Here is a 288,358-nt window from a genome sequence, read left to right as displayed (position 1 = left end):
TAATAATATAAATTAAGAAAATAATTTTATACTAATAATATATATTAATAATAAAATAAATATTTATGTGATTAATTTTCGCAATACATGTAATTCAATTAGTTAATAACTTGGCTTTACATCAATTAAAGGTTCTCTAATAAGATTTTCTGATTCTATAATGTAACCGATTAATTATAAAAAATTAAGACAGAATCAACGCGCGTTATACGAATAAGTTATTAAGAACAATCAATAAATTTATTATCATGTTTTTTTATTAAATAAATTAGATAAAATTTCTTAATTAAAAAAATGCTTTCTACCTTTTTAAAATGCTCTAATAAACTCTTACAATAGTATATGTATATTGAAAAAATCTGTTAAAAGTTATATTCAATTTAATCTGTTAAATCGATCTAATCTATTAAAAGTAATTCCATCTATTAATTTATTCGTAGCTCATTCATTTAAGGCAACGAATCTATCTATAATATATAATCTACAATCTCTATTTACAATTTCTACAAATCCATTACCTCAAAATAAAATTAATGTTTATCATTCATTGACCAATGCGCAGCAACCAAGTTGAAACTATGTCGATCTGTGACATAAATATAGAGTCCAAATTGTAGCAGCGTCCAAAATAATTAATATTTTAAAAAATTATTATTGTATTATTATTATTATTGTATTATTATTGTACACTCTATATTTTCTATTTAATATACCTATACAACATAATAAGTAAATATAATATATAATAATAATATAATTTTATAATAATAAATAAATGTTATATATAATAAAATAATTTTATAAATTCTGAAAAGCCCAATTTTTTAAGTATAAAATTTTTTTTAGTATAAACAGAATTAATATGAAAGTATTTCTTCCTCTTGCTTCAATCATTCAAATAAACAGTTAAATTAATTGCCATAGTGTCGACATTTAATATTTTAAGGCAAGCTAAAAATTAATCTCTTGTATATTTCGATAGTACATTGTTTGCAAAATATTTTGGTACCAAGCAGATACCAGCGTACAAATTTTTTTATTTAATATACATAATATAAGAATGCGCCGCATTGTGTCTGCGGCGACTCAGTGTCGATATTTAATATTTAAAGGCTAGCCAAAAATTCATCGCTCGTATATTTCGATGGATTTTTGGCTGGTCTTAAAATATTAGAAATCTATACTTTTTTGACACGGATCCTATGCGACGCATCCTTATTTTATGTATATCAAATGAAAATGTTTGTACGCTGGTGTCTGCTTGGTACCAAATAATTCTGCAAACAATGTACTATCGAAATATATAAGCGATGAATTTTTGGCTCGCCTTAAAATATTAAAAATCGATACTTTATTGCCGCGGACCCTATACTGCGCATACATAAATTATGTATATTAAATAAAAGAATTTGTAGGCTTGTATCTGTATGGCATAAAAATAATCTTTATACAATATACTATCGAAATATACAAACAATGAATTTTTGGCTTCCCTAAATATAGTAATATACGTAATATAAAAATGCGCCTTATAAGGTCCGCGGGGACATAGCTTCGATTTTTAATATTTTAAGACGAGCCAAAAATTCATCTCTTGTATATTTCGGTAGTACATTGTTTGCAGAATATTTTGGTATTAAGCAGACACCAGCGTACAAATTCTTTTATTTAATATACATAATAAAAGAATGCGCCGCATAGGGTTCGCGGCGACATAGTGTCGATTTTTAATATTTTAAGACGAGCCAAAAATTCATTGTTTATATATTTCGATAGTACATTTTTTGCAGAATATTTTGGTACCAAACCGACACCAGCGTACAAATTCTTTTATTTAATACACATAATTTATGTATGCGCAGTATATAGGGTCCGCGGTAACAAAGTATCGATTTTTAATATTTTAATCCTAAGCCTCTTTGTCCTCTCAGGTTTGTCAGGGTTGATTCACACGTTGTACTCGTGAAAAGTTTTTACAGTTTGTACAATTTACTCGCAAAAAAGTTCATACAATTTATTACGTGCGACACTTTATACCACTCTCCCGCGTTTAAGCGCGACATTTTAAACGGCACTCCCGAATTTACACGACATTCTTTTATGAATTTGAGGTTTTTTAATCGTAGTCTATTAAGTAATATATAGTGTAAAAAAAAATTAATGACGCGCGTGTAACGTACGCTTTGTAATAATCTAGTAATTATAAAACTAGCATACATATTATACACTCACTACGCGAGCGTTATTTATAATATTTATATTTTAGTTATTATTTTAGTTATTATTTAAAAATTTATTATTTATATATGTATATAAAGAACTTATTATAATAAGTTTTATAAGTAATATTTCTTAATCTTTATTTAATTGAATATACCAAATTAAATATACAAAAAGCTTCTATAAGATTATTTTTCAGATTTTTAATATTTCTTATATTTCTTCAATCTTTACTCAATTTTTTGTCTACAATGTCTCTAAAAAATTTTATTTTTGAACGTTTATTGTCACTCATTTAATATATCCAAATAGCATTTTAATTATTTAAAAATGCTATTTCTAATACTTTTACTTAAGTAATCTTTATATTTAATATTTTGTCAATAGCAAAAATAATAAACCGCGAATCAATTTTGGTTGCTGCACACTCGCTGTAAGAATTATAAGAATTATACTGTAAGCGGATTTACTTGACTGTCGCTACTTTAAAAATATCAATGCTGTCAAAATATGCAATTTCTGCGATCTTAACAATTTAATAAATAATTATTGCAAACTCGAAATACATAGTACGTATTGAGATAATCAATCATTACGGAAGAAAGATACATAAATTTTGATATTTTTCCCGTAATCGACTTTACATGTCTTTTTTAAAAGAATAAATTTGAAGAAATTTACAGAGATGATTATTATCGTACATTTAATTAATAAAGTTGACAGTAATACAAAAAAAATTGTTTTTTTAATTATTTTAACTTTTCAAATTTGAACTATTGTTGAATCGATTTTTGTTGTTTGTGAATTTTGTAAGATTTGACACGACTTCAATTTGAAAACGAAAATGATAACCATCTCCAATTGTTGGCAACGCAACTCGATCTGATACCAGATGTAGAGATTGTTTTGACCGATTGGCTGTTAGATAGATATAGAAGACAAATATATCTACACACAGATATATCTACACACATATATGCTTTTGCATTTTTGCACAAAAATATTAGAAGTATAAAAACTGCTTTTGCATTTTTGCACAAAAATATTAGAAGTATAAAAACTGCTTTTGCATTTTTGCACAAAAATATTAGAAGTATAAAAACAATTTTTAAATATATATTTTTATATGGAATAGTTTTGTTGGAGATGTTTTACTCTTATATCTAATTATTCCTGTCTTTTATGTCTAAGTATTGATAAATATTTTAATTTTTAATTACTATTTCTATATTATTTATCATTAATAATAAATTAAAAAACACATAACAATACTTTTTGAAATAATGCCTTTATTGCAATACGCGTATGAAAATATTATGCAGAATAAAGAGATAGCGCTTTTATTGCGCATCGTATTCGAAAGAAGATTTCATAAAAGTAATAATGTTTTCAAGCACAATACGTACAGATTCGCGCGCATTTATCGTCGTGGTACGTATAATAGGAAGGTATAGCCGTGAAAGCGGAACGAGTTATTACGGCAGGGCACGTTTCAGCAACAGCCTCAGGCGATTTGCGGTGGGGCTTCCTTGCCCGAGGCTGGTCAGCGCGTCCGATTCTCGGCGGAACTTTTAGAAACATTTCTGAATGACTCGGCGTAATCGCCTAGAGAGAAGTAATACGACACAAGGCGTGGCGCAGTTGTAGAAAGTTTTAACGCGCCTGGCGTGATCTTGCAAATAGCCGTCGTAAATCAATAGCAAAGGACGTCTGGCTTCGGTGGAGGGGGGTGCAAACTCCCGAAGAAGGGAGCACGATGCTGGCACGACGGGGGTGTTGGGTGCCGGTGGGCCCGCGCAGGTTGGGGTAACGAGAAATTGAAGGAGCCCGTCGTAAATGGATGTTCGCGATTACGAGAAAAATCGTATATAAATGGCATGGTATGGGTGACGGTGTGAGAAACGTAGTGGAGGATGAAGTTTTATCTGTCGGATGGTTGGGACGCTGGGAAGGAAGGAAAGGGATGGAGAAAAAGAGAAAGAGAGAAAGAATAAGCGCGAGAAAGAAAGAGAGAAGAGAGAGAGATGAATGGAGAGGAAACGGGTGCGGAAGGAATCGAACGGAGGATGGAGAACGGAAGAATTTGTCCGTATGACGGTGCACGTTTCGCAGCGAGGAAAGATTTTGAATCAAAGATCGATTACCAACGAAGTTATGTGATTGAGGGAGCACTGACGTCGTGCATTTTTAACTCAGCTCGGGATATATGGTACGTTTTCCTTCCTACGTTTGTTATAAAAATCTAATGCCCTCCCCAGTTCCATTTATCATATGACTTTATTACGCGGCATGTGTGTGTGTTCACCATCTACCGAACAGTAACTGCGGCGTTTAAATATATGCAAGGCTTATATTTTACACTACAATATGTAGTAGTGAATAAAGGACATCGATAAAAATTACTTAAACCGTGTAAATTTGCAGGAAATAAATTATGTTGTTTGCTGGTGTAGTGTGTTACTAAATAACCGCATTACATACGAAACACTTCCTGCAACATCTGCAACTATGGCTTACCAGATTTCGTTGAATGACGCTATTGAAGCGGGATACGCGCCAGTAATCGCTGCGTACGAAGCAACACGGCGTACGCTTGTTTGGCAGGATCAGGGTCAATTAGGTTTCGATGTACGTAACGATTCATTGAATTGAACTGATTAGTCTACTCTAGCGCGCAAATGTCACAGAAATGTGACCTTGATAAATCAAATGTATGACTTTGTAACATGTACAAAAATGCTGTAATAGTGTGTTCTTATTTTATATTGATTATATTTTCTCTTTTTATCTTGTGTACTTATATATATAATATAAGATTACTTATAATATTGGAAATATTATTTTAATTTTCTGATATAGCTCAATAAAGTATTTGTTAATAATTAGCATTTCTTATAATTATAAGTATTTCTTATAATATTATCATGATATCAAAATTATGCGATAGAAAAGTTTTGTTAACAAAAATGATATGCGCAAAGAATTAGAAAAATAGTGAGAAAGAAAAAATTATATTGTTTCTTAGTTTTGCACAAGATCCAAAGTATATGTATTAAAAAGTTAATTGGCATCTCATTTTTTATCAAGAAATCACATTAAGCGCGAGATCAAAATCATAAATAATCCGAGAATTCCCGGAGAGAGATGTTTCACTCGTCTTCTTACTTTTCTTTAGCGTTTCTAGAGAATATTATAAAAAGAAGTTAAAGTATATCTCACGGCTTTGGTGTTTATCACCAAAGAGATGGACCGATTGGCTACTTTAACTGTACATATCTACAACGCGCGTACCTTTACCAGTACGACGGCAATTCGATCACGATAATCAGGGATTACCTCGCAAGCGGCAGAAAGGTCGAGCATATCCTCGTCCCATAGACACGGAAAACGTAAAAACCCCCGTCACCCATCCAACCTTATGACGGATCAGGCCAGCAAATAATCTTTTTGCGATCCCCTTTGGTGGCCAAGCTTGCCTGTCTCAGTCGCCGATCGTGGCGAGAGGAAAAAGAGAGTACTGCGACCGTTATGGCGTTGGTGATAAAAACCGATATACCGCCGACGCCATCCGCGAGTAAGGATTCCGCAGTAAGCCGAGCAAAGAGTGGAAAAAGCGATTTCGAGAACGGTCGAGAAAAAGCGTCTTCCGTAGCGAAATTAGCAGCGTCGCCGATTAAATCAATTCTATAGAAAAGAACCATGTAATCCAAATCGCTCTTTCGCTTGATGATGAAATTCAATTTCGTTAAAAAATTCGATTTTTGCCATCATTTTTGTTATAAAAACAATTAATTAAGTCGATTTTATGCTTATAAAATAATAAATTATGACGACATCACTTTGCAATGTTAGGAAACTGAGAAGTCTTGATATTAAAGAACAAAGAAATATTTCAAAACATTTTTGATATAATTTTTTAAATATTATCCATTAATTATTTATATCAATAAATTGTATTTTCTCTCTCTCTCTTTATATATAATAAAAATTACATTTTTCTAATTACCTACATTTCCTTTATTTTTCTATATTTATTTAAATTATCATATTTATCGTATTCCTCTGATAAGCAGATAGAGACATCGGTATGAAATAGTATCGAATAATAAATAATTTTCCAAATCCGACACGAGACAACGCAAATAATCTTCTCTAAATGGCGCGTGCGCCTGTGGCGCACTAAGCCTGGTTGGGACGGTAGACGGAAAAGGCTGCTTCGCTTAATAGAAATTTAATTGATCCTTCGGCTATGCGCGGTCGAGCGTAATGCAAATTGAAGTGCTCTAGTGAACGACCCCGTATCAGAGCAAGAGAACCAAGAGCGGAGGCTAGGGTAACGGGGAAGAAAGAGACGGAAACAGAGTATGGACCAGTGTCAGAGGAAAGTGGAATCGGAATGAACGAAGGAGAGAGAGAGAGAGAGAGAGAAAGAGAGACAGAGGGTGAGAATGAGAGAGAGGAAGGAAAGTGCGGCAAAGAGAAATTGTTTGAGCGAGAAAGGGAGAGAACACAGAGGATCTAACGCGGAGTCTATAATGGCTGGAGTTTTGGTGCGCGAGTATGGACAGGAGAGAACAACAGCATTCTTGTCCCACGTAGCTCAATTCTTCGCTACAATTGCATTTTCCCTGTATATACGCCTACTTTTGCTGATTTATTTCGTTTTGTCTTACTCTCTGCACCCTTCTCTGTCTAGTTTATCACCCTAAATAGGGGATGGAATATCTTTCATTTTCCACGCGGCCGTAGCGATAGCAATTTCATCAAACCGGTTGTGTCCCCATCGCTCTATCGTGCGATCGCTGCCCGCTCATGCAACCCTTCCTAACTCCTTTCCGCCTGTACCACCTCGTACCACACAATTAATCCTCTCCGCGCTTACGGAGGTCTCACGATACAACGCATGCTAATGATACATCGCCCCCACCGTGATCGTCACCCTTCACCGCAGTCCGCACCGCGTCAACGACGCGGACGTGGCAATGAGGGCGAGCGAGGCTTTATAGGTGCATAAACCGGGAACACGTCCACGTTGATCTGCCAACGCAAAAGTGGATACTTTACGCTTATTTGCCAAGCTTCAGGTTGACGTTTATCAGCTAAGTACGGATAGCGCAATGTTTTACGACCACTCTTCGCTCTCCTCTAATAAAGAATTTTTTTCGGAATTGTCAGGGAATTACGAAGCAAATTTCTAATATATCAAATGACAATTGTTTCACGATCAATATTGAGCGATTAAAAAATTGCAAGAATCGCAAGAACTTGTCATCCTGCTATCTGTTTCGGTCGATGATGCGAGAGAAATAATTTTTCGAATTTTATAGCAATTTTATGAGGCACTGTGATACGATGAGTGTGAGAATTATACAATGTTTCTCGACATATTATATAAGCATGTCCTATAAATGCTAAAGATGTTCTTTCATCTCAATTTCATATGCATGAGAACATTAGATACGTTTATTTTCGTTTAATAAATTGCAATGACTTTTATATTTTTTTTCATAAGTGACATTAGAGTTTACAGACTGTAATTTTAAATATTTAATATTTTGTTGTATTTCGTCTGTATGTATGTATAAAATGCAAACGATTGAATAGCACGCATATCTGTAATATGGAAAGAAATTTAGCGATTTAATTGTACCATAAAATTGCTATTAAGTTAAAAGTTTGTATATCATAAATTATAAAGTGTATTTCTATAGTTTTGAACTAATTAAAACGTACATATATCTAAAGAAATTTAAAACATACAAGTTATAAATCACTAATAAAAGTTAAATGATAAATTTTACGTGCTGCTTACATACTACCGGCATGGAGTTTGCAAAACTTTATTTTCTATTCATGAGTGTGAAAAATGCTTGCTAATTTACACCCGTTCATTTACACTGAGCTTTAATCCTGTGACTAGCCAACCTTCTTTTTATCGTGTCATACCCATGTACGACGAAAAACATATTTCATTCGTGAGCATAAATTATGCGATAAAATTATGCGCCAAAAGTTTGTAACAAAAAACACAAAAACAGAATACACAACGTATTCCTTTCTAAAAAAAGTATATTAAGTCAATTCTCACAAGTATTGTTGCCTCTTCTCCGCGATGCTGATTGGCTGCTTTGATTCGCGTTTTGCGTTATATTCGTAGCATCGAGAGGCTGTCATCGCGAGGGTTAGCAGTTTGAGTTTGTTCAAAATAAAATTAAATAAAATAATAATATTTCAAATTTTAAATAATATGTTATAATACTTTAAACTCGATTAATATTTTTGACAGTTATCAGCTGATTTCTGTCAAAAAATATTAATCGCGGAAAGTATATTATAACATATTATTTAAAACATATTATTTTATTTTATTTTATTTTGAACAAACTGTTAAACTACTAACCCTCGCGATGACAGCCACTCGATGCTACAAATATAACGCACAATGCGAATCGAAACAGTTAATCAGCATCGGGAAAGATGCAACAATACTTGCAAGAATCGACTTAACGTACCTTTTCTAGAAAAGGATGTTATAATATTTTAAATTCGATTAATATTTTTGACAATTATCAGAGCTGATTTTTATCAAAAAATATTAATCGCAGATAAGATATTATAACATATTATTTAAAACTTATGTTACTATTTTAATATTTTCAACATATTATATATATACCCCCATTACTGCTATAGAAATATTATAAAATTAACAATTTCTCACTCACCGATACGTGCAATAGTGGAGTTGTAGTACACAGCACATTGATCTGAAAACAAAATATTAAAATTATATATATATACATTTATGTGTGTTGAATATCTCATAAACAATGCAGTTTAGAAAAAATGGTTTGTTTTGCATACCTCACAGTTGTCCCGATGTCGCCCGATGCCTCCCTGGGCCTCCTCCTCCTCTCTTGGTCCATGGTAGCACTCACGACATTCGCGAAAACACGAATAATTACGATCGCCCGACACTTTACACGACACTCCCGACGCGCGAAACTTTACACGGCACTCCCGACACAACGCGTGAACCGCACTGTGTATCGCAATGCTACCTGTAACAAAGAAAATACATACATATTAGAATAATCTTATTATTTCGCATTATAACATACACAATATAAATATGTAAACCAGAATTAACGATAAATATATCCACGGATCGCAACACAACATTAAGTTGGGTTATGTTGCCAAAAGAGATTTTGCATCGAATTTTTCGCGAAATATGCGTTTCGAACAATTACGCCTACATGTTAACATTGAAATTATGATATGCGATAGATAAATATTACAATACAAAGGTTAGAAATCGTTTCTAACGATTATGCTTACTAATTAATCACAGCGGGACGCAGCTCGAACCGCCTGATACTCGCGGCGTTTCGGTAATGGCCGAAGCTACAAACATCGGCAACTTCATGCTATTAGCGCGCGCGCGATACTATATACATGATTTAATATTAATAATTAATTAAAATTCGAAGGAGATTCGTTCGAAAAGATATAGCTTTAGAAAGAAAAAATATTAATCGAGAATAAGGTATTATAACATATTATTTACAACATATTACTATTTTATAACTTTTACCATATTATTATTTTAAAATTTAATTAGCAAATTATAAACATACACAATATAAATATAAATATGTAAGCTAAAATATTTAATTGGCAAATTTTCTCTTTATTAATATGTTTCGATAGAAATCAGCTGATTAAAGCATTAATTTGTTAATTAATTTTTAAAATAATAATATGTTATAAAAATTAAAATAATGTTTTAAATAATATGTTATAATACTTTTTAAACACTATTAATATTTTTATTAGCTGATTTCTGTAAAAAAATATTAATTGAGAATATTATAACATATTTATACAACATATAACCATTTTAATTTTTTACCATATTATTATTTAAGTATTATAACATATTATTATTTAAGTATTATAACATATTATTTACAACATATTATTATTTTAAAATTTAATTAGCAAATTAACGCTCTAATCAGCTAATTTCTGTGAAATAAATTAATCGAGTTTAAACAATTTATATTATTTTTTTAAAAATATCATTTTTTTAATATAAAACCGAAGAATGGTGCGCGCGTAGCGCGCGTTTGTGTTGTTCTAGTTATTTGAAAAAGGTGCAATTTTAAAAACAGAAGCTCGAATAAAAATCTAAAATATCTTCCTCTATCCTTTTAAAATTTCGAGTAATTGTTTCGCTACTAAATCGTTTTAATGAAATATTTGTACAGATATTCATTTTGCGCCAAGAGAAATCTGAATGAATAAAGTTCTATTGCGCAAATCTAATCATGCAGTAAATCGCACACAGTACTCTCTCACCGAAATGTATATCTCTCCAACTCTATTGCTTTGACGCAAGAGAACACCTTGAGAAACGGTGAACCAATCTAATAACGAAACTAATTTTCATATTTCATACTCCATTTTCACGTATCTTGTCAAAGACATACGCACAACTTATGCGTTTGAATTCGAAATGGAGCATGCTTTGCGAATACTTGTTATAAAACAAGTAAATCGCTAAAATATTTTAATAGCATAAATTGAACAAAATCTTTTGTTAATGAATTAAATTACTCTATCAGTAATGCATTAGAAGTGGTTTATTGTATATGTGCAATATATAAATTTTTTTTAATTTGTCGAGAAGTTACTCTTGCAATACAAACAAGAGAAATAATATGTAATATAATTTTCTATGCCATCAAAAATGTGTTGATGTAATCATTCATATTTTATGAGATTCTTTTCTATTCGAACAACGTAACTTCTTTAACAAATATTGAAAGTTGTGATGTGAACGAATTTTCTAGATAATATAAATAATGTTTCTTTTTCTTATTTTTATCTTAGATGATTCTAGGCTTAGATAATTCTATTGCCAAATAATTTGAGTATTTGAGAAAATATGAAGAATAAAATAACATTATGTAAATATATGTGGACACGCGAATTTCAATCGTTACGATATAATGAAGTAAACGAGTTCCCCTAAATTCATCACGCCTTTGCGTAATATATTTTATTTTTGTTTTGTCGGCCAATAGAACAGGTATGCATTCGTAGATAAACGATGCTTCTCCACGCTACTTCGCGTGAAGGATTAGCGAGAAGTACGTCATATATTTCATCCTGGACCCGCCCTCCAGAGGTAATGAAAATCCAGATACCAGCTGGAAACGTGGGAAGGATAAAACGAAACGGAGAACATGAATAAGAGTACAACAAAGGAAACTGGAAGCTATCTGTAGAAAAAATGCACATGATATGCACACGCTTGTATATGTTTTTTTCATACATTCTTATATATATTATTTTTCATATAAATCTTGCTCTGGTAGTAATGTAGAAACAATATAATATACATGACAACTAATGTTTAAAAAATAAGTTAACATTTTTCATTTTCATGAAGAATTTTTATAAATCTGGAATCTATAGAAATCTGGATCAAAGAGATAAAATTCTGTGTGTAATACAAAATACTATATTACATGTTTATAGTAAAAGCTCTTTCCTTTCTTATTAGACTTTTCAGTTCTTACTTAATGAAAATGAATGATGTAAATATAAATATAATAATTATCACTATTTAAATGTGTCCTTTTTGACATTTAACGATGATAGTTGCTTATATATTGCGCAATAAAATTATCGAAATATATAGTTTAACTTATAATAGTGGTTGTAAATTTATCTCGATTAATATAATTTGTAAACCATTTGTTTCGCGATGCGAAATCGCAACGTGCAGTCCCATAATTCGTCAAAATCATTGGTTATCTTGATCCAAATGCACGTGCGGTCGTTTTGGCCTTCGTACAGCCACGTATGAAGCGTATCGTGCCACCTAACTCGTAAAATAACTCTGAACAAGTTTTGATAAATTGTAGACGTCACAGCACGTGCGAAGCGTTCCCCATTAGTTACGGCGTTTCTCACCAGAATGTACTCCTGTCTTTTCTTGAAACACGTGCTGGCGTTACTATCAGCTGTCAAAATTTCTAACACACGTGTTAACTTATTACCCAGAAAATATATTTGATCCTAATATATATATATATATATATATATATATATATATATATAACACTTTGCAGCAGCAGTTATAACTTATTATGCATTAATTAAAATATTTAATAATTACTTGCAAATAATCTTTGCTTCCAAATTCGTACCGAGTAAAATTTGGAATATCTCCTACATTATTTATACTCTTAACACATTTAATATTGACAGTTAGCTTCAAAATGATCTCATTAAAGATTGGACATTTAATATTATGGTAGAAATAAATGTATGAAAATATATAATTGTTATTTTATCTAACAATTTTTATTCTGACAGTATAATTTGTCAATATAGTTAGTTATATTTAGCACATACATATATTAATGGACATGTTAAATATATAGCATCGGTCATTTAAGTAATCGATAAATATAGCATTGGACATATTCATAAATAACTTTCAATATTGAAATAATGTGCACGTATTATGTCAAAGAATAATAAATTATAATATTTTTATCGTATATTATCGATAGTATCTTTCTCTCTCTCATGTGTGGCGAGTTTGTGCTCTGATACCATTTATTGTGATTTCCGCTGCTTTTGCAATATATTGTAATTTCAGTCACTTTGCTTGAAAAGTTGGATGCATCATATTTTCATCAACGTAATCTGCTTAAAAATGATTACCATCTTTGTACAGATTATACATATCCATTTCAATACCGGATTGGATCGTAAATTTTGTTGGTTTCTGCTTAAAAGCCGAAAACTGAATTACATTTTCGCTACACACAATCGCAGAAGTTTAATCTATGTTTCGATATTTCAACAAATATTTTATTTAACGCCCCGTATAGTTTTTATAAGTTAATATCTCTCGTATGTGCAAAAAATAGTTCATTCCGATTAACAAAACAATCATCGACTAGAAAAAGAATACCATTGTGGTTATCTTCGCAAAAGTGTTTTTTTTTTAAATATTTTTCAAATATTTATTTCAGCTGTACAGGATGTGCATCTTTCATTACACCAGCTACAATGTGGAAAAATCAATTTTTTCGCGATTTCAGACGCGAAGGAAAAAAAAGAGAGTTACATGTAGAATCGCATGCTCGAGTTGAGTCGTTCAACTCTGAACCACGAATCCGAACTGGGGAAAAGTCTGACGGATGGCACCAGATAGAGCGCGCGTGAGGATAAAGAGAAGAGAGAAAGGACACCCGCCGATTCGAGACACGCAGACTGTTTAACCTGCCGGCGAACGTGCGCCGTCTGCGAGACTTTCCACGACGCTGGCTGGCTGGCGACTTGTTGGTATCACCTGGCTCGTGCGTTCTTGAGGCACAATGTAGCGGCAATTTAACTTTGTACCTGACTTACGTGCGCGATGCATACAAATGGGGTCGCGGGCGAAATGCATCAGTCAAAGGAGTCCTGGAGCTGGTATAAGCGACGCGATGCGACAGCACGAGGGAAGACTTGGCGGCAGCCTTAAAATCGCTCGCGAAACAATGGTGCACGTCAAGTCGCGGAAACGCACGGAAACGGCCTGGGTGTTTTCCCCGCGTATAGCCGCACGTTACTATCTCTTCCGTATATATACATATATACTATATCTACGTGTATGCGGTACACACCAGTTTTCCTCGTGGCCTCTCCGAGGCTGCACACGAGTTCTCTCACTCCCTCACGTAATGCAATTTCAAATTAATTATGCATCGGCCTGGCCTAGGCGCGTAGGCAGACGTCGAATAATACCCCGGTAGTTCACGCCTCCGCGAGGTCGAAAGAGGCAGCTAATAAACCGGCATCAATTAGTTGGCACGCAACGTCCCGGCAGGCACACACGGTACCTGCGGTGTCCGAAAATTAGATGTATTCCGCACACATAGAATCGCTATATGTACGAAATCGCGTATTGATATACCAACATGTTCCTGAGAATTGATCGCAATTAAATGATGAGCCTTCGCGTCAATAATGATTGCTCTCCGAAGGGGGTGAATATCGCATGATATTTCAAATTAGAGTTTATATCGCGAAATGTCGGATTAAATTAAAAGCTATACTACTTAAAATCTCAAGTAGGTCAAATTGTTTTCTTTTTTCCTTTTTTAAAAAAATATCATTTTTAGAGATTTATTTTTCAATTTTAATATACATTCGCACATAAAGCTCTCTATTTATTTATATAAAAATCTATTGAAATGCATCTGTACGCAAAACAAACAAACAAACAATAATACGACTTTAAAAAAAAATGCAAGACACGCAGACAGAAATCTGCGTAACTTGTCGGATCCAAATTTAAGAAAACAAACGGTCAGCAGGATCGGATTGAATCGATCTCGCGCTTCTCTCGCTTGCGGAATACAAGCGAGCAAAATCAGTCCCTTGCGCCTCTCTCTCCCTCTCCTCCGCGTACATACGTACATACAATGCACGCCAGGTCACGGTAACTGCATTTCGTAGATCGATTTCGTCGCTCGCGCGATCGGTGTCGATCGCGCCGAACCGAATCGAGGTCGCCCGGTATACCACGGTCTGCGGACTGGTACAAATGGAAACGACAGCATCGAAAAAGGGTAGTGCCACGCGAAGAGCGTCCCGTCGCAGCGAGGGGTCGCTCGACGGGACAGCGCGAAGGAGGGTGAAAGAGAGCCGAGAGATAGAATTAGATATAGGACACAGGGAACACGCGTGAAAGAGAAAGAGGGGAAGGAAGGGGAGGAGGGAAAACGGACGCAGGGCGCGCGAAAGTGGGAACACGGTCAAGCGGATTCACCCTACCCCATCCCCCTTCAACCTCCCATTCGACTGGTCGGGGAAAGCTTAAATCAACTTGATTTAAATCGCTGAATCCGAATCGAACGAGCGCGTTTCCGCGTGCCACCTCTCTCTTTTACCCTCTCTCTCTCTCTCTTTTTCATGTGTGTACAAGTCTGATGGAATAGTGGTGATGGTGGTGGTGATGTGTGGTGGTCCCGCACCACGGTATAGCCGGCAGCTATTTAAACTGCAGGGAATTTCCTCCGCGCGCGCGGCTTTTTAAAAAGTCAACCTCTCCTGGCTGTACACGCCATCGGGACAAGGACGGGCTCGTACCTGTCGCGACGGGGGCAGTTTTGTCGAGCACCGACGCCAAAAGCGCCAACCGAGTTTACCACAACAAAACCGAGAGCGTCGCTCCCCCTTCCGCCCCCCCGGATGCGCCGTGTTTTTAAAACGGCGACACGATAGAAGCGATTATTCGTCGTATTGTGGGATAAACCGTGCGATAAAAACGTTTTCGCGTCTCGTCGATTATACACGACGACACGCTAAAACCGATTATTCGTGCCGTGCGCCGGAAATATCGTACGGATAAAAACCCCTGCTCGCGGCAAGCACGATTCTGAGAGCCTTTAATCCGCAAAAAAAGAATAATATTATATCTGCGAATTTTAAATAATAGCGCACTTCGATCCGCGATTTGCTCCTTCGCAGAGATTTTTTGTAAGATGAACTTTATTTTTATATATAGTATTGGCTCATTAACTATTACAATTCTTACAATTCTTAGGTAAAGAAACTAGAAGACAACAATATATACATAATTGTTGCTGGGAAAAACTAAATTATTAAAAAAACTGAAAAAATTATAAATTCTATATGCTATATTTTACCCTAAATCTTAGGCTAAATCTATTAATCTATTAATTATTAATCGCAAACAATTAATCGTTAACAATGTTGATATCTACCGGAAAATATTTGCAAAGAAATTTGTACCTGGAATAAATCTACGATGTTGATTTCGCACAAGAATAGAAATCCGTGTATATATATCACTGTTGAAACGGCGATGAACTTTGCAAAGCACTTTACTAAGACTTCACTAGGTACACAGATTCTGACAGATCGACAATTGTCCCAGTTCTATAACGAGCTTTTCTAGTCGCGATAATTTCGGTGCTATACTACTGAGGATTAAGATTCTTTGTTGTGATATCGCAATTATCTTTCTACAAAATAGTATACTGCATATTACATCAAATTGTACTTTGAAAATAAAATATAATAAATAAGACAAAAAGAAAACACATTTATCAGAATGCAAATTTAATTTAGGAAACGTATAAAACTAGTAGTAAAGTTTTAATTTGTAGATACATTTCAGGATCTAAAATGACGTTTTAAAATGCGCGTAAAAATTTGTTATATTATAAATTCAAAATTTCAAAGATATTAAAAGAAAAGATTATATATAACTTATATATAAAACTAGTATATTTAAAAAAAAAACCAATAATGCTGCAATAGCGTAACATATTTGCTCGAGAATCAATATCTTCGTTGTTTTTTGCCATCCAAGATATTTGCCAATACTTTCTCATTAATGATGCGACTAATTATGAAACGTTAGTTCTTGCCGTTGTGTTTTACTAGGTGCAGAACGCTAGTCAGTACGTAGAAGCAGTTTCAACTGCTGAGAAAAAACTTGAGTGAGAAACTTGGTCGCCGCGGCCGGAACTTTCCTGTTTTTCCACTCGTTGCTATTCATGACCGGACGGAAAAATTGTAGAGCCAGGGTCGTCGAGAGAGAGAATGCGCCGGGAAGGGGAGGAGGAAGAGAAGTCGAGAGGAGGGGTGGAGGGTGGGGGGAGGGAAGCAGGAACTTCTAAGAAAGTATTATCCCGAGGGTTTTTCCGTTCGATGCCCGGTCGCACTTTTAAGTCAAAGCGAGCTGTTTCCACGATGGCTATCGTCGTCGCCGCCGATATCGTCGAAATCGTCGGGGTCGACTTGTCTTCGCGTCATCGAGGATCTCATTAAAAGCATAGCGAACCATTCGATTACTTACTCTTCTCCCCCTACCCCCTTATTCCCATTCGTTTTCAACGTTTCCACTCTTTCTCGAGTGTAAGTACGTGTTGAATTAATGAGATGATTCTTTCTCGAGGAATTTCTCATCAATGAAGTATCGTTAAAAAATAATATCCGAACGCGTGAAAATAAAGAAGTGAAACAAACAAATCACAGAGCAAACAGACTGAACGCTCTGCACGCAAAACATACATAGAATAATTAGAATGTATTACCTCACAATGTTGCGTGCATAATTTGATTATGCATAATTTATTACGGAATAAAATGTAGTAAATATTGAATATGTGCGGTAAGCGGTAAATATAGATAAAATCTAACCAATATAAGTTTACATATGTAGTGACCTTATTGTGTATCATGTTTTTGCAGATACCGTCAACATTAGCCGGCATTAAATGTAATTGCAAAAAAGATTTTGCACGACATCATTGGATAAGTATTTTCTCGAGCAAATAGACCCTCTCTCTCTTTCTCTCTCTCTGGTATATTATTTCCTTCATTTTCTCCCGGTGTTTATGCCCGATACCCTCTCAGAAAACCTTCGCACCACGCTTATCCGATAGAGCATTGAAAATAAATTTAGCGGGAAATCGGCGTGTCATGGCGTGACTCGTCGGAGGTGGGACGCGCTTCGAACAGTTTCCTGCGGAGCTAAGTTTGACGTTGAATTGATTGGGCCGCGCTCGTCGGTCTCTATGAGATGGCCGAAGGTTGTGATGGTTTGCCAGCATCGGTGATAGTGGTAGTAGTAGTAGAAGCAGTGGTTACGACGACCGTGACGGTGGTATACCTAGGTCACGCAATAGACTTCCATGTTGCTCTCGCCATCCACTCGTCGTTGCTCTCGGCGAAAAGTGAAACGAAATGCCGTCGAAATTGCATCGAAAACTTTTTCCGAAATCCAGCGTATATACGCCAGAGAATACGCCGATGTACGAAGAACGACGCTTACGTGTTCGATACCTGGAAGTTCTCGACGCAAGTTCCTCTCGAAAGAAGGACGAGAAGGAACAAGACCTAACCCTTCGCGCCCATCCCTCCGCTTCCCATCTCTTTCTTCCCATCTCAGATAAGAAACAAACTTTTACGCGGTGTCGTTGGTTCGCGCCGATTCTTTCTCTCTTCCCGACGCGAGGGAGCTTTTACCGTCGTCGAAGGGTGACCGTCTTCGACTAACCCCCTACCCGCCCAAAAACTGACTAAGGCGGGAGACAGTCGCGTATTCCACGAAGGGTGCCGCTCGCTTTTTTCGTTGGAAGATTATCGCTGACAATAAAAGTCAGACCACCGTGATTCCACGTCGATCGTGGGCAGGACGAGGAGAGTCGGAAAATATACAGAAGAGAAAGAAGAGAAACAATGGGAGTGACTAAAAACGTAACGGAATAGGGACCGAGGGAGGTGGGACGGGGTAGATAGGGAGAAGAGAGAGAGAGAGAGAGAGAGAGAGAGGAATCGCCTGCCTGCCAGGGTTGTTCGGTGACGACTTTACTCCTTCCATTAATCAACCCTCCCCGCTTTTGTCGCTTCTACCGTTGCCAGCGTCGTGGCAGAGGGTGGTATGGGGTGACTCGCCTTAAGCCACGCTCTGTAGCCACGTTGTTCTATTGCTCTTAACGCTAATGCTACCCACCGCCCGTCTAGAAGAAAAAGGAGGAAAGACCCCCCTCTGTCCCCGTCCCCCTTTACACCGAGAAAGCATCTATACCTACAGGACCTCACCGGCGTAGATCGATTGGTAATCCGCATTGAACTACCCCTGCCACCGGATATTGCTACTCTGTCGCTTTATTTTGATAGTTTCCATTCGATTGGTACCAAGTAATGTAAAAAATTGTACCTATCAAAATGTATTCTTTATTTCTAATTGCTTATTATTTGTATAAATGCTTAGAAATTTATACAAAGTGTAACTAAACAAACATATATGGAGCACACCATCAAATTTTCTGGCCAATTTGGAGATAATTTTTCCTCAGTGAAAATGTCGAGGCCATTAATTTTCGAGTTATAAGCGATTAAAAATAAAAGATTTTTCGCAAACTAAGCCTTGTGGAAATAAAATATTAACAAAACCACATTCTTCAGTTAATTTCAGGTGAAATTTACTTTAATAAAATTTTAATTTAAGGCTTATTTACAAAGATACAATATTATAAAAAGTGGGAACATGCAAAAACCTCCTTCATTTTCGCTGAGAAAAAAATCTTCTTCAAATTGGCCAGAGAATTTGATGGTGTGCTCTGTATATGTTTGCTTAATTACACCCAGTATATAAAGAATAATAATATCGTGTGTATGAGATATTATATTACAATAAATATGAAAACATATATAACATTATATATTAAAATATAATGAATTGGGATGGATAAGAAATAGATTATACTTTTATGACAATTAGATATTTTTCTATTAAAATACAATTTAATAAATAGTAAACATATTATGAATAATCGATAATAAATTATAGAAATAAATAAAATAAATGCAAATTCTCAATTCTCAATAAATGAAATAGATGCAATTCTCTTCTCGTTAGTTATATAATCAGATTTATTTATTATTCAATAAATATAAACAAACTTTGTAAGTTCGAAAATACTTATCATATATAAAGAATAAAATAATGTATAATTAAATGTATAATTAAATGTATAATTAAATTAATTTTTTATGTTTAAAGAATTTAATAAAATAAATTTAATCATATTAGGAATATATATAATACAAAAGATGGCAACAATTATTGAAACGTAAAGCATGATTAAACCTGTGCAATGTTTTAAATAAATTGTACGAAAACGTCATGTTAATTAGAATCTGACCGAGTTGTTTCTATGATGAAATGCAAGCAGTTTAATTTCCAAGGGGAGGAATATTTTTTGTGAAAGAAACCTATTTGTAACAGCGTGGCTTGCGCCGTAATTTACCGACCTAGCGTGGCAGAGAAAGAAAATCAATCATTCCAGACCGCCTTCTTTTAATGTTAAATCTTTAATTATCTGAAATCTTTTGGAAGTGAAAATTAGCCGAGGATTAAATGGACGGTATACAATCGATATACTTATATTCGAAGCTGAATTATTACTAGGCAGAGAATTAAAGGTGGAATAAATGAAAGTTTGAATCGTGCGACAGCGAAGTCAGGCGGAAAGTTGCTAATAGCATAGTTCAAGAAAAAGAAATAATTAAGGAACATAATGAGATTGGGAAGAAGGTAAAGTGAGTGAGGAACGTTGAGGTTGGAGTAGCAAAGCGCGGGGAGTTAAAAGATGATAAAGAAAGAAAAAAAGAGAGAGGTGGAGAGAGAGAGAGAGAGAAATAAAAACGAGTGAAATTAAAAAAAAAATAAAAGAATTGAAAGTGTAGAGATAAATTTTCTCTGTATTTATCATTACTGAGGTGAGAGAATGATATTAAGCGAGAAATATGTGTGAATATCAGCTTACCATTAAAAGTTGGACTAATACTGGCACTTAAATATTTTCACACTTAGACATTTTTGCTTTACTGCGATCTGATCTTTCGAATATAAATTTAAAATTAAATTTCTTAAAATGTACATATATGAGAGAGAGAGAGAGAGAAAGACATATCGTAATATCTACAAAATCACGTTAAGATGCAAGTTATCGAGAAAGAACATTAATGTCTTGTATCGTGCACAACATATTAATTCTCAAATAGATTAATATTGTATTTAGTTTTCTCGTTAATTTTGGAGAGATATATATCTGCTCAAACGAATTATCTTTTTCTTATTTATGTACCTCAATCCTCAACATCTGATTTATTCGCATTACCGAACTTTCGTGAATAATATTTCTTCGTGAATAATATTTCTAGTGGTATTCTCTGTTTCTGCATCTAACATAAGTTGTATTTCTCATCTCGGATCTCCCAACTCATCTCTCCGGGCCTTTGCCCATCCCCTTCCCATTACCACTCAAGCTTCTTAGCGCTTTAGAAAATTTTCTTGTGCTTCTTAAACTTTCTACCTGAGCCAATTTGGTGCACGTCTTCCTTGTCTTTTGTGCATCTCCGCAACTTGTACCGTCTCGCTAGTTAGACATTGCCTGTACTGTCATAATCTCATTTTCAGATATACCATATTTTTGGTTTGATGTGTATAGGCAATAATTTTAGTTTTATTTATAAATTTAACAGGTCGTTATAGTATGTATTTTTATTTAAAAAGTAATATGTTTAAAAGCAACATGCATTTCCATTTTCTTAAAAGACATATTTTAAATTTTAATTTGGCAATTATTATATTATATTTTTTACATTCATTTTCTCCGTTTCTCACACAAAAGCAATAGTATTAAATTAGTATCAAACGAGTAAAATTACTCATATATTATTAATTCCTTCAATCTCTGAGATGTCAAATTACATAAACTTTGCTCAATGACAGATCCTTTTTGATATATGAAATAGCGCATATCGAGATAACTAATCACGAAAAAGAGACGACAATAAACTTCAGTACTTCCAAGTGTACATAACTTTTTAAGAGTAAATGCAATGCAAAATAAATTTCTGTTAAATTTTCTTATTTGGACGAATACCACTAAGATAAATAACTACGTAAACCTAAATGACATTTTCACTAAAAATAATGAAAATGCGAACTATATTCCTAAGAATCTTAACATCATTTCTGAAGAGACTAGCGTAAATATTTCTAATGGTACTCTCGGATCTTAAAAGCGTCTCTTTTCATCATACAATGAATCGCAGTAAAATAATAACGCTGCGAATTTCATAATTTATATACTCGCTCATTTTAACTTGCTTAAAAGCAATTCAAAGAAGAATACAGTATCACTAGAAAGCGCAGAAGCTTGAGAGAGAGAAGAGCTCCTAATTATCTTTTAAACAATTACGCAATTTATATACATATGTATATTTTTTCATTGATTAAAAAAATATAGGTTATTTTATAAGATCTATGATTAACAATTAATTAAAAATTGATTTTTACTGTATAAATATTCGATATATAAAAAGTAAGAAATTCTGTAAATATATATATCAGATTGTTGTACAGATTATTTTAGTTGATGTCAGATTACGTGTATTTAATAAAAACTTTAAATTAGAAAAATCCATTGGAAATGATCGACAATATTTTTATGTGAACACACACTGAAGTCTAGATATATCGGCAGTACCATCATAAAAGCTAATGTTTTGATCCTTTGATCGGCCGAATTTGTGGTCTTACTACCGATATGGCATCTTCAGAGCTTAGCGACGCGAACGTAACCCGCTGGAAGAAGAGAATGCCGGAACGTTCTGCAATTCAGGCAAAAATAACGCTGATATCCGATCACAATAGGAGCACAATGGACATCGGGGACGATGACTACCCGGCTCCGGGCACTCAAAGAAATTGGCTAGTGGTTTCCTGACCCCGGACGCCCGGACCTTAACGTATAGTTGGAAACTCCGGGAGCAGGTGGCTTTGGTGTCCCGAACCAAACCGAACCGCTTCGGAACCCCCTACCCCGTTTTCGTTCACCTCTGCCCTTCCATCTTCACGTGGGGAGAAGAGGGGTCGACTCGGTCCGGTCATTCTTTTCGCATCGCATCTGACAAAGGAGTTACTGAGTGCTGAGAGATCTTTTAAATCCCGAATGCTTTTCCCATCCTTCTCGTCTTACCAGCGCGCGCCGCCCCCTCTCTGTCTCTTTCTCCATTTCGCGTCCACCGCCTTGATCGTTCGTCGCAGATCGTTCTCTCTTGTAACTGATCTCCCACACGATCGCTAAGTTTTCTCCTGGTATACGTGATCTCCTGTGGAGTCACATTTCGCTATCGGGAAACGATCGTCCGGCTTTCCTAGATGGCATCCTCTTCTGGACACCCCTACATTCGTAAGCCCGAGGGGTTTGTCACCGACGAGGGGCCAGCTGGTGGCGAATCATGCGATCGCCGCCGAAGATGTCAATGGATGATTATCGTAGTCGGACAGCTACATTTTGCATACAAACGAATATGATTGTAATCCTATATCGCGCTGCTCGCTCACGCAATTAAATAACCATTAACGTAACTCGCGCATAGCGTGATTGCACATTAAATCACAGTTTGATATTCAGCGCAAATAAATAGTCGCGAATTATGCGACAGCGGGAAATATCGTGACTGCGCCCGCTGAGCAAGCTGAGCGCGCGTATAACGTTTCCCCGATGCATTCGAGCGTAGCATTGGATTTCGCAAAATAAAAAAAATAAAAAATAAAATAAAAGGCAGAGTTGTGACAGGTCCGTTGTGCTTCGCAAAGCACGATTTTACGAATCCTGGAAAAGAATTATGCCACGTCATAAATGGCGATTCTACGTGGAAAGAAGAATAATTGTCCTGGCAGATATATAAATGCGTATAATTGTTTTCTATATATATTAAAGTTGGTTGAATTCCCTGCATTTTATATGTTAATTAATGTAGAATGTAATTTTTTAACAAATATAGAGCTAATAAAATATCCATGGATTGTTAAATTATTTAGAGTATAATTTTGTGACTATATTTTCAGTATTATTTTTTCTCAATTTAACGTTTAACTGAAAATATTTCAATCGTTATTTATAAATGGTACAGTAAACTAAAATAGTTCTTTTCTAAAATTATTTAATTGCTATCGAAAAGTTTTGGTAGAGTCAACTAGAATAGTTCTTCTAAATTTATTTAATTGTTATCGAAAAGTCAGTTTCAGTTTTGTAGAATTCAAGCAAATGCAAAAATTGTAAATTTTTATAATTTTTATAATTTATAATTCTTAAATATATTAATTCTTTAATCATAATTTTCGTTTTAAATATTTTGTAAAATGTTACAAAATTTTTAGTCTTGTAACAAATTATTAACTTTTGCATTCGCTTTTATATAAAATATTTTTAATTTGTTTGTAAGTTTAAAAAATAATATGTAAAAATTATACATATATTTTTTCTTATCCCATTTATTCAGTTTTTATTAGTAAATATATTGTTACCAATAATTTTGTATGTGTATAATCACACACATATATATATATATATATATATATATATATATATATTCTATGTTAATAAGATACATCTGTGATTATATATAGCGGGATGATAATTAATGACTGTCGGGGCATTCAACCTATTAAAATCGATGAATCGCATCAGTTTATATTTGATTACAAGTTATGTTTCAAAATTAAATTTATATGGCTTTCGAAATATACTTTATTCTCTGTGAAGCACCAAGAATTATTTATACTGATATAACGCACTATATATTACAACGTATTATATATTTTAATGATTTATGTATTAGACGTATGTGCTTTTAATTGCAAATTTATATAAATATAATTTTCATAAAGAGAAATAAGGAATAAATTGCGTATTTATTTCATTTAAAAAAAAGATTATACGTATATGAGATATACCCACTGGCGGATCCTGGGGGGGGGGGGGCGGAGAGGTTAACCCCCCCCTGCAAATTAAAAGAAACAGTTTTGCTAAATTTGTTTAAAAAATATAAATAAAGAAAAACAAACATTAAAGAGCTATCGACGTCAGGATCCTCTATAGTGTATATATATAATTAAGTGTAGATTAAGTCAGACATACGACGAAATGATGAGATAATTTCATTGCACGAAAATAATTAGGTAAAATTCTTTATATCTATATAATATATATCTATATAATATATATATATATATATATATAATATATATTATATCTATATAATTATATATTATAATATAGATACAAAGAATTTTGCCTAATTATTTTTGTACAACAAAGTTATCCCATCATTTCGTTCTATGTCTGACTTAATCTATACTTAATTCCTTGAATGCGCATAATGACTATAATTTCCAGTGTATCTTATACATACATATTGTATATATTATATAGATATAAAGAATTTCGCCTAATTATTTTCGTGCAACGAAATTATCTCATCATTTCGTCCTATGTCTGACTTAATCTACACTTAACTCCTTGAATGCGTAATGAGTATAATTTACAGTGTATCTTATACTTTTATATATATATAATATATAATATATATATAAAATATATAAAATATATAAAATATATATATATATATATATATAAAAGTATAAGATACACTGTAAATTATACGCATTACGCATTCAAGAAGTTAAGTGTAGATTAAGTCAGTCATAGGACGAAATAATGAGATAATTTCGTTGCACGAAAATAATTAGGCGAAATTTGTTATATATATATATATATATATATAATATATACAATATGTATGTATAAGATACACTGGAAATTATACTCATTACGCATTCAAGGAGTTAAGTGTAGATTAAGTCAGACATAGGAAGAAATGATGAGATAATTTCGTTGCATGAAAATAATTAGGCGAGAAATTTTTTATATCTATATAATAAATATATATACACTGACGGATCTTGGGGGTGAAGGGGTTTGGGGTTAAACCTCCCCACTCTTGCAAATTAAAAGAAACAGTTTTGCTGAATTTGTTTAAAAAATATAAATAAAGAAAAACAAACATTAAAGAGCTATTCCTTGACACGTATACGAATCAGTTATCAAAGTGTCCTTTGTTTATTGTTGTTCATAATTTTTGTTATAAAAATTTTCTTGCGTTACACAAATTCAAAGAAAAAATATAAAAATGTTCTATTTTCTAATCTATTATTTATAAAACTCTGTGTATTAAGTTTAGCATTTTGTTTCTTTTCTACGTCTTGATTCTCATATATGTATATGTATAGATTGATTTTGACAGATATTTATTACATATGCAATTAATGCATATATATATATAATCTGATAATTTCAATATCTATACACTATCTTACTGCTTATTTATGTTAAAAATATTTTTTTCTCAGACATTCAACGTTAATTCTATTTTTATATTATATATAAAATACATATATAGATGACATTTCAAAAATTGATTAATATTTTCCCTTTCTAAAAAAGGTATGTTAAGTCGATTCTCGCGAGTATTGTTGCCTCTTTTCCGCGAGGCTGATTGGCTGTCTCGATTCGCGTTGTGCGTTATATTCCTAGCATCGAGAAGCTGTCATTGGGAGAGTTAGCAGTTTGACAGTTTAAACAAAATTAAATTAAATTAAATAATATGTTTAAAAAAATATATTTTAATACTTTAAATTCGATTAATATTTTTGACAGTTATCAGCTGATGTTTGTCAAAAATATTAATCGCAGATAAAGTATTATAACACATTATATTACTTACAAAATATTATTATTTTAATTATAATATGTTGTAAATAATATAATATGTTATAATATGTACTTATAATATATACTTTTTCCACGATTAATAATTTTTGACAGTTATCAGCTGATAACTGTCAAGAATATTAATCAAGTTTAAAGGTATTATAACAAATTAAAAACATATTAATATTATTTTATTTAATTTTATTGTGGACTAACTGTTAAACTGCTAACCCTCGCGATGAGCGATGACAGCCTCTTGATACTATGAATATAATGCATAACACGTATCGAGATAGTTGATCAGCATCGCGGAAAAGAGGCAACAATATTTCGAGACTTTCGAGAATCGACTGAACATGCCTTTATTTTAGAAAAAAATGTATTTAAATAGATATTTAGATATAAATTTGTTTTAATTCTCAAGAATGTAAAATTATTTTTAATTTTTAATACTTGAATATTTAAGATTGAGATTAACAATATAAAAAAAAATCGTTATTTTTATAGTAATATCTTATTTTATCAACTGTAGTAATAAACATGTAGGTAGATAATTCCATTAAAAAGTAACTCAATAAGCTTCTTAGAATTATATTCATGACATAATTTATTTGAATAAATTATTTAAATAAATTATTTGAATAAATTATATCATGAAAATAATTCTAAGAAGCTTATTGAGTTACTTTTTAATGGAATTATCTACCTACATATTTATTACTACAGTTGATAAAATAAGATATTACTATAAAAATAAAGATTTTTTTTTATATTATTAATAAATGACTTCTTAAATATTTAAGTATTAAAACTTAAAGATAATTTTACATTATAAAAAATAACAAATTATAATTGTGAGCTAATTGACAGTCGCTTAATTTGTAAGCTATTGTGCATAGAAAATGCACTCGGAATAGACAATGTAAAATATATTGTTCACCATCAAAAATATATGTTTGTATCTTTTGATACGCTTGAAAATTTGTCTAAGTTAGTAAGAGAGACTCTCGGCAACATTCATAGATATTAACCGCAATAATAATAAAATTTTTTTAAATAATTCAACACTCACCAATTTGATGTGCGGAATTGTAGACAATGTTAATCTGTAAAATATAAACGTATAAATATTATATAAAACAATTATTAAAATATTTAAATTATTTATAATATTTTAAATCATTTTTTGAAATATTTAAATTAATTTGAAAATTTAAATATTAATTTCAATGTTTCAAAAAATGATTATATTATGCGCATAGTTAACTTTTGTTATTTGCTTTAAGATATTAAAAAACTACATAATTTGCAAAGAAATATTTTTTAAAGAAAGATAGAAATAATTATAAAAAATATTTAAATTAAAATATTTAATAGTGAAAGAATCTAGGTACGCATTACATATAAATAATTATATCTACATATCTCTTAAATATAATACAATGTAGAAATTGTATTTTATACATATACAAATATTTATTATTATTAAATTATTAAAAATTATTATATTTATTATTATTATTAAATATTCTAAGTATTTAAAAATATAAAATCCAGGATATTTTATATTCATTATTATACAACAATGTAAAATTTGAATCATTATCGCGAAGATAAATAGATACTTAATCTCACAAATAAAAAATGAAAAGTTAAATAAATTATAAATTATATTTACCCTATCGTTGCTCCGCAGTTGCACGATGCCTCCCCGGGCCACCTCTCTATCTCTCACTCTCTCACTCTCTCTCTCTCTCTCTCTCTCTCTCTCTCTCTCTCTCTCCGCACCGTTCCTTTATGGCACTCACTCTAAACACTTGGACTCGCGTTATTTTTTTCGTTCGCGACGCGTTTCGGTAAAACGCGAGAATCGCGAGAGCTTATTCGCGCGCGAATAGAACCGATGCTCTGTTTTCGTGTCGCCGCTTTTTTCTAGGCCCACTTATCGGAGGGCCTCATCGAACGACGATGATGCGGCGACTTCCCCGCGACGCACTTAGGTTAGGTTAGGTTAGGTCAGGAGTCGTCGATATTCCAAGAGTTTTATATTTCACAATTCAACGACGTAGAAATCGCGGATCGCCAACGCCGAAAAACTCGGGAAATTCGCGTCGAAAGCGTCGCAGCAGATAATTCGATCCGCCCGTGTAGTAAACTCGCCCATGTAATAGACTCGCTCGTGCGATCGCGACCACGATGTTGGTACACGATTTCGCGACGCGATCGGATTTATATGATAATTAAGCACTTAAAAACACTAAATTCACGCTCGTACTGTCGCGGATCGGCGATGAGCGCGCAAAGGTCGATCGCGCGTGCGAACAATCGAAAGTGTACCTAGCAACAGCAATACTGACATCGAGTGTCGGACTGCCGGACTGGCACTGCCAGTTACGGGACGCGCAACGCGCACACGTCACACGTTGCGACAAGATGGCCGAGTCGTAGTGGTGGGGGTCCAGCGTAAGTATGGCGCGCAACACGTGACACGTGCGACAAGATGGCCGAGTCCCAAATCGTAGTGGTGGGGGTCCACCGTAAGTATGGCGCGCAACACGTGACACGTGCGACAAGATGGCCGAGTCCCAAATCGTAGTGGTGGGGGTCCAGCGTAAGAATGGCGTGCGCGCTCGGAGCTCGGCTCGGCTCGGCGTTCGGCGGTATATTATTATTTTAAAATTTATTTAGCAAATTAACGCTTTAATCAGCTAATTTCTTGTGAGAAAATATTAATCGTATTTAAACAAACTTTATAATTATTATTTTAATATACCATTTTTTTTAAACATAAAACCGAAGAATGGCAAGCGCGAGTTGTGTTGTTCTAATATATAATAAATATCTCGATATATTAAAAAATAGAAAAGAGAAACATAAATAAGAGTAAATTACTAATTTATTATTTTTTTATTACCCGTTCAAGAGCGGGTAAAATTAAAATATTATTTTTTAAATAAATTTAGAATTTTTCTCAATACAAGTATCATTCGAGCGTTTTATCATAGTTTTCGCCATTTGATTGCATTCTGCAAAAATAATGAAATGTCATTAATAAAATTAAAACGTTGATCACGAACAACCGAAAATGCATCTAACAACAAACAGGCTTGTGCCAGTTACGAAACGCGCAGCACGCCAAGGCCAAGGTCGTAGTGGTAGAAATCTCGGCGTACGTGCGAACTTTTTCGGCATAACATATTATTATTTTAATTTTTATAACATATATATATATATATATATATATATATATATATATATATTATAATTTAAAAATGTAATTAGCAGATTGACGCTTTAATCAGCTGATTTCTGTATAAAATATTACTAAAGCGTTAATTTGCTAATTAAATTTCAAAGTAATAATATGTTATAAAAATTAAAATAATAATAAAATGGTGTAAATAATATGTTATAATGCATTATCTGCAATTAATGTTTTTTGACAGATATCAGCTGATAACTGTCAAAGATATTTTAATCGAGTTTAACATATTAAAATATATAATTTAAAACAACACAAGTGCGCGATATGCACGCGCCATTTCCTAGATTTTATATAAAAAGAATGATATTTTTATATAAAGTTTGTTTAACATTTTTTGTCATAAATCAGCAAATTAAAGCGTTAAAGGCGCAGATTTTTATTATGTATATTAAATAAAAATATTTGCACGCTTGTATATGATTGGTATTAAAATAATCTGCGAACAATGTACTATCGAAAAAAACAAGCGATGAATTATTGGTTCTTTATATTAAATAAATATGAGCCTGCAAATTCCTTCATATCATATACATAATATAAGTCTGCGCCGTGTGGGGTTTGCGGCTACAAACTATCGATTTTTAATATATGTAACTGAGCTAAAAATTTATCGTCCGTTTTTTTTTTAATACTACATTGTATGCAGATTACTTTTATATACCAAACAAATTCGAACCTACAAATTTTTTCGTTTAATACACATAATAAAAGTCTGCGTTATACATATAGCGTCCACGGCAATAAAGTATCGATTTTAAATATTATAAACTAAGCCAAAAATTAATCGTGTGTTTTTTTAAATAATATGTTATATACAGATTACTTTCATATATAACAGATTCCAGCGTACAAATTTTTTCGTTTAATACACATAATATAAGTCTGCGCTATATTGGGTCCGCGGAAATAAAGTATCGAATTTTAATACTTTAAACTAAGCCAAAAATTAATCGTGTGTTTTTTTAAATAATATGTTATATACAGATTATTTTTACATCTAATAGATTTGAGCCTACAAATTTTTTTGTTTAATACACATAATGAAAGACTGCGTTATATAGCGTCCGCGGCAATAAAGTATCGATTTTAAATATTATAAACAGAGCCAACAATTATACAGATTACTTTCGTATCAAACAGATTACAGCGTACAAATTTTTTCGTTTAATACACATAAAAAAAGTCTGCGTTATATAGCGTCCGCGGCAATAAAGTATCGATTTTATATATTTTAAACAGAGCCAAAAATTAATCGTGTGTTTTTTTTAATAGTATATTATATACAGATTATGGGGTCCGCGATGACAAAATTTCGATTTTCAATATATTTAAAGCGCGCCAAAAATTAATCGTATATACATTTCAAGAGTACATAGTTAGTAGATAATAATGGTACCATTAGCACAAGAGCCTACAAACTTTTTGATATAAAATGCGTATAATTAATATGCGACGTATGAGGTCCGCGGTGACAAAACATCGATTTTCAATATATTTATGGCGCGCCAAAAATTAATCGTATATACATTTCAAGAGTACATAGTTAGCAGATAATTATGGCATCATTAGTACAAGAGCCTACAAACATTTTGATATAAAATGCGTAAAATTAATATGCGACATATGGGGTCCGCGGTGACAAAATTTCGATTTTCAATATAATTATGGCGCGCCAAAAATTAATCGTATATACATTTCAAGAGTACATAGTTAGCAGATAATTATGGTACCATTAGCACAAGAGCCTACAAACTTTTTGATTTAAAATGCGTATAATTAATATGCGACGTATGGGGTCCGCGGTGACAAAATTTCGATTTTCAATAGATTTATGGCGCGCCAAAAATTAATCGTATATACATTTCAAGAGTACATAGTTAGCAGATAATTATGGTACCATTAGCACAAGAGCCTACAAACTTTTTGATATAAAATGCGTATAATTAATATGTGACGAATGGGATCCGCGGTGACAAAATTTCGATTTTCAATATATTTATGGCGCGCCAAAAATTAATCGTATATACATTTCAAAAGTACATAGTTAGTAGATAATTATGGTACCAAGAGCACAAGAGCCTACAAACTTTTTGATATAAAATGCCTAAAATTAATTTGCGACGTATGGAGTCCGCGGTTACAAAATTTCAATTTTAAATATATTTAAAGCGCGCCAAAAATTAATCCCCTTTCTAAAAAAGGCATGTTATTGACATTGTTGTCGCTTTTCCGCGATGCTGATTGGCTCTCTGTCGATACGCGTTGTGTTATATTCGTAGCATCGAAAGGCTGTCATCACGAGGGTTAGCAGTTAGCAGTTTGACAGTTAGTCCAAAATAAAATAAAATAAAATAATAATATGTTTTAAATAATATGTTATAATACTTTAAACTTGATTAATATTTTTGACATTCGCCTAATGTGTTATATTTGTAGCATGAAGAGGCTGTCATCGTGAGGGTTAGCAGTTAGCAGTTTGACAGTTAGTCCAAAATAAAATTAAATAAAATAATGACATGTTTTAAATAATATGTTATAATACTTTAAATTTTGATTAATATTTTTGCGGAAAAGAGGCAACAATACTTGTGAGAATCGACTTAATATGTCTTTTTTAGAAAAAGACTAGAATAACACAAGCGCGCGTTATGCCATTCCTCGATTTTATTAAAAAAAGTATGATGTATTTATATAAAGTTTGTTTAAACTTCATTAATATTTTTTTACAGAAATCAGATGATTAAAGCATTACATTGCCAATTAAATTTTAAAATAAAAATATGTTATAAAAATTAAAATAATATATAATTCCTTAAACTCGATTAATATTTTTTGACAGAAATCAGCTGATAGCTGTTATAAATATTAATCGAGTTTAAGGAATTATATATTACATTATTTAAAATATTATTTTAAATGTTATAACATATTCTTATTTTAAAAATTAATTAGCAAATTAACGTTTTAATCAGCTGATTTCTGTAACAAAAATATTAATCGAGGATAAGATATTACAACATATTATTTACAATATATTGCTATTTTAATTTTTATAACATATTACTATTTTAAAATTTAATTACCTTACTATATTAATATTTTCTAATATATTTATTTAATTAAGAAGTAGTATATTTATTAAGTTAAGAATAAAAGTGAGACATGAATACAAATTTACAATTAAGGTTTCGTAGATATAATTTTTAAAACAAAAATTATTTTCTTAATTAGAGTCACAAATATATTTCGTCCAACACTTTTCGATAATCTTGATATAATTCGAATTCCGAATGCGCAGTAGAAATGAGTTTCGACATATATTACCGCGATATATGCATGCAGTCACGCATAATTCGTAATAATGTGCAGACAATGTACTGTTAATAAGATTAATTTTTTGCACGTTTTGAAATATCGAAAATTAAAATTTTTAAGCCGCAAATCCCATACGGCGCAGATTCATATAACGTATATTAGACAAAAAAGGTAGTACGCTGGTATGCTTATGATACAAAGATAATCTGCAAACAATACACTATTGAAATATATATACGATGAATTTTTGGCTCGCCTTAAAATATTAGAAATCGATAATATTTTACAGTTGACCCTATGCGACGCAAACTTATTCTATGTATATCAAGTTAAAACATTTGTACGCTGGTGTCTGTTTGGTACCAAATGATTCTGTAATCAATGTACTATTAAAATGTATAATCGATGAATTTTTGGCTCGTCTTAAAATATTAGAAATCGATACTTTTTTGACGCGGACCCTGTGCGACGGATCCTTATTTTATGTTTATCGTATTAAAAATTTTGTACGCTGGTGTCTGTTTGGTACCAAATGATTCTGTAATCAATGTACTATTAAAATGTATAATCGATGAATTTTTGGCTCGTCTTTAAATATTAGAAATCGATACTTTTTTACCGCTGATCCCATGCGACGCAATCTCATTTTATGTATATCAAGTTAAAAAATTTGTACGCTGTTGTCTGGTTGGTACCAAAAGATTCTGTAATCAATGTACTATTAAAATGTATAATCGATGAATATTTGGCTCGTCTTAAAATATTGGAAAACGATACTTTTTACCGCTGACCCTGTGCGACGCATCCTTATTTTATGTTTATCGTATTAAAAAATTTGTACGCTGGTGTCTGCATGGTACCAAAAGATTCTGTACACAATGTACTATTAAAATGTATAATCGATGAATTTTTGGCTCGTCTTAAAATATTAGAAATTGATACATTTATGCCGCTGACCCTCTGCGACGCATCCTTAATTTTTGTATAGCAAATGAAAAAGTTTGTACGCTGTTGTCTGCTTGGTACCAAAAGATTCTGTAATCAATGTACTATTAAAATGTATAATCGATGAATTTTTGGCTCGTCTTAAAATATTGGAATTTGATACTTTTTTGACGCGGACCCTGTGCGACGCATCCTTATTTTATGTTTATCAAGTTAAAAAATTTGTACGCTGGTGTCTGTTTGGTACCAAATGATTCTGTACTAAATGTACTATTAAAATGTATAATCGATTAATTTTTGGCTCGTCTTAAAATATTAGAAATTTATACTTTTTTGACGCGGACCCTGTGCGACGCATTCTTATTTTATGTTTATCGTATTAAAAAATTTGTACGCTGGTGTCTGCATGGTACCAAAAGATTCTGTACACAATGTACTATTAAAATGTATAATCAATGAATTTTTGGCTCGTCTTAAAATATTAGAAATTGATACATTTATGCCGTTGACCCTATGCGGCGCATCCTTAATTTTTGTATAGCAAATGAAAAAGTTTGTACGCTGTTGTCTGCTTGGTACCAAAAGATTATGTAATCAATGTACTATTAAAATGTATAATCGATGAATTTTTGGCTCGTCTTAAAATATTAGAAATTGATACTTTTTTGAAGCGGACCCTGTGCGACGCATCCTTATTTTATGTTTATCAAGTTAAAAAATTTGTACGCTGGTGTCTGTTTGGTACCAAATGATTCTGTAATAAATGTACTATTAAAATGTATAATCGATGAATTTTTGGCTCGTCTTAAAATATTAGAAATTGATGCATTTATGCCGCTGACCCTATGCGACGCATACTTAATTTATGTATAGCAAATGAAAAAGTTTGTACGCTGTCGTCAGCATGGTACCAAAAGATTCTGTAATCAATGTACTATTAAAATGTATAATCGATGAATTTTTGGCTCGTCTTAAAATATTAGAAATCGATACTTTTTTACCGCTGACCCTATGCGACGCATCCTTATTTTAAGTTTATCGAATTAAAAAATTTGTATGCTGGTGCCAGCATGGTACCAAAAGATTCTGTAATCAATGTACTATTAAAATGTATAATCGATGAATTTTTGGCTCGTCTTAAAATATTAGAACTTGATTTTTTTACGCGGACCCTGTGCGACGCATCCTTATTTTATGTTTATCAAGTTAAAAAATTTGTACGCTGGTGTCTGTTTGGTACCAAATGATTCTGTAATCAATGTACTATTAAAATGTATAATCGATGAATTTTTGGCTCGTCTTAAAATACTGGAAATCGATACTTTTTACCGCTGACCCTGTGCGACGCATCCTTATTTTATGTTTATCGTATTAAAAAATTTGTACGCTGGTGTCTGCATGGTACCAAAAGATTCTGTAATCAATGTACTATTAAAATGTATAATCGATGAATTTTTGGCTCGTCTTAAAATATTAGAACTTGATTTTTTTACGCGGACCCTGTGCGACGCATCCTTATTTTATGTTTATCAAGTTAAAAAATTTGTACGCTGGTGTCTGTTTGGTACCAAATGATTCTGTAATCAATGTACTATTAACATGTATAATCGATGAATTTTTGGCTCGTCTTAAAATACTGGAAATCGATACTTTTTACCGCTGACCCTGTGCGACGCATCCTTATTTTATGTTTATCGTATTAAAAAATTTGTACGCTGGTGTCTGCATGGTACCAAAAGATTCTGTAATAAATGTACTATTAAAATGTATAATCGATGAATTTTTGGCTCGTCTTAAAATATTAGAAATCGATTCTTATTTACCGCTGACCCTGTGCGACGCATACTTAATTTATGTATAGCAAATGAAAAAGTTTGTACGCTGTTGTCTGCTTGGTACCAAAAGATTCTGTAATCAATGTACTATTAAAATGTATAATCGATGAATTTTTGGCTCGTCTTAAAATATTAGAAATCGATACTTTTTTACCGCTGACCCTATGCGACGCATCCTTATTTTATGTTTATCGTATTAAAAAATTTGTACGCTGGTGTCTGCATGGTACCAAAAGATTCTGTAATCAATGTACTATTAAAATGTATAATCGATGAATTTTTGGCTCGTATTAAAATATTAGAAATCGATACTTTTTTGAGGCGGATCCTGTGCGACGCATCCTTATTTTATGTTTATCGTATTAAAAAATTTGTACGCTGGTGTCTGTTTGGTACCAAATAATTCTGTAATCAATGTACTATTAAAATGTATAATCGATGAATTTTTGGCTCGTCTTAAAATATTGGAAATCGATACTTTTTACCGCTGACCCTGTGCGACGCATCCTTATTTTATGTTTATCGTATTAAAAAATTTGTACGCTGGTGTCTGCATGGTACCAAAAGATTCTGTACACAATGTACTATTAAAATGTATAATCGATGAATTTTTGGCTCGTCTTAAAATATTAGAAATTGATACATTTATGCCGCTGACCCTATGCGACGCATCCTTAATTTTTGTATAGCAAATGAAAAAGTTTGTACGCTGTTGTCTGCTTGGTACCAAAAGATTCTGTAATCAATGTACTATTAAAATGTATAATCGATGAATTTTTGGCTCGTCTTAAAATATTAGAAATCGATACTTTTTTACCGCTGATCCTATGCGACGCATCCTTATTTTAAGTTTACCGAATTAAAAAATTTGTACGCTGGTGCCTGCATGGTACCAAAAGATTCTGTAATCAATGTACTATTAAAATGTATAATCGATGAATTTTTGGCTTGACTTAAAATATTAGAAATCGATACTTTTTTACCGCTGACCCTATGCGACGCAACCTTGTTTTATGTATATCAAGTTAAAAAATTTGTACGCTGGTGTCTGTTTGGTACCAAAAGATTCTGTAATCAATGTACTATTAAAATGTATAATCGATGAATTTTTGGCTCGTCTTAAAATATTAGAACTTGATTTTTTTACGCGGACCCTGTGCGACGCATCCTTATTTTATGTTTATCAAGTTAAAAAATTTGTACGCTGGTGTCTGTTTGGTACCAAATGATTCTGTAATCAATGTACTATTAAAATGTATAATCGATGAATTTTTGGCTCGTCTTAAAATACTGGAAATCGATACTTTTTACCGCTGCCCCTGTGCGACGCATCCTTATTTTGTTTATCGTAGTAAAAAATTTGTACGCTGGTGTCTGCATGGTACCAAAAGATTCTGTAATAAATGTACTATTAAAATGTATAATCGATGAATTTTTGGCTCGTCTTAAAATATTAGAAATTGATACATTTATGCCGCTGACCCTATGCGACGCATCCTTAATTTTTGTATAGCAAATGAAAAAGTTTGTACGCTGTTGTCTGCTTGGTACCAAAAGATTCTGTAATCAATGTACTATTAAAATGTATAATCGATGAATTTTTGGCTCGTCTTAAAATATTAGAAATCGATACTTTTTTACCGCTGACCCTATGCGACGCAACCTTGTTTTATGTATATCAAGTTAAAAAATTTGTACGCTGGTGTCTGTTTGGTACCAAAAGATTCTGTAATCAATGTACTATTAAAATGTATAATCGATGAATTTTTGGCTCGTCTTAAAATATTAGAACTTGATTTTTTTACGCGGACCCTGTGCGACGCATCCTTATTTTATGTTTATCAAGTTAAAAAATTTGTACGCTGGTGTCTGTTTGGTACCAAATGATTCTGTAATCAATGTACTATTAAAATGTATAATCGATGTATTTTTGGCTCGTCTTAAAATACTGGAAATCGATACTTTTTACCGCTGACCCTGTGCGACGCATCCTTATTTTATGTTTATCGTATTAAAAAATTTGTACGCTGGTGTCTGCATGGTACCAAAAGATTCTGTAATCAATGTACTATTAAAATGTATAATCGATGAATTATTGGCTCGTCTTAAAATATTAGAAATCGATACTTTTTTGACGCGGATCCTGTGCGACGCATCCTTATTTTAAGTTTATCGTATTAAAAAATTTGTACGCTGGTGTCTGTTTGGTACCAAATGATTCAGTAATAAATGTACTATTAAAATGTATAATCGATGAATTTTTGGCTCGTCTTAAAATATTAGAAATCGATTCTTTTTTACCGCTGACCCTGTGCGACGCATACTTAATTTATGTATAGCAAATGAAAAAGTTTGTACGCTGGTGTCTGCATGGTACCAAAAGATTCTGTAATCAATGTACTATTAAAATGTATAATCGATGAATTTTTGGCTCGTCTTAAAATATTAGAAATCGATACTTTTTTGACGCGGATCCTGTGCGACGCATCCTTATTTTATGTTTATCGTATTAAAAAATTTGTACGCTGGTGTCTGCTTGGTACCAAATGATTCTGTAATCAATGTACTATTAAAATGTATAATCGATGAATTTTTGGCTCTTCTTAAAATATTGGAAATCGATACTTTTTACCGCTGACCCTGTGCGACGCATCCTTATTTTATGTTTATCGTATTAAAAAATTTGTACGCTGGTGTCTCCATGGTACCAAAAGATTCTGTACACAATGTACTATTAAAATGTATAATCGATGAATTTTTGGCTCGTCTTAAAATATTAGAAATCGATACTTTTTTGACGCGGATCCTGTGCGACGCATCCTTATTTTAAGTTTATCGTATTAAAAAATTTGTACGCTGGTGTCTGTTTGGTACCAAATGATTCAGTAATAAATGTACTATTAAAATGTATAATCGATGAATTTTTGCCTCGTCTTAAAATATTAGAAATCGATTCTTTTTTACCGCTGACCCTGTGCGACGCATACTTAATTTATGTATAGCAAATGAAAAAGTTTGTACGCTGGTGTCTGCATGGTACCAAAAGATTCTGTACACAATGTCCTATTAAAATGTATAATCGATGAATTTTTGGCTCGTCTTAAAATATTAGAAATTGATACATTTATGCCGCTGACCCTATGCGACGCATCCTTATTTTATGTTTATCGTATTAAAAAATTTGTACGCTGGTGTCTGCATGGTACCAAAAGATTCTGTACACAATGTACTATTAAAATGTATAATCGATGAATTTTTGGCTCGTCTTAAAATATTAGAAATCGATTCTTTTTTACCGCTGACCCTGTGCGACGCATACTTAATTTATGTATAGCAAATGAAAAAGTTTGTACGCTGGTGTCTGTTTGGTACCAAATGATTCTGTAATCAATGTACTATTAAAATGTATAATCGATGAATTTTTGGCTCTTCTTAAAATATTGGAAATCGATACTTTTTACCGCTGACCCTGTGCGACGCATCCTTATTTTATGTTTATCGTATTAAAAAGTTTGTACGCTGTTGTCTGCTTGGTACCAAAAGATTCTGTAATCAATGTACTATTAAAATGTATAATCGATGAATTTTTGGCTCGTCTTAAAATATTAGAAATCGATACTTTTTTACCGCTGATCCTATGCGACGCATACTTATTTTAAGTTTACCGAATTAAAAAATTTGTACGCTGGTGCCTGCATGGTACCAAAAGATTCTGTAATCAATGTACTATTAAAATGTATAATCGATGAATTTTTGGCTTGACTTAAAATATTAGAAATCGATACTTTTTTACCGCTGACCCTATGCGACGCAACCTTGTTTTATGTATATCAAGTTAAAAAATTTGTACGCTGGTGTCTGTTTGGTACCAAAAGATTCTGTAATCAATGTACTATTAAAATGTATAATCGATGAATTTTTGGCTCGTCTTAAAATATTAGAACTTGATTTTTTTACGCGGACCCTGTGCGACGCATCCTTATTTTATGTTTATCAAGTTAAAAAATTTGTACGCTGGTGTCTGTTTGGTACCAAATGATTCTGTAATCAATGTACTATTAAAATGTATAATCGATGAATTTTTGGCTCGTCTTAAAATACTGAAAATCGATACTTTTTACCGCTGACCCTGTGCGACGCATCCTTATTTTATGTTTATCGTATTAAAAAATTTGTACGCTGGTGTCTCCATGGTACCAAAAGATTCTGTAATCAATCTACTATTAAAATGTATAATCGATGAATTATTGGCTCGTCTTAAAATATTAGAAATCGATACTTTTTTTACGCGGATCCTGTGCGACGCATCCTTATTTTAAGTTTATCGTATTAAAAAATTTGTACGCTGGTGTCTGTTTGGTACCAAATGATTCAGTAATAAATGTACTATTAAAATGTATAATCGATGAATTTTTGGCTCGTCTTAAAATATTAGAAATCGATTCTTTTTTACCGCTGACCCTGTGCGACGCATACTTAATTTAAGTATAGCAAATGAAAAAGTTTGTACGCTGGTGTCTGCATGGTACCAAAAGATTCTGTAATCAATGTACTATTAAAATGTATAATCGATGAATTTTTGGCTCGTCTTAAAATATTAGAAATCGATACTTTTTTGACGCGGATCCTGTGCGACGCATCCTTATTTTATGTTTATCGTATTAAAAAATTTGTACGCTGGTGTCTGCTCGGTACCAAATGATTCTGTAATCAATGTACTATTAAAATGTATAATCGATGAATTTTTGGCTCTTCTTAAAAAATTGGAAATCGATACTTTTTACCGCTGACCCTGTGCGACGCATCCTTATTTTATGTTTATCGTATTAAAAAATTTGTACGCTGGTGTCTCCATGGTACCAAAAGATTCTGTACACAATGTACTATTAAAATGTATAATCGATGAATTTTTGGCTCGTCTTAAAATATTAGAAATCGATACTTTTTTGACGCGGAACCTGTGCGACGCATCCTTATTTTAAGTTTATCGTATTAAAAAATTTGTACGCTGGCGTCTGTTTGGTACCAAATGATTCAGTAATAAATGTACTATTAAAATGTATAATCGATGAATTTTTGGCTCGTCTTAAAATATTAGAAATCGATTCTTTTTTACCGCTGACCCTGTGCGACGCATACTTAATTTATGTATAGCAAATGAAAAAGTTTGTACGCTGGTGTCTGCATGGTACCAAAAGATTCTGTAATCAATGTACTATTAAAATGTATAATCGATGAATTTTTGGCTCGTCTTAAAATATTAGAAATCGATACTTTTTTGACGCGGATCCTGTGCGACGCATCCTTATTTTATGTTTATCGTATTAAAAAATTTGTACGCTGGTGTCTGCTTGGTACCAAATGATTCTGTAATCAATGTACTATTAAAATGTATAATCGATGAATTTTTGGCTCTTCTTAAAATATTGGAAATCGATACTTTTTACCGCTGACCCTGTGCGACGCATCCTTATTTTATGTTTATCGTATTAAAAAATTTGTACGCTGGTGTCTGCATGGTACCAAAAGATTCTGTACACAATGTACTATTAAAATGTATAATCGATGAATTTTTGGCTCGTCTTAAAATATTAGAAATTGATACATTTATGCCGCTGACCCTATGCGACGCATCCTTAATTTTTGTATAGCGAATGAAAAAGTTTGTACGCTGTTGTCTGCTTGGTACCAAAAGATTCTGTAATCAATGTACTATTAAAATGTATAATCGATGAATTTTTGGCTCGTCTTAAAATATTAGAAATCGATACTTTTTTACCGCTGATCCTATGCGACGCATCCTTATTTTAAGTTTATCGAATTAAAAAATTTGTACGCTGGTGTCTGTTTGGTACCAAATGATTCTGTAATCAATGTACTATTAACATGTATAATCGATGAATTTTTGGCTCGTCTTAAAATACTGGAAATCGATACTTTTTACCGCTGACACTGTGCGACGCATCCTTATTTTATGTTTATCGTATTAAAAAATTTGTACGCTGGTGTCTGCATGGTACCAAAAGATTCTGTAATCAATGTACTATTAAAATGTATAATCGATGAATTTTTGGCTCGTCTTAAAATATTAGAAATCGATACTTTTTTGACGCGGATCCTGTGCGACGCATACTTATTTTATGTTTATCGTATTAAAAAATTTGTACGCTGGTGTCTGTTTGGTACCAAATGATTCTGTAATCAATGTACTATTAAAATGTATAATCGATGAATTTTTGGCTCGTCTTTAAATATTAGAAATCGATACTTTTTTACCGCTTATCCCATGCGACGCAATCTTATTTTATGTATATCAAGTTAAAAAATTTGTACGCTGGTGTCTGTTTGGTACCAAAAGATTCTGTAATCAATGTACTATTAAAATGTATAATCGATGAATTTTTGGCTCGTCTTAAAATATTAGAACTTGATTTTTTTACGCGGACCCTGTGCGACGCATCCTTATTTTATGTTTATCAAGTTAAAAAATTTGTACGCTGGTGTCTGTTTGGTACCAAATGATTCTGTAATCAATGTACTATTAACATGTATAATCGATGAATTTTTGGCTCGTCTTAAAATACTGGAAATCGATACTTTTTACCGCTGACCCTGTGCGACGCATCCTTATTTTATGTTTATCGTATTAAAAAATTTGTACGCTGGTGTCTGCATGGTACCAAAAGATTCTGTAATAAATGTACTATTAAAATGTATAATCGATGAATTTTTGGCTCGTCTTAAAATATTAGAAATTGATACATTTATGCCGCTGACCCTATGCGACGCATCCTTAATTTTTGTATAGCAAATGAAAAAGTTTGTACGCTGTTGTCTGCTTGGTACCAAAAGATTCTGTAATCAATGTACTATTAAAATGTATAATCGATGAATTTTTGGCTCGTCTTAAAATATTAGAAATCCATACTTTTTTACCGCTGATCCTATGCGACGCATCCTTATTTTAAGTTTATCGAATTAAAAAATTTGTACGCTGGTGCCTGCATGGTACCAAAAGATTCTGTAATCAATGTACTATTAAAATGTATAATCGATGAATTTTTGGCTTGACTTAAAATATTAGAAATCGAAACTTTTTTACCGCTGACCCTATGCGACGCAACCTTGTTTTATGTATATCAAGTTAAAAAGTTTGTACGCTGGTGTCTGTTTGGTACCAAAAGATTCTGTAATCAATGTACTATTAAAATGTATAATCGATGAATTTTTGGCTCGTCTTAAAATATTAGAACTTGATTTTTTTACGCGGACCCTGTGCGACGCATCCTTATTTTATGTTTATCAAGTTAAAAAATTTGTACGCTGGTGTCTGTTTGGTACCAAATGATTCTGTAATCAATGTACTATTATAATGTATAATCGATGAATTTTTGGCTCGTCTTAAAATACTGGAAATCGATACTTTTTACCGCTGACCCTGTGCGACGCATCCTTATTTTATGTTTATCGTATTAAAAAATTTGTACGCTGGTGTCTGCATGGTACCAAAAGATTCTGTAATCAATGTACTATTAAAATGTATAATCGATGAATTATTGGCTCGTCTTAAAATATTAGAAATCGATACTTTTTTGACGCGGATCCTGTGCGACGCATCCTTATTTTAAGTTTATCGTATTAAAAAATTTGTACGCTGGTGTCTGTTTGGTACCAAATGATTCAGTAATAAATGTACTATTAAAATGTATAATCGATGAATTTTTGGCTCGTCTTAAAATATTAGAAATCGATTCATTTTTACCGCTGACCCTGTGCGACGCATACTTAATTTATGTATAGCAAATGAAACAGTGTGTACGCTGGTGTCTGCATGGTACCAAAAGATTCTGTAATCAATGTACTATTAAAATGTATAATCGATGAATTTTTGGCTCGTCTTAAAATATTAGAAATCGATACTTTTTTGACGCGGATCCTGTGCGACGCATCCTTATTTTATGTTTATCGTATTAAAAAATTTGTACGCTGGTGTCTGCTTGGTACCAAATGATTCTGTAATCAATGTACTATTAAAATGTATAATCGATGAATTTTTGGCTCTTCTTAAAATATTGGAAATCGATACTTTTTACCGCTGACCCTGTGCGACGCATCCTTATTTTATGTTTATCGTATTAAAAAATTTGTACGCTGGTGTCTGCATGGTACCAAAAGATTCTGTACACAATGTACTATTAAAATGTATAATCGATGAATTTTTGGCTCGTCTTAAGATATTAGAAATCGATACTTTTTTGACGCGGATCCTGTGCGACGCATCCTTATTTTAAGTTTATCGTATTAAAAAATTTGTACGCTGGTGTCTGTTTGGTACCAAATGATTCAGTAATAAATGTACTATTAAAATGTATAATCGATGAATTTTTGGCTCGTCTTAAAATATTAGAAATCGATTCTTTTTTACCGCTGACCCTGTGCGACGCATACTTAATTTATGTATAGCAAATGAAAAAGTTTGTACGCTGGTGTCTGCATGGTACCAAAAGATTCTGTAATCAATGTACTATTAAAATGTATAATCGATGAATTTTTGGCTCGTCTTAAAATATTAGAAATCGATACTTTTTTGACGCGGATCCTGTGCGACGCATCCTTATTTTGTTTATCGTATTAAAAAATTTGTACGCTGGTGTCTGCTTGGTACCAAATGATTCTGTAATCAATGTACTATTAAAATGTATAATCGATGAATTTTTGGCTCTTCTTAAAATATTGCAAATCGATACTTTTTACCGCTGACCCTGTGCGACGCATCCTTATTTTATGTTTATCGTATTAAAAAATTTGTACGCTGGTGTCTGCATGGTACCAAAAGATTCTGTACACAATGTACTATTAAAATGTATAATCGATGAATTTTTGGCTCGTCTTAAAATATTAGAAATTGATACATTTATGCCGCTGACCCTATGCGACGCATCCTTAATTTTTGTATAGCAAATGAAAAAGTTTGTACGCTGTTGTCTGCTTGGTACCAAAAGATTCTGTAATCAATGTACTATTAAAATGTATAATCGATGAATTTTTGGCTCGTCTTAAAATATTAGAAATCCATACTTTTTTACCGCTGATCCTATGCGACGCATCCTTATTTTAAGTTTATCGAATTAAAAAATTTGTACGCTGGTGCCTGCATGGTACCAAAAGATTCTGTAATCAATGTACTATTAAAATGTATAATCGATGAATTTTTGGCTTGACTTAAAATATTAGAAATCGATACTTTTTTACCGCTGACCCTATGCGACGCAACCTTGTTTTATGTATATCAAGTTAAAAAATTTGTACGCTGGTGTCTGTTTGGTACCAAAAGATTCTGTAATCAATGTACTATTAAAATGTATAATCGATGAATTTTTGGCTCGTCTTAAAATATTAGAAATCGATACTTTTTTGACGCGGATCCTGTGCGACGCATCCTTATTTTAAGTTTATCGTATTAAAAAATTTGTACGCTGGTGTCTGTTTGGTACCAAATGATTCAGTAATAAATGTACTATTAAAATGTATAATCGATGAATTTTTGGCTCGTCTTAAAATATTAGAAATCGATTCTTTTTTACCGCTGACCCTGTGCGACGCATACTTAATTTATGTATAGCAAATGAAAAAGTTTGTACGCTGGTGTCTGCATGGTACCAAAAGATTCTGTAATCAATGTACTATTAAAATGTATAATCGATGAATTTTTGGCTCGTCTTAAAATATTAGAAATCGATACTTTTTTGACGCGGATCCTGTGCGACGCATCCTTATTTTATGTTTATCGTATTAAAAAATTTGTACGCTGGTGTCTGCTTTGTACCAAATGATTCTGTAATCAATGTACTATTAAAATGTATAATCGATGAATTTTTGGCTCTTCTTAAAATATTGGAAATCGATACTTTTTACCGCTGACCCTGTGCGACGCATCCTTATTTTATGTTTATCGTATTAAAAAATTTGTACGCTGGTGTCTGCATGGTACCAAAAGATTGTGTACACAATGTACTATTAAAATGTATAATCGATGAATTTTTGGCTCGTCTTAAAATATTAGAAATTGATACATTTATGCCGCTGACCCTATGCGACGCATCCTTAATTTTTGTATAGCAAATGAAAAAGTTTGTACGCTGTTGTCTGCTTGGTACAAAAAGATTCTGTAATCAATGTACTATTAAAATGTATAATCGATGAATTTTTGACTCGTCTTAAAATATTGGAAATCGATACTTTTTACCGCTGACCCTGTGCGACGCATCCTTATTTTATGTTTATCGTATTAAAAAATTTGTACGCTGGTGTCTGCATGGTACCAAAAGATTCTGTACACAATGTACTATTAAAATGTATAATCGATGAATTTTTGGCTCGTCTTAAAATATAGGAATTTGATACTTTTTTGACGCGGACCCTGTGCGACGCATCCTTATTTTATGTTTATCGTATTAAAAAATTTGTACGCTGGTGTCTGTTTGGTACCAAATGATTCTGTAATCAATGTACTATTAAAATGTATAATCGATGAATTTTTGGCTCGTCTTAAAATATTGGAAATCGATACTTTTTACCGCTGACCCTGTGCGACGCATCCTTATTTTATGTTTATCGTATTAAAAAATTTGTACGCTGGTGTCTGCATGGTACCAAAAGATTCTGTACACAATGTACTATTAAAATGTATAATCGATGAATTTTTGGCTCGTCTTAAAATATTAGAAATTGATACATTTATGCCGCTGACCCTATGCGACGCATCCTTAATTTTTGTATAGCAAATGAAAAAGTTTGTACGCTGTTGTCTGCTTGGTACCAAAAGATTCTGTAATCAATGTACTATTAAAATGTATATTCGATGAATTTTTGGCTAGTCTTAAAATATTAGAAATCGATACTTTTTTACCGCTGATCCTATGCGACGCATCTTTATTTTAAGTTTATCGAATTAAAAAATTTGTACGCTGGTGCCTGCATGGTACCAAAAGATTCTGTAATCAATGTACTATTAAAATGTATAATCGATGAATTTTTGGCTTGACTTAAAATATTAGAAATCGATACTTTTTTACCGCTGACCCTATGCGACGCAACCTTGTTTTATGTATATCAAGTTAAAAAATTTGTACGCTGGTGTCTGTTTGGTACCAAAAGATTCTGTAATCAATGTACTATTAAAATGTATAATCGATGAATTTTTGGCTCGTATTAAAATATTAGAACTTGATTTTTTTACGCGGACCCTGTGCGACGCATCCTTATTTTATGTTTATCAAGTTAAAAAATTTGTACGCTGGTGTCTGTTTGGTACCAAATGATTCTGTAATCAATGTACTATTAAAATGTATAATCGATGAATTTTTGGCTCGTCTTAAAATACTGGAAATCGATACTTTTTACCGCTGACCCTGTGCGACGCATCCTTATTTTATGTTTATCGTATTAAAAAATTTGTACGCTGGTGTCTGCATGGTACCAAAAGATTCTGTAATCAATGTACTATTAAAATGTATAATCGATGAATTATTGGCTCGTCTTAAAATATTAGAAATCGATACTTTTTTGACGCGGATCCTGTGCGACGCATCCTTATTTTATGTTTACCGTATTAAAAAATTTGTACGCTGGTGTCTGTTTGGTACCAAATGATTCTGTAATAAATGTACTATTAAAATGTATAATCGATGAATTTTTGGCTCGTCTTAAAATATTAGAAATCGATTCTTTTTTACCGCTGACCCTGTGCGACGCATACTTAATTTATGTATAGCAAATGAAAAAGTTTGTACGCTGGTGTCTGCATGGTACCAAAAGATTCTGTAATCAATGTACTATTAAAATGTATAATCGATGAATTTTTGGCTCGTCTTAAAATATTAGAAATCGATACTTTTTTGACGCGGATCCTGTGCGACGCATCCTTATTTTATGTTTATCGTATTAAAAAATTTGTACGCTGGTGTCTGCTTGGTACCAAATGATTCTGTAATCAATGTACTATTAAAATGTATAATCGATGAATTTTTGGCTCTTCTTAAAATATTGGAAATCGATACTTTTTACCGCTGACCCTGTGCGACGCATCCTTATTTTATGTTTATCGTATTAAAAAATTTGTACGCTGGTGTCTGCATGGTACCAAAAGATTCTGTACACAATGTACTATTAAAATGTATAATCGATGAATTTTTGGCTCGTCTTAAAATATTAGAAATTGATACATTTATGCCGCTGACCCTATGCGACGCATCCTTAATTTTTGTATAGCGAATGAAAAAGTTTGTACGCTGTTGTCTGCTTGGTACCAAAAGATTCTGTAATCAATGTACTATTAAAATGTATAATCGATGAATTTTTGGCTCGTCTTAAAATATTAGAAATCGATACTTTTTTACCGCTGATCCTATGCGACGCATCCTTATTTTAAGTTTATCGAATTAAAAAATTTGTACGCTGGTGTCTGTTTGGTACCAAATGATTCTGTAATCAATGTACTATTAAAATGTATAATCGATGAATTTTTGGCTCGTCTTAAAATACTGGAAATCGATACTTTTTACCGCTGACCCTGTGCGACGCATCCTTATTTTATGTTTATCGTATTAAAAAATTTGTACGCTGGTGTCTGCATGGTACCAAAAGATTCTGTAATAAATGTACTATTAAAATGTATAATCGATGAATTTTTGGCTCGTCTTAAAATATTAGAACTTGATTTTTTTACGCGGACCCTGTGCGACGCATCCTTATTTTATGTTTATCGTATTAAAAAATTTGTACGCTGGTGTCTGTTTGGTACCAAATGATTCTGTAATCAATGTACTATTAAAATGTATAATCGATGAATTTTTGGCTCGTCTTTAAATATTAGAAATCCATACTTTTTTACCGCTGATCCCATGCGACGCAATCTTATTTTATGTATATCAAGTTAAAAAATTTGTACGCTGTTGTCTGCTTGGTACCAAAAGATTCTGTAATCAATGTACTATTAAAATGTATAATCGATGAATTTTTGGCTCGTCTTAAAATATTAGAAATCCATACTTTTTTACCGCTGATCCTATGCGACGCATCCTTATTTTAAGTTTATCGAATTAAAAAATTTGTACGCTGGTGCCTGCATGGTACCAAAAGATTCTGTAATCAATGTACTATTAAAATGTATAATCGATGAATTTTTGGCTTGACTTAAAATATTAGAAATCGATACTTTTTTACCGCTGACCCTATGCGACGCAACCTTGTTTTATGTATATCAAGTTAAAAAATTTGTACGCTGGTGTCTGTTTGGTACCAAAAGATTCTGTAATCAATGTACTATTAAAATGTATAATCGATGAATTTTTGGCTCGTCTTAAAATATTAGAACTTGATTTTTTTACGCGGACCCTGTGCGACGCATCCTTATTTTATGTTTATCAAGTTAAAAAATTTGTACGCTGGTGTCTGTTTGGTACCAAATGATTCTGTAATCAATGTACTATTAAAATGTATAATCGATGAATTTTTGGCTCGTCTTAAAATATTAGAAATCGATACTTTTTTGACGCGGATCCTGTGCGACGCATCCTTATTTTATGTTTATCGTATTAAAAAATTTGTACGCTGGTGTCTGCTTGGTACCAAATGATTCTGTAATCAATGTACTATTAAAATGTATAATCGATGAATTTTTGGCTCTTCTTAAAATATTGGAAATCGATACTTTTTACCGCTGACCCTGTGCGACGCATCCTTATTTTATGTTTATCGTATTAAAAAATTTGTACGCTGGTGTCTGCATGGTACCAAAAGATTCTGTACACAATGTACTATTAAAATGTATAATCGATGAATTTTTGGCTCGTCTTAAAATATTAGAAATCGATACTTTTTTGACGCAGATCCTGTGCGACGCATCCTTATTTTAAGTTTATCGTATTAAAAAATTTGTACGCTGGTGTCTGTTTGGTACCAAATGATTCAGTAATAAATGTACTATTAAAATGTATAATCGATGAATTTTTGGCTCGTCTTAAAATATTAGAAATCGATTCTTTTTTACCGCTGACCCTGTGCGACGCATACTTAATTTATGTATAGCAAATGAAAAAGTTTGTACGCTGGTGTCTGCATGGTACCAAAAGATTCTGTAATCAATGTACTATTAAAATGTATAATCGATGAATTTTTGGCTCGTCTTAAAATATTAGAAATCGATACTTTTTTGACGCGGATCCTGTGCGACGCATCCTTATTTTATGTTTATCGTATTAAAAAATTTGTACGCTGGTGTCTGTTTGGTACCAAATGATTCTGTAATCAATGTACTATTAAAATGTATAATCGATGAATTTTTGGCTCGTCTTAAAATACTGGAAATCGATACTTTTTACCGCTGACCCTGTGCGACGCATCCTTATTTTATGTTTATCGTATTAAAAAATTTGTACGCTGGTGTCTGCATGGTACCAAAAGATTCTGTAATAAATGTACTATTAAAATGTATAATCGATGAATTTTTGGCTCGTCTTAAAATATTAGAAATCGATTCTTTTTTACCGCTGACCCTGTGCGACGCATACTTAATTTATGTATAGCAAATGAAAAAGTTTGTACGCTGGTGTCTGCATGGTACCAAAAGATTCTGTAATCAATGTACTATTAAAATGTATAATCGATGAATTTTTGGCTCGTCTTAAAATAATAGAAATCGATACTTTTTTGACGCGGATCCTGTGCGACGCATCCTTATTTTATGTTTATCGTATTAAAAAATTTGTACGCTGGTGTCTGTTTGGTACCAAATGATTCTGTAATCAATGTACTATTAAAATGTATAATCGATGAATTTTTGGCTCGTCTTAAAATATTAGAAATTGATACATTTATGCCGCTGACCCTATGCGACGCATCCTTAATTTTTGTATAGCAAATGAAAAAGTTTGTACGCTGTTGTCTGCTTGGTACAAAAAGATTCTGTAATCAATGTACTATTAAAATGTATAATCGATGAATTTTTGACTCGTCTTAAAATATTGGAAATCGATACTTTTTACCGCTGACCCTGTGCGACGCATCCTTATTTTATGTTTATCGTATTAAAAAATTTGTACGCTGGTGTCTGCATGGTACCAAAAGATTCTGTACACAATGTACTATTAAAATGTATAATCGATGAATTTTTGGCTCGTCTTAAAATATAGGAATTTGATACTTTTTTGACGCGGACCCTGTGCGACGCATCCTTATTTTATGTTTATCGTATTAAAAAATTTGTACGCTGGTGTCTGTTTGGTACCAAATGATTCTGTAATCAATGTACTATTAAAATGTATAATCGATGAATTTTTGGCTCGTCTTAAAATATTGGAAATCGATACTTTTTACCGCTGACCCTGTGCGACGCATCCTTATTTTATGTTTATCGTATTAAAAAATTTGTACGCTGGTGTCTGCATGGTACCAAAAGATTCTGTACACAATGTACTATTAAAATGTATAATCGATGAATTTTTGGCTCGTCTTAAAATATTAGAAATTGATACATTTATGCCGCTGACCCTATGCGACGCATCCTTAATTTTTGTATAGCAAATGAAAAAGTTTGTACGCTGTTGTCTGCTTGGTACCAAAAGATTCTGTAATCAATGTACTATTAAAATGTATATTCGATGAATTTTTGGCTCGTCTTAAAATATTAGAAATCGATACTTTTTTACCGCAGATCCTATGCGACGCATCTTTATTTTAAGTTTATCGAATTAAAAAATTTGTACGCTGGTGCCTGCATGGTACCAAAAGATTCTGTAATCAATGTACTATTAAAATGTATAATCGATGAATTTTTGGCTTGACTTAAAATATTAGAAATCGATACTTTTTTACCGCTGACCCTATGCGACGCAACCTTGTTTTATGTATATCAAGTTAAAAAATTTGTACGCTGGTGTCTGTTTGGTACCAAAAGATTCTGTAATCAATGTACTATTAAAATGTATAATCGATGAATTTTTGGCTCGTCTTAAAATATTAGAACTTGATTTTTTTACGCGGACCCTGTGCGACGCATCCTTATTTTATGTTTATCAAGTTAAAAAATTTGTACGCTGGTGTCTGTTTGGTACCAAATGATTCTGTAATCAATGTACTATTAAAATGTATAATCGATGAATTTTTGGCTCGTCTTAAAATACTGGAAATCGATACTTTTTACCGCTGACCCTGTGCGACGCATCCTTATTTTATGTTTATCGTATTAAAAAATTTGTACGCTGGTGTCTGCATGGTACCAAAAGATTCTGTAATCAATGTACTATTAAAATGTATAATCGATGAATTATTGGCTCGTCTTAAAATATTAGAAATCGATACTTTTTTGACGCGGATCCTGTGCGACGCATCCTTATTTTATGTTTATCGTATTAAAAAATTTGTACGCTGGTGTCTGTTTGGTACCAAATGATTCTGTAATAAATGTACTATTAAAATGTATAATCGATGAATTTTTGGCTCGTCTTAAAATATTAGAAATCGATTCTTTTTTACCGCTGACCCTGTGCGACGCATACTTAATTTATGTATAGCAAATGAAAAAGTTTGTACGCTGGTGTCTGCATGGTACCAAAAGATTCTGTAATCAATGTACTATTAAAATGTATAATCGATGAATTTTTGGCTCGTCTTAAAATATTAGAAATCGATACTTTTTTGACGCGGATCCTGTGCGACGCATCCTTATTTTATGTTTATCGTATTAAAAAATGTGTACGCTGGTGTCTGCTTGGTACCAAATGATTCTGTAATCAATGTACTATTAAAATGTATAATCGATGAATTTTTGGCTCTTCTTAAAATATTGGAAATCGATACTTTTTACCGCTGACCCTGTGCGACGCATCCTTATTTTATGTTTATCGTATTAAAAAATTTGTACGCTGGTGTCTGCTTGGTACCAAATGATTCTGTAATCAATGTACTATTAAAATGTATAATCGATGAATTTTTGGCTCTTCTTAAAATATTGGAAATCGATACTTTTTACCGCTGACCCTGTGCGACGCATCCTTATTTTATGTTTATCGTATTAAAAAATTTGTACGCTGGTGTCTGCATGGTACCAAAAGATTCTGTACACAATGTACTATTAAAATGTATAATCGATGAATTTTTGGCTCGTCTTAAAATATTAGAAATTGATACATTTATGCCGCTGACCCTATGCGACGCATCCTTAATTTTTGTATAGCGAATGAAAAAGTTTGTACGCTGTTGTCTGCTTGGTACCAAAAGATTCTGTAATCAATGTACTATTAAAATGTATAATCGATGAATTTTTGGCTCGTCTTAAAATATTAGAAATCGATACTTTTTTACCGCTGATCCTATGCGACGCATCCTTATTTTAAGTTTATCGAATTAAAAAATTTGTACGCTGGTGTCTGTTTGGTACCAAATGATTCTGTAATCAATGTACTATTAAAATGTATAATCGATGAATTTTTGGCTCGTCTTAAAATACTGGAAATCGATACTTTTTACCGCTGACCCTGTGCGACGCATCCTTATTTTATGTTTATCGTATTAAAAAATTTGTACGCTGGTGTCTGCATGGTACCAAAAGATTCTGTAATAAATGTACTATTAAAATGTATAATCGATGAATTTTTGGCTCGTCTTAAAATATTAGAACTTGATTTTTTTACGCGGACCCTGTGCGACGCATCCTTATTTTATGTTTATCGTATTAAAAAATTTGTACGCTGGTGTCTGTTTGGTACCAAATGATTCTGTAATCAATGTACTATTAAAATGTATAATCGATGAATTTTTGGCTCGTCTTTAAATATTAGAAATCGATACTTTTTTACCGCTGATCCCATGCGACGCAATCTTATTTTATGTATATCAAGTTAAAAAATTTGTACGCTGGTGTCTGTTTGGTACCAAAAGATTCTGTAATCAATGTACTATTAAAATGTATAATCGATGAATTTTTGGCTCGTCTTAAAATATTGGAAATCGATACTTTTTACCGCTGACCCTGTGCGACGCATCCTTATTTTATGTTTATCGTATTAAAAAATTTGTACGCTGGTGTCTGCATGGTACCAAAAGATTCTGTACACAATGTACTATTAAAATGTATAATCGATGAATTTTTGGCTCGTCTTAAAATATTAGAAATTGATACATTTATGCCGCTGACCCTATGCGACGCATCCTTAATTTTTGTATAGCAAATGAAAAAGTTTGTACGCTGTTGTCTGCTTGGTACCAAAAGATTCTGTAATCAATGTACTATTAAAATGTATATTCGATGAATTTTTGGCTCGTCTTAAAATATTAGAAATCGATACTTTTTTACCGCTGATCCTATGCGACGCATCTTTATTTTAAGTTTATCGAATTAAAAAATTTGTACGCTGGTGCCTGCATGGTACCAAAAGATTCTGTAATCAATGTACTATTAAAATGTATAATCGATGAATTTTTGGCTTGACTTAAAATATTAGAAATCGCTACTTTTTTACCGCTGACCCTATGCGACGCAACCTTGTTTTATGTATATCAAGTTAAAAAATTTGTACGCTGGTGTCTGTTTGGTACCAAAAGATTCTGTAATCAATGTACTATTAAAATGTATAATCGATGAATTTTTGGCTCGTCTTAAAATATTAGAACTTGATTTTTTTACGCGGACCCTGTGCGACGCATCCTTATTTTATGTTTATCAAGTTAAAAAATTTGTACGCTGGTGTCTGTTTGGTACCAAATGATTCTGTAATCAATGTACTATTAAAATGTATAATCGATGAATTTTTGGCTCGTCTTAAAATACTGGAAATCGATACTTTTTACCGCTGACCCTGTGCGACGCATCCTTATTTTATGTTTATCGTATTAAAAAATTTGTACGCTGGTGTCTGCATGGTACCAAAAGATTCTGTACACAATGTACTATTAAAATGTATAATCGATGAATTTTTGGCTCGTCTTAAAATATTAGAAATTGATACATTTATGCCGCTGACCCTATGCGACGCATCCTTAATTTTTGTATAGCGAATGAAAAAGTTTGTACGCTGTTGTCTGCTTGGTACCAAAAGATTCTGTAATCAATGTACTATTAAAATGTATAATCGATGAATTTTTGGCTCGTCTTAAAATATTAGAAATCGATACTTTTTTACCGCTGATCCTATGCGACGCATCCTTATTTTAAGTTTATCGAATTAAAAAATTTGTACGCTGGTGTCTGTTTGGTACCAAATGATTCTGTAATCAATGTACTATTAAAATGTATAATCGATGAATTTTTGGCTCGTCTTAAAATACTGGAAATCGATACTTTTTACCGCTGACCCTGTGCGACGCATCCTTATTTTATGTTTATCGTATTAAAAAATTTGTACGCTGGTGTCTGCATGGTACCAAAAGATTCTGTAATAAATGTACTATTAAAATGTATAATCGATGAATTTTTGGCTCGTCTTAAAATATTAGAACTTGATTTTTTTACGCGGACCCTGTGCGACGCATCCTTATTTAATGTTTATCGTATTAAAAAATTTGTACGCTGGTGTCTGTTTGGTACCAAATGATTCTGTAATCAATGTACTATTAAAATGTATAATCGATGAATTTTTGGCTCGTCTTTAAATATTAGAAATCCATACTTTTTTACCGCTGATCCCATGCGACGCAATCTTATTTTATGTATATCAAGTTAAAAAATTTGTACGCTGTTGTCTGCTTGGTACCAAAAGATTCTGTAATCAATGTACTATTAAAATGTATAATCGATGAATTTTTGGCTCGTCTTAAAATATTAGAAATCCATACTTTTTTACCGCTGATCCTATGCGACGCATCCTTATTTTAAGTTTATCGAATTAAAAAATTTGTACGCTGGTGCCTGCATGGTACCAAAAGATTCTGTAATCAATGTACTATTAAAATGTATAATCGATGAATTTTTGGCTTGACTTAAAATATTAGAAATCGATACTTTTTTACCGCTGACCCTATGCGACGCAACCTTGTTTTATGTATATCAAGTTAAAAAATTTGTACGCTGGTGTCTGTTTGGTACCAAAAGATTCTGTAATCAATGTACTATTAAAATGTATAATCGATGAATTTTTGGCTCGTCTTAAAATATTAGAACTTGATTTTTTTACGCGGACCCTGTGCGACGCATCCTTATTTTATGTTTATCAAGTTAAAAAATTTGTACGCTGGTGTCTGTTTGGTACCAAATGATTCTGTAATCAATGTACTATTAAAATGTATAATCGATGAATTTTTGGCTCGTCTTAAAATATTAGAAATCGATACTTTTTTGACGCGGATCCTGTGCGACGCATCCTTATTTTATGTTTATCGTATTAAAAAATTTGTACGCTGGTGTCTGCTTGGTACCAAATGATTCTGTAATCAATGTACTATTAAAATGTATAATCGATGAATTTTTGGCTCTTCTTAAAATATTGGAAATCGATACTTTTTACCGCTGACCCTGTGCGACGCATCCTTATTTTATGTTTATCGTATTAAAAAATTTGTACGCTGGTGTCTGCATGGTACCAAAAGATTCTGTACACAATGTACTATTAAAATGTATAATCGATGAATTTTTGGCTCGTCTTAAAATATTAGAAATCGATACTTTTTTGACGCGGATCCTGTGCGACGCATCCTTATTTTAAGTTTATCGTATTAAAAAATTTGTACGCTGGTGTCTGTTTGGTACCAAATGATTCAGTAATAAATGTACTATTAAAATGTATAATCGATGAATTTTTGGCTCGTCTTAAAATATTAGAAATCGATTCTTTTTTACCGCTGACCCTGTGCGACGCATACTTAATTTATGTATAGCAAATGAAAAAGTTTGTACGCTGGTGTCTGCATGGTACCAAAAGATTCTGTAATCAATGTACTATTAAAATGTATAATCGATGAATTTTTGGCTCGTCTTAAAATATTAGAAATCGATACTTTTTTGACGCGGATCCTGTGCGACGCATCCTTATTTTATGTTTATCGTATTAAAAAATTTGTACGCTGGTGTCTGTTTGGTACCAAATGATTCTGTAATCAATGTACTATTAAAATGTATAATCGATGAATTTTTGGCTCGTCTTAAAATACTGGAAATCGATACTTTTTACCGCTGACCCTGTGCGACGCATCCTTATTTTATGTTTATCGTATTAAAAAATTTGTACGCTGGTGTCTGCATGGTACCAAAAGATTCTGTAATAAATGTACTATTAAAATGTATAATCGATGAATTTTTGGCTCGTCTTAAAATATTAGAAATCGATTCTTTTTTACCGCTGACCCTGTGCGACGCATACTTAATTTATGTATAGCAAATGAAAAAGTTTGTACGCTGGTGTCTGCATGGTACCAAAAGATTCTGTAATCAATGTACTATTAAAATGTATAATCGATGAATTTTTGGCTCGTCTTAAAATAATAGAAATCGATACTTTTTTGACGCGGATCCTGTGCGACGCATCCTTATTTTATGTTTATCGTATTAAAAAATTTGTACGCTGGTGTCTGTTTGGTACCAAATGATTCTGTAATCAATGTACTATTAAAATGTATAATCGATGAATTTTTGGCTCGTCTTAAAATATTAGAAATTGATACATTTATGCCGCTGACCCTATGCGACGCATCCTTAATTTTTGTATAGCAAATGAAAAAGTTTGTACGCTGTTGTCTGCTTGGTACAAAAAGATTCTGTAATCAATGTACTATTAAAATGTATAATCGATGAATTTTTGACTCGTCTTAAAATATTGGAAATCGATACTTTTTACCGCTGACCCTGTGCGACGCATCCTTATTTTATGTTTATCGTATTAAAAAATTTGTACGCTGGTGTCTGCATGGTACCAAAAGATTCTGTACACAATGTACTATTAAAATGTATAATCGATGAATTTTTGGCTCGTCTTAAAATATAGGAATTTGATACTTTTTTGACGCGGACCCTGTGCGACGCATCCTTATTTTATGTTTATCGTATTAAAAAATTTGTACGCTGGTGTCTGTTTGGTACCAAATGATTCTGTAATCAATGTACTATTAAAATGTATAATCGATGAATTTTTGGCTCGTCTTAAAATATTGGAAATCGATACTTTTTACCGCTGACCCTGTGCGACGCATCCTTATTTTATGTTTATCGTATTAAAAAATTTGTACGCTGGTGTCTGCATGGTACCAAAAGATTCTGTACACAATGTACTATTAAAATGTATAATCGATGAATTTTTGGCTCGTCTTAAAATATTAGAAATTGATACATTTATGCCGCTGACCCTATGCGACGCATCCTTAATTTTTGTATAGCAAATGAAAAAGTTTGTACGCTGTTGTCTGCTTGGTACCAAAAGATTCTGTAATCAATGTACTATTAAAATGTATATTCGATGAATTTTTGGCTCGTCTTAAAATATTAGAAATCGATACTTTTTTACCGCTGATCCTATGCGACGCATCTTTATTTTAAGTTTATCGAATTAAAAAATTTGTACGCTGGTGCCTGCATGGTACCAAAAGATTCTGTAATCAATGTACTATTAAAATGTATAATCGATGAATTTTTGGCTTGACTTAAAATATTAGAAATCGATACTTTTTTACCGCTGACCCTATGCGACGCAACCTTGTTTTATGTATATCAAGTTAAAAAATTTGTACGCTGGTGTCTGTTTGGTACCAAAAGATTCTGTAATCAATGTACTATTAAAATGTATAATCGATGAATTTTTGGCTCGTCTTAAAATATTAGAACTTGATTTTTTTACGCGGACCCTGTGCGACGCATCCTTATTTTATGTTTATCAAGTTAAAAAATTTGTACGCTGGTGTCTGTTTGGTACCAAATGATTCTGTAATCAATGTACTATTAAAATGTATAATCGATGAATTTTTGGCTCGTCTTAAAATACTGGAAATCGATACTTTTTACCGCTGACCCTGTGCGACGCATCCTTATTTTATGTTTATCGTATTAAAAAATTTGTACGCTGGTGTCTGCATGGTACCAAAAGATTCTGTAATAAATGTACTATTAAAATGTATAATCGATGAATTTTTGGCTCGTCTTAAAATATTAGAACTTGATTTTTTTACGCGGACCCTGTGCGACGCATCCTTATTTTATGTTTATCGTATTAAAAAATTTGTACGCTGGTGTCTGTTTGGTACCAAAAGATTCTGTAATCAATGTACTATTAAAATGTATAATCGATGAATTTTTGGCTCGTCTTTAAATATTAGAAATCGATACTTTTTTACCGCTGATCCCATGCGACGCAATCTTATTTTATGTATATCAAGTTAAAAAATTTGTACGCTGGTGTCTGTTTGGTACCAAAAGATTCTGTAATCAATGTACTATTAAAATGTATAATCGATGAATTTTTGGCTCGTCTTAAAATATTGGAAATCGATACTTTTTACCGCTGACCCTGTGCGACGCATCCTTATTTTATGTTTATCGTATTAAAAAATTTGTACGCTGGTGTCTGCATGGTACCAAAAGATTCTGTACACAATGTACTATTAAAATGTATAATCGATGAATTTTTGGCTCGTCTTAAAATATTAGAAATTGATACATTTATGCCGCTGACCCTATGCGACGCATCCTTAATTTTTGTATAGCAAATGAAAAAGTTTGTACGCTGTTGTCTGCTTGGTACCAAAAGATTCTGTAATCAATGTACTATTAAAATGTATATTCGATGAATTTTTGGCTCGTCTTAAAATATTAGAAATCGATACTTTTTTACCGCTGATCCTATGCGACGCATCTTTATTTTAAGTTTATCGAATTAAAAAATTTGTACGCTGGTGCCTGCATGGTACCAAAAGATTCTGTAATCAATGTACTATTAAAATGTATAATCGATGAATTTTTGGCTTGACTTAAAATATTAGAAATCGCTACTTTTTTACCGCTGACCCTATGCGACGCAACCTTGTTTTATGTATATCAAGTTAAAAAATTTGTACGCTGGTGTCTGTTTGGTACCAAAAGATTCTGTAATCAATGTACTATTAAAATGTATAATCGATGAATTTTTGGCTCGTCTTAAAATATTAGAACTTGATTTTTTTACGCGGACCCTGTGCGACGCATCCTTATTTTATGTTTATCAAGTTAAAAAATTTGTACGCTGGTGTCTGTTTGGTACCAAATGATTCTGTAATCAATGTACTATTAAAATGTATAATCGATGAATTTTTGGCTCGTCTTAAAATACTGGAAATCGATACTTTTTACCGCTGACCCTGTGCGACGCATCCTTATTTTATGTTTATCGTATTAAAAAATTTGTACGCTGGTGTCTGCATGGTACCAAAAGATTCTGTACACAATGTACTATTAAAATGTATAATCGATGAATTTTTGGCTCGTCTTAAAATATTAGAAATTGATACATTTATGCCGCTGACCCTATGCGACGCATCCTTAATTTTTGTATAGCGAATGAAAAAGTTTGTACGCTGTTGTCTGCTTGGTACCAAAAGATTCTGTAATCAATGTACTATTAAAATGTATAATCGATGAATTTTTGGCTCGTCTTAAAATATTAGAAATCGATACTTTTTTACCGCTGATCCTATGCGACGCATCCTTATTTTAAGTTTATCGAATTAAAAAATTTGTACGCTGGTGTCTGTTTGGTACCAAATGATTCTGTAATCAATGTACTATTAAAATGTATAATCGATGAATTTTTGGCTCGTCTTAAAATACTGGAAATCGATACTTTTTACCGCTGACCCTGTGCGACGCATCCTTATTTTATGTTTATCGTATTAAAAAATTTGTACGCTGGTGTCTGCATGGTACCAAAAGATTCTGTAATAAATGTACTATTAAAATGTATAATCGATGAATTTTTGGCTCGTCTTAAAATATTAGAACTTGATTTTTTTACGCGGACCCTGTGCGACGCATCCTTATTTAATGTTTATCGTATTAAAAAATTTGTACGCTGGTGTCTGTTTGGTACCAAATGATTCTGTAATCAATGTACTATTAAAATGTATAATCGATGAATTTTTGGCTCGTCTTTAAATATTAGAAATCCATACTTTTTTACCGCTGATCCCATGCGACGCAATCTTATTTTATGTATATCAAGTTAAAAAATTTGTACGCTGTTGTCTGCTTGGTACCAAAAGATTCTGTAATCAATGTACTATTAAAATGTATAATCGATGAATTTTTGGCTCGTCTTAAAATATTAGAAATCCATACTTTTTTACCGCTGATCCTATGCGACGCATCCTTATTTTAAGTTTATCGAATTAAAAAATTTGTACGCTGGTGCCTGCATGGTACCAAAAGATTCTGTAATCAATGTACTATTAAAATGTATAATCGATGAATTTTTGGCTTGACTTAAAATATTAGAAATCGATACTTTTTTACCGCTGACCCTATGCGACGCAACCTTGTTTTATGTATATCAAGTTAAAAAATTTGTACGCTGGTGTCTGTTTGGTACCAAAAGATTCTGTAATCAATGTACTATTAAAATGTATAATCGATGAATTTTTGGCTCGTCTTAAAATATTAGAACTTGATTTTTTTACGCGGACCCTGTGCGACGCATCCTTATTTTATGTTTATCAAGTTAAAAAATTTGTACGCTGGTGTCTGTTTGGTACCAAATGATTCTGTAATCAATGTACTATTAAAATGTATAATCGATGAATTTTTGGCTCGTCTTAAAATATTAGAAATCGATACTTTTTTGACGCGGATCCTGTGCGACGCATCCTTATTTTATGTTTATCGTATTAAAAAATTTGTACGCTGGTGTCTGCTTGGTACCAAATGATTCTGTAATCAATGTACTATTAAAATGTATAATCGATGAATTTTTGGCTCTTCTTAAAATATTGGAAATCGATACTTTTTACCGCTGACCCTGTGCGACGCATCCTTATTTTATGTTTATCGTATTAAAAAATTTGTACGCTGGTGTCTGCATGGTACCAAAAGATTCTGTACACAATGTACTATTAAAATGTATAATCGATGAATTTTTGGCTCGTCTTAAAATATTAGAAATCGATACTTTTTTGACGCGGATCCTGTGCGACGCATCCTTATTTTAAGTTTATCGTATTAAAAAATTTGTACGCTGGTGTCTGTTTGGTACCAAATGATTCAGTAATAAATGTACTATTAAAATGTATAATCGATGAATTTTTGGCTCGTCTTAAAATATTAGAAATCGATTCTTTTTTACCGCTGACCCTGTGCGACGCATACTTAATTTATGTATAGCAAATGAAAAAGTTTGTACGCTGGTGTCTGCATGGTACCAAAAGATTCTGTAATCAATGTACTATTAAAATGTATAATCGATGAATTTTTGGCTCGTCTTAAAATATTAGAAATCGATACTTTTTTGACGCGGATCCTGTGCGACGCATCCTTATTTTATGTTTATCGTATTAAAAAATTTGTACGCTGGTGTCTGTTTGGTACCAAATGATTCTGTAATCAATGTACTATTAAAATGTATAATCGATGAATTTTTGGCTCGTCTTAAAATACTGGAAATCGATACTTTTTACCGCTGACCCTGTGCGACGCATCCTTATTTTATGTTTATCGTATTAAAAAATTTGTACGCTGGTGTCTGCATGGTACCAAAAGATTCTGTAATAAATGTACTATTAAAATGTATAATCGATGAATTTTTGGCTCGTCTTAAAATATTAGAAATCGATTCTTTTTTACCGCTGACCCTGTGCGACGCATACTTAATTTATGTATAGCAAATGAAAAAGTTTGTACGCTGGTGTCTGCATGGTACCAAAAGATTCTGTAATCAATGTACTATTAAAATGTATAATCGATGAATTTTTGGCTCGTCTTAAAATAATAGAAATCGATACTTTTTTGACGCGGATCCTGTGCGACGCATCCTTATTTTATGTTTATCGTATTAAAAAATTTGTACGCTGGTGTCTGTTTGGTACCAAATGATTCTGTAATCAATGTACTATTAAAATGTATAATCGATGAATTTTTGGCTCGTCTTAAAATATTAGAAATTGATACATTTATGCCGCTGACCCTATGCGACGCATCCTTAATTTTTGTATAGCAAATGAAAAAGTTTGTACGCTGTTGTCTGCTTGGTACAAAAAGATTCTGTAATCAATGTACTATTAAAATGTATAATCGATGAATTTTTGACTCGTCTTAAAATATTGGAAATCGATACTTTTTACCGCTGACCCTGTGCGACGCATCCTTATTTTATGTTTATCGTATTAAAAAATTTGTACGCTGGTGTCTGCATGGTACCAAAAGATTCTGTACACAATGTACTATTAAAATGTATAATCGATGAATTTTTGGCTCGTCTTAAAATATAGGAATTTGATACTTTTTTGACGCGGACCCTGTGCGACGCATCCTTATTTTATGTTTATCGTATTAAAAAATTTGTACGCTGGTGTCTGTTTGGTACCAAATGATTCTGTAATCAATGTACTATTAAAATGTATAATCGATGAATTTTTGGCTCGTCTTAAAATATTGGAAATCGATACTTTTTACCGCTGACCCTGTGCGACGCATCCTTATTTTATGTTTATCGTATTAAAAAATTTGTACGCTGGTGTCTGCATGGTACCAAAAGATTCTGTACACAATGTACTATTAAAATGTATAATCGATGAATTTTTGGCTCGTCTTAAAATATTAGAAATTGATACATTTATGCCGCTGACCCTATGCGACGCATCCTTAATTTTTGTATAGCAAATGAAAAAGTTTGTACGCTGTTGTCTGCTTGGTACCAAAAGATTCTGTAATCAATGTACTATTAAAATGTATATTCGATGAATTTTTGGCTCGTCTTAAAATATTAGAAATCGATACTTTTTTACCGCTGATCCTATGCGACGCATCTTTATTTTAAGTTTATCGAATTAAAAAATTTGTACGCTGGTGCCTGCATGGTACCAAAAGATTCTGTAATCAATGTACTATTAAAATGTATAATCGATGAATTTTTGGCTTGACTTAAAATATTAGAAATCGATACTTTTTTACCGCTGACCCTATGCGACGCAACCTTGTTTTATGTATATCAAGTTAAAAAATTTGTACGCTGGTGTCTGTTTGGTACCAAAAGATTCTGTAATCAATGTACTATTAAAATGTATAATCGATGAATTTTTGGCTCGTCTTAAAATATTAGAACTTGATTTTTTTACGCGGACCCTGTGCGACGCATCCTTATTTTATGTTTATCAAGTTAAAAAATTTGTACGCTGGTGTCTGTTTGGTACCAAATGATTCTGTAATCAATGTACTATTAAAATGTATAATCGATGAATTTTTGGCTCGTCTTAAAATACTGGAAATCGATACTTTTTACCGCTGACCCTGTGCGACGCATCCTTATTTTATGTTTATCGTATTAAAAAATTTGTACGCTGGTGTCTGCATGGTACCAAAAGATTCTGTAATAAATGTACTATTAAAATGTATAATCGATGAATTTTTGGCTCGTCTTAAAATATTAGAACTTGATTTTTTTACGCGGACCCTGTGCGACGCATCCTTATTTTATGTTTATCGTATTAAAAAATTTGTACGCTGGTGTCTGTTTGGTACCAAATGATTCTGTAATCAATGTACTATTAAAATGTATAATCGATGAATTTTTGGCTCGTCTTTAAATATTAGAAATCGATACTTTTTTACCGCTGATCCCATGCGACGCAATCTTATTTTATGTATATCAAGTTAAAAAATTTGTACGCTGGTGTCTGTTTGGTACCAAAAGATTCTGTAATCAATGTACTATTAAAATGTATAATCGATGAATTTTTGGCTCGTCTTAAAATATTGGAAATCGATACTTTTTACCGCTGACCCTGTGCGACGCATCCTTATTTTATGTTTATCGTATTAAAAAATTTGTACGCTGGTGTCTGCATGGTACCAAAAGATTCTGTACACAATGTACTATTAAAATGTATAATCGATGAATTTTTGGCTCGTCTTGAAATATTAGAAATTGATACATTTATGCCGCTGACCCTATGCGACGCATCCTTAATTTTTGTATAGCAAATGAAAAAGTTTGTACGCTGTTGTCTGCTTGGTACCAAAAGATTCTGTAATCAATGTACTATTAAAATGTATATTCGATGAATTTTTGGCTCGTCTTAAAATATTAGAAATCGATACTTTTTTACCGCTGATCCTATGCGACGCATCTTTATTTTAAGTTTATCGAATTAAAAAATTTGTACGCTGGTGCCTGCATGGTACCAAAAGATTCTGTAATCAATGTACTATTAAAATGTATAATCGATGAATTTTTGGCTTGACTTAAAATATTAGAAATCGCTACTTTTTTACCGCTGACCCTATGCGACGCAACCTTGTTTTATGTATATCAAGTTAAAAAATTTGTACGCTGGTGTCTGTTTGGTACCAAAAGATTCTGTAATCAATGTACTATTAAAATGTATAATCGATGAATTTTTGGCTCGTCTTAAAATATTAGAACTTGATTTTTTTACGCGGACCCTGTGCGACGCATCCTTATTTTATGTTTATCAAGTTAAAAAATTTGTACGCTGGTGTCTGTTTGGTACCAAATGATTCTGTAATCAATGTACTATTAAAATGTATAATCGATGAATTTTTGGCTCGTCTTAAAATACTGGAAATCGATACTTTTTACCGCTGACCCTGTGCGACGCATCCTTATTTTATGTTTATCGTATTAAAAAATTTGTACGCTGGTGTCTGCATGGTACCAAAAGATTCTGTAATCAATGTACTATTAAAATGTATAATCGATGAATTATTGGCTCGTCTTAAAATATTAGAAATCGATACTTTTTTGACGCGGATCCTGTGCGACGCATCCTTATTTTATGTTTATCGTATTAAAAAATTTGTACGCTGGTGTCTGTTTGGTACCAAATGATTCTGTAATAAATGTACTATTAAAATGTATAATCGATGAATTTTTGGCTCGTCTTAAAATATTAGAAATCGATTCTTTTTTACCGCTGACCCTGTGCGACGCATACTTAATTTATGTATAGCAAATGAAAAAGTTTGTACGCTGGTGTCTGCATGGTACCAAAAGATTCTGTAATCAATGTACTATTAAAATGTATAATCGATGAATTTTTGGCTCGTCTTAAAATATTAGAAATCGATACTTTTTTGACGCGGATCCTGTGCGACGCATCCTTATTTTATGTTTATCGTATTAAAAAATGTGTACGCTGGTGTCTGCTTGGTACCAAATGATTCTGTAATCAATGTACTATTAAAATGTATAATCGATGAATTTTTGGCTCTTCTTAAAATATTTGAAATCGATACTTTTTACCGCTGACCCTGTGCGACGCATCCTTATTTTATGTTTATCGTATTAAAAAATTTGTACGCTGGTGTCTGCATGGTACCAAAAGATTCTGTACACAATGTACTATTAAAATGTATAATCGATGAATTTTTGGCTCGTCTTAAAATATTAGAAATTGATACATTTATGCCGCTGACCCTATGCGACGCATCCTTAATTTTTGTATAGCAAATGAAAAAGTTTGTACGCTGTTGTCTGCTTGGTACCAAAAGATTCTGTAATCAATGTACTATTAAAATGTATAATCGATGAATTTTTGGCTCGTCTTAAAATATTAGAAATCCATACTTTTTTACCGCTGATCCTATGCGACGCATCCTTATTTTAAGTTTATCGAATTAAAAAATTTGTACGCTGGTGCCTGCATGGTACCAAAAGATTCTGTAATCAATGTACTATTAAAATGTATAATCGATGAATTTTTGGCTTGACTTAAAATATTAGAAATCGATACTTTTTTACCGCTGACCCTATGCGACGCAACCTTGTTTTATGTATATCAAGTTAAAAAATTTGTACGCTGGTGTCTGTTTGGTACCAAAAGATTCTGTAATCAATGTACTATTAAAATGTATAATCGATGAATTTTTGGCTCGTCTTAAAATATTAGAACTTGATTTTTTTACGCGGACCCTGTGCGACGCATCCTTATTTTATGTTTATCAAGTTAAAAAATTTGTACGCTGGTGTCTGTTTGGTACCAAATGATTCTGTAATCAATGTACTATTAAAATGTATAATCGATGAATTTTTGGCTCGTCTTAAAATATTAGAAATCGATACTTTTTTGACGCGGATCCTGTGCGACGCATCCTTATTTTATGTTTATCGTATTAAAAAATTTGTACGCTGGTGTCTGCTTGGTACCAAATGATTCTGTAATCAATGTACTATTAAAATGTATAATCGATGAATTTTTGGCTCTTCTTAAAATATTGGAAATCGATACTTTTTACCGCTGACCCTGTGCGACGCATCCTTATTTTATGTTTATCGTATTAAAAAATTTGTACGCTGGTGTCTGCATGGTACCAAAAGATTCTGTACACAATGTACTATTAAAATGTATAATCGATGAATTTTTGGCTCGTCTTAAAATATTAGAAATCGATACTTTTTTGACGCGGATCCTGTGCGACGCATCCTTATTTTAAGTTTATCGTATTAAAAAATTTGTACGCTGGTGTCTGTTTGGTACCAAATGATTCAGTAATAAATGTACTATTAAAATGTATAATCGATGAATTTTTGGCTCGTCTTAAAATATTAGAAATCGATTCTTTTTTACCGCTGACCCTGTGCGACGCATACTTAATTTATGTATAGCAAATGAAAAAGTTTGTACGCTGGTGTCTGCATGGTACCAAAAGATTCTGTAATCAATGTACTATTAAAATGTATAATCGATGAATTTTTGGCTCGTCTTAAAATATTAGAAATCGATACTTTTTTGACGCGGATCCTGTGCGACGCATCCTTATTTTATGTTTATCGTATTAAAAAATTTGTACGCTGGTGTCTGTTTGGTACCAAATGATTCTGTAATCAATGTACTATTAAAATGTATAATCGATGAATTTTTGGCTCGTCTTAAAATACTGGAAATCGATACTTTTTACCGCTGACCCTGTGCGACGCATCCTTATTTTATGTTTATCGTATTAAAAAATTTGTACGCTGGTGTCTGCATGGTACCAAAAGATTCTGTAATAAATGTACTATTAAAATGTATAATCGATGAATTTTTGGCTCGTCTTAAAATATTAGAAATCGATTCTTTTTTACCGCTGACCCTGTGCGACGCATACTTAATTTATGTATAGCAAATGAAAAAGTTTGTACGCTGGTGTCTGCATGGTACCAAAAGATTCTGTAATCAATGTACTATTAAAATGTATAATCGATGAATTTTTGGCTCGTCTTAAAATAATAGAAATCGATACTTTTTTGACGCGGATCCTGTGCGACGCATCCTTATTTTATGTTTATCGTATTAAAAAATTTGTACGCTGGTGTCTGTTTGGTACCAAATGATTCTGTAATCAATGTACTATTAAAATGTATAATCGATGAATTTTTGGCTCGTCTTAAAATATTAGAAATTGATACATTTATGCCGCTGACCCTATGCGACGCATCCTTAATTTTTGTATAGCAAATGAAAAAGTTTGTACGCTGTTGTCTGCTTGGTACAAAAAGATTCTGTAATCAATGTACTATTAAAATGTATAATCGATGAATTTTTGACTCGTCTTAAAATATTGGAAATCGATACTTTTTACCGCTGACCCTGTGCGACGCATCCTTATTTTATGTTTATCGTATTAAAAAATTTGTACGCTGGTGTCTGCATGGTACCAAAAGATTCTGTACACAATGTACTATTAAAATGTATAATCGATGAATTTTTGGCTCGTCTTAAAATATAGGAATTTGATACTTTTTTGACGCGGACCCTGTGCGACGCATCCTTATTTTATGTTTATCGTATTAAAAAATTTGTACGCTGGTGTCTGTTTGGTACCAAATGATTCTGTAATCAATGTACTATTAAAATGTATAATCGATGAATTTTTGGCTCGTCTTAAAATATTGGAAATCGATACTTTTTACCGCTGACCCTGTGCGACGCATCCTTATTTTATGTTTATCGTATTAAAAAATTTGTACGCTGGTGTCTGCATGGTACCAAAAGATTCTGTACACAATGTACTATTAAAATGTATAATCGATGAATTTTTGGCTCGTCTTAAAATATTAGAAATTGATACATTTATGCCGCTGACCCTATGCGACGCATCCTTAATTTTTGTATAGCAAATGAAAAAGTTTGTACGCTGTTGTCTGCTTGGTACCAAAAGATTCTGTAATCAATGTACTATTAAAATGTATATTCGATGAATTTTTGGCTCGTCTTAAAATATTAGAAATCGATACTTTTTTACCGCTGATCCTATGCGACGCATCTTTATTTTAAGTTTATCGAATTAAAAAATTTGTACGCTGGTGCCTGCATGGTACCAAAAGATTCTGTAATCAATGTACTATTAAAATGTATAATCGATGAATTTTTGGCTTGACTTAAAATATTAGAAATCGATACTTTTTTACCGCTGACCCTATGCGACGCAACCTTGTTTTATGTATATCAAGTTAAAAAATTTGTACGCTGGTGTCTGTTTGGTACCAAAAGATTCTGTAATCAATGTACTATTAAAATGTATAATCGATGAATTTTTGGCTCGTCTTAAAATATTAGAACTTGATTTTTTTACGCGGACCCTGTGCGACGCATCCTTATTTTATGTTTATCAAGTTAAAAAATTTGTACGCTGGTGTCTGTTTGGTACCAAATGATTCTGTAATCAATGTACTATTAAAATGTATAATCGATGAATTTTTGGCTCGTCTTAAAATACTGGAAATCGATACTTTTTACCGCTGACCCTGTGCGACGCATCCTTATTTTATGTTTATCGTATTAAAAAATTTGTACGCTGGTGTCTGCATGGTACCAAAAGATTCTGTAATAAATGTACTATTAAAATGTATAATCGATGAATTTTTGGCTCGTCTTAAAATATTAGAACTTGATTTTTTTACGCGGACCCTGTGCGACGCATCCTTATTTTATGTTTATCGTATTAAAAAATTTGTACGCTGGTGTCTGTTTGGTACCAAATGATTCTGTAATCAATGTACTATTAAAATGTATAATCGATGAATTTTTGGCTCGTCTTTAAATATTAGAAATCGATACTTTTTTACCGCTGATCCCATGCGACGCAATCTTATTTTATGTATATCAAGTTAAAAAATTTGTACGCTGGTGTCTGTTTGGTACCAAAAGATTCTGTAATCAATGTACTATTAAAATGTATAATCGATGAATTTTTGGCTCGTCTTAAAATATTGGAAATCGATACTTTTTACCGCTGACCCTGTGCGACGCATCCTTATTTTATGTTTATCGTATTAAAAAATTTGTACGCTGGTGTCTGCATGGTACCAAAAGATTCTGTACACAATGTACTATTAAAATGTATAATCGATGAATTTTTGGCTCGTCTTAAAATATTAGAAATTGATACATTTATGCCGCTGACCCTATGCGACGCATCCTTAATTTTTGTATAGCAAATGAAAAAGTTTGTACGCTGTTGTCTGCTTGGTACCAAAAGATTCTGTAATCAATGTACTATTAAAATGTATATTCGATGAATTTTTGGCTCGTCTTAAAATATTAGAAATCGATACTTTTTTACCGCTGATCCTATGCGACGCATCTTTATTTTAAGTTTATCGAATTAAAAAATTTGTACGCTGGTGCCTGCATGGTACCAAAAGATTCTGTAATCAATGTACTATTAAAATGTATAATCGATGAATTTTTGGCTTGACTTAAAATATTAGAAATCGCTACTTTTTTACCGCTGACCCTATGCGACGCAACCTTGTTTTATGTATATCAAGTTAAAAAATTTGTACGCTGGTGTCTGTTTGGTACCAAAAGATTCTGTAATCAATGTACTATTAAAATGTATAATCGATGAATTTTTGGCTCGTCTTAAAATATTAGAACTTGATTTTTTTACGCGGACCCTGTGCGACGCATCCTTATTTTATGTTTATCAAGTTAAAAAATTTGTACGCTGGTGTCTGTTTGGTACCAAATGATTCTGTAATCAATGTACTATTAAAATGTATAATCGATGAATTTTTGGCTCGTCTTAAAATACTGGAAATCGATACTTTTTACCGCTGACCCTGTGCGACGCATCCTTATTTTATGTTTATCGTATTAAAAAATTTGTACGCTGGTGTCTGCATGGTACCAAAAGATTCTGTACACAATGTACTATTAAAATGTATAATCGATGAATTTTTGGCTCGTCTTAAAATATTAGAAATTGATACATTTATGCCGCTGACCCTATGCGACGCATCCTTAATTTTTGTATAGCGAATGAAAAAGTTTGTACGCTGTTGTCTGCTTGGTACCAAAAGATTCTGTAATCAATGTACTATTAAAATGTATAATCGATGAATTTTTGGCTCGTCTTAAAATATTAGAAATCGATACTTTTTTACCGCTGATCCTATGCGACGCATCCTTATTTTAAGTTTATCGAATTAAAAAATTTGTACGCTGGTGTCTGTTTGGTACCAAATGATTCTGTAATCAATGTACTATTAAAATGTATAATCGATGAATTTTTGGCTCGTCTTAAAATACTGGAAATCGATACTTTTTACCGCTGACCCTGTGCGACGCATCCTTATTTTATGTTTATCGTATTAAAAAATTTGTACGCTGGTGTCTGCATGGTACCAAAAGATTCTGTAATAAATGTACTATTAAAATGTATAATCGATGAATTTTTGGCTCGTCTTAAAATATTAGAACTTGATTTTTTTACGCGGACCCTGTGCGACGCATCCTTATTTTATGTTTATCGTATTAAAAAATTTGTACGCTGGTGTCTGTTTGGTACCAAATGATTCTGTAATCAATGTACTATTAAAATGTATAATCGATGAATTTTTGGCTCGTCTTTAAATATTAGAAATCCATACTTTTTTACCGCTGATCCCATGCGACGCAATCTTATTTTATGTATATCAAGTTAAAAAATTTGTACGCTGTTGTCTGCTTGGTACCAAAAGATTCTGTAATCAATGTACTATTAAAATGTATAATCGATGAATTTTTGGCTCGTCTTAAAATATTAGAAATCCATACTTTTTTACCGCTGATCCTATGCGACGCATCCTTATTTTAAGTTTATCGAATTAAAAAATTTGTACGCTGGTGCCTGCATGGTACCAAAAGATTCTGTAATCAATGTACTATTAAAATGTATAATCGATGAATTTTTGGCTTGACTTAAAATATTAGAAATCGATACTTTTTTACCGCTGACCCTATGCGACGCAACCTTGTTTTATGTATATCAAGTTAAAAAATTTGTACGCTGGTGTCTGTTTGGTACCAAAAGATTCTGTAATCAATGTACTATTAAAATGTATAATCGATGAATTTTTGGCTCGTCTTAAAATATTAGAACTTGATTTTTTTACGCGGACCCTGTGCGACGCATCCTTATTTTATGTTTATCAAGTTAAAAAATTTGTACGCTGGTGTCTGTTTGGTACCAAATGATTCTGTAATCAATGTACTATTAAAATGTATAATCGATGAATTTTTGGCTCGTCTTAAAATATTAGAAATCGATACTTTTTTGACGCGGATCCTGTGCGACGCATCCTTATTTTATGTTTATCGTATTAAAAAATTTGTACGCTGGTGTCTGCTTGGTACCAAATGATTCTGTAATCAATGTACTATTAAAATGTATAATCGATGAATTTTTGGCTCTTCTTAAAATATTGGAAATCGATACTTTTTACCGCTGACCCTGTGCGACGCATCCTTATTTTATGTTTATCGTATTAAAAAATTTGTACGCTGGTGTCTGCATGGTACCAAAAGATTCTGTACACAATGTACTATTAAAATGTATAATCGATGAATTTTTGGCTCGTCTTAAAATATTAGAAATCGATACTTTTTTGACGCGGATCCTGTGCGACGCATCCTTATTTTAAGTTTATCGTATTAAAAAATTTGTACGCTGGTGTCTGTTTGGTACCAAATGATTCAGTAATAAATGTACTATTAAAATGTATAATCGATGAATTTTTGGCTCGTCTTAAAATATTAGAAATCGATTCTTTTTTACCACTGACCCTGTGCGACGCATACTTAATTTATGTATAGCAAATGAAAAAGTTTGTACGCTGGTGTCTGCATGGTACCAAAAGATTCTGTAATCAATGTACTATTAAAATGTATAATCGATGAATTTTTGGCTCGTCTTAAAATATTAGAAATCGATACTTTTTTGACGCGGATCCTGTGCGACGCATCCTTATTTTATGTTTATCGTATTAAAAAATTTGTACGCTGGTGTCTGTTTGGTACCAAATGATTCTGTAATCAATGTACTATTAAAATGTATAATCGATGAATTTTTGGCTCGTCTTAAAATACTGGAAATCGATACTTTTTACCGCTGACCCTGTGCGACGCATCCTTATTTTATGTTTATCGTATTAAAAAATTTGTACGCTGGTGTCTGCATGGTACCAAAAGATTCTGTAATAAATGTACTATTAAAATGTATAATCGATGAATTTTTGGCTCGTCTTAAAATATTAGAAATCGATTCTTTTTTACCGCTGACCCTGTGCGACGCATACTTAATTTATGTATAGCAAATGAAAAAGTTTGTACGCTGGTGTCTGCATGGTACCAAAAGATTCTGTAATCAATGTACTATTAAAATGTATAATCGATGAATTTTTGGCTCGTCTTAAAATAATAGAAATCGATACTTTTTTGACGCGGATCCTGTGCGACGCATCCTTATTTTATGTTTATCGTATTAAAAAATTTGTACGCTGGTGTCTGTTTGGTACCAAATGATTCTGTAATCAATGTACTATTAAAATGTATAATCGATGAATTTTTGGCTCGTCTTAAAATATTAGAAATTGATACATTTATGCCGCTGACCCTATGCGACGCATCCTTAATTTTTGTATAGCAAATGAAAAAGTTTGTACGCTGTTGTCTGCTTGGTACAAAAAGATTCTGTAATCAATGTACTATTAAAATGTATAATCGATGAATTTTTGACTCGTCTTAAAATATTGGAAATCGATACTTTTTACCGCTGACCCTGTGCGACGCATCCTTATTTTATGTTTATCGTATTAAAAAATTTGTACGCTGGTGTCTGCATGGTACCAAAAGATTCTGTACACAATGTACTATTAAAATGTATAATCGATGAATTTTTGGCTCGTCTTAAAATATAGGAATTTGATACTTTTTTGACGCGGACCCTGTGCGACGCATCCTTATTTTATGTTTATCGTATTAAAAAATTTGTACGCTGGTGTCTGTTTGGTACCAAATGATTCTGTAATCAATGTACTATTAAAATGTATAATCGATGAATTTTTGGCTCGTCTTAAAATATTGGAAATCGATACTTTTTACCGCTGACCCTGTGCGACGCATCCTTATTTTATGTTTATCGTATTAAAAAATTTGTACGCTGGTGTCTGCATGGTACCAAAAGATTCTGTACACAATGTACTATTAAAATGTATAATCGATGAATTTTTGGCTCGTCTTAAAATATTAGAAATTGATACATTTATGCCGCTGACCCTATGCGACGCATCCTTAATTTTTGTATAGCAAATGAAAAAGTTTGTACGCTGTTGTCTGCTTGGTACCAAAAGATTCTGTAATCAATGTACTATTAAAATGTATATTCGATGAATTTTTGGCTCGTCTTAAAATATTAGAAATCGATACTTTTTTACCGCTGATCCTATGCGACGCATCTTTATTTTAAGTTTATCGAATTAAAAAATTTGTACGCTGGTGTCTGCTTGGTACCAAATGATTCTGTAATCAATGTACTATTAAAATGTATAATCGATGAATTTTTGGCTCTTCTTAAAATATTGGAAATCGATACTTTTTACCGCTGACCCTGTGCGACGCATCCTTATTTTATGTTTATCAAGTTAAAAAATTTGTACGCTGGTGTCTGTTTGGTACCAAATGATTCTGTAATCAATGTACTATTAAAATGTATAATCGATGAATTTTTGGCTCGTCTTAAAATATTAGAAATCGATACTTTTTTGACGCGGATCCTGTGCGACGCATCCTTATTTTATGTTTATCGTATTAAAAAATTTGTACGCTGGTGTCTGCTTGGTACCAAATGATTCTGTAATCAATGTACTATTAAAATGTATAATCGATGAATTTTTGGCTCTTCTTAAAATATTGGAAATCGATACTTTTTACCGCTGACCCTGTGCGACGCATCCTTATTTTATGTTTATCGTATTAAAAAATTTGTACGCTGGTGTCTGCATGGTACCAAAAGATTCTGTACACAATGTACTATTAAAATGTATAATCGATGAATTTTTGGCTCGTCTTAAAATATTAGAAATCGATACTTTTTTGACGCGGATCCTGTGCGACGCATCCTTATTTTAAGTTTATCGTATTAAAAAATTTGTACGCTGGTGTCTGTTTGGTACCAAATGATTCAGTAATAAATGTACTATTAAAATGTATAATCGATGAATTTTTGGCTCGTCTTAAAATATTAGAAATCGATTCTTTTTTACCGCTGACCCTGTGCGACGCATACTTAATTTATGTATAGCAAATGAAAAAGTTTGTACGCTGGTGTCTGCATGGTACCAAAAGATTCTGTAATAAATGTACTATTAAAATGTATAATCGATGAATTTTTGGCTCGTCTTAAAATATTAGAACTTGATTTTTTTACGCGGACCCTGTGCGACGCATCCTTATTTTATGTTTATCGTATTAAAAAATTTGTACGCTGGTGTCTGTTTGGTACCAAATGATTCTGTAATCAATGTACTATTAAAATGTATAATCGATGAATTTTTGGCTCGTCTTTAAATATTAGAAATCGATACTTTTTTACCGCTGATCCCATGCGACGCAATCTTATTTTATGTATATCAAGTTAAAAAATTTGTACGCTGGTGTCTGTTTGGTACCAAAAGATTCTGTAATCAATGTACTATTAAAATGTATAATCGATGAATTTTTGGCTCGTCTTAAAATATTGGAAATCGATACTTTTTACCGCTGACCCTGTGCGACGCATCCTTATTTTATGTTTATCGTATTAAAAAATTTGTACGCTGGTGTCTGCATGGTACCAAAAGATTCTGTACACAATGTACTATTAAAATGTATAATCGATGAATTTTTGGCTCGTCTTAAAATATTAGAAATTGATACATTTATGCCGCTGACCCTATGCGACGCATCCTTAATTTTTGTATAGCAAATGAAAAAGTTTGTACGCTGTTGTCTGCTTGGTACCAAAAGATTCTGTAATCAATGTACTATTAAAATGTATATTCGATGAATTTTTGGCTCGTCTTAAAATATTAGAAATCGATACTTTTTTACCGCTGATCCTATGCGACGCATCTTTATTTTAAGTTTATCGAATTAAAAAATTTGTACGCTGGTGCCTGCATGGTACCAAAAGATTCTGTAATCAATGTACTATTAAAATGTATAATCGATGAATTTTTGGCTTGACTTAAAATATTAGAAATCGCTACTTTTTTACCGCTGACCCTATGCGACGCAACCTTGTTTTATGTATATCAAGTTAAAAAATTTGTACGCTGGTGTCTGTTTGGTACCAAAAGATTCTGTAATCAATGTACTATTAAAATGTATAATCGATGAATTTTTGGCTCGTCTTAAAATATTAGAACTTGATTTTTTTACGCGGACCCTGTGCGACGCATCCTTATTTTATGTTTATCAAGTTAAAAAATTTGTACGCTGGTGTCTGTTTGGTACCAAATGATTCTGTAATCAATGTACTATTAAAATGTATAATCGATGAATTTTTGGCTCGTCTTAAAATACTGGAAATCGATACTTTTTACCGCTGACCCTGTGCGACGCATCCTTATTTTATGTTTATCGTATTAAAAAATTTGTACGCTGGTGTCTGCATGGTACCAAAAGATTCTGTAATCAATGTACTATTAAAATGTATAATCGATGAATTATTGGCTCGTCTTAAAATATTAGAAATCGATACTTTTTTGACGCGGATCCTGTGCGACGCATCCTTATTTTATGTTTATCGTATTAAAAAATTTGTACGCTGGTGTCTGTTTGGTACCAAATGATTCTGTAATAAATGTACTATTAAAATGTATAATCGATGAATTTTTGGCTCGTCTTAAAATATTAGAAATCGATTCTTTTTTACCGCTGACCCTGTGCGACGCATACTTAATTTATGTATAGCAAATGAAAAAGTTTGTACGCTGGTGTCTGCATGGTACCAAAAGATTCTGTAATCAATGTACTATTAAAATGTATAATCGATGAATTTTTGGCTCGTCTTAAAATATTAGAAATCGATACTTTTTTGACGCGGATCCTGTGCGACGCATCCTTATTTTATGTTTATCGTATTAAAAAATGTGTACGCTGGTGTCTGCTTGGTACCAAATGATTCTGTAATCAATGTACTATTAAAATGTATAATCGATGAATTTTTGGCTCTTCTTAAAATATTTGAAATCGATACTTTTTACCGCTGACCCTGTGCGACGCATCCTTATTTTATGTTTATCGTATTAAAAAATTTGTACGCTGGTGTCTGCATGGTACCAAAAGATTCTGTACACAATGTACTATTAAAATGTATAATCGATGAATTTTTGGCTCGTCTTAAAATATTAGAAATTGATACATTTATGCCGCTGACCCTATGCGACGCATCCTTAATTTTTGTATAGCAAATGAAAAAGTTTGTACGCTGTTGTCTGCTTGGTACCAAAAGATTCTGTAATCAATGTACTATTAAAATGTATAATCGATTAATTTTTGGCTCGTCTTAAAATATTAGAAATCGATACTTTTTTACCGCTGATCCTATGCGACGCATCCTTATTTTAAGTTTATCGAATTAAAAAATTTGTACGCTGGTGCCTGTTTGGTACCAAATGATTCTGTACTAAATGTACTATTAAAATGTATAATCGATTAATTTTTGGCTCGTCTTAAAATATTAGAAATTTATACTTTTTTGACGCGGACCCTGTGCGACGCATCCTTATTTTATGTTTATCAAGTTAAAAAATTTGTACGCTGGTGTCTGTTTGGTACCAAATGATTCTGTAATAAATGTACTATTAAAATGTATAATCGATGAATTTTTGGCTCGTCTTAAAATATTAGAAATGGATACTTTTTTGCCGCTGACCCTATCCGACGCATCCTTATTTTATGTTTATCATATTAAAAAATTTGTACGCTGGTGTCTGCATGGTACCAAAAGTTGAAAAGATAAATATTATAATTGTTGTATAATTAACGTACAAGCTGTGGGTCGAGAATGCGCTACGAATAATTCGAAACATCATTCTATCTTTGTTCCATATTAGTAGCACATTTTCGACCGCAGCTTATATGTATAGTTGAAGGAAATAAATGGCGCGCGCGAAGCGCGCGCTTTGTAGTGTTCTAGTATATTATAAATTGTAATATATAATTCTTTTTTTGTTTTAGTCTCATACATTTAGCATCCATTAATTATTTTGCATTTAATGCCCACATTCAAGTTAATTAAATAATTAAGATTTACATTAGTCTTTATTAAAATGCGCGTTTGTGTGTTTCGCAGTAGTATAGCTAAAAGATAAATGAGTCGTTAAATGGTCGCAGAAGGACAAAAATTTTCTTTCTTCACTGCGCTAAACGCGGAAGATAAAGCGGGCTTAAAAATTAAGACTTGGCCGTTAAACTTATTATTTAGCACACTATGATATCCGCGTAATGAATATATATGCGCGAAATGTGCGGCGCACAGATAAAACACTGAAAAACTCGAGGTTCTAGCTAATAATAAGTCAGAAGATGCGTGTGCATCCAGTTTATGTTCGCGCGTTTATCGAGAGCGCGCGCGAAGGGCTTGGAAGCTTGATACACTCGCGATACACAGGTAGATACACACGTTAGACTTGAACCAGATTTCGGTAGTAAATCTGAGTTTACGGAGGATTCAACGGCGTTGCCCAGGGCTAGCACGAAATTTATGTTCAGCCGTTCTCTCTTCGCGCCGTGGTTATGCAGGTGGATACGCCGACGCTTTTCTCCCGGACGCGCAGCATCCCTTTCGCATCAGTCTTTGTAATACATAGTGAACGATAAATAGATACTTCGTATCCCTTCGATTACTTTCGGTATACTTTCAAAGTCCGGACAGCCGATTGGACACTTCGGGACACGTTTCGGACTTGTGTTCCTCGCAAAAAAACGAATTGAACAACAACGCTAAGCACGATTTATGGAACTATGTACTGGCAAACTTCTCTTACAAGTTGTATACAACGCATGACACGCGAATATCCCACGCCGGAATCAGACATCAAAGTGCACTATGCGGAATAGCGCGTACTCGACGGAGAATATCATCGTGTCATGTATAAGCACTTCAGGCGGGATGCATATAATTGCATAATTTACGATCGTGCACGTTAGTATTATTATTATTATTACTCTGCGCATAGTAATGAGATAAAAGAAAATAGTGATAAAGCGTAGGTATAGGGGCTGTTAAAGAAGAAATCATCGAAATATAATGTGGTAATCGCACTTCTCTGAGGTAATAGTGCGAAATCTCTGTACCTTTCTCGTCTAAGATAACAAGGCGCCGAGACCGTTTTGTCAGGATCCTCTTGACGTCGGGAACGTGAGATCGTTATTTCATTATGGTTAATTTGAGACTGAGTGCGCTCATGGGAAGGCCAACGAGATAACAGAGGGATTTCCGTCATTAGAGGGACGCATCTAGTGAAGATTAACGAGCTCTTTGCTGCGCAGTATCATGCACTATATGTCAAATCATATTTATTTATATTTATTCTTAATGTCTTTCTCTCCTCTTTTTATTTATGCGAAATGACGGGATATTTTTGATTTAGTCTTTATCAAAAAAGGAGTCAACGTGCCAAACGTTACTTACAGAGCTAATAATATATTGTTTATATAGGAATATTTTTATCTGTATGAATTTTAATAAGCACATTATAAACTCTAATTTTTATCTTTTCAAATTTTACTGTGTAGTTTTTAATAAATAATGGCTATTTCATTTCCGCGTGTCTCTTCTAACTTAGATATACTTTATCTACATTCTTTCTTAATTTAAAGAATTAATTAAAGAAAAAAATGTCATCGTAATGTGTCTTTAAAGTTCTAAGAACATAATATGAATATATCTATGTGTTATGAAATATGTATTTAAAATTTTATCGCGTATGTGTTTTTTTAATTCTATAGTTATTATTTTATATTTATACATATCACTTTCGACAGGATATATAGTTGTGAAAGTTGATGCAATTAACAGTTAACTCTTACATTTCTACGTCGAAAGTATTGAAAATCTTATCATCGAACCATTTGCGAGGAAGAAAGCTGTCATGGGCGAAATCCATCAATCATATTCCAAGTATCGTTTCGCATACATTACGCAGCGTGACGCGTAACATGTTTATGTCTTTAAAATTACTGTGAGAGGTTGGCTTTTCAAGAACCATTTTTCTCCAAATTATAAACTGTACCTTGCAAATACATAAGGATGAGAAAAAAAAGATGAAGCTTGCTAGTTTGTCGGTTTATCGATCCATTGGCGTCTCGTTGCCTCTTTTGCGCACCTTTAAATAAATAGGTAAGCGGAGCTGCAGAGCAACATACTCGCAGCGAATATGTGTAATGGCTACATTAATATCAAAGATTAAAATTGAGAGATACGAGATTACACACTGTAATATTCGTTTGACGTCATAAGGATAACGCGTATTGTTTTTTTTTCGACTTATTATTAATACGATGTATATAAAATAGAGGATAGAATATACTGGCAGACAGAATATGAGAAAACTCGCATGCTCGTACAATATTATATAACATATAAGTGAAACGCAAGATTCAAACGTTAGCATCAATGTCGAATTCCATGATTGGACGAATTTCACTGGACAGGAATAGGGTTGCAACGCCAATATTGGCTTGGAGGATTGGCTGATCAAGTCGTATTCCTGCACAGAATCTTGTTTGCTTCACGTGGCTTTTATATTGAATTGCTTGTGTTTCGCGCGAATCTCACGTATTGTTTGCTAAATTAGATTAGGCGTTTGAAGAGACAGAATGTATTTTGTTTCACAGGTTACAAGTTTTCAATCTGTCGTCACCTCTTCCACAATTTCGTGCAACAAGTTTGATTTGCAGATATTAAGTTATAATATTAAATAATAATATTAAAATTACGAAATATCTCACGTATTGAGAATACATTTTACTGTTAATACTTATTACTAACGTTTGTTAGCATTTAAGAAAATGTAAAATAATAGTCAAAGATAGTCAAAGATATATTAGTTAAGCGATAAAAACGTTCAAGACGATAAGCGATAATAAACTGGCTACTCAAAATATGTTTTCTTTATTGAAATACATTCTCGCAATACTATCGGATGTCTATGATTGTGCTTAATAGGGACAGTGCTGTGTGTATGTGTTCACGCCAATAGTTACTTAGGTTGTATGTCTATCCTTCAAACGCTACCTACAATTGCCATAGTTCACGAACTGAATATCCGAGTTTCAATCCCGGTTCACGAGCAACAGTATATATATCTAAACTTCTTAATAGATTTACTGGAACACCGTATAAACTTCATTGAACTTATGTAATGCGTCGTATTGTGATCGACACTATTATATTACGATTTTTAATTACAACGGTTTAAAGTCGGACGGAGAATCCCGCGAATTTTACTATTCCTAAATCCCTTTACATATGGCTCTCTCTCTCTCGCTCCCTTGCATTCAATGGCAACAATACTTAAAACGTCCGCGCCGCGAAAAGAGTGAGAAAATGCAGCTATAGAACAAAAAAAGGATAGAAAAAAAACGAAGAAAGGGAAATCGCGGAGGGGCTCGGCCTCGTAAGATTTATGAGGGCCGACGAGGTCTTTGCCGGTGGACTCCGTGTGTACTTACGACCCTAAGATATTGCGGTCGTTTCCCTTTGGTCAGGCAAGCCGAAGAAGTCAGTGGGCGCACCGTTCCGACTCCTTTTTGCCCCTTGAACGATCGAGCCTCCTGTCCTCCTCCACCCTGCCACCTTTGGTCCTTTTCCTCCCCCTCTCTCCAGTCCTCCCATCAATTCATTGGATTTTTAGCGGCGAATGGTTATAACCGCTACTATCGCGTGAAATGTGCCCCCACCGAGTTAAAAATTGGCTTCTAATATGATATATGCCGGTCACCATATGGCCGAGAGAGTGCCGCAAAACGGACGATATTTTTAGTTTCTTCGGATGGTGCTTATTTCCACCTCTCTTCTCTCGTTTCTCCCCGCGTTCTCTTTTCTCTCTTTCTCCCTCTCGATTCGATTGCACTCTTATTCTCTTTTCCATCGCGCTCCCCGTATCACCCCCTTCTTTCTGCTTCTCTCCTGTGCAATTCCCCTTCTCCTCTTCCGCCTTTCTCTAACGTACTATTGGAAAGCGATAGTATTTTCGCGCCGGCGGTTCTCTTATGGCGCGGCCATATTTCATGACCCTATCCTAGAGACAGGCGAGAACACGGGATGCGGAGGTGGCGAAGGGGAGAAAAGGGAGAGAGCAGGGTGGCAGACAGGGATAACGGGCGGGAATACTGGCGCATTTAATATGCAATTGCCGAGCACGCTACCGGAGGGTAAAACTTCTCGAAAGATCGGCGCAAACACGCGCGCATCTTCGGGTCCCGACAACTCCGAGTCGCGTTTGACGGTGACATCTGGTCCTTGCACAAGGCAACGAGATCAATTTTCAAGATTTCTGAAAATTTTCGCAACGCGACGTACTTACAGAAGCGTTAATGTGATTGAGTGAACTTATCCATGAATTATACAGAGCTAAAATTTATTTTCGACGCATACTTTTTGTTGCACAAGCAATAATAAACTTCCCAGACAATCACGTCCAAAATCGGGACATAAGACGTCTTAAAGACGTCATTAAGATGTCTTTTAGACATCATATTATAACAGACAATGTCTTTAAGATGTCTTATCTCCTGTTTTTAAACGTGATGTCTGGGTTATTTCAGAATATTAAATAATCGGAATAATTTGATGTATATATATCCGTAGAATATCTTTCATTAGTTGTCTAATAAAAGTATATATTAGCCAAAAACAGATGAATACATCTAAATTATAAAAGTCGATTGGTTAAATCTTGCAACACACAGTTCATTCATAGAATCACAGCTATGAAACTTTCGGGGCTGTTAGCAAACTAAATACGAAATTATACGATGCGGAAAGAATCTTCGTTTAGTACGTATTCTGAAGAGAAGGAAAAGAAAGAGGTGAGGCGGAAGGAGTATTTATCCCTTCTTAGTTGCCGACGATTTAGATTAAACGAGGCCGATTAATCGCATCTAATTGCACAACTCGGAACGAGCCATTAATTCCCGTTTGAGAGACCGGGATTACCAATCACTAAGTAGATCCAGTCGTCATCTAGTTAAATCTTTCTCTTCATTATTTTCTTACGTTTATTATATAAACGTAAGAATATATTCTATTTTATTGTAATCATCATAATCCATAATAATACGAAGCTTGATATCTTTTTGATTTTTATTTCATTTTAAATAATGTTTAATGTAATAAATGTAATACGTTTGAGTAAAAAAGTAAGATTACAATGAGAAAAAAAACAAAGAAGAGAATAGATAGATAACGCAGGAATACAATTTATTTATGCTGACGGTCGCGGATAATAAACGTCTTAGGAAACGAAACTGATATTGAGATGAACATTGTTATTTATTACAGTGAAGACTCAGCGGTATTTGAATAGCCTGCATAATGCATTGTGACTTGACTATCAGAATAATTGCAATATTTGTTTTATTTTTTCTTTGTGTTTTTTGTGATCGAGAAGTCGATCACTGGAAACAATCTATCCTTTTAGATGGCATAAATCTCATAGAATTGTATGAATATTTCGTACCTATACATATATTCAGTCCTATACATATATTCAGACATGATCTTTTTTCCATACTATGTCTTTCCAAGTTATGTAATTCGTATTGTAATTGAAATTAGAGTTAATCTTTTTCTAAAAACAATATGTAAAGTCGATACTCGCATATATCGAAGTTTATTGTTGTCGCTTTTCCGCGATGCTCATTGGCTGTTAAGATTCGTGTTGTGCGTTATATTTGTAGCATCGAGAGGCTGTCATCGCGAGGGTTAGCAATTTGACAGTTTGTTCGAAATAAAATAAAATAAAATAAAAATATTTTAAGTTTTAAATTATATGTTATAATACTTTAAACTCGATTAATATTTTTGACAGTTATCTACTGATTTCTGTCAAAAAATATTAATAGCGGAAAGTATATTATGACATATTATTTAAAACATATTATTTTTTCAAATTTTGTTTTGAACAAACTGTTAAACTACTAACCCTCGCGATGACAGCCTCTCGATGCTACAAATATAACGCACAATGCGAATCGAAACAGTTAATCAGCATCGGGAAAGATGCAACAATACTTGCAAGAATCGACTTAACGTACCTTTTTTAGAAAAGGATGTTATAATATTTTAAATTCGATTAATATTTTTAACAATTATCAGAGCTGATTTTTGTCAAAAAATATTAATCACAGATAAGATATATTATAATATATTATTTAAAACATATATTATTATTTTAATATTTTCAACATATTCTATATACTCCCATTACCGCTATAGAAATATTATAAAATAAACAATTTCTCACTCACCGATACGTGCAATAGCGGAGTTGTAGTACACAGCACATTGATCTGCAAACAAAATATTCAAATTATATATATACATTTGTGTGTGTTGAATATCTCATAAACAATGCAGTTTAGAAAAAAATGTTTTATTTTGCCTCACAGTTGCCCCGATGTCGCCCGATGCCTCCCTGGGCCCCCTCCTCCTCTCTTGGTCCATGGCAGCACTCACGACATTCGCGAAAACACGAATAATTACGATCGCCCGACACTTTACACGACACTCCCGACGCGCGAAACTTTACACGGCACTCCCGACACGACGCGTGACTCGCGCTGTGTATCGCAATGCTATCTGTAACAAATAAAATACATATATATTAGAATAATCTTATTATTTCGCATTATAACATACACAATATAAATATGTAAATTAGAATTAACGATAAATATATCCACGGATCGCAACACAAGATTAAGTTGGATTATGTTGCTAAAAGAGATTTTGCATCAAATTTTTCGCGAAATATACGTTTCGAACAATTACGCCTACATATTAACGTTGAAATTATGTGATATGCGATAGATAAATATTACAATACAAAGGTTAGAAATGGTTTCTAACGATTATGCTTACTAATTAATCACAGCGGGACGCAGCTCGAACCGCCTGATACTCGCGGCGTTTCGGTAATGGCTGAAGCTACAAACATCGGCAACTTCATGCTAATAGCGCGCGCGCGATACTATATACATGATTTAATATTAACAATTAATTAAAACTCGAAGGAGATTCGTTCGAAAAGAATATAGCTTTAGAAAGAAAAAATATTAATCGAAAATAAGATATTATAACATATTAAATATTTACAACATATTACTATTTTATAACTTTTACCATATTATTATTTTAAAATTTAATTAGCAAATTATAACATAGACAATATAAATATAACTATGTAAGCTAGAATATTTAATTAGCAAATTTCCGCTTTATTACATTTTTTGATAGAAATCAGCTGATTAAAGCGTTAATTTGCCAATTAATTTTTAAAATAATACTATGTTATTGAATGAAATTAAAATAATAATATGTTTTAAATAATATGGTATAATACTTTAAACTCGATTAATATTTTTGACAGTTATCAGCTGATTTCAGTCAAAAAATATTAATCGAGAATAAGATATTATAACATATTACTCGTATTTACAACATATTACTATTTTAATTTTTTAACATATTATTATTTAAAAAATTAATTAGCAAATTAACGTTTTAGTCAGCTAATTTCTGTGAAAAATAATTAAACGAGTTTAAATAAACTTTTATATTATTTTTTTTTAATATTATTTCTTTTTATATAAAACCGAAAAACAGCGCGCGCTTATATTGTTCTAGTAATCTGAAAAAAAATAAAAATAGAGTTTAATTAAATCAATACATATACATTACATTTGACATTTTTTTTTGCATACGTACAAAACAAAAATATTTAACATTTAAAGATTCAAATTCTTCCTGCAAGTTAAAAGTGAAGTTAAGATTTTATTGCAATCAATATCTTTGCGCAACATAATTTCGACGATAATATTCGCGGCGATCTAAAATCTAGGATTTAGAATCGCGCGCGGAAATGATCTCATCGTAAAGATTGCACAAGGGCGGCACGTAAAGTCCTCCGTGTGAAGTGACCTCGTCAGGTCGATTCAATTCCAGGCGATGAGCGACGTCGAGGAGAAGAGCGAACAAAACTAGACGAGCTCGTCTGCCGATCTCTTCCATCGCGACGAGAGAGGATCAACGCCGGATAATAGGATTTTTTGACGTACGAGAGACTATTCGGCCCTACCGGATCGGTCTAGGAAAAAAATCATGCTTATTGCTGACTTTGCGGAAGTGACTTACGCATCACTGCGTGCAAAAATAATGTGACATGAGGTCTGGTAACGTCAGCTGCTTCGCTCCGCTTCATATTTCACATTACCTTTTGGCTCGTTTATATACATGTTGCATCCGCCTTTTTTATTTTATTTCTCTTTACGCGTTGCTGCTTTCTTCGCTTCCATAAGAGTGCGCATATATAACTTTGAAAACGCGTTGCGCTTTTATTTACGTTTTAAGAACCAATATATGTGGAGGAACGTAATATATCACATGCAAGTTGTACACCATGTGCTGAAAGAATTTAAAAATAATTAATATTCGAGAAATTTATCATAACGTTGTAAACATTTATTACCATGTATTGTGTTAAATGTAAAAAAAAATAAAATTTTTTGCAGAAAAAATAAAGAGAGAATATATTTTATTTGTTTGATCGTAAAGTTTGTTCTGCAAATAAGACCTCTACTATTTTACGAGTAAAAAAAGAAATTATGCATTTTTGAATAATAATAAAAATTTTAGGATATTTAATTCTTATAGTAATTGTAGTATATGCATATTATATAAATATAATTAAATTAATTATTTTGATTAAATTTAATTAAATGACATTTATAATTATGTCAAATATATATATATATATATATATATATATATATATGTAGATTTATGTGTAAAGTTTTTTACTATTTTACATATTTTTATTTTAATTTTTATATATATTTTTTGCAAAAAAGAAAAATAAATTTATTTTACTTATGTGTTTTAGTTTTACATATTATATAATACACTGACGGATCCTGGGGAGGGGGGGGGGTTAACCTCCCCCCCTTGCAAATTAAAAGAAACAATTTTGCTGAATTTATTTAAAAAATATAAATAAAGAAAAACAAACATTAAAGAGCTATCGACGTCAGGATCCGCTAATGTATATATATATAAGTATAAGATACACTGTAAATTATACTCATTACGCATTCAAGGAGTTAAGTTAGATTAAGTCAGACATAGGACGAAATGATGAGATAATTTCATTGCACGAAAATAATTAGATGAAATTCTTTATATCTATATAATATATATATATAATATAATATATATATAATATATATTATATAGATACAAAAAATTTCGCCTAATTATTTTCGTACAACAAAATTATCTCATTATTTCGTTTTATGTCTGACTTAATCTAAACTTAACTCCTTGAATGCGTAATGAGTATAATTTACAGTGTATCTTATACATACATATTGTATATATATTATATATATATATAAAGAATTTCGCTTAATTATTTTTGTGCATGAAATTATCTCATCATTTCATCCTATGTCTGACTTAATCTAAACTTTACTCCTTGAATGCGTAATGAGTATAATTTACAGTGTATCTTATACTTTTATGTACATATATATATATTTTTTATATATATATTTTATATATATTATATATATATATGTAAGTATAAGATACACTGGAAATTATACTCATTACGCATTCAAGGAGTTAAGTTTAGATTAAGTCAGACATACGACGAAATGATGAGATAATTTCGTTGCACGAAAATAATTAGGCGAAATTCTTTATATCTATATAATATATACAATATGTATGTATAAGATACACTGGAAATTATACTCATTACGCATTCAAGGAGTTAAGTTTAGATTAAGTCAGACATAGAACGAAATAATGAGATAATTTCGATGCACGAAAATAATTAGGCGAAATTCTTTATATCTATATAATATATACAATATGTATGTATAAGATACATTGTAAATTATACTCATTACACATTCAAGGAGTTAAGTATAGATTAAGTCAGACATAGGACGAAATGATGAGATAATTTCGTTGCATGAAAATAATTAGGCGAGAAATTCTTTATATATATATATATATATATATATATATATATATATATATATACACATTGGCGGATCCTGGGGGGGTTAAACCCCCCCCCCCCCTTGCAAATTAAAAGAAACAGTTTTGCTGAATTTGTTTAAAAAATAGAAATAAAGAAAAACAAACATTAAAAAGCTATTGACGTCGTTGATCCTGAAATAAAAGCTAATCATGAAACCAAAAATCTTAAATAAAATAATTTTGCAACCCCCCCCCCCCCATTATCGACGTCAGGATTCGCTAGTGATATAATACATGTGTATATAAACAACATATAATATCTTATTGCAATAAAATATCATAAAAACATTTTATTGTTTTGTATTATGTATCAAATTATATTATTTTCTATAATATGGGAAAAGAGAGAAACTCGTTATGGCAAATTAGTTTATGTAATTTGTGAGTGAAACTCGTTATAACAAATTAGTTTATTTAGTTAGTGACTAAATTATTAGTAATGGTAAAAAATATACAAATGATATCAAATATTGATTATTTGTTATATTGACGTCGTTATTTATTGACAAGCAAGCATGCATTAGAGACGAAATTAATTGACTTTATCTCAATATATATAATCAATTTTGTTGTGTCAATTAATAAATAATTTTTATTTTCAAAACTGCATTAATAATATTCAATTTAATTACTTATGTGCCATAAATAAAAGTTATCGTATCTAATTATGGTAGCCAAAACCAATTTCGACATGGCTTGCATCAGTCTAGAAGGAAAAGTAAGTGGAAATTGAGAGGTGGAGTGTGTGAGATGTGCACATGTTCACGTACGCCGTCGTACGAGATCCGAATCGAAGTCTTTCCCACAGGGCTACAGGAGACACTTTCGAGATTACTTTCCTATCTATCCGAAGCGAATTGATCCAAAAACCATAAGGCATTTCCTGTCCGTTGCATTATTTTCACCGAATGTCCAATTGCAGTGAGAGCCGATGAAAAATCGCTTTATGCAATTTCAGAAATTGATTCTGTTAGTCTGATTGTACCAATCTTCAACATTTGAGTGAATACCAGTAGCGTTATTTTTAACATGATACAATCAATAACTGAAAAGCTTGTGGAAAAAACATATATCTCGCTCATCCATAAAGAAATAACGATAGTTTTGATGAAAAGCACTTCGTAATATTTGACGTTTGCATTAAGAAAATTAAAATCTGTTTAATTATATTATGTTGTAATATTTCTACCGTATTGATTAATTATTTTATAAAGGAAATTCTATAACAAAAAATAGCTAATAAATATAATTATATATATATATGTATACATATATACATTTAACACAAAGATAAACACAGTAATAAATATTCTTATAAATATTAATTTTGCATATACAAGCGTACAAATTTTTAGTTTACATACTTGTTACAAAATTTTCCGTATATAATTGAGACGTAATATCGTAAGAATAAGCGGTGCAACTTGTATAACAATGCACTAATTCAATTGGTCGGCGAATTAAAGCCGGATAGAACATCAATTTTGATATTCGAGCCGTCAGGAGTGTTCTGAACATGTTCGTACGACCGGTAATGGCCGCTCAGGGGTGGAGAATAGGAGACTCTACTAACTTCCGCGAGTCGATAATGTCCCATAATTAGTAACTCCCGAAATGTCAATGTGAGGGAGAATATATACATAGAGTTGAACAGCCACCCTAGGTGTGCCACATCGAGATGGCCCAATCGTTGTCAAGATTGCCATCGAATAATTTATCGTCATTGTCACCGGCGTTCATTAACAACAACAAAACAACTGCAATAAGCATCAAAATCTCTTAATGATTCGTCGGTTTAGTATCTCAATGTAAATTCCTAGATACGACCGTCTAACTTGAGAATAGATAATCGCGCTATGAATCGTCTCTCGACCAGTCAAATCGCTACGCCCATCTGATCCCAAGAAGGGAGAGAAAAAAAATAAATGGTATACGAGCTGATTGATCGTTCTCGCCATGCGTCCGTCTCGAAAATCGCTGACCCCGCTTTTTTTCCAGCTCTCTTTTTTAATCGCCAGTCATTTTCTCGCCGACTGCATCGATATATACGCGTACGTAAACGCGCTTGTCCGTTTGCCCGCAGCGGCAATCCTCAGTTGAAATATACAACTGGGCAAATGCCGGATTTGCAAAATCGCATGGACGTAAATAACCGCGAAATGAAACGCAGAAAACCTGTTTGCCGAAATCCTCCGCTAGAATCGATGCGCTTTGTTTTATGCGTCATGTGTCATTCGAAGAGAGAGAGAGAGAGAGAGAGAGAGAGAGAGAGAACAAAGCATTAAATTATAAAACAAACGTTTCACATTATAAATTTTAAGCTAAATTAAAACTTTACTCAGTTTAATTTGATTGTTCAATTACACACTACTTTTAAAAATACATATTTAAAAGAATAACTTGTGACGAAATACTGCTTTCCCGAATTTTATCGATAATCGATGGATGTTAAATTAGTCAAAGAACTCATTACTAAAATATAATATGATAGTTTTTTTTATGCCACACATATTTGTTTGAATATTCTCTATGTATTTATGCGTTTAATTTTATTTTTTAATACTTTTAATTTTATTTATTAATTATTATTTCAACACGCATATAATACTAATATACAATACTTTGATCATGACTTCGCATTTATTTGATTTACCTAACAATAATGCCCAGCAATGGACGTACTTTTATTCGAAGCAAGGGTATTATTGTCCTAACTAATAATAAGTATATAATAGAATTCTACGTTCTTTTATTATAAAATTTTATTATGCGTTTGAAATTCTATGACTAAATAAATTTGATCTAAGTTATGTAAAATTAAAACTGTTTTTGTATTATGCAAAGTTAAAATCTTTATATTATTTTAAATCAAATTTAAACTTATGCATTTATATATTTGCAGTTATACATTTTATACGGGTCACATTTTACGGATTGAGTTTTACATCTCCAAATTATTCTAATACATGCGGGTATAATTTTAGAATGAGCTTTGTATTTTATATAATTTAAAATATTAGCTCAAAATAAATCAGAATCTGAAATTTGATAAATATATATGTTTCTGTTTGTTTGAAATCTACGAAAATTAGGGTCTACTTAATCAAAATATATTTGTAGTTTATACAGTAAAAATGATTAAAAAGAACGAAGAATGAAAGAACAAAGAAAAATATTGATAAAATATTGTAATTTTTTACATATTGCTATAGAAAAAAAGTTTGCAAACAAGGAACAGTTTTATTTATTTCTCGAGTTTGGCAAGAAAATCGATCGCTGTTATCGTTACGAAACAAAAGAAGAATCAGAAAAGGAACTGCAGTTGGGATATTTCATCTCAACTATTCATTTCAAATGGCTTTGAGAAATAATATGTAAAGACATTATTAATTAACAATAAATAAAGTTAATTAGTATAATGAAAGAGCTTAATCACATGCCGCAGGGTATTTGCTGCTTTTGCAAGAGTAACCTTTGCAATAATCTATTTGTAAAATGTATATGAGAAATATTCTACAATATACAAGCATATGCGTAGTAATTTTAACTGAAATTCTAATAAGCATTTTAACAATAAATTGTATTTAACTGATTAAATAAATTATTGAATTATAGTATAATTTTTATCTTTTAAAACGAGGTTAACAAAATTTTGATCAACAATAAATAGTATAGTTTCTTTCATTTGCTTTTAATATTATAAAAATCCAGATATTAAGAAAAATTAATTATTTATATAAATAATTTATATAAATAATATAATTGTTTTATCAATTATATTTCTACATTGTTTGCATTAAAATATAGATATAAATTAAAAATTCTTGATATATATCTTTTATTTAGAAGACACGCGCAATACTAAATATCTAATATTCTCCTACATAATATAATTTCTATCTATTCATAATAATGATGCCTATATTCATTAAAATATATTTAAATAGTAAAAGATCATATTTAACAATAAGCCCGATTAATTAATTACGTGATGCAAAAGTTAATATATTGCGAATAATGACTTCAAAGACAAACGCTGGATTTCCTCTCCAATTTCATATAATATGACATATATTATTTGCAATCATTTGAGTATTCCCTTTCATATTTACAATAAATGTAATATCAAATAATTTTTTTATTTTGATATATCATCTATATACTTAAATCAATTCAAAATCAAAGAACGTGTGTTACACTTAACGATAATTTAGTAAAAATATACATTATGTGTTATATGTAACATTTATAATAATTAATTTTATGCGTTAATTATGCTTAAGATATAAATGCAAAATTATATCTAACGTCATTAATATTTATAGCACAATTATGCTTACAAGCAAAACCTATTAAATATATTGTAAAAAGTTTGATATGACACACGTTATTTAATATCCTATACATGTGAAGAAACATTGATTATATAGTTATTGAAAATATACATTTAAGTGAACAGTAAAATTAATAAATTGTAAAATAACAAAAAAAAAATTTTATAATATATATAGATTTTCGCACACAAATTTCAAGCTATCAACTTTATATATATATATATATATATATATATATATATATATATAATATAGTTCATATAATTTATTCATCTATGAAAAGAATAATATACAGCATGCATAAAGTAATTGCAAAAATTCTTTCAAAGAAAATGTAAAGCACATTTTATTTGATTTCTCATGGTGAAAAAAAGGAGAAAGAAATAATATGTTCCATATAATATTTTATTATACTTTCGGTTAAAATAAATGAATATTGTTTGTACTGCAGTGATATATAAAACGTATATACAATATTGTAAATTGTAACACATCAATTTATAAATATATTAATGGTAAAATTAATAAAATAAAATTAATAAAATATTTAAAATTTAAAATTTAAAAATGGAATTTATTTTCTATAAAAGTTTATAATTTATTTTCATATTAATTTAATTATAATTTCATCAAAGTATTAATTATATACAAATATTAATATTTACTAATTACATAAAGAAGTAGATTCATTAACAAGAGAATCCATTAACAGTTTGTCAATCAAAATTTTGCGGATGCGCGGCTATAATTTTATTTATTAATAAAATATTAAATTTAAATAACATATGCACATGTATTACCTTCAATATATTCAAATCAAGTGTCTTTCAAATTGTTATCTAATACTTGGTAATTTATATACATAGATATAATTATAAAAACATTAGCGTACATATATAAATAATTAATAATACTTACCTTTGCAAGAAGTTTCTTTTCTTCAATCTTTCCTCTTCGAGAAAATATCTTGTCAAAAAATATAATAAATAAACACAATCTAAAATGTATAAAAAATATAAATAATAATAATTAATAAATGTAGTAAAATTATCACGAATAAAGATAATGCATCAAAATTATTACGAATAAAAAATGCATCAATTATAAGATAATATTTTAGCTTATTTTAAGGGTTTATTTATTAAGAAATAATGCATTTATAATGGCAGTCATGTATTCGATTTATTAAGATATACAGGCCGACAGTTCCACTATCTATATCTAATTATCGGTTCGTGTTTTATCCGAGGCGATGCATGTGGTACATAAAAATCGTTTGACATAGTGAAATCGTCGGACATGTGATACATTAATAACATTATCATAACTTAATTTGAAATATAGCTACGATCGCGCTGCAGCCTCATTTGGTATTCTATTAAACGACGTCATCGTGTACGAATACCGCCTTCTCTCTATATATAATATCATCTCAAACATATTATATAATATTCACAACACTCGCCTCTACATTCGATTTAACAAGCGCAGCCTCGAGTCATCCTCTCAAGATGACGATCCAGACTGATCACAGCACAACGTATCTACAATATTTACAGAATTAACAGGGAAAGGCGCGTGGCATTTCATATCCGCTTCGCCTGAGATCGAACGATGATGGCAATTGATACGATCAGGTACAACGTAAGAAGAGATTCAAAGAGTGTTTGAAGCGTCGCAGGCAATATTTTTTTTTTTTTTTACGTAATGTGCCTGCGTTAAGCGCACGCGATTCACGTAACGCGATGGACATGAAAACATGAGAGGTGAAAAGCAGGGTTTGCGCAAACATGAGAGTCATTTTCAGGAAATGCCAATCAATAGTTTCAGACGCGAAAAAACAACGCTTCGATTGTATACACGTTACACGTATACATTAATCTGTATAACGAGGATATACACCTGCATTGTTATCCCGTATTGTTACCGTCTCTCTAATTACGATCGTGCGCAACTGCGTACTGTCATAAAAATCGTCTCATTCCCATTCAAAATTGTTATAATCGCGCAAAAAGAAGCCACGAAGCTCTCTATGTCACCGTCGTCGATGATTCGAGGCTACTTGATGTCTAGCGTTAATTCCCCGCGATACACTCGGGCGCAAACTTACGAATTCCCGATTGATTTCTCTCAACAATCGCGTCTCGCGAAACACACGCAGAACCTCATGCATTCGGATTATATGCAGGTTTTTGCCAATCAAACAGCTAATTACGAGATTACCGAGCGATGCGTCTCGATACAACTACAATCCATATGTATGAGTATATATATACATATAAGTCAACAATGTAGGCTCCCTGCATTGATAAATTACAAATTCAGAAGGAGGCTATATGGAGCCACGCGTAGGGTGTAGGTACGCAAATACTAAAAACAAACTTGTTGGAATAACAAATTTATTAAATCTAAACGTTTCGGTCCTTTCTTTGGACCTTCTTCAGTAAATTTAATGGCTTTTTGCGCTGCGTGCGTCAGTATGTAGATTCCACATTATAATTTATTGTATTAAATTTACTGAAGAAGGTCCAAAGAAAGGACCGAAACGTTTAGATTTAATAAATTTGTTATTCCAACAAGTTTGTTTTTAGTATTTGCGTACCTACACCCTACGCGTAGCTCCATATAACCTCCTTCTGAATTTGTAATTTATATACATATAATATGTATATATATACACATACAAATATATATATATATATTTGTTTATTTATATTTTTGTTTATCATTTTATGCGTACGTATATATATATATATTTATTTACTGAATACAGTTCCCGTGTCTTTTCCTCGTGATATGGCAAGAACGCGTAACATGAAAACGATTATGAGAAAGTATATCATAATTTTTCGAAAAGAATTTTTTAAAAGAAAACGATTAATTAGCATTTAATAATAATTACGAAAGTCGGTTTAGCAAATTACAGCTAAAATACATGACGTACCGTTTCACACTGCATATCGGAATCCAATAAATACGAATGAAAAATACATCGGGAGAGTAGTTACGGTTAACCGAGTAAAACGTTACATCAATAGACGGCCAATCGTGGATCGAGATATTTTTGAGAGAACCATGTGCTACGAAGAAAATTTATGGAGATTCATACCAGAATGATTTTTTTTGTCGAATCCGAGCTTCACACAAGTATTCTCACCAATGTATCTGTATTCGAGAGATATATGTATATCCCCACACGGCTTCTTTATAATCTAACACTCCTCTTCGATCAGTAGAAGAAATGGCAGTCAGGTCAGACGGGGATTCTCGGTATTTCGAGGTGTCTTGAATTAATAGCGATAAATCTCGATGTTCTCTTGCCACGGATTAAGTTTAACTCCGAGTTTCCAAAAATATTCAACGGATGACGAGTCTTTCTCGATATATATATATATATGTGTGTGTGTGTTTGTGTGTGTGTGTGTATGTGTGTGCGCGCGCGCGATATATCTTCTAAGACAGTCAAAACGCAAGCGGCTCGTCCACAGGAGAACCAATTACAGGAGAAGGACGACACGATTCACAGGGTGACACACGAGTGACGCCAATCAGTCGAGAAAGCCTAAAACGTACTCACGGCATGTATACTTACACGACATACTATATTTATATATATATATATATATATTCATATTTATATATATAATATCTTTTCTTTGCGCTCTCTCTCTCGCTCTCTCTCTTTGTATATATGTATATAGTTTAGTCTTTTTTAGTACGAAAATAATTTTAAGCGCGGCCCCGCGCTTCGTCGCACTCGTCGTCCATCACTTGCCCGGAGACGGCACACCGGAAACCGGTAACCGCGCGCGCACCGGCCGTCTCCGGCCCGGTCACCGACCAATAAACACTAGAACTGGAAGCCCCGTTCCCGCGACGTGAGAATCACCTTCTGATGGCCGGAAGCAGCAACGACAGGAGGCTGAGAGAGAGATGAAGAACGAACTGCGCCCGATGGGACACGCCCGGACTCTGGATGTCCGGCAGCTCTCCCGGTGGCCTCATTGACGCCGCCGGGCCGTAATCCCTATCGTAGTCTGAAAACAGACAAAACAGCGCTGCGGTGTGTTCGACTACGAGTATAATGTACAATTGGATGATTACGCGAGCGAGGTGCGCATAAATTCAGGCTCCATTCAAATAATTTCTAATTCGATCGTGATGCTATAAGGAAGAAAAAAGCGGAGAAGAAAGTTGGAATGTGAAACTATGCTAGGAGATACTGGTATAACATATGAGATATGTTTTCGATCAAGTTCCAGCGTAGTCGGTTAGGCAAGTTCTAGTTCAGTTCTAGTTTAGTCGGTCACTGAACCGGAAACGACCCGTACGTTTATATAGAGAGAGATCTTGAGATAACATAAACTTAACGTAATTCTGCAAATAGAAAAGTTTAGCATTTTCGATGATATAGATACAAATATTATTAATCATCATATATTCTAATTTTTTTGTCCTTTTTTGAGAAGTCAGAATTAAATTCTATCTCTCATATTTCTACATTTTCTTTCATCAAATTGATTTGTTGTTTCTAATATGCCAATAACTCAATAGAGATGAATGTGTAAAAATAATTAAAACTCTTTCTTCTAGCATCGTTCTCTATAAAATGTGTCATTTTAATAATTAATAAAATGTACAAACAAAGAAAGATTTTTAATGATAAAAATATTTGTTCGGTAAATTTAAATATTATATTTTCTTTATCTGTGAATGTCTTCTTCTTAAACTTTACTTGTCGTAATTATTATTATGAAAAAATTATATAAAATAGAACTATCTAATTTGTGATCTCAGGAGTAGAAGCTAGATTAATATAGAGAAACACAAGTAAAGAGGTTGCTCGCAAATACTTAGCAATTAGAGATTTAAATAATTTTGATAATGCAAACATACAGACTATTTCAGCTTATTATAAAATCCGACAAATATAGTAAATATATACAATTATAAAACAATTATTTATTTAATTCACATACAGTTTTAAACCTGTTTATCAATTTTATTCAAATATAAAAGTAAAATAAGTTTTTTATTTTCAAATAAATATAAACTCCGCGCAAATATTAGGTATCCTACCGCGCGTTAATTACAACCAAGTATTGTATCTGTAAGAAAAAGTAATGTAATCTCGCATAATAAAGGCAGAGAACGATGCGCTGGTAATAAAAGAAGAAAGAGCTTATTCATTGACTAAAAGCTAATATTCTTTCTCTCCGGGCTAATGAGACTGGCCACAGGGCGGACAGTTACACCACCGGAATACCGGCTCCACTTTGTATCAACCGACCGCGAACATCACCGCCGTCGACACTACGTTTCGGACGAACTTCTCGACCTTATTTTCGCATAACGCCTCGCACCATAACCGTCAAGCCATTTGCCAGCCGACGCGTCCAGGAACAAATAGTTGGTAGCGCTTGAGCATACGCGAAAATCGTCAAGCTCGGCGGCTCATTTCCTCGGTGGTCTCGTTCTCTCGGCGCTGCCGAGTGTACATGCACGTACGGTAACAAGCGGATACGGAAGATAAATACGAGGAGTTGTTGCGGATAATGCGAAACGAGAGGGGGGAACCGGGCATCTCTCCTCCCGCTCGTCCGGGAATTAAATTCGGGCGAACTCTCGGTTCTACCGGAATTTCTGCGATGTTCAACTCGCGCACAAATCCCTTTTTAACGAGATAAAACCCTCGGCGATGAGGAGCGGCGGGCACGGGAGAAACGCGGAAAGGGTAAATTCATTTGAGATTAAATACATCCGACGTCTGTTAAATCGGCTCTTATCAGCCGTTACCGTCAAAGAAACGCCGGATGAAATGTTACTGGATTAATTGTGGCGCCGCAGTAATTCGCAGATGTATCTTCCGAGCTTTTTCATTTGTTATGCGGCGAAAAGAGCGATGGGACGCCGATGAGATGTAGCGTAAAGACAGGGATTGTTATATGACATTGATACATATGTACATTGAACTTTAGCTTAACAATATTTAAATGTCTCTTGAGCCTTAATAATATTTTTTTAAACAAATTTCTAAACAAACTTCATGTCTGTCAAAATTGTATTCACATTAAATAACATTATTCAATTATCGTAATAAATAACAAAAATAATAGCAAAATCTAATATCTAATAAGAAAATTTTATAAAGCACGAATTAATATTTAAATAATTTTATTTAAATAATTTTATTAAAAAAATTATATATATATTATATTAATAAAAGAGATGAATTTGTATATTAATCTAGAAAAATTATCAATAAATTTCTTATAAGATACAGTATTATATTTGACACATGAAGTAGATCAAATAATATGCAAACGCTTCAGCAATTCCAGAAAAAGCTCCATTCTATCCGATTAAATTCACATCTTCTGACAGTAACTTTTATTGATTGTCTGAACTTTGATAAATGAATTGAAGTCGAATCAATATCGCCACCTGTGGCACTAATGTATAGTTAGTAATGGTATAGAAACGAATATATCAATGACGGTAGACCATACATCAGAATGTACGATTATTACCGCGATAAAACTTCACCTCGATTTACCTTAATGACTTCCACCCACGGCATTATCAAATAATTTAGGATCTGTTCCCTTGTAACGAGCTGCATTTATTAATAGTGATAACTCTCTGTATAAAGCAAAACTTTTATTCGTTCCACTTTTAAATTGTGTCAATAAAATTTTAAAAACTACTCATTACGTTAATAGTTGATAGAGTCATTACAATAATTTGTTCAATAAAGACAAACTGATATAACATTTTAAAAAAAGATGTACATATTAATAATTAGGAAAATTTGATTTTAAATATGATATAGATTAACTAGCACTGTGTAATCTTAAATCATTATTATCTAGTATTAAATTACTTCAAGTAGAGTTTGATCTTATACATATATAAATCGAATATTTTTTGTAAAATTTTTTCCAATCTTTAGCAAAACCCGTCCCGCGATAGAACGTTTAGAACGATATTAACAAAATTTGTTCTCTCCGAAAAGCCGGAATGTAACGACTCGAGAAAATGTGCGTTTTTGCCTTTTTTCTAGCACCGGCGGATAGTCGTCCCAAATGCAGGGCGTTTCTCGAGAGTAGTTCATCGTGCGCGCCCCTTGGCTTGCCCGCCAGAAACGGACGTCGAAACCGCACGTTCGTTCGGAAAAAGTTATTCCCACCTACCAGTAAAATCCACTGTACGTGACTTTCCGCATAGTCTGCGACAGACGAGCCATTTTCCAACACTTTAACAACTTCTTTAACAACTTTGGCCTGTACATTCGGTCTTATTATTGATTATATTTCGGTGGTTTTGCAATTACGCGAAGACTATCCAAACGTCTGTGCCATAACGTTACGCAAACTCGATTTAAAAGTTATTATTTCTCATTAAGATAATCTACAAATATAATAATCTACAAATATAATAATGTCGCAAAACAAATCCTGTTTATTTAAATAAATGAACTTTTGTAAAAAAAAATCCTTTTCTCTCCATATTTTTTCTTGATCGAGGTCTAATCAAGCGTATGTGTTTAGAAAAAAATAAACTGTGATTTTGAATCATTTTATGCAATTTGCAGTTTCACTAATCGTAACATTCATCAATTCTTCTTCGATAGCAATAAACGAGTAACGATTAATCGGAAGTAATATTAATCGAACGGTACATAAATCACATACAATTGTGTGCATAAGACGCTCGAAGTCAATCGATTTTCGGAGAAGGAAAGGAAAAGGCGAGAAAAAAAAGTATCGGAGGAGTTTGCCTTTTTCCATTTCCTCTTCTCCACTTCCTGATCCCGGAGGCAGACGGCCGCGGGTCAACGCAGCTCGTTTTTCATTAATTGAAAGTAAACTTCAGGAAGGGAGAACTGGCCCAACGCTCGGGGGAATCTTTGAACAAAGTCATTCGAAGTGAGTTTTGAACTTGCATTCTGCCGCCAATCTCTAGCAGCTGGCTTGTATAATATAAGGATCTGCGAAGAGTTCGAAGTTAACGCGCAAAGTCTGCCTTTCGCAATAAAGATCGTAATTGACGAAAATACCACAGAAAACGATCTATTTAAATGTATTCAAGTGCCAAAACTTTCGCGCGATCATTATTTTTCAAATACATCAAATTTTCGTAGTAAAATCATAAAAAGCGCGAGTTCTTTTATATTTTTTTTTTTTTTACAAAGAGGCCCATTAAATACGTCATAAAAAAAATATATATATTAACGATTAGTGTAATCGAAGATTAAAATTTGAGGATAGTAAATTTGCACGAAGATCTCAGGAAATTGTTACGAAGAATGTCTTATAATCCCTCGCAGCTTAGTCGTGTGACTCAATATATGCAAATTTGTAATGGAAGAACGCGACACGCGATTAGAAGTTTATATATAACATAACACAGAATTAATAATAATAATACAAGAGTACACATAATTTGTTTTAGTAATATTTTGACGAAAGAAAAATATGATAAAAAATTATTCACCAACTTTTTCCTTCAATATTAAGTTTGATAAATTTAGTACAAAGATTATTAATCGACATTCCGTTCTTTATGGCTGAAATTAAGCAGGTCTTAAACTTTTCAATTTCTTCCGTCATCTGCGGCGCGCATAGAGTTGCAAAAAAATTGCGCGCGGTTATCGACTTTCGCTTAATGAGCTTAAACAAGCAGTCAGTTAATGTATATTTTTCGCTCGATTTTACAGGCAGCGAAGGGATAACCGCAGAATCCTTCTCGGTCAATAAAAGGGGACCCGTATAACGCGACGAAGTAATTCGCTCGCGGATAAAGTGGATCACCGAGCATTGCCAATTTAGTGGATTTTCTCTCTTAGGATCTTCCTCTACCGTCCCGATCGTACAGCGTTGACGAGGTTTTAATTACGCTAATTACTCGAACGACATGGCGGTCGAGGCAGAAATGTGTATCGTCGTGGGAAATGCCTGGGCTCTACGCGGAGCCTGTTAAAATAGATATTTACTGACCTGGATTTCGCCATTCCTCGATCTCGTAGTCGATAGGTCGTTGTCGTGATTTCTTGTTACTGTTTCTACCTAAAATGCATTACACAAAGGCAGTTTTATATACATTTTGCTCTATACGGTAAGCTGTGCCGCGAACGAGGAGTGAAAATGGATGGTTTTACTTAGGAATCGAGAAATAAGTGAAATTCTGTCAGGAGAGTTTGGCTCGGTTATTCTACCTTATTCGATATCCGCGTATTACTCGCTTCCGGCGGTTTAACATAATGCTACGTTACCGCTCAATTTAAATCTCATACATCGCATTTTTCTAACCGCTGTCCTACATTTTACGTATACTTATCATACATATGAAACTGATACAAAAATAACTTGAAGAGGAATTTATTAAATATGCGATTTTCTATATAATTACCGTTCTTGTGCGATGACGTTGCGTGATACGGAGACTGCGTCGTAGACGTAGTCGATGGAGCTGGAATTTCTACGTCAAATTGAAATAAGTAATATGTTTCAATATTTTTTTTTTTAAATATACGTGTGTACACAAGAATATTGTGTGTACAAGATTGCATTCAGGCGCTGACAGTTGTGAAACAATATTGAAGATGGACATAAGTATGTTAGATATTATGAAAGTGCGAAAGTTTGTAAAGTTTTACGAGGAGTCTTCACAAGCATGCGATGCTGAGAGACGCGTCGAGCTGGCCTATATGCAATTATTTTCGTCTACGTCGTCGCTTAAACTAAATAAAACTTTCCTTCCAGTCTACTATTAACATTGTCAAGAAGACAACGCTAATTTTGGAGTAAAACGGCTCATCGTCAAACCTCAAGAACTTTGTCGTGCCTTTTATCGTTCCTATTTTTTTTTTCTTTACACTTTGTCGTATATTGTGTAAAGTTGTAATCTTTTTATACATAGTTTACACACGTTGAAATATTAATTCACGTTTTATATAATATAGTAATGTCTGGAATATTTGACAAAACAGCTTTTAATAACTATATTATATTTATATGTTCAACACCAATTTAATAGGCAATTATGGTTAATGCTCGTAAGAGAAGTATGCTCGACCCCGCCTGTCCCTCATTAACGACGAAGGCTCAAATATCTTTAAGTAACTGACTATTGGAAACCAATTATTTCATCATTAGCGCCGTCATTAGCAGACGTCGACTTGAAATAATTAATTTTAAATAAAACACAATTATATACTCGTTCGATACTTTTCAATGCGCGATGTTAAATGTGTTCTTACTTGTATTTTACCAAATCAAATATTATATGTCGTCTTTATTGTTATCGTTACATGACTTACCGTCTAGTTTGATGACGCCATCTGTTCCGCCAAGGGAATTCTGTGCGACACATTTATACGAACCAAAATCTCTCGGGCCAACGTGTCTTATTTTTAACATCATGTACTTGTTGTAGTCGCTGTCGGTGGATATCGCCTCGTACTTGTCGCCTGAAACAGAATTGCCTGTGCCAATAAAACCAAGTCCTCCGTCTATCATTTTAAACAAGGATTGTAAAATAAAAATAAAAATTGTTAATTGTTAAATTGTTAATAGAAATATATATATTATTGTGTGTGCATAAATGAGCACTGATATTTAAAAATGTTTTTCATGTTAAAAGAATCTTTTCTCATATTGCTAATTACAAATTAGAAGTAATATATGTTTAAAAAAATGTCTTCTCGCAAAATCGAGGATCTTAAATATAGTAAACTAGAAATGCAATAATTATGGAAGATATGTATATGCATATCTGATTTTCAGAATTATCGGAAACTATCATATTGCCGAGATTTTGTCTTTTTTACATTGCCAAATAATTTTATAATAGCTACAAGTCGAATGTAATACATATTTAAAAAGTTATATTTTACTTATAAAATTGAGGATCTTATATATAGCAAATTATATTAGACATGCAACTGTGAAGGAGATTTGCGTATCGGATTTTTAGAATTACCAGACACTATCATATCGCCGCGTTCTGTTGTCCAATAATTTATTGAGTTTGGGTAAGCTTCAGTATGACATTCAAGAGTTACGTCTTGTCCAATATAGGCTCCTTCCAACTGATTTGGTATTGAAAGCATAGGTGGAACTGTAAATCAGAAACGTGATATTCACTGTGAATTATATATATAATAAATATTTTAAATTATATATATATAATTATAACAATTAAATCAAGACATTAATCATAAGATTTAATATTATTCATAAGATTTTGCTGTGAATGTTTGATATAATATTTTTCATGTAAGATTTAATATAATATAACTAAGGAAAAAGAGAACAAGAACATCAATGAAAGAAATTATCTAAAATCAAACCAATCTAGAACAATGTAAATCTGCTAAATTGGATATACTCATTCAAAACAATATAAAAAGTTTGTGCAAACATGTAAAAAAAGTCTTTTTCAAGTTGTTTTCGACGTCTGAAAATTTCAATGAAATGTTCACGGAAAAGCGCAGTCAACACGCAGTCCATTGCATGCAACTATACACAATTGCCCATATTTGCACCGGAAGTTGTCACGATTTAAAAGTACTATCTGAAAATAAGCATTTGCCTGCAGTTGCATGCAATGTAGACTGCGTGTTAGTTTTATCGAGCCAACTTTCATTAATATTTTTGGAAGAGCAAAAGAACTCACAACATAAAAAGCTTTTTCTTGTCTTTATATTTGTTAAATGTTTTAATAAAAAAAAATAATTTTAGAAATATCTTTTGCATTTATATCATCACATACTCTGTATAAAGAATAAATCGTGAATTAAATTGATTCATATATGGAACTATCGCCTTCAGCCACAAATTTAGAAATAATATTGCTGTTAATTGTTCTTAAAAATATACAAAATAAAATTAAAACGTTTTAGGAATTTTTTAAATAAAATAAAATTTTTTGCAAATAATTTAAATTTTCTTTTAAATAAATACTTAAACTTTGAAGATATATGATAATGTTGAACTCTTGATTCCGTAAAAAATTCATATTCTTTTATCAAGCAATCAACTTATCGTTTTGCTAGTCAGGCGCGTTTAGTATTTCTTTGAAAAGAAAGTATTATTTTATATGAAGATTTTCAATTGATATCGTGTATCATAAATGCGAAACTATTCTTTTTCGATCGATATAGATATCCCAATATATCGTGTCATATTTTCGTCTTTTACGGACGGACGTAAATCACGATTTACTAGCAGCAGGTGCACTTTCGACAGAACTACGAAGGGTAGTTTTTCCACCTATCTCCTTTCCCCAACCATCCTACTGAGCTATCGATAAATCTATAGACTACGAGCGAGTATACACTTTGATTGCACATCATTCAATACGTATTTCAGAAGCGTAATTCTTATCTATCAAACTTTACAATGCGCACGCGCGTATGTCTCAAAATATTCAAAATTTTGTAATGTTTGAATATTTATTAAATCAAGAGCATTATCTTAGCAAAAGATACACACACACACATATATATGCTATATTGTAACTCTCTCTATAATTACATTTGATCTATTTCAAATTTTTTTTAACTCGCGTATAAGTCTAATAAGTTATCTTTTAAATATTAATTTTTTAAAAGAAAAGTTATAAATTCTTTTCTTTTACGATTAACTGTTGCTGGTACGATTTAATCTTTATATAAATTGCGCTATAATCGTGTACAATCTATGATAATGGCAGTCTCTGAATGGATGCATTGAAGATAAAATCTCAAAAACCTGTTTGATGATATATCTTTATGATACACGATCGGTATTAATTCACGCCACGCGTTAGTAATACTCGCACATTTATCATGCAACGCATCAGCTCAACATCTGTGGGAGAAAATATAGCGCAATAATATGCCGTACAATATCCACGAGGAATCCGAAGAGAAAACATTAGATCCATGTGTGTGAGGGGTCAAAAAGTTGACGCGATTCGTGACCCACGTGCGAAATCGCCGTTCGAGGGTGGCTCGAATTCCTCGGACAATTATTAATATTTGTGCTTGCCCGCAGGAGGAAAGACAGAGACGTAGAAGCGAGAAACTAATGTGCTAGAAAAGACGATGCGGAGACGCGTTTCGCACCCCAAACTGAGTAGAAACCCGGGAATTGTCGGTGAACGTTCGGGTGGCGTTTGAAAATGGCTGCGCGGGGATAAACGGACGTATATCGACCATATCTAGGTCAAGTATATAAATCGGTGGCTAAATGAGACGTTGAAAATCGACCTAATGCATGGTGCACCGTGAGAATGCTTTTACGGATGAAGAACAACGACTCTTCATCGAGTTGCAGCGATGACAATATGTTTCAAATGTGTGTGTATGTGTATGTATGTGTGATGTGTTTCCTTTTTTAGCTACCTCTATACAATATTTTAAGTTTATATAAAAACCGCCGATATTCACTCTTGAATTTTATCCATCGGCAAATATGATTTAAATTATTATACGATGCTTATACAAAATAAAAATAGATATATATAATGTGTGTGTTGTATGTCAAATCTAGGTGCCATAAAATGCAATAACGAAGCACTTGTAACACCTATTAAAAATTCAATGCAACATGGGGAGTTGGCGCAACTTCATCGGGAGATTAATAAAAAACTTATAAGGAACAATATTAGCGTAGTTCATATATCAAAGAAAACTAGTGGCTTTATTTCATTTCTAACGTTTATGAACCACGTCGAGTTTATTAAAAGTATAATATTTCCCACATCTACTTTACTGCTCCAGCGACTGGCATTTACCAAGTTACGCGCGCCTTGCAATCGGGAAGGTATGATAAAAACGGGTTTCTCTCCATCATCCTTTCTTATCATCTTTTCTTGCACAGAAAAATACGCGGGTATTCTTACGCGACAATAGTCGTTCCTTCCTGAGTTTTATCCCACTCTTATCATAATACCGAAGTGCATAGTATTACGATGACGGCGTAGTTTTCGCTAATGGCGTATACACGAAGAAATCGATGATGTCAGCGTCAAATTCAGCGCTCAATAAAGTAATATTGATGTAAAATCAATATAATCCAAAGTGAATAAATCGTTGAATATTCTCTCTATTGATATTCACGGTTGTAAATGTATGACAAGAAAATAATAAATAAAATCATATAATTACGAATATTATTTGTTTTTCAAGAAAAAATTAATGTCAATTTTATTGAATTATATAAAAACAAATAATAATTTTAAAAAAACATACATATAATTTATGATTTGTATGTAGGTACACGCATATATATAAAATTATATTTAATGAATTTGATATATATTAAAATATATTGTAAATATAACGTGCTTAAAGCATATACATACATTCATTCACATTCACAGACATTTTAATCTATGTTTGATTATCCGACGCGATCCTTCGAAGTTTCGATTGGCTCAGTTTCGATACTCGCGCTGGAAAATAATTCCCGCAAACTTTTTCAATCAGAGAAATCAATATTAAAATCGCTGACTTTACAAACTATTGATTTTATCTGAATTCGTTAGGTTAATAGGCAGAAAGCTATTACTTTACGAATATTTTGAAATGTTTTTCTAATCTGTATTTATAAATATATATTAAATTTTATATGAAAAAAAATTCGATATTAATTTTCGCTTTTTATTAGAAATTCTATAATTGTGTGCATGTGCAATTCTCTTGTCGTTTATTAAAAGCGACGTATCTATAGTATTCATACTACGTTTGTATGCACTTAACTTTGCCAGACAAGTTTCAAAAAATATTTACGCGTACGATAAGAATTCTTTTGATAATACGAAAGGAAATTAGTGACTTACATTGTACACGCAGGGAGACTCGCCTGCTCACCGATGGTGGAACACCGTTTGAAGCTATGCATAAATAAGCGCCCATATGAAGGCGGCTTATCTTCACGATATGCAGCACTTCACCATCCACGACATTCACTGAAACATAAAATGTTTCACATAGTATTAGCATATAAACTGTAAAAGCCTCCAGGAAGATGTATTTATTATTATATTATTTCAACGCTTCTCTCCATCGCTTTTTATTTGTAAGATAAAATATTTGCAACTAAATTGTTATAAGAGAGAATACGAGTCGTAAAAGCTCTATTATGAGATCTACAATTAACAATTAGTTAACGATCCACTTTTGAATTAAACGATACTTTTTAATTAAAACGTGTTTCGCGTGCGTGTTGTAAATAGCAGATTGCTGAAAAATCCCCTCCGTATATCATATTCCGCGCAAAGTAATTATATTGTAGAACGTATAATGCAATTTCATATAAATACACACTGCTCGTCCCAGTTGTAATTCTTCTCACGAATTAATAAGCGCGTGGCGTGCCATGATAATATCGGCATTATTTCGAAACGCGCGCGGGATATATCGATAATGCCGACAAAGAAGGCAGCAATGCACCCATAGCAGAGAGGACGTTGAAAGCGCGATGCGCATATGCGTCGAAACTTTTATTGCATGTCGTGTGACAAAGAGCACTTTGCGCCTTCCCGGAAAGCTATTTGCATCTACGCTGCATTCATTTCTGGCATGTTGGTTGATATGACTGGCGCAGATCGCATAAAGTAGATAGATAGGAAGCAAATTAAACTCTACAAAGGTGCAAAGTAAAGGCAAGTGTTACCCCGGAACTTTGTCACAAGGGTTAGACATTAAAGACGTGTATATGAGCTGATAATCACATTATTGGTATCGATTCTGTCGCGCGAGAAACCTCAATTATAACAGAGTATAAAGACAAAGCAGAAATGTAAATTAGGGGTTATTCGATAATAAATACACTATATATGCAAAATGTCTGGAAAGTCAAGTGTCTTTCTCTCTGTTACACGATGATATGCGGTCGCAAGAGAGATCGTATTTATAAATACCTATTAGAGCGATGTTTGCTATTACATATATCGTTGTATACAGACAATTGTGTGCGGGACAAATTATTATACTTTAATGTTTGAGGAGATTACTTCGGCAGCATTACTACGGTTATCCTCATATAATTCATGTTACAAACGATAATAGCATAGGCAAGCAAAACGCATATTATAGCTCGATGTGCCTTTATCCTGATTTCGAGAACGATTACACAGATAACGTGTGTTGACCACTATACTGCTAGTGTAAAGCGGATCGTCATATTAACAGAGAAACTCCTATGTTTGATGGAATGATCTATTCTACCTTGCTGTCGCCACTCAATGGATTGCACGTGCTATACATATTCGTCGTTTAGATATAGATATCATCTGACATATTCAACCAACGTCTCGCATATTTACTTACATATACATATATATTCTATATACCAATACAATATTTATTATATATATACATTATGCATTTTTTAGACTTCAATAATACGCAATCAAATAATACTTAAATAATTCATTATCATATATTATACAAATTGTATAAATAAATAATTCGTATAATATATGATAATTAATTGCAAATTTAGATTGATATAATATTAATAGAATTGATTTAATATACAAAAAAGTATTTTAGAGCTACTATGTGTGTGTTTATCATGCAAATTTATTACGTCAAACGTGATTGAAATAAGGTAAATTCGCGAAATGATAGAAGTTGATGCGACTTTTCTTATTATTATTTAGTTCGAAACTCGATACTCGACATTTTTCAAGAAATTGCAAAGATAAACAACATATATAGCAATGAAAAACCTATTTAAGGTTTTCTTGCAATAAGGTTAAAAGCATCGTGAACGGTAAGAAACTTTATGTCTATTTGACCTATCTAGATAGAAGCAATAAGATATCATAAAGGTATAAGATGCTACAGGTTAACGTTCTTGAACGCATTATGCGTTTTAATATCTAAGAATATTTTATGTTTTCTCTCTCCTTCCTCCCCTTCCTTTATAGTTGCATTATGATTTAATTGCGTTACTTTAATAAGTGTAACATAAAAAAGTACTAAGAGAATCGACAATATTTAAATCAGTAGATGCGATGATATCTGTAAATTAATAGATATACACACGAAATAAATACACGCAGACATTATCACACGAACAATTATCACATTTGCATACTATATATATATAGTTATGCGTAACAATTACAAGATATTCGCGTCAGGTAAAATAAAAATTGCAAGCCATTAAATTCCGCCGGCGCGGCGGGGGCAGTTGAAGATTTTCGCTGTTGAAAGAAAACGCAACACACATATACATATATAGACGTGATGCAGCGATGAAAGCGGTGAAAGGGATAAAGTTGTTACCCAGCCAGTAGTAGAACGCGAGAGGGTGCTGAATCCCTGGTAGCCAACCCCGTGCTACAAGCTGCGCGGCAAACCTATCTATTGTTCCATAAACAATGCAGAGTGCCGGGAGATTCTGCTGGCGGGTCGCACTTTCAGAGGGTTTTAATCAAGTAGTCCCGCAGGTCCTGTGTCGGAACTACCCGCTTACCGGTTTAGCGGGAACCTTTAAAACTTTCGGCTTAATGGGAAACCGCAATATGGCCCGGCCGGGCGGAATTTCACGGCGGGGGAGAGAGGGTTGTGGGGGGTGGAACAAAGAAGAACGTGGACAATAATTATTTTCGGGCACGTTCGAATTTTATCGTTCTCTACTCTGTGTCCGATCGAAGTGTGGTTCAATTTAACTGCGGGGATACGTTATATTTCACGGTAGAACGGCGATCGATGTCAGTTAAGATTAGAACACAGTATTATCATATCGCGTGAGCTCACGCGTGTCACGTCACATTACAGTATAAATAGCACCATTAATAAAGTTATCGCGTCGACTCTTATGGAATTCGCATCTCTCATTTGCTCCTTTTCCTGTTTTACTTTTTTCCTGTTTTAATTTTTATTTTTAACGATATTTTTCAACCTTCTTTGAGGATCGAACATTATATGAAATATTACATTTGTGTATTTTTTCCACAATCAACATTTCCCGCCCTGTCTATCTGACAACGTGGGAATGAAAAGCTCAAAATTTGTAAATTGTCAGCAAAAATAATAAAATAAAATAAAATAACAGAAAAATGTTTGTGTCTAATACTGGGAATGCTGAAGAGAGGGATGTCTGACGCAGATGTTATGTATATATTAACAGGAATATTATATGTATATTGAAGTTATATAGACGCATGCATAACATGATATTGCCTGCGTTGACCTAAAAAGATCAACGCTATATTCTCTACAACGTTATTAAGCTTCGAGCACAAAATTAGCTTCCCATCGTCGGATTTGATGAAGTTTCGGACTGCGTTGCGGACAAAAAAGTATTTCAAAAATTTTCAAGCGACATTAAACGCGTCCGTAAATGACGCAAAATCTTTCAAAGCTCCGCCGAAGCTTTTAAACCGCGAATGCACAGAATGTGGTGGTGGTGATGGCGCGCGCATGTGGAAGAATTCCCGAAATAAATTAACGTCCGTTTGCGTCGATGTACCGCGCGCAAGCGCGACGTAGATAGGTACTTTGCATAACGTTTCCCCGACGGCGTATTCTCGGCAGCGTAAAAATAAGGGAACAGCTTACTCGAAGACGAAGTGGAGGGTTGGCCACCTATTTGGGAATTAGTACGTGATGTATTCCGGCCCATAAGGCGAAGGATGGGTCGTAGATATTTCATCCCGTCCCCCTTTTCTCCTAGCTTTAAGTGCCCTTTTTCGCGTTATAACCGGAAGATAACCCGGGTACATTCATTCCCAAGCGAGAATCCCCGGCCAACGATTATTGCCGTTAATGCATCCGCGAATGTTAGACCAGACGTAGTAAGTGATTTCCGTGCATTTATTGCACTGGACACGAGAATGTTTTAACAAGCGTGTTAAAGGCAGCATATCGTGACAAATAGTGTAATTATATGAAATACTAAAAAACACAAGTATAATTTTAATCAATATTTTATAAAATATTTTGTTATTTCTTGATTTTTCAATATAAAAAACAAACGCGCAGGCATTTTTGAATAAATTTACGTATTTTCATGTTTGTAAACAGACATATACATGATGTAAAAGATATAAATATTTAATATATTTTTCGATAAATACTTGTAAATATTTTATCAGAAGAAGAAAATATAAATGTTTATAGAGAGATTGCACAGAGAAAAAGAGATTAAAACTTGTATAAAAGACGTCGTGATGGAAAAATGAAGCCGCTCGTTACTTCGTTCAAATTCAGGGAATATTAACGATCGATTGTCACGAACGATTGACGTCACCAGATTTGAAGGACAAATTACGTTTGCAGTGCAGCATCGCGTAAAGCGAATGAAAGAGACGGGGCTATTATATTCCAGTTTCCAGCGAGAAATTTCTCAGATAATATTGACTCCGTGCTGAACGCTGACTTTACCAGCGGTTTGGAAGGCACAAAGGAACCTCAAACGGTAACGAGAAAACGTAACGTGCTTTCTCACCGCAAGCATTGGCGTACCACCGCCATTGGAACGTTCGATACCGGTTGGAGCCTGGTGGTATATATATATATATATATATATATATATATATATATATCAGTGTGTATATATATGTATGTGGGTATGTTCGTCCTGGCACAGAACTGAGCGAGCGTTGGATGTGTGCGCGTAAAATGAGTGCGAGAGTATAGCCGACTTTGCGCCGTGCTTTATACCCGATGCACATCGCCTCCTATTCTCCTGTACGTTCGTCTCCCGGCACACTGGCGGGAAACTCAGCTCGTTGTCAGTTTCGATTTTCCAGTCGCGTCGCGTTATGTCGGCCTCGCGTCGACAAGCCGTGGTCGCATTAACGGAGAAGCCTTGCCAGGAGACTCGTGAGAGGATCGGTAACGGAAATACTCGAGGCATATCTCTCTCCATCTCTATCTATATATCTATTTATCTCCCGTTATCTTCACTCCTTTGTAGATCTAAACAGGTGGGCGAAAGGAGGCGTGTATGCCTGCAAGTCCATGACTTTATGTATATGTATATACATTTAACGGTCGGTGAACAATACATACATATGTATAAGAATTCGTGTATACACACGTAATCACATTCGTGCTGCCACATTGATCCGCGATAATCGTGTCGGCGAGACGAGGGTAGATGAGGGTGGATGATGGTGGATGATGGTTGCGCGATGTACACACATATATACGCACACACACAAATGCGCGCAAACAAGTTTAGAGTTCGTTCGTATATCAAGAGGGTAACACCACCGATTCGCCCGATCAGTTGGTACTGATGGGAATGGCGGACAGGTAGCGATCAGTGCAGGTGTGTGGCGACCAAGGCAAACTCGTACATCTGTGAAAAGGTGAGAGAAACCAAATCGCGTTTTCCGAGCACGAAGCACGCGAAACGAGCTCGACGAGAATGTCGATGTATAGTACGCGTTTCCATAACTATCGAGGACAGGAAGGTTTCGCATCTTCTAGTAGCAGGTAAACCTCATCCCGTGGTATCGGATGCGAATACCTTCTACTCTGGCCGCCTGTACCAATTTCGACTCCCTCCCAGAACACGAACGTTATCGCTCTTATGAACGATCGTATTAAGGACACGAGAGAGTAGCACGACAATTCGTTTCCACCGTCCTCGTGGTTTATTTGCCCTTCCCGCCGCCGGCGCTCTAATTTCCCGCCCGCGCCTTCCTTTATCTTTTCCCCCCCTTCGTATCTCCCTCCCCCCACCGTCGTCCTTCCGCACGATCAGTTCCGGCCTGTCCGCCGGAGGTAAATCTCCCTCGTACCTGCAGGTGCCTCGCACCACAACCAACACCAACGCCGGCGCACCATCCCCAACGACGGCGCCTCGATGCGCTACGATAGTTTTGCTAAATTCGATTTGCTTTCTCATCTCTCTCGGCCATTCTTTTTCGGTCCCTTCGCCTCCGAAGCGAGGCGAGAAAGAGAGAGAGAGAGAGAGAGCGAGAGCCAGCTTCGACCCGAGGAGAAGCAAGAGAAGTCGACAACCATCTATACTTTCTTCGAGGGTTAGAGGGTGTCTGGAGGCTATCAGGCGGGGAGTAATGGCGTTAGCCCATCCCTCGTGCCCTAGAGGCCAACACATCAGTTAGTAACGCCGTCGTATGGCTCGAACGCGAGCCATATTCACCACCGCGATATTTCGTCCAATTACACCGATAATCTGACGCTTCTCTCGAATGACGGATCGTTCGTTCGCCAGAAGGCGCCTACCTATGCGTCGATTGATAACGATTGCGCGTCAATGTATGGCAATTTTACAGATCCGTAATTGCAGATATGAGATGAAAATTCATTTCTAAAAATATTGAAGGAAATCTTTGATAAAATTCTCTACGAAATATTTTTTGCAAAGAGTCGTGTGTTTTTAATATCGTGAACAATATCTTCTTCATGTTTAATTTTATTGCAATAATAATACTAGTATATGGCTTCTTTATTCTCTGATAATAATCACTTTAAAATCCACTTTAGGTTCTATTATATATAAGAAGTCTTGCCTCCCTCCCCTCAAACCTAATATCCCAACGAGAAGCATTTAAGGACTTGCGAAACCTTTAAAGGTTAATAAAAATGTCAGTTCAGAAAGTTTTCAAGCAGCTTAAAATATAACAAGTGATTCGCGTTTTGATGCTTGCGGAAACTGACTTTTCTAAATAAAAAAATAAAAATAGGTGTTGGAAAAAATATAATACAAATATATGTTATTGGAAAGCAGACAATTTATGTAAATAGAGATGATGTATGTAATGGTTCGCTATAAATAAAGTATTCATAGCTTTTAAGAGATGTTAAACCTCTCAACACTCATGCTCTATATGTGATGCGCGCGAACATAAAAGTTTATTACTTTTTTTAAGGCAGTAATAAAATGTCAACTTATTTAGTTTTAGCTATTATTTCACAAATTCTTTATAACTAAATATTTTTAAAGTAATAAATGTATTTGTCACTCATGTATTTATTATCCTAATTTAAAATTATTACATAAGTTAATGCTCACTTTTTCCCCTGTATTATCGACTTTTTCTATTACATTTGTGTTCAACGACTATCTTCTATTTAGGATAAAATTGGATAACTTTGTACCTTCGAATGCATCACGAAATAATGCACCGCGCAGAGATGCATTTTTTTGCGATGCGATGCTTACATGTTAATAAATGGTACTTAAGCACAGGTGCTTTTACCAAAAGTAACGGTAGAAACCATTGCTATGGTCGTGAAATAAATTTGCCTTCAGGCATAATCGAGGATGCTTCTTTAGGAAATTATAAAAAATGCATTTTCATTGATAATATTGCAAAACAATATTGCATTTATATTATTATGTGTTATTTTCTCCATTACGACAAAGAAAAAACGCTAATAGGTATAATTAAAATCATACTATGTACCTACTTTCTTCTTTTTTACTCTCTATCACATAAGCTTCTGTTTAAGATTGTTAATTTTAATAAATTTTAGCGTGGATTGATAATAATGCGTCCAATGATATAAAATTTTTACATATGTAATAACATCAATTTCAATGCAAATAATAATTGTCATTTTTTGGCGTAAAATAAAATATTTATAAAAAAAAATTGTAAAATTGTACACAATAAAAAATAATACAAGATAAAATTACAGTATTAAGATTAATAATAACTCTCTTATTTTTATTCTGTTGATTATATAAGAGTTCTTAAACAAAATCACTATTGTAATTATTGTTAGAGTCTTATTTACCAATTAATTACTAAAGCAATTCAAAATAAAATGACAAATAAATATAGAAACAAAATTAATCATATGAATTTATTGATAAATGCACATATGCTAATTTGTTCTTCATATATCATATAAGAAATTTCCTCAATCTTAAATAAGATATATCTCATCGGATCTCACAAATCACTTCAGCAGTGGATAATCAGTAGATCAAGTTACGCTATTTTTCCATATCAGAACGCGACATCCATATTTATCAATAACAGTTTATACGATCAGTTTAGTATGGGATAGTGGTTTACGATCTGACGATCCTCTCCGAACGTCGGCGTCGGCCTATGCTTGAAGGGCAATGAAAATTTAAATTAGCGTAGAAATTAAACCGGACCTTTATTGAGAGGAAACCCTTCGAAATCTACCAGACAGTTTGATGTCTCGCTTTTCTGTATCCCGATCGATGGACAAATTTGTATTTTTTATAATTAGTAATCAAGAGGATGACTAGCGTCATCGGGCTTAATAAAACAAACTTGTTTTTATGTCATAATGTTATTTGCAGGATATTGGAACGACAAGAATATCTCACACCTGCGCTATTCAATCGATCCATTATTTATGTCGGAGTTAACTATTCGACTTTCACAGCGAAAATTAACACAATAAATTTTTATTAAAATAATCTTATGCTTATTTTTCGCATAATCAAATAAAAATCATACGTTTTTTATCAAATTTGTGCAGAAATCGAAGAAGCTTTATCGCGTAGCATAGCTATATCTCTACGTATTGATCTCAGCAGCTAGCTGCAAATTGCAACTGCACTCTTGGACACATTACAGTGCAGTTTGGCGATACACAGCGGTTATACCGCACCTGAATAATTGCGCTCTGGCCATGGCTTACTCGACCGAATTTTGATGTCAGAGCAGAAGAGGAATAATTGATCGTTAAAGCACAGCGTTAGTGGATGGATGGTACCTTTTAGCATTTAGATTTTATAGTTGTATGTATTTTCTCGCATAAAAATTTATTATTTACAAATAAAAAGTATGTAATATCTCATGATATTGCTAATAATATGAATAACTTTAAATGTGAAGCATAAGAAGTGAGTGTATTTAAAATAAACTCAATTATTGGTAATCGAGTTAATTGATATAAACATGCAACATAGTTGTATTCGATATCGGAAAATTGATAAAATACTCCATATTACACAGAATAAATTTAATTATCACGATATTATCCGTTAGCTAATGGCTAACATGTTGTTTTGCTTTCGAGCTTTATCACGTTTATTAGTTTTAATTATCTATTCAATTATTTTTATTTATCTATTCAATTTCAATTATATTGACACAAGAGTATAAAAAGTGGAACTTTATGAAATAAAAAATAATCACACTAACAATCTTACTAAAGCATATTAATAAGCATATGATTAATTTAATAAAGAATAATCAAAATAGCAATCTTATTGAATTTCAATGATTCAACTTCAGAAATTGCTAAAATTGTATGAAATTTGAAATATTTTATTCAAGATATTGGAATACGTCATTTATAAATTCCTAGATACCAGAAATATTTATGAACTTTTTAACTTTAGCACTTTGTAATATGATGCTTTGAATCATATCATCGATGATCTTAAATGTAACTTGTAACTGAATGTGATGAATATTTAAACGAGAGTACCAATTTGGCGTCGAACAATTCAGTATTATTCATTATTTGACCGCGATATTGACCGGCACATTTTTCGACAGTGTTATGAAAGCGATGATGATTATTTTATATCCGGCGTTAATCCTCGAAAATCATCGCGTCTCTATCCATTTCGATTATTCATATAAACCATAGTGAATTATAATTGAGACTCACCACTTTCGCCATTATAATTTATGTTCTTGCCATCCTCCCGCCGCCACATAACGTAAGGCTCCGGATATCCGGTCGCTTTGCACATCAACGTCACGTTGGAAGCTTCGCGGACCACCATGTCGGTGCTCGTGTCTTTAGTAATAATCGACGGTGGTACTGCGGCATAAATATTTTTAAAAAATTAATTTTACGATGATTATATATATTTTTGCGCATTTTCTTATAGTATGAATTCTTTAGTCATTTATATAATCACTGATTTGTATTCAACATATATATAATTTTTTTAAAAATTGCAAATAAATTTAATTAATTTCGAATGCAAATAAAAAATATGTAGACATCGGAGAATATTTTGCGTAAATTGCGTCACTTACCTACAACTTGTATGTAGCCTTGACGACTTTTCATAGGATCCGTATTTAGCTGGCACATATACCACCCACGATCGACTTCTTGAACGTCCTTTATATGAAGGTACCACGAGCGGTGATCATTATATGTTAGCGAAATTCGTGGATTCTGAGTAATTACATTCTGATGAATCGACAATATAGTTTGTGTGTCAACGCGCACCCACGCCACCTGAAACAAAAGACAGAACGCATTTTTCTTAAATTCTATTTTTTTACACTTTTACTTTAGCTGCTCAATTATTAAAACATTGTTCAATATAGGCATCTCTCATTTCTAATCGATTTAATTATGGCAATTAGATATGGAATTAATCTCTCTCGCGCATTAATACTAAATGACGAAATAATCAGATAAACATTTACAAATTAATACAATTACAAACATTGTGAGCTTATTATTTTAAATTAAAAAATGTAATACATGTATATTACGAGTTATTTTAAAATAATGTGTCTCACAACGGCATTAATGTTGGATTCAATCATACAATATCTTTTATAGGGTTTCGAGACCCGCATAACATACGATATATCCTTCTTGTCTGCGACAATTTTGAGACAGTCTGATTTTATATTTCTTTTTATTGAAAGAGTGTTTCTTTTTTTTTTCCTCTTATTCAATCCAATAATCGAGCAAGATTGTATTCTTCAACCTCTACATGGATCTCAAAGAACTGACGGAGACTTAGAACTACTTACTCTTCTTCCTACCACTGACTCTCACACACTTTCGTCGTTGAGTTTCCGATATATAGGCAAGAGGTTTCTTGAGCATGCAAAACATGCCTGAAGTCTCGCGAATTCTACAGTATAATTTCCACCGCGAGTGCAGCTCGAGTACGTTTCGTGTTTCCAGTACTACGACTGCAGAGTATCGCTCGTAGAAAAGATCAACTCACTCTCTCGCGAATATTTTAGTTCTCACCTATATACACGTCTATATACTTGTACTATATATTTATATACGTGCGACTACGATGGCTGTATGCACAAAGACATCTGAGCACACACTCATACATACGTTTCTGTTCATATAAGTTATGTGTAGTATTCTTTTTATAATAATATTATTTTAACAATTTATATTATTCACGACACAAGTTTCAGACATATTCTTATTAACGTAACGAATGATGCGGTTTACGTCAAACATAACATTGTTACGATAGTTGGAAAATATGAAATGTTGAGCAATTTAAAATATAAAAAGAACTAAGAGTACGTAGATAATCTAAAATTGAAAAAATCTAAACAATTTGAGATAGATATATTTTAATAATTTTTATGTTTTTGGAAATAAAAACAAAGCTAAATTCCGTTAATTTTTTTAAAGTATATTAAGGGAAATATTATTAATAATTTTATAAGTATATAAATATGGTTACAAGTTAATATTTTTTTATTAACACACTATAATTTAATTTTGAATCCAAAGCTGCGTTGGATAGATTAAGATTGAAATTATTCGTAACAAATAAAAAATGTTTTATAATAATATATTAAGCTATATTATAAGCTTAACATTTTTCAGCTTTGGTGTAAAAAATATTTAACGTTTTTCTACAACATAAAAGTTTTCAATTATAGAAAAATGAATAATTAGTAGAATCAAAATGCCGTCGAAAGAAAATTTTTGAATGCGGAATATGCTTTCTCCTCGGAATGCATGGTGAATACCGGGAGCGCGAAAGCTCGTCGAACGACGGGGATATAAATCTTTCAGCTCTCATTAAATTTTCAAGCGACGAGTGACGAATACCTTGCAGATTATATTACATATAGCGAGGAACATTTCTGAAATACGCTTAAAGGAAATGTATGAATTTAATTTAACTCGTTTAATAAGAAATGAAGAAATCCGCGACGCGAAGGGTACGAGGTAGGGGAAAGAAAAAGAAATAGAGTTAGTTAGCTCGCGAAACATGGAATAATTTATAAACTTCTACTTGATTCTGATCACCATCTTGAGAAAGAAGGAACGTGTTATTAGCTTATGCCCCTCCCCCTCCCCTTTTCCTTGCGAACTGCATTGTATCCAGTAAGTGTTGTCGCTACTCAGCAGAACGAATTGTATCCCATTGTTACGTCATCTCAATTAACTGAAGGAAAATGAAGCAATTATGCAAGGCCTTTGATAACGGTACGTAAACTAGGACCGTCCAATTCGCAGTCTACGGACCATAAACGCCGTAGGGATTTCAGCAGATATTATCTTCGTTTAATTTGTGCAAGCGCTTCTCTACGAAGCGGCAAGAAAACTTCGAATCTTACTCAATGGCAATTTTGCGCGAAAATACTATCTTAACGATAACATTCTGCATTGTTTATTTCTGCATATTAGTCATATCTATGTTAATGTGCAGCAAATAAGACGCATTAGTTACATCTTTATATGAGAGTGACAGAGAGATGTTTGCTAGTACTAGCAGATTTTTCTCTCGCTTCATATCTACTTTCATATATCACATATCTTTATCTGCACTTTTATCTTGCGTACGATATGAATTGAGCAAAAAATTGTAATGCAAAAAATAAAAATTAGAGTTGAGAATATGGAAACTTTTATGGAAACTCTGACATTTTCAATTATAGTCATACGTAGTATATACATAGATACATGACCTCAATTTTTCTGAATGTCTCAATCGATGGACCGAATTTAACTCGGCGAGAACAGGAATAATTATACGATAATGGCGTTTCATATGAAATTCAACACACGTTCAAAACTAAAAGGTAATTTCATATTTCAAGCATATCACCTTACAATAGCTTTCAAAAGCTTTCCCATTAATTTTTTAAATAATTTCTGTCAATGAATTTAATGGAAAAACAATTTGGATAATTACGCGACAACAATATTCGATATAACATTTGGCATATATAAAATAATAAAGACAAAAACGTGATTTAATTTAAAGTACCTTATAATGTCGTAGGTTATCCACCACGCAAGCAAGCAGAGCATCACGTCCCACGCTCACTGTCACATTTTGGACTTCCTCGGCGAATCGGGGTAATTCGGTGTCTGTAACAATAAAATTGGACATTTTAAAATACAATTAAATAAGAAATAAATTATTAAAATAATTAAAATAATTAAGACATAATATTTATTTTTTTATTTTGTGTGTCTATTTTTTATGTTTAATCATTAATTATATTTAATATATGACATTATATTATAAATTCTATCAGGTATGCTTAAAGGCATATGCGTCACGTGCAACGAGTAGGAACATTTTTCCAGAAAAAAAATCTAATTTAAGAATCGTAAATTGAGTTGCAACGATTGCCTGAGATAATTATAATAATAAATTTAATTAAAGCAAATTATTTGCTGCTCTTTTTGAAATTATAGCCCTTAGTGTGTGTGTGTGTGTGTGTTTCTTTTTGTGTGGTTGTATTTGTAGATAGAAATAGAAAATATTTTCAAATAGAAAATTAACACACTTCTGCTTATGCTGGTGTAACTGGTGCCTATTTATCATAATCTGTTAAATTACTGTTACGCCTCAGCCATTACAAACATTAATTTTTCTCTAAAACAGAATCCAGCGTAAATTAATTAGTAAATAAGCTCCTATTATTCATTTACATTTTTCATACGTTACTTTACGTGGAAATAATTAATATTCATTGCTGAATAATTGTGCGACTGTGAGATGAAATATTAATTATGAGAAGATTTTAAGTAATATTATTAAAACAAACTAATAATTTTCTTTTAAACTTTTGTGACTTATTTTTCATAAAGTTAAATGTTATTTTTTATAATTAGTAATTTTAAACATAATTTTATCGAAAAGATGTGGATAAGAATATTTCAACATCAATAATTGCTTGATACCGTTCATGTTAATAAATGTTCCTTTCTGCTGATGCGCCATGCATCTGATCAAGATAAATCTGTCTCAAGCTAAGCACTTGATTAATCACTTCGACTATTATTCACTTAGGTACGTATGTTTGATGCTGGCACACCTATACGTATGCCTAGACAATACATCGTCGGACCTGATTGCGGAGTTATTATCGTTAGAGCGATACAACGAGTTCAGAATTCAGGCTGGTCTTCCTTAAAAGCTTTTATCTTCGTTAATGTCTTTACGATGTCCCGAGCATCTGAATTATTTATGGGCACAAAGAACTCGCGGAGAACGGGAAACAGAAGGATAGAAGGGAGAAAGCAAAATCAGGGGCGAGAAGGGGAAAACAAAATATCGTAAAAGGAAGAGAGCGAAAGATAGAACGGGGAGACAGGCTTCGAGATAAGTTTGAGTTACTTTTAAGTCTTTTAAGCGCGACAGCTCGGATACAGGACAGCGTTAATTACGCCTTCAAGTGCTTTATTATAAAACACTTCGCAGTGTTAATTGTCGCGCCTACGGCGACAGAAAATGAAAGAAAAAAAAAAAAAAAAAAAAAGAGTAACGCGCTTGAAGCAACTCGAAATTCATTGCCGCAGTAAAATGTCAGAATAAATGGTTTTGTAAATTCCATTCTCTCTTTCTCTCTCTCCCTCTCCCTCTTTTTCTTTCTCTTTGCTAAAGTTGAGATGAGGATTACACTGCACATCGGGAAGATGAGATTGAGAGAAAACTTTTAATATGATTTAAAATCTTTCCATCTTGGATCATTATTGAGAGATATTTCCCTCAGTTCAATGAATAATTAAATCTTCAAATTTTGAGAAAAATATTACATTTCTTCGTCATAAAGCTGACAATCATATATACGCTTTAATTTAATTTATGTATATGCTTTTATTTGATTGTAAGAAATCTCTTTTTACAATCCATACTTTATAGTTTGACAGCTGAAACGTATAACTTCAAATAATTAATAAATTACATTAAAAGAAAAAAAAAAATTGAGATTTAATTACCACGTCTGATTCTCAATTAGTGTCTCTTCTATATGTATGTAGATATCTCAAAGTTTGTCCTGAATCTCTAAAGCGCTATTTAAAGTTATGATCTAAATAAGTAAACTCGTTATCTCGTTTTATTGGCGAGATATATAACTTCTCTTAATTACAGTACATTAAATTTTATACAATGTTTTATCAATGAAATATGCCATCGTCATAATGCCGATAGCCGTCACAGCATTCAACGTGTTAATGATAATGAGAGTCAGAATCGAATGAATGCTGGAATTCGCAAGCACGTCCTCTGAAAGTCGTTATCAAACTGATTAACAAGCTTTGATTAAGGTAAACCCATGTGTCGGTATAGCACGAAGCGCTTAATAACATGACTCAGCTCCGAAAGACACAATACATTACATACTAGATATATCGTGAATTTCGTGCATAACAGTCCGCAGTTAATGAATATGAATTTCTGCCACCGCACGTACCTGCGAACAGCTTTGGAATAGGTATTTAATAGAAGCGCGCGCCCGCATACTCGCGCATAATGTAAACGGAAATAACAATCATCATAAAACGCGTAAGAGCTGTAAAACGCTTTGAGAGAAATATTTATTATCTTGCGTGATTTTAAAATATTTGTCTTACTTTAATAACCACGTAAGTTTGAAGTACGAAATGTCTGGTAACGCGCACAAATTATTTATCCAACGTATTTATTTTACTACGAGAGACGATACACATATATAATTTAACGAGATTACACACAAATATTTATTATAGATCTTAAGTATATATTTCCCTAGAACGGAGAAATGCTCCGCGATCAAACAGATTACACTGCAAAATCCTATATCAATGATAACTGCGATAAGGAAAACGTCGCTTTTAATCCGCGATGTTCACGTCTCATCTCTCGCTCGACTTATCGTATATCGCAGAAGAAATCGCGTCTTCGTATTTCAAGAATTCCGACTCAAAGGCGACCTTATTTTCTCGTTAAAGAACGATTTAACGAGAAACGAAATTAAGGGTCGCGCTTCTTGCCTCAGAGTCAAGCCCCTGCGTCTGTCTATCCACTTTTCCAGGGCGCACTTCGGTGTTTTCTTAGCACACTTCATCACCTTTAACCGCATCGGAAACCGCAATAGCGTTTGGCAGCAGACTTTGATGCCAAAGGTGATTCAATGGTTTCTCATTAAGTTTCTGTTCTTACTCTGTCCGTCCCTCCCCCCTTGCTTTTTGTTGTTTCATCGCTATATATATATATATATATATAATTTACGCAACAATCATTCCTCTATACGACAGACATAAAGAAATTACGAATTTCGCATAATATGTACAACTCCTTCGTTATCCCCAATTACGTTACAACAGATAAATTTGACTCTTTTTTTCCTGCGTTATAAACATTAATTTTTATACGAGCATAATTATCATATTACACAATGAGTAATGTATTTTCACCGTAATATCACATAGTTAAATTTAAAAAAAAACTCTTCAAACTTTAATAAACGTTGTTCTTGCTATCTTGTTACGCGTTCTGATTTTTGTAATAATATTCCAAATTATTATTTGAATTATTAATTATTAATTGAATTTATGAATCTTAAAAAGAAAGTTTATATATACAAATTGCATTTTAATTTTCCAAATCAAGTAATCTTGAAAAACAGATGTAATTATTCAAATGTTAATAAAGAAAAAAAAAGCTTCTATTATTATATACACAGACCCGCATATATTTTTCAACACATACAAATTTAATAAACGAGGACCGCATTTATTAAAATTGCAGTAAACGCAGAGTTAAGCAACAGTTATATTAATATTATAATAGTGCACTGTGATTTGTGTTTTTTCCCCGCGAAATATCTCGTACGCGGCTCCGGTATACGTCGCGTCGAGTGTAAAACGAATATTCTGTTATACATTCATATGTATAGGCGAGTTATGCAACGCGTACTATCATGGGATACGATTGCGCGAATAGGAATACGGTAACTTTTATTGCGCAAACTGTCATAAATTCCCGCAAAATTTCATTTCCAAACTGCACCCCTTTACCCCTCCCTCCACTTCTCGGCTGTATCTGTATTTTGCAGGGAACCGCGACAGAGAAGCGCGGGTAAATCGGACATCGAGAACAAAACTATTTCACGTCTCGAGGCGCGCGGGAAGAAGTTAATAGTCGGACCTGGCCATTTCCGTCAAGGTATTTCGATCAAGCGAGATCTTTCGCGAAATAACATTGCCGATTGTTCAATGCGCTACTTCAGACGGTTGTCGCGAGTTAGGGGGAGAAACCTCCCTTTCCGTCTCTCCGTAGAGAATGCGCGACATTCGAGAAACGGTTAAGAATACATGACGTTCGTACAGCCCTATCTATCCGATGGAAAGCTCCTCTCAATAGGGAATAATAAACTTTTACTGCAAACTATTTCAATGAAATTCACGCTGGATGTAGGTTTTCTATAACGGCGAGGAGGAACGCGACGACAAAACGGCGCTATAACTATCTCCGATTTGATCGCAATTTCATTGCGACGAAATTGTCGCGATATACGAAATAGTAGAAGTCATCGAAGAAAAAAAAACCTACAATTGAAGTTATTTGTGATGCGACGTAAATTATTTTTTAATCTTTGAAATAATTTTGATATATTCTTTTTCATCTGCATTTTATATATATGTGATGTGAAATGAAGCGTAATCTGTTTTCAAACAGAAATTTTGCAGCGCGCAATATCGCTAACAGAAGAGATGTTATTTTTACGCCGTATCATAATTTTTAATACAAATACAAATATTTGATAGGAATGTAATGTACAAATATAAACATTCACAATCGATACGCGCGAATCGATTTGTTCGCGCGCGCTTTGACAAATCTTCAGATAAGACAAATCTTCGGCAGTTCGAACATGAAACTCGTAAGGATTTACCTGAAATGAAGTTAGAGTTTATTGGTTTACTGAAGTAAACGGAAAAGGACTTGTGCGAAACGTGCTCAATAATCCGTGCCGCGAGATTATCCGGGAGCTAGCAGCATTTCTTTTTCGACGTGCTTTTACTCTCGCAGCTTCGCGCGGGAAATCACGATGGAATTTTAACAAGTTACAGCTCGTGCTCGGGTAGCTTGCTCGGAAAATGCACAAAGACTTATGAAAGTCATGAGTTTCCTCTCGGAGTAAGCATTGTGTCGTTCTTCCGCCTCGTTTCACGACAAGTATTATATACCAAGAGGTAAACACAAGATGTGAACATACCTGCATTAAACATCGATATCGATAGAAATCTTGTACAAATATTGGTAAAAATCTGGGTTGCTGTTTTAGCGCAGATTTACGCTTGAAAAATCTAGATGAGAGGTAATTGACTTTTAATTACATCAATACAATGACACAGAATTGCAATTTGAAAGTTTTCGTGATTTCTTCTCTGTTTTTTCTTGACTAATAAACTCCTTTCTCTCTGACATTTGTAAACTAAAGTACCGACCGTAATTACAACATTTCATAAGCAAGAATGAAATTGCATAAACAAAGAGAAGATAAGAAAACCAATATGCAAAAGGAGAAAAAAAAACCTTATTAATATTTTCTTTCTTTTATTCTTTAATATGAAATTTCATGATACTCTCGCCGCGCATAAAAATATTAATATAAATATTATAAATTGAATGGATTCTTCTTTTTATAGACGTTTTATTTTTATTTAGCGCGCAAAAAAATTTCAACTATCCGCTTCAACAATGCGGATATTAGTCATTTCCTTGCAAATTCTATATTCCTGCAGAACTGTAAGCAGCCTCGGTTTCGAAGTCGTCATATTTCAGGATTTAATCCTACAGAAAATATATTAGCGCTGCAACGTCGAGCGATAAATCAGGCAATAAAGGAAAGCTCGACGAGGAAAGGAGGTTGGATAAAAAGAAAATAACAGGACGGAGAAAGTGATCTTCATTATTTTTAAAAGCACTCTAGAGGCAAGGCTAGGAACCGCTGAGGGTGTCGCATAACGTAATATATATATTGTGTGTATGTGTGTGTGTGTGTGTGTGTGTGAGCCATCCCTCGGTGGTATCGCGAAAGGGGTGGACTGCGGCAAAAAATACTCGGCCAATATTTCTAATATTCCTACCCCGATTCTGCCATCTCTCGGGTTGGGGTTTGCGCTCGCGCTAGAGGATTCACTTTGCGCTCGAGGAGAAGGAGAAAACGACCGCGGGGCCAATCGAGGCTAGATGACGACGACGACCGAAGCTGGAAAGTTTTGCATGAAATTAACGTAGGAAAAATTACTGCTATTACCGGCGGTCTCTCCCCCGTACGTGCACGGTACGGTAAGTCGGACGGAAGTGGTAAAAGCGAGGACCGTGGCGTACCGAGAAGGGTGAGAAGGTGAGCGGTCGAGCTATAATTATAAGTGTGGCCGTGACTAATTCAATTTTCTCCATCTGGTAGCGATTTGCAGGGGTAGAATAACTATGGAGAACGCGCGCGCCAGGGAGAGAGAGATAGAAGGAGAAAGAGAGAGAAGAGAGACTACTATGAGAACGGCGACGCGTTGGATAATAGCCGCAGGAAGTGTCGTCTGGTACCACGGTAAGATAGGTAGTAGAGGTAAGAGAAAAGACGGAGGCGCCAGCCAGAGTATAGAGCGCCTTCCAGAACGCATAGGAGTAACAGTTGGCTGGGTAAATAAGTTCCGTTTAAATGTAATATCTTGTTAAATTGTATGCCTCGGAGTTACCAACGCCGCCATCATCCTCGTCGTCGAAATCCGATACGCACACACTTGGCAGGTCGATACAGCGCCGGTTACTTAACGTTTATATCAACTATTCAGCACTCTCGCTCCTCTTGTCTCTCTTTCTTTCTCTCTCCCTTTTTCTTTCCGGTTCCCTCTATTTCTTTCACATTTTCAGACCGCTGTCAGAAATTTCGACAGGCAGAATATACCGTGGAAACGGGGGAGCCACCGTTTGCCACAACGATAAAGAAACGAGAACTTCATTCCCGGATCTCACGCGTCTCTCTTACGTTCGTTGACTCGTCGTATTTTATTCCCGACGCTTCTCTCGCCTTTCTAGCGCGTCTCTCTCCACCAAAATGACGCCTGTGCCTCGTGCATATTCCGTGGCAAACGCGAAGCCGCGAGCTACGCGACGAGAAGGAAATTATTTTATTTCGCACTTCGAAATATCACCCCCGCGCGGACTCATTCATATTCATGCCCGCGCCTGAGCACTTCGTCTCCGAAATGCGCCTCGCTGGTGGTCGTGCCGGTTAGTTTAAGATTCAAGCACGATCTTCTTATTCGGCCTAACTCCGTCCCTTATTCCCTTATCGTCTTTGATTTTCTCGCTTAACGAGGACAAATATTACTTGCAATAAGGTATGTTCGGTTCGCGCACATTTTGAAATATTCATTCTGTCGTTTTTTTTTTTTTTTCATCGTAACGATACAATGTAAATTATTGTTACACAATCGAAATAAACGATGTTAAATTATTATTTGTGTGTTTTAATGTATTAATTCGTATATCATTGCAATACAATTTTATATCCATCAATTTTAAAGATCATTAACAAATGTAAAATTGCTTAATATTTAGAAACAGGCATCGCGAGTAATTTTAATCATTTATTTAATTTTAACAAATATGTAATAATCTGTCATCATTGTTAATCGTTGCACCAGTATTTAGAAATCGCATCTGTTAATTTTGTTTATTGTCTGGCTTGCATCGTCATTCGAATATCGGCGAAATGACAATTGCGGTTCATCCCCGCAAATTACAATCGGATCTTATTCAGCTCTTATTCAGAGTGCGAGGTCTAATTACGAATCTGATTGTCTCACGACGAGTAAACTCTCTACAAATAATGCCATCTCCTTGGTTTATCTAAACAACCCCCAACTTCCCACATTGCCCGCTTAACGCAAGCGACTCGGTTGATTAGGGTGCAAACGAACCGTAAGCATTAAATTATTCATCATCCGTTCTACAGTCGTGACGGTTAATTAACAGTCTAGTTGGTATCCGATTAGTTTACGTTATTAATGCGATATGATTAAAACTTTTTTGGGTCGCGCGCTGTAAAGTGAATTCGCTTCACCTCGCTTGAAATTCGATAACGGCAACTACACGAAGTTATTTCAGTCCCTGTCCTCATTATTATACGCGATATGTCAAAATATTATTAAATTCTGATCAATCAATTGTACCAGTTGCAACAAAAGAAATAAATAAATGTCGAAATATTATATAAGGCATAGAGATTCGTTTTTTTTTTTTGCGAATAACTATACATATGATAATATCTTGTAATGTCACTACTTCGATGTTTCAAAGAAATCAATAGTACAGTTATTTGATATTAAATACGCCTTATATGATTTTTTTTGCTCAAAATTATTTTCATCATCCAACATTTTGGAACGAAACATTTTGTATATCGATTTCGGCTAATAATTTACAGACTTTACTCGCGTATAGATACAGCGTACATGCAACACCAATACCACACATCGCTACTTCAATCGTTATCATCAATTGTGACAATAATTATGTACAACGCAGCCAACATCTGTATTAAAGCTCTCGCGAGAAATCTAACTTGGGGCGAAATATCGCGAAGAGATGTCGACTCCGTCTTTCGGAGCAAAGTGTAAGGGTTGTCGCTCCTTTTCTCAAGGAATTGGTCAGATCGTAAGATTTCCCGAGTGCCCATGTTACCGATTAGCCTCGACGCATAGGACGGGGGGGCCCGAGAAATCGCATTCCGGGAAATTTCTCTTCGTCGGGGAAACAGGTGGAGTGGGAAATCGGATGGAAAGGAAGGAAGGAAGGAAGGAAGGAAGGAAGGAAGGAAGGAAGGAAGGAAGGAAATGTCGAACGCGGACGTAACGCGATAGACTCCTCTCTAGGAGCACGAGGAATTGCAGGGGGGTAGATGCAGGGGAGAGGTAAGTCGGGCGGCGACGCGTAACACTATTGTGTGACGAATGATTCGCGCGTGTTCCATCGAACACCATCGAACGTTGCGACCAGCGATGCCGGTACCTTCTGTCCCGAAGCTGGCGAAGCACCACGGCTTCGGAATCACGGGTGTCGGCGATATCGATCGGCCGCGAAAACGGGCAAATAGAGAAGGGGATGCGAAGGGAAAAGCGGGGGAGGAAGGGCCACTTAGAGAACCATTGCATACCGAAATTTCCTCTCTCGGCGCGGAAATTTTCGTCGCGGATTTTTGCGAACAAAAAGGCGAACGCTGAAAATCCTACAACGAGAAAGACGAGGATGCGGAGAACCAGAGAGAGAGAACCGGTAGATAGTGGTGATAGTGCGGACGATATGGGGTGGGCCAGAGAGAGGGTAGATGAGCGGGCGGACGAAGACGGCGGAGATTTCATCCGGCTTTTGTGACGCGGCTGATATATTTTTCTGACGTCGGGATTCGACGACTCTCTGTGTGTCTGTTCGAACCGCTCCTCTCCTAACCGGGCACGCTCGTCTGATATCGACCGATAAGACATATGCAAATGGTTATTAAGCTATATGCCGAGACGCTTCCTTTTGATTCGCGGAATTCTGCTGGGATTTTGTGTCGCTGTTAATCATGGGACTACATTGAAAATTCGAGCTGTTCAATACGCTCAGGTATATATATACGAATATAGGGCAGCGGTATAAAATACATGAAAATGTAACACGGTGCAGCTGCAATATTAAAAAATCATATTAGAAGCGATGAATAGTTTTTAAATATTTGATACTTTTCGTATGTGGATATTGTTGGTCCCCCCAAATTTGATATTTAAATTATATATTTAAAATAAAAGCACACATGTACTTTCTACTTTTATAATATATAAATAATGAAAAATATGATTGTGTCTTTTAAAACATTTTGCACTTTTATTATTCACGAATCATACTTCGACAAATATAAAATTATTGATGTCAATTATTATATAAGATTCACTGTTATTTTTATCAATACTTGACTTGCAAATGAATAATAATGGCTGACTACATCTAAGAAAATGCAGCATAAGAATAATTAAAATGAAATCATAATGAAATAAATAATATTAATACATTGCATATAAATTAAAACATAATACAAGCCAACAATCAAATCTTTTTCTAAATTGTTCTGTGTAAGAAAATAATACAGAAAATACATAATGTCCTACTAGACAATTGCCTTGCACTGAAATTATGCTTATTAAACTCTACGACACACAATCACGAAACTGCTCATAAAATAATAAACGACTACATTGCATTTTATACTTCACCATTGTTTGATGAACGCTATCCACCGAATACGCTTGTTATTTGCAGTATGTAATAATGCGATTTAATAAAAACATGTGTTGTCGGCTTATCCTTTTCTCATATATACGTATCGATACGCGATGCAAAAAAAATCGCGCAAGTGTGAAAATTCATTGCTAAGCGACGGCACAATACGAAAGGATAAGAGGGGGAAGTTATTTTCAATAAAGATTATACACATATAAAAAACAATCTGCGTCCGATACGGCGATAAGCCCGTAGCGGCTTTATCGTCCCGTTGTAATATCGAAAAGAGCTCGAGATGTCGGCGCTCTACGGATAAGAATCGAATTGCGGCAGCAGAGGGTGGGAAACGTTATTTTACAAGCAAGCGAATATGCCGAGGCGCGAAACGGACCATTTCATGAGGTGCCTGCGATCTCACGTATATACGATATATGCAACACGCGCATATACACATGCAATGTCGTTAACGTAACAGCGAAAGCTGCGCGCCCGGTGCTTCGTAGTTTATTTTAGCCTTTAATGCAAACACAACAAGGACGATAATGTTCCGGTCCCAGTTGACACTCGCGCAATGCGCAGAGCTAGTACAGCGAGTACGATTTTCGACATACGAGTGTGTTCTCGTAACATCCCGCGGGATTCACTAGCCGCTTTTACTAGTGATTTCCGGCTGGATTGCGCTCATCAATCTATGGCTCGCTCATTGTTATTGTAACTGTCCGATAATGATGCATGCGTACCGTGATGGTGACTCGGCCCTCCCAATATATTCCTCTCTAGTCGCCCTGCAACATGAAAGAGAAGCAGATGTTAGATAAATCAAAAATCTGTCAATCATATCAACCGCGTAGATTTAAATAAAGCGATTTAATAAGGAATTTTATTCCTCCCTCCATCTACCAATTACTGCGCTCCAATCGATTATAGATTTTTTTTTTTCATATTGACGTCGATATTCGGTTACCGGTAGTTTATATGGAAAATATTCGCATATTCACGTTGTTTCAGGTATTACTCAAAGTTAATTAATTCTTGCATGCCTTTCGGTTGTTTGCACGGGGTTATTGTGACAATGATACATCAACGTGAAACAATATCAGAAACCGTAGAGTGTAAACCAAAGAGCATAGCAATGAAAAACACATATCGAAAATCCGATTAAAAAAAAAAATATCTGTGCGAATCAGTTTAATCGAAATCAATTAAATTGAAACCCGTAGAGTTTCGAGTACCTTCATATTACTCATAAACTTGATTAATAGAGACGGATATTCCGGCACTGAGGTACTTATTCTGCATTGATAGCATACTGCGTTGAGTCTATGTTTAGAAAATTTGTTTGCAAAATTGAAAAATAATTGGATCTTTTTCTATATATTCTATAACAAAAATTTCATATAATAAAAATATCATAAAATTAAAAAATCAATTATATATTTCGTTATACAAATATACTTTTAAAAAATAGATATAAATATGCACAATTCGAATGTGAAATTCATTTTAGTTCCAAAAATAAGATTTAAAACATTCATAAGTTTTCTGTATAGATTAGTTAAAAAAAATTGACAGTCGAGCGATTCGTAACAATCATTCTACAGTAAGCTGTCACGCTGACAAGATAAATCGGCACTTATTAATGATATTTCGTCCGCAAATATGTCACTTTGTGAAACAATACCATAGATTTACATGCGAGATGGCGCATCGAAGTGACAAGTGACACAAGATGAACACGGGTATACACCACCAAGAGCATCGTTTATGCCGTTCACAAGTGACGCACGTCACTTTGAAAGCGCGACTTATATGAGACATTTATCTCCTTATCGTACTAATGTGAATAAAAGAGAGAGAGAGAGAGAGAGAGGGCGACGGGGAAGTGTGCATTAATATATTATTGTTTGGAAAGAAATTACACATATAAAAGATTAATGAAAAAAAATTGCATGATATAACTTCAAATATTATATTACTAATATTAATTAATAGAAGTATTGTTTTAGTGATAGGAAACAAATATATGATTGCAATAAAATCTCTAACAAAGCCGCATTTTTAATTGACGATAAAGCTTATGAAAAAAAAAGCTTTTTATGCGTATATCTCGTACGTGTTATTATCCTTCTCTACAAATCTATTGTACAATGTAAAACTAGGATGTTAAATGATTGCAATCGAGCCGAATTCCGACCAGTGTAAAATTACAACGCATTATTTAAAAATACATTGTAGCGCTTTTATTTTACTACAGTTGAAAGATAATTCGAAAAGCTCTCTCACTTTCTACAACCATTAAATTCATTCAATTAATCGAGGAAAAGATACAGAAATGCTTATTGTTATTCTATTTCTAATTGCGGTTTTTTGCTCTTGATCATTAGTAGAATGATGACAGTGTAATGGATGCAATACCGTGTATTTCTTTCTATTCTTTCAAAAACTATTTCATATTTGTCTTTGGGATATCTAAATTTATGTATTTATTCATAAAAAATAGAAAAAATATATATATTCTATATTTAAGAGGTGAAATATTGTTTACTGTACTGACAAATACTGCTAAATGGTGATTGCTAAATGAATAAAATATAAAACTGTCATATTGTGTATATTTACGATGCAGATCGATTCAGTATGACTCATCACGAGTTTTGTGCATGGCAATGTGTGATAGCGAGTTGATATTTTCCGACGAATTCGAGGTGACGAAACTATCTAAACTTGGAGATTATGACAACCGTTTGTCGCGAGTTTAACGATGTTCAGTGACGGCGCTTCCCCAATAGTTATATAACTTCGTGCGTCTCATAAATGCGAGCCACGGAGCAACTTGAGGATAATTACATTCGCAGATGACAGAGGGTAAAATTACTTGCATTATAAGCATGAGAGTAGTAGATTACACGAGGGAAATGTGAATTTGTAAAAGCCAATATATACGCATGTTTTGTGTCTTGTACGCAAGTGAAAATTTCATGTAATTACGAGTACTGGGAGCAATTGCTTTGAGTAAGCAATAAATTAATAACAAACATAAGTCTATCGAAAATGTTTCATTCCTGTGTAAATTTGATTTCATGTAAAAAAAATTATAGTGGTTTCTACGACATATTTTTTACAATAAATACACATGCAATTTTTTTAAATAAATGTGTAATATGAGAAAACATTCATTATAGAGTCACAAAGCAAATGAAAATGTGTGTTTGCATCTAATTTATACATCTTTTATTAAAACGTCGTTTGCTTTTATATTTTTACTATGTGTGCAACATATACATATATTGCAAATACGTTCATAATATATTTTGCATAAAAAACTTTCCTGACTAGATAACTCATAAAACATAAAACAATAAAAAATCACAGGAACAATATATCGCATTTATCTATATTGTACGATATTTTCGTGGTATATTTTTCCTATTCCCTTACATTTTCCGATTTTTTTATCGCACTTAAATAACTAAATTCCGTTGACCGCGATCACTGATTTATTCAAGCTTTGCTAACAGTGTGTTGCTAAGGAAGGTTTCATTGTTGCAATTTGGATACGAGCCATTGTGTGTGCGTCGCTCTTTTTCCCTCGTCTCTCTCACTCAGCTGCTACAGCCACACCACTACGTAATTGTGCAACTGCATTTTCTGCGCCATGGCGCCGGCACGATTTCGAGCGGCCGCGCATTTATTTAGGACGCGGTCTCTCCTCATGACGTTGTGTGATATCGCGTGCGTCCGTGGTAAGATTAATGGACCAATCTTGGCGCTGGGCACGGTTACGCGCAATCAGGAGACAGCTTTTCGGAGCTTCGGTCTTTCATCGTGATAGCAATGCAGATACATATACATACATACAATGTACATACCATAGTTACCCAACGTGGCTCGCTTACGCTCAAACTATTCCAAGTATAGGATATTTACTTTACGTTCCACCATGTAAGCTCCGTGAAACGTAACACGCGCTTTACACGGTTTCGCAGTGTGATGCAGTCACGGGTAATGCGTTGTCGTATATATACGGAGCGAATGAAACAGATATTATTGCCGCGAATAAAGAGTCTGCAAATTTTTTATGACGCGATATTATCATTTCACTCGATGTTTTAACAACACGAACGCGCCGTTTATTGACAGAGGGAGGATTCGAGACAGTTAATATAGCATGATACAGCTTTCCATTTTCTATAAACATGAAGAATCGCAAAAAACGTTGATAGAGATAGGCTATTCGGCAATGTAATATTTGTTACAGACATGGGATCACTCGGGAATGAAACCGATTTGTCTTTCTTCCTGGATTCGTCTTTGAAAGGTCAAACTGTTGGGGACTATTTATCAAGCAACCGGAATACCAGAAGGAGCACTGAAAAAAGGAAAGAAATCGCGAGAAAGAATAATGAGCCCAGTTGAAAAATCGAGGTACTTCACCAAATTATTGTTGTTCTCTCTCTTCGTGTTAAGTTCTTATTCGTTGTGCTGCTGCAAAATGTTATCATTTATTTACCTCTGTGAAATCACGTCTTTCACATTAGACTTATCTTAATAATCATACTATTTCTCTATACAACACGGTTTGATTATTACAAAAAGTAAAAAAATAAAAAAGGTAAAAAAAAGTCTAAAATAAATACAAATTGTGACGGACAGTTTAATTGTTAATATTATATATGCGGATTGCGCAAGAATTTATATATGCATCAGTTGCAACGTTATAAATGTATGCGACATGAATATAAATAGAAATATTATACATAGTTATCATCAGAGGGTCACAATGAATATAATATTTCATTAGCAAAGAGATTCGCATAATTAATCATTTTTTTTCATTTAGGAACGACAAATAGTCTCTCATTGTTACGGTTATCCAATTAAATAAATGAAAGCTGAGACAGAATAAGAGGTAAAGGTAGATTACATGCCTTTGTAATTCAACGGTATTATTTCATAGTGAACATTATCTTGCTATGTCCAATTGTAGAACACTTTTGATTGGATTAACTTCATTGTTCGAAATCCAAGCGTATGACGCTACGTATCTGTATGGTAGTAATATATTTCCACATTTCTCACACGCATCTCCCCAACTACACATCTCTACATCTCATTTTCCATTACAGAACGTTGACTTACGACGGATAATGCAAGTCATAGTCTGCTTAACATAATTTTGTGCACATTGATTATTCACTTTGTCCCGCCCAATGGTTCTCGACCGCATGTAAATTCCCCAAGGATCGTGAGTCCCCAAGCGGCACTAGGAAGTTGCACGAAGTAAGGTACGGTGCCTAATACAGCTTCATACACCCAAAGGAGTGTTTTACCCAAGTTGGTTCGTTCCGGTCTGTCGCCACTTTTCCGATAGGCTCTTTAACTAATTCAAGCGACGGCGCCGTAACAACTGAGATAAAATTCAGCAGAGAATTAAAAAGGCAAAGGCCCCGGAGAGGCGGAATGTTCAACTCGCGCGCATCGCTTGAATATTAAATGATGAACATCTACCCCGTTAAAACTCGAATTAATTACAAATTAATTATAAATGGCAGCAGCAAAAAAGAGATATGGGAAACAAAATTTCTGAGAAATAAAAATCATATTCTTATATTATAGTCAACGTCTAAAAAATAAAGTATTATACCTTTTCTTATATTATAAGAGATGTTTCTCACTATAGTTACAAGTTCAAAATTAACTTTCGATGATACGATATACCTTAGCGTTCTGTTAGTTGCATTTTGTATTCAATTTTTAAATTTAATTAATATTTTTTTCAGTTATCGAAAAATGAGTCAAAATCGCACGGGTTCGCAATGATTTCAAAGATATACGAATTTCGAGAAGTGAAAGATATTATAGAAACCTGTAGAGGAATAAATTTCATTTTACACTCAACCGTGTTAATCCTTTTCTCTTTATGCACTGGCTCGCTCTTTCTTCTCGTAGAGAAGAGAGAGGTGCAACTTGCGAACAGAAGTAACGCGAGGATGGACGGGAAGGTGAAGAGGTACAACGGGGTCAGGAAAACGGCGCAGTGGAAAGGGAAAGGGAATGGGATCTGCAGAAATAAAAGGACTAACTCCGAGGTACCGACAAGTTGAAAAACTAGATAAAATTGGATCTCGGTGCTGTCTTCATCCGCGAAAGCGCAGAAGTGGCAATCGCGCAGCAAATTAAGCGGGACCATCGTAAAAGAACGAAAATGGTTATGCCCTGCCCTAAACTTCCTCTGTTTTACAGTCATCTTTCTCCCCTATTTTTCCAACTTTTTGCGCTCCTATTAAATAATAGATGAATCAAAGTAATGCGCCTTTCTCTGCAGTGAAGCATAGTTTGTTTTAAGCTAGAGGCAAGTTTCTAAAACCTCTCCCCTATCTTCAACAATTCTGTAGGCATAAAATTATAAGATATCGGCTTTGAACATTAAAGGCTTTATCTTGCACAAGTTTGGCTACAATAAAACATTTTATATTTATTAATGTATTTAAATAAATTATTCAATAATTTATTATTAAAGCACGAAAAAATATTAAAATCAGAGTTTCATAAAATGGTTGAAAAATATTCAAATAAAACCTGATAATATATTAAATAGAGGATAACTTTTACACAACACGTGTGTGCATGCGTACATGCGTATGTGATATCAAATTTGTCTAAAATCATAAAAAATAGTACCAAATAAAAGTACAAGTATCGTGTGCACTAAAGAAAAAATATAATAATATATATAATAATAGTTCATAGCTGAAATAAAGCAATGGCAAACTTCGCTCCGTAGTTTAATCGTTATTAAAAATATTTTATTAAACTAATATAAAAGAAATATAATGTAAAAAATATATTAAAAAAATAATATATTATTGTTATCGTAGTGCGTTGCGTTAATTAAATATCTATCAATAATTCATGTTTTTAAATGCAAAATAAAATATTTAAATTTGACAAAAATAAATAATAAAAATTAAAAATTTTAAATTTATTTAGAATCATCGTTTTTTTCATTTTAATTTTGCACGAATTATTTTGATTTCTTATATCGATATTTTAAATTACAATATAAATACAAATTTTAACAAAAATAAAGCTTCTCTCTCTCTCTCTCTCTTTCTTTCTACAAAAAAAAAAGAGATTGACCAAAAATGTAAATGACGTTAATTGCTGTTCCGCGCGGATTCAATAAAATACTCATTATGACCTCATCCAGACAAAATTATTCGCGCGCCTCTTTTACGAGTCATATCTTTTGCGCGCTAAATAAAATATAGGTCAAAGTATATCTCTCGTCCCATGCCCTCCATGGCTTGGCCCGGAGTCAGCATAAGTTTCCAACTTCGTAGCGAAGAAAGCCCCTTGCGGCAAGTTGCGTACCCGCAGAATCTCGTGAGCAGACTCAGCGCATGCCAACCACGAAGGAAGAGTAAGACGGCGAGAGATGGTATGTTTCGGACCGCGGCATTCTCTCTCTTATCCCGAACACGTATACCAGCACGCGCGCAAGCTCTTTCGTATAACGTCGAGATGTGTAGCCGAGCGCAAGTGTTTCTTCGTCGGATGAAATGTTAATAGTGACGGAGGATGTGCGTGCACACGTATATGTGCGCTTGCCAAAAGGTATCAACTTCTTTTCGGGGTAGTAACACCCGGCATCGCACCGTTCGCGCATTCTTTTTACACGGCTCGGTGAATACCTACTATACCCCGCGTTTTCTTGCGAGCGCATGAAACGGAGTGTCTCGAATTCTCCCTCGGACGGCGTTAACAGCAGTGCGCGGCCTCGCGCTCTTCATTTTTTTGCTAACGAGAAGCTCGGGTGATTCATGGAAACCCGTAAATCAACCTGACTACCTGCTCCTTAAGGGAATAATTTCGGTCTCTTCTTGCTGAATGATTTATGAATTAATATCTTTCTTAAAACTGCTGGTATATTCAGTCCGTGAGTAGTCAGTCTACAGCTAAACGCTAAATCAAATAATTTGTTTTCCCGGCTAATTTAATTAGCCATTTCCTGTTTAAAATGCAGCAAATTATTCTTTTTTGCCAGACGTATGTAATTTTAAAAAGTATAATTTTGACAAAAAATTGTTTTCACACACTTTAATTTCATATAATTAATAATATAAAATTACGGATACAATAAAACTATTACAATTTAATAATTTAACAATGTTGACAGTTATTTTTTAACACGAGCATTATAATAATTTTTGTCGACTATTAATGATCCGTTTCTGTTTCCTATATGAGATTTCATTAATGCTGTCCGGAATAATTAAAATCTGTATTTAACGTAGCTTTGTCCATTGATCATATTTTGACGGATTAGTAAATATGCGAAAAGTGTGCTTTATTTATCCTCACGTATATTTTAATGGCAATATATGTGACATATTTTCCGATATCGAGTCTAACAATATATAAGTCTTATTTATAACCATTATTATTTATGAAAAGCTCTACGTTTATTATCCTTGACATGAAACCCCAGCAACCGCATAAATGATATCCACGAACATCCTTTTCTCCTCTTCCGAATACAATTATCGCAATTATAATAATGTAATAATATTTGATGATGGGTGGCTCCGTCACCAGGTTAGCTTTAATTATATTACTTAATTATCTCATTGCGACAAAGACAATTTGTATACGTATATATATATATATAAATATATATACATATAATATACATACATGCGCATTTCTACGCAGGCAGCACAGTTAACTTCATTCCCATGAGGACGAAATACAAATAGCTCGGGGCTTCGCAACAGATTCGAAATATTCACATATACAGCCTGTACCTAAGCATTTCACGTTATATCTATCTGTATAACCTATCGGGGAAATCAACGTATTTAAAATCGGATGTTATGCTCGATTTTATGACGCGCGCGTATCAATCGACAAATACTGCAGCGCAAAAATCTGCAAAAAATCCCGGGGGTTTCAGCGGAGACCATTCGTCTGTGTTAAAAAGGGATTCGCTGTCGATATCGGTGCATACATCACACACGTGATCGATGATGGCGATTCCAACGGATCGCTGCAGCCGGTTATTTCATGCACAGATTGAGAGAGGAACATTGTTTCGGCTTAAAGATAACGCTTTGTTTCCGGTGCTTCGCGGTGAACAATGCACGCATGAAAATCGAATAACGCGCATAAAGCGCGCAGATAAGCGCTATGTGTGTGTGTGGGCGTGTGTGTGTGTGCGTGTGTGTGTGTGTGTTGGGCCGGGAGGAAAAAAAAGCGCGACGGCTCAAGCAGCTTTCATATTTCATGACTGCCACTTGCGTCCATATTTTTCATTTTTACTCTCTATTCTCGCCCTTTTAATTACTGATAGCGCGGGAGAAACCGCACACACAACGCAGGGAAATCTGTAGCGGAGATTTGTAGCCCAACGCCCAGGCCCTCGCGTGAAATTAAGTTTTACAAATTTACAGTTTATTATCCCGTTGCCGGATATGCAATATACGAATAAAACGGATGAATAAATAATACACGTGATAACATTATTTATCTCTACTTGTAAATTTCGTCATATTTCGCCGATGTTTTGATTGCGTTGGTATCATATTTAGAGAGAGAGAAGCAAGAAATAAAAAAAAAAAAAAAATTTTTATCGCTCGCCATCAGATGTAAATCCTATTATTTAGGGGAAAAAATTCGCGCCTATCCATCAATTGTGCGCAACAGTCGTTGAAGTAACGTCTAATTACCGTAATTCGCGTATGTGATCATTTTCTAGAACATGTGGAACGGGCATATGTCGATTCGGCATGCGAATCGAATTAACGCCGCCGTCACGCTCCCGTCCGGAGGTCGCAAGCGAATTCGTACGTGTCGACGTACGCTAATTCGCGATCTACAAATCTTTCGCGCGGTAAAATGGGGTGACAGGGCGCGATTCGGCGGATCGATTATATTCGGGGGATGCAGCGGCGCACTTTGGCGTTTTACGCGAGAACGCGGATCCGGGTCCGATGCTCCGTTCAACGACGATCGATGCAACACGAAACAAAGTGCCGAACGTACACATTTCTCTATACGCGTTGCAATCCGAAGGGCAATTCAATTGCGGCGGTCGTCCCATACGGGCATCTGCAATATTCTCCGCGAGCAATCGTCCTCCAGGGAACGTCAATGTATGCGCTCGCACGGCTCTCCCAATGACATTTACATTTATATTGACACGGCGCTCAATGGAATCTTGAACAACGGCCGGGATGCTTAAATGCATTTGCGACCGCGGCTTAACGACCGGACCCGAATTTTTCCGCGCTGCCGGATCGGAAACCCGCGAAATGGCACATGCGAGGACCTCCCCGAAATGAGGATTCAACGCGATTAAGTTTTCGCGTTACGAGCATCACGCCAACATTGCGCGCGGTGTACGTGTCAACTCCTGTGCGTGATACGTTTTCCACAAATTATGGCCGACAAAAATTAATTTTTTACCTACAGAAGCAAAATAATATTTCTCAAAAGGATAAAATTTTTCATAGACTGCACGAATATCCAGCAAGAATAGTTTTATTCATATCATAGTATCGTAGTAATAAACATCCATGACTGAATGATATATAATAAATTATTTATTGTATATTTTAATTCAATTAATATCTTATATTTAATGATGTCAATTATAATATGTTATCGAAATGTTTCTTTCAGAGTGATAAGATTAAATATTGAATTGATATATAAATTAAATTCTTCAATATTGAATCTTTATATTACTGGACATATCTTTCTATAATATATAAATTAAATCATATAATATTTCTTACATACAAAGTATAAAATGTCATTCATAATGTCATTATCACAAAAAATAAAAAAAGAAGAAAAAGATAAAATTATCCATTTTTTTGTACATGTGTGATGCTAAGGGTCGATTGTTCCAACTTCTTGGTAAGATTTACCCGACAGGTAGCATATATATTTTCGTCTCTTTTCATAAGTTCTAAAAAAGAGACGAAGATATGCTACCTGTCGGGTAAAACTTACCAAGAAGTTGGAACAACAATTACAATTACAATTATTATTAGAACAGGTCGATACGAAGTTGCAACTATTAATAAATAAGTCTCTGACTACGTCTGACTTTTGTATCATTCTGTTGATAGCCGAATATTAATATATTGAAGAGAAAACTCCAGCCCGAAATAACATATACGGATAATATTATCCTACCTGTTATCAGGTAGTTTATAGTGGGTAAATAAGATTCACTGCGCGAATATATATACCTGTATGTATCTATAAGTAGCTACAGGTAAAGTCAAATGTGGCGTAAAACCGACGAAGGAAGGAATCGATCGTTCTCGTGACGATGTACTCGACAATAGCGAGAGAAAGAGAGAGTGAGATGTGATTTTATATCTTCGCGACTTTTTAATTCAGATAACAGAGGTATGTCGTTCAAGAGCAACGACCGCCCTCCTTAGGAAGGATCGCTCTCGAACGCGGAAGGGAACGACGGAAAAAATTGCATCGCGATGGCTCGTTATGCGGCCGATATCCCGCGACTCGGGTACACTCCGTTCGCTTGAAGCAAGAGCGGTAACCAAATTCACCTCACGTATTTCCTCGGTCCTTTAAGCGCGACCTCCGGAGACCACGGAGTCCTGCAATTTATTTGGAATGACGTTCTATTAAGATGGGATTCGGTTGCTTTTTACCGATCCCTATACCAACTTCCGGGGTAACACGGCGAGAGAGCTTTCGCCTCTCTCTCTCTTTCTCTTCCTCTTATGGATAGCTACGCTACAAGCTAATGAGTTTGTAACTTTTTAAACGGTCCTTTAGTGAGCGCGCGATTCTTGGTGTCAGTCTAAGATGTCGATATTCGATACTCGACACGGTGATTTAAAACCCTCCCTTCAAGAGGTAGGTTAATTGTAACTCGATAGCGTTTTAAATTTACCAGTCGGATATTGATTTTCGCCGTGGTTGCAAAACAAAATGATCTCCCGCCGTTATAGGATATTCAATTATTTTTTAGACAGATCAGATTATCCGTTGACTAATTTTGAACAGTGAAATTAGTTTTTGTAATCTGTGAAATTTGAAATATAATGACCTTCCTATTTATGCAGTATCTGCGAAATATAATAATCGTACGTTCGGATGTAATATTTCAATTATGTATCTTTTTCATATTAACATAAACACCAAAAAAGTTTCATTTTACGAATAATTATCATGTATATGTCTCTATTTCGCCTAATATTAAATTTTATTTCACAATTTTATACGAAATAATATTTCGTAAATCAATAAGCTCATCACGATTAAAGAATCCAAAAAAATATTATTAATTTAATATTAATTTAATATACAGGGTGTCCGGTGGTTCGCGTTTCACCTGTCGTGGGCAGATTCCTGGGATCATTTGGAGACGATTTTTCCTCAGCGAAAATGTCGAGGCACCAATAATTTTCGAGTAATAAGCGATTGAAAATAAAGGGTTTTTCACAAACTAAGCCTTGTGGAAATAAAATATTAACAAAATCACATTCTTCAGTTAATTTCAGATAGAGTTTACTTTAATAGAATTTTAATTTAAGACTTAGTTACAAAGATACATGATGACAAAAATTGGGAACATGCAAAAAATGATGACCTCCCTCGACATTTTCGCTGAGGAAAAATCGTCTCCAAATGATCCTAGGAATTTGCCTACGACAGGTGAAACGCGAACCACCGGACACCCTGTATATAACTATTGATTCGATCACAAAAATGTGTCAAGAATAAAATTGCAAAATAATACACAAATTTTGTTCGTTGAATAAAAAGGATTAATATTTCCTGAACAAAAATTACATGTTCCTGAATGTAAATGGAAAAATGTATTCGGACACTTTTGTGCATTAGAAAATTGTATCAGGCAATATACGAAATACGCGCGTAGGAGAGAAAGAAGAAACTTTTCGGACGAGATGTGACATTTGAAGAAATCTTGAAGGGGCGCTGACGCGTATCTCCGCGTCACACATATATTTTCCTCCCCTTCGTGTCTCGCGGCCTACCATTCTCGAATTACGAAACTTTCGTAACGCGAGCATTCGTCGTACGGGGGATGAGCCCGCGCCCGCGAGAGGACACTTTGTTCCGTAGCGACTGTCAGGAGATTCGTACCGTTGTGCTCGCGCGTCACGTATTATGCCGTGTTCTGTCGAGTGGGAGCCCCGCCACGTATAAGCGTTTTCTCCATCTCGCCTCTCTCAAGTTTCCACAAAGTACACGATGCGCGCGGGCTGGAACTCTTACGAAAAGAACGTCTCGTATGCGTCCGGGGATTCGTCGAAATATTTCCGTCAGCTGCCTTTCTCGCGCTTCTCTCGTGCTTTCTTTTCCATCTCTCTCTCTTTCTTTAGGATAAAAACGAAATGGAGCGTACATTGCGTCGCGACTGGCCCGAAAAAGGAACGAAGACACGGATTGCACGAACGTAAACTAGACTCCGCGGATCGGTCGCGGTTTCACAAAGGAAAACTACCCCCGCACGCTGCTTCTCTCTCGTCGGTTCTACATCCGGAAGACGATGGTATCAAACGGATTTCGTAATTGCGGAACCGACATGCCATGCCGGCGCGTTCGCATAAATATTCCGTCCCGTTGCGGCACGCGAAGAGACGAGCTTCCGTATGACATCACGTACGCGAATTATCCTACGCACACGGGAATTCCGAACACAACCGACAGCGTCTCTCTCTCATCGTCCAATGATTCTCCCCGGTTCCGACGAGAGAAGTTCACTCTTACCGCGACACGACCGCTCTTTGCCGGCGGAAACTTTTTTCGTTTCACTAGCAAGTAGTATAGGTTCGTGTATGCGTATACAGGTGTGCGGCGCCGTCATTATTCTCGCACCGAAAGAGAGAAACTCTTCTCACGGGTGACAGGCGAAATTCGTCAGGTCTCGGACTTGTTTTTTCTTCGTGCAGTGATTTAATGCTTCCGCAACATTGCAAAGATAGAGAGAGGAAGGGAGAGAGGCAAGACGCTCAATCAAAATCATTGCTCGCGCGAAGAGATGCGGCGAGAGAGAGAGAGCAATTTCGCGAAGTGCGTCGGGATTAGTAGTAGTCCGTTGTCAGTTTAGAGGGAAATAAGTGGGATAAGATGAGGGTGAAATGACAGGGCGTGCTTTATAGGATAACCGTACGGAATGGGAATGAGCTCTGAATGCCGGTACGGTGTATTGACGCGTAAATCACGCCGGGAATTGATTTCCTTCTTCACTTGACTAATTCCCCGATCGGCGCAGATTTGTTATTGATTATATAGCGCGTTCGGAGGTTTCAATTATTACATTAATTTTATCGATACCAACGGCTTTATCTATCTATCTTCCCCCGATTGCCATTTCAGCGTAAGCATTCACGTCGCATAAAAATTGATTAAATTTTGTATAATACATTATATTGATTCGACAAAACAAAAAAATAAACAATAAGCAGATATTGTTGAAAAAATTTTTAAACACATGGAAAATATAAATATACATTAAAACTAATTTGTCGAATTATTTTTCATATAATACTCTTATAATTAATTAAATGGTTATCATTTTTCGCAACTCATTGTATCGCTTCAATAATGCATCAATTGAATTACGGTCCAATTATAGCTTTATCTCAAATAGCAAGCGCTTGAAAAGAATATTACATTGTGAAATTTAACCGTATTTTTGCCAGCCGTAATTAATGCTGAAATGTTTCAATTCAAATTTTTTTGCTTAAAAATTTCGGATATTGCACCCTCCTATGGTCGAAATTGCACGTACGCTTCGATCGGCAAATGTTCGATGGTTTCATTATAAATCCATTGTAACGTAAAATCCGAATTCGCCGATCCGTCCTCGTTCACAATTTCGTTTCGATATGACGAGCGTGATATCACCCGGATATTGATCCTGGCGTATGACACGCGTACGTGCAAAGGAACGCGCGCGCGTATGCAACGTGCGCGCTGCTCATCGAGAGCGCACGATTGCGCGGCTGAATCAGTTACTCCAAAGCTTGATTTCAATTTGCCATAATTTCATAGAATTGATAATCAGGATTTCGCGTGTTTCCCCGACCATACGATGCTCGTTGGATGATATAACTTTCACGAAGACGAGAAATGTGTGTTGCAAATTATTATGTTGATAATATGCATTTGGAGCGCAGAGTATGCGGTACTGCAAGTTGCATATGAAATTGAGAAAGATACGGCGAGAAAAAGATTAACCGGATATAAATATTTTATGTCTTAAAGTACGCGCAAAAGTGTTTAAATATATTCAAGCAATAAAATAATTTCAAAAGGAAAGATTTGTTTTACAATATATGGATTGTATATGTATGTATATGTATATAAAAGAAAAATAGATATAGATTTATAATATTTAATATTAATGTTAATACTTATTTAATGTGTTATTACACTTTTAAAATAAATGTTTAAAATAAATTTAAAATAAATGAGTTTCTCTCATGTTGGTATAATATAAAAAATAAGATTATAAGGAGAAAAGATATACCATTAGTCAGACACACGTATTGACCAATATGATGAGTAAGTTTTAACTATTTAAACAGCATAAACAGATTATAAATAATGCAAACTCTTTAAATTTTAAAAGATTACAAATAAAAAAAGGTAAAAAAAAAGAAAACGAGAGAAATTTACACGTCAAAACATTGAGTTGCAAATGTTCATTTAAGTCGTCAAATCTAACGAATTTTGCGGCAGCATCCGTCAAATTATACTCGCATGGATGCGGAAAACGAACACTTTCCTCTCTCTTTCTCTCTCTCCCTCTCTCTCTTTCTCTTAGCTTACTTGCTGCCAAGTATTTATCCGATTACATAAACGTGAGGATTTGAGGGAAAAATGCTGTCCAGCATCGAACGACGATGTGTTAGTTTATACTTTGTAAAATTATCTTTTCTTCAATGTTTGAAGCTTAAAACTAAGGATGTATAACGTGAAAAATTTCTAGTTAGATTATAGAATTTTATTAGTTGTTTTAATATAATTTTATTCTTCATGATATATTGAGACAATATCCAAGAGAGAGATATTTAATCGATTTATAAATTTGACGTATTTTTTGAGAAAAAAGATAGTATAAATTAATAAATTACTTAAAACTGAAAATTATTATATACATTTTTACAGAATAATTTAAACAGAAATAACAAGAATACAATTATCGAGTTCCTTCTAAAACTGTTTATTAAATTCGACTATACCTTTAAATTTATTCAACTATATATATGTTTATGTGTATAGGAATATAATAAATTGCACCGAAAAATTACCATTTGTTATCGGAAATAAATATGTAACTTTGTGGTTAATAGTTTATCGCTAGTAATTATTTTTGACGATGCACTTTTGACTATCTATAACAAAGAAACAATTCGTAAGGTAGAATTTCGCTTGCACAGTAAATGACAATCGCATTGTTTTGCCTCTTGAGGATACCAGTTATTGAGAAGAGGAAATAACCCAGTACATTGGTGAAATCAACGACGAATTGCCGTGAGATACACACACACACACACACACACAGAGTTTTTATCACGAAGGACTCACAATAACCCCTACTCGATTTAGAATCCAAGCAGCTCGCGGAGACTCAGCATCCAGCATCGGATGAGGAGAACGAGGAAGTAAAGTGGTAACTCGCGAGACGAACATCGGGAGAGACAAAGAGGCAGCAAATGTCCAACCGAGGGGTGAGATACGCGACGGTTTCTATAGGTTTGCGGTGGAAAGCCGTTAAAGGGAGAGCACACTCGCTGACGAGGCTTTCCCTAGGTACGCCAGCACCTAGTTGCCGGACCGAGGTTTCAGAACGAACGGAAGGAAAACGGAGAGGATAAAGAGAGAGAGAGAGAGAGAGAGAGAGAGAGAGAGAGAGAGAGAGAGAGAGAGAGAGAGAACAAATGGGTGACAAGAGGTACCTGCGCCAGGACAGAAGAGGAAGACGGAAGCGGCGAGGCGCGCGGAAAACGAGGGACGAAATCAAGGGAGGGAATTGAGGATCGGTGGGAAATGGAGAGCCGAGCTCAGCGCGGAATCGCCCGGCCGGAAAACGCGACACCACCGGAAGATTGCACTATCGCGCACCCACTTGTTTTCTATCCCCTCGTCGTCGTGGCCTTTTCACCCTCGCGCGTTTCTCCGTTTTCCCTTCCCTCGACGCCAGCCGATTCTTCCGTCCGACAGGATATATACAAATCCGTTTCATCGGTTTTCTTTGTTACACTTGGGGTCACCGGATCCAATTCTCCATCAGCTTTTGGTATACGCATGCTCGTTTGATTTTCTGTAAAACGCGCAGTATATACCTCGCGTTTCGAGGAGACTATCCGGAAGACCGCGTTTCTTCCGTCAAACGGAGAGAGAAAGAGAGCATCCCATGAGTGAATTTCGAGTAGTAAAGAGGTGCAGTTTAAACGATGAAGACGCTTGGGACTTTGCTTCGCAATACCCGCAATACGGCTTCGTTTTACGGGACTGGTGTGCGCGCAACCGTTGATTAAAACTCACTGCTTTCCACGTTGAGCTTCTTTCGTTCGAAGTCAACGCTCATGAGACGCACGCGTACGATTCCTTGAACATTTTCCATCCAATTTCGTACTCTTCGTTCCAAGCATTTCTATTGAATATTTTCAATTCGTTTTAGCTATATCGATTCGATTAAGAGACTATGTTATAAACGAAATTAGACAGAAATTCAAATAAATTTGTCAATTTATTATGTAAATTCTATTTTATAATTTTGGCATACATATGTATAAAATTTAAATATAAATATATATTAAATAAAATTAATATTTAAGATTATAAAATTATTATTTTTTAAAATGCCTTTAATTGCGTCGATTTTAATTATTTTGTTTTTTTAAATTATCAACGTTTTAACGACATCACTATCTAAAAGTTTGGATTTTTCAAATTACAAGAAAGAGCAAATTATTGCTATCAGCAAGAAAAAAAATACGTTCAACGTAAAAACGTCACGGCTTTTATGCGCAGTAATTTAAAGTCCCACTCAATTTAAGACTTTGGTATTACTAGCTTGGTTTTACGAGATCCACGCGGCACCGTCGGTTTCATTGATTAAAACTCTTCCTTTCTCTCAAATCGTTCGAACTCGTACGAGACGAAATGGAGATGTCAAAAGAGCGAGAGAAAGAGAAAAGGGACTCTTGTGCGGTGACCGTTCGAAAGAATGAAAGAAGGAGCAAAAGCCTCCTTATTCCGGAAATTGAAAGAAAGTACGAATGGCCATAGCGCGGTGACGATGAAAGGAGGTAAGAGGAAGAAAGAAACACGGACGAAAAAAAGAGGGAAAAATCGAAAAACATAATGAGGCAGTGAAGGGGGAAGAAAGGTAGGAAGACGAAAGGGTCTGGTTAGGAGGATGGAAACTACACGCGGAGCGCGTTTCGCGCGAATGTACTTATGCATTGGAATTTCCTTTTCGAGGGTGCGACGACGGTACTGGTAATAGGAACTGCGCCACTAGCATCCTAGCAACGAAGCAACGATTTTCCTGCGGCGAGAGAGAAAAAGGAAATATAAACGAGATGCGCGAGAGCGTTCCGGACTCTCACGCGCGTGCGGGAAGGAGCGGAAAAGAAAGCGACGCGGCTGACGAGAAATATAGTTCGATAAGTATGAGCGAGTGTGTCGTACAAGCCGAAACGAAGTTTGCCAGACTCGAGGTTGCCAAACGCGAGTTCGGAGAGCGAGCGGTAGAGCGAGGCAGGAAGAACAAATATGTACCCGAGCCTGGTTCCGACGGATAAAGGATTTTTCTTCAACATGACGTAAGGCTTTTTTAGAAAAACGCATTTTTCTCTTTTCTCTTTAATTTTATCTCTTTTTTTCTTTCTGTGTTGTATATTCTTATTTAATATGCAATATTTTTTTGATTGTAATTTATATATGTATACATATGTATATATATATGTATGTATAACTTTTTTAATTGCAAGATTCAACAAATTTGCTGGTTTTATGATTTCAATAATCATATATGTATATAATATTTCAATATTTCAATAATCATATACATGGATAAAATTTGAACCTTGCGAAAAAAATGCATCGAATTCCAATAGATAGTTGACATTTCGTATCAGATCGTTTTGAAACTGAAATTTAGAAACTGTTGATTTCTCTTAAAGAATGCTACGCTTCTCACGCGCGTGAGAGACCTACGATCGCTGTATACGAGAGTGGCCCTAAGGCACGAAATAAACTCACTGCAAGATACTTGCGGGGCGAGTGTTTGGTGCTACGTGTGCAGCACGGCGTAGCGAAGTTTGCATCGAGACTGCCAGCCGCAGGTCGTAAGGACAAATCCGTTTTCGAGTTTCGTTGGGTTACCGGTGAACAAGGAATTTCCTTGATCACCAATACGATTTCGAGCCGAATTTGGCCCACGTAGATGCTTGTATATAAGCAAATATATACATTTATATGTTGTTATACGTGTATAATAGTGTCCCCACACATACACATATATACGTGTCTCTAATATACATATACAAATACGTATACAAACATATATATATTTCTCATAGGAAGGGTTGGTAACGCTACAAATCAATGGTGTCCAAAGTTTAATGTAGCCCAAGGCGCGTTACACGCGGTAGCGTGTAATTAACCCTTAACCGTGAGCCGACAACGACTTTATAACATCCTGAGTGTACATCCGGTAATGCTAACCCACCTATCCCGGCGTCACCGGAGCAGAGTAATTACGACCAGTCGGCGCAGCAAATAAGAGTTTCTTGCGTCGATCATGCCGCTCATGGTCCAGCTCGCGATCCAGCTTGCAGATAAATACAAATGCCGATTGACCATATGGGTTTGGTGGCGAGCCATTTCCATTATTTGGCGATATTCCGATATTACCGATATCGAAACAGGCCTTACGGGTAATTTTAGACGTTCCATTGGAAGTTCCGACCGGACAATCTACCACTGAAACGCGTCATTTCGTAAACACACTCATTGATCGGATCATATCGGCAACATCCGGGCGTTTGCGCTTCTATCGACCGATCCATTATCGTTCTAATCTCGAGCGTACGTCATCGACGGGTTCTCGTCACGGACCAGGAGAGATAATTGGCGATGTCCGCGGCACCCCAGCGAGAATCGGTAAGTACGATCGATCGTTAAAATGCGATAGAAAGTTCGCTCCATGGAGTGTAAATTTTTAATCAGGTAGAAAAAGCGGAACGTTGCAAGTCCCGCTTTCACTCCTCGCCACATGAAAACGCAGAGAGTTACGGGAAAAGTTGTACGTCGTTAGTTGGATGGAAAACTTGTGAGTTTTAACTTTGTCCATTTCTGAGAGTTTTAAATTATATACAAATTTATCCAAAAATATCGTACTTTTTTTCACAATTACTGCGACACATTACAGACAATCTAAATAAATCGACAGTCTTTTCATTATAAACTATTCAGAGTTAGATAATCATATTAAACTGTAAAAATGTAAAAATAGATTCATAGAAATATTATTTCTTACTGAATTTCAAGTAGAGAGTTTATTTTAAATGCACTTTAATTGGGTAACACTAAATAATTTCTTAAATAAAAGCTCTGTGACAGCGGAGTATTATTTCAGCAAATCAAATAATATTTGATGACAAGTGTTAGCTAGATAAAAGTCTTATTCGAGAACCGATAATAGAGTATTTTAAAGAGAGATATGTATGAGAAATTTCGTAGAAATTCTATTTGCATTACCACGCAAATTCGGCAAAGTTTCATCCACCCTTACCCGGGTAAAGTCTCCGTAAGTCTGCCAGGAATAACACGGTAAACGTATTCCTTAAACCGGAAGTTTATCAGGGAATCCCGGCTGCGGTCAAGCGGATTCCGCTATCCCTTCACCCCCATCCGCCCTCTATTCTGCCTTACTTTAGGGCCGCAAAATATTCGAGCAATTTGGTGACACTGCCAAGCGTCCGCTGGGGTCTTTTTATCCGTGGTGTTAGCCGGCTTAGTTTTATCGTGGGCGCATTATCCTTCCTTCCCTCTCCATTCCGTTCCTCCCATCTCTTTTCCATTTTCTCTCTTGCGCGCATTTCCTCTCTCTCCTTTCTCTCTCTTTCCCCCTTTCTTCTCTCTCAATATCTCTCTCTCCCCGCGGTACCAACTACATTTCGGCTCTTGCCTATTCTGGATTAATGCCAGTGGTCTTGCCATTCGCGAATCTCCCTTCACCGTTTTGAATGAATATCGTCTTCCAACCGCCCTTGCGAAGATTCCCCTTTTTCCGTTCTTGTCTATAGGATTCTTTCACTCTCATTCTCTCTCTTTCTTTCTCTTTTGCAACCCCTGTTTTTCGACGCTTCGTCGGAGCGGTATAGACATGAAGCTGGCAGTCGTAAACGAAGAATTACGAAGTGGAGCGTCGGTGCCGGCGCCATGTATACTCGTTGTCGCGCTCGGTTTACCCTTCTAAGTCGAACCTCTCAGAGTTCAAACCTCGTCGCCTTTGCAGCGCATATTACAGGATGGCGAGATATGCTTATCGCAATGGAAAATGCTAGCCCTCTTTGCAAATGATTGTTCATGATAAGAGAATTAACATGTTGCTTACGCATTTATTTATTATTGTTGTTTAAATGCATTTAAATTTATGCCATATAATAACGTACCTACATTTTTAATTATTCATTTAAAAGACGGATAAAACTATGAAAATTCGACACTATGATGGAAATAAAATAAAAAATAATTTTTCTAATATAATATAATTTCCTTCTCTTGTGTCTTTCCCTCTCTCTTTCTTTCCCTCATAAGAAAAGATAACATTTGCATTTATACTAATTTTAATTTCATCCAAAATGTTTACGCAAGAAGCAGTTTACTATGCAGTTTGCCATCAATACTAATATTTATTTTTATATCGCATCTCTATCATGATAAAGAGTATGTATACATCAAAGAGGGTACAAATTTTATTATCCAAAAATGTCGAGCTTTTTAGATGTATCTGATGTTAATGAGAGTTGTCATTTGCGTTTAGTATTTACAGATGTTAATTTGATACGTCATAGTTTAAATTCATAGTCACGATTTGATGCAATATAAAGCAAACGCGTGTGTGAAATGTATTTAATGAAATGTATTATGTTATACGCGATACGTATATAATATTATATGCATTATAATGCGCGTATATATATATCTTATATTATATCGCAATTTATGGTTTTGTATACGTATAGTAATTAACATAAGTTTAATACATATCACAAAGATAACAAAGAGATAATTCTATTGTTAAATAAACTTTGCTCTATACAATATAGCAATAGAAAGATCACAACACGTCGTTTCGATAGCAATGTGCGTGAGAGTGCACATTAGTTAGTATCTAAATATTATACGTTAAACACACACAGCCATCTTATCCACCGCGATCTATTTCAATTACGAACGCTAAAACAAACAGTTTCACGACACCCCGGGGAATCTGGTCTCGAATTTCGTGCTCTACGGAACGACCGTCTTATCTTGACGTATCGTCGGTGCGCGTCCCCGAGAAGTTACGTCGAAGATGATTTAAGGAGATAGATTTGCGCGCCATCCCGTGGAGCCGGAGCAGGGACGCCTTAATTGGTTTAGGTTTTCCCTGATATCGGGTTTTACGAGACGACCGAGAAGGAATGCGGTATACTCCTGACGCTCCAGCGTCATAAAGATAACAAACTATCATGCTGAAGAAATACCGCGGAGCGTAATTTACCGGGAAAACGGTTGGCTCGCCCCCGTCCCTTTCGTCAGAAATCGATCGCTATAAATATATACGAGGATGTGGATTCACACCCCCATATACACGCGTGTTGTAAAAACTGCGCAGTCGAATGATCGGGGGACGACAAAAATTCCTGAGCGAAAATTGCGAAAATGGAATCCATTTTGAAGTCGCGTATACATATATACATACACGGTTTCGCGGGTAAATCCTAAGGGGACGATGCGGGCAACGTTTATATCGTGACAGCTTTTTTATTGTCCGCGCGCATATACGAGAGCATGCCGACAAGCGCTTTATTTTCCTGATTTGCTGCACTTTTCGCATCGTGATAAAGTAGACTGACAGCGGCCCTGGGATTGTGATTGATGCACCGCGATGTGTTCCAGCTGTCTGGGACGATCCGGCGCATTGAAAGTAATGATCATTACCGACGTTATTAGCCGTATATTTGTACGGAAAAGGAACTCGCCAACAACATCATAAAAAGCAATAAGGTAGTGTTTTATGCAGTAAAATGCTTGCAATCATTTTATACGAGTGAATAGAATTTCTCTTCAGCAAACAAATTTTTGATTTGATTGAAAGATTGACTTATTTCGACACAGACATCAATTTTTAATGTCATTAGTTATTTTAACAAATAATCTGTAAAATAACATTCTATTAAAATAAAATTATTTAGAAGTACAAATTTATTTATTTGTAATTTTTGAACTTAATTTTTATTCGACTCGAAGTTTGTATTAAAAGATACATTTGTAAAGTTTGATTTAAATCTTGCCAACTAACCTAGATAAGCTTTTTAAATTAATGTTAATTCTAGTTTTTTATATTTGTAAATCAGATATTCATGACTATATTTTAGTATTTAGGTTTTAATATTTATATTCTCTATAGATTTTTCAGATAATTCTTTATGTCACATGCCACAATATATGCGGAGTCTACGTCATACATAAAATGACTAATGGTTTCACATGATATTATCTCGTATATATGTATAATAAGATGGAAGATATAATACTTTATTACTTAAATTCTACTCCATTTAGATTTAAAAGTTAATACGATTAGCGACTGTATGTCTTAATAAAATAATTTCATTCAATATTTTATTCCACAGTATTTATAATTTCTTTCTTCCATATTCAATTACGTCTCTGTTCAAATTTTTCTCGTTCATAGTCATAAATTAAAAATAATTGTAAGTACGAAAATAACATACACTATATATAATCTCTCTCTAATTTCAAAATTTTTATTAATATATATCTCCTACAAGCCTTTCCTTTCTCCTTCGAATCTAAGTTTCTAGATCTCTCCTTGAAAATTTAATTTCTTGAACAAATGTGTAGTTTTAGATTTGAGTGTTCTGCTCTTAAAAATTTATAACTTTCAATTACCACTATTGAATTTAATATTAATCTCTGTACCATTTTCGGGTGGGTGTTAATATGCTATGCAATTTCAAGAAATTACTGGTGAAATTAATCCGTATAAATATTATACCACCGAACAATTATGGCAATAATACTGGCGACATTACCGCAGAAGTTACACGCGATCATTATTACACGCATACACAAACAGAGTCTCTAATTACCGCGCCATTGTTAGACCCTCGAATGGCGCCAAGTCATTGCGAACTATTTTCGTTTCTCCCTTGCTTTTAACCGTAAATCGCATCGTAAATCCACACTCATGAAATATTCCGAGTATAATTGACTCTAACTTTTTTCATATATGGACCGAGAACTTATAGCCGCGGCCGGGGAAAATTATTCTCCATGGACCCGCGAGTTATGCAACTCGGTCAACCAAAAGAGAGACGGTACTATGAACCGCGTACGGTAGTCATTATATTAGAACATATGGAAAATTCGCTGCTAATACTCTATCTCGTTCGACCTCGCACTGAAAACTACGCGATTTGCTATGCGATTTCAAATATTCTTTTGAAAACGACCTGGTATTACCTTATATTCGGATAACTCCTTTCAGAAATGTCGTTTCAAAGGTTGTGTTAAAAGCCTGTGAAGTAATAATAGGATTTCGCTTTGTTCGCGTGAACATGCCAGTCCGGTTACGCCTAGCTGCAATAAGTATTACAATAATTGACGTGACTCGGCGCACTGTGAACAAAAGGAGAAACCATATTTGCATTCATCGACTATACTAACATTCATCACGGCACATAAAGCTGCGCCTATTCTACGAGATAGCATGACTAATGAACTTAATTATTGTGTTGGTAGTAATCGTTACTCGCGCGCAAATCATTATTATTAATGTATGCATTATCTGCGTACACATATATGTATATGTAGTTTCCATAAACTTTATTTTAACAATAAATTCTTATATATTTATCGTTTATTCTTATATATTTATGTATTTGAAAATTTCTAATTTTCAAATACAATATGTCTAATGATAAAACATTTTGATTAATATTAGATTTGCAAAAAATAGAAAACTTGTTAATTAATATGTAAAATTTTAGATATTTGAAAATTAGAAATTTATTTGTAGAAGTTGATGTTTATATCTTTATCGAAAATTATTAAAAAATGTATTCTTTTATAAAGCCCTCGTAAATTTCTATTAGAACGCATACAGTTGTGTAATTATCTTATACAACAAAAGAATCTACGTATAACAACTGTAACTAATGAAGTATTGCAACAATGAAAGCACTATTATCAGCCTTTATACGAAAAATATTACATTGTACGCGTGATGTCGGTATACTACAATAATAACTTGCATATACGTGTATATTGCGTATACGTATAAGCATGCAGTTCACGTTCTATGCTTTTGTCATGAATTTTTATGCTAAATTTCATGGATATACATTCATAAATATAAATCTCATATTTTTTAAGTAAAATGTTGGGTAGTTTTATATGACTATGCCGAAGGATTTATTATCTCGCAGAACTGAGGCTTTCCAAAAACTAACCAAGTTACTTTTTTGATGTGTATTAACGTCTTTCAAATATTCAACATTTAAATATTCAAATATTATAATGCATTTTATACTTTTTTTTACATGGATGTGTAAGTAATGCGCAATACTGAAATATTATTTATGTAATTTTCTCTCTCATAATTAAGAGTTGAAATTATTTTATCTGATTTGATCCGTATATAATTTGATCTGATCTTTTCATTTCTTGAATATATCTTTCGTTATTCAAACTTTTATACTAGACTTTCATTCGTAATACTTCTTTAACTTTATCGATAATAAGTTTCCTCGCATAATTTGCTTCATTGATTTTCGTTAGAATTAGAAATATAACTTTTTTCATCATTTTATGAAATATGGATTTTCGAACTCGTGCAGATTGTCCATCAACTTTGCACTATGCGATGTGACATGTCAGTCACGTTGCGAAGATTCTAGGCACTTTCTTCTCATTTTACATAAAGTACCGACTTTTCAAAAGACCAAAGTAGAATCTCCAAGAAATTTTACGATGTAAAATAATGACATTTATCTTTATTTATACGAATTTTCCATAGCAATCTAAAATTTAAACAAAAATACCAATGTCTTTTTTTAGATTTCAATATTTAATTTATAATAGTTTAACTTTAAATATCGTGGTATATAAATAACGCCTAAATTTATGTTTTGTTGCAACCAAGTCTATTAAAAATTAAACAAAAAAGAAGATTTTCTTATTTATCTGGATCATTGAAACTTTTTATTTATTATTTATAATTTATGTTGAACTGTTTGTGTTTGTCGGAATGTTTATTAAGATATCTATCTTTATTTCTCTCTTTCAATACATTGATAAAAAAATCCGCATATTAAAATAAGTGTGCATATGCACATCAAATATATATATTTATATATGTATATTTGATTAAAATTGAGTTTGCCGATGGATATTCTATTTTTTTAAGATTTTGTAATAAAAGTAACGAAAAGTGTTTTGCAATTGTTATTAATTCAATTATGTTGTATAAAGAAACGAGGGGAACTGGAAGAGAGAGAGAGAGAGAGAGAGAGAGAAGTAGAGAGAATGCGATATACCTGAACAGAAAATTTATCTCTTATTCGAAATGTCGCGCGAATTGAAGAGCTTCAAAGAGAGAGATCTCCGGATATAAAATATCGATTAAATAGAGATTAACAAAAGCATGCTTATTAATGCGCGATAATGCTCTGCAATAATGCTGCACAGAATTCGCTGAATATGCTTGATATTAGAGACGTGAATAGCAGTGAATATTCGTCGGAATGTTCTTTGATTTCTACAACAATAGGCAGTAAAAAATGTAGAACCTTTTCCATTAACCCTATTTTAAATGATATGATAAATTGCTTGCTATATTAAAATTCCTTCAAGGATGTCAAACATTGTGCAATGCAAAAAAATATAGTATAACAATTTATATTACATGCTAAACTTAAGCAGGACAACATACAGTTTAATTGGCAAATATTACAAAAGCATTATTAAAATCGATGTAAGCAATTACAATTACGAACGTAATAGAAAAATAACGATTATACTATGTTAGAAGAAGTAAATGTAAATTTCTCGCCTTTCTCGTTCACGTAATTTCATAAATACATTTTTTTGTGTTGCATGCGAAAATTCGTCGAATGACAATAATTAAATTCAGCCAATAGTCGTCATTCCTTTCCTCCTATTCACAGAGAAATTTCAAAGAAAACTACCACGACCTACATCGCGCGTATGCATTTCTTCATCTATAATGCGAGTCGAACATTGCCTGAAACGCGGTTCATGTCTAGAAGTAATTTAAGCCTGGGAACGAGTTAAATTTTCTTCCACTTCGACGGGAGGTCAGTCGGGCGCGATATAATGAAATATCGATTACGCGGTCTGCGGCATTACCGAAATCGTTTTCCTGGCACTCGCTCACATTGGCCCAAATTATTCCGCTCGATGCACCTAAATATTTTTATATCTATAGCACTTTTGTTGTACGTATGCATATATCTTAGTTTTTTCCTTCATCATAAATATTTTTCTTCTACTGAAAACTTTTCTACTCGATCCAATTAGTCAAAAAATTATCTTGAAAACTGAATGATAAAATAATCTTTGATAAATTTAAAATCAATTTTTCATTAATAAAAATTAATTTAAAGGAAATAAATTTATATTGCAATAAAGAATAAAAATACAGAGAATCTGTAATACTTTGCACATCATTTAAAAAACATCTGTCAATTTTAATATTTCTCATTGACAGTTAAAGTTTATTAAATATTTAAAACACAAAGAGAGAGAGAGAGAGAGAGAGAGAGAAAGGAACGTTATAAATTAATGGAATATTAATTTAAAAAGTATTATATAAAACGAGTTTTATTATTAATTTGATTTGAAATGTATTCGATTATATTTTAATATCTCGATATCGTTTCCAAAGAAATTCCAATTGATTTCGATACGATTATATTTTTAGTATCTCGACATCGTTTCCAAAGAAACTTCGATCGATCCCGACTCGGTTGTAGAATTTGCAGATGGAAGAAAGAGAGTTCGCGAATGATTCTTGACATTTTGTACCTACTGCGAACAAGTCGCTCCTTCCAGTCGTTTTTGTTTTTTTTAACGTGTGTTTTCGTGACGACCGACAACAACGAGCATGCATCTCCCGGCGGAATTTGTCCGCGCGCGCTTCCTCTCGTTCGCTTGTTCATACAGATAAATTTCCACGGTGGCAAGGGGCATACATGGGCACGGCTTCGTTTTGCGGGACGTAATTGCCGCTACCGAAATCGATGAATATTTCAGCGCGTACATCGACGCGATGCGGCCGCATCGCGTACTTGCGCCCCCGCTCTCTCACGTACATTATATTTATCCCCTTTACCCCCTAACGCGCAGCCCTTCTCGCTTTCACTCGCCCACTCTCTTATTCTCGCTTTCGTATCACAGTATTTGTCTTGTAGCCCTCGCACCCCTGCCCTCTCTCGCCCTCTCGCGCTGGCAACGGCCGGCGAATATGTTTATTCATGCGGTTATTTATTAGTTCGGGCAATTAGCATTAATTAGCGCAATCTGGTACTCCGTTCTCTACCTCGTAGCGGCACGTCCGCAAGCCGCGAGCGGCGCGACATTGTGCGGTCGTTATGTTTTGGTGGTACACAACGAGGCAACGAGCTGTAAGCTACCAGTTACGATTGCGTTTGCAAATTCTGTTAGCTTCCCACTTACAATTATATCTACTAGGAGCAAAGGGAGATCGAATATCTCCCCGGTTGATCTGTCTTCTGACGAAGGTGACGATTAGTTTTCGTTTTTCGAAGAAACAAGGAATTTCAGGGTTTTATTCTTTATAAAGAAAATATGTAGAATGTTGGGTATTTGTAATTTTTAATACATTGTTGACAACACCTATATGACACTCAAACGAGACTTTTGTATAAAATATGAAAAGAAATCAATTAAATATATTTTTTTATTATTAAAAATCAATTTTAAAATTATTATTATTCGTTAATGAGTTTTGTTTTAGTAGTTTCAATTTCAATATGATATTATCCATTTACGATGTCATATATAATATAAAAGTTATTGATATAATATCTTACTATTATGTGATATAATAATTAATAAGATATTATATTATATATCAATAACTTTTATCTCGTATGATATTATATTATGTCACATAATTTTTATATTAATATAATTTTATATTATTTTTATATACTTTCATATTATATGTCATTATATTCAATAACGTTTTTATGCTTACTTTTGTTTCATTATTATAGTCGAACGAATAAAATCATGTTTTTGCTTCTGATTATTGCAGTCGTCATGTTGATCAATACGTTATAAGTATAAATAAATCATGCGCAGCAAATTTAATTGGCTGATACATTGTCACAGATAATACTCCTATCAGAAAGATGTCGAAGGACAAGTAGTTAAGCGAATGTTTCAGAGATAATAGCTTTCTCTCTCTGGTGGAGATCACTTTATTTTATAACTGTGCACGATCAATTTTTGTCGCTTCATTCTGATACCTCTTTCATGGTCAATCTCATATAGTTGCGGAAAAAGTTGCGATCAAAGTTCTCCCGCTTTTGATGCCGCGTCACGTTAAGTTCAAAGAAAATAGAATCAAAAGTTAGCAACGGCTAGCTTCTCCTAAAGATAAATATTGGTTATTCAACATTGAGTTGCAGTTAGGATTCGAAATAATTTGTTCCTTAAATATCTATCCATGCAATCTTATTAATTGTTACTTTGTAGATTTTAATGAAATAAAACAGCTTTGCAAATCAAAAACCTTTGTAGTATCTAGAAAGCATTAGAAAGTTTAGAAAATAAATATATATAAAAGAGAGATGTACATTTTTATGTAAACGAAATGCAAATCGCGTTAAATAATAAATTTTCTATATTAATTTAAAGCAATTTATGCGAAAAAGTTAAAATAAGAAGAAATTAATTATGAATGATGCTTCTACATGTGAGAAATTATGCAGATTGAATAAAACTGAAATATCGAGACGTTTTAATATCTGCGCATCTGCTTTAGATTGTCCTTCGTATCATTTTTTATGGCATTTATTTGGCTTTTATATTAATATTCCGTATTTCGAATGAGAAATTCTACTCTAAAACAAACTGCTATAACATAAAATCAATTTGTACAACGTGAATTTAAGTCGATGAATATGTATGAAGAAACTTTATGGTATCTGTAATAAATATAGCTGCGCTTTCACATATTTGAAGAGATCTACATATATTCGAATTTCTCCATCATAAAAGGGATAATAATAGTGGACCAGGCGCACAAGATATGAAAATCTGATTATTCGAGGACATTATAATGCGATATCCATTTTCCAAATGCATCGCGCCCACCCGTGTTATTCACGCGATAATAGAACAGAAAGGATTGGCAAGATACTAGGCAGGCCAGAGAGCATTAGCATAAATCCGATAGAGATTCCCGGTATTATGAGGATCCGAATTCCTGGCCGTTAAGCGTGTCCTCTTTCCCCGCGTAGCCATCCGTGCCATCCTGAATGCGGTTCGTGCAGCATGCAGTAGCGTTCGCGGAAAGACAATAGACTCCGACGTCTGGGGGGAGTAAGAGGGTTCATTAGTCGATGCCGCGTCTCTTTGCATTAAGTATTGATAACGGAGAACTCTCGAAATAGCAAGTAGAAGGGCGGACTGGAAGGGAGAGATAGATGTGGTCTTTGTTCGTAACTACTTCTTCGTCCTGGAATCGCGCGAAAGTTAGGTGAGAGGTATCGTCTTGGCTGTGTCACGATGACTACTTGCCCGCGGAATTCGTCCTTCGGTATAGCCGAGCACAAGTACAGCCACATCGCAAATACATTGGTGGCAAAGGTACCACATCAAACGAACCCACTTCGAGCCGACTTCGCGTACCAATCCCCAATTATCGTCAAGTGTGTCTGTAAAGTCCTTTCCTTGAGTCGCCGTCATCTTCGCCGCCGTCTTCGTTGCGGTGCTCTAATCGGTTGTCAAGTAGCGGTTTCTACGTGCAGTTAACGACCTGCTCTCCAGATCAATGAACGTATACAGACGGGAAATGTTCACGGTAGCGTAATTTTGGCATAATAAAGAAATCCTCCCTCACAGATTGATTATATAAGTAATAGTTCAAATATTTTTGAAATTCTGGAATATTATTTTTGTTGAAAAGAAAGAGATAGATAGATAGATAGAGAGATAGATAGACAGACAGACAGATAGATAGATAGGTAAAAGGATAGATAGATAGATGATTTTATTCCCCGAAAACAGCGGTACGTGCATGATTAAAATGAATAAAAAAACGAGTATATGTCAAATGTACATATGTCATTCTTGTTTCTAAAGCATAATAGAATATATATAAAGTTCGCTATTCGGAAATTGGGAAGCGCTAAATAATGAGCCTATAAAAGCAAATGCTAATTTTGATATACATGCGCAATCATTATTAATTGAACGACGTTTTATTTATGGAAATGGGATAATTACATGCGCAGCGCTCGAAAGACGCGGTGACCCATATTACACTAAATAAGCATGATTAATTGAGCATGATTCAGCTTAACTCTTCTGTTTCTCCGCGCATAAAATAGAGGAAATTTCTGATAAATGATGCTTTGTTCAACCCCAATTAGTAAACAAAGCATATGTATAGTAACCGGGCAACAAAAATAAATTTCAAATTTTTAAGTTACAAGAACTTGATAAATTTCAGGAGAAATCTATACATATATATACATACACACACACACACACACATATATATATGTATATAAAATAAAAGTTTCTCCTGATATTTCCGTCAATTTTAATGAGAATAAGAGCGTATGTGAAATCCTCATAGCACACATCGTTAGAAGCATATTGAAAACATGTATTTTACCGCGTACATCGAGGTTGCTCTTCAAGCTTGTTGAAAGAACCAGTAGCGATATTGTGCGCTAATGCAACTTTCCCCTCGAGTATTTTCCGTCCGCATCGCGCTTAATGCAACAAATATATATCGCTTTCTACTCTTCTTTTATCTCGTTTAAAAACAGCGGTCCGAGGAGGTTCGGGCGCATGTATGGCTACGTAACCGGAAAGGTAATCGTTCGAATGTATCCTCCCAGTTCGGTCAGACGGAAGGGAGGGTGACGTTCCCCGAGTTTTATTATCCCTGTTTTTGTCAACCCCCAGAGGGGGTAATCGTTTCTTTTTCTTAGCAGTGATATTTTACCGTGGCCGGGAGAGACGCTCGCCTCTTAAGCGTTTATACTCGTTCGGCGAGGTAGATCGAGAAAGAGACCGGGGGGAGGGGGCAGGGAGAAAGAAAGGACAAGGGGGAGAGAGGAGAAGCGAAAAGGGGATAGTTACCCGCACTGCAGAATTGCTATTTTCCGGCCTCACCCTCTCTATTTTACTCCCCTAATCCCAACGCCATAAATTAGCCCGGACGGAAGTTCGATACGTTAGTCGCATTTGTCCACGGTATACCCGAAATAAAGAGGACCTCGTGAAATCATGAGCGTGCGCAAGTCGGTAGAAAAGGGGTGGAGGAGGGGAGAGGAAAATCGTTCCCCCGGTATAGCGCCTCCGTCCTATTTCATGGTTAAAGAAGGCGGGCGGACCATATGTCTGTCTCGACTACTTAAGGTATAGATACCTGTATATATACCGTCCTAATGAACGAAATAATGTCAGATATCTACGACAACCTGTCTTCACATTATGTATTATTCGTTCTCCAAACTGAAACGCAACTGGTTGCTCGTTTATTTCATTTCGATATTTTGTGCATACGTTCAAATGTCACAGTTCTTCCCTAAACATTCCGAATATAATCGATATGTTGCACGAATGACAAATATTTGATGTGTACTGTAGGGAGAATCTTCAATATTTATTAAATTTCTAATTATACTTGGTTTGTGACGATGACGATTGTTAATAGATTATTGTTTGTTTATTATAAATGCATTCGATTGCTTCAAATTTAGTATATAGATTTATTTAATTGTGCAAATAATTTTTATTATAAACGTGTAGATCGTACGCGTAAATTATAAGTTGTTTAATAAAATTGTTTCTCTAATTGATATCCAAACAGTTACAAATGTATTCTTATAATTATTAATTATTGTGCTATATTTTCTGATCAATAATAAATTTATTAATTATTATTAAAAACCCGTAAATATATTGTCAACAATTTTTAACATTAATACTTATATTTCTGTCTGCAATTTATTGCTGCATTATTCATATTAATAAAATAGATATTTCAATGTTATGTATTAACATATTCTTTATTATATTGCAAAAATTTATCATAATTCTCCTCTCTTACGTCTTGTATTCATGTCGTGATGCAACTCATGACAAGTGATCCGTCGAATCGATATCCCAGTAGATCGCTCATCTGATTTTCAGGCGCTGAATGTCGCCTTGTTGCGTTGTATATTAATGATCGCTCTGCACTATACAACATGCATACAATGGCATGCAGCGAACAATAGTGTGCATCGATTCGAATGAGTCAATCACGGGCATAGTCTAATTTGGGATATACATAAGACCGAAGCATATGGAACGTGATTCACGATCTGTGCTACGCTATTGAAGGTAATTTCGACGATATCCAAGATAATTTCAGCAAGATATTCCAGTGTTTTTGCACAAATTCACAAGGAAGGTATTATATTGTTTGCTTAAATATAATCAATGTTAAACTTAATTTAGCAATTATCTTTTAAAACCAAAATTAAGATTTCAGTATATCTATTTTTTTTCGATTGCATATGTATATATTTATATAAATAAAATTTATTTAATTTTATATAAGCTTTATTGTAAAATGCAATATTTTAAAAATATTTACAGATTGCCCGAGATTGCCCAAAATTCTAATATGTTGCAAATTTATGTTATAAAGATAGAATTTTCATGCTGCTATTTATATTATCATTTATTTTCTAGACTAAATACGGGACAAGTTGATATCGATCGTATACGAGAAAACAAGTTTAAAAAACACATAATAACAACATGGCTAATGATTAACGAATAATGACATCACTAATCATCCATTATCTTCAATCTTTCCTAGAAATTGCATTTTAAAATTGTATTATCTGTTAAGAATATTATTTAAGAAACCATAAAAAAAGTAATTTTTAGTTTATAAGCTTGTTATGTATGTAAACATTTGCATTTTTATAATCTATAAATTCTATAAATTACAAATCACAGTACAATTAAATTATAAATTATATATCATTCAATGATTTCGTAGAGAGAGATTCTGTTTATTCAGTAAATTCTGTACATGAAACCGTCGCGCCGCGCTGAAAATGTACACACGGCAAAATGAAACACAGTGATCCTCTGACTAAAGTGTAAATAGGAACGCCATAAAACTAATCCGGGGATTTGTCTCGTATAACGCTTTGTTATCCTTAAATTAAATGAGTGTCGCGTCGTTGCCAAGGCTTTTTTGGCAGTCAATGCGAAAAGGTTTCTGGCCCGGTGAGACGAGTTCGCCGAGAAAAGGCGAAGTGAAGTGAGCGAAGAGAAAAAGGACGGCGAGGAAAGTAGAAAAGCTTCACTCGCACTCGCCGCCTCGTTCGTTCGTTATTGTCGGTGGGTTAGGATCCTGCCAGGGATTGGACATGGGAAAAAGTTCCTCGGTAAGGGAAGGAGGTTTCTCGCCTTCATGAAAACTCCGAGGTTTTATAGATGCGGATAAATAATGTATCAGGATATTGGGGGATAATCGCGCTGGCAAGAAGAATCGAGAGTTCGGGCCAATCGGGGGTTGGATATCTACAGAGCTAGATATATATATCCATCACACACCCTCCAATATGTACATTGACTACAATCTCTCGAGTTTCGTCGAAAACGCGATGGTTAGATAAATCGAGCAAAACGACCGAGTTGTTTTTGTATTCTTTATGCTATCTCACTGATTTTACTTGGGAAATTTCATCTTGATTCTGAGAAACTAGAATGTACAAGTAAACTGAAAAACCGTGGAAGAGAAATTAAATTTCTCCGATAACGTTATCACAAACAAATACGTTAGTTCGCACATTTCTATTTGTGTGAAGCTGACGAGCTACTCGATAAAGCCATCTTTTACCAGAAAAATCTATATTGATAAGAAATCTAAATTTTATGAAAACCTACAAAATTTTCAGTTTCGCAATAATCAATTAACAGAAAAGAAATTATCAAAAAATACTAGTCTTCAACGAACAGAAAAGAAACAATTGTTTAATGTCAAACACAATGCACTCATAAATTTTAATATCGAATGAATCTTCAGCTTTTGATAATCACGAAACGTCTCTTAACACATGTGCTGCAAAGTTATCTCTTCTTGATAAAATCAGGTTGTGTAAATAAAATGTAAGCATCGTGTACCTATCATGTATAGTTTATCGCGCATGACATGTCATTACTTCGGTCGTGTCACAGGGTGTTATGGCATGTCATTAAATTAATGCTGAAATCCTGTAGCACGCAAACTGCTGAAACTTGCCGAGCAACTCCAAGATTCCAAAATCATACAATCTCGGTGCGCCACAGAATGATGTGCTAACGCATTTTCTAGCAAATTTTGGTCATATTAAAGAAGACCATTACTACAAACACAACCATTACTACAAACATTAGAACACTCGTATGCACTTATTTCAATAAAATTTATGTACGTGATTCTTTTATCTCACAATCACACATAATGTAAATATAATTTAAACTCGAGTGGGCTAAAACAATCATTAATGTATGCGTGCTTTAAAAAAGCAAAAATAATTCTATTTCTCTATTTCTTTTTTTTTTAAATAAATTATTAAGTTTGACAATATATATATTTTATATTCAAAATAAATGCATAATGATTTAAATATTAGTAATTTGAATATTTTTATCTTATTTTTTATCTTACTTTATCTCATATAAAATGTAGAATAATTTGATGATAAAAGCACTGTGTGACAGAAAAAGAGAGAGAATATATTTCCGATAAAATACGAATTTTAAAGATAAACTTTAGCCACTGTTTATATTGGTTTCTTACATCGTTCTTTTAATATATACGCCTTCGTGTTTATATTTTTAGTATCTTATCTTATATTTTGCGCCTGTAAAGAAATAAATTATAATAGCACTAAAAGTTATAGATATGAAAAGACGTACGTTGAATACGCGGTATATCAAGTCGCAATGTATCACGTAGCAATTTTACAAAATAAGTATTAATCTTCGCGCAGATTAATCAAAACAAACGAGACTGATTCACAACGCCCTATATATCCAAGCCACACAGAGAGCCTTATTCACGCACAAGGGACGCGGTCGTTTTACAAACATAAAAAAATTACGGATTATTCTCAATAATATAGCGGTACGACGAACTTCATCATCACTGACCTTCCACGAGGGATGGACGGACGAGGAGCACCTGCGCGACGACGTAAATCGCTGACACAATAATGCGAATCAGCGACATCCATCTAGAACTTGGCGTGACGCCACGACGGGAAAGGACGATTCGCGCCGGAATCTCGGTGCGGACTGGCACACGAGGGGTTTACCCGGCTCGGTGGCGGCTGGAGTAAAAGAGAGGGTAAGAAAGAGCGGTAGGGAGAGATTGGGCTAGAGAGAGAGAGAGAGAGAGAAGGGAGGGGGAGGAGGAGAGGGGAGACAGAGAGAACGTGATCCTTTCTGGTCTGCCGTGAGCTTTAGGGTTGGTTCGCATGCGCCCGTCGAGGTTCACGTGCCCTCCGCCATCACAAACCGTAAGACCCGCCTTCCTCGTATAGGAGACACGTTCTTAGGATAGCGAGAAACACACGTAGACACCAATGCCAGTTCCATGGGATCCGACCACCAGAGTCCCCTTAGAATAGATAAATGATCGAACGTACTGTGCTAAACAAGTAGACGCGCTGAATTATGTTTCTACTTATACAATCTACGCTGTGTTTTCTCGAAATACTAAAATTTATTACATATAAAGCAATTGCGCCTTAGCTCTTCATCGATCCAAAGTGCTGGTTAATTAGTATGTAGACGTATAGATATTATCATGTTAAACGCGTTATCGAACGTAAGTTAAATTATCTTAACAAGAACAGAAGTTGTTTTATATTCAGATGTCACAATGTATTATTAATATATATACTGTCGATTATATCGTTTATTATTTCTTTAAATTAAGAATTTTTAAAATAATTTTATACTAAAAATTATTAAGAGTTTCTCTATTCAACATTTTTTTTTAAAAAAAGTAATATTGCTTAATTATTTAGATAGAAAACAAAATTGGTACGGGGAAGTTGAAATTCATGTCTGACTATACAACGGATTTTACTACTTGCAATATTGGGAACATTAAAATGTAATGATTTAATTGTATAATAATAATATTAATACTATATAGTTAAATTATTACATTTTAATGCTTCCAATATATTATAAGTAGTAAAATCCATTGTATGGTCCAACATAAATTTTAGGTCCCCGGTCTACTAAAAAGTATTAAAAATTTTCTATTCAATTTTCTTTTTTAAAATATAATATTGCTAAATTAGCTTAATTACTTAGATAGAAAACAAAATTGATACGGGGAAGTTGAAATTCATGTCTGACTATATGACGGATTTTACTACTTGCAATATTGGAAGCATTAAAATGTAATGATTTAACTATATGGTATTAATATTATTACTATACAATTAAAATTAAATCATTACATTTTAATACTTCCAATATTGCAAGTAGTAAAATCCGTCGTATAGTCAGACATGAATTTCAACTTCCCCGTACCAATTTTGTTTTCTATCTAAATAATTAAGCTAATTTAGCAATATTATTTTAAAAAAGAAAATTGAATAGAAAATTTTTAATAATTTTTAGTAGAGCGGGGACCTAAAATTTATTTCTGACCATACAATTGATTTTACTACTTATAATATATTGGGGAAGTATTAAAATGTAATAATTTAACTATATGGTATTAATATTATTACTATACAATTAAATCATTACATTTTAATGCTTCCAATATTGCAAGTAGTAAAATCCGTAATATAGTCAGACATAAATTTCAACTTCCTCGTACCAATTTTGTTTTCTATCTAAATAATTAAGCTAATTTAGCAATATTATTTTAAAAAAGAAAATTGAATAGAAAAATTTTTAATAATTTTTAGTACAGGGAAGACTTAAAATTCACGTCTGACCATACGATGGATTTTACTACTTATAATATATTGGAAGCATTAAAATGTAATAATTTAACTACATGGTATTAATATTATTACTATACAATTAAATCATTACATTTTAATGCTTCCAATATTGCAAGTAGTAAAATCCGTCGTATAGTCAGACATAAATTTCAACTTCCCCGTACCAATTTTGTTTTCTATCTAAATAATTAAGCTAATTTAGCAATATTATTTTAAAAAAGAAAATTGAATAGAAAATTTTTAATAATTTTTAGTACAGGGAAGACTTAAAATTCACGTCTGACCATACGATGGATTTTACTACTTATAATATATTGGAAGCATTAAAATGTAATAATTTAACTACATGGTATTAATATTATTACTATACAGTTAAATCATTACATTTTAATGTTTCCAATATTGCAAGTAGTAAAATCCGTCGTATAGTCAGACATAAATTTCAACTTCCCCGTACCAATTTTGTTTTCTATCTAAATAATTAAGCTAATTTAGCAATATTATTTTAAAAAAGAAAATTGAATAGAAAATTTTTAATAATTTTTAGTAGAGCGGGGACCTAAAATTTATTTCTGACCATACAATTGATTTTACTACTTATAATATATTGGGGAAGCATTAAAATGTAATAATTTAACTATATGGTATTAATATTATTACTATACAATTAAATCATTACATTTTAATGCTTCCAATATTGCAAGTAGTAAAATCCGTCGTATAGTCAGACATAAATTTCAACTTCCTCGTACCAATTTTGTTTTCTATCTAAATAATTAAGCTAATTTAGCAATATTATTTTAAAAAAGAAAATTGAATAGAAAAATTTTTAATAATTTTTAGTAGAGGGAGGGACCTAAAATTCACGTCTGACCATACGATGGATTTTACTACTTATAATATATTGGAAGCATTAAAATGTAATAATTTAACTACATGGTATTAACATTATTACTATACAGTTAAATCATTACATTTTAATGCTTCCAATATTGCAAGTAGTAAAATCCGTCGTATAGTCAGACATGAATTTCAACTTCCCCGTACCAATTTTGTTTTCTATCTAAATAATTAAGCTAATTTAGCAATATTATTTTAAAAAAGAAAATTGAATAGAAAATTTTTAATAATTTTTAGTACAGGGAAGACTTAAAATTCACGTCTGACCATACGATGGATTTTACTACTTATAATATATTAGAAGCATTAAAATGTAATAATTTAACTATATGGTATTAATATTATTACTATAAAATTAAATCATTACATTTTAATGTTTCCAATATTGCAAGTAGTAAAATCCGTAATATAGTCAGACATGAATTTCAAATTTCCCGTACCAATTTTGTTTTCTATCTAAATAATTAAGTTAATTTAGCAATATTATTTTAAAAAAGAAAATTAAATAGAAAATTTTTAATAATTTTTAGTAGAGCGGGGACCTAAAATTTATTTCTGACCATACAATTGATTTTACTACTTATAATATATTGGGGAAGCATTAAAATGTAATAATTTAACTATATGGTATTAATATTATTACTATACAATTAAATCATTACATTTTAATGCTTCCAATATTGCAAGTAGTAAAATCCGTCGTATAGTCAGACATAAATTTCAACTTCCTCGTACCAATTTTGTTTTCTATCTAAATAATTAAGCTAATTTAGCAATATTATTTTAAAAAAGAAAATTGAATAGAAAAATTTTTAATAATTTTTAGTAGAGGGAGGGACCTAAAATTCATGTCTGACCATACGATGGATTTTACTACTTATAATATATTGGAAGCATTAAAATGTAATAATTTAACTATATGGTATTAATATTATTACTATAAAATTAAATCATTACATTTTAATGCTTCCAATATTGCAAGTAGTAAAATCCGTAATATAGTCAGACATGAATTTCAACTTTCCCGTACCAATTTTGTTTTCTATCTAAATAATTAAGTTAATTTAGCAATATTATTTTAAAAAAGAAAATTAAATAGAAAATTTTTAATAATTTTTAGTAGAGCGGGGACCTAAAATTTATGTCTGACCATACAATTAATTTTACTACTTATAATATATTGGGGAAGCATTAAAATGTAATAATTTAACTATATGGTATTAATATTATTACTATACAATTAAATCATTACATTTTAATGCTTCCAATATTGCAAGTAGTAAAATCCGTCGTATAGTCAGACATAAATTTCAACTTCGTCGTACCAATTTTGTTTTCTATCTAAATAATTAAGCTAATTTAGCAATATTATTTTAAAAAAGAAAATTGAATAGAAAAATTTTTAATAATTTTTAGTAGAGGGAGGGACCTAAAATTCACGTCGGACCATACGGTGGATTTTACTATTTATAATATATTGGAAGCATTAAAATGTAATAATTTAACTATATGGTATTGATATTATTACTATACAATTAAAATTAAATCATTACATTTTAATGCTTCCAATATTGCAAGTAGTAAAATCTGTCGTATGGTCAGACGTGAATTTTAAGCCGTATTAGTTAAAAAGCCAAGTTTTTCTCTATTGATCGTCTTTCTCTATTGAACTTGTATAGAATGAAATCACGTGCTCAATCGAAACGTTGCTTTTTCAATCTGTGGGGGAATGAAAATAAGTTGAAATCGATCGTTGGTCTGACGGTGAAAAAGATTATCCACTTTTCCGTGTCAGATGATAAGATTTCGTGACCTGTGATTCACCGCATCAAGGCAGCCTACACGTGCGGGGACTACTTTAACAGGCTGTCGATCAATCGATAGATATCCTCGTTTATTAACTGCTTTAGAAAGGTTCAAGCCTAACGAAGCTGGATGTTCTACACTTCTAAAGCTCTTTCTTCAATAGCGCATATAGTATGCAACAATACAAACTCAAAGAAGTCGGATACACTATTGCAAAGTTCTCTGATTCGGATGTAATTCGCGTCTTTCAGTGTCGTGATCTGTCATGAGATGTCAGATCAAAAATTATGAAACAACGAAAGGTATACAGAATGCTAAATTGGTTTCAAGTCACGGGCAGGAGAATCGTTAGTGCGATATACCGGCGAGATGGAAGTCACTATCAAAAAGGTTGGCGTGGGAGTTTAAGCGTTTCACGTCTTTCGGTGGCATGCGAACGAGTAGTGCAAGTCATAAACCCAACCCACAGCTCTAGCCGGTATTCGTAACAGGCATTACAGTATCTACCTACATCGCGCACTATTTCGAGGGACTCCAAGTGCAAGTGTACCGAAACTTTCGTGGGTGTCCTCGTAAACCGGTAAGAGATGGCTTCAAGGTGACGGCAGGAAGCGAAACGTGTTTCTAACTTTCCCTTCTCCCTCCCTCTTTTTGTCGCACTTCCCTTTCCTACACATCTAGCTTCTCTCTCTAGCTCTCTCTCTTTCTCCCTCCCCCCTCTCTCTCTTTCTCTCTTTCTCTATCTCTTCCTCTTTTCTTTCTACAATATTCTCTTCCTTTCATCCGTTGGCAAGGTAAAGCCGACAACATTTCCACTACACTTGCCTCGTCGCACATATTCCGGCATCGTTGTAGGTGCTTCTGTAGGTCTTTCGAGCCAAGTTTCACAATAGAGACACGAATCTCCAAGAAGGAAACTGTAGGTATTGTTCAAATTATATATATGTTCTAATTAAAGCTACGCTATTGTAAAAATGTTATCTTTAATGAAAAGTTAAATAAAAAGCGCGATGGAGAATTTTAATTTAAATATTCATATATCACGCACCGTTTTTTCCGCTGACCAAAAATATGTACATATTTACATATTACTATTATCTATTATTGTATATATTATTAACATAAAGATGTAAACTGCGCAATCGAGACTTCACAAATCGCTTTTAAACGATCGTGCTCGCCGACGACGTTCGTAGACTATCGCTGCTCGCGGTTTTAAAGCCACGTATAACTTTTGATCTGATGGTCTGTCGGACGGAAAAGAAAAACGCTGCGATCGTTTGTTTTTAGATCCGCATCCGCGATAAAATCAAATTGCACGGAGATCGGGCGAGACGTCGCGGAGGTCGCCCGAGACGTCGAAGCGGCTCCGGAAAATGCCCATTCCCAGTGAAGGACTGGATGCTCATTTCCTGCCGTCGGCGCGGCGGACCGCAAACGCGAAACGGGTAATTCGATTTTCTGCGAAAGCGCTAAGAGGCGTCCAAAAGCTCGGCTGCGAGCGCTCTCCTCACGCTTATTCCAGTACGGTTGTCGAAGAGTCCAAGAGAAGAGAGAGAGAGAGAGAGAGAGAGAGAGAGAGAAAGAGAGAAAGGAGAAAAAAACGGCCGCTTTATTCGCCTTGCTCTAAGTACCGGGCTTTTATGCACTCTAACGCGAGGATGCGAATGCAGTGCGAAGAAACACACGACAGCAAACGGACGAACTTGAGAACTCTCTCAACAGCAAACTCGGTGTTTAATCTCGTATACGCATGCACTGTAATTTGCAAACTACTTCACTTTCTACAGTCTTGCCAATATCGTGAATAGTTAGATTATCGGATGTTAACGATGAATCGCGTATATGTATGCAACTTTTCTATATATCACGATTGATCCTTTTATTATCCCAGACGCGCTTAAAATTATTTTACATGTTGTTCATTTTATACTTTTTGTACATGTTTCGTTTTTTTATTATTTTTTATTTGCTCTCAATCATTAGTTTCACGGTATTTAATCGCTAAATGTCAAGCTGTCACATCAGCGGAATCAACCCAAATTTGCTCATCTGAATTATATGATTGGCAATCAATCAGTTTAATGGATAAACAATAGCAATATTTGCGTAATATTATGATCTCGTGTTTTATAAAGTAGACTCATGTTTTTACAAGATCTATTTTACATATATCCCAAAAATTATTTAAACGCTTAGAGAAAATAAAAAGAATAAATTCTATTATATAATATAATATAATATAATATACTATATTACATAAATAAAAAAAAATAGAAAATATAATATAAGTAAAAAAAATAATAAAAAGAATGTAATTTAAATATTACCATTCTTAAAAAGTTAATAAAAGAAGCATTGATATACAATTATAATTGATAAAAAATTCATAAAAAAATTCAATCACTTAAATGCGAAATATGTAGCATTTACAATTCTAATTAATTTTCTTGCTATTCTGAGTATTTACATATTATATTATTAATATGTTTATAATATTTATATGCATATATATAGATTTTTGCAACCTAACTGGGCCTACATATGAAAGAACGCAATGCTTTTAATCTTTATTCTTTTACATTTGGTTCAACATTCCACTACTCGATCTTTTCATATTTGCTACTCCTATATTGACTGTATTATAAATTCAGATTTTTTCACGTTTCTGTCGAAAAAAGTGTGACACACGACAACACGATGTATGTACATGCAGTGATTTGTAAGCATTATATAACGTGCAAGGGGTCGCAATGCGAAGAAGCGCAAACGAGAAAACTTGGAAACTTCGTTAATAACTAGACCGTTATTGTGTGTAGCCCTTTGCACGCATCATGCCGAGCCGCAAACAGACCCTGACGCCACCAAGGCGATCCTACCAGACCTTAACGACCGTCAGAAACGCGTTACAGCGATAATATTATGCCGGTAATATAATGCGCGCCATGGGGGATTTCTGTTATATTCTGACAATATCGGCACGCAGCGAGCGCGTCCCATTGCACGCGGCGCAATAGGTCAGAGTGCATCATAAAATCTGCCTTGTATAAAGAGATATCGATCGTGAATCGTACGACAACGGAGGATTCCTTCGCGAGATAACGAAATCGCGAGGCCGATAAAAAAGGCGAATAATTGACTCTATGTATGCGTATACATCTCCTTCAAACAATAAAAATAACATTCAAGTGTTCAATTTACGTGCAATCGTCGAAACATACGTAGCTGCACTCTTGAGATTTACTTTCTGATTGTGAGATATAAGAAAGATATTCATTCTTAGCCATAAATATTTCTATATTTTAAAGTATGGTGAATTTCGTATTTTTCAAAATTGAAAAGGTTAATCATTTTTTGAGAAAAAATGATTATCCAGAGAAAATATCTAAATGTTTATCTAAGATATTTAAAAATGTGTCTTCTTAATTGTTAATATTTATTATAAAATTGCATACAATATTTCCAAAATGCTTCATGTTATTACGTTTCTCACACAAGTTTACAAATTGTAATATTTGTTGCAACAATATTCCAATGAGTTAATAATCTAGTTAACATGTAAATTAGTAAATTGTTTACGTCTCTCGCATAATTATTTGTATAAATAACAATCACAAATAAATATTAAATATGACTTGCATGATTTTGCTGTAATATTTGCAAAGTCGTGTAAAAATATTTTATTGGTTTTTGACAAAATAATATATAGAACACAAAATGATAAATATATGTTATATACAATATTTTTATATTAAAAAATTAATTTTCTCGCGTTTTTATATATATGTTAAATCAATCCATTTCAACTATCTCATTTTTAAATCATTAATATAATTGACATAATTAACGGATAATTTAATGTAACTCGAGAGATCATTGGAATATCAATTAAATCTGCTGTTAGCATAAAAGCGCGTGATCTTCAATTTTTGTCGTTTCAATTAAAGTATTACATTAAAATGTTACATTTGTCTCACGTAAATTCGATTTGCATGTATGAATAAAACCGATTACGCGTATATTGCGACGCATCAATTTAAATACAAGGCTAAACTAATAAACATGCTCACGTATTCTTTTGGTTATGGATACGTATATATATTGTTTAATTTGGACAATCATGCACATGCACATGTTGGTGAATATTCGAATTTCGATGACACCCACTTAACCAGATTTGTATGCGGTTGCATAATAATTTATTCCCGATCAAGCGCGCGATGCGTAATTATTTATACACAGCCCACTGTTTCGCGTATCTAATAATTGGACTCCCGGCTGACTGGAAGAGCTGCTTCCTCTCCCGGGTCAATCGGGCCAACCGTGACAGTTCTGCATTGAGCCCTTCAATTAATTCTCAGCGGGTGGCAACGGTACCTGGGCCCTACAACGTATATGCGTGCACCTTTGATAAACGAGTCGCATAAGGACGATTAATTAGCACAGCGTGTGAGCGTTGCTTGCGTGTTGTACATACACTCCGTAGTATGTACGTACATCTGGTCCAGCTATACGTGTAAGCGTGCACGTTCATAAGCGAGCGTGCCGGCGTAGCCGCGTTGTACGTTCGGTTGTTTTAGGAGTCGAAGGGACTACGAGACGGAAAGCGTTGGGACGTCATTGTCTAACCACAACCCGAACCACCATACCATTATTCAGGGGCGCAAGGCTTTGACGTTTGTCCAAAGCACGAGATAAATTGGCTCGCGCTATAAGCATTGAATAAACAGCAGTACACACAAACACCTCCATAAAACACACGTGACAATATAGTTGGAAAGGAATGGAACGAATCGTCGATAAGATGGCGAAAATTTTTAAGTATAAATATATATCGCTTTTACTTCCAGTGACATATATTTCGTGTCTCATGGTGTATATGTAGTGTTTCGTAGTGGTTAGGCACGGTTAGATATTTTAGACAGAGACACGCGCCGACGTGGTCCTATCAGTATCCTTCTGCTCGAGTGGTGCGGCTTTGCTATACAGCAATTTTTACCCACATCTTGTCAAAATCCCGTTATCAATATTGATGACATCATCATTATTTTAAGATATATTGATAACGTTGTATCTCAAACGATAAAATACTATTCGTTAAAAATTGAGATAGTTGTTGAAGTAGTAATTTTACTCTTTTTCCCTCTTAAATTAAAAAAATATAATATAAAAAATATATATATATATATTATAATTAAAATTATATTTAAATTATATACTTATCAAAATGATTTATTATAAAAATTAAATTTTTTTTTCGTTAGATTGTCACATTTACAATTTAGAATTTGTAAGATAAATTGTAAGTAAAATAAATTATTGTATACAATTGGTACTCTTAACATATGCTCAAAAAAGATATCAAAAAGTTGTTATTTTATATTCAGTTGTAAAAGCTTTCTGTTATATCAGCTGATCACGCAATTCCATTTATTAACTGTACGTATATTAATTCTTTAATTATTTTTTAATCGTAACTGGCTCGCACTTTGCCTGATTTTATATTAAAAATTACGATTTATATACACACATTTCTCGGTTTCTCGGAGTAATATTTCTGAGTCGCACAATGACTTTGTCACACACGTCGTGCAGAATTTGCAGCGCACACAATATTTCTAGATTTCAGGAAGCAGATTATTTCTCTCGCGCATATATTTCACGCGCATCAAATGCATTTCCGCTTGAACCGCAAAACGTTAGTAATTTTAATATACGTGAGTTATAAGTGTGCAACACAGTACGAAGGCGAAATTGCGGGCCGGAGGGCCGTTGTTTTTCCTCGCGCGCGTCCCGTAATACGATATGGCGGAAAATTGCATACGTTTTAAAGTTCACTCAACAAACTGCAACACCAGGCGGACTCACGGTCGCGCAGCCATCACATATTCATAAACGCTCTACACAGCCGCGCGGTGATATGCGCGGTCACTTGCTTATACGCAATTGCGGCGACTCCGTCATCGTAGGGAATACATTATCATCGTCCTCGCGGATTCCCATATTACGTTTCTTGCAATTAAGCGTTTGCAGTTTTGCCGGCGTATAAACATCGCCATTATGATGTAGATTTCGGTCTAATGCAAATCGCTCTTCAAGGTCACAATTATGTTAAATTTGCCATTTTGCAGAAAATACTTGTACGATAAGCCCACAGAGTTCTTAAGGTTTTTTCAACGAAAGCACACGAATCTCTTTCTGAAAAGAAAAAAAAAAAAAAAACTCCGAGATTACCGTGATTTCCCGGAGCGAGGGTGAACGCCTCGGAATGTGAAGACTGGCTGGCTGGGTGTGGCTGGATTCATTTTCCTTTTATTCAGTTCGCCGTCGGTAGCGCACGAGGATCTCAAACATGAAAGGGGCTCGTGGCTCTCCGCGTGAAACAACCCGAAACAATACTATTCGACACAACGGCGTTACTGTAACGTTACCGATGTCTGCGTCTCTTTAAAATAATACAACGATATGATATTTTTACCACTTCCTCTTCTATATAGAACCGTATTACAAATCAACAAACGTGAAATTTAAAAATGAAAAACTTTGGCTCTAAAATTCAAATATATACATAGGCAGCAATCTCGAGAGAGTGTATAAATTATAAAAAAATTATAACTTTTTTATTCTATTAAACATTTTTGAAAAATACACGTTTTCAAACATAAATAGTACATCATACACTTCGCGATTTATTAGAAATATACAGATTGTGTTGAAAACAATAATGTATTTATACTTATTGATTCTTTAACAAAATTAAAATTAATCTTATCTTAAGAAAAATTTAGTTGAACATTAGTTATTTACAATATATTATACTTATTTCATAATTTGTAAATTTTAAACGTTGCATATTTTAGTAACTAATCCCCTAGCTTAAACTAAGACTCTGTCAAGATGAAATTTATTTGTAAAATTAATTAAAGATAATTAAAGAAGACTTTATAATTTTTTTATATCCTCTGAGAGTTTTATTTTATTTAAAAGCTACCGATAGAGCAGATTAAAGAAATATCTATTTGTCTTAATAGCTTTTAACTAAGATGAATAGAATTTTTTTTATAATACATGCAACATTTTACAATATTTCGATATTCTGTATGTGTATATCTGTTTAATTATTACCTTATGGTCAAGGCCATGTTACTTGCAAGTCAATACATAAATGTTTATCTCGGGTTGAATTTGCTAACGAGCAGTAAAGTAACCTCAAGGTAGTTGTCTGGGTACTGAATAGTTCACATTGGAGGCTGATTTCATGGGAGATGTTGCTAAGTTAACGTAATTGCCCTCTCGCAGTTTGTGACGTAATTTTAATGAGATAACGAAGATCTTGCTTATAATATTGTTTCTAAAATTGAAGCCACCGTTTTACCTCATTTATACTTTCAAAAAGAGAATACTATAAATAAGTTGTACATATCTCGCGAGAGAAATGACTTTAATAATAAAAATATATACAGTTTTCAGTTTTTAATATGATGAATCTGCAGTACATATTGTAAATTTAATATTCTTATGAGAAGCAAATTGAAAAGTTTTGTCAATAATCTAAAAGTACTTTTTTTTTATCCCTCTATAGATTTATTATCAAATATTATCATATGAGGGGGATGAAGGTTACAATATGAAGAACATAAGCGCGTTAATTGAATATCGATAATGCCGAGTGCGCGACTGGAACGCTTATACCTGGTCACGTGCGTTCTTACGTTCGGAAGAATATATAAAATCCTGGTTGTACGAGAGGGTGGCAACTCGTCCGGACCATCGAACAGAATTATCGAAGCGATAGAGAAGCTATCCGAGACTCTGTCCCTTCGTAATCCCGCCTGCTCGAACTATTATCCCGGAAAAGCCAGTCGAACATCCGATTAGGAAAACCGAACATACGTTATTTCCTTCGCGCAGAAAACGTCCGCCGGCTCGCTTGCAGCAAAATGACATTTTATCGTTATTACGTTTATGATTCGAAACCGGCGCCGATCGATCCTCTTATAAGCGAATTTGCTACCGCGGCCTTTATCAATCTCAGAATTCTGTCGTTCAATTGGAGCGAACTATAAGAGCGATCAGATCTGCTTCTTGTATATAAAACGCGGATGGTGAAGCGTATTGTTGTTGTTTATCAAAACGAGAATATATTACGATATTAAATATTTTTATTTATTTGTAATTATTATAAGAGTTTGTAAAAGTGTAAAAAATAAATTGCTGCGTATAAGAAATTTTCCGATCACTGAAAGCAGATTCTTATTGGCCATTAAAAGAGACGTATCGAGGAATACAGTGATAATTGCACTAAGATGTAATAAGCTAGAAAAGATGTAATAATTTAAAGTTGACGGGATAACTGCATTACAAGACGTCCGAAATCATTAGACGTCGGAATGTCGGACATTCCTGTGCGTCTCCTTTGTCAGAGATTCCTCTGTTACTTCTGCATGCGCAGAATACAGAGTAAAAGTCTCACGACAGCTTAAAGCGACGACTTAAGCGGCAGCATTGCAAATAGATGCAAACGCGGGCGAAAATCTCGGCATTTTGACAGCGGGATTTTTCAGCGTTTTTATTCTCAGGTGCTCGCGACTTTTGTAATAATTGATAAATGGCGTCTCGAAGAAGGAGAAGGAGACAGCGCGATGCTTGGAAAATATCGTCGCGAGTATAGGGAAGAGCAGGTTGACGGTAGCAGGGGCGGATGGAAGCAAGGGGGAGGAGGGGGTGGGGATAGAGGAAAGCGGATAGAAGAGAACAGGGAACTGCAGTTTCACCGCATACCGGAAGACGAAGGCACGGCCGGTCTTGAAGCGTTTCATGGCAAACCAAATATTCGCGGTATGCACCGGCGTTACACGCTGGAATTTCCAGCATGAAGTCGTTATACTGCGAGACCACTTATAATTAATTGCTCTAGTTTATAATCGCCTTGCGGCCATTGTGACGCGGCCGAATAACGCGGATACTTGTAGTGTATGCTGCGTATCAGCGGCCCCCTGCGGGATGGGAGATGGGGCGCGAATAAGCCCTTTTATTTTACTTCGCGAGAGAGAGGCTCTCGCGATAAATTCGCAAGATGCGTCCGCGCAGATTAATCAGGCGCTTATCACCCGCCCGACCGAAATCGCGTTTCATCGTTGTGCATCTGCGGGGGACAGTCACCCCCCGGCCTCGATAAATTAGATAATATGCCACGCGTGTTTCCGCTTACTTGCCCGCGCCTGCGATTAATGAAGCAATAACAAGCAAACGACGTGCGGCGCCGTTTATTTTGTGACAATTGACTGGCACGTGACAGAGTGCAATAATTCGCGGAGACTTCATTAATGCTTATACGCTTTAGTGAGTACATTTTGGTTTCCATGTCAGTTACAACACATAGAGCATTTCGTGGTAATTTCACGCGTCTCCGCAGCAGATTTAATCAGAAATTCACTATGACATCATGCATGTAATAATCGAGTTTTTATTGATAACAATTTTAATTCGAAATATAAAACACACGGCTTTATAACTGTCTGTAATATAATCGTGTATATATGTACATTCGTCACATGTCTGAGTTACCACACTATAAACATTTTTATTTTATCATGCAATGTATCTCTAATCTTAAATATATTAAAATAGTAAAAAAAAACTTGTGTATAATATAAGAAAAAAAAACTTTTAGAAGTTTATTCTCATTTTCATTACTCTCTACAAAATTTCAAGTAATTATATATTTTTTGATCAAATATAATTTTAAATTGAACTGTTAGAAATATTGATTTTATAGTTATACGAAATTGCATGAATTTTTTTAAGACATGAAAAATTGATAAATAGTATTGTAACAAAAAAAGAATGTAAACTTATTAAGTTATTCTACAAGCTTTTGTCATTCTATTCTTGATTGTAGCAATGTTAACTCATAGGAGATGATTTAGTTTGTTCATGAAACATGAAATATAACAATACAAATTTGATGACACTATTAGTTTTATAGATTCAGAAAATATAATGTACTTCGTTAACTTTATTCTAATTTACAAACAAATATTAGTGAAATAAAAATTAGTATTCTCGATACATATTTTTTAAAATTCCATCTCTTATTAAATTGTTATATATTAATATTTTGATTTTTTTGCGCATTTTGCAATTGCTCCAATGTTCAAACAATAAAATAAGATCATAAATGTATTAAATATTTACTTGGGCGTAAAATTTCAAGTTTACATGTATTTGCGACATGGTGGGTCTTCAAGGATGAAATTTAAGCTCTCTGTGAATTTAAACGCGAATCGTGTCTCTGTATGTCTTCCGCCGATTAGATGCGACCGCGGTTGTTTGAGTTTACAGATTGCGCCTGGGGTGTATTAAAGCAACCTTAGCAAATTACTATTGCATGTATATTTCAACACGATTTGGTATGTCTTGCTTAAAACCTTGAAAAATCATATATACATATATTAATGAAATTTGAAAGAAAATTTGTTATAAGTATTTAAAGCAATATTTCAGCTATTGTTGTAATACATAAATATTGATAAACAATTCATTTTAAACTCATCGTCTGTCACTTATAAAATTAATATTTTGGTTATGATTTAAACATTTAAAAGTTTTTATTTATTATTAAGTGATGGAAATATCTTTTATGTATCTGTATGCATTGCAGGAATGCAACGCAGAGACGATAAAATTATTATTTCAATATGTTACTTAAATATCTTCTATTATTATTTTTTTCATCAATGTAATCGTTTGCAATGTACACGCTAGTATTTGCTTAAAAATGAAAATGGAATTTTCGCGATATTTTACTTTCATAACATCATCTGCGGAGGAGAGGGTTGAAGAACTAATTGCTCAAGTTTTCCCTCCAAGCAACAATTTACGGTGACTCGCGCAAGAACACGATGAAGCAATTCGTCCGAGCAAATCGAGGCAATTAATATCCAGCGGTATAGTAAATTTGTTTTTAAGCCCCTGACGTAGATTGATCGAGCGGACTTTTAATATAAATATTACGTCTCGCAAGAATTGTGTCACTGTCAAACGCGTACCACGCGATAAGACAATTTGCTGAACGCCTCGCGTAATAATTCACGTCGGCGATACGGATGCTTGTGCGCGATATCGATTTCATCAGAAAACGAGCGGGAAAGAGCGCGAAAGAGGAGATGCCTCCGTCCCCAGAATTTCTCCACTCAATTCCCAAACGAGATTCAGCGAAAGAATTCCGACTATCGACTGAATTTGCGTCTGCATTTCGATCCTGAGCTGTCGCATCTAACATTTACCCGGACCATTAAATATTTAGTATCGTACCAGCTGTGAAAATCTCGCGCCGGAATAGAATGACGTGCGTCCCATGGCGAGAAGGGCTTTAGCGAGAATAAAACGGGCACCGAGGAGAAGGAGAAAAAAGCAGGCGAAAATCCGTTGTTATAGGAATTTCGCGACGATCATAAAATTGGAAATAGCAGCACTCCGTGAGATAACGCGGCTAATAATACGATCTTCTAAGCTTAACGTCAATATTTCTTTTATAAATCCATCCATGAGCACTGTCGTTTCTTAGAAATTAATTATTCTAACCGATCTAACTTTATCCCTATGAATGAAATACATTATAATTAGACACAAAGTGTTCGACATTGTTCAAAATTAGGTATAACAAGACGTATTCATCTTATTCATGTTTCATTCATTTGCTCTTCGTTTATTTTCGGTGGTTATTTCAGTCAGCTGACGTTACTTGGCGTTTAGAATTTGAAAGAATTACTAAATATTTAAGATCTATCATATTTGAACTTAATCGTCTAATCTAATCGAATCCAACTCATTTAGAAAATTTAGGTTTGTAGATATACATATATGATCTAATAGATAATAGATGATACATACTAAAATTATCACAAGTAAAAACATTTATATTTATTAAATGTATCTATCTTTGCATTATGTCTTATTTTTGAGAAAGCAATAAATAATTTAATTAATTAGCTTACATAATATTATTTTGCTATAATTCAATTTTTCTCTTTTAATAATAACCTCGATTCCTATTAGAAAATCATAAAATTTATCGAATTATTGAAATATGTTCTATTATTACTATAATTGTCTAAAGACAACAAACTGCAGTTTGATAATTTTTATGTACAGTTTTATAATATTTAAATCTTGTATCCATTCTTAGAGTTATTTAAATTATAAAAGAAATTAATAATATATAATGATAGTTATTTTCTCTGTCAATAATATATTATCATAATTTTCTAAAAGAGGCTATCAAATATTGTAATATAAAAATTTTTAATTTTGCAAATAAAGTTGTAAGTGATTCGCATATATGCTCGTTTATGATGACCCTAACAACTAACACACCTGATAATAACAAGTTACAAACAGAGTTCGTCTCCGACGTCATTTTCACTAACAATAAGCTATACAAATTTCAAAGCACACTTCAACACCGGTAAACGCTTGTGCAAGCAATGCTCGACTCTGTATGAACAATATGTAAATACACATGTAAATGTGTGAGAACACATTTTACTTTTATAAACGTTCGTGCAAATAAGTACATAATGCGTACAAATACTATACATTTGCGTAAATGAGAAAGAATCGTAAGTTAATCGTGGCGCGGGATAGCGATCCAAACGACATTTCGATTTAAGCTTCTTACCGGGCGCTGCAGTTCGCTCGATGCTCGGCTCCGTAACTGACGGAATAATGCTAACTGTCAAAAATGACAGTGTTATCGGCGATAACATGGGCTTTCCGGGCGACGGATTAACGAGTCACTCAGGATTTCGCGAACAGAGCGCACCGTCGCGATAGAAAGACAGGGAATGGGACAATGATAACGGGCTGAGCCCTAATCTGGGTCCATTAGCTTGACAGATGTAACGGTAAACACGATGCCGTTGTGATATCGGCTTGCAAATTACAACACTCCCACCTGGAGGACTGTGATAGACAGGTCTGCGCTCGGCTGATTACGGGGGTGGCGACCCGGCGAATGGAGGTCTCTCGGAACGAAGATAATACGAGGGCAATTAGTTCTCGAGTAATGCCGCGATGTCGTCGACATCTGGCTCGCTGGCGGTGCACATGATTTTTCCCGAGCTTCGCGTCCTCAATGACACGGTTGTGTTCGTTTCACGTTTCACTGTTCGGTCGAAAAATTTTCAACAAAATACATTTTCCACGAGATGCAAGTATGTACACAATTAATGTGGATAAAAAAAATGAAAAATAAAAAACATCAGCGTATGTGTGCATAAACACATTTTAAGTAATCATAGAGATGTGATTTTATTTGTATACATCCAACAATTTTGGCGCGTAAGATTTATAAATTTATCGATAATAAAATATATAAGAATAAGATAGAATTAAAATAAAATAACTAAACATAAAAAATTTAAATATATAAAATAAACAGAACATTTTAAATTTACCCCACATTTTGTTTGATCTATTTTGTGAATAATACTTTTATAATTTAAAAAATATATATATATTTGCGAAAACCATTATCAAAATATATTCTATAAAAGATTTATCCAAATTATAATTTTATTATATATGAAAAAAATCAATTCACGAAAAGCAATGAACAATTAACGTTATACGTAAGCATCAAAGTATGATAAAAAGAATATTTCAGTATTGCTGTAAGCAAAGTTCTCTGATGGCGTGCATGGCTGCACTATGCATGAAAATATTAGCATTTATATGTAATACTAAACAACAAGCTTTCTCACGGTGTAATGCATTTAATAAATAAATTTTTTCGTGCTTGCGTATGTACGTATTAAATTTCGCGCTAATGGAATTTTTTTATGTTGAATGTAAATATTATCTTTTATGTGTGTTGGTGCCTTCTCTTATACGCACACACACACACACACACATGCACTCACAATAATGCAATATTTAAAGTCGATTTTATATTGAAGCTCTGATATCTGAAAGCTTTTTATACGATTTGATGCAATTTTACAAATATTCAAGCCTTTGAAAAAATCGAAACAAAAACAATGTTAAATTTAAAAGAATATATCTAAAGCTAAAAAAAGAGAAATATTGTTCGAGAAAGGTGTACATCCTTATATCTTCTAAACTTTTCTATGTTTGTAAAGAAGAACACATTTTCTATCTTGAAAACAAAATTACAATGCCAATCTTTATAATAACTTAATTATAAACTATTACGTAATGTATAAATACATGCGAGAAGAACGAAATTCTAATCTTTTACGAATTAATTAAAATAAAATGCTGTTTATGTATTGTATTTAAAATAATTTAACATTTTAAATAATTGTCTTTAGAAGGAGAATAAACAGAGAAGCAAGAAATAAACCCAAATTCTTGTTCAACACGGATCATTATTTTTGTAAAAGCATTGTTTACAGATTAATCTGAGAACATTGTCAAAAGATGAATATGTAAAATTTCTGTGTAAAATATAGAATCATATATCTAAAGTTCTTCGAAGGTTTATATTATCTGATCTCGCTCTCGCAATAATGCTTGAGAATAGTGAGGTATGCATTATTCACGAAGACATCAGAATATTGTCCCCTTTCTTAATATCGTCCTCTGTAATTCCGACTCTTGTACGTGCTGTAGTCTGTCAGAAAAGTCATGAAATTTACCACTCCATCCGTTTAGTGATCCGTGAACGATAAAATTCCTCCCCTTTCGCGCGTTTCGCTATATTATTTAATAAATTATATTCTCTCCCGATTATTATTAATACGCGGACATCGTGTGTGCGTGTATTAGATAACAATTATTTTCACTCTATCCTATCTCACAAGAATATGAATTTCCATCCCATTTATGTGCGCGCGATAATTTTACGCGTTTCACGCGAAAATTCACGGGGAAACGTGTTAACGCGGCTCGCAATTATCCAGCTTGCGGAAACGATGAAGGAAGACGGGGGCGCGGCCATTAAAAGTTGAAATGCGTGCCAGATAAACGGGGTCGAGCTCTTATCGCTTTTCCACGTTGCAGCGGAGCTGCGTGTCTATTTTCGGACGAGCCTCGAATTTCGGTGAGGCTTTGAAGCGCCGCGATTTCACGGCCCGGCCCGGCCCGATGAAATGCAAGCTCTCTCTCGCGCGACTATACATCGATAGCGCGAACGCGAACGTATATACATATATACATATATACACACAATATATATATATATATATATATATATATATATACTATATGTATACATCCCTCAGCACGCAAGCCCACGCCATGAAATTCCGATGCATTTCTCTCCGCATGTGCACGCGTGGGGACGCGCGAACCCCGACTTTTTTACTGCTTGTTTAGCTCGCGCGAATGACCCTTTTGAAGTTAATGCCCCATGAGCGTGCGCGCCCATATACTAAAGCCGTACGATTGTTGCCGGCTGAAAAATTCATCGAGCGCGTGCACACGAAAATGGGATCCCCCGCCGACGGTGAAATCTAAATTCTGTTCGTATACGTCGGGCGGGAAACGGCGGCCCGGTATGACGATTCGTTTTCGTCGAAGTGTTCAATTATTAGCCGGACAACACAGGCCGGTCCGGGAGAGAAAGTGCTACCTGTATACGGATATCGTCGCGGTTATTTTTAATATAGCCGCAGTGTGTCGATATATCTATAGACGGATCGCTTCCTCTATTTTCAATTTTTCACGTACGATGAAATATTTATCGCGCACTTCGTCACAGATCGCGCATATGTATCAAATGCCATTTCCAATGCTTATAAATATATGAATATTATATTTATGTGCAACTCATCATTTTAAACGAAACGAGTCGCAGTTGCATATATATTCTCTACATAGCGTATAAACATTCAAAGGGGCTAATGTCCCGGTGAAAAACTAATTACCGTGCTTGATATTCGCTAATAAAGCAGTCGGCATCGCAAAATCTCACGAGCAATTAATAGAATATAGCGAGCGAATGGAAAATCACCCTCTCGCGATTGACACTCGAACGGAGAGAGCGCAAGAGGACGTATAAAATCTTTATACGTCGCGGAACACGTATCTGTTCAATCGCGTCACCCCCTCATAGAGGCTGGAGTTTCAATTATTACCCATTTTCCGACGCGTTTTCGCTGCGGTATATATCATGACGTTATACGCGAATACCGTATGACCCGTCTCTGTGCGCTATATACGCGATTGGCACCCCGACGAACATTAATCTTTAATCTCCGCTTCTTTCGCGCCCCGCGGGAAAGAAAAACCGAACAGCCGCTATATTCCCAAGACCGAGCTATTCAGGAAATTGCGCGCGCGCTCGAGCCGGTTCAGATTTCCAAATTGCTTTACGGCGCGATAATGGAACACAGAAAAAAGAGAGAGAGGCAGAGAGAAAGGTACATAGGTGCATATATACATATATATATATATATATGCATATGTGTGCACTCTTCGCTTCTCTCGCGACCAATCGACCGGAAGAGAATTGACCGGTGTCCGAGTGTGTTTTTATCGTCGGACAAACTTCGCGGGCATTACGCGGATTCCCGGGTAAACCCATTCGACAACTGACCGCATTAGCGATCCGAAAACTTCCCCGGGTGGTCCCTGGGAGAAGAGGAACGGGTTAAGCGGCGGCCGTACGTTCTCATCATCCTGAAATTTACGCGACGGCACTAAAGCAAATTACGCTCTGCGCCGGGTTCGCGGGTTGTCGGGCTCGCATAAAGAGTTCCTTCCTCTCTCCTCACCTCCATCCTCCTGCCATCCCAGCGTTCTCCTAACACCCCGCCGCGGGCTATACGTCGCCGGACGTCTCTCTTGCAATCCCTTCCCTCCTTCCCCTCCCCGCTCACCCCCCGCGCTGTTTGGCGAGTTTTTAAAACCGGCGGATTATGTGCGTCCGGAACGGTAATTTGGCCACTTATTAAAACATTGTACAGTTACATAAAGCTCGCTTCGCCCGCTTTCCTACTGCGCCGCTACGGAGAATTATAGTGTGCCAGAAAATAGCGCGGCAAATGGAACTTCAGGCGATTTTTACGCTTCCGACGAGGATGCGTCCGACGAGGAATCAGTAGCGAATTTTCATAGGACGAGAAAACAGAGAAAGAGAAAGAAAGACGTAGCGCATTTGTCCTCTGTCATTTTTTTCATTCATTTACTAGTTAAAACAAACAACTGTTTCAAGGATCCGCTATGACTTCGCCATGACTGACTCGCTGCATATCATAAAAATTATAATATTCAAACGATTGCTCTTTCTTTCGCGGAATTATTTTTTGAAGTAAATTGACTTTTTGGCCATTACAGTTGCATACAAAATGAATATATATAATAGCATTATATATAATAAAATAAACTTTTGAAGATTCGGCACTTGCATCCTTTTGCATCTCAATTGCGCTCTGCAAAATTCTATTCTGTCTACTATCTTCCATTATAACATTATACACACTGCAGAAAGAGAAGAAAATGGAATGAAAAAGTTGAAAAAAAAGTTATATTTAAAATAGTTTTTGCAGAGGTAAAACGTTGCTCTTTATTTCCCTCACTATTTTCAGTGAACGATTAAATTACTTTGCAATTGACCCAAAAGCGTTTTTGCTTTAATTAATACACATTCCACGTTTCACTAATATTTTGAATTTATTTTCAAATTTAGTTTCATTAGTTTATATATATGTATTAAAGTTATTAGAAGAATTTTAATGTTGCATTTAAATAAAAGAGCTTAAAATCGACAGCATTAAAACGAATTCTATGGAAAATTCTGTCTTTAATATGGGTATAGAAATTTATAATATGTATCAATAAAAATAATATTACTGTTATATGTTTCTTTTATAATATTTTCTATATGTACTATATTCATATTGAGCTTGTATTTGTAATTTTGGAAATTAAATTTATCGCTACAAAGTAATTTTTATACGATATATTTTGCATTTATATATTTCGTACATTTTTTATATAATATAACAAAGATTTTTATTTGTGCTTCTCTCTTTACATAATGCACGTATAAGCATGAATATATCTTATTCAAAAATTAAAGAAGTCTTTAATTTTTTAATTTAGTCTTACGGTCAAAAACTTGTTAAATTAATAATTTGTATAATTACTTATTAATTGTAATGGTAATTGGACAAATTTAACTCAGTGAAACATAAAATGCAACAGAATACTAATCAAATTAAGTTTCCACTAACTCTGTATGTACGTAAAAGATTTGACATATTCGATGTTAAAAATATTACCGTTCGAATATGGTAACATAAATAAAATTTCGAAAGTGATATGTCATTTGCCATACATCTTCCGCGTGTGACACTGAATATTGAATTTGAAATGAAATCGGCAAATCTTTTCACACAAATCCAGCGGAGAATACAATTGTATCATGAATTGATAAAATTTCAAATATTTTTTAGTTTTATCAATTTTTCTATCAATTAAAATCTGCTCAAATATTATCGGCAAGATCGATTGACTTGCAGTTACAAAATAAAAATATATGCATATTAATCTATAATGTACTATTTAATTATAAAAAAGATTTAAAGTAGTGAAAGCAAATTAAATTATCCGCAGTTTTTTTTTGCGTATTTTTAACATTTAATTTCCAAATATGATTAGGTATATAAACGTAGTTTCTATCTTTTCATCTATAATATTTCATAAAAAAATATACCTAAAAAAATCATTATAAAATTTGTAAATTTTTTATCATTATCTAAATTCATACATTTTTCACGCGTTATACCTTTATTAAAACAACAAGTTTAAAATTACGTTTCTCGCGTTCTACTGGATATTCTGAAGCATCGCGGAGGTAGATAAAATTAATGGTTGGCATTTCAAAGCGAATCATATTTAACACGTTGCTAACCCACGCCATCTGTATCTCTTGACGTGATCACCACCTACTCATTTAGTCCGCGCGGGGGTAGACGGAGCCGCAGCTGGCGAAAGATAAGGAGCTCGGTACGTGTGCCACGTGCCAAGTTTAGATGTGGGCGCGTGTATTCACATTAGAGCCTAAATCAAGGATTTGCGGGGGAGTATATGTGGCGCGTAGATGAATCGCTCGTTGCAAGGTGCCTAACAATAGGCGAAATAGGAGAGAACCGCAATGCGGCTAAGTAGCCTGATAGATTCTGAAGCCGACCTGAGAGCGCGGCCAGGGGAATTAGCTATTGTTTTAGCCTACGATTTAGGTAAGAGGCTGCAATTTACTAGAAACTTGTTGATGGTAGGACTACAACGACGTTCGTGAAAGCTTAGCGTTTAAGGAAGGGGGTGGAAGACCCGTCGATAGGGGGGAATGTCTTCGGAGATGATAAACCTGACTTAAGTACAATCGCGGGGATATGTAAATCGCGTCATTGTGAGAGGTAGGGAAGGGTGAGGAAGGCAGGTACACGATCTAAACAGCCGTTGGAAACGAGACGGGTAGATATCGGTATGTCGGCAAATAGATCTCGGCTAAATCCAAGAAGAGGTTGCGGAGATCGCGGCGAGGCTGTCGGTGGAAGCTGAAGCTTCTCGTAAATGAAATCCTCGGGAACGAGCTCCGGTGCAATAGTTGATATCGGGCCGGCAGTACGTTAAGGGAAAGGTACTGCCAGTTTCACGGGTAGATTTGCTGCGAATTTGCATTACAAAAAACGACCGGCGCCGGAAGGTAAGTACGAGTTAAAGAATGTGTATGTAAATTCAGAAAAGTCAGTACGCAACTCCAGCCGAAAACATATGTCTAGCACTATTTATATATGTATGTAACATCCTGTTATTCAAATAAGCGAGTAATTCGGCAAACAATAAAAAAAAAAACAACAAATTTTTTACATGCATACATGTCAATTGGAGTAATAATTATATTTTTCGATTAATGTATAAAATTGCTTTTCTCGTAACAAAATGCCGAAAAACGTGAATAGATTTTTAATTATAAATTTAAAACAAAAGATTTTATATAAATTGCAAGAAGACAGCAGGGTTTTTAGTACACGCAAATAAACAATTTTTTATAACTTAATTTCAATTTCAAAATTAATATCAAGTATATTTAACGCGAGACATTGTAATGAATTCTATCTCTCTTTAAGGAGAAAAATAATATTAATTAATTTTAATCTCCCTTGCGTTACAACCCCAACAAAATTGAATGTAAATAACTGTCCCATTTTCTGCTAAGCCACGGCAATAAGTAGCGGTATCGGTATGTGCCGATAGATCGTATTGCGGGAGAACTGCGTAAACTTTGGTTTGGTGTATGTGTGGCGTTTCGCGTATCCCATACATGGAAACGTCGAGGACAGGTTGCGTTCTTGCAAGACAGTATCTAGAAGCGACCACATTTGCGAACGTTACCGCGGCTGTAAATCTCCTCGCCGCGCATCGGAGAGCTCGCAAGTAGATCATTATGCACGCTGCAGCCGTAATTTTGTCTTTCCCATCCCCGGAGCGCATTTCGTGCTTCGGCGTGCTGGAGAAACTCGCAGCATACATCGGTGGTTCCCTGGAGTGCCACTATATACATTCGACTGTGCGCCCAACTACCCAACGGAATATCGAGCCCGAAGTCGAACGTTATTCCCCAGTCTGTTGATTTATCGCCATTATTAATACTAGGATAATATTACGCGATACGGACCGGCGTTAAAACCGGCGTTAAAATCCGCTTCCAATATTGCCGCTTAAAGGCAGGTGCGCGTGATGATCGATGCCCGTAATCCTATCGCGAATCCTTTAAATCCCGACGTCGGTGTTAAAAATCCGGTGAGTTTTCGTATACATGTTAACGATCGGAGATTGCTCGTAATAAAACTATTTCCATATATATATATATATGTATATATATGTATATATACGCGCAATGTCGACTCTGCGCGATTCTCTGGTATTCGGCAAGCTGGTACGCGCGCAGCGAGAAATGATTTTATAACGCTCCGAAGATTCCAGAATTTCATTTGATTGTTGGTCTTATCCGTACCCAAAATGGAAATACGTGAATCGAGTTATGTTCCCGAATGTCTTTTCGCCCGAATAACTTCTGAAATTGAAACGTTATCAAATGTTGAAATCGGCAAACTCTCCAATTATTCTATTTTGCTCTAAGAGTACCGAGTAAATGAAATAAGACATTAAATTATTTAAACGATTCGATATAGATATAGATTGAACATTATGTATTCTGGTATGCACGAACATTCCACACACACATATGTATGTATGTGTATATATTAAGCTTTATAATGAAATAATTGTATTAAGAAATAAGATTAAATGTAATAATTCAGTATATAACACATGCTTTGATTGGCTTAATCATAAATAAACATTGCATTGAGAAAAAAAGCAAGATAATAATTTATAAAAATTATATTTAAAAAATAGTAAAGAAAAATAGTATAAAATTTAGAGCATTTTTGAATTGTTAAGACTGAGAGAGAATACATAATATATCGCAATTTAGATTATGATAATCAAATATAAATGAATTACGTGACACGGGTGTCATTTAGCTGGAAGATCGCTCTAGTCGAGTGCGATGGCGTATAAACGAGAATTCTTGATCTCGCGGAGAATCCGAAGAAAATTATTATAACGGAACTTTCAGATCCCGCGAAAATCCTTCTGTGCTTTCTCAGCGCGAATAAGATTTTTTCGTCCGAGACAGGTGACGAGCATCGACGAGAAAGAAACTCGAAGAAACTTCTCGTTATGTTCTCCTGGGTTCACTTCTGTCCGTTACGCGGAGAAAGCATCGATATCGACGACGGCGACAACTCGACAAAGCGCACCAAATGCTCCGATTTCATCCACCCTTCCCTTTCCCCTCCATATACACAAGACGCATTTTAAATGTGTATATATATACACATATACATGTATATAATATATATGTATTATGTACATGATATACATATATATCTCAATATGTGTGTATATATCTATTCACCTTTCGACCTCTATCTGTCGAACTATAAAAATACGTCTACCGCGACTTTTCTGCCTTTCGACTGAAGCGGGATAAAATCAGTGAGGTGAAACGCAAATGTCGTCGTGAAATCGTTCAAGAGGGATTTGAGAAATCGTGAAGTTTTAGCGTAAGAGCGGAAGACGGAGATATTAGCGATGCGCAGTTGACAATCGGATTGGTATTGACACGAAGAATCGATAATTTCAATAAAGAGTGTCATAATTGATTAATTAAATCCAATTTAATAATCTATTTCTCCTCAATTTCTTGCATAATTTATTGGATTCTTTAAAATAAAATATCAATAAAATTGCAACATTCTCTTCTTAAAGAGAAGACCAGCACACGTGTGGTTAAAATCAGAAGCATATATATTAACGAATTAAATATAAGAGAGAGAGAGAGAGAGAGAGAGAGAGAGAGAGAGAGAGAGAGAGAGAGAGAGAGAGAGAAACTAAGCTTTTTTTCCTAATAAAATATGCATAGTGCAATTTTCCGCCCTATATACTACCACTCATGAGAAATTTAAGCGTCATCTTAGTGGCGATATCAACATAAGAGAGGAGGCAATAACATTTGTTCGCGTGCACAGGCTGTGTCGGCTTATTTCAGCGTTTATTCACGCAGAAAGACGAGAGTGTGAATTTATATTACGGGTGGCGCATACCCCGCGTGTACGACCAGGAAGGATGATAAGCCACTGATATTGCCCATCGAAGCGTGATGCTTAGATTGGACTCGTTCCTTCCCATATCCATTTCACGTAATCACCGCGGGCACCGAGACCACTCTCCTCCCTGTCGGCAATTGCGATAATCTTCCGGCGAAGAGACGAAGGAGGGAAGGGGGAGTGACTAGTGCGAAAATCGACGGGTGAATTTCCACGTCCTTAGAATCGGATCAATCTGATTTGTTTTTGCTTTATTTGCACCCGTTTGCCGTCGCCGACCGCCACCATTTTGCCATTGCAAAAACCGATACTGTCGCGCTCGTTTTGCCGAATCGATTTTCTAATAATACGCTGCTTCGGTGTTAGAGACGATGTGCGCATGGGGATTGGGCGTTAATTAGTTTTTATTTCTGCGGAAATTGTATGCTAATTGCGGGTGTTGCGCACGAGCGTGTTTGCGTCTTATGGAAGTTTAATGGAGCTAATAACTTTCTTTTGAAATTTATACTCGCCCCTATTTATACGCGCATTTTAATATGCAGATATGAATCGCCCATTTTATTATAAAAATCATGTTTTAAAAATCACGGAAAAAATAATTAATAGATATTTTATTTTTTTGAAAATTAGAATTACTATATAAAGTAATTAAATATATGAGAATTATTCTCTATGACAATATAGTATATATAGTATTCGCGAAATTTTAATGTAATTTTTATTTTAATTAGCATATGTATTTTATGCATGCTTATCTCTAATGTAATTTCAAAATTATGAATACAAATTATAAATATTCGTTATACAATAATATAAATATATTTTACATATATATTATCAAACATGATGTTTTATACTATATGTTTACGTTCAAATCAAGTTTTATTCAGTGATCATTTATATTAATCTTTTTTAGGACATTCCCAATCGCTCGTATATAATATCGTTTAAATACAGATAAATATTAAAGTCTGAATTTGATAATTAATCAATTTATTTGTGCGTTGAAGAAGATGCTATATATTGTGCATATGTGTTTTGACAATATATAAATATTTATATTCAAATAGGTATTTGCGCGACAAAAAAATATTATAAGAACAAAAATATCATTTATAATATATTAATATAATAAATCGCTGCAAACTTTTGACGTTCCAAAAAATTTTAGTCAGAGAGAGAAATAAAAGAAGACGAACGATAAAAGTTTGCGAATTATCCGAGAATTAAACACCCGTGTGGACTGCAATTCGTAAAGAGCAACGTTTGAAAGCCAATGAGAACTTCTCTACAAAGTACAATTTGATGGTCCAGTTAATTTCTTCGAGTTTATCACCGTTCGAGTCTCGCAGAGATCTAGTAGTCGACGTGAATCGGCGCACGAAGAACTAGACGCGAAACTTCGAACAAGCTGGTGTTAAACCGTCGAGCATGTGTGACTCGAAAATGATTGCAAGAGAGAAATTTTGTAAAATGCAAACGTTATTAATGGTCTGACCTGCAAAAACGATTATATAGAATTTCAGACGACAATAAAGAAATTCTGGATAACTTTGTATAAAATACTATAAAATGTAATATAATATTAGATACGGTCAATTTCTTTAATAAAGATATTTAATACAATTATTAAAGAAAACATAATTTTTGTTAAATTAAAAATTAAAATTCTAGTTACCATATGTATATGTATGTGTGTGTGAACTAGAATTAATATTAACTATATATTATAATATAATTTTATAAATAAATACATACATATACATTTTTCCTAATATGTTAAATATTTCGATAATAAAGTATTAAATTTAGTTTTTTGCTGATCTATAGGATATAATAAATGACAATCTCTAGAATAAAAAAATTAGAATTCAAAATTTGCCACACAGTTGGAAAATTTGTGTTTTCTTGTTAAAAACGGTCCCCGTTAAAATTGTTGTGTTAAATATTTAACACATTCATGTGTTAATTTAACATATTGCTGTTATGTTAATTGGACTCAAATGTTAAATTATTAAAACAACTAAAAAAATGTGTAAAAATAACACAATGTATATCTATTTTTAATTTTACACAATAAATATGTTCCGTATTATTAGTGACAAGATTTATCTGTTAAAATTTACAGAAAAAAAATGTTAATTTTACTTTATAATATAAGTGGGGGTGATAAAATGTAAAATTAACAATTTTTTTAGTTAATTTTTACATTAAAACTATGTTAATTTTACACAACATTTATTTTAAGTTTATTTGAAGTTTGCATTTATTTTATGTTAAAATATTAACACAATATTCGTGTCACCATTTAACATATCCGTATTATGTTAAATTAACACAAAAATTTCTGTGGATCGTCTGGGACAGGTGATATTTGTTAAATTTAACACAAATTTTTCAACTGTGCAAAAGTAGTAGGTATGATTTCTATAATCATGTAAAAACAACGCGTGCAAAAATCACATTTTTTGCTAATAAAAAAATATTTGATCCTGAGTGAAAAAAAAGAGAAAAGGAGAGAGATTAAACAGAACACGAGTATTTTTTGAGGCTAATCGGGATTTGGCCGCGCCGTCGTCCAACATTATTTGCCCATCGATTTGCGCCGACTGATTTTTCTATTGTCTCTCGCCGATGAAACGCCTGTTCGACCGGACACCGTGCCGAATGCTAATTCGCGCGGTTCAAATAGTTTTTCTACGTGACTTAAATTCCTCGAACGTGAAAGCCATTAACTGTCCGTAGCAGCATCCGCATCGCGTACCGATTGATCCCTCTTTGCATAGTAACGGAATGCAACGGCCCGCATTAGTAAATTCGTCTAAATAGGCTCACGCAATTCCGCCGATATTTCGCGGGATTCGTGTTTTAAGGATCTTAAGGATTAATCAACAATATTTTATTGAAACACGTATGAACCTTTGCAAGACGTACGCGATACACATCAGTAAATGCGACCGACTTGCGGTACGGCTAACCGAACGTGCCGAAATGGTATAAACCGCGTAGTTAAAAATAACGAGGTTGCAGTGCTGGTATATTCTTTGCGACGATAAAAATCCAGAAAATTGAAAAAAAAATTTGTTTTGACTCTAAATAGAAAGAAAGTTAAAATGATATAGATGTTTTTTAATGTACTTGACGTATCTATATGTCTGAAATTTTGTTGAAGAAAATCCTTAATAAAAATTAATCAATTAAAAGAACTTGATGCAAAAGTGTATTTATAATAAATTTTTCAAGTTCCAAAATTAGAAGAATTAATTTTAAAATTGTTAAAATTCTCTCTACATTTCTCTTTATATTTTTTTCTAAAATTGTTAAATCTTTCTATATATTTCTTTATACTTTTATATATCCACTTTAATTTTTATAAAAAAGATCATATTTTATGCAAAAATAAATTCTATATCCAAGAGTAAGATATATAGATTGACATTATCTCTTCTGCGGTTATACATATACTTAACACATTCAATTCATCATTAACAGAAATAGCATTTCTGAAATAGAAAGTAACTAAAATTCTGAATTTTAGAAATTAAAAATGTAAGTTTATAAATTCACGCAATTTTATTTTAGCTACTTATTTTTAGAAAGAGTTTATTTTCATAAACTTTTCACTCTAGCAAATAAAAATTTTATTATTAATTATCACACACAATGTATATTTATATTATATTATTATATCATTTATACTTATAATCAAATATTAATTTATATATTTATATTTTAATTACTCACAGAACTTCCTTTACTTTTTTACTCTGCAGAATTATTTGCTTTAATATTGAATCATTCTCATTTAATAAAAAAATGTTTATATGTAATATGCTAATGTATACATATATACTTAACACATACATATATACACATTAAAATATATAAGAATAATATCCAGAAATAAAAATTCACAATCTGTGCAAAGTCTAACACTTGATAAAAATATCGATATTATACATATACGTTATAACATTTGCTAACCTTAGTAAACTGATAAGTAATCCCAATTAATTAATCTTAGTTAATTGTTGCACATACAAAATAGATCTTTTATATGTAATGTAATGAATATTATAACAATATATATTTATTCGCTCCTACACACATACACACATACATACATATAAGCACGTAGTTGCTACGGTTGTGTTTACTATGCGCTTTACATTACTTATGCCGACAATAGGCGATCAGTCACGAAAGCTCCTCTTTTTACCCCGACGAGGAATCTCCATGCACGAGAGCGCGTACATAAGCACGCGCAATCTCGCGAACAAGTGGAAATGGCGCCTGTGGTGGTGTAACATAGCTGTGGGGCACTCGAGCCACGACGACAACGATATTTACGTTAAAGCATAAATCACGGCAACGCGAAGGTACACGAGATAGGCCACAGAGGGAAAAGAGAGAGAGAGTGTGAGAGAGAGAAAGAGCAGTGACGGGGAAGAGAAGGCAAATCGGATGGAGGAATTGGCATGCATGAGAATACCTTGGCATTCGATTTAATGCGGGTAAAGAGGTAAGATGCCGTGAGACGTATCTATCCTGTCTTATCGGATCTCGAAGATGTATATCGTTGGGCAGCGAATACGAGCGCGGCTCGTATTCACCCGCCCTGCGCCCACCAAGGGGTTTCCCATCGTTCCTTCTCAGCGATCCAGCTTTAGGCAGAGAGAGAATTCCCTTTCGACTGTAAAGTCTCTTTTTCGTATAGCCTACGATCGGCCTTTCCTCGCGTACCCGACCATCGAACGTATCGCCTTTTTCCTCCTCTCCTCCTCGATTCATAGATTTGCTTCCGGCCGGACCGGAACCTGTTTGAACCAATCTGTGCCGGCGCGCGGTATGTTATTTACGTTGTTACATTTGTTGCGTATTTTGCCCGTCATTTTCGAAATGTCATCGATTTCCGATAATCGACGCTAGGCGGAAACAACCGCGGCGAGTGCTCATCACGTATTCCATCTCGCAGCAGCCGGCGTGACGAATCAAGCCCAGATCGGACAGAGAAGGAAGGATAGTATGTTAAGAAAAAAAAAAAAAAAAAAAAATACCGGGGACCTGTCATTCGCCAGCGGCTTCCGCTCTACCGGCATTTACCAGGCATAGGGCGGCGGCATCGTGTCGGCCTGGGGCCAACCGTGACGGCGAAAACGAGCACTGGGCGCCGAGGGAAACAACGGCATTTTGACTTCCAATTGTCGATCGTGATAAAAACAGAACCGTGTTAAGATTGAACTTTGCAATCCACTCGAATATTTTCGTCCGCGCCATTTATGTAAAGCGTAAAATATATGTATTTGTGTGTGTCATTTATAAAATTTTGAATATAGATTGTAGAGTATTGACCATTTTCTAAAGCTTTTCAAAATTTTCTGTCTATTTATAGATATTTTTATTTCTATAGAGACGTTTAAGTCACGTTAAACGCGAGGGCATGTGTTGTTGCTATGTGCAAACGTACAAATTCTGTCGTATATATATATTTGCGAGAGCGGATATTATTCTAATCCGGATGTGCCACTGTTTGGTGAAACCCAAACGCGCACAGGATTATCCCGATCGCGCGCACGCGAATTTGTTTGACAGCGTAAATACGATCCGACGTAATTTTTCATAACGCCCGGCAGAAGTGCATCGCTTTGTGCGAATATATCGGGTAACACTTGTTTCGCGATATTCCATTTCGCTGTGGCGGAGAAACATTTATTCACGAAGCGAATGAAAAATGAGACCGCGCCGCCATTATATGTATCGCGGCGAAACGTCTACGGCGTTTGTCACGCGGTAACATCGCATTTTACATGTTTTTACCGGCCAAAATTGATCACGCGCCTGTTTCGACATGGTGATCAGGATCACATAACAATGGTGTGCGCGCGCGCTGCGATCTCTGCGAGCCCGAGAAACCGGATATGCGAAAGCAAATGAAAACACCCTCGTTCCGACGCATCGCGAAAATTCGATATGAAAAGTGAACTTTATTGCCGAGAGCAGCGCGAGTGCTTTACAAGTCTCTGCTTAAGGGTCGACGCCCTTCGTTTCAAACACTTTAATCTTTTCGCAGGGGAATGTGCGGAATAATGTAAAATATGTCCGGATTAAGACGTTCTCCATCGTAATTGCGATCGATTTTGTCATATTTAGCAACTGTCGCTATACATAAATAACATTGACAGTTTCTGCCTCCACACATATCAACTTTGATAGATATCTATTATATTAAGCATTTATTGCTATAAATAGTTATATAAATCATAGCTAAATTTTCCTCGGAAATTATGGCATTCGGATATGGTTAATAATCCTATACATTTTACTTATATAATTCTCGGTAATAGTTTCATCCCACATGTGTGAAACGCTATAAAGATCATGTACAAACTTATTACTGTAAAATTATGAGTTTTAATGGTATTGACAATGCGAAAAGCGAAATGTATCAATAGCGATTAATGCGGACAGCTTGTAATGACAGCCAATATGCGCGTAGCCGAGAGTTCGCGCGATAGCTTCCGGCTAAAATCGTCCACTATCCATTATGAAAGTATATAAGTGACGGTTGGCATATCGACAAGCGGAAGCCTGATTAATCGTCACGGAATAGTTCAATATGAACGACGTCTGTCTTGTTCGCAAACTGATCATCGATTACTAGAAAAATCCTCCTCTCATTAAGTGAACAGAACGCCTGGGTACGCAAGTATCCATTGTCGTCTGCGAGTTGCGGAAGACGGAAGGTACGGAAGATGACGACGACGAGGACGAACAAAACGGGTGGGTCGAAAAAGGGTGGGCAGAGGGAGGGCTGAAGAGGACGACGACGACAACGGCGACGACACCGACGCAAATCAAATATGTCATTTATATCTGATGAGCGCCGTAATGAAGTCGTTATTTGTCTGCGAGCAAAATGCTGAAAATGCAAATTGAGAGATGGGCGTTTGCGTCGCGTCGTGACGCGCAATGCTCTCCTTTTCTTGTCATTATATTTTCCTTGAAGCATGAGCACGCCACGAGGTAAAGAGGGACGGTACCCTCTTCGCCGTGTCCTTGGTTAGCCGTAATCTCTCGTAACGGCACTGACGTAGCGTTTCCCGCATGTCATCCGTTTTCCGCGGGCTAAAATTATTCTCGACTCTTCTAAATGATGACTCTCGCAATGCGCAATGGTCACTTGAAATTCCGGCGATATGACGAGTGATAAATAATCGAAGGGGATCGTAAGCAAGCGACGCGAGACATGAGATAAGAGTTTCGCTATCCTTTCGTAAGTAATGATAATTATATTTAATTTTACCTTGCGCTAAGAAATAAGAATAGATCCCGATGTGTGTATGATTAATAAATAAAATTCATACTTTAATAATTGCTATTTTTTCATTGTTATTCTTCAAGATGTCTAATGTTTGACCTATAAATGATAAAGAAAGAAAGATGACTAAACTTTAAAAATAATACTTTAATAATTGCTAATAATACTTTAAATATATAAATACTTTAATAATTGCTAATTGTTTAATGTCTATTCGTTGCTTTTGTGTGATCGATATTTCAACAACCAGATCATTTACATTCAACTTATAAGTGGCTATTCGTGGACGATCGAGCAGCTATTAAATATTGTATAAGCAATTATTGAAACCGTCATTTCTCGCTTTTCCTTAATTGAGAGTAATGTTAGGTCTTGTAACTTTTCATTATTGTACAGTGCATTATGTACGTTAACAGACATGTGGCTCTAATTAGTTTCATGTCCGCATGTTACAAACTCTCTAGAAGAGAATATCGCTTGATAGTATCTGTTAAGTATTTAAATTTTCGCATTTCGCAATTATGAACAAGAAACAATGCTCTCTTATGCAAAAAGAAAATAAGATAAATAAAATTATATGCGAGTTATATAGAAAAGTCAAAAATCTCTCTTACACTCTAACGTAATAACAAAGATTGAGATTGAATTTTTCTTGATCAAAAGCTCAAATATCACATCTCTTTCGTATAATATTTTAACAATTACTTCTGAACATCTGATTTAATCTTAAATTAAAATGTTGTTAACAAAGTTAAATAAAGTTAAAGTTTATTTAAAAATAAAAATCTATACTTTTTCAAATTTATTTTTATTTTCGAAGTTTAGTTTCTTTCTTTCTATCTTTTTATCATTTATAGGTCAAACATTAATAGACATCTTCAAGAATAACAATAAAACAATAATTTAGAAGAATTGAGATCAGCAATAGCCAAGAAAAACTGATATAAATTATTAAAACAAATTACTAATTCAAAAAATTTCAGAGAATACTTAGCAATAAAATAATTTGAGAAAATTACTACGTGATAATTTAAAGGAAACATGAATAATTTAATTAGCTGGTGGATATAGCCGCTCGTATAAAAGCGAATTTTATATACGAAGCAGCATTGAATTAGATACATTATGGGGCACATCTGTACAAGTGCTGTCATTAGTAGCGGCGATTATTACCTCGACTCAACGCCGTTGCTAATACGCCGGCATCCGGGCCGTGATTCTGTTACCGCACGACGTGCGCTAAAGTCACTTTCCGCAGCTTCTTGCCAATTATCGATGTTGGCCAACGGTGGCGAAGCCGCGGCCGCGGCACGTAACCGTCGGGCGTCCCGCGTGAATTTCGAAAGTTGTCCGTACTTAAAGTTTTGACGAGAACGAAGCGCGCGCACGCATCACCTGAGCCTGCCCATCTGTAAACAAGATTTATCAGCGGAAACGTTTTAGCGAAACTTTCTCTCCCACGAGTAAAACCGACGCCTAGCTCTGACCGTGCGCCGTTGCCTGCCTCGCAATCCCTCCCCCCCGACCGATGGGATGCTTCTCGATAGGAAATATTTCACTTCGACGAACACTGGGGGATATACGTAATTCCCAATGCATTTTATCCTCGCATTCGCTGTACCAGCGAGAGGTCACGTTCGCGTTCCGTGCTGGCTGGGTCGATGGGGGATTCAGATTTGTGGCGAAAGAATAGGTGGGAAGGGGTGGAAGCGAGGGTAATGAATGGAGGGCAGAATAGCGTAGAGATTTCGGGTTAAGAGCGCCCTCCCTGTATATCTTTGCCATGGCAATAATCCTTTTTTTTTTTTGCCACGGCAGTCATAAGAATTATTATCAGCGTGATATACGATCTGTACGGTGGCGGCTGATACAATACGATATAGCGCAAAGATCGGAATACCATATGCGTGAAATGGGACTCGGGGCAAGGTAATATACGGCCTCTTTTAATCACGATTTTTCGGAGCGGTTTCGTGTCTCTGATCTCGGTCGAAATTAATTTCCGTATTTTCGCGAGAAAAACTTACTTCGCGCTCTACGACCTTCGGAGAGGTAGCGTTAAGGTCCGCGTGAGCAGAAATTTATTCACGAGTTAAAATAGAAGCGGATATATTTTCTCCATGTTTCGTAATTATGTCAGGTACAATAGTCGCTCCTCTCACGATGAACTATATATTAGAGAGAGAAAAAGGGGGAAAAAAAGAACATTCGCGCTTAGAAAAAACTGCAATAGTCAGTACGATTTGCAATGAGACTAAAGCGGTAAAGCGACGATCGCGTTCTTGTGTATTCGGTCTTACTATCCTTCTTGAATCGGTTAACCGGTCTGAAGTCTTTATTTGTGTTCTTGACAAGCCGGAAGAAGGTAGAGCGCCGGAGGGAGCTCATGGCTCTTTGGAAGTTGAGGTATTTACGATCGTATACCGGGCGTATACAGAGTCACGGGGAAGCGGGAACGGAAGGATTTGCGAGTAATTAGTAGAATGCAATTAGTTAATGGTCATGAGGGGGAGAAGGAGAGCAGGGCGATGGTTTTAGACCCTATAATCCTTCCGCTTTCGTATCTCTCTGTTTTGCACCTCTAGGGTAGGGAAGTCGGAAATTTGAAACGGTCAGACGGTGGCTATTATGATTTCGTGTATAAGCACGTTGAAGTTATTACGATATGCGTTGTAAAAGATTGAAAGCGTAAATAGTTACTATATCAAAAGAGCCTTAATGTAATTTAGCTATTTTACGATATGTGTACATACAGTGTTTCCACATATATCGCTCTTGTTAAAGTTGTTTTAATTTTTATAATGTCAATAATATATGTAAATTAAAATTGAATGTCATAAAAAAGGCTACACGTGTGTATATATATTCTAGACTACAGTTTTTACGGTCTCTTTTATGCCAAAGATATTAAATAAAGCGTCATTTTATTATTTACACCGATATATGTAGATACGCGCCTATATACGGGGTATAATCCTGCAATTCAGTTTAAAACACATTTGCTTTTATGCAAGATACCGCACGTCTATGCATAATCTCGAGCACGTAGTGCAACCTTGGCAAAAATAAATTTCGTAATAGCTATTGATGATCAAATCGATTCAATAAATAGGAGCGCGATACAAAGTCGCGCAATATGGAGATTTGACAATAACTTAATCATTTTGTTTTATTTCGTTTCTCCAACCGCGTCTTTCTACGTTTCATATGTGCACATCGGTATATAAAAATCCAGCGAAGAAATAATCCTGCAATCGCAGTTTTCTAATGTTTTCTTCGCAATTTCTCATTATTCAACAAGCTCTGTCGTCGTTAATAGATCGTATAATTATAAGGCGAATCGAGACGTGCAAAAGCACATTCTAGGATGAAGAAAGAAGATACGTACAATGTTGATCTGTGGCGTAATAAAGTTATAACAGTCCCTTTTCGATGATGATGCCGCAGAAATACGTGCAACAATCTCCCCGTCTGCAATAAAGTTTAACGCGATCCTCTCATTTTATTGCGCTCGTCGGATATAGTATATAGACATATGTACATATATGTATATATACACGCACGTATACGAGTTTCAGAAAATGGTCGCCTTTTGTCAGCTTGCGCAGGAGAGCGACTTGGAGCGTTAAAATACTCGGACGAAGAGAAGGTTCCAATCCGGAACTATAGCTACATCGCGGAACAAACCGAGTTGATATATTATGACTCAAACCGTATATCGTCGTCGACATCCCTGTTCATTCTTGAAGTGGAATTCATATCGACAGCGACGTCTGTATTTTTTTTTATCTAAATCTGCATACTAGAATAAATTACGTATAATAATGTATAAATTACGAAAATATTGACTTGAATTTATTATAAGCAAGATAAACAAGAACAGATATTAGTATTTATTACTATCAGATTTTGTTTAAAGCTGATAAGAATAAATTGCATATCTTTTGAATATATGAGAAAATGCAATAAATTTCTAACAACAAATATGATATAATCGATCTGGTATTTTATTTTAAGCAAAATAATTCAAATAAACATATATAAACAATAATAATTTAGTAGCAGATATAAAAAAGTTCTACGTTAATTATACTATTAGACTTGAGTAAAATTACTTCACATTTCTTTTTTTACGAAAGTGTAATTGCTATTGTGTATCGAGAAGACTGCAAAAAAAAAACAACATAATAAGATTTGCCCGAGAAATGACATAAGAGCCTGAGAAATTGCGAAGAGGAGAATTTCGACACGATCAAACTACATGTATATGTATTGCAAATGTTACTATTACGGATTCGTACAAGTAAAGACATTGAATAGCCGATAAGTGAATGAAGGACACGTAGACAAGGTCGCCACATCGACAACCTCGACACTCGACACATAAATAACTTTGTGACTATCCTATTGTCAGTGCAAAAAAAATAAGAAAATTGATGAATAATTATGTTCAAATAAATATATTATTTCCGGGAAAGAAAAAAGAAAATATATATATATATATATGTGTGTGAGACTGTCTCTTAATATTAATCTCGATAAGAAAAATATCGTTTTATAAATTTAATAGTAATTTCTTTAAATCAAATAAAACTGAGGATTGAAAATTGACAGATTTGTTAAAATAAATTGATCTTTCCTAAAATATATACATATATGTACATCTAAATTTGAGAAAAACTTGTATTTCGTAAAATCAAGTTTGTAAAAAAATATATGAGCAAAATACTGAGAAATATACATTTTATACATCTCAATTTCATATGATTTATTCGCCGAATATTCTTTTTTTGTCGATAAGTACTTCGCTTACTGACAAAACTTCTTATCTTCGAAAGTCGGTCATGGCAATTACTCGTGGAATACCGGAACGTTCTGACAAGTTTCATCGATTCTCGAAATCACATAAATTACATATATCTCGTAACTCGAGCAGCGACGTTCAGGCCGAGCTTTAGCAGCTCGAGGCCGGTTTAACGGAACACGACTAGACAAGAGATTCTCCTACCTGGTTAGGAAATTGGCGTTGACCCGTAACCTCGTTAAAGCTCGTCTGGTACAAACGGGAGAGGGTATCCGCGCTTAGAATTTCTTTCGGCCGTGAGAGGACCGTGAAATCCACCCTATTCTTTGTTTTATTTTTGTTTTCCTCCTTTCTTCCTCCCACTTTTCCCCTTCGGCTATTCCGACTCTCATCCTCCGCTTCCTTTCCTCGCCCGTCTTCCGCTCTCCCTTCAGGAGATCCCAAAGAAAGATCCGGTTATGCGGGTGAAACATCCTCGTTTTGCGAAACCGAGAGCCCCGAGGAGGAAGCCATCGAGATAAGTAAACGCTCGCGACCGCGTGGTGCAATTCTTTAAACGCTGCAGCTGCGGTACCGGGCCAAAAGGATATTTCTCATGAATGTTTCAAACGAAATTGCGGATCTAACCCCACGGCGGGGCTAAATCATTTGGAGGCCTTCGCGCGCGCCACTTCTCTTCGACTCTCCCTCAACTTTTCTTGCTCGCTCTACCGCGCCCAAGGTTTCTTCCGCCTTATCCTTCTTCCTTTTCTTCTTCTTCTACCTATTTACTCTCGCATTCGTTCTTGCTCTCGGTTTTTCTCCAGTTACCATATCGTTCCTCCCTCTTCCGCCTGGCATGACTTCACCATTCCTCGATCTCCGTCTTTTCACGCTTGCCTCGCGATCCTTCTTGTCTTTTCTCTCCCTGGTTGAAAGCATACCAGGAACCTAGATTCCCGTTGGCAAGTGAGGACCGCGTTACCGCCGAACAACGTAGTTACGGACTTCGCGCCGACGGTTTGAATGGATATCTATAATGCATGGCCCGCTTTATTCGAGATTTTCGATCTCCAGCGAGGTTTAGCTTTCGTGCTAGGATAAACCGGATGGACGAAGGAATAATGAATTCTTAAATATTCGCTTATATAGTCCGTATATATTCTCCGACGCACTGGCTGCAGGCCGGTATCGATCTGCGGTGAAAATTACATTTCTCTATCTTCGTCTCGTGTGATACGATAATAGTCGTGCCGAATCCACAACGGTATCCTTACCGCCATTGTGTACGCATTCCGGGGCACACGAGGGCGAACAGTTATTCCCGCGAATAGCTACAGTGATTTTATTGTCAACGCAGTGAATTTTAATAAAGCCGCGGCGATCAGACGGTTAACGTTGCATAATACGCCGATAAATTAATAGGCGGCCATGCACACCGCATTAACGGGCGGTGATGCGTGGTACATGGTTATTGTAACGGTGTACTATGTTGTGTTGAAACTTTTGAATGGCTTATAACTGCTCATTATGTGGAAATACTGCCAAAACAATGGAACGCTGGATATATATGTATTGTATATGCTTAAATGCAATAAATTTGCGTACTGGCGGAAAATTTGTCGATTGTCACAAATCTGTAATATTTTCTAAAATTCTTTTTAGCTTTCCTTTAATTATGTTTGTTAAATAATTTATAATGTCAAGCAAATTTTGCAATGTTCTCGTTTAATTTAAAAAAATTGTCAGATTTGACTAAACGTACTGTCATGATCAACTGCAGGGTTGTAATCGATCGATTATCGACATTTGCTTTACTGTATATTAATTTTATATTTAATTACACATTATTTTATATAATGAGACAATGACATTTACTCTAGAAATTATTGATTAAATTCACTCATTAAAGATAACATATGCAATAACCTATTATAATTTATATGCATTTGGATTGTAAAATTTTATAACGCAGATTAATTTGCTATATGCATATGTTGTTATAATTGTAATATTATGATAACATCATGATAAAATTGGATTAAAAACGCGTAAAAATTAAGTAATGTGTATAAATAAATATAAAAACATTAATTTTATTATAAAGCTTGATTTTATTATAAAGCTTGATGATAATATAATATTTTGCATATTAAAATTTAATGCTGTTATCCATATAAGATCCATAAAGTTTGTCCTATAAAGTTTGTCTCAAACTCTTAAGAAGCGTATTATTTGAATAATTTAAGATTAGAAAATGTCTTAGCGAGGATTAAACTCGAGATTGTGAATAGATAACGATATCTCATTCATCAGTTTTCCTTCAAGCAAACTTTGTTTAAAGTTAGAAGTTGCGGATCTAATATTAATAAAATATTTATAACATTAAAGAATCAACAGTTGCAGAGAAAAGAGTAGCATTGATTGTTTTTTTAGATTTCTTTTAAAAAGATCCAAAAATAAATTCACGATTTTGAAAACAGCGTTTGGCATTTTAGGATAACGGAATTTTCTCGACCTGGATGTAACTCTCTCATTAAAACGACACATTTAGGATGTTATTGATTCCGACGAAAATAGCGTCGGTCTGAATATTTTAAATCAGAACTGTTTAAGAACTTTTCAAAATAAATGTATTAATATTACAGTTGCCACATGTGTGCACGATTATTCTCCGACACGAATAGCTTACTATTGAATCAGGATATCATCGGGCTTCCTGGCATGCCCTATCATTACCTAACAATATCCTATGACAATGATCTAATCCGCTTTATAGCTTATCATACAAAATCTCTATTCGTGGAACGCTGCTGAAATATTGTGCGAAACATTCTGTAAATTATGATAATATTTTGATGTTATTATATAATAATTGACGTTATTGATATGCAATAATGTCACAGAAATCTAAATGATATAATAACGGCTTATGTTGTAAATTTATGTTTATGCTGTAAATTACGATTTTTAAATATAAATTTCAATCTAATAGATTTGAATACTGTTAATTATTCACAGAAAACGATGCTTTTTTCCGAAAATGCCAAACTCGAATAAAACGACTCCGAATCGCTTTTACTTCGACATTGCAATATATCGACAGCTATGCATCCCCTCTCTGCGTTATTTCCTTTATCAATCTATATACCAAAATTAAAACAAACCAACGTTTATGATACAATTAAAACAGGCGCGATACGTCGTTAATTAAAGACAAGTCGATTAAATAATGCAGGCATTGGAACACGAGTGGAATGATAAATTAAATCCGAATTACCATTAACGAAGCTAGAGCTGATGTACAATCGAAAATACATAATACAAGTATATATCTGGATACGCGAACCGTCGTCCGGTTGCAGAACGTAACACCGAGGGCAGGCTGAAACGCGAGAGAAACCAAGTATCCCGTCCTCCTCTGCCACCGGACACGCGAAAAAGAGAAACCGGCGACATTTTCCAAGCGGTCCTGGAGCGGCAGCTGCTCCCTTAACGAACGTTAAGCTAAGTAAGAGCGTTAACCCCCGCGTCGCGATAAAAACCGCGTGCGAACCGTCCGCAGCTGCGGCAGGGTCGCGGTACTTTAGGTAACTTTTCCGCTAATGCGCTCATCCACGGGTAAAAGAAGCTGCCGCCCCATGGCGTGCGCGCGCCACTCCATAAGAGAAATGACCGGCCAAAGAATTCCATTAAAATACATTAGATCCCGGACACGCTCGACGCGTTTTGTACTTCGGCACGATTGCTAATGGAGTTTCCATCCAGACGACTCGTCTGTCCTAAACATAATCGGCCGCTTTACAAAAATATGTTATGTGAGAAAAAAAAAATTTATCAATATATATTATATATATTGGAACAAGTTTATATATTTTCTCGAGAGGTATGCTTATTAAATTTTCCGTCGAATAAAGAGAGAGAGAGAGAGAGAGAGAGAGAGAGCATGTAAGAGAATAAAAATGTAAGAAAAAAAGAGTATCAGCGACATTACTGTTAGTATTTAAATAGCTTCCTCGTATTGAACAATAGACAAATTTGATTTTATTGACATACTTAGGGGAAAGAGACCTGTATCCTGTACGAGGATACTTCCGGCAGTTTGGATGTTAAAGAGAAGATAAGGGAATATATCCGTACAAGACTCAATTCGATCTTTGCCATTGTAGATGCGCGAGATTACAACGAGAATCCACAAGATTAAATCGGCTCAATGATTGTATTTCCGCGAACGTGACTATTGTAGGAGTCTTACGAGAGAGTTGTATACGTGCAACAAGGACTGGCGACTTATTGTACCGTTCCGACGATGTTCTACGATCGTGTTAAACAACTCGCGCTCAATTTGCACATGCAACCCCAGGAGTTTACACTAGGTGAACCCTTGACGATAATGCGCTTCTACAATGTTAGCTTCGAGAGAGCGGACAGTAGCCAGCTACGGGATTTTTCCCACAATGCTCAAGAGTGTAACGGGAAGGGATCGATAGCGGAGCTATACGTATACACGTTTACTACGTACAAAAATATTATTCAAAACAACGTGTAAAAACTATCGAAACACTTCAGTATATATGTCTCCGTCAATTATGATTGTATGTAATATTTGCGACAGTGGTAAAAATATTTCAAACAACCGGTATATTGCACAATTTTCTGTAAAACTCGTATAAGAAACGTGGCGCATAATTGCAACGAATTAAAAATCTTCAGAAGTTTCTTTGACTATTTCGTTTACTTGCGTAATAAAATTGTAAGAATTGTAAAAAAGTGGAATGTGAATAAAAATATCACAAACACACAGAGAAAGAATGAAAATAAATGTAAATGAAAATAAATATATGAACAAAAATTATATAATAGAACTTTCGTTAAATTGGGTCTTTGATTTCTGAAACTATTGATAAACATAAGTAATTTAACTCTTACACTCAACGTCCACACGCAGCCCGTACGACGCATTTTCCAAGTCGCGTTCGTTTAGCGCGCAGGCAATCTCGAAAGTTTACATTACGCAAAGTATCTTCAATGACGCGAATTTTCGAAACTTTACAATCTTTCTTTTAGCGAAAGCGACAAACTTTATTCCATTACCGGAGAGACCGTGAAGTTCTTTCGAACATTCGCGTAACGAATTGCATTTTAAGACAAATAAATGAGCGTGAATTCAAATAAGCACAGCTTTACGCGCGATACAGCGCAAGGATCATCTTAAAAAAAAAAAAAAAAAAAAAAAAATGTAATATATCCCGAAAAGTCAGCTCGCATATTCGAACAATTACTCAACCACGCGTTAATGCAATCTTGATAGAATAAAGACAGTAAAAAAAATCGATCTTACGTGTAAAGCGAAAACGTGAATTTCACCGTGGCTGACGTCGGCTCACATATAATTATGATGAATTACGGGTTAAACGCAACGGAGTATTGAATAATTAATCACGAGCGTCATGACGCGTCTGACATGTCGAAAACGTCGCATACTAGTTTTTATGCGCACAAGCACGACAGCTCAACGATTCATTATCTCGGTCTACGCAATACCGTAGCCGAGATTCATAAGGTGCTGTCATAAAACACGAATCGTCCCACCGCCCTCCCTTCCTTCCGCATAATCCTTTATATAACACCGCGTTACAGAAATTCAGTTATCAAGGAATAATGGCGCCGGCACGAAAGATTCCTTTCGAGGATCCTACAGATTAAATCGCCGCACCAATCGTGTTTGCGCGGACGTGACTGCGGATCATCAGTTAAACTCCCTGCGGCCTGCAAACTCCTGCCTGCTCTCTCGGTCGATACTCCTCTAAATAAATAGGGAGGTTTGGGTCACGGCCATTAAACGAATTAGCTACGTTTGATTTTATTGGCTTGACCCTCTTCGATTCTCTACCCGCGCCGATGCTATCTTCTAACTCGTTCTAGTTCTAGCCGGATCTATATAAACGAGAAATGAAAACCGTATATACCTATTCGCCGATAGTATTGATAATATCAATTTTACGCTGATATTTTTGCGCGATCGTTAGCAACTTGTAAAGCGACTTGAATGCAAAGTAGTCCGTTTATGTTTGCACGCCAAATATTTTCACAAACTCGACACGCGCTTCTTTCATTATTTTTCGAATCTTTCCGAACACGAACACGCTCGACCCAATTTTACTTTTCCGTGTTACGAGATTCCGCGGGCATTTATAAATTAAGAGCTGTTTGCGAAAACGTCAAAAACAGCATCGACGTGATGATTGATTTAAGAGACGCGATAAATATAGATCTTGCTGACGGCAGCTTTTGTGTAGTCCGCGCATAAACGGATTATGAAGGTTTTTCAATCGACCGGGACCTCTCGGGCTCGCCATTCGTTCATTCGCGCGAACACAATTTCAGAAAATCACAGACCGGGCGATATCTTTCTCTCGCCCCAAATCACACGGCGGTCGACAGACTCGATGTTCTTTCCGCTACTTCACGCGGGACACGCCACCATACCATCGCGACAACGTCAAACAGCGTGAGAAGCGTGAGAGAAATCGATTTATCGATAAACGGATTTACAAACAACCCGCACTTTGTCCAATTACCTAACTTAATCCTACGAAAGCGACATTTTTTTTCGAACTTTCGAGTTATAACCAAATCTCGCTTTTTCTCAATTCTGTGTAAAAGCTCTTTTTTATTTCTCGCTGTTAAAAATAAATATTATCGATACTTTTATTAATGTATATTTGCATGTCTACTTTATATAGAAGAAGATACGATAAATAATATACATGTCGCCAATTAATGCAAAGTTTTTATATTATTTTGTAAGTGTTCATTCATATTTATATATTATATTATTTTATATATACACATACATATAGAGAAAATTGTATGTATATATAAATGCAGTGAATTAAAAATGACATATTTTTAAGTATTAGATACATATATCGATTTGATTAACAAGATGCATAGAGCATTCACGAATAAACAATGGAATATTTCTGAGTGACGTAAATATGATTTTAATTGATATAGCGAATAGTCATTTATTTGTCTACGTTATGTAATAGAACATGCCAATGTTTCGTAATTGTATAATTTCATATGAGTTTGCAATACTTCATCCGAAACGAGGATTACACGTAGAGGAAAGTAAACTTCTAACTTACGCGGAAAACAATGTATTTTACTTTATTGCAAAGTACATGTGAAGGGAAGGAGTTCCGGCCTTCCTCCTACACTCCCGCCCCGAAAAAATTTTAATCTAATCCAAACCTAATTTCAATTTTAAAAGAATAAAAATTAATTTGAGCTAAATCAGAATTTTTTCGAGATAATATATATGCCCGTATTTTTATAATAAATATAAAATGAATCCAGGGTAGATAAGACTTAAGAAACAAAAATATATTACAAAATTAAAAGACACAAGTCCAACTAAAAAAAAATTCATTTAAAAGAATTATTCGAATAATATCACAATTGCTTATTCTCTTTCAAATCTTTATCTATAATAGATCATTTTCGATAAATTGTTCAAAACCTCTATAACGTTGGCACTGATATTTCTACAATACGATAAAGAATCACCTTGCGGGGATAAAGAGAAGTTAGAAGCTCCAGTTTAGAGAAGCTACTCTCAATTGAGCTTAACAGTACCATCTTTTATTCATTGTGGTTGCTCGCTGTGTAGCTTGACGACTGCGTGAGCTGAGTTTATACACACTCTCTAGTTAAACTTCTACCAGCCTGCGGTCTACGAATCGATTTGTTGAATCTTCTCCCTCGGTTGGCCACACGCGCGAAAAGAAGCCCTTTGTTAACGGTGACGTTGTTACGTTGCGGGCAAAACTAGCCGCGAGTCAAGTTAGGATATATGAAGTCGAACAACGAAATTATTAGGTGCCTGGATGTTGATGAAATCATTTTCATATTGCCGTGAAAAATATTTCTCATAACTTGCGAACATACTTGGCATACTGTGTAATCGACAGAAGAATGAAAAAAAAATTTGGAAAAACTATTGACAAAGTCTTTTTCATCGAAACTTCATTTTCGAGAAGCATATATTTTGATATGATTTATTAATATTTTCGGCCAATTATGACTTTGTTTGGCGCAAATAATCTGTCTATAGAACGATACTGCTATGTATTATAATGTATTATGATTAATCGTATTCATTTATCAATATTAATTCGTTTTATCTCAAATATAAGTATCAACTAGATCTAAAAGCGTTCTTAATCTTGTTAATATACAAGTTTTTCTTATAATTAATTGAGTTACGAGTAACTGTAGAAGTCAAACAGTTATCTCATTATATTTAATAATATTTATAATACTTGAAATGTATGGAAATCATTTGTATGTTATATATGAAAAACCGAGAAACTCTTTCAGATTACGTCGAAAAGATGGATTATGGCTTAATAATCGTTTCTCTGGTTTTCTGAGGTATGAAAATCCGTCTCACGCTTATAATATTATATCACAGAGACGACTTTGAGTTAATTTACGAGATCGAGTCTTCTTAATCTGAATATTATATAGCATATCCCGTAGAGAAATCTCTCGATATTTTTTTCATTTCCTAAAGTAATAAAAAGGAATTTATACGATATATACCGCAGTATTGTATCGGATGAAATTTAATGACGCGAATATAATACCCTATCTACCTTTTTACAAATTTAAAACGCAATCGTGATTATATCAACTAACACAATTACATATGTCAATTATGATTTGTAATATTAAAACGAGGGCTCTTCATTTAAATATAGAATTATAGATTAATATCATAGAAATTTTAATGAGAATGAAATCAATGCGTACAATTCGATTTTATTAATTTGCTGATTATAACTGATTAACTAACTTTTGCATACAAGTTCACTAACTTGTACATTCAATAATTATATAATTGTTTTATATCATCTTACAAAAATTTGTATAAACTTAATCAAAATGTCGAAGAATTATATTGATAACATTGATATTGAACGAAGGAATATATTCGCATGATATTATATGTAGATACGAATTTATTTTTGCAGATTGTTCGAGATTCATAAAGAAGAGCATCATGAGGAATCCGCAAAACGTCAATGCAAATCGCGCCCCGATAAATGCAGATTGATGTTTCCGTTGGCAGGAGGGAAAAGGATCGTATGGGTGTAAAGTGCAAACTTAAATGACACATCTTAATCGGTTAGACTTATAGCAGCAAGGAGATCCTAATTGCGGGAGGGAAAAAAAATGTTCGTCGCTTCTATTCGCGCGACGGAAATATCCCGAACGCATCTTATAAACAAACGCGCAAGTACGCTAACGTCATTTGTATGCATGCGAATGTCTCGTGTTCATCGTGAAACCGAGTATCTTTCAGTCGACTTGCTCCGCAAAATTGCGTGCGTCGCCGTAATAACCGCCTTGATGGTCACGCCGACAACATAAATATTGGAGGGATGAACGCGTTAGTTGACAAGTCACGGCTAACGGCTGCCGGCGAAGAGGCAAGAAAAAAGGTCTGCGAGTTCTGCCTCTCCCCCGGCTTGATTCGGCTTTCTTCTTCGAGGGTCGTCGCGAACCCGAGGCTAATCCTCCGCGGGCATGTCACAGCGAAATAGCCGCTGGCGCAGTCACGCGATTCATGTCATCGTACCGCTTTGAACCACCCTCCACCAAAACACTTTGCATTTGCATCGAAAGCAGGTACAGGTACACTAGCACTTTTTCTATAGTGCGTCGGGGAGTGGCAACAAGCGCAAAAAAAATCTGACCGACAAGAACTGGATGCGTACTGGAGCGAGACAGAATGTCTTCTCGGACAGAGTCGTGATTCGAGAGTTTTCGCTTTGATTTATTTATTAGGATTGATTCGAGTCGGGAAACTGTATACAATTAATAATCCATGGTCGTTCCATACGATAAAAAAAAACCCCAAAAAGAAAAAAGAAATAAGAAGATAATAAAGACGCGGAGCGCCTTATCTTATTGTAAATTTACTGTACATACGGTTAAGAGACGCGCACAGGTTGACCGTCGAAGCTCAAGTGGAAATAGATTGCAGCGCGACAAGTAGTAGTAGCCCTTTAAGGCCAGACAAGTAGGTTATCGTTGCGCACGCAAATGCACAAGTAACTTCGCTAACGGTATGAAAACACAGCAGATGGCAATTTAATTCGGTAAGAGGATGGTTTACTATTCGAATAGAATACTATTTAAATTTTAGAACTATCGATAAACAATGCGTATCGATCAACAAGAGTATATTATTCCAGTTTTAAATATCAATCCATGTCGGACCAACTGGCTTCAAATCATTAAATTCCGAAACGGATTTCGCCGTGTTTTTGTGTTTGCTGGGTTTATTTAAAAAATAACAATTTATCAAGTTTTAAATCGCGGATTTTAGATTTTAAGCACGTACATGCCGGAAATATCAGTTCAACGATCGAATCATAATGTTATGTCGAGTTATTTAATTTATGACATCTCGCGAATCAATAAAATTAGCGACCAAGAAATTGAATAAGAAAGAAACAAGAGAGAAAGTATCTAGTAAATATAAAATAGAAAAAGATGTATTTTAAATTACTGTAAATAAAATATAATGTTGATTGCATTTATGATATACTATTTTAACCAGACGCTTTCCCTCTTGTTTCTTTCACACTATTATATGTATTATGTAATGAATCTGCCGAATAAAAATAGTCTATCAGTTTCTCTTTTAAAAGTCATTAAGCTTACTTTTTATGCAAAGAATAATTTTGAAAAAAAGATGCATTTATATATAAATCAGTTTATGAAAATACATAGAACTGAATTTATGTAAACGATATTCTATTCATATTTCTAACGCCTATTTTTTTCTTAGATTCTCTTGCTTTTCTCTCTCTCTCTCTCTAAAATTTTTCTTGCTTCATTTATTGTTAATCGAAAGAAAAGTGCAAATTAAATTACATCTGATCAGATACATTAACAGATTCATGGAATAGTATAAAATTAGCTTGATTTATGATGCAAATTGAGTAGAATTTCCATCATCTACGTCTCTACTTTCATAGGCTTTATCCATTTCATCTATCGTCAACGGAGATATAATGGAAAAAGAAGTTTAATAACTGGTTTGAATAATATGACGCACATGAAGGATTACGTGAAAGAAAATGCGCTCTAATAAGAATCCATTACTTTTGCCATGACAAAGTTGATAAATGTAATTTGAAGACAAAACGATTCAATCGAATTTCCCATCTTATGACGGTTGTTAATGAATGTAAGTAACATTGAAATTTGCTTCGTAATATTTCTTGATAGTAGAGTGTGAGAAAAGTAACACGTGACACAGTACTTAGAATGAGAAAAGACGCTAATCTTTCGTTCATTAATTATTTCTATAATGTACTGGATATCGATAGTATACCTAAACTTTACTTTATCAAATCACGTTGCTATATTCTCTCTTCGCCTTTCTCTCTATTTTCGACTCATCATTTTTTACGTATTTCATCCGATGTCGACGCGCAGATTTTTACCGAAATTACGTGTGCCCGGCTGCCATAGATTTAAATCAAATCTATGGCAAACTGAGCGCTGTCTGCCGAAAATTGAGTAATGTCCGCATCCACCTCTCGAAACAGCGCGCAATTTCGTTTCTCCGAATTTTTCTGCTTTCGATTATTTAAACGCTACCACGATTCTAGCGTCTCGCACTAGATGTGGATCTAGTTTTTAACACCTGCTTACGAAAAATTAAGGAATATAAATAAAATATTTCGTTCACTTTTCTAATGCGCAAAGAAACTAGTGAGAGAGAAAAAGAGTAGATATACAGTCATATACATATCTTCTCGGCGGTGCTCTTTTCATGTATTCAATTTGAACGGATTTTATTTAGGAGACGTTCTATTCATTTATATAAACGGTGCACTTCTCAATCGTGCAACAATTTTAGTTGTTGAAAAAATATATCGGGGTATACATATTATTGCGCTCGGCCGCGCGCAATACGCTCGAATCAGCCGTTATATTTCGCACGATTCTTCGTCACGGATAAACAGTGTATTTTTCGCATATTTGACTCTCTTCGGCGTGAACAGTGCACTCAACGGCTCACTGCGTATATCGCGCCCGATGTGCGTCTCTCTGAATCGCTACGCAAACATGCAATACACGCTGTGTAAACGACGCGTGGATTCTCCAATTGCGAGAGCGAGATTCCTTTTGCATTGTTGTGTTAAGCGAGTTTTCGTGTCATATCGTTTCTTTTCATTTAATGTCCGTACGCGTCCATTTAACTATATAAACTCTTTTGGAGAAGTTTGAGTGTATACGAGAAATAAAAAAGAAAGAAAAAATTGGAGAGTGCATTATATGCTTTAAAAATACATGTAAGATATATGACATCGAATTGTCATAATTTCTTGTTTCACGGTATATACAAAACTAGGAAAACTTGTAGAATTTTGAAATAAAATAAATATAATATTGAATAATATTAAATTTCATCAAGTGAGCGTCAAATGGGACTTTTGATTTATAAATGCTTATTTTTACAACGTTTAAAACGCGTAATAATATTATTATATACCGGAACATAACTTGTTTTCAATATACATATATATGGTTAATATATACGGTTTGATTTATTATTTACAATAAAGAGACTCGAGCAAATACATTTGGTACGTTTGATATAAAATATGGAAAACAAGTAAAAATAAAAAATATCATATTTTGCACTAGCAAGAGATTCACTTTGTAATTGAAATTAAAATTCCTTTTTATTTTATTAGCACAGTTGACAAAAATTTTTGTCGCTATAATATACAAATTGTCAAAAAAAATACTACCAAATTAAGAAAAAGATATTAATAATTACTATCACGTTTGTTATGCGACATGCTTATAGACATTATTCTGTGAAGTAATATCACTCAGCATAACGTCACAAAACCCATCGATCAGCTTATTTTATGTCATAGCGACATTAAGTTGACAAACGCGAACTACTTTAATATTACCTATCTTGTCTCACGTGTATGTAATAGGTATCGCGAAGACGATCACTTTACCTAATATCCAACCAATCAGGTAACACTTGGAATAATAATAGAAATTTCCCCGGAGATGTTGCATCCCCGAACACGCGAACATAATCAATATATCGGCGAGACTGAAGCCACAATACTACTTTCATGATAATTTAGCACAAAATTAATTTATTAGTTTATCGTAAAAACTTGAGAGATATTGAATTTGCTTATATAACATAACATTGATTTAAGTGATTTAAATATAGAAAACATATAAATTACATCAGAACCACACCTTTCGATGAAAATGGAAAAAAATTTTAATACTCCCTCTCTCTCTCCTTCTCTTTCTCTTTAATAAATTTATACTGATTATCAAAGAAATGTTATTCGTTTTAAAATAAGATTGATCTAATTATTCATACGCTTTCCTCAAATTCTCCTCCTTACAATACAATCTAAATTATTTATAGCGAGCTATATTAAACTGCAAGCGAGATATTAAAGTACATAATATGTTGTATAATTAGATGCCACGAATGGCAGAGGTGACAAAACTGTTAATCCATTTCCAAGAGCGTGTAAAAGCGATATTCCTTTATTAGGAGACCATTTCAAAAGTGAACACGTCATCGCGCACGTCCATACTGTATGTATTATTCATCGTGGCACTCTCGTGTACGAACGAGTGGCCCGGTCTCTCGTCACGAGCGTCTGCTCTCGTCGCGGTAACCGAATCTCACGCCACCGAGAGTGGATTATAATCGGACGTCGATATTTCCTTGTCTCGTCCGGATGTTCCCCGGCGCGGCGCGTACGTATATGCATACATATTTATAACGAGACTTGGTCGCGTTTAAACAGCAGTACATTCAGTAGTGCGCATTCTTTGATCCGCGCACGTATCTCGCGTTACAGACCCGCCAGCCCGTCGTCCAATCAGCGGCGACAGATATATAATATTTTGCACGCTTCGGGCATTTTGCGGGAGCTTCCCCGTCCGTCTGCCTCTCATCCCCGTCGCCTTTTTCCTCCTCGAAAAACGCCAACGCACAACGAAGTCACGTACGTGGCTTAACGAACGCACCGTATTCCGGCGTATGGCACGGTTATTTATTCGTCTTTTTCTCTCTTTCTCTCTCTTTTTTCCCTTCTCTTTTCTATGCTCGGTCATTCCTCTTTCTCAAATTAAATTGTGTAATTCACGATGTATATTCTTCATCCCCCGATCGCGCTCAGTGCACGCATTATACTCTATGCGTAATCTGCGCACGAACTACGATACATCAAAATCACGTCTAAAAATGATGGCTCCGATTTGTTTCCCCACGGATTTTTACTATATTCTCGCTTCCGCTGTATCTTACCCGATAACCATTCGCAATAACGCGCGTACATAGCCGATCGTCATCAATCGATTCGCGAGATTATACTCCCATGTGGTGTGAAAGCCGATTTTAACCGCGATAAAAAAAGTCATAGCGCGAGAAAGGGAAAAAAAAATCACCGAAGAAAGCGAAGTTTTCGAATCTCGAATCTAGGGTACTATAGCGAAATGTGTCGTTATGATTATAACGACCCCACGAAAGCCCTACGACGAATGTTTTGACCCTCTCGTACCTTTGTTACCACTGTCTCTCCCCTATCGGCGAGTGGCTTGCTGTCTTCTCCTTCTCTCGAAGTCGTTGCTTTCTCGGGAAAGGACCCACAGACCCGAGAGAGGAAAAGAATAGATACGTGACCAAGGAAGAAGCGTGACCGGCCGGATGTATAAAGGGAGATAGAAAAGGAGAGCAGGATGAACGAACGAAGGAAAACTCGGTGGAAAAGAGCCCCCAATAAACGATCTCGATGGGTCAGCCGGCGTGGAGAGCGAGGACAAACGACATCAGAGATAAGCTATCTCGTGCGGCGCTTTATCGTCAAGGAGACGGTTAATGAGGGTCCACTGATAGATGATCATTTTCAAACGCACGTAGTTGTGACCAGGGAGTTGCGTTTAGTCGCTTTTTTTGCCAATAGTTTTCTCGTTCGCGGGTAACAACATTATATAAAAAAAAAAACTGGTTAAGTCTTAAAAGAAAGGGAAATGAGAAAGTTTAAAATATCCATTAACTTTTAGATGCCTGTACGCATCACGAAAGAAAAGGTATCTAGTATTTATTAAATTTAGCAAGGGGCGAACTAATATTAGAGGTATACGTCAATAATGTTGAATATAAAAATGTGTACATGTTAAAAAAAAATATTGATTACTTCACTAGCGGATCCTGACGTCGATAATGGGGCGGGGGGGGGGGGGGGTTTGCAAAATTATTGTATTTAATATTTTTGGTTTCATGATTAGATTTATTTATTCCAGGATCAACGACGTCGATAGCTCTTTAATGTTTGTTTTCCTTTACTTATATTTTTTAAACAAATTCAGCAAAACTGTTTCTTTTAATTTCCAAGGGGGGGTTTTAACCCAGGATCCGCTAGTGGATTACTTATATTGCAACAAAAGAGGCGAATGAAGTGAAAACCATAGTGTACTTTATGTCTCGAAATTCAAGAAGAAACGCGTGATTTGTAATGACGCTATATATCTATATAATATACATACATATACATATAGCTACGTTAAGTATGAGATAAATATATTGCCTATATGTAGAATAAAACTTTACAAGATGAATATTTCGTGCATGGACGAGAGATAAATAAATTGCGGCACCATGTTCCGTTGAGACGCACTTACATCCAAGAATGAAAAATCTTTTAAAGCTACCGGCAGGCCGGACTAATTTTCCGCGTCATGCTTGAAACATGGTGCACAGCGGCGGTTACATTATTAATTCCTGCGCGGGGTGTTACATGCAACACGCACCGCGCTCTGCTTCCAGCTGGATTCAGGTTGCAACTCTCCGCCGGTTATATCCTGGCATAACGTAAAACCCACGTTTGTGATTTAGGTTGGCGGTATCGAATGCTGTAATTATTAAATTAAAGCCAGAGGGGCTTCTGGGAATTTCATCGCGCCGCATAAAAGCGACATCATAATAAAGCGCGAAATGATGTAATATTTTATTTTATTCCGCATTTAGTAATCTAATTTTCCAGTATCGCATTTACGATGATAATGCTGCCCAAAAAATGAATTTAAAATTATTTATAACTTTCCAAAATGTGTGACTACGTTTTTAATATTAAAGAGCTTTTTAAGCAAGAATTTTTTTCTTAATTTAATTATATTATTATATATATATATTAAAAAGAGAGAGAGAGAGAGAGAGAGAGAGAGAGAGAGAGAGAGAGAGAGAGAGAGAGAGAGAGAGAGAGAAAATTCATATAATTGAATAATCTAATTATATCTCAGAAACTTCTAAATATATGCAATTTTCTTTGAAACTATTAAATTTTTAACTAAACTTTAAATTTTGTTAACATTTAAAACATTTTTATATAAGTCTCTTTAGTGTCTTTTAAAGTTTAAATAAATCTTTGCAGAAAATTCATATATTCGTTAAAATATGCATATCGCTATTTAATGCAGAACAGCCTTTACGATACACTTATGCAATAATAATGAAAGTAACAATTTGAGAGTAATTCGAAGTTCTGCTAGTGTATAATCTCGGGGTCGCTACTTTCTTTTACTGAGAATTGAAAAGTTTACGAAGTACAACGAACTTGCCGTTTCGATATAAGAGTTCGACAGCGGAATAACTGCGCATTCAAAAGTTCCCCAGCAGCTCGCATGCCTGTTATCAAATTCTAAAGTCGTTCGAACAGAATTGTCTTTCTCGTGCAGAGATATTGCGCGACCTTCTTTTGAATGTGTCGACATAAGTCTTATGTTTTTATGCATTTATAAATAAATTATTTGGTTTTATATTCTTATTGCAAAATTATACGTGAAATTATACGTAAAAAAACAATAAAGTACATATATACATATATATGTATATATACATATACATATATGTATAGGGTTTATATGTAAAGATTATATTTTTTAATCCCTATAAACATGTAGGACAAATATCATTATATCTGTCATATTTAAAATAAGGAACGAAATTAGTTTTTAATAATATTATAAATATGTATATACATATTAAAGAATGTTGACATGTTGTTGACATGCTTCTTGATAGTGAGAATTTTGAGAGTTGATAAGACCGATTTATCGAAACGCAATTGAGTCCGAAAGGAAAACGCGCGGTCTTATATTTCTCTCGATATTTTGATAAGATGGAAGTCGATAGGAGGAAGAAATAGTATACCTATATTTTCATTATTCGACCTGCAATTCACGGGGACCACGGCGACATTAAGGGGGTTAAGTATTAGTGATTTTGTGCAAAATCTTCTTAAGGAATTGTAATACTTTCGCTTAAATTCTATGATTTTGTGAAAAATTCACGTTTCCACGCCATATTAAGAAATTTAATGACGACGAAAATAAATTAATATAAATTTGAGAAACTTACATTATATAAGTTATGATAAATAAAAGATTGCATAATAGACATTGTTTTAAAGATTTTCAATCAACTTTTGGGATCTGATTTTTACCAAACAATAACAGAAATAATCATAAATAAATAATGATTTAAAAAAATGTATATGTATTTAAATGTAATTAATATGTATAAAAATATATAAATATTTTTAAAAATGTTACAATACTTGCATTTTTTTACACAAGATAGAGAACTGTCAGAAACTTTTTATGTATATACATACAAGTGAGTTTTTAAATTATACAAAACCTTTTTGTCTTAATAATCAACAAACTAACTTTTTCTTGTAAAATCTTAAGAAGTGTCACTTGTATTTTTCGACACAAACGATGTGAATCCATATATATGTATACATAGAATTTAAATATTTATCCGCATATAAATTAAAGTTTTAAATACTTTTTCTTATGTTTAGCACATAGGTATATTTCCTCTAACTGCTTTTAAAAATATTATTTTACTCATTGTTTTAATAAAAATGTTAATGCTCGTTTTCTTATTGTTTTGTAATTGAAATTGCGTTGATTAACTCGTAACGACTTAATCCATGTATAAAAGTTTTGGATAAAAAATGTCAGCTAATAAAAATTCGGCGTTTAATAAAAAAAGCTAGACTTCGTAAAAAAGTAAATTTTAAAAAACCTCCCTACATACATAACATAATTTTTAAATCATTATTTTTCAAGATTATAAAATAAAAAAATAATTTAACACTCACCAGTATGATGTGCAGCGGCGAATTATTGTGTACATTGATCTGTAAAATAATAAATATATCCAAATTATAAAGCAGTGTCCAAAATAATCAATGTTGATTATTGTCTGCAATTGAATTTTTCATCCGTTATTTAATAAAAATGAATAATAAATATTATATAATTTAAAAAAAAAAAATGTTTTATAAATATAAATCTTTGTAAAATAAAAATTTAATTCTTATTTAATTAATAATAAAATATCTTTTATACATAACGTTGATATATGTTACATATATTTTACATATATTCATAAAACAATATTATAAATTATAATAATATTATAATGTAAATATTTCAAAATAAAATTCAGAATATTTTATATGCATTCCATTACCTACATATTAATAAAACAATAGATTATTCGCAGAGATAAAGACATGAACAAATAGTTATAATAATTATTAAATAATATTAATGAAATAAGTTATAAATTTTGTTCACCTCATGATTACTGCGCTGTTGCCTGATGCCTTTCCGAGCGTTTCTTTCTTCTTTTGTTGTTCATTCTTTGCTGCTCTTTCGTGACACTCAATCGCGAAAATATTATTAATTATAAATCGCGCGCGAATTAATCAAGCAGAATATAACGATCGCACAACACTTTATACGGCATTCTCAACGTAAGCAACACGCACTTTACTATATAAATCGTAATAAAAAAATGAAACATATAAGAAGCATATTTGCACGCACAAATACACACACACATACACGCACTCACACAGCATTCAAATATTGATCAAATCCTCGTTGCAAGAATGCTTTGTTATTAAATAGCATACATTTTTAAAGCAATTGTATTCTATTTCACATTATAAGTTTATAAATATGCAAATTAGAATTTTAAAATATATTCACGGACTATAATAATCGAAAATGAGGTTCAACTTGTCGATTGTCCCCATGATAGATTTTGCAAAGTACGTATAATTAATAAACAATTGATATATCACGATTTTTTCGAATCTCATTATAATCCGACGATTCTTGTATTAAATACATATGTATATTCCACGTCCTCAATCCGAAAATAAATATTTATAAATCAGGCGAAATCAAGACATCTTTAAAAGCACAAGTATAGTTAAAACGCCGTCAAAACAAACATCGAATACAATGTTACTGTTGCAGTTACGAAATATTTCACGCACCATCTGTCTCGATAAAACTGTCGTCTTATTGTCATTCGTATGGCGATGTTCGAATGAGCAACAGTGTAAGCTACACGTCGTTATTTTATTGAAAAATTTCGCAATTGTGAATTCCCTATCAAATAAATACTGTTATTACAATTACTGTTATTAGAGCGTGCGTGATTAATTACCTTGCATATTAGGTTATAAAAATTATAATACAAAAATATCTCGCACGTTTTAGTTTTTTTGATATAGTGTCAAAATGTTTTTACTCGATATTTTCGGATTGAAGACGCGAAATATAATAGATGAAGTGTTGGATCAGAAGATTCGAAAAAGCCATGATAAAAATTAACTATTTATTAATTATTATATTTATTAATTATGTCTGTTAAACAGTCGACAAATTTAATTACATTTTCTATTATTATAGGTTGCAAATAATATTTCTCTCTCTCTCTCTCTCTCTCTCTCTCTCTCTCTCTCTCTCTCTCTCTCTCTTTAACTTTAATTTATATATTTATTAACTTACACTACAATGCAATATAAAATAAAATCTCTAAAAATATATGTAATTTAGTAATAAAATTGCATTTTTGTGATGCTTGAATTTGGCCGCGCGGATCGTATCTTTCGTATTGTTTTGTTATAATAAAATGCACATTGCTTACATTAGAAATATCATGCAAAATGTCGCATGTTTGTCATATTCCACTGGTTAGTGCGCGTGCGATCGTAACAATATTTTTGCAGCATGATATGAGTGTCATAAAAAAGCAGAAGAATAAATAAGAAAGAAGAAGACCCGAAAGAACATCATAGAGATGATGGCAGAGCAAAGTAAAGTAAGTAATTCATAATTTTTTAAATTATTTATTACTGTTGAAATTAATTGTGTTTATCTCCGCAATAGTAATCCAGTTTACATTATTGTGTGTAACATATGTATAATATATATGTATATAAAATATTATAGATTTTATTTCAAAATATTCGAAAATACTTAACAAATATTTAATAAATAATTAATATAAGAACTATCTTTTTTGTATATTTTTATATTTTGAGGCAGAGAAAAAATATTAATTGTTCTTGTTTTATCATTTTTGTATATGTTTGAATGCCATTATTATATGTATATAGTATTGTTTGTGTCTCTGCTTATAATACAATAATCACTCGATACTTTTCTCTTGTGCTCTCGATGCTACACGCTTACTTGCAGACAATATTTATTCTCAAGAATTTTATTAACACTTAATTTAATAACGTTTGAATCGGTCGTACAAAGTTTACTTTACGAGATTCTCACTATTGTTAACTGGCGATAAACCTGCATTCTGTATATAATAAAAGGTAAAAAGGAGAGCTCCGTCTACTCCGATTTTGCCGAAACTTTACAATATTGTATTTTTGTGCGTAAAAAACACACGAATCTGTAAATTAAAATTCGGCCCTTCTATGGGGAGTGGAAGGCGGAATCCACTATAACATTTTTCCTACTTGAGAGCGACAATTTTAATTTACAGATTCGTGTTTTTTTACGCATAAAAATACACAATATTGTAAAGTTTCGGCAAAATCGGAGAAGACGGAGCTCTCCTTTTTACCTTTTATTATATACAGAATGCATATTCTTATTTGAAAACTTATATATAATATAATAAATTATATATAAATTATATTTCGTCGAATAAATTAGATATATATATGTATACATATATTTAAATATATATAAAATATGATAAAATATAATTTTCATATAAAAAATTGTGTGTATTATTATCAGAATTGTATTATAATTTATTTATTAAAAATTATTAAAAGTTATTAAAAGTTTTGAAAAGTAAAATATCTAAAATCCATCCTATGCATCATATATCATACATTTATGTAAAATGCATCGTTATTGCGGAGATGAACGAGTAATTATTATAATTTTGCAAGTAATAAATAATAAACGAAATAAGTTATATTATAAATCTACTTACGACGAGGTTGCTCCGTTGTTGCCCGATGCCACCCTGGGCCTCCTCCTCGTAGAAGTTTCGAAACACTTGCACTCGCGTTACTTTTTTTCGTTCGCGACGAGCGGCGACGCCCGGATTTTCAGATATCACATTTTCCACGCGTTTCGATAAAACGTGAAAATCGCGAGAGCTTATTCGCGCGCGAATAGAACCGATGCTCCATTTTCGAGGCCGACTTATCGGAGGTGGACCTAACCTCATCGAACGACGATGATGCGGCGACTACTTCACGACGCACTCAGGAGTCGCCGATATTCCAAGAAACGAGATTAATTTCGTGCGTGCGATCCCGATTATGATGTCGCACGTAAAAACATTAAAACTCACATTTGTAATGTCGCGGACCGGCGATGAGCACGCAAACGTCGATGGCGTACAACCGAATATATACCTAGCAACGGCAGTACTGACTGGTGACTGGCACTGCCAATTACGGAACGTGCAACACGTCACAAGATGGCCGAGGTAGTGGCGGGAGTAGAGAAGCTCGGCTGGGGGCTGGGCGGCCCGGGCATCCCTACCACTACGACTTCGGCCATCTTGTGACTTGTGACGTGTTGCGCGTTCCGTTACTGGCAGTGCGCACTGTGCGCAGTGCCAGTCTGCCAGTCAGCTGTTGTTAGATGCATTTCGGTTGTTCGTCATCGACGTTTGCGTGCTCATCGCCGGTCCGCGACATTACGAATATGAATTTAGTGTTTTTACGTGCTTAATTATCGTATAAATCCGATCGCGAATCGTGTACCGACATCGTAATCGCGATCGCAGCCGCGAAATTAATCTCGTCGGCCGCGAAAGTTTTCGCACGAGCGAGTCTACTGCACGGGCGGATCGAAACTTTCGACGCGAATTTACCGAGTTTCTCGGCCTTGTCGATCCGCCATTTCTACGTCGTTGAATTGTAAAATAACATAGAGAAATGTAGTGCCCATTTCTTGAAATATCGGCGACTCCTCACCTAACCTGAGTGCGTCGCGGGGGTGTCGTCGCATCATCGTCGTTCGATGAGGTTAGGGCCATCTCCGATAAGTGCGGGCCTTGAAAAAAACGGTGACGCGAAAACAGAGCATCGGTTTTATTCGCGCGCGAATAAGCTCTCGCGATTTTCGCGTTTTACTGAAACGCGTCGAAAATGTGATATCTAAAATCCGGGCGTCACCGCGCGTCGCGAACAAACAAAAATAACGCGAGTGCAAGTATTTCGAAAAAAAAACGGAACGACGCGGAGAGAGAGAGAGAGGTCCGAGGCCCAGGGAGGCATCGGGCAACGGCGGAGCAACGATAGGGTAAATATAATTTATAATTTATTTAACTTTTCATTTGTTATTTGTGAGATTATTAATTTATCTTCGCGGTAATGATCCAAATTTTACATTGTTGTATAATAATAAATGTAAAGTATCCTAGATTTTATATTTTTGAAATACTTAAAATATTTAATAATAATTTTATAATAATTTATAATAATTAATTATTTGAATATGTGTAAAATACAATTTCTACATTGTATTATATTTAAGAGATATGTAGATTTAATTATTTATGTAATGCGTAACTAGATTCTTCTATTTCTATACTATTAAATATTTTAATTAAAATATTTCCCCTTTCTAAAAAAAGGCACGTTAAGTCGATTCTCGAAAGTCTCGAAGTATTGTTGCCTTTTTTCCGCGATGCTAATTGACTGTCTCGATTCGCGAAAAAGAGGCAACAATACTTTATTTTTTGACAAAAATCAACTGATTAAAGCGTTAATTTACTAATTAAGTTTTAAAATAAAAATATGTTATAGAAATTAAAATAATAATGTTGTAAATAATATGTTATAACACTTTAAACTCGATTAATATTTTTAACAGTTATCAGCTGATTTCTGTCAAAAATTATTAATCGAAGATAAGGGGTATTATAACATATTGTTTACAATATTATTATTTTAATTTCTATAATATGTTTATACATATATATATTTTTTGAAATTTAATTAGCAAATTAACGCTTTAATCAGCTGATTTCTTCTAATAAATATCTTGTTAAAAATAAATAAAAATTTAGCTACTCGTTATAATGTTTTTTAAAACTGTTAATTATTTTAGACACTACTTTAATTTAAATACATTTTTCTTACAGATTAATATTGTATATTATAACTCCGGCGTTTCGTATACTGACTGCTGAAACTGGTGAGTGCTAAATTATTTTGTATTTTATTCAGGATATAATGAGGATTTGCAAGAAATATATCAGATATATAATCAGTATCTAAAACGTTAAATTTGAAATAATAATGCATATATAATATATGTATAACATTATATATAGATAATACATTCTGTATTATTTAAACAACTCATAAATTTGCTCGATGTAATCTAAATTTATTATTTATTTATGGTTATTATTAGATCTAAAAAAAAAATATATATATATATAAATAAGAATATATAATAAAATTGTAATAAGCAAATTTAATATCTCGTAAATCCATTATCTTTAAATGAATAAATTAAGAGATAAATTAGAGCAAATATATATTCTGTAACATATATATACATATAGGTAGATAGATATTTATTTCTTGCCTTTCGGCTTTGAAAGGTTTCATATAAATTTTACAAACTACAGTATAATAGTAACATGCTCTAGAATAAATATTGAAATACGTGATACTGAAAAATAATTTTCAATTTCAGATTTAAAATAATTTTATCTCTTTTATAAATGTAATTATAAATACGTATGTGTTTTCACTTTATATATTTAAATGCTGATGAGATTCGTCGGGAAACTTTGCCGATTCTACCGTAGTTTCAATCAGTAAAAAACTCTCTCAGATTGCGGACTTTTAACGAGGAGAATCCCTCTATAACTAAGAAATTCCGCCGACGCGGAATTCGAGGTCATTACACGGTACGAAAGGCATGCGGCCGCGAATTCCGCATAAATAATCCGGCACTTCCGGAATTCGGCGGGACATGAATCATGCAAATGAACCGTTCGGACGTGATAAATATTGCGCCCTTGTAATCTCCGCTCGTTCCTCTCGCTGCACGATTGATTACTGGCAGATAAATCCAGGCCGCACATTAAGCCGGAACCACACCGGGGCACACCGGGATGCGGCGCCGCGATTCCGATGGTTGGTATAGCTCGTGGCGGACTTTGCGCGAGTAATAAAAGCGTTGGGGTCTTAGGCGGGCCGAGAACGACGGTGAGCGCTTTTTCAAACTTCCCCGCTCATCTATCTGAAGCTGGAAAGTTGCCGCGCAAACGACGCTGCTACGACGATTTTGCGACTAGCTTCTCCCCGTTTTCCCCCTCGCTGTCGCGCCATTCTGCGGTCCAACTCCTCTGCCTGTTACCCCTATCTATCTAACTCTGGCGCGCATATCAGACGTGATGACTTCGAAAGAAAACTCGACGTGCGGGAAAAAATTCCGTCTTCCTTCCACGATATCTCGCGCAAAGTCAGTTAAACGAGGCAAGGAAGTTGCGATTCTGCGGGTAAAACCAGCGGGTAAATCCATCATGCCGCTCGATTAAACGGAGATTCTTATCCTGGCCAACGGCGAATTGTGATAATTGAATTATTCATATTGATTATAATCTGATTATAATCTATTTGCATAACTTAATTCACTAGTTATTCCGATATTGCTGTGATATAATCCTCTTTTCACGTTGTAAAAGAAACGTGAAAAAGAGAAAATATAACAGATTTTCATTAAACATTACGAAGAAAAATTTTTGTCGCAATGTCACATGTTGAACAAAGATCTAATAAAAGTGATCTGCGGTAAAATGTTGCAATTTATCAAGGGAGATTAAACAAATGAATAAAGAATATAGCGCTAGAATGAGAAATATCGAGAGCATATAGAAAAATTTATTATAAATACAAAACATAATATAGACATGTAATTTTTCTTCATCTTATTTATTAATTGACATATAGACTACTCGAAAAGCATAACTCTCTTAAGAAACAGAAAGAGAAGAGAGGATGAGGAAAAGGGGAGAGAGAGGGGGGGGAGAGGGAGAGAGAAACTAGAACTGAATTTATGATGCAAGTTATGATGACAACAGTTTGTAACTTACAATTACATACAATTGCGTTCTGCAACATCATAACATTGTTCATAACAGTTCGCACACGACTTAATAAACATGCATTCGAATTAGAGTAATAATGGAGATTTCAACTACTAGTCATTATATATATATAATCAAGGAGAATAATTTATTACTCAAAGAACTTTAAATTAAAAAATGTATATGCATAAAATATGTAAACATCTTTTCAGTTCGTGTTTAATAATATCTTGAAAAAAATAATAATTATACATAAAAAATAATTTTTACAGTTTGATATTTTATAAAGTCTATCCATTGAAACATATCTTTTACAGTATTAGTCTAAATTCTTTCACACATTTACAAAATTTTTTCGCAGTTACGTATCCCTAAAGTAGATTTCTCTTTACTTGCACAGTAATCGTAATGCAAAATGGAGAAATTATTTTTACTATCTGAATTCTAAAACTTCTTTAAGCTTCCTACGCGATAATATCCGACTTTAGTTAAACTTTGCATCTCATCTTATAGTGCATAATCCTGCTTAGCTTACCACCGCGAGACGATTCAATTTAGACAATCTCTGATTATCGGGATTATTGTATCAAGAGATTAACATCTACTTTTGGCTTATTTGCAGTTCGTTAAAATGATATACAAACGCATTTTAAAAGTTCTGTTTCTTTTACTCTTTCTTTCTCTTTCTTTTCTTCTCACTTTATTTCTCTCTTTCTTTCTCTCTCATAAAATATTAATAAAATACAAAAATTTAGGAGGAATCTCTCAAAATAGATAATTAATTTATTCTGCAAATAAAATCTAAATTATCTTTTGTTAATCGTATAAATCACACTGTTATAATTATCCAAATGCATCACTTTTGTCTCGAATAGGAGAAATACTTGCAAAATCATTTATAAGATTCGTATTCAATGTGCATAGTAAAATCAGAGCATTTCCATTTGATGAAAACTTCTTGGCTTTCACGGCGCGATTTATTACATCACGACTAGACGCACGTTACAATTGTTATTCTAGTGGATTTATTTCCCTCCGTTTTACATGTCACAGCCATAAAACGCGGCCGTTAAATGTTACTCGTGTTTCGTTGCGGCAGGATCGGATCAAGAAATCACTTTACTTAGAATACAAGTGATATACTTGACGTATGTACAATATCCTTTAAAGATATTTTAAAATTATAAAATATTAATTAATATTAAAATAGATTATATTACGTATAAATAATATCCGAAATTATTTTTTAATTTAAAAACATATACATATATAATAACTAACAGCTGTAAACGAGATTGTTTAAACTACAATTGTTCGAGCCGGTCCTGCGCGCGGCTCGCAGACGTATTCTTATTATAATACAATGAATCTATTGTGCGAAGTGGATGCCGCGAATTCCGTTTGAAGCTAAATTCATGGAGCGACAAGATTATAATGGGTCTTATGGGTATCCATATACATAGTAGCGTGTGCCATCAGGGAACATGATGAATCGCGTCTTTATCACCGCCGCGGTTCCCTTTACAAGCCCCCGAGCGCATGTCAATAATAGCCTTTATTCACAATTTACCCCGTTATTCTTATAATTTCCTCATTTCCATTTCACGGAGATGGTCGCTCCTTTCGCTAAGAAGCTCCTGAGTACCTCGGCCCGCAGGCATTAATATTCAACGGTTTCAGTTATGAAAGTAAAGTGAAAAAGTAACGTCCTCTCGTCCTCTTGCAGATTCCGACCGCGCGGTTTTCTCTTTCGCGTCTTCCCGCTCTCCTTCTCACTTTCAACAGCACATAGTGAGACGGCATATTTAAGTCAATTATACACTATTTAGCATTGTAGTTGAATAATAGCGGCAATTGACTCAATTATTTCGTTAAGAGATTTCAACGATGTATTGAGCGTTCCAATGAAGCAAAAAGATAAATGCCGAAAGACACGTGTAAGGAATAATACGTTTTGCAGACTGGAATATCGTATATACTCTCTTCTGTCGAAATTGTTGACACATTGAATGAAATCTTACAGACATCATTTCTCACAAAATCTGCAAAAAGCTGATAATTTCTGAACTTGAAAAATCTCAAATAATAAATCAATTTAAAGAGCAAAAAAGTACAATTTGTAGGATAGAAATGTCATACATAGACTAATAGAAATTTACGCGAATATTAACTTTATCACTCATGCCATATGTTTGGTCAAGAATATTTATAATAGTACTCGTGTTCTGTGATGCTTGGTATTAGTTGAAAAAAATTAAAAACGTATCGCTGTGTTTATCTGAAAAATATGTGCATTCTTCTTACTCGTTATTTCAATGGCACAAGTGAATGCGCTTTGTCGCTAAGTCTCTCGATTTCTTTCGTTCATGGTAATTTACTATGGTAAATATAGTATAGAAAAGATATATAGACGAATGAGGATACTCGGAATAGTTTTGATCATGGAAGGCGATAGTCGGTTCAGACTGGTACAGTTCTGTGTACTCAGACTAACATTGGTTACGCGTTTTATGGACTCGTCGACAATCGTAAAAATAAGCTCCATAAAAAGTAGTTGAAAAGATACATAAATTCTTCGTGATTTTATCGAGCTAGATTGTAACGATATAGGAATGTATCGTACATACTTAACGAGTCCCCGATCAATACAGTTGTCAAAAGTGTCGTTATCAACATTGCTCTTTCATTATTAATCAGTTTGTTGTGATATACTCGATCTGTTGCAAAAATTAGCTTTTATTGTGTATGTCATATTTTCATGTTTTAATGCTAATTTCCGCAGTTCTCTGTTTCCAATAATTTGTTATCGCGGTGTCGCGATTAACATCGCGAGCTTCACTGGGCACGTGTTATTTTAAGGTCGTCAATAAACTATTCTTACATTTTATGTTGACTATAAAATTCGCGTAGCGTGTCACGGCTATCGTGAAATTTATGTTGAATCATTTATACAGTGCCGTCGCGCTTCGCAATTACTGAAATAAAAAGAAATATATATTCCGGTAATGGTTCGACGCCATGAAAATCGTGATGCGCACGGTTTGATCAGTGTCTAGCTGCTGCATATCATAGTAAGTTATGTTAATAACTATCCAACTTGCATGAGACAGCTCTTGCAAAATATGATATGCTGTGAAGAGTGCAATTTATTCAATTGATTAGATAATAAAAGAAGATAACAATGACATACAACAGATAATTTTAGTATTTATATATTATATAACTTTTTCGCTTGTTTTTTTCAAGCTCATTGTCTAAATAATAAGTAAGTCTAAGTAATAGTAATATACACATATATGTAGATACAGAAAAATAATTAATAATGCATTAGTATTAATTAACGATAATAATACATTAGTAAACAATAAAGCGAGCATTTAAAAATAAGCAATCTATAAATTATCTTTGAGAAAGTATATAATATACAAATATTTTATACGTATTTTTTTTTTATCTCTCTTTTCGTGTTATCGAAGATGCGATGATGCATAGAAAGCTTGAAAGGAAAATTGTTTTGATAGAGTTTGAATTTTTATTTTACCAGAGAATAAAAATCTCAAATAAATAAAACGAAAAAATCTCAAAAAAAGTGATACGCTATGTTGTTCGGAAAAATCGAAAATGTTTACAAACAAAAATCTTCAAGCTTCTATATTCATTCGTTGTAGTGCAGAATAGTTTTTACTGCATTCAAAAAATTGACTCGAAATTTGTCCAGTATCATTTTAGTATATCTGTCAAATGTTACGACATTAAATAAAACGTTACTATATAATACTAATAATATTAAATAAAAAATAAGATACTCGACTATATTTATAATATTTAATGTGAATAAAAGAAGTCTGTTTACGCTAAATTCATTATAAAATTGTAGGAATTGCTAATTGAAACAAATTAATACTTTGGCAACACTTTGTGAACCAGTTGAAAAGTAGAGTAAATCAACAGTGAGTAAAGATCAATAATCGCGTAGCTATTCTATTATAAAACAATTATTTTGTAAAATAATTAGTGTTTTAGCTCATACAATTCATTTACCATGTTTTAGCTCACAAAAGTTGTTTTACTACGTTTGCGAAATCCATAAAATACTTTATCAGTGATACCGATCTATGTTTGACGAAACATATATAAACACAGTATCTACTTTGAAAGTACAAAGTGACGTAATATGTGAAGCATAATTATCGTCATCACAGCTAACTTTCGACGCAGGCACAAACCGATGACGGGTATGCGGTTACGTAACAGAATGGTAGAAGCATTCATGAAATCGGATAACGAATTGTTGCTCGAAACGTCGAGGGCTCGAATTGCAATCGACGAAACCGAATTATCCTGATCGCGCGTATCCAAATCGCGATGCTAATTTTGTCACCGAATTTAATGCTAATGTCCAACTTTTTTTCCGCACATCATTTTTTTTCTTTCTTTTGTGTAACGATCAGAACATAATTTCTACACGATTGCTTCACGAAAGCAACGTAGTTGATAATGTTTTCGTTACTTTATTCCCATTACTTTATATTTTCTAGCATTGTCTCAACATTTTTTTTTTAAACTTGATTGAAAAAAATAATTTGTTGTCCCTTTTCACAGGAATTTCACATTTTGTACATTTACAAAATTGTTAAATGAATATAATACGTCTGCTCCAAAAATTAATGTATCATATATGCACTAGCGGATCCTGACCTTGATAATGGGGGGGGGGGGGGGGTTGCAAAATTATTTTATTTAATATTTTTAATTTCATAATTAGCTTTTATTCCAGGATCAACGACGTCGATAGCTCTTTAATATTTGTTTTTCTTTATTTATATTTTTTAAACAAATTCAGCAAAACTGTTTCTTTTAATTTGCAAGAGGGGGTTTAACCCCCCCCCCCCCCCAGGATCCGCCAGTGTGTGTATATATATATATATATATATATATTATATAGATATAGAGAATTTCTCGCCTAATTATTTTCATGCAACGAAATTATCTCATCATTTCGTCCTATGTCTGACTTAATCTATACTTAACTCCTTGAATGCGTAATGAGTATAATTTCCAGTGTATCTTATACATACATATTGTATATATTATATATATATAAAGAATTTCGCCTAATTATTTTCGTGTAGCGAAATTATCATCATTTCGTCCTATGTCTGACTTAATCTAAACTTAACTCCTTGAATGCGTAATGAGTATAATTTACAGTGTATCTTATACATACATATTGTATATATTATATATATATAAAGAATTTCGCCTCATTATTTTCGTGCAACGAAATTATCTCATCGTTTCGTCCTATGTCTGACTTAATCTAAACTTAACTCCTTGAGTGCGTAATGAGTATAATTTACAGTGTTCTTATATTTATATATATATATATATATATAATATATATATAAAAAATATATATAAAATATATATATATGTATATAAAAGTATAAGATACACTGTAAATTATACTCATTACGCATTCAAGGAGTTAAGTTTAGATTAAGTCAGACATAGGACGAAATGATGAGATAATTTCGTTGCATGAAAATAATTAGGCGAAATTCTTTATATTTATATAATATATATAATATGTTTGTATAAGATACACTGTAAATTATACTCATTACGCATTCAAGGAATTAAGTATAGATTAAGTCAGACATAGGACGAAATGATGAGATAATTTCGTTGTACGAAAATAATTAGGCGAAATTCTTTGTATCTATATAATATATATTATATAGATACATATATTATATATATATTATATAGATATAAAGAACTCCACCTAATTATTTTTGTGCAATGAAATTATCTAATCATTTCCTATATATCTGACTTAATCTATACTTAACTCCTTGAATGCGTAATGAGTATAATTTACAGTGTATCTTATACTTATATATATACACTAGCGGATCCTGACGTCGATAGCTCTTTAATATTTGTTTTTCTTTATTTATATTTTTTAAACAAATTCAGCAAAACTGTTTCTTTTAATTTGCAAGGGGGGGTTAAGGCCCCCCCCCCCGGATCCGCCAGTGCATATGTATATCTGTAATCTATTGTATGTTATCTTAAAGATAAAAAGCGTGATCTTCAAAGAATCATTGATTCATGTAGAAATCTACATTGCATTAATTTTAACATCTCTCTAATGCAACTGTTTATAATGTAATTAATATTGTATATCATTAAGAATATACAGCGCAATTTATTATACGAAGAGAAAAATTATTAATCAATATTTTTACTGCGAATAAAAGAATAATATTAATCTTTCGATAAAATTAACGTTGAAACGCATTGCTTCTTGAAAATAAGCGCTGCAATTATAAATTAATATGTCAACACGTTCCAAGAGAACAGGCAGCAGTGATGTAGCCATAATTTTGGATTTAGTATGCACGTGTAAGATCTGTCTCGAAATCCGTTACGGCAGCGACAACGCGAGAAGCTAATAGATAAATTTAGTTTCAGACTGCGTGTCCTTCCGTGAATAACAATCAAGAGCACATTACGCACGTAACAACGAATGAGAGTGGCAAAGCCGAATGGTAGGGTGAGATTAACGCGCTCGTAAAGCGGCGAACAATGACAAAAGGAGTCATTTGGTTACCGGGGGAGGCTCGTTGCGCGAACTCTTTAATCTTCGCCTCTTAACTTGGCGAGACGATTTCTTCGCGCATTAAATGCGAAAACGAAGGAAGCGTCAAGAAATTTTGAAACTTTAATGACGCTGCTAATACGAAAGACAAATTACGTTACAGAAATTCATTATAGGAATTACGGTTGTCACGGCGACGACGGCTTCTCACGTTCTGCGATAAACGCGCGCGAATACTTATTTTCTTCCAGCAATTTATATATTACTCGTTTTTTTCTCTCTTTCTCTTTTCTAATCAATTCCCGAATTATAATTGTATTTAAAGTTAAATTGTGAAAGTTATATATTTTCATGATGCCTTTAGTAAATGAAAATGAAGAAGGAGCAAAGCGTACGGTTAAAATATATTATTTGCAGCTGCACAAATTCGTACTCTGAATTTACAATCTCAATAAAGTATAATATTATCTTAAACAACAAGATCAGAAAAAAAATTGATATAGTACAACATTTTTGAGTAGCGCAAACTAAAATTATTAATTGTAAAAAGGTATAATATTTTTATATTGATATGCTTTTGTAAAAGCATCTAAAGAAGAGAAAATTAAAATTTTGAGAATAATTTAATCTTTATATGTATAATGCCTTATGTTATAAAATACAAAATAATTAATAACTTTTACATATAGGAATTTTTAGTATAAAGTTTTGAAGTTCTAGATAATTGTAAATTCGTTAGGATATCCAATCGTTAGGATATCTATCCTAAAATTAGGATATCTTGTATCTATAACTAAACCTATTCATGAAACTTAATATTAATGCAAACAATGAAGGATTATTGATCCAAATGATATAATGTACAAAAGAATCGATATACCTTATACCACTTTCTGTTACCATCTGTTTCCAATTTAATTAAATATTCTGTTAATATTCATGTCCAGAAGGAGAGAAATTCAATATTTCGCCGCCTGTTTACATTAAAGCAGAATGAATACTATTCGTTTGCAATTGACATTGTGAACAGGTCTGACAGAAACGGGTCGACGGTAGTTCACAGCTTTCTATAAACCGCGGGCTACGGTGTCACAGAAAGGTTTGTGTGTGACATCTCTGCGTCGCGGCTGCTGCGAAAACTCACGCTTGTCATCCCTTCAGAATCTGTTCGTCTTTTCCTCCTTCTGTTTTCTCCGTAATATCTTTGAGGGTACAAGTTTATTTCTATTCGCGCGCAGCAATTATATACATCGCTTTCTTCTCCTCATACATTGCGAATCATCAGATCATATTAACCCTCACACGTCGGCGGTACAATCACTTCGGCGACGGATCGAAACCGTAGCAGGATTTAATAAAAAGGTTATTTCCTTCGCAACGGGAGCCAGATAATTGGGATCCATGTACGCGCCACCAGAATGACGTTATATATTGATAAGGCGACTTGGGAGCGCGAGTCACACTTAAGAGAGAAGAGGAGAAGCAGTGCAGACGGGAGACCGCACACATGTGTGGACCCAGAAGAGGTTATCGAGCTCGACGCGAGATGATCCAATCATCTCGAGACGCTGTCATGAAATTGCCTCCGAACTCTATTCTATCCGCGTGGCACGGCCAATTGCCCGCCGCTTCAAAACTCTTCAAAGAAACTTTTCTGCATTTCGGATTAAGTCGGTCGGATTTAAAGCTTTTCCACTGCGATCGGTGGTAGAGCGTAACCATCCCCCGTCCAACGTCGACGATGGTGGCGACCGTGGTAGGAGAGGCGATGGGGCTGAAAGAATTATTCCTTCCACCGAATTACGTCCATTAAGTCCGAAGAGAGCCGGCGCCGCATGAACGAAGGAGCGCGATGAATAAAAAATCGTTATAACGAACGCTTTATAATAGACGCGAAATACCCGTTGAGATGTCGATTAATAACTTCTCGGGCAAAAGTTAGCAGACGTTCCGCCGTTAAGGATAATCAGGCCAAGTGCCGGAGAGAAGCGGTGAGTCGGAAATATTGTTTCCTCCGTTGGATCGTGCGCTATTAACTTCAGAAATTGGAGCATTTTGCGTATGAGCAAGCAGGGTGGGCATATACACACACACAGACACAAAGGAAGATAAGAACATATGACTTTACATTTTGATCAAAGCGATTAATGAATAGATCCGGTTGCGTTGTAAGCAAATTACAATTACATTTTGGCAAACAGTCAGAATTTCATATATATGTATAATTGTCGTCCATGCCATTTGCTAAAAGAGATTAAAACGATAACAATTTATTATTTTTAACTGTGTCAATTACTAATTAATAAGTACAACAATAATACATCTGTAATAAATTACTATTATATTTGTTTTAAAATAATGATATATATAAAACATATAATATGCATATTATGTATGTAGTCGAAATATTTCACAAAAGTTATAATATTTATAATAATTATAATGTATTTCTTAAGTGATATCTGTCCACACACACGAAGAAGAGAAATGCGTGTGCAAATTGCAACCGCAAACATTTTATAAAACAAGAGATTGTAGCATGTGAAATGTGACAATCGATAAGAGATATTTTTAGATAGTTTCCAATATGGGTTTATGGAAAAGTGATATTGGAACACGAAGCTATCGTAAAACCAGCCAAAAACCAATGTAAAATTTTCGATCTGGCGATTTTAGTGCCTGAAATAAATGAAGCTGACGTTTCACTATATGTATAAGAACTATCACAAAAAGAAAATTATCGTGAATATCGTGAGGCCTGAAAAGATGAAGAGTTTAATCTAAAATTATTTTTAGAATAAATATTCTGTATTTAGAATCTTCTTTTAGTTAATCTTCAATATTAATACAAGTAAAAACGTATACACATTTTATTTTTTGTCTTGATATTTCTTATTAAAGCGTTCTTTAAAAATATAATAACACTAGAACAACACAAGCGAGCGCTACGCGCGCGCCATTCTTCGATTTTATGTTAAAAAATGATATTTAAAAAAAAATAATATAAAGTTTGTTTAAACTCAATTAATATTTTTTCACAGAAATTAGCTGATTAAATAGTTAATTTGCTAATTAAAATTTAAAATAATATGTTAAAAAATTTAAATATGTTATAAACAATATGTTATAATATCTTATTCTCTTGATTAATATTTTTTAACAGAAATTGGCTGATAAGTATCAAAAATATTAATCGAGTTTAAAAAGTATTATAACATATTATTATTTTAAAAATTATATACATAATTAGCAAATTAACGCTTTAATCAGCTGATTTCTGTCAAAAAATATTAATAAAGCGAAAATTTGCTAATTAAATATTCTGGCTTACATATTTATATTTATATTGTGTATGTTATAATGTGCGAAATAATAAGATTATTCTAATAATATGTATGTATTTTATTTGTTACAGATAGCATTACGATACATAGTGCGATTCACGCGTCAAGTTTTAATTAATTATTAATATTAAGTCATGTATATAAGTATCGCGCGCGCTATTAGAATGAAGTTGCCGATGTTTGTAGCTTCGGCCATTACCGAAACGCCGCGAGTATCAGGCAGTTCGAGCTGCGTCCCGCTGTGATTAATTAGTAAGCATAATCGTTAGAAACCATTTCTAACCTTTGTATTGTAATATTTATCTATCGCATATTATAATTTCAACGTTAATATATAGGCATAATTGTTCGAAACGCATATTTCGCGAAAAATTCGATGCAAAATCTCTTTTGGCAACATAACCCAACTTAATCTTGTCGCGCGCGCGAATGTGTTGCGATCACTGGATATATTTATCGTTAATTCTAATTTACATATTTATATTGTGTATGTTATAATGCGAAATAATAAGATTATTCTAATATATATGTATTTTATTTGTTACAGATAGCATTGCGATACACAGCGCGAGTCACGCGTCGTGTCGGGAGTGCCGTGTAAAGTTTCGCGCGTCGGGAGTGTCGTGTAAAGTGTCGGGCGATCGTAATTATTCGTGTTTTCGCGAATGTCGTGAGTGCTGCCATGGACCAAGAGAGGAGGAGGGGGCCCAGGGAGGCATCGGGCGACATCGGGGCAACTGTGAGGTATGCAAAACAAACCATTTTTTCTAAACTGCATTGTTTATGAGATATTCAACACACATAAATGTATATATATAATTTGAATATTTTGTTTTCAGATCAACGTGCTGGTGTACTACAACTCCGCTATTGAACGTATCGGTGAGTGAGAAATAGTTTATTTTATATCATTTTTATAATGTTAATGGGGATGTATATAATATGATGAAAATATTAAAATAGTAATGTGTTTTTAAATGATATGTTATAATATCTTATCCGCGATTAATATTTATTGACAAAAATCAGCAGATAATTGTCAAAAATATTAATTGAATTTAAAATATTATAACATGGGAATCGCGCGATGTTATTAATAAAATACATATCAATAATTGGATATAAAAACCGAGAAATGTTTGAAACATTATACATGAAATGATATACATTAACATGAAGGTTATATTATCAATAGATACTTTGTATCCTTGACTTTAAAAGCTGGTAGACAAGTATGTTTTGAAGAATGTTTGCGACATGACATTATCCACATACTTTGCTCTTGTCTCTTTGAGAGAGGATATGACCCAATTATGCCCACAAAAGAGGATAGGATGCGCATATCGCGTATATAAAGTTTCATAAATAGCACATGGACGAGATTACTCTCTACCATGTTTCCTTCGAGTGCAGGAAGCTGCATACATTTTTAGTCAGTTTTATTTAGATATTCGAGCAAAATACTTCCCGTCTTTTTCTCCTGCTTGTTGTTTCGCCCTTATTGCGCCGCATGCATTTTTAAACGCGATTCCTTCGAGATAGCGTCGGTGATGTACGATGCAGTCGATATCGTGCAATGTCATAAGGGGTTGATGCTCTAATTCCACGGGAGTGTATGCTGGCACACCCTAGAATGGCATGTCGATGCATCTTCCCGAGATGGATATGTTGAATTAATATACGTGGAATAAAATTTATCGACATGAGTTTACGGTCATATTTTTCACGTGCGTCGCAAATTGAAAGGATATGTTGCTGACGAGAAATGCATGTATATTTCACAAAAAAAAAAATTTCTATAAAAAGAACCACATTTTTTCATCCGCACATTGTATTGCAAATCTATATTCAGCATTTTTCTGTGTTTTGCATTTTATTATTCGAATCATATCGCGTTTATATATATAAATCGCAAGTACTGTATATCGATATGACAAACAATTACGTAACATGTAATTCACTTGGTGAATATTATGTCAGAATTATTGCAATATAGATGTATTGGAATGCTCCATTTCCGTTAATTCAATTCGCTAAATGTCAGCATGCGCATGATATTATATCCCTTGCTGTAATTTAATCGTTTCTTAATTACTTCGTGCACGATACTGTACGCTCCCTATGAACTTAAATGGTACTGCTTGTCACTTGCTTATCATGTTTCCGTCGCCTATTAAATCCCTGACGGATATGCTTTCGCTATTTACAGAAATGTTTGGCAATATTACATACTAGAAATGCTTATAATTATTGATATAAGAAATGTGTCAAAACACATGTGTATGTATAAAAGAGCTTTTGAAAGACAAATCGTAATTAACATCTCTTCATTTAGAATTGATTGTTCTATTTAAAAAATAGTTTTGAAAGACAAATCGTAATTAACATCTCTTCATTTAGAATTGATTGTTCTATTTAAAAAATAGCTATAAATAGCAATTAACTTAAATGTTTTGTTAAAGCAAGTAATTTGCAGTAAATTAATTTAAGAAAATAAGAAACTATTATTTATAATATATTTATGTGTGCATTTACATATTATAAATAAACAATATAAAATAGTAAATATTTCCAAATAAGAAAGAAATTACAATAATTATAAGTACTTCTGTTTTTATTTCTAAAACATCTATGATGTTTTCTACGTAAAATATTATATACGGTAATATATTTACTCTGTGGTTAAAAATATATATATACGAGATTCCGGAGAGCGAACCTTTGATAATTCATTCATAAAATGGAACATTATAAAACACTTTAAAGAACAATTTACGCGCCTCATACATCGAAAGACTTTCTGCAAAGTGGCGAGACCAGGTAGTTACTTGAATGACGCGCATACTACGTGTCATTATATCGGGATATGCTAGAATGCAGACGCCTAATGAAAAACAGAGAGAGAGAGAGAGAGAGAGAGAGCGTCTGTATTATTCTAAAGCGGCAACGCGCGCGCTCTGCTTCATATTCTGTTCTCGAAACCGGCTCTCTGGGAGCGACGTTGAAATCCGGGAAGACGGGAAGACGGCAAAAGTGGCGCGAGAGAGAAAAAAAAGAAAGAGAAAAAAAAGGAGAGGCGCGGATGGAAAGAGAGTGACGGGAAGAAAATGGTCGGTGCCGGTTCCTTAACTATTTGCGCAAAAACGAGGGATTGCGCGTTGCCTTCTTTTCTCCGGCGCGCGTTTAATTTAGCTCCGGAGCGAGAATCGAGCGAGTCACGGTAAACCGACGAACGAATAGATGGTGCACTTACGGGGAGATAAGTGGCAGCGGTGCCGGCTCCTTGTTTGCTAATCTAGAAGAGCACCCCGGGATCATCTGTTGCAAGCTGTTGCGGCGAAGAGCGATCGCTAATGGTGTTAGACCCTCGCTTCTCACTCGCCGTATCCTCCCCCGTCAGCCCCCTGTTCATCCCGTTCGCGTGCGGATACACGCGTGCACGCACACGGGTCCTTACGGCTCTTTTAGCATATATCGAGGTAGCGGGACGGGAAGGTAATCGATCACCGGCACTCAAACGGAATACTACGATAGCTTCCTACACGCGCTGATCGGCTCACCCGATCCTTTAAGCCCGAATAATAAATGCGAGCGAAATCAATGGCCATCGTGGAAGCGATGATGAAAGATATCTTGACTGCTTCATACGAAAAGACTATATTCCTTAATAAAGATTTTTGCTATTAAAAGCGCGCATGCCAAAATAATGGCATGTTAAAAGTCGTAATAACATAAATTAAAATATGGATCTTTTGGAAGAGCAAAATGACAAACATTATATTTTACGTCCATTATATATACATATATATTAATCTGTTTTGTAAAGCCAAATATGTCGAACAATTGCGATACAGTAATATGTGTATACCTTCAACAGTTTTATGGTATTTTTTTTTATTTTTTTTTATTTAGTAATTATAATTATTTATTAATTATTTGGTAATAACATTTTATGAAAGAACGGCCGCGCACATAAAATATTAAATATTTTCATTTTTAGAAAAGAATACAAATCTTTTGTTTCTTCTTTAGACGTTACAGAGAGATCGATAATTTCCACGTATATACATACACAAGTCTGTAAACTGCAATTTCCGAATGCATCCGTGTAGAACACGAGTACCTCAGTGTGACTGCAATTATTCTCTAATTCAATGTAAATTCTTACACAGATGAAAACAGAATTTCAATCTTAAAATATTCCCTATGGTTTATTACTCCGTGCCGGTGGTACAAAAGCTACGAAATTACATCGAATATTAACATTGGACTCAGTATGGCCACTTACTATATATCCCCGGGATACATCGAAAACTACTGAGAGGTCAGTAACAAGATAAAAAAGTTTGCGTCGACATAATAAAATTATAAAGTTCAAAATCTTATTGCGTTTAATGAGAAAATAACCCGCGAGAGTACCATAGCTCCCTTATCTACTCTCTCTAACACCGGAAGTTGCCACGATCCTTGCGCCTATATGGAAAGGATACGACGATGACTGCAATATTACGAATGTATTCCTTACCGGCATTGTGTGTGGAAATTTATTTCCAATTCTCTCAATGGCGTATCCTTCTTATCTCGTTTTGATATCCATTTATCGGGAATCTATTCATAGCGAATGCCGGATTCTCGATGCAGGATGGGTTCGCGAAATTTCTTTATCCTTCCCCAGAGAGCCATTTATCCCGTTACCGAACGGGCCACTCGTCAGAGCATTTCATGGGCTATCCCAGCGTCTTTCGAATTCATAAATTTCAGTTTTCTGAACAAGTTTTATGATAGACTAAGAACAACGGTAGAAATTAGATGGAGGAATTCGTAATATTTCTATGTCTGCTGCCATATGAAATAATAATCGGCTAATAATCGAACATTTTGAGATTATGAATATAATCGATATACGAATTACAGTTTACAAATTGTACAAAGGACGATTCAAAATTTCTTGTCATTTTATGATAATATCTGTTCTATTATACTTTTATATTTTGTTTTATTTTCCACTTTATTCGCTTTATGCATTTATAAAAAATTATTTGCGTAAATTAGATTATGCAGAAACATAGAATAAACATAGAATAAACATAGAATAAATATCGAATAAATATAATTAAAAAAAAAAAAAAAAAAAAAAAACCTATAATAACTACTTTATTTGGAAAGATATTCATACATGTTGGCATAGCAAAAGTCACAAGATTTCATATTTTGCTTTATTTATATCGTCTATCTCTCTAGTTTATTTCGTACATTGGACACATAAGTAAGTTCACGCGCTATACAGCGTGCTCTTGTCAAGATACGTGGCGTGCGCGCTTGCATTTTCATCCGTGGACGTGAAAAGGATTCTAGGCAAAGGCTCGCCTGGGGGACGTCATACAGGTGCCTTGTGTACCGAAAGGAGAGAAGGGCTTCAGAATGAGAAGGGCGAGCGCACGAAGCCCCGTAAATCGTACTCTATGTAACGATCGGGCATAGTAATGAGGACAAATGAAGTGGCTGAATTATACGCGAATGTCCCTATGGGAAGCAGGTACTCGCTGCTCATGAGTTATTCATGGGAGTCTATCATAGCCACTCCATCCAGATTGCGAGATTAATCGAGCGCGCGCACTCCTTTGCTCGTCCACCAAACGCGCTACCCCTTTACGTCTGAATGTCTCCCAGGCTTCTTCACACCTCACCGGAACAAGGCATCAGTTTCCTCAATCTTCTGCTCGACAAACGACTTTTCGCATATCAAATCGTGAAATCACTCGTACCTCCGTGTAAGCAAATTCATTGTTCCGATTAAACGTGATATCTCTGAAGGCGCGAATGATATTTTATAAATAAATGCAGAGTCAAATTTTTTGTAGATATCGAAAACAATTATGTGTAAGTTATTATAACTTTTCATTAAAAATATTAAATATTTAAACTTTAAATTAAAATTCTATGACTTTCTCAGACGATCGTTATAGTTAATATAATGAATAAATAAATAAATAATATATATAAACAAAACACTTAATATAAATTAAGAAATATTTTTTATCGGCTCTCGGTATTTAATAACTAAATGTGATTCTTAAATTCGGCCAATAGAGCCAAGCACGAAAATCAAATCTAATTTCTCGGAACTGTATCTCTTGGTTTGAGATTATTAAGTTCGATCAATTAATAATCCTCGAACTTACAACAACGGGAAAATTCCCGCTTCAGCGACTTTTCGGACCAATATTTTTCTCGCCTATTTTCCCGTTGTAAGTTCGAGGATTATGAATTGATCGAACTTAGTAATCTCAAACCAAGAGATACAGTTTCGAGAAATTAGATTTGATTTTCGTGCTTGGCTCTATTGGCCGAATTTAAGAATCACATTTAGTTATAAAACACTTAATATCTTTTTGATGCATATTCAATTTTTAATATCTCGCAAAAATTTCTTACAGAAAAATTTTATAAAATTTATTTAAATTTAACATGTAAATTTATATATTTGATAAACTACTAAATTATCTAATTGTCATTTCATCGCATATAGATGAATAAGCTATTTGTGAATTGCTCATTAATGTGAAAAGAGCGACTTAATGAGTAGTCAATCATGCGTAAGGGTCAATTACATCGAATGCAAATGCAATTCGCCGCTTGCTGATATCATTCTAATCGACCTCTTTATAAACTAGTAGCGTTCCGCGCTACTAGTTTACCCGCTATTAAATCATGTCGATTTTAGCACTAATTCGACTTTTATTTTCATTAGAATTAAACATTTATTCTTGTATATTGTAACTTATAACGATAATTAGTAGTGGATTAGAGCATTGCCATATTTTGATAATACAATTTAAGAGAATTTTCTCTAAATATAATTTTTTTCTTTTTCGTACAAATTGATATTAAATATTTCTGAAATAAAGGCAGTACAAATTTATATAAAAAATTAAATCATCGATTAAAAGTTTCGAATAACCATTTGACTTTGATAATTTCTATTTCACATTCTATTATATTTTACATTTCTATTATGCATTTGCTGCATGAAATCCAAAGGATTCAATTTTCCGTTTTAATTCGTAAATTAACAGATTTTTAATTCCTTTATTTTTACTGCATTTTGTCTTTTTGTGTGGGATATCTGATATTAAAATCCTATAAATTATACAACAGTAACTGTATCAGTTTAACATATATTTCAATCATAATTCAGCATGTAAGCGCATAATGATCATTTCCATCGTGATAAACTAAATTTTAGTGTTTATATTGATCTTGAACAAAATGTTAAGAGATGAGAGGATTCCAAAATTTACTGTCAATCCAAAAATTCTATAATTTGAGAGAATGATTGCGATAACCCAATTCATTACATACTGATCTACGTTCAATTTCGTCTATGGAATTCCAGCTGAAATTCCCCATGTTGCGCCATGTTATTACTGGCCCAAACACATGTAATTTTCATGCCACGATCAGGCTGCATTACCTTTTAACCACCAACCTGTGCGCGACGCAATACCGTTCGTATTTATCGCGCGAGCTTTTACTTTTTGCGCTTGAAATAGAAGTTTATCTGCAGTCCACAATCTACCTTGTCCTCCAGAAATATATATGGGACATGATTGCAATCACAGAAAGAAACTTAGGTTCAACGAGCAATTTTCAATTCAATTGTAAATTCCGCAGTGCTATAAAAGCACGCCCGTAATTGCTTTGGTATCGCTTGAACCAATTAAAGCTTAAACTCATATAAAGCCGTTAAAGCGAAGTTTACCGCATCGTCCACAATGCGACACTCGTACGTGCAATATTGCTCGTCGGAAAAACGAATTTATATTACTTTCGATATTGTCACGTTATTGTCACGATGACGTCAGAATTTGATACAACCCATGTTTCGTGGCGAAAGTAAATTTAAACTTATCCGAGATCTTTAAGAACGTATGTCAGAAAATTCGCTTCGATCTTTCATCTAAGATATTTATCTCTCTAAGTTAATTTGATAATTTTTTTATTAGGGATTAGAGTTTTTTTTACCTTCATAAATTGTAACGAAACTTTTATCTTCTGTACTGTAACGAATTTTTTTTAAATCTCTATATATAACGCTTCTATATATAGGTAAGTAATTTTTTCCTTTGGACCTCGCGGAACTACACTTTACTCTCGCCAGTATACACGTAATTTGATCGACCTCGCACCGCAATACGTCATTTCTCCTGGCGCACGCTCCATCCTTACGCCACTCCTCCGCTTGCGATCCTATACTCTTTCGGTCCTTCGTTGCAATATGACGTTTATCCGTTCGATAAGCGAGATTTTATTGCCCGTGTAAATCCAGGCTTTCATCGCAATCGACGTATGGCATCGGGCATTTAGATTTATTATCGGCAACAAAATTATAGCGAGCCCGCGACAACGCTAATATTATAGCCGATTTGGCGAGGAGCACGTCGCGGAAATATGCCGAGATTTAATGTCGCCATGATGACGACAGTATGACAATAAGACGAATGGCCCCGTCAAAGCAGCTCCGAAATTCGCGATGACGTATAACTCTTCGAATGGGGGGAGGGGGGTAATCCGGCAACAAGTGAATATACGCTTGAAATTGAAGTCTGCCGCTGCTTGGGAAATTCCCGGAGTCAGATCGATTTGGTGCTTGTTCAATCAGGGGGTAAAGCCTCTTTGCCGACGACCTAAAGTCCTCACCAAGAGACGATATCGGCAATGTCGACAGTAGCATCGACGATAATGGCGGCGGAGTAAAATGATTTGTCCTTGGCCATTATTGCTGCAGCGGTCGTCGTCGGGGTATAGGCAGAGTCAACGGTAGGGGGTTAAATCGAGTAAAGGTACTATGAAAGAAAAAGGGAGAAAGAGAGAAAGAAAAAGGAGAGTCCGGTAACGTGAAAGGGTTTCTCTCACGTACGTGCTACGTGTATGTCGATACTGCCTGTCGAACGGTAAAATAATAATGGAGAGGAGCGAAAGACGTAAAACGCGAAACCCGCGCCTATTTTCAGACATCGAATATTTTTCTAGCCGACTAGACACTGTAATGTATGCGAGTATGTAATAGTTATTTCGAGCGTCGTTTCGCGAGTTTTATAATCGCCGAAGAATAACCGAAACGCTGTCGTAGACTTGGAATTAAGAGGCCGATCGAATCATTTGTTCCGTATCCGACGCACGTTTTTCTCCCATGATCGCGGAAATTAGTCCCGCAAGACGGTCATCTACCGTGTAACTCAGACTTTAACGGTCCTCGACAAGGGCGAGAGAGCGTTGTAGATCGAGCGTAAATCCCGTTGGTAAGTGAGTAGATGAGGTATCCTCGGTGCAGGGCGAAAAAGAGAGGATGTAGTGTATAATTTTGAAAAAGCGGACGCGCGAGCTAACTAAGTAGATTAACAGGATGAGAAAATAAGGGAGTGTAACCGCGATAACGAATGCGTTCGAGTCATGGGCGAGCCAATGAGAATTACTATTATAAAGGCGAGCGTTAAATTTTAGTACGACTGGGATCAATATACGAACGGTGGCCTAATGGGAGCGAGATACGCACGTGGGACAAAGAAGCGGAAAGAAACGGGAGGATGTAATTTAACGTGTCCCCGATGTCGGAGCAGCGGTAGTGGCAGTGTATGTTCCCGAGACAAATTCCTCCGTTCCACTTTTATCGATAATTCTTCCGCCAGAATGTGGATGTACTGGGACCAGTCGCGGCGGAATAAAATATTACAAGATCGCGCAGTAAAGAAGATGTCGATTGCACGAAACTAGCGACGGAAAATGTGGAAGCGGGACAGCTTAAGAGCAACGTCGATGCATTAACGTCGTCCCACTAAGCATTGCTTTCTCGTACAAGTCAATGACATTCGTTGCGTCGCCCGTTGCTATAAGAAACGTTAAGCCAGTGTCGAGACTGGATGGTGGCCAACGATTCGAACTGTCTGTAAACGACGTTTTCGCTCTTTAGAGGAGTATGGACCACTCTAAATTGTGTGTTGCACACTTCACTCGTCATATTGAAAGTCACGTAAAGAATGCCAGACGTTGAGGCATTCAACGATTCTTCAACTATTGAAAATCCTAAATTTTTAGATATTTCTATTTTATTAATTTTAAAAGAATTTAGAACGAAAATTAATACTTAATTTCACCAAATTATATAATTAAAAATCGAAAAGTTGCAAATAGAATGAAAAGTAACAAATAATAAAATAAAATTTTTTTTCTCAGAGAAGATGGATTAAAAATATCATATATATAATTATATCTTAATAATCTTACTATGGAGTCAACAAAATAGTAGCGCGTTAAAAGAGAAATTATGATGCTAATGTGTCTGGGATTTAAGAAAGTGATGCACAGGCAAAAAAAACGAAGAGATGTGAGATCTTTCGATATGGAGACACACCACGAAAACCATTCTCCTTCATATCCTGACGTAGGGACGGTTTGGAGCATCAATTTTCCTTGACTTCATCGTGCGATTCCGTTCGACGACCGTGCACAGGCGTTTCCGGCTGTACCAACATCCGCTAGTTCCTGCAGGACGCCATGTACAACGGACGAAAGGGATTGGGGAAGTTCTCTGCTTGGGCACTTTGAATACATTTGCCTGAAACGACGTAGCTCCGTCGATAGATCGAATTCTTATCCTTTCTCATCTTCTTCCCTCCTCTCTCTTTCACACTTTATCTTCAAGAATGCTAAACTGTCGCTAAGAATGCCAAAAGTGCTACGTGTCGTTTTTTTGCAATACGTGTCTTTTATTATCAGTTCATCGAACGTATGCAGCATAGATATACGCATCAAAAACTGTGGTAAAAAAAGATTTTAAAAAGCAGCTAGAGGAACGAATTTTTGTATTATCATATATAGGAATATATACATTTTTACAAATATAAATGAAGATTCTTTTGAGAGATAAAGATAAAGACAAACATAAAGATACATTCACGCGTATTCGTGTTCTAAAAGACAGCGTTTACGTCAAACGCTTTTGTCGATCTTCCTCGACGAAATTCAATTAAACGCTTTTACATCGAGTTCCAGAAATGGTTACGGATTGTATGTAACAGGGTTTGTGAATACATAGTACAATATGCTTGCAATAACTGCGATACGTTCTACCTAGACGCAATATACACTCTGTGTGTTTGGTGGTTATAACAAAACGTTAAACCAAACGTTACCTACCCACCGTATAGCTATTAACATTGGCTTTATCGTTATGAATTTAATATTATTTGCCACACCGGCATTATGTTTATCGTACATAGGTTTGCGTATAAATTGCTTAAGCTATACGATTTTAACTTAAAAGTGCCGTTTGCGCCATTGCGCTTAGAATATTAGAAGAGGTTTCATATAAAATGTGCTGAAAAAATCTGTTGCCGCGATATATAGAAATGTACCGCATTCTCTCCTCTCAACCAAGTTCAAGTTAAGCTCCCTGCATCCACTAGAGCTTGACTAGCACAATGTTTTAAGCAAATCCTCTTCGTTTTACCTCAATGCGGTTCCGGATGTAGCCGACGAAGCGACATCCACGATAAGCGCACAAGTTTGGCGTGGATATGCGTATAATTCATGCGAGCCGTCTCGTGTTGTACGATTGCGCCTTATATGTACGTCGTAAATAACGCGACTTTCTCGGACTGTGGGTGCACGGAAGAACTCGAACTACGTCCGTATCTACCGAATCATTGTAGCAGTTCCGGTTGTCTCGTTGCCCGATCGATATCGTGTCGTCTTATCCAGCGAAGCGTGAGCAGCTTCGTGCACGTCTTCAATCCGACCTGAAAGACCTTCGTGCTTCAGAGGCGGTACGTCTGTAATACGGCGATACACTCGTTGTCGAAGCTGCACAAGAACGCGTTGCATCCGTCACGAATACAGGATAGCTGTTTGAAAAGTCGCGACACTACGCTTGTAATACAATGTAATTGCGACTGCTCGAAAGCACAAGAACAATCGAAGGTTCCCTTTGCGACGAGTATCAGAGATCACTCTCCATGATTGTGTAAAAGGATGCACAGAAAGACTGAAAGTTACGAAAAGATCTGAATTCTTTAATTAAATCGGATAGTCAAGTTGTTAGAAAAATGTAATGAGGAATGTTCTCCAAATATTGTAATAAATACTATTTTTCGAAAATTGACGATTTCGGAAAACTAACTCTGTTTAGACGAAAAATATAAAAATGTAGCAAACTTTAATTTACAAATTAATATAAAATTTCTAATATATATATATTATATTCTAATATATATATTATAATAAAATTTATAATATATATTCAATAAAAATATATATTCAATATAATTCATAATATATTCAATAAAAAAATAAATAACAAAGTTTTTAATTGTCTAAAATTATCAAATTAAATAATATATTTCGAATAAAAATATATTCTCTGTAAGAACAAATTATGATATAATCTTGTTTCGTTCTATTATATGAGAAAATAGCGGTTTCAATTCTTCTAGAAATTCCATCAAATCTAACACACTTCTTATGCCAGCAGATATATTTTCGCAGTCATATGCAACAGGCCGTTTTTCGATGTTACCTCAGTGTGGTAGTTGCAGTGTAAAGGAATTCTAGAGGTGAGCCCTGGTTTCTGCAGAATAGCTAAATCGCATGTTGCATACGTAACGTAAGACATATCGCCTTCTAGAAGTATGTAACATATTTTCAAGGAAAATGTAGGTGATAGTCATAGGAGAGAAAAATTATAATGATTGCGTCGGTTCGCATTCTAACAAGCGTTTTCAGAATCAAATAAACATAGCAACTATTTAAATTCACAGAAATATAATAATTTGAAATAAATACTTTATAAAATAATTAAACGTTCGTGTTAATCACAAATGTATAAAAAACATTTCTCGTAATTTTATTAATATAATTAACGTAAATTTTATTAACGTGTATTATACACAAACAATCCCTCATAATTATGCTTCAACGTAAAAAAAAAGTAGGTTACAAATTCGTCAAAGACCTAAAGCCGCAAAGTTTGTCGCGAACTTTATAAAATACCCGATTTATTGCATAAACAACAAGCAGCTGATCGTGCTCTCGGATATTTCAGCCATTCACGTGTGACGACACTGGTGAATGCTGATGTTCAAAAGTTATAAGAGCAGGAAAAGCTCCTTTGGCGGCTCGGATGAAGCGGGATAAACGCCGGTATATAAAACGTACGAGACGTTCTTAACTCGAAACTGCCTTCAACATCCCGGGGCGTAAGACGATCCCGTTTACAATTCAAGGCATACATCCGCCGGCACGGACGAGGGGAGAACCGGTCCACGGTAGATTCTCACGCGGTAAACGAATTAGGGGTTGATTTCTCGGGTAGGTGGCCACCTCTATCCACTCTTCTTGAGCACAACCGCGATCCAGCATGCTCTGTATCGTGCTTTTTTTCGGTTATCTATCGTTCTTTCGCCACGAATCGAGAGGTAAAGGGTTAGATATACCCGTGGCACGAGAGATAAAACCAATCACATGGCACTATACACACAGAAATTTATTGCCGCAGATTATCTGGCGAAAGTCCAAACACAAACACATTTCTTCTTCCTTCGGCCACTCGTGTGACGGGCCGTTTGGAGCCGAGATAGAGGGGGGGGGGGGGAAGAATGAACGAAGGAGGTCGTCGGCATGAAAAAGTCGGTGAAAAGGGGTGAAAGGAGGAGTGAGACAGACAAGCAACTTAGGAGAATGAAGAGAAGATACAGCGAGCGAGAGAGCGAAAAGCTTTGACGACGATGGGTGCGGGTCGTCGAGCTTTCCGCCTATTCCCTTCCCTCTCTCTCCCTTTTCCCGCTTGTTCGCCCGCGCCATTCGGAGTTCTCCGCGTTTGAATCTCGCGGAAACAGGGGATTTCTCGACAAAGACGTGCACCGCTTTTTATTGTCGGATAGACCATTTGAACAACAGCCAACATGGCAATCCGAGCCCTACTATGCGTAGCGTTGTCCTATCTGCGCCTTCTCTTCTTGTTTCCTTTTCTCTCACTTTTCCTTTGTTTCTTTTTATATTACATCGGCTGCGTCTTTAACGCGATCCGACTTGTCTCGTTTCATTTTGTCCCGGTTACGGGATTTGTGCGTTTACAAAAGAAAATAAATCATAACGTATTGGAGACTAAAACAATGCAAAAGCGCTCTTTCTCTCTCTTTCTTTCTAACTGCTGACAGAATATAATCTCGTAAATAATGTACGTTTTGTCATAAAGATGTAGAGATTTAATATTTACTGTAATTTATATATATATATATATATATATATATATATATATATAATATTATAAAATACGTCATTTATTATTCGGTGAATTTAGTACATCGATATCTTTCCACTTAATTAAGCTTTATAAAAGTTATGCCAAAAAATCGACATGTTAAGCTTCAATGAATAAAGAGGAAAGCTCTGATAAAGATTAAATTACACGTTTAATTGATTTATCTGGCCAATAATTTTAAAAACGATTACAAGAGAAATGACTATCACATTTACCGGATAATCTGATAAATGAACATCACAATCGCAAACGATTTTATCGTATGATAAAGAAGTACTTGTCTACAAGTGAGGAAAGAAAAGTCTAGAGACAAGAATAACAGACGAAGTACGTTACGTACGTGCATTTGCCAAGAATATACCGATATCCAGGAGCTGATATTTGCTTCTGTATCCTGGCCAATAATCTATCTTCGAAAGTAACTTAACGGGAAATCGACGTCCAACGCGGAATACGCCGAACAGAAGCAGGCTACGCAATGGATCCGAATATTTTCAGCAGCAGGAACAACATTTTCCACAGGGGTGGGGCAAAGTCAAGAAGTTTTCCTATCGTTTGCGTCCGATATTTGCATAGCGAGATCAATACCAAATACTGCTGGATCGAGGGCATCGGAGAAATAGTCGCTATTGTGTACTTTGCGCGAAATAAAATCGGTCGCAGATCTAATTTTTCATGTTTATGATTAATGTATGCTTTTACCTCATGCCAGCAATTGTAACGAAATAATACAATTATCGAAAATAATGTCTATATCAATCACACATTTTTCTCTATATTATTTTTTCTCCAATTAGTTATTTTATACTAATGATACACAACTGGTTCTTTTATAAAATATAATCTAAAAATTCTCTTTATTAAATTTAAAATTAAGTCCCTGTGATGAAAATTTAACTAAATAAACTCTTATCGATCGAATTTAAATGTTATACAATACGTAGCTTTTGTGAAGAAATATTTACAAAGATAATATAAAGATAGACTATCTAATATTTTATAAAAAATACGACTGACTAATCTTCCCTCAGTATTTCTAAATGTCACTCAGCGCGGATTCGAGAAAATGGCGGCTTTTGTCTTTTTCTTTAGATAGTCTATGTCCATTCATAGTCGTAGAAGTGGACGGTGAAGCAATCGTTTCAAATCGGTCGTTAGTAAGAAAGTCATTCGGAGAATCTTTCAGCTCCAAGAGAGAAGGATATCTCCAGAAAGTTTCTATCTATAATCATCGTGCGGTCTTTAATCTGAAATCGCGTGAAATCTAAATTCTTCCATTTTCTCTATTCATTCGTTTAATTCTGAATTGCTGATTTGAGTAAAGAACAATTTAAAAATAATTAAACAGCATTATTATGCCGTGTACTAATGGAATTTGAGATAAAAACGTTATTAATCAATTCAGAAACCTTATCAAATATATATAAATGTGAATAAACTTAATTATTAATTTCTCATTCTCTCGCATTCTGATCACAGTGCAACTTAAATACACAATTCTTAGTAAAATATTGTACTTTGAAATATAACAGAGAAGGGAAAGGGACATTACCTTAAACGAGGCAACAGCCAATTACATGCTAATAATTAGTCGACAACTGTGTACGTAACAATACAAGTTTCCACAGTAAAGTTTCTTGTGCGTAACGCGTACATATCGTAAACATACTTAATAACACAACCGCGTTAATTAACGGCAACGATTTGTCTTTCCGCTAATGTTTCCTAATATCTAATAATGAACCGATAAACATGGGTCCATAATATACCTTTGTTTGCTGTTACTAAACAGTTCGCTCATTTTAGTTGATTCAGTATCCCGTTGCTCCTCGCAAATCAAGCTTATTCAGCGCTGGACCGGCCTTTAATTTGCGCAACAATGCTTTTCACGCGCTATGCGCTGCGCGGTAAGGTTCGATCTCCGTTAAACGTTCCGGTTTGTGTCCGGGGTTCGATTCGACAAGGTTCCCATTAAATAATATCATGACATTAGAATTGCCATGGTAAACTTTGGGCATACCCGCCAGTATGGAAGCGGGAAAAGTTCGCCGCGAGATGTCAAACAGTTTCTACCCGCAAATACCGACAGACCGTGAAACTTCGAGACGATGTGCTCACCCGTGCTGGTTACAATACTTCTTGGCATTCCCGCCACAATACCAGTCCTCTATCGCATGCTTTATTGAGAAGTTTGCTCGAGGCCTCGAAAGGTTAACATGGATTACGGCACAGTAACGGGGAGCTTCTTTCTAATACTTCTAATTCCCCGCATCTACAACTTTCAATTCTCTGTTACTCCTTTACGCTCCAAAAGGTGCCAAGGATACCGAATCGATCACGATACCCCTACTTGCAACGCTAGAACGTATCGTGTAAATTTCCACCTTCGCATCGTCGACGTTTCTCATTAATCGCTGATCGATCTCCTTACCGGGGTGATTAACGTCTCGTACGGCGATAGGGAAAGAGTAACGGCAGCGAGGCCAACAGGGGATCGAGACCGGAAGAGGAGAACAATCAAATGGATAAGAGAAGAGAGAAAGAGAGAGAGAGAGAGAGAGAGAGAGAGAGAGAGAGAGAGAGAGAGAGAGAGAGAGAGAGAGAGAGAGAGAGAGAGAGAGAGAGAGAGAGAGAGAGAGAGAGAGAGAGAGAGAGAGAGAGAGAGAGAGAGAGAGAGAGAGAGAGAGAGAGAGAGAGAGAGAGAGAAAGAGAGAGATTGGTCAGTAGGGGCAAACGAACTGACGTATCTCTAAATGTGAAGGGCAACTACGAGATCGAACAAATGCCTCAAAAAGCATGCGATGAAATGCGAAATATACATGACATATTACATTTGCCGAATACAAGCGCACTGATTGTAGCGGCTGTTAATTCGTCGAACGCCATGGCAACAACTATTCGTCTTCTGTATGTCATCTAAGTATGTATAATACTGTCATTCGTTGAGGTATTGGAACGTAAGGAGACACGAGGCATAATTTCCTCTTGTCCCACCCTTCCATCAACATGTGGCACATAATGAATACGCGCATGGCGGTCGCATAGCTATGTCACGTGTCACGAGAGAAACTTTGGATGCTTGTCATCATGAAACAGCAATCGCACATATTATACCGTGATCATATGTCGTCACATCATATGTTTGATGATAAGAAACGGTATCTCATAGTCAAGAGAAAAAACCGGAAAGTTTATTACGTGATAATCCTTCGCTTTCAGTGAAGAGAACAAGATTCGCGTAATATACGGCGCATTATCATTCAGAATGCAAAATTCGATAACCTACTTAACATCGCAATCTTTTTGCAAAAAAAAAGATATTACTCTATACGATATTATTAAATAATTTATGTTTTCCTTGTGTAAACTTAACTTACACAATGCATGCGATTTAATCTTTACGTACTTTCTCAAAAGTTATGCGTAAAAATAAGTTTTAATACATTTAAAAATATATTTCTTGTTGTGACGAGAGAAAGAGGTAAAATTAGATACGTATAGATTTTTAATTACACGAATAATAATATAATTTGATAAGAGATATATAATTGTAAATTGTACTTCGGAATAATTTTAATGTTAGACGATAAAAAGGAGAATTGCTAGATAAAAATACTAATTGTATTTTATCCTTATATAATGTACGAGTTGCGACGAACATCCAATAAAACGGTAATCGTTATACTCGGTTGCGTGGTATTCTGCTGCAAAAAGTAAAAAAATCTGCTCTCGAGAAGATGGATTTTCTTCCGAGAAAGCTCGAGTAATAGCTTAAATTTCGCGATCTCGTTGTTACTTATCGGAGCGACGTTCCCGTTCTACCCCGTTCATTCGACAAATAGACGCTTCCCTTATTACATCGCTATGCAAACACAATGTTACGCATTCAACCTTGATACGCGTAATCCTTCGTTCTCCAAAATCTAATCATCCAATAGGTATCTGATTGAATGTCGTATTGCCATGACTTTCTAATTCTATATAACATTAAGGATTAAAGATCGTGCAAAAATGAGACAGAATTATGTCGTAAGTAATTGATTAAAGAAAAGGTAAAACTCAGATGACAAGTTAATAACCGTGTCTACACGAAGATCCGACAAGCTTCGTAAACTTCGAACGATGATCAACTCGTACGAAGCTTGAAAACTTAAAAGAGTGAACATCATTTATATCAATACTTTACAATCACGTTGCGCAACACACGAATAGCATTCTCTGGTTGTATTAATGGACAATTTTGATTAAAAATAAGAAATGTGTTTATTTTCTCAAATAAGATTAGAGGATACAGAATCACAGAGAAAATAAAAATTACAATGCATAATAATTTAATATATGGAAAAGTTATAGAAATCTAATAATAAATAGTGAATTGAAAGTTATGAACTCAGAGCCTAACTCACATTACTATAACAATAAAAAATTAATAATAACATTTTGCAATAAGAATAAATTATATCTTCAAATAATTTCAAATAAAATCGCGAATTCTTTATTGCTTTAATTCTGAGCCGTTCAAATGAATATCGCATTCTCAAGCGTAAAAGATTAGAAAGAAATGTTTATATCGTAATAACGTAATATTGCAGGCAGAGAGGTGTAACAGTGTTCGCTCGTTAACATTAAAGTCTTACATTTCGTTTCCGCTAGATACGCCTGAAATTCGTATTACGAGAAGAGCTCGATTCACCGCGTACAATGTTTGCGCGTTCCCTTTCGTACTAAGAACAATGGTTCAGAGAGCAACCTACCAAAGAGCTTCCGTTTCCGGGGTTACCGAAGGTTCGTCCCTCTGTACCAGTCGTATGCTCATATGTATGCGTGTTGAGTTGTTCTACGCATGAGTGTATAAATTCGTAGAGAGAAAGTTGTAAAGGGAAAGGATGAATTCTGCTAAGATAAATATAAAGATGGCCGGATATTACTACGTAAAATAACAATCCTGACTAGCCAGAAAAAAAAGTTGAATTAATTATAATTTTTATTTCAATCAGAAAATCAATTTATACTTAAATCAAAGAATCAATTTTTACGTTCAAATTAAAGCTATTCTCGATATGACATATACAATTACAATGCATTTACAATAATTGTGATTATTTAACGATTTTATATAAACTATTAAATTTTTAAATAAAAAGTAATATATCGTATATTATTCCTTGTTTTTTAATAATTTAATAATTTTAATAATTTAAAAATTTAATAATTTAAACTTCTAACTTTTCTACATTTCTTTTAAAAAATTTAACTTGAAGGAATCTGGAAAAAAATTATTAAGCTAACGTGTAGAGGAAATTGATTAATTTCATCACTCTTTTTATATAATATGCGCCGAAGGAATTTCTGTACATTTTGCGCAGACCTTTGAAAGTGGTACAAGTATCGGTGCATGAAAACGCACTAGAACTGCAGAGATAGAATCGGTGTCATGGTGGTTGCGGCCGTGTCGGCAATCTGAACGCGCGCAAAACAGCGCTTGCAGCTGACGTTTTACGCTTTGCGGTAGCTGATGGTAGCCAGATAGATTTCTCGAATTGTCCTCCTTCCCGCGCACAATCATCCTTGTCGCTTCAGCTCGGTAAAGTTCGCGCGACCCGTCCTGAGAACTGACCTCGGAGTATTCATGAAAATTCAGACTTAGGGAAAGCAGCCGCCGTGCCAACGTTTTAACCTCCTTAAAAGTATTCCGCGATTGAAAATCTTTCTAGGACACTGATATGGTCGAATTTTAGAAGCTTTGCGTCCCATTTTCTTTTAAAAGAGAAGCATTTTATGTGAAAAATTATCAAAATAATTCTTTTTTATAAACAATTAATTGACCTTAACTGTCAGGATAAAATATTCTGTTAATAAATAATCTGTAAAATATTGTATATCGATGACATCAAGAGCGTTATAATTCGCAATATATAATAAGTTGATTCACAAAATATAAACCTATTAAATTAAAGAGTATTATTATAGAATATTTTATATATGTATATAAAAATTTATCAATATATCTTCATATTCATATTAATAATGTTTTAACAATGCCACGCTACAATAATTTATGAAACTATTTTTATCGTTATGTTATCTATTTTAAAATTTGTTATATATTTTTAGTTTATGTTATATATTTTTAAATTTTATGAAGGGTGGGAGTATTTTTGTACCATGTAAAGTGTAAAAGATAAAAGATAAAATACCATGCAAAAGTGTTTTCCTACATTTTGCTGGTTTAGCAACGTTTTGTGCTTACCTATACACCATCATGCAACGCACGAGGATATTTAACACCTAGATAACAGACTAAAATTAAGTGCCAAGAATAAACGAACCGCGCAGTTTCCATCAATTATAAACGTTGTATAATATCTCGATTACCTCATATTCTAAAAATTTAATGTTCAAGAACGGAAAAGAAATGGATATTCTATAGTGTACGAGGAACATGAGGCGATTGGCTATTGGACGGGTAACCGCGTGGAAATTAATTAGCGAACCAATTTAACTTTAACGACCGTTCGATTCCATAGAGTTTCCGACGAGGTGTGTACATTGATAATAATTTGCTCGAATGCGCTATTTTACTCTAATGTACTCATCGCAAAAGTTTTCCAAGTCAATTTTCTAATTGCCTGTTGATTTTACCACGAAACAAGTTCATATAGAAGGAATGTATTATTATTAAGCTCTTTATAATATTTCTTTCTTCTATAATTCCATTAATAATATATTTTTAACGTACATGCCGATAACTATAACAGGAAAATAGTCATAAGTACATAATTGCAATGTACATACATAATTACAAATAATGAACAAAGAAATTATATACTCGATTACAACATGATTATGAATGAAGTAATCAAGTAATCAAAGGAAAATATTGTTGTATCAATAGTTATAGCACAAACATATACAACGCTATACACGTATATAAGTGCGAAAAACTCCTTCAGTCAAGTGTGAGTACTGCCTCTGCAACAGGATTTTATTTCCTTAAGAGGATCCGAAACTTTCGATTGCAGCTTGGACATGTATGTAATGCGTTCTGACCTTTCCTTCAATCGATCGATTCCTTGAAATATTTATAAAGTAACAAATCTACTGTATATGTAACTCTAAGCTTTCAAAATCTTTATTGTAAATCATCTTAAAATGATACTATCCTATTAATTTTTTATTGATTTATACACACAAAAAAAGAAAAAATGAAAATTAAGAATGATAAATTATATAGTTAGAAATTTTTCTATAGACAAATTCTACACAAATAAAATTATAATGATTAATTAATCCAAGTTTGATTGAAGTGATTCGCAAGAAGATAAACTGTAGCTTACTTTAAAAACAAGAACAAACACATAAGATGGCTCAATACGTATTGTATCACATGTCACGCATAAATTCATTTCCATTCGAGAATTGGTCCGCTAGAATTTTATTGAACATGCAATAAAGACAGAACCGAAAAGGAAAGGATAACAGCATATCCGGCGTCCTGAGTCCTGATACGTACGCGTCAACTCGCTGAGATAAATTTTCCACGATGTTTAGAAGCATCCGAGCACCGAACATCGCATAAGAGATCGTCCGCTCAGACACGCGTCTCTATTTGCATAACAGAGGCGCGTTGCATAATGGAAATTGCCCCATGTTGTATAACATTGCGTGCTTGCATCGTGCGCGCACGCTGCCCGCCGAGAAAGAGAAAGGAATTTCTCTCATTCGCGTGCTAGCGAATAATTAGCAGGTCTGCCCGTGACATGAAGTTTGAAGCTGTTGCTGACTGGATATGCACAGCTGCCTTACATTTCCCACATTCCTTAGGCAGATTGGGGTCACTAAATAAGAAATTACCTCGCACGAATACGGCCCCTAAGTTTTCCCATTACATGAAAGTAAATCTTTCCTAACAATATAACGCGAATATTTCATTAATCTCTGCCTGATTTTGTTATGATAAAGCGATAATCAGCGAGAAGACGTTAACCATTGCTTTTATAAGTTTGCAGTACACGCATGCATGAAACATGCATTTAACTCTTATTTTCATATCATTGTCATTATTATTTTAATATTATTTGTTACGTATTATTTTATCGTCAAACTTTTATAACGAAATAAAATATCTATATATATCTGTTGAGCGCATTTAATGAGACTGGTTTATAAAATGCAAAATTTTTTAATCTCTTTTCTTTTTAAATATCTTTATATCTACTTTGATAGAAATACGATTCTTTCTTCTGTTTCTTAGCAACAAAATAACGATTTTCTCATTTTTATTTTTATTTTTTACGATGTAATCCCGAGTAATTGTACGTTCATGTCGCTTCACGTAGCAGAAAGTAGAAGATTGATTACAAGTGTAATGTGCTTGATAATGAAAGCGCATAAGCTCCAAATCGACTACCGTGTTTTGAGATTGCTGTATACAAGAACGTGTACAATTTCAATTCTAATCGTCGATCCATTATGTGCGTACAGGCAAGCAGATACGATCGATAACATCTCGATAAGAAGATTAGAATTGTGTGCAGCGAGGACGATTAATGACAGCTATACGATGTTTGTATCGCAGTATAAACTAAAAAGCAGTTTAAAATCAATAACGCGCATTTTTTTAATACGATTCATAATTATATAAATATTTTATAGTTAGTCACTTTTCTATCTATCTAATGCAAGCATGTGACGCTTTAATGAATATCCTAATGAAAATTGCGATATAAAATATCACGCTGCCATTTATATTTCCTTCCATCCGGGCATAGTTATCGGGAAATAATTGCATATCACGTAATCACTCTATGATGTAGACAGCAAAGCATTAAATTCCTGATTTATTTCACGTTCAATTTTGCTTCCATTTATTACGGCATTTCAAAACCATCACGTAAATAATGCTTTAAAGTAAACTATATCTTACAATACGCTCATCATTTAAATAATATTGTACACACAGGCATAGGTCATGTATTGAAACTGTGATATTATTTTATAGCCATAGCATCAATGTGTTTTATAATGTATAATTATAATAAATATAAAAATACTATTAATATAAAAAAATATCTTATAGATATTACAGATGAGGTCAAACAGAATTATTTCTGGTTAGAAAAATGAGAAAACATCACAAAACTATTATGGAGATAAATGGGGATCAACAACACATAATAATTCGTTCTAACTCTAATATAAACATAGCAATAGTTATTGTAATTGACGTATAATTTATCATTATATTCTAGCAGTTCATTGATCACGTCGCAATTATTGACTTTCTAAAAGATTCCCTCAAGAGAGTTCAAAGACAATACTAAGAATCGATGAAGCACTAACCTCTTCGAACTTTAATTTTTATTCTTCTAGAGCAATTACTCGATAATAAGACAGAATCATGATTGTAACGTCTGATTGAAATTCTGAATCTACTGATATCAGTAGAAAGAATTAATTTGCTCATACACAAACATACAGTCTCATTTCTCACACAATTTACATCTTTTCGTTAAATTGTGATTATATTGTATATATCTTATCCCTTGCAAACTTGAAATGTGAGTTGTATATATTCAATAATTCTATTATATATGATTATATTTATAATAAATATATGCATCGTGTAATGTTTTATCTCTCAACTTTTTCTATTTATCATCTTATAACAGAAACATTAGCTCTAAAATGCTATTTACATTAGCAGTATCTATACACATTTAAGACTATTGTTGAAGTAAGCTACACGTGTGTGTGTGTGTGTCTGTTTTTGGCGTTCTATTGTCAAATTATAATATCTTGTAATTATAATATCCTGTATTGTGTTGTAATAATATTATGATATTATTATTTCCTCAAATTTTGATGATTAATCGATAATTGTTCATTATCCATAAAAAGAGAAATTTCAAAAATCAATAATAACAGTAATCAATTACACATGCGCGCACACAAACACACACACACGCGCGCACGCACACAAACGTACAGTGTAAAAAATCTTACTAATATATCCAATGTATTAGTAAAGATTTATTTTACATCTTTTATTGATATTTAAGTATAAAAAATTATACATTTTTAAAATTTATTTCTCAATAATGCATTTACAATAAACTTAACGTAAACCAACATATGGTTCGTGCACTTTAAATCTATTATTTCGTACCGTCCGGTACCTGTGCAAAGTATATACACAATATTGATCCAAACTATTTACGATTTACTTGTTCTTTTCATTTGCATTGTGTTCTCGTTTCCGTTTTTAAAAATGTAAAATGGGGCAATAGTCATGCGCCTATCCAATCCATCATTCGATAAATCATCAATTTAAGCAAACTGCTCCCTCTTTCTCTTCTATTTTCGATATCTTTCTGTATCATTTTATAGCTATTATTCCCGCCCGTTTCGCTAACAATACCAATTAGCACTTCCATAAATTCGAGACTTTTTCCGTTTCCTCGCGGATAATACTTCTGTGTCACGCCACCATGTGCACTCCACAAATTCTCATTTAATCGTGTATGCGGTTTTATCGTTATTTAAGTCTTCATTTTTATACTCTGGGGAGTTTACGAAAAAACACCACACTTTTTGTTAGTTTTATACGACTATTATAGAAATTAACAAATTAATCTTTTTTCATCATACTTTCTACATTTATATTTTAACAACTGTTTTAAAATATTTTATTAAAATATTTTATTAATTCACATATATTATGTCAAATTCATATTTAAAAAGACATATGCGAAATTGTTTCAATTTAATATTAAATTTATGTGCAACATTTTTAATGCATTTTAAATATAAAACGATTCCTTGTATCAATTTTATAATGTATATACAGTCCATCTGTGTAAAGTTTAATCATGTTGTCCAAGAAATATATCCAACCATATCTATGAGAAAAACTGCATACACTCCAATATCTCCTGCAATATTACGAAACTAGAACAACGCAATAAAAAGCATTAAAAAATAGTGAAATGGTGGCATGACTTTATGAAGAAAGTTTCGCAAAATGGCATGTCGAGTTAAGTCAGATTTATGGTATAACCATAATGGATGGTATACGAAGAGCTTGCATTCGGATGTCGCGGTTCTTTTACGCATTCTGCTGAGTAGACTCGAATTTTTTTCTGCTCACTGTGAAGCTTAATGCTTTAATTTTCATAATTTCATTTATTATTGTATATCAAAAATCGTGTACGTTTAAGATTCTTTACCTCGATCTAAATTATAACTAACAGCTTCCTAGTCAGAAGACTTAGAAACGCGAAAACTTTTAAAATCATTAATTAGGTTTATAATTAAAAAAATCATTTTTATTGTTTTTCGACAAATATTTTTTCGCAAGTTTTTTTCTTTGTACTTACCTTCGGATGAATGCGCCAACGTAACGAAGATCCACGCAGTCCATGAGACAAGGATGGCAGTGATTATTGTCATATTTATTACTTTTTCGAGAGTTTGTCGTTTAATTTTCGTCACGTACGCGCACTGATATAAAATCTACGCGAGCCGGAGTCCAGATGCAGACTGACTTGTCGTACGGAGTCCAGCAGGAGCAACACGACACGCATGCGTCCTGACTTCCACGTGCCTCTCTCCTTCGTGTCTTTACTAGTCAAAGGGACAATTGTGATTTCCCGGACATCCTCATTCTATCTCATTGCGCAGGGGTGCCTGTGTTCGAATGCATCTTCGAACGCATTATATGAAATGTTATCTCTCTTATCGTTTCTCTTATATTATTGTCCCGACGTCAATTCTCTAAAAATTACTGTGTACGATCGCGAAAATCTTATACATTTGATACACTTAACGTATACATAATATGTGCATATGCGAATCATTTATTCATTACAATTTCAACCCCTTTATAATATAGAAGAAAATTGCATTTGTGTCACGCGTATTTATATTGTAAAATGCATTTGGATTTCATATTCAGATTGAGAGATAGAATTGAATAGATTCTTGGAATATCTTTACTAAAGAGATATTTCTTACACTTGACAAAATACACTTGTCCTGACTTCGTGCTTTTGTGCTTCTCTTGCCTCTTTTGTATCTAGTGACAGCACAATTGCGATTAGCCGGATATTCTCATTTTATCTCATTGAGCAGAAAATTCTAAGATGTCTTTAAAGTATCATATAAAATGTTACCTAGCTCTCTTTTGCCATTTTTCTCTCTTCTGTTTTTTTTTCTTTTTATTCAAGATCAGTGCTTCAAAAAATTATGAGAAAAACTAAATTAAAACGCAATGATATAAACAAGGATGTGAATTAAAGGATCATATTTTGAATTATAAATATAGATATGTATATATGTATAGATGCACCTTATTTGATAGATTTACAACATAATATTACATAAAAATAATTTTATTTAGCAAAAAAGATGAAACACACGCATTTAATAATTCTTTTATTATTATTTATTGGATATTTATTTTAATTATGTCATTTTACAACTACTGCTTTCTCTAATGTTCCTATATATCCTTTTCTGTATAGCTTCTTTTATTTAACAAATAAAAATATAACAATATAAGATATCAAGTTCAAAAAATTGCCACTACCTATTTAGATTTGTTACAAATTTTATCAAATTTAACAACAAAACTCTTGGTGATTATATCCAAGTGTGTAATATTGTTAACCGAATCTTTGTTAGCAACGGATAGAATAAAAAGTCAAATTTCCACGATTCTTTCAAAATCCCATCGCTCGCGTTCCATTCTCACCGGAAAAGAGTGTATCAGCCACCGCTCATTGTTTCTGAAATTAATGCCGGAAACCACAACTCTGCCTCTACAAACGGTGCCGTGGCGCGCACACGCTTTGATAACGCGAGATGCACGGAAATAGGGAAACGGAATGGAAATAATTCGCCCGGCTGTTGAGGCAGCTGGGATTAGTGTAAGCCGTTAGAGGTACGTCCTTGCGCCTCGAGCGTGCGTGCAGCAGCGTTTCTTCTCTCAGAACGTTTGAGGATAAGGGAAAGAAAGAGAGAGGCAAGAGTATATAGAGAATGTATAGAAATGCTCAAGAGAAAGGTAGATGAAGAAGGGGCGGCGAACCAAGGTAAAGCATAGAGAGAGGGATGCGCGAGAAAGATGCCGGAAGTGAGCAAACATATTCCACCGAACGAGCATCGTTAGCGCGAGATTCAGCTTTCGACTCTTTTCACGTTTAATATGAATTTCTCTCTCTCTCTCTTTCTCTCTTTTTTTTCCTCTCTTTTTCGGCGGAGCATTAACGCGCGTTTTTCGTTCAGCTGATCCCCGAACTGAAAGTCCCGCACGGCGGCAACCAACGAGGTGGAGCCGCGTTCGAAACGGGGAAGTCAAACGAGAAAACTTCGCGGATTAAGCGCAATCAAGTACCGATAATTCTCTGGTGAATCGTGTCTCCCGCTCTCTCTCCTTGCCATCCGTCCGAGCGTAGGACGATGGAGGAACGGATGGGTTAGAGGAGACCTTCGCGTGTCCCAAGCTCCGAAGGAAAACCGAATTGTTCGAATTGGATGCCGTCGTGTTCGCGGCAATGCTATCTCTTACGCCGACATCGGCGCTCGCGGAAGCACCCGTGGGCGTTATCTACCGAATTAATCGGCAAGTTTCTCGCCACAGCCCTTTAACTATATAACATTAATTTTAATATCAATTTGACACGTTTCGTGGTTCATTCTCTTGATGGCATTCGCGGTTTCCAAGTGCTCACCGATGCGGATTAAAGCAGCGGGATGTATCGCGTAAGTTGGAGAATAAGCTATAAATTGCGCCATTTGACGATAATCGAGGTTTCACTTGTAAATTTAAGAATCGAAAGACACTTTAATTTATTAAAATATGATATCAACTTTTTTAATCAATTATGAATCTAATTATTTTTTGAATTATTTTTTCAAACAAATATCTTGACAATGATAGTCTTTCATTAAAAAAAGAGAAGCTTAAACTATACGAAACAAATTTATACTTCAAAAAGTTCTGAAAAAATTATTTCTAATTAAATTTTGAAAATAAAATAATAATTTTATACAATATAAATCTCGTTTCGTGCTGATCAAGTAAATTTATTACTGCTGTAATGATTTCTGTAATTTTGTAATTAATGTAATATAATAACACATTCAATTTAACTTCAATGGTAACAAAAGTCTGTCATTCTAAATATATCCTATCTTATGTCTCCTTTTCTGTCAGTATATAGATATTAGCAATATAAAAACTAGTCTTACGAAATAAATATAGTTTGTAAATTAATGTGTAATGTTACTTGGGAGTTATTTGATTAATGTATAATATTTGGTATACAGTAAACAATTAGAATTTAATATTATGAATGTATAATCTGTGTACGCAACGTACCTTAAAGAATATGTTTGCATCGGTAACTAGTTAATTAAATTAAACTATACTGTTATGCATACAAATGGGATCCCACTACGTCACTACGTCATACAACCAAAGTGCAGTGCATCTAGTGCGCGCATGTATACGTATATAAATTGCGGTTCTCATATAATTAATCTAACACCAATGTAAAATAATGCATTTTATTAAAAACGAGAGAGAGAAAAATAATTTATATATAGAGAAAACATAATTGAATTTTTTAATATATTATTTATGTCTAATAAAATACTTTCTTTCAAACTTGGCACTACTTAAAATATATGATAATTACAAAGGAACTCTATAAACATGTATTCCAAGTACATGTAGTCACATATATTTTTATGAACAAGAAAATTTTATCACAAATACGGACTGTAGCAGGAATCGCTGCGTTACTTTATTCTTTATATATGTGATACAAAATGAGATATAATATTTTATACTGAATATTTTTAGTATTCATGTAAATGTGTTTTGACATTATAAACGTTGAAATGCACATAGAATACATATATATACATATAATAATTTATTAACATTTTCAACGCTTTATACTCGCACATTATGATTTATTATATTTTCTGCCCCAAAATCTTTTATTATATATACAACATTAAAATATAATTTTAGTTACATTAAAAATGCATATATAATATAATACAATAAAATTATCACAATGTGTGTACTTGTTAATACATGTTTGAGTTTTACAATATTAAATAATAAAATAATTATATATGAATATGATAAGGACGATATACGGATCGCTAACTAAAATGATTTATATTAATTGAATAGCATCGAAAGGATCTCTTCTATTTTTGAAGATCGACAATGTAACAGCGGTGCAAATTTTGCCGTACAGCGAATCCTGTAAACTATACGATAATGAGACTAATAATTCGTGCGCGGAAGCTTCTCACGTTCCATGTAATTCACTACTCTGAGTACAAATGGCTCGTAACACCCGTACCGTTAATGTTAATATACAACGTAGAGACGCACATATGGAGCATCAGATTTCTAATTCTAATAAATCTTGCGCGGGGCGTGCCTGCTTAGATTGCGCCCGTGAAATACCGGCAAATGGACTCTGTAATTCTTTAAAGAACAACCCGTACGTGAAAGCGAACAAAAGTCAGCCGCGAACTTTTACTCATTTGGCGTATCCAGACGAGCGGACGTTCTAAAATAGAGGGCAGTATCCTAAAAATATAAAATTAGATATCATGAAAGACCGATCGATAAAAACGATATGAAATGAGCATCGAGTTATCAAATAGGTATTATACATAGTTATTTATACATTACATTACGAGATTAAAGAGATTTTTGTTGAGAATATACATTTCATAAAATATTCTTACAGATAAAAATGTTTGAATTTTGTCACATATTTATCTACTCAAAAGATATAACATTCGCAAATATAATAATTTGTTCAAATGTTCGAAAATTCGAACTTGTCTATTTCCAGCTTATAATGTCCATATCTTTATTTACATAAATATAAGTTATTTGTAATGTATGTAATTTCAAAATTTAGACATTTTGTAGTAAATTTTATATTTAAAACACACTGTTTATAATTTGAAAGATTATAATTTTATATTTTTAATACTTAACAAAAATACTGTCAATATTTTATGTAGAAAATAAATTTTATATTTCGGAAAAATACAAATTTTTATATAATTTTGTTTTCAAGGCTAGTTTATTAATATTTTGATATTAATATTTTATTTAGTATTAATATTAATAGATATTAATATTATTTTTAATATTAATAATTATTATTTATATTTATTTTCATACATAAGTTTCAATGTCGAATGCAAAGAATGTTGCAATGTATAATTTCGGAAAGCATCTTGGCAACATTTCTTCGTCTATATTAGGCTTTACTATTATTAATATTGCAAGCACGTGTCGTTGTTTCCGTATAGAACCATGCTTAAGAGCGATATATTGAGAAACGCAGTCGTGTAGACGTAGATTCGAGACAGCGATAAAACTCTATCACGGTAGAAGACACGAAGTCTCGGTACGATTCTGTTGCACAAACTGGCGGCTGACGGCTCCGAAAGGACGAAGTTATCTCACGAATTCCTGCTCCGTAATCTGGCATTTATACACGTGTACGCTACATGTACAGTTTGCCAGATCTTCGACCGCGAAGTACGAAATTCTCGAGGTGCCCTTGATTATGCGTGTGAACGAAAAGCTCTTTTGCCAATTATGCAACTTTAATAAAAGATCTATATGTGAAATAGGATAAAGATAAAGAATCTCAAAATGGGAAAATTTAATCATATATGGAACACATACATTCTAGAATACATTAAAAGAAATAAAAGATAGTAAATATTTTAAATAATTTTTAGATCAAGCTGTATATTATTGTCAGGACAGTTTTAAATTCCATTCAGTAAGCTATAAAGATATGAACTCCACGCATTATCTCATGTTACTTATAATATAATATTATATTTAACTGTTTAACTGAAAATTTTACTGTTCTATGTTATATTAATATTATATTACTTTTTTATTACTACATTTAATATAACGAACAGCAAATTTAAGATAATACGTTTTACATTATATTTTATAAGAGTACCGGATTAAAGGACCAAAAGTTTCTTCAGTTTGAAATCGAAACGTCTGAGACATTTCACGGCAATTCCACGCGCTGTCGTATTTCCATGAAGCGTGTCACTTAACGGCGAGAGCGCCTTAAAGTTTTAAGACGGTAACAAGTCGACGGAGGAAATTAAAGCACTTTTCAGGGAGTCTACCACACGGTTCGCGTAGAAGTAGCTAACGAAACAAGTGGTTAATGAATTATTGAAAGAGCCGTCTGCGTGAGCTTCTTAGTTCTTTTCACTAAAAACCTTCACGAGATGGTATAATTTCATAATACGGGCCATCTCAAAAAGAGAAATCTCATTTTATATTTGTGATAAGCCATGGTATCTTTATACGAAATACGCGATGATATTCTTAGATTTACATATTATATAAATAAAACAAGTATGTCATTTCTATTTTCTCTAAGATCTCCTCTAAGATTTCCCTTATGTACATGTTTTATAATATGTATATCAGTTTCTGTCTAGCTTTCCTAAATTTATACATTGTATATTCGCGTTACATGTCAAATCAAAGAATTAAATATTTACTGAAATATAACATAAATATATTGAGTGTATCGAATATACAATAATATAATTATTATGCTATAAGTAAAACTGGTATATGTATTATTTTCTCCACAGATTACAAAATTATTATAACATTTATTATATTTGAATTGCATAACTGTCTACTCTGATATAATGTATGATAAACGATTTTTATTATGCTGCCATCTTTTAACTCATTTATATTTTAAAATTATTTTTGGTATAGCACTTTTTCTTTTTGTTATACACACACGCATATATATACACAAAATATGTTTAAATTTAAACTATATTAATTAGAAATAATAACTTAAAATAAAAAATTAATTAAAAAATGTTTAAGGAATATAAGTCTACTTATAAACCAAAGCTATGTCAACAAAATTCTAGAAGATATGCTTTCTCGCCCAATCACTCAAAACTCACACCTTGATTATACAGTTTAATTCAATGGATTAATTATTATTGTAAATGAAAGAATCCAAAAATATCACCGTTAAACATTCATACACAAAATTTAGATACGGGAAAATATAATATTTAATAAATTTCAATAAAAAAAACAAAAGCATTAAAATTGTTGGAAATCAGATATTATATCGCCTGATTTTAATGGATTATAATTTTACGAAACATGCAAATAAAATATTATAATATCATAATTATGAATATGTTGAATTTTTAATGATTGCAATAAACTTAAAAAAAAATAAAATAAAAACAATGAAACGTTTGATTTCGAGAGACGATGCAAAAATTCAAATTTATCCAACTGTATGTGCACCGGTGTATGATAGAAAAAATGCGGTGTAAAAATTTTGTTTTCCCACATAGATAGTATAATTTTTATTTTGCAAATTCCAATCGTACCTACATAAACAGTGCGTGTCCCTTCGCGCATTGTATGCCGATCAGTTTTCTGCAATCGGGTCAACACTTCGAAAATATAAATTTTAATATAACGCGAAGCTCTGTCAACGAAACCCTAATTCCAAAAAAAACGCAGTTACGAGGCGCGTAAATATACGGAGGCGCGTGCTTTCGCGCCGTGCTTGTCGCGCGAAACGCGCGCCTTGGTTGCAGTTTGATTAAATCGATTGATTGTCATTGTAAACAAGAGCGTGCGGAAACCGCTGTTAAACATTCACGCGCAAAATTCAGACGCGTAAAAATTACGACGCGAAAAATGCCACGTGCGCGCCATATACCACCCTTCTCGGGCATCAGTCGGTGAAAAAAAAAGGATATCAAAACGATTCGTAAATAGAAAGAGCTCCCGATTCATTTGATCAGCCGATGACAATCCCGCGAAAAACGCACGCATAAATATGTATATAACCCCCGGTCCCGTTTCTCCTCGCGCGCGCGCTATCAATCACACCACTGCGTGCACTTGAATGACTTGTGCTACTTGTCAAATACAGGGTTTCGAGCGAATTAAACTTTGTGTGGATGAAATATGTCTCATGCTCGAATGAGATACAGTTGTGTATTTCGCCATTCTCGCGAGTCATTCGTTATCTGCGTCGATTCATATCTCATCGCATCGAACGATTGTTATTATTTTGTATATTTTATTTACGAATCGTTGTTTTTGGTAAAGCTTGTAAATGTCAGAAGAGTCATTAACCGCGCCAAAATGCCGATTGTCGGCATATCGTAATTTTTTGTCATTTATTTCTCAAATAGTAATCATGTCATTTCGTGCAACATTACTATGCTAAATGACGCGTTGAACAACATCGTCAGTCGAGAGACGGGAATGTACTTGGAAGGCAGTTCGCAAGAAAAACACGTCACATTTTGTAACGCAGTCCAGTGTGATAACATAAATATCAGTCCTTCGAAGAGAAAACAACTCGTCGTCTAACCGCAACGTGCGGAAGGAAGTAGCATACAAGGGCGTCCGTGCAAATCCGGGAAGCTACCGGAACAAATGCAGCATATACACATTTCTTCCCTTTGTTCACCGTTCTTTTCCGAAGCATTACCGCACACAAAGACGAGACAGCCAGTGGATCCTCGACAGTATTTCAGTGAAGTATCTAAGAAGTGAAATGAAATGTAGAGGGCCGGAGGCGTGACTCGAACTCGTATGAGTTGCACCAGATGTTACAATATTTACTGCGAGAAAAGTCCCTAACCACCCTCCCCGTATACATCCCCGACATACAGCCCCCTGTACGTTCTCGTACGGATATTCGCGATATATATAATGCTTAATAATATTAATGTTTCGACATAACGACGAGAAAAGAAACAGTGATATCAAGGCCTATTTTTCGACCTATCAATTTGGACCTCAAAAGTGCTCGGTATCACGAGCCCGATATCTCTAAATGTGTTACGTCCTTGTTTCAAAAATTTTATTTTCCATTAAAAAAGATAGCTATTATAATACATAACATCGTTTATTAACGAAATGCTTTCTGATGCTTGCAAAAATTTAATGTGTATTATTATTTAATTCATATATCGTTACAGGGTATTAAAAAAAAACTCGAATTTTATTTTGAACGCAAAGATACTACAAGCTAAATTCATGGATAAAAGATGTTCTTATTAATCTCTGCATTGAGTTTCTGAAATATAAAAAAAATAGAATTTGATACATTATGATTTAAAGATGCCAATAGATATATCATGTATATATACATATATATAAATATATTTTATTATTTGCTTAAATTTAAGTGAAAATTTTGTATAAACAAAACGTAAGATTTTAATATCAGATAATTAAATATCTTAAAATATTTAAAAGTTTAAAAAATTATTAAGAAAATATAAAGCATGTCAAAATATTTAAGAAAGGTTGACTTTAATTTGGCTAAAAAATTTCCAGTTGAAAGAAAATGCTTATTTTCTGGTTCACTATTACAAAATAGCAAATTTTATAAGCAAACTTATAATCATAGCAAAGCAAGAAAGTTTAAAAGTTTTGTAAATTTAAATAATATTTGTATAAATAACTAATTAAATAACTGATGTATATTAAAATTTTTAACATAGACTGTACGAACAAATATTTTTCTGATCTTTATGACTTCTCTTTTCTCAAAAGAAACAAATTGAAAAGAACTTTAAGTATATTACCTTTTATTTTTATTTTTTATTTACTACGTCTAATAAATTAATCAATGAAATACAACGATATTTCTTGGCTGAATCTTTCTACATTGTCAAATGTTCAGACGAATCGAAAGGTCGACTATCAACTGACAAAAGACAAATTGAAACGTTAGCAATCAGTTGACAAATGAGTCGTTAATTCTACTCGAAATTTCATTACTTATGTAATGGCGTAACGTGCTATTGCAAGAAAGTCATCTCTTATAACATTGCGACATCGTGAATTTCCACAGCTGTATACGTAACATTTGAAACACGTCCAATCGAAAATATCCAAAATAACATTCATCCTTCGTAGCGCGTTGTGCTCTGCTCGGCGAACATTCAATCTGAAAATTGTATACAACAATCGGCGTGCAATCGGCGAAAAACCTGGCACAAAATAGTTTCCCATCTTCTCGAACGGATAGCGTTGATCGAACCGTTGCGTCAAGTGAAACTAGGTTAATTGACTATACCGGAAAGCGAGTATATTCCCGAAGGATATCTCCGCTGGTCTCTCTCTGACCACCCCTCTCGTACCCTATCACTTCCACTTCGTGCATCGTCTCCGGATAACGCGACGCCGCATTAATGTGTAATTGGCGGCGGGCCGGGAAAGTGACACGATACCACGCCGCCAAGGGGGACCATCGTCGTGTGATGTAGCGGTGGCAAAGCCTGCTGGCGGCATAGACATTTTACTCGCGGAAGACGCATGGTCCTTGCTAATATGACGTTTGAAATATGGCGCAACTCACGGTCGAAGATATAAGAGACGGCGAGGATGACGGAAAGGAAAAGAGCAGACAACGAGAGAGTGACGCAGCCGGTTAACGGAAGTCGTGGAACGATCAGCCGGAAAGGAAACACACAGAGGGAATATAAAATATTGAATTTTGCCGATTTTAACGACTTTCTCAGTCGCGCGTTGTCGCTTCGCCATGATGATGAACAGCGATAAGTTGCGACCGAGTGCAGAAAACACAGCAAGTGACATCAGAGCATTACGTTCATTACTCCCCAATGTGTTTCCAGCTTTATTATCATGACATATGACATTGATTCCCGCGAGTTTGTGGTCCACAGTTACACCCACTTTTCGTAAAAAGAAAATTTGATAAAGAGAAACTGATATTTCTAAAATAATAATAAATTCCACATATAACACACGCATAATATAAACATATGATTAATATAATATATGATAACAAATATTTATTATAAAGAAATTACAAATATATAATTTTTTAGAGCGCTATACAAACAAATGCCATGTGTAAAATTTAAATGCTTATATATTTTATAAAAAATTATACTCTCTCTACAAACATATATTTTACATATATATATCTATATAAAATAATCTTAATTATAAATTGCAATGGCTTCATAACACATGCATTTTATGATTAATATTATTGTTTTATTTAGAAAGGAAATTAAGTTTGACGATAAATTATATACATCGACAGAAGCTCTCTAGATTGTAGATGCAACGGAATGAAGAAGCAAAGAAGTTGATGTTTACTTTTTACTTCGCAGTACCAAGATTACGGTCAAAGTTATATAGACGCAACCTCTTCAAAGAAAGAGATTGTGTCAATTTTTCCTTCGAAGAAAATACAGTATGATGCGTAAATGTCGTAGTCCAAAGACAAAGTTTGCCAGACTTGAAACATCGAATGGCAACTACATCATAAATTATATATAACATGCTTTTAAAATAATTAATTTATTATCTTTTAAAGTAATAATGTTAAAAACAACATGTTAATTTTTCATCTTTATTTATTATCTTTGAGGAAATGACAAATATCGGAATATCGTTCTTTCTTTTTAATTTGTCCTGATTAATGGATTTTGACTAATGTTTCATTCATCATATTTATATAGAGAGACAGAAAATACGTTTTCTACATAATTGAACGATATATCTAAAAAATGCAAAATCATAAAAAAATTGCGATTTTATACTTATTTATGTTTTAAATCTGCGCAAAGCTTTGCGACGTCTCTTTATTTACATATTTTTCTGCGTAACGTAGTATATTCGATCAAATTTTTACTATAAATTCGGAAGCAAGTTTAAAGTTTTAATCGCAGCAAAATTTGTCACATTTCTTTTTCTGACAGACATTGGATATAACCTGGAGTTTCGTTCAGGGCCGATACATCTCGCAGATAAGTCCGGAGAAACTTGCGAAACAAGTCGTATCTTTCGCGGTATCTGCATCGCCAACTGCTCCCAGGTGTCGAGGTCGACATATTTATTAACATTTATTTCATTATCGTGCAACATAACTGTCCGCCAGTATTTCTCCCCCTTTCTCTCTGGATAACAGCGTTGCATTTCTCTCTAATTATCTCTACAACCACTGACAAACTGAGCATTTCCGCCTATATTACTGCTAACTGTTCGATCAATGCCGATTCGAAGTGCCGTGCGAGTACGCACGTATGTATGTATGTCAGTGCGCGTGGAGAATGATGGCTAAATAATACATCATTGCCCGTTACATGCTTGCTCAATGATCGAAATGTCGTGCGGATTGACGATCCATTACCAAACCGCGAGCTACGAGCAGTGATGCTACTGGAATACGTCGGTCATCGGTGAAAATGTTAGCAAGATAGAACGTGCATTACACAGCGTTCACACAAATAAGATTTATTGAACTAGAACATTGGCATTTAAGGTATAAATAGTTTCTCGTATCAGAAAGCAAAAATAAGCGCACAAAAAGGTGGCATATTTTTGGTTTTCAATCTGCGTTGTTCTCAAGATTTCTAGCTCTTCAAGAAACTGAGATTATAATAAGAAAGAAAAATATTCGCGAAAATGACAAGCTTATTAGATTACGCGAAATATTCAGTAAAGTATAATAATTAACAAGACTGATAATTGCACGACGATACTTCTTAAAGATCGATAAAAGCGCAATGAGGATTCGAAACTAATAAATCTGTTTAAAAAAATAAGAATCTATCATTGATAGGCCAAATTTTTACCAGCAACGTTTTCGGAAACGAAGGGATCAAGGACGATCCGGATTACGGAACGCGAACCTCCAGGAGGGTTGGGAAGGTCTCAAAGTAGACTGTTATAGTCGCGGCGCGCACTCCATGCCGTGCCGATTTATTCGAAAATCCAAGAAAGTGGCACGTTTCACCCGTTGTAAGGCGCCTAGCCACCCTTTACACCCCACGGCGACGTCTCCCTTTCTCTCTCTCTGCCTCCCTCGTACAATCCCACGTGATGTCGTGCACTCCCTTGCACGCGATCTCTCCTCTTCCCTCGGGCATCTAACGCGTCCTCCGACCTTCTTACCCTCCCTGTGAAGTTTAGGTATTCCCGTAGCAAGCTTCTCTCGGAGCCAGTTTAGCGTCCTCTCTCGCGCCCCTATCTGATTTCAATGTGGTTCGGTTACGTGCCTCAAATCAAAAACACGAACGTTATTTCTGCACGTGGTCTCCACTTTTCTCGTTCTCTTCCTCTTCCTTCTCCTCCCCTCACATTTTCTCTCACTTTCTCTGCCCCGTGTTGTCGCCTGCGCGACTTTCTTGTTGGTGCTTCCCACCACCAATCTTTCCGTCGTTTTCCTCCGCTATCCCACCGACGTTTCTACTTTCCGCACCTTCGTCGAGCGTATCCACGTTCGGAATCCCACCTACATGTACACACGCGCGTTAGCTTATAAACTTTTATTTTCGGAAACGAGGAGAGAGGGTAACAGGAAAGGAAAGAAGGGCGAGGGAGAAGGACAGGAAGTGGGCGAGAACGAGAGGAGAATAGGTGCAGGGACGAAACGATTCGAGCGGGAAAGAGCGTATGTTCTGTCAAGCTGTCGCTGAGAGGGAGCTCGCCTGCCAACTTATGGGACACGTACAATGCGAGCCAAGAATATTGCAGCGTCTGTCGCCCTTCTACTCTTCCCCTCCTCCTTATCCCATCTATCGTTGACGTTTTTGCCAAGGTATACGTAGGAAGAAGTTACCTTCTAACCGAATATTGAAATGTATTTAGGAAAAGAAGATATATATATATGTATGTGTGACACGGTCGATTTTTTCCACTTACTCTGACGATATCTATCACACCAAGACACCTGGCAAAGTGTACCGCGATATACAGGGATTTTGATAAAATGTAAAATCGATAACTACACATAGAGAGCAAACATCTTGAGAAAATAAAATCTTTAAAACAGAGTTACTTGACGAAGTATTAAGAACGCTCGAGAAGAATCATTTTGAGGAAATTAAGACATTCGCATTAATTATAGTAAAATGGAAAAAGAGAGAAGAGGAGAGAGAGAAGAAAACTGACCGCACAGTATCACAGAACTGTTTTTGTTAACTGGTACTACAACTAACTACTTGACATGTTGTGGTTGTGGACTGGGAACGACTCGATTTGTTTTTACTGTATTTATATTTTATATGCGGTATTTCCATATGTCATTTTCGTAATAAACTTTTCATATGAAAGCTTCTGTAATATAATGCTTTTTTTATTTGATATTTCTCCGAATGCACAGTTGCTGGTTATTATTTAAAACTTGATGTAAAAACAAAAGTAATTTAAAAAATTCCTCTAAAATACAAGAATAATAATAATAAGCAAATATTACGAATTTATTTTTATATATAAATTAATTTGCATTATATTTTATTAGTTATTCAAATATTTCGTATTAATTTTTTTTGTCTTATTGTAGATAACATATCAATGAAAAGCTAATACAGTTAAAGCTACGGCATCGTTAATTCATATAAAAGTTTGGAGTTTATCAATATGTTATAATTTTCAATGTAATGGGTATTGATATGTATTTTATACACTTTTAACATTAACTATATATTTATATCTAAGATAGTGTTTTCTGTCTCTCTTTTTTGTTATATTCTATGTTTTATTTTTTATCTTTGGATACTCTTTAATGATATATATTTCTTATAATATTCTGTGCATATGTGAACAATGATGTGATTTATAATAATGTTATATATTCATTTTTATGCAAAAGATCGCGCATTAATAATAAAATATAAAATGCAACTTAAATTATTAGAACAATTCAATTGTCGTTAAACATTTTTTTTTATTATACACTTAACATACTTAATATGCTTAATATACTTAAGCTATATTCACAGCAAACGATTATGGTTTAATTATATTCTTCATTCATAAATTGAGTGACGTTGCATAATAACATTAAGGTCAATCAATTTATCGATTTACATGGTTGTCATAGGAACGGAATTCCGCTGTAACTTCATCAAATTATCTACCTGTCCCGAGACATCGCCATGTCGTGAATTATCGAATTGTAATTGATAAAACACCTACACATGTGAAAGTTAGACAGAGTCTGTCTTTCCTATATATACGAATTGTTGACTTTTACTTTAAAATTAAATAAATTTATAAGAAAAACCAAGACATAATTAATAAGTTTTCGATTATAATCAATTAAAAAATAAATTATTTTGCGTATTAAGTTTCAGAGCAGAATCAATTAAAAAGACTTATTCCCCAAATAATTTGAAGTAGGAATATATTATATTAATTTGTTTGAATAGTATTTTTAATAAAATGTTAAAGCGCAATATTCTTTTTAGTTTAGCCTTCACACAAAAATACAAATATTCTAATCTGATTAATCAAATCTGAATAAATAACATTAACTTTCTAATTTGCAAAATAATTTATTATTGATTTGATTTTGTAGTAAAATACTTAACAACGAATGAGGAAATGCTCCATTATTCATACATACATTTTAGATATGTAGCATTTTTACAATTTTTAAACTGCATTAAATTATTATTATAAATTAGTATATTTTTATGTAAAAGGTTATATTTTACGTATATATATATATATATATATATATATATATATCTTTGATTAAAAATATTCATCTGACTTTAACCATATGCTATCTCACGTCTCTTTTCATAGACGGCTTATAAATGCAAAACCTGAATGCAAAGCTCGACGTGACTGTGCGTCACTCGCAATCCATACCTCGAAATCGAAGTATATATATCTTCGCATCCACGTTCGTGATGCTTAAGGCGCTGTAACGGTTTGCAAGGGAGAGAAACTGTTCGTCCGCGACTGCGATCGTTTGTCACGTCGACCGTCGTCGAACTGCTTTTTACGTTCCAACGACGAACGACGACGACGCAACGCAAGACTCGCGGGGATTTGGCTTAACGGTGGAAACTCAGTCGCCGATTTCTCGTCTTCGCGGTGCAAGAAGCCACCATAAGGTGTTTTCAGTGGTGTAGAGGAAGGAGATGTAGGAAATAAGGATATGATATAGAGATATACGTATGCGTGTGTGCAGGCGACGAGTCATCTTCCTCCTCAACCTTCATCTTTATTCGTTCCCATCTCTATCTCATCCGCATCATCCATTTTAGTACGCTATAAACACCAAGCACAAGCACAATGAAATATCTCGCATTTCCGGTCGGAGGATGCTGCTCAACAGAATATGGCGAATTTAATCATTGCTGTGCAGGTCTTTAGTGGCGCTTAGGCACATCAAGATTCTCACAGATTGATAGATTTCTAGCAATATTTTCAATATTAGAGAAAAGATACAAAATAATAACTGCTGTTTGGCAGAGCAATAAACTTTCCACACTTAATAGTGGAGATGTAAAAAAAAAAACGTTTTTTATTTCTAATAGAAAAAAAATAATTGAAAAAATCGTATTTCTCTTCATTAAAAAAAAACAAATTTTATTTTTTTATTTTTAGAATATAATAATTTTCTTTATATTGTTTTATTAACATAATAAAAACTGAAGTTTTTATATTTTATATTAATTTTTTTGAAAGTATAATTTTAATAAGATGAATTAATAAGACTTTTGCGGCAAATTATATCAAACTTGACATAATTTGGATAATTTTCAATTAGATGCATAAAAATTGGTACTATGCATCTAGTTAATAATTATTCGAATTATCTATTATTCATATCTGAAGAAATAAAATTAATGAAAAATTAATGTACAGTAAAAAAAATATAAAGATATTAAGTATCTGAAAAACAACAAAATTTTGAAGAAAAACTTAACGTTGTTTTTTTTTCTATTTACATCTCTACTTGACAGTATGACATACTAATTTTATACACAATATTTTGCAATATTTTTACGCATGCAAAAATCATATAGTAAAGTTCCAAACACATTTCTTTGTGAACTTATTAAATATTGTACTATTTTTTACATTACAATATAGAATTTCATTCTTTTAAGAATGACAATAGAAGTCGAAAACACTGTAAAAGGCATTGCAGTATTTAAGTCACCCTCCTACATAATGATTAAACTTTCGTCATTCTTATGAAAACCTGTAGTCATGCAAATGTTAACGCAAATTGGACACGGATAAAATGACGTTAAAAGATGCAAATTCAAAGTAAGAAGTATCGAAGCCCTTAGAGGTGCTTTTTAAAGAACATACCTCATTACCTCGGTTCTTAACCCGAGATGGTCCTGGTAACCGAGTAACAAATCCCGTTCTGGAATACTGCAAAAGTTAGAAGTTCAAGGAATAAAGTTGGAATTATGGATATGGGAACTATAGGCATGAGAAAGTTAAAATTGTCCCCTGGGCGGACGCCTCTTTTCCTCCAACTGTTAGAGCGATCTCCGTTGAGAGTTTACATATCGCAACACTTAAGAATTAAATAAGAAAAAAAGGTAGACAAAAAGTATTATCACAGAAACATAGTATGTAGTTTCAAAAATAAAAGCTAGAAAATAAAATTACATTTTCTCAAGAAATCGGACAACGATAATAAAATTCGTATTTCAAAAATTTCTGTCATGTTAAGTAAAAAACACACTGAACAGTAAATGTTTTAAATCAATTAAATTATTATAAAGATTTTAATCACAGCAAAAAATACAATTTTACTAGAATTGAGATAATGAGACAACTGCTTTCTTTTTTTGTTTATGTATAATTCGAAAAGAATGACTTAATAAAATAAACTAAATGGTCTTTATAAATACTAATTTTTTAATAAGTTATAATGTATTAATTTTGATAATTATACTATATATACATATACATATATGTATGTGTAAATCATAAATAGTAAATTCGCTACAATCGCATCGCTGAGCGATTAACTACTTGGGAGAAACGATTAGACGGACTTAAGCATTATAGTTTATAGTCTAAGGCACGTATTCAGGTCGCGATATTAGCGTTGTTAACCCTCTTATGGAGTTTACTTGGAATATACATTTAAGCCGTTCACATCCAAGAGACCCGGCGTTTTGTGAGACATCGTTTATCGTATATGCGATAGCATAGTGTTGAATTTCCATTGTATTTATCTTCCGCATCTGAACTGTGTCGCTCTAAATATATTCTGAGAAGTTGCTTAAACTTCAATAATGTTACTTTAAAGTGAAATTAAACTGCACCATGCTGGCATAAGACGGGCCAAGAAAATAAATTTCATCAAATTAAAACTACAAGATTGAGAATTTTTAAACATATAAATCTTAACTCTTTTATTCTAATTATTATTCTTTTTTCTTATAGTGGTGAAATACGTCTTCTTTTTATTGCATGTGTAACGCATGAAATAATAACAAGCATGATGTTTAACTTATGAACGTGACATAATTATCATGGAATTCAAAGAAAGATACCTATGAAAAGCAAATTGCGACAGATAACTCGAGGCTGATAAAAATTTTAATCTCTGCCTGTGAGTGCGCGGTTTAGATATTCTTTTTCTTAATTTAATTTAATTTAAACGTCACTCGCGCGAATCACACAGTATACCTCGGAGCGAACATTGCGATGCCGTTCGTTTACCGGATTTAAAAGTCGAAATGATGAAATTGCAATGACGAGTTACACAGCAAACGGGAGACAAAAAGAAAATTGGTACGCCAGTACGAGCCAGCACAAATTCGCTTTTCTGCAAGCTATTTCACCACCTTGACCATAGTTCACAGGCCGTAGATTTATTTTCGCTCGAGGCAGCAACGATATATCTATCGCTCGATTTTATTCGCGGCCGAACAAATTTCTCGCACAAAACTTAAGAGTTGGCGGAATAAAATTGAGATGATGAATACGGCAAACGCGAACGGGACGGAATTGGAATTGCGGCACTGAGTCTTAATCGTTGTACTTTGTAATATTACGGCGCGCATGGCATATTTCCCTCCGCGCTAAGAGAAATCTGTTATAAGTTGAAAAAGACCGACGTCGCAAAAAAATTAAAACAATAGAGAATAACGTACCGAAAGTTTATTACGTATCGCAATATTAATTTGATATTAAACGAAAGAAAATATATCTTTTCAAGATATATTTATTTCATTTCAATATTAACTGATACATATATGTTTGAATTGAATTGAATGTGTTTTTTATAGGACGTGTATAATTAAGTAAAATAATTTTAAACGTAAAGTAATATAAATTCATGTATATCTGAGGACATAAATATATAAATAGACAACATGTATTATTATAAATTTGATAGCAATTTTATATGCTACGTTTTACTTTGATATAAAATGTAATATTCGAGGGTCAATTAAAGATTCGATATAGGACGAAATTAATTTATCACTACTTTAAAACTTGAATTATTGATTGAAAATTTGCATTTTAGTTTTATTTACATTTAAATTACATTTATATAACTTCACATTTTCCGTCATCGTAGAATATTATAGAAAAAATTATATCCTCTACTGTATATCATAATGCGCTTGATATACAATAAGCGTATTTATATCATAAATTCTATTGCAAATGATCGTTCTCTCTCGTGTTAAAATCTCGTGATATTTCTTACTGCTGACATAGCAGGCGATTTCTCTCTTATTTCAGCTATCAGATATTCACAGATATTGAAATTACGAGAGATTAATAGCGGAGATGATATTATAAACCGTGCTATTGAGAAATTCAACTTTTCTATATATTCCTTGGACAGAATTCCAATACGGAGAGGGTGAAGGAGAACCCGATCATGACCTGTTTGCGCGCCTAGCTAAGGAATAAAGATGGAAAACGCGACGAGGCTATCGGACCTCCATCCGATGGTAAAGAACGACAGTCATTCTTAAAATGAGGTTAATCGAAAACATCTCGCGGTGCTTGTTACCCTGCGCACGTATCAAGTACGTAAGGGGGTAGGAAGAGGAAAAGGGGTGGGGTGGGCTGCGAGATATCTCGAAACGACCGCGCCATGGCCAGCATTCGTAGCTTCAAATCATTTCTCGTCTCTCCATATTGTCAACCACCGTACCAAATTGCGAATCGATGTCACATTGGGCCCTGAGATATTGCACGAAGACGAGCAGAGAACCCTCCGAACCGAAATAACAAGATATGAGGGTCATTTTATCCACTTCTCCGAACATATTGAGTATACGATCGATTAATAAATACTAGTACATATATATATACAGTTCGATAAAAATCGACGGTTCTCTCGTTCATTTTCAATGAACTGCCGTTTTACTTTATCTATAATTTATATGCATGTGTATCGGTACATAAATGGGTGTTTAGCACTCGAAAGCACTTTATTCTTCTTTTTTTTATTTACTTGCTCTTATATTATCAGCCAAAATAATGGCAATAATTTAGGCAAAGAGAGAATACGAAAGTCTTTATTCATATATTTAAAAATAATTCTTTTTATATTGTAAGTATGCATATATATATACATAT

At 34.1% G+C, this 288,358-nt stretch overlaps 1 protein-coding gene across 4 annotated transcripts; it reads right to left on the bottom strand.

Moving 5' to 3' along the window:
* Positions 1-95,439: 95,439 nt before the first annotated feature.
* Positions 95,440-268,427, bottom strand: LOC145934515 (lachesin). Of its 4 annotated transcripts, none has more exons than XM_083035009.1 (11): positions 268,278-268,427; positions 131,779-131,823; positions 120,761-120,864; positions 117,798-118,005; positions 117,421-117,576; positions 107,661-107,789; positions 103,815-103,952; positions 103,153-103,317; positions 102,243-102,311; positions 101,831-101,899; positions 95,440-96,868 (listed from the first exon to the last, which is right to left on the bottom strand). In XM_083035009.1, the coding sequence occupies exons 1-11, from the start codon at positions 268,348-268,350 to the stop codon at positions 96,717-96,719; spliced, it is 1,308 nt and encodes a 435-aa protein (XP_082891135.1). In that variant the 5' UTR covers positions 268,351-268,427; the 3' UTR covers positions 95,440-96,716. The 4 variants fall into 4 exon arrangements, with proteins under 4 accessions (XP_082891135.1, XP_082891134.1, XP_082891136.1 ...); XM_083035008.1 differs by lacking the exon at positions 268,278-268,427 and adding an exon at positions 167,798-167,929; XM_083035010.1 differs by lacking the exon at positions 268,278-268,427 and adding an exon at positions 167,798-167,929 and having other exon boundaries at positions 103,153-103,302.
* Positions 268,428-288,358: the final 19,931 nt, after the last annotated feature.

The sequence above is a fragment of the Prenolepis imparis genome, unplaced genomic scaffold (genome assembly GCF_030444845.1).
Source record: "Prenolepis imparis isolate NDT839.2.m4 unplaced genomic scaffold, iyPreImpa1.0 SCAF_3, whole genome shotgun sequence".
Taxonomy (NCBI): Eukaryota; Metazoa; Arthropoda; class Insecta; order Hymenoptera; family Formicidae; genus Prenolepis; species Prenolepis imparis.
Note: the sequence above shows the minus strand (reverse complement) of the source record. Positions and strands in the feature narration are given on the sequence as shown.

What these genes read in the sequence shown, in the direction of transcription:
- LOC145934515 (XM_083035008.1), bottom strand. Translation starts at nt 167,876, where the DNA reads ATGTCGCTGATTCGCATTATTGTGTCAGCGATTTACGTCGTCGCGCAG. An exon ending in ATAACCTACGACATTATAAG is followed by an intron (nt 118,006 to 120,760) that starts GTACTTTAAATT and finishes CTTTTGTTTCAG; the next exon opens with GTGGCGTGGGTGCGCGTTGA. An exon ending in AGGCTACATACAAGTTGTAG is followed by an intron (nt 117,577 to 117,797) that starts GTAAGTGACGCA and finishes TTTATGCCGCAG; the next exon opens with TACCACCGTCGATTATTACT.